The sequence below is a fragment of the Ammodytes marinus genome (genome assembly GCF_949987685.1).
Source record: "Ammodytes marinus genome assembly, chromosome: 16".
NCBI classification, from domain to species: Eukaryota; Metazoa; Chordata; class Actinopteri; order Uranoscopiformes; family Ammodytidae; genus Ammodytes; species Ammodytes marinus.
This window is the reverse complement of record NC_137220.1, coordinates 14,924,065-15,176,129: the sequence shown is the minus strand read 5'-3', so window position 1 is coordinate 15,176,129 and position 252,065 is coordinate 14,924,065. Positions and strand designations below refer to the sequence as shown.

The 252,065-nt window shown below is 39.4% G+C and overlaps 18 protein-coding genes, 1 long non-coding RNA gene and 5 gene segments (V, D, J or C); 11 read left to right on the top strand and 13 right to left on the bottom strand.

Annotated features, from left to right (window-relative positions):
- Positions 1–19,784: 19,784 nt before the first annotated feature.
- Positions 19,785–21,053, top strand: kcnj12b (potassium inwardly rectifying channel subfamily J member 12b; the record flags this gene model as incomplete). Its single annotated transcript, XM_080044560.1, has 1 exon — positions 19,785–21,053. The coding sequence occupies one exon, from the start codon at positions 19,785–19,787 to the stop codon at positions 21,051–21,053; it is 1,269 nt and encodes a 422-aa protein (XP_079900686.1).
- Positions 21,054–30,574: 9,521 nt separating this feature from the next.
- Positions 30,575–38,168, bottom strand: tufm (Tu translation elongation factor, mitochondrial). The gene is made up of 10 exons (XM_080044181.1): positions 38,123–38,168; positions 37,379–37,425; positions 37,151–37,289; positions 36,880–37,046; positions 35,702–35,971; positions 34,584–34,716; positions 34,328–34,432; positions 31,664–31,815; positions 31,212–31,331; positions 30,575–30,997 (listed from the first exon to the last, which is right to left on the bottom strand). The coding sequence occupies exons 1-10, from the start codon at positions 38,157–38,159 to the stop codon at positions 30,827–30,829; spliced, it is 1,341 nt and encodes a 446-aa protein (XP_079900307.1). The 5' UTR covers positions 38,160–38,168; the 3' UTR covers positions 30,575–30,826.
- An 877-nt stretch (positions 38,169–39,045) lies between these two features.
- hspbp1 (HSPA (heat shock 70kDa) binding protein, cytoplasmic cochaperone 1) lies at positions 39,046–45,773 on the top strand. 2 transcript variants are annotated; one of them, XM_080044370.1, is made up of 8 exons: positions 39,046–39,185; positions 39,525–39,641; positions 40,024–40,240; positions 42,432–42,656; positions 42,963–43,118; positions 43,804–43,900; positions 44,026–44,137; positions 45,135–45,773. In XM_080044370.1, the coding sequence occupies exons 2-8, from the start codon at positions 39,528–39,530 to the stop codon at positions 45,213–45,215; spliced, it is 1,002 nt and encodes a 333-aa protein (XP_079900496.1). In that variant the 5' UTR covers positions 39,046–39,185; positions 39,525–39,527; the 3' UTR covers positions 45,216–45,773. The 2 variants fall into 2 exon arrangements, with proteins under 2 accessions (XP_079900496.1, XP_079900497.1); XM_080044371.1 differs by lacking the exons at positions 39,046–39,185; positions 39,525–39,641; positions 40,024–40,240 and adding an exon at positions 40,733–41,044.
- Positions 45,774–45,999: 226 nt separating this feature from the next.
- On the bottom strand, positions 46,000–47,636 carry tmem86b (transmembrane protein 86B; the record flags this gene model as incomplete). Its single annotated transcript, XM_080044218.1, has 3 exons — positions 46,000–46,451; positions 47,199–47,442; positions 47,586–47,636. The coding sequence occupies 3 exons, from the start codon at positions 47,634–47,636 to the stop codon at positions 46,000–46,002; spliced, it is 747 nt and encodes a 248-aa protein (XP_079900344.1).
- A 1,455-nt stretch (positions 47,637–49,091) lies between these two features.
- Positions 49,092–51,943, top strand: aspdh (aspartate dehydrogenase domain containing; the record flags this gene model as incomplete). Its single annotated transcript, XM_080044197.1, has 7 exons — positions 49,092–49,146; positions 49,289–49,433; positions 49,617–49,701; positions 50,107–50,256; positions 50,552–50,775; positions 51,183–51,322; positions 51,906–51,943. 7 exons carry the CDS (start codon positions 49,092–49,094, stop codon positions 51,941–51,943), a joined length of 837 nt encoding a protein of 278 aa, XP_079900323.1.
- A 202-nt stretch (positions 51,944–52,145) lies between these two features.
- On the bottom strand, positions 52,146–69,818 carry gys1 (glycogen synthase 1 (muscle)). The gene is made up of 16 exons (XM_080043268.1): positions 69,600–69,818; positions 65,433–65,551; positions 65,025–65,206; positions 64,019–64,210; positions 63,696–63,881; positions 63,395–63,539; positions 63,026–63,143; positions 62,663–62,783; positions 55,663–55,769; positions 55,435–55,494; positions 54,893–55,085; positions 54,638–54,764; positions 54,448–54,543; positions 53,987–54,150; positions 53,824–53,904; positions 52,146–53,502 (listed from the first exon to the last, which is right to left on the bottom strand). The coding sequence occupies exons 2-16, from the start codon at positions 65,548–65,550 to the stop codon at positions 53,254–53,256; spliced, it is 2,139 nt and encodes a 712-aa protein (XP_079899394.1). The 5' UTR covers position 65,551; positions 69,600–69,818; the 3' UTR covers positions 52,146–53,253.
- Positions 69,819–77,365: 7,547 nt separating this feature from the next.
- pold1 (polymerase (DNA directed), delta 1, catalytic subunit) lies at positions 77,366–92,603 on the top strand. The gene is made up of 27 exons (XM_080044489.1): positions 77,366–77,431; positions 78,361–78,552; positions 79,178–79,291; positions 79,508–79,648; positions 79,874–79,999; positions 80,152–80,320; positions 80,590–80,704; positions 80,854–80,983; positions 81,520–81,686; positions 81,783–81,887; positions 82,066–82,206; positions 82,348–82,458; positions 82,898–83,089; positions 83,607–83,695; positions 83,795–83,911; positions 84,270–84,383; positions 84,694–84,841; positions 85,493–85,588; positions 85,792–85,929; positions 86,345–86,520; positions 86,850–87,002; positions 87,112–87,214; positions 87,349–87,481; positions 87,673–87,786; positions 87,904–87,956; positions 92,194–92,291; positions 92,373–92,603. The coding sequence occupies exons 2-27, from the start codon at positions 78,375–78,377 to the stop codon at positions 92,458–92,460; spliced, it is 3,309 nt and encodes a 1,102-aa protein (XP_079900615.1). The 5' UTR covers positions 77,366–77,431; positions 78,361–78,374; the 3' UTR covers positions 92,461–92,603.
- Positions 92,604–93,171: 568 nt separating this feature from the next.
- Positions 93,172–97,705, bottom strand: LOC307262330 (GTPase KRas). The gene is made up of 5 exons (XM_080043170.1): positions 97,416–97,705; positions 97,085–97,197; positions 96,331–96,509; positions 94,944–95,103; positions 93,172–94,823 (listed from the first exon to the last, which is right to left on the bottom strand). Exons 2-5 carry the CDS (start codon positions 97,193–97,195, stop codon positions 94,710–94,712), a joined length of 564 nt encoding a protein of 187 aa, XP_079899296.1. The 5' UTR covers positions 97,196–97,197; positions 97,416–97,705; the 3' UTR covers positions 93,172–94,709.
- A 3,644-nt stretch (positions 97,706–101,349) lies between these two features.
- On the bottom strand, positions 101,350–117,767 carry slc17a7a (solute carrier family 17 member 7a; the record flags this gene model as incomplete). Its single annotated transcript, XM_080044540.1, has 13 exons — positions 101,350–101,612; positions 101,699–101,768; positions 101,858–101,985; positions 102,217–102,327; positions 103,247–103,379; positions 104,458–104,607; positions 104,837–104,979; positions 105,283–105,369; positions 105,606–105,693; positions 105,789–105,903; positions 106,457–106,575; positions 107,014–107,266; positions 117,706–117,767. The coding sequence occupies 13 exons, from the start codon at positions 117,765–117,767 to the stop codon at positions 101,350–101,352; spliced, it is 1,722 nt and encodes a 573-aa protein (XP_079900666.1).
- Positions 117,768–118,954: 1,187 nt separating this feature from the next.
- Positions 118,955–128,760, bottom strand: slc6a16a (solute carrier family 6 member 16a; the record flags this gene model as incomplete). Its single annotated transcript, XM_080044559.1, has 12 exons — positions 118,955–119,482; positions 120,119–120,281; positions 120,407–120,566; positions 120,724–120,925; positions 121,873–122,059; positions 122,411–122,652; positions 122,807–122,917; positions 123,989–124,164; positions 124,252–124,378; positions 127,717–127,874; positions 128,234–128,459; positions 128,734–128,760. The coding sequence occupies 12 exons, from the start codon at positions 128,758–128,760 to the stop codon at positions 119,135–119,137; spliced, it is 2,127 nt and encodes a 708-aa protein (XP_079900685.1). The 3' UTR covers positions 118,955–119,134.
- A 9,881-nt stretch (positions 128,761–138,641) lies between these two features.
- eps8l1a (EPS8 signaling adaptor L1a) lies at positions 138,642–149,959 on the top strand. Of its 2 annotated transcripts, XM_080044490.1 has the most exons (14): positions 138,642–138,702; positions 139,450–139,567; positions 140,355–140,413; positions 142,336–142,471; positions 143,448–143,536; positions 143,655–143,729; positions 144,117–144,265; positions 144,798–145,007; positions 146,820–146,928; positions 147,039–147,179; positions 147,297–147,441; positions 148,146–148,308; positions 149,114–149,246; positions 149,567–149,959. In XM_080044490.1, the coding sequence occupies exons 2-14, from the start codon at positions 139,450–139,452 to the stop codon at positions 149,645–149,647; spliced, it is 1,608 nt and encodes a 535-aa protein (XP_079900616.1). In that variant the 5' UTR covers positions 138,642–138,702; the 3' UTR covers positions 149,648–149,959. The 2 variants fall into 2 exon arrangements, with proteins under 2 accessions (XP_079900616.1, XP_079900617.1); XM_080044491.1 differs by lacking the exon at positions 149,567–149,959 and having other exon boundaries at positions 149,119–149,247.
- Positions 149,960–151,588: 1,629 nt separating this feature from the next.
- Positions 151,589–155,024, bottom strand: nme4 (NME/NM23 nucleoside diphosphate kinase 4; the record flags this gene model as incomplete). The annotated part of the gene is made up of 5 exons (XM_080044558.1): positions 151,589–151,712; positions 152,863–152,975; positions 153,142–153,243; positions 153,320–153,450; positions 154,883–155,024. 5 exons carry the CDS (start codon positions 155,022–155,024, stop codon positions 151,589–151,591), a joined length of 612 nt encoding a protein of 203 aa, XP_079900684.1.
- A 1,795-nt stretch (positions 155,025–156,819) lies between these two features.
- On the bottom strand, positions 156,820–170,675 carry xpo6 (exportin 6). Its single transcript, XM_080044748.1, has 24 exons — positions 170,336–170,675; positions 169,176–169,266; positions 168,798–168,910; positions 168,115–168,312; positions 166,585–166,744; positions 166,059–166,136; positions 165,386–165,917; positions 164,833–164,959; positions 164,639–164,748; positions 164,358–164,466; positions 164,103–164,195; positions 162,882–162,951; positions 162,583–162,742; positions 162,317–162,409; positions 161,663–161,807; positions 160,941–161,090; positions 160,480–160,669; positions 160,192–160,347; positions 159,962–160,076; positions 159,634–159,805; positions 158,954–159,115; positions 158,721–158,819; positions 157,922–158,152; positions 156,820–157,762 (listed from the first exon to the last, which is right to left on the bottom strand). The coding sequence occupies exons 1-24, from the start codon at positions 170,336–170,338 to the stop codon at positions 157,661–157,663; spliced, it is 3,459 nt and encodes a 1,152-aa protein (XP_079900874.1). The 5' UTR covers positions 170,339–170,675; the 3' UTR covers positions 156,820–157,660.
- A 1,779-nt stretch (positions 170,676–172,454) lies between these two features.
- On the bottom strand, positions 172,455–185,845 carry LOC307263408 (uncharacterized protein). The gene is made up of 14 exons (XM_080044557.1): positions 185,746–185,845; positions 180,137–180,257; positions 179,849–180,002; positions 179,100–179,471; positions 178,839–179,017; positions 178,464–178,611; positions 178,010–178,108; positions 176,881–177,059; positions 175,846–175,873; positions 174,897–175,060; positions 174,671–174,775; positions 174,440–174,580; positions 173,954–174,004; positions 172,455–173,208 (listed from the first exon to the last, which is right to left on the bottom strand). Exons 1-14 carry the CDS (start codon positions 185,817–185,819, stop codon positions 172,990–172,992), a joined length of 2,034 nt encoding a protein of 677 aa, XP_079900683.1. The 5' UTR covers positions 185,820–185,845; the 3' UTR covers positions 172,455–172,989.
- Positions 182,221–184,360, bottom strand: LOC307262705. The gene is made up of 3 exons (XR_013845258.1): positions 184,041–184,360; positions 183,111–183,187; positions 182,221–183,021 (listed from the first exon to the last, which is right to left on the bottom strand). It is a non-coding gene; the product is annotated as an uncharacterized lncRNA (long non-coding RNA).
- Positions 185,846–189,094: 3,249 nt separating the features above from the next.
- kctd13 (potassium channel tetramerization domain containing 13) lies at positions 189,095–193,678 on the bottom strand. 3 transcript variants are annotated; one of them, XM_080043615.1, is made up of 7 exons: positions 193,242–193,678; positions 191,850–192,110; positions 190,965–191,134; positions 190,389–190,478; positions 190,141–190,193; positions 189,784–189,979; positions 189,095–189,351 (listed from the first exon to the last, which is right to left on the bottom strand). In XM_080043615.1, the coding sequence occupies exons 2-7, from the start codon at positions 192,085–192,087 to the stop codon at positions 189,118–189,120; spliced, it is 981 nt and encodes a 326-aa protein (XP_079899741.1). In that variant the 5' UTR covers positions 192,088–192,110; positions 193,242–193,678; the 3' UTR covers positions 189,095–189,117. The 3 variants fall into 3 exon arrangements, with proteins under 3 accessions (XP_079899741.1, XP_079899742.1, XP_079899743.1); XM_080043616.1 differs by having other exon boundaries at positions 191,850–192,106; XM_080043617.1 differs by having other exon boundaries at positions 189,170–189,347.
- A 1,985-nt stretch (positions 193,679–195,663) lies between these two features.
- sez6l2 (seizure related 6 homolog (mouse)-like 2) lies at positions 195,664–209,520 on the bottom strand (the record flags this gene model as incomplete). The annotated part of the gene is made up of 18 exons (XM_080044352.1): positions 195,664–195,693; positions 195,904–196,015; positions 196,158–196,275; positions 196,486–196,524; positions 196,748–196,939; positions 197,063–197,257; positions 197,850–198,044; positions 198,617–198,813; positions 199,341–199,479; positions 200,671–200,865; positions 201,927–202,090; positions 202,926–203,109; positions 203,503–203,688; positions 204,020–204,212; positions 204,663–204,796; positions 208,483–208,698; positions 208,809–208,937; positions 209,460–209,520. 18 exons carry the CDS (start codon positions 209,518–209,520, stop codon positions 195,664–195,666), a joined length of 2,679 nt encoding a protein of 892 aa, XP_079900478.1.
- A 3,109-nt stretch (positions 209,521–212,629) lies between these two features.
- On the top strand, positions 212,630–217,084 carry asphd1 (aspartate beta-hydroxylase domain containing 1; the record flags this gene model as incomplete). Its single annotated transcript, XM_080044388.1, has 5 exons — positions 212,630–213,079; positions 214,254–214,460; positions 215,188–215,395; positions 216,245–216,358; positions 216,975–217,084. The coding sequence occupies 5 exons, from the start codon at positions 212,630–212,632 to the stop codon at positions 217,082–217,084; spliced, it is 1,089 nt and encodes a 362-aa protein (XP_079900514.1).
- Positions 217,085–219,955: 2,871 nt separating this feature from the next.
- Positions 219,956–223,153, bottom strand: cabp5b (calcium binding protein 5b; the record flags this gene model as incomplete). The annotated part of the gene is made up of 6 exons (XM_080044556.1): positions 219,956–219,984; positions 220,155–220,302; positions 220,468–220,577; positions 221,922–222,065; positions 222,192–222,222; positions 223,103–223,153. 6 exons carry the CDS (start codon positions 223,151–223,153, stop codon positions 219,956–219,958), a joined length of 513 nt encoding a protein of 170 aa, XP_079900682.1.
- Positions 223,154–226,368: 3,215 nt separating this feature from the next.
- LOC307262768 (immunoglobulin heavy variable 3-66-like) lies at positions 226,369–226,832 on the top strand. The segment is given in 2 exons: positions 226,369–226,435; positions 226,537–226,832.
- A 9,293-nt stretch (positions 226,833–236,125) lies between these two features.
- On the top strand, positions 236,126–237,070 carry LOC307263406 (Ig heavy chain V region XIG14-like). The segment is given in 3 exons: positions 236,126–236,165; positions 236,253–236,552; positions 237,066–237,070.
- Positions 237,071–237,733: 663 nt separating this feature from the next.
- Positions 237,734–238,179, top strand: LOC307262763 (Ig heavy chain V region 5A-like). The segment is given in 2 exons: positions 237,734–237,776; positions 237,878–238,179.
- A 2,997-nt stretch (positions 238,180–241,176) lies between these two features.
- Positions 241,177–241,616, top strand: LOC307262470 (immunoglobulin heavy variable 3-66-like). The segment is given in 2 exons: positions 241,177–241,219; positions 241,321–241,616.
- Positions 241,617–251,592: 9,976 nt separating this feature from the next.
- Positions 251,593–252,065, top strand: part of LOC307263404 (Ig heavy chain V region 5A-like) — a 5,545-nt gene continuing 5,072 nt past the window's right edge. Inside the window, exons 1-2 of the V gene segment in view lie at positions 251,593–251,632; positions 251,720–252,019.

The following is a 252,065-nucleotide window of genomic DNA, read 5'->3' as shown; positions in this document are numbered from 1 at the left end:
CAGGTGGCCTTAGGGCAGGCGCAGCAAAGGGAGGGGGACACACAGGAGATACGAGAGGGCTACGAGAGGCTCCTGGATAGGAAGGAGCAAGAGCTGAGTGAAGTGCTGCTGAAGATGGAAGTCTTGGGGAATAGCCTGGAGGAGACAGAAGTTAAGCTGAATGAAGTGTTGAAAGTTTGCACATGTTCTTCTTCTGCTTCTTCTTCTTCTTCTTCTCTGCCTGGTCAACAAAAGGAGAGACAGCAACAGCCAATGGATCCTCTCACCCAAGAAGTAACAGAAAGTGAGCAGCTGTCTAACGGCTACCACAACGTTGGCAGTACAGGAGATGACGCAGAAAGGTTTATGTCCGTGATCCAGACTCTGGAAACCAAGCTGTACGCGACAGAGGAGAAGCTAAGGGACATCTTGCAAAGTCTGGAGGAGAGCCAGTGTCACGTGGGCTGCCAGGATCCCCACGTCTGCTCCGAGCTCACCCAAAGCCGAGCCAGCAACCAGCACCTCAGTCTGCTGCTGCACAGTCAGGCCAAGCAGAGCCAGCGCTTCTCCCTGGAGACAGAGAACCGCTGCAGGATGTTGGCCGGTCGGTTCCAGGTTGCACTGAACATCACGCAAGCCTGCCGAGAGAGGCTCAAAGCCATTCCGCTTAACATCAACGATTTCGAGAAGCAACTGGCCACCATCGCCGCCTGCCTTCAGCAAGGAGAGGCGGATGCAATGAAACAACAGCATGAGTCGCAAAACGCCAGCAAGGGAGTGGACAAGATCCTCGACAATCAGACATTGGCTGGAGCTGAGGGCAACGTAAGAGGTAAAGGTAATCGCACTAATACGCTACCCCCAGAGGACGAGACGGAGAGCCTCGGGAAGTCTTTAATTAGAGAACTATTTGTGTTGGACAAAATGATGTCCGTCCTCCAGAATCAACACAGTGTTAGTTCCATAGTATCAAGAGCAGATGAGGGGGGTGTGGCATGCAGGTACAAACAAGTTATCGCCCAAAGAATAGCCTTAAAAACAGAAAAATGTGCTGAAGACGAACCTTTAGAGGAGGCCATTGGTAGAGTCTGTGCAGAAGCGGAGCTCATTTACTCCGCCTTAAAGTTGCAGCAGCAATACGAGAGTGTGACTCAAGTAAATAAACAAGCAGTGGAGCATGAAAGGGGGGATCTGGCAGATGTCAGTCCCTCAGAATTGTCTCCTTATGAGGAGGAATCTGATGACAAAAAGGTGAAGGCAAAAAAAGAAACAGACTGGTTAGAGAGATTTGTATCCAGGCTGCAAAGAAGGGCCAAATGCTTACGCCAACTCTGCCAGGAGATTTCTGATGGCGATGCAGAAGAGTGTAGTATGGACCATGACTGGGAAAATTCTTCTGCAGCCAACTTAAAGTGGATGCAGGACCAGGCCAGGTGGATTTATTTGTCGGACAGGCTTTACTTGGATTTGGAGCAGGAGATGCAGCAGTGTGAAGTGTTACAGGGCAAGCTGCAGGCTTTGTGCCAAGAGGAGGATTTCACACTGAATGATGAGCAGGAGGCTTTCAATCAAACCATATTTCGACTCCAGGAGGACAACAGTGCATTGAGAGAGGAATTGGAGCGTGCTGATCAAAAGATCAAATCCGTAGAGACTGGGCACCTGAGACTCCTGGACGACACACGGAAAATCAAGGATTATCACGAGGGACGGATGAAAAATTTGGAAACAGCGTTTCAAGAGAAGATAAGGGACCTGCAGCAGATCCACGAAGAGGAGATGAAACACTTGCAATGTTACTACACCAAGTCTGGTGTTACCAAAGAGAAGCAGACAAAACCCTGCCCAGATGCACCTTCTTTCTCTGAAAGGACCTCGTCCCTAACAGACCAGACTGCCATGGAGAGGAAAACCAAAGAGAAGCTCGGGAACCGAATGGCAGGAGGTGATGAAGCGTCCATGAGAAAGGCTTACCAGAAGGATCTTGAGGTAAGAAAGGTTTTACTTTCACCTAATTTTAGATCTTAAAGCTTTATTGTGTAACTTTTTAATATAAATTAACGTTGATTAAATTCAAGCCTTTGCCAAACAAGTTGACACAAAGCTGATAAAGGCTATCAGCTCCACAAAACTCTCTCTGTATTTCTCAGTAGGGCAGCATTTACAAACTGGGGTCACCCCCCGATACTGGCGCACAAGCTCAGAAAAATCCCAAGAAGCACCCACAAACTGTTTCAGTTGACAGAGTTGTTGTAATAACTCATTTCTCATGGGGGCAACAGAAGTTACACACTATAGCTTTAAACCCCTTTACTTATATATGTATTAATTGTATCCATCATTGCTAAAAACGATTTGTATGAATATGACAGCCTACACTACCACTATATATTGACTATCTGACTCTCTTCTTATACATGTTAAGTAAATATATATGGAGATATTTTTCAAAATTTCCACATAGGCATCCTGTGATGAAGGTTTCACGGTTATGGAGGAAATGCACAAGTATCTGATAGGCGATCTACAGCAGCAGCACCAGAAGGAGGTGGTAGCTCTTCTGAAGGAGAAAGACCAGCTGTTGCAGGAAGAGACAGCTGCCACATTGTCAGGTAAAGGTATAAAAGCAACCTCAATACACAATAAATCATGAAAAGTAAGTCAAAGACTAACAGAAGAAAAGTTACTCAAGATAACAACGGTAAACAATTGTTCATGTTGTCAAATCTTTCTACAGCCATTGCAGCAATGAGGAGAGCCCATAAACAGGAATTGGAGAAAAGCCGACGGTCTCAGCAAGTCAAGGAGACCGCTGACATCACACAACTGCACATTGAGCATGAGTGAGTGACAGCTGGTCCCGTCAGTGTTTTCTTTATATCTCTCAACATGGCAGATGGACTATACAACTCTAGCTCTATAACTGTTTCATTTATTGTAGGGCTACTGTATTGTGTTGTGTTACTCGCAGAGTAAATTGATAACTCAGAGTATATGGTATGGGGGCGTATGCGGAGTTACAACAATATAATGGGTTAAAGTATGATTCTTGGTTTTCTCTTTGAATGCATTAAACTGTTTTTGAAGAGATATTTGGGAAACAGCATGGGGAAAAAATGGAAACATATACAAATATACAGTACATGTTTTTCTATGGAACACGACCAGTGCTTGTGCTTTGCCACTGCAGTAAGGACATCCAGTCACTGCACAAGGAGTTGGAGGTGTTGTCCGTTCAGCACACTCAGAAATGCCTGGAAAACTCTCAGCTGAACCAGGAGCTGAAGGAGCTCAAAAGGAAGCAGGTATTAACATGTCCTTTTAAAGATGTGTCTCAGACAGTGAAGCCGAGTATCCTTCACTAGTATTCGATTAACATAATCAACATCTTGACGGCATAAACAGTCTGGTGTGTGTGTATTCTCTAAAGCCATTTCTAAACAGCTGTCTGTGTATCTTCTCTTTCTCTGTCCGCTGTTATCCTTTAAGAGAGACACAGATGAAATGTCAGAGCTACATCACTCGTTAAATGGAAAACAACCACATGTTGCCCCTCAGCTCAACGACTTCTATGAGATGGAGGTAAGTGTCTGGGAAAAAAAGACTATCACCTCCACCTTTGTCCCACATTTGGCCCAGCAGCAGACCAGGGTTCGATTCCCGCCCGCGGTCGTCCTCTGCATGTCACTCCCCTCTCTGCCCCATTTCACCTCTGTACCTCTCTACACTATCAATAAAGCATAAAAATGCCCCCCAAAAAAATAAATAAGAAAAAACTCCAAGAAAAGACCCAAGTTTTCCGACTAAATTTTTATCTTTTGCAAATCCAATTTGAGGTTACATAATGATAGTGTGGGAAGAAAAAGGTATAGGTTATTTCCCATAAGATCTAGTGAATGTTTTCACTTAAATCTCCTTAAAACACACAACTGAAGACTTGTAATATTAACTAGCGTACTTTATGTTCCAGGTGATTCTGCGTGCAAGGGAGGCAGAAATGCAGTTTCTCAGACAGGAAGGTCGCGCTCTCAGGGAAGAGTTGAAGCTTGCTCGAATGGTACTGAAATCTCTTTAAACTTCTAGCTGCTTACAGGATGATATAACACAAGTAATCTTTAGACTATTTCTGCATTCATTCTTGAAAAACATTTTGTATTCACCCACATTAGTGGATGAGTATACATGTTAAATAATCCAAGCAAATATGTCACAATAACAAAGTCCCTTTCATGTTATATTCACATAAAAACTGATATAAATAACAATTGGCATAAAAAACAACATTATTAAGCACAAGCCATAGTGTATCTTCTGATGCCCCGATGAGTAATTCTAATGAAAATAACACTGTCTGTGCTTTTTCATGAGGTTAGCATCCTGTGATCGCACATACTGTATATTTTATACCTGTTGCTGTAAGGTCCAGGTTTTTTTTAGCAGTAAAATCAACGACTGAAACATTTCTTGTGCGTTTCTTGGGATTTTTCTGAGCTCCTGCACCACTTTGTAAACGCTGCCATACTAAGAAATACAGAGAAGTTTGTGGAGCTGAACTTTGTGTCCATTTGTTTGTCGATGGCTTGAATGTAACTGACATTAATTTATATGTAAAGGCATATATTTATTATTTATTTATATGAAAATAACTTTCTTGAACTAAAATAACAATCTATAGTTTCACACTGACATGTATGTGTTGTGTGTCACAGGACAAGATCTATGCCCAAAAGAAGCTCAAGACGCTCTATACGAACAGCCCGGACGAACCGCATCATGATGGCAAGTTCGCCACTTGGTCTCCAGGCAGACATGCTTCAGGACAGAGCCTCCGTGAGAAACCTTTTTTTTTGCATTGTGTAAATTATGAAATCTTATGTTAACTTATATTTTTACTCCCACACACACAGGCAGGTGTTTAACCTTTAATTAGTTGGAATAGCGCTGCCTGGTTTGATGTGAACCCTGTATTTTGTGTTTTGTCGGCACATGGTTGACTGAATGCATGTTACGACATTAAAGGAAAAGTTTGACATTTTGGGAAGTAAACCTGTTTGCTTTCTTTGCGAGAGTTGGATGACAAGATTGATAACACTACTCTTGTTAGTGCAATAAATATGAAGCAACAGCCAGCAGCCGATTGGCTTAGCTTAGCATAGCATAACTTGAAACAGGTGGAAACAGTCTGGCTTTGTCCAAAGGTAACAAAATCCACTCACTCAGCGCCTCTATCCATCTCTTCATCCAACTTTCGTCAAGAAAGCAAATAAACGTATTTCTCAAAATTGGATACCAGTTTAATTTATTCCCCCGGTGACCTTGCTACCGCCCTCTTGTCTTCATAGAGGAGGACACTGGGACAAACACGAGTAATGCTGTTCTTCAGAAGAAAACAGACAAATCATCTCTTACACGCCTGATCAGAGGAGGGAGATCAAAGGTAAAGTTTGCTGCTGCATCAAAAGGAGATATCTCTGACCTGTTTAAGGTATAGAAGGTATAAGTGTCTTTAAGGGTCAGACTTATGAGGCTCAACTTTTGAATACAATGATCAGTTGTAAAGCACACACGAGAAAGTGCAGTGTTAATTATCTTGTTTTTTTTTTGTTGAGGGAAGGTTTTGGTCTTTAAAGGTTGACTATGAAACGTTCAAATTATTGAGTTTTTATGTGTGTTTTTTTTGCAGAGAGAGACAAAAGAAAGTCTTTCAGTCCAAGAAAGAATGAAGCTGTTTGATTCAGTCTGATCCAAACAAGAAGAATCGGTGGAAACAGCAGGTTAAAGACAGAAGAAATATGGCTACGTTTGACTTTTTTTCTCTTTTCTTTTTTTATTGCGTAATAAGTAGTTGAGATTGCTGTTTGTTTTATTTATGTGTGTTTGAGAGAGAGAGAGAGAGAGAGAGAGAGAGAGAGAGAGCGAGCGAGAGAGAGAGAGAGAGAGAGAGAGAGAAATGCATGAGGACACCACTAGAGGGAGCAACACACATTGGCTTTTCTAGATAAACATTTCTAAATGTTTACCATCAAATACGACAGAGTTATTGCAAATAAATTATATTTAATTTTCAGTACATTGCACACTATAAAATATAGGCACAATGCCTGTGTTTTTGAAAATTACTCAATGTTGTATCAGTTTTATGAAGACTGTCATTACCATATTGTACCACTAGATGTAGCATACAACAGCATTTGCTCTCCCAGAAGAGCCAAATTGGAAACTTAGTGGATATCGGTGCACCTGTATCTGTTTTTAAACTTTAAAATTAAAGACATTTTTGAACAAGGAAGGTTATCATTGTCTTCTATTTTAAATCAATATGTGGAAATAACAATCATAATGCATGAAGATTTTGTATTCTGGCATCATTCAGTTATGTAGAAACAGACAATAAAGCATTCTGATCTTATTAGTTTGATAGTCAAATAAGTTATTTACTACTGATTCATACTACACTTAAAGGCTTATTATCACTGTGATATTGTAAAGATAGATCGTATTTATTGTGCAAGAGGGAGATTTGTTTTTGTAGCCAGTACACGTCCAACACAGAAATAAAATGTTTCACAAAATGCATGAAATATACAATTGGTTACATTTATGCATTAACATTTGTGATTTTGAAAGCATGTCTCCAGTTCTGGTTCACATAGTGGGATATAAATAGGAGAGAGGAAGTATCTTCTGAAATGAACTCATGGCATCCGAGTCCAAAACTGTCTTTCTGTCAGGTACAGTCAAATAAACTGTACCCAGTATTGATTTAGCCGAGTTGGTAGGAACTTGATAACTACACAGAGTGAGGGCGGGGTGTCTGGTCAACAAAAAACTGAATCAAGATCTCTGGATGTGTAGCCAGACATTTAGTAACACCGTGTGACACAGTGTGGACCTGAGCTCTCAGCTAATGAGGAGGATGAGGCAGGAAAACACTGATGTCTGCTCTCACTTGGGACAAACACACACACACACACACACACACACACACACACACACACACACACACACACACACACATAATAAAAAATGATACTGTGGTAAACATTATGTATACTTTGATGTGTGCATGTATGAACAGGTGGATAAGTATATGTAACTGTAGTACATTAAGTTCCAATAGAATGATGTAGTGTAATGTAGCAGTTTGGTGTGAGTAAAGTGACAACCCCAGTCTCAGATAAACTCAGGGATATGTTTCAGCTTGCCTCAGTTTACCTGTTACATGGAAAGTTATTATGAGCGGGTTTTCTCACTGTACTGTAATTTAGTCCGTCCAATTTGATTCTGTGGAAAGACAGATCCTTAACAATAAATACTTACACCTTCAGAGATCTGATGTGAATTGTAGATCATATAACTCTCAGTGTCTGTGCAGAAGACCTATAATCTTGATGTTGCTGTGATCCTTGGAGTCAAGTTCCTAGTGAAGAACATCGCACCTCGTTAAAACCCAACACCCAACACAACTCTTTCCTTCCCTGTGAAACTCCAGTCATGTGACACTTTGAAAGAGCAAAGCTGATTCCTATAATATTATCCATCATAGATACCATTATGCACCTGTGAGCTTTCTTCACTTCACAAATCAACAGTGGGGTTTCTTTCATCTTAAACACCTAATGAGAGATCTATAAACCTGGACTGGGAAGGTGGAGTTTACACGCCACAGTATCATCCAATAGATTCAAAGTTTCTGACAATAAATGTAAATGAAAGCTCTATTTTGACCTTGGATGAATATTAGTTTGAAAAAAATTATCTTAATAATCTCTAGAGGTCCTTTTTCTAGCTGTTCTACCTCTGAATCTTTCTTCTGTTGACGAAAACCGGGTAACATTTCAGAACACAGACCGCAATTTATACTGTAAATTTATAATGTGAATAAGTACATATGAATATTTTCCATTTCCTACCTCCTGACCCTTTAATGAAGGAAGAACGGGAAAGGACCAGATAAAAACAAACAAGTGGAATTTTTTTCTGTATTTTTGTAAATACTGTAGGGTACTGGGAGACAGAGCTGAATTGTTGACAGCAATGCCATCCTGCGTTAAGTATTAAGCAATTGTGGTGTGATGTATTTCAATTTGCCAAAGTGTTATACAAATGCTTCTGCCCTTTGCTCTTGGCAGTTGTGGCAATTATCTCTTGCAGGCGTGCCGTCAGCAGGCAAGCTACAGCCACACTAGGGATATGTTATGCACATGTCTTCCAGTTTCCTCCTCCTTCCTTCTGCTATACATCTCAAATGTAAATCTCAGCTTGGTTGTGCATTCCTTTGTGTGTGGAGTGGTGTAGTGCACCTGCAGGGGTTTGCGCTGTGTGGAGCTGCCCCACTATTGCTCCCGGCCCTTATGATTGATCGGTGGCTGATGCAGAAACCCCAGTGTACTTGTGCACCTGCTCAGCCTGCAAAAATAAGTGGCCCATTTCGTCATGCAAAGATCAATTGCAGCAACAACCAGCACAGAAGTTGAGACCCTGAAATGCCTTTTCCCTCAATGATACACTTCAGCCGTGTTTACACTGCAGCTGACCGAACCACAACTCAGATTGCCTTTCCTCTCACATGTCATGGAAGTCTAGCTTGGAAATCCAGACCCATATCTAGAACGATATAGGGTCTGGCCACGATCAATGGTAATTCCCAACTCAAGGGGCGGCTCCTACGCGTGCATTTAAAATGCCACTGCACGCAATTGGATAGCACTACAACCAATCAGAGCAATGAACAAGGTGACGTATTAAAGCTGGGGTACGTGATTTCTGATTGACAAATCAGAGCGAGGCTCCGATTCTCTGTTTTTATTGGCTGTTGGGACTGTCCATTCACTTTGTCACCACTTTGTTGGTGTAGAGCGTGTCAGGGAGGGACCATGGGGGAGTGACCAAAGAGAACAAGTGGAGCGGTTGAGGTATTTGGATTCGAATCTCTATCCCAACTGCCATTCTCTCCCCAAATCCTCCACCCCAGCTTTAAGCCCAGTTCGTTTAGCTAACGCCGGGATTAACTGTTGAATTAAAGTTTTGCCGTGGAAAACAGAACATTCCTCTTACTTGCTAATGAAAGATTTGAGTCCCGTCTTACAAATCGTAAAGGGTCGAGGCCAAAGCACGGCCAAAGCCGTCCCAAACTCAAACAACACATCTGCAGCCATCTTTGATGTTTACTATCACGGCTTCGACGCTCTTTATATGTTCATGCTTCGACGCCGCATGCACAGCACTGTCGTCATCCGGTTACGTCCGCTCCTGAGCACGCCTGAGCACCATACATCATGGACATAAAGGGCCATACATAGGTCTCTGGCCTGCCCATATCAGAAAGAACGATTTGATTGGTAGCTCAGGATTTCTTGACATATTTAATGAGCTTCAATGGAGAGTGTCTAGACCAACAGGCGCAGCAAATTTAATTTGCCAGCGCCTAGTGGCAGGTCTGGATTTCCAGGCTAATGGAAGTCACTTTTCCAATTTGATGCAGATCCTTAGCTCAGTTGGTAGGGCGTCCCCCCCATGGGCCTTGGCCAGCAGCGGACCCGGGTTCGATTCCAGCCCGCGGTCGTCCTCTGCATGTCACTCCCGTCTCCGCCCCATTTCAACTCTGTCTCTACACTATCAGTAAAGCATAAAAATGCCAAAAGAAAAATATAAAAAAAAGAAGAAAGGTGCAATTAGACTTTTCAACGGAAGCAGATCGATATAGCCTATTTTCCCCTAGGACAATAAATTGAAGAGCTAAAAATTGCTCATGTAATACACAAAAATACCCTACACTATCAACCTCAATGCTGTTTTAGGAAAAAATTAACTATACTGCCCACTGGTATGTGGCTTAATCCAATTACATTTTTAGATTGAATGCAGATGTCTCCTCACAGTTGGTGGGAGCTGATATTCCACCTGTAGAGCCAAGGTCTCAGTGGAGTTATGTCACAAGGTGAGATCACTTTATAATCATGAGGCAGGATGTTGATTAGGTTGGCCTGGAAAAACTATTTCCCTAACTGGGACAGGGAGGTTAGTGAGCAGCTCCCTGTCCTTTGTCTTGCGTATACGCAGCATTTCTTTCTGATGGTGCACAACGCCTCTCTTCCCCACTCAGGTTGTTTTTGTCGGTATTGGCTGCCAACAGAGATTCTCTACAGTATTTCTGTCTTTCATATTTGTTCTCTTTCTTTCTTGTGATCAATGATGTGTTGGAGGTTTCTGCAGGAAAGTTATAGCTCAGACTCCTAAAATTGCCAGAAGTATATATTTTTAAACTCATATATTTATCCAGTAAAAAAGAAAAACTAGGTATAATACACCAGGCAACTTTAACCCAATGTGGTGACACTTTCCAATGTATATCAACAAGTTAATGAGGGGGTAATAACTTTGGCACAACAGGGTAATACTGGGGTAATAGTCATACCATTCTAAGACCTTTATCCCTAGGATTAAGCATGGCCCTTATATTGTGTAATGTATGTCTGTATGTACATCTGTGTTATATGTTTTGTAAATTGGAACCCAAGAAACCCCCACTTTGGATTAAGCACAACTTTTGGAAAATGTTTTTAATATAGAGGTGGAAAGAATTCTTTCTTTGAATCATTAGTGTGTACCATTTCTAAAACAACACAATTTAAAACAATCTTTGTAGCTCATTGGATTATGTACAGTTTTTCCAGCTGTAATCAACGCTGTTCCCCTGTCTGTTACAAGCTGTTGCTTAACTCTTTTACAAATGTATGCAACACAAGATGACACGAGAGTTAACAGCAGACTAAGATATAGCTAAAAAGAATAGAACTATGGGCATAAATTGCGGAAAACACACCTTGAATGAACCTGAACAGCAGGAGTGCTGGTGAGACTCAACAAAACAGATGTCTTTATAGAGTACCTGCCATGCTCTTGATCCAGAGCATGCACCAGAACCAGTTATGCCTATACCTGCCTGAGCTTTGAGAAAACATCCATAATAAGCTCTGAATGGTTTCTTCTGCACCCACCACATGACACAACACAAACTGAACCAGAGTGTTTACTGATTTGAAGGTTTGATCAAACGCAGTAGCTCGTGCCCTGAGTGGGGTAGAGCCTGGCCCACTTTGTCCTGCCGCAGTGAGGTGGCCTTTAAATAACTCGCTAGGTACGAAGTATAGGCTGGGCTCTCTCTGTCCCAATAGCACACTTCACGTCTACCATCTCAACTGAACCCATAACCCATTTAAGGGCCAGACATTCATAGTAACAGTACAATGAGAGTTACATAGTGTTGACATAAAGCTAAGAAAAACCCACCTGCACATAGAAGCACACACACTTAAGTGCCAAGTATTTTACGGTTTAAAATGCACTGTTTAAAAAGGCTTATTATGTAATTAAAGTTATAGCCCACCAAATGTTATGTTGCCTGCTGAAGATTGCACTCAATGAATGTCTGCTATGTCTAAGCTACTAAACAGTTTGAGTTACTCCTAATATATATTATTTAATTATATTATAATGTCATATCAAGTGTTGACCAAGCTACTGTAACCAGAGCTAGCCAGTACTGGGCACTGTGTAATATGACATCATCAAGAAAGCTCTAGAAAGTTCTAGAATGCAACGCTCCCTGGGTAACCCCACCCCTTTCGAATAATAACAGAAGCTACAGTGGCCTTCAAGGACAAGAACAATTCTAAATTCTAAACAATGCACCTGATGACATTCCAACCAACATGGATTCCTCCATAAGACTTACCCGCTCAATGTAGAAAATGTAATATTAATATTTGAAATTCTCCGCTCAGGAGGATTATTCAGATTATTGGCAGAGGTGATTTTACACCAATGAGGACATATTTATGAATGAGGATATTGATTTTAGCTAATAAATTACTTAAAATGTTACACAGTGTCCGCTTCACTTCACTAAGCTATACCTCCAGATAGATGTACCTAGGTTAGTTTACATGACAAGAGTAGTATGTTCACTACCAAGTCCCAACCTCAACGATTCTTACCAGCATCCAACAAGGAAGTGACCACAACTGTAGTAACCCGGAAGTGCCACTGGGGGGTGGTACCAAGACCGAGCAGTTTTTCTTTGACTCACTTGTTAGACAGGCCGTTTTCAAAGTCTTATTAAACCTATTTACAGCCTGGTCCACAAAACCATTTTAGTCTGTATGTTTAGGTCATATCTCCATGACAACACTGAGGGGGGTGAATTTTTTTGGACCACGCTAGTTTTTATTTTATCGGAGGTTAAAATGTATTGGCGCGATCTCTTGAGTGACAGCTCTCCGCCCGTTGTCCCTCACTTTGCCTCGGAGGTATACGTCAGCTATCTCCCTCCCCCCGATGTGAGGCGGAGTAAAAATCTCACAAAATGGCGACGAGCACAAACCAGGATTATTGGATGCCGTGTGAATAACTGAGGTCAGCCCGGATGCTACATCCATATTATTTACTATCTATGTTCACTACACTCGAGCTGTTTTATTTTCTATTTATTTTTTACATTGTGATTACATCTTTGTGATCAAATGTATGGTATTTTTTATTTGTTTACACCTCCCCCATCTTAATTTCAGACAGTGAAAACATTGTAGCGGCGTAGTGGTTAGCTGTTGACAAGTTTCGAGCTGGTGTTTGTAGACTAGTTGACGTAAGTTGTGTTGGCTTTTTGAGGCATTACCTAAACCTTTGTTAAATTGTCATAAGATGTATTGGAAGTCATCTCCATTTTCGACGCTACTGATAAATGTAGTTAAATCAGTAATGCCGCTAATTCCCAATACTTTTCATACACTCAACAAAAATTTAAACGCAACACTTTTGTTTTTGCTCCCATTTTTCATGAGATGGACTTAAAGATCTAAAATTCATTCCAGATACACAATTGTACCATTTCTCTCAAACATTGTTCACAAATCTGTCTAAATGTGTGATAGTGAGCACTTCTGCTTTGCTGAGATAATCCATCCCACCTCACAGGTGTGCCACATCAAGATGCTGATCTGACATCATGATTAGTGCACAGGTGTGCCTTAGACTGTCCACAATAAAAGGCCACTCTGAAATGTGCATTTTTTTGCTTTATTGGGGGTCTGGGGACTCAGAACCAGTCAGTATCTGGTATGACCACCATTTGCCTCATGCAGTGCAACACATCTTCTTCGCATAGAGTTTATCAGATTGTCAATTGTGGCCTGTGGAATGTTGGTCCACTCCTCTTCAATGGCTGTGCGAAGTTGCTGGAGACGGCTTATGGTGGAGAAATGAACATTCAATGCACGAGCAACAGATCTGGTTGACATTCCTGCTGTCAGCATGCCAATTGCACGCTCCCTCAATGCTTGTGGCATCTGTGGCATTTTGCTGTGAGACAAAACTGCACATTTCAGGGTGGCCTTTTATTGTGGACAGTCTAAGGCACACCTGTGCACTAATCATGATGTCAGATCAGCATCTTGATGTGGCACACCTGTGAGGTGGGATGGATTATCTCAGCAAAGCAGAAGTGCTCACTATCACACATTTAGACAGATTTGTGAACAATGTTTGAGAGAAATGGTACAATTGTGTATCTGGAATGAATTTTAGATCTTTAAGTCCATCTCATGAAAAATGGGAGCAAAAACAAAAGCGTTTATATTTTTGTTGAGTGTATTTTCTTATCTTGCAGGTTAGGTAAACTATCTCACTTACCGCTTTAGCAAACATAGATTCAACAACACTTACAGAGGTCAAATATTATTTCCTATCATAATCAGAAAACCAATACTTGGACTACCATGGCCTAGCTTCCTTGAAGGCCGTCATATAAGCGAGTCAAACATACTTTCCACCTATCACTCATCTCTGTGATGGCCTCTTGTGAATCTGGGTCAGGCCAGAACAGGAACTACTGATCTTGTTGCTGTCCACTGAAACTCAAACAAAGAATTACTAACTCCCATTCAGAGCAGTCAGCATGGGACACGCTGTTTAGCTTGCACATAGCCGATGGATTTTAATTTGGATATTTTGGAAAACTAACTTGGATAAAATATTGGAAAATAAATTGTGGTTGAACAGAGGTATTGAATGAAAATGTACAGTAAGTGTGTGTGTCCCACACTTTGTTGCAGAGTGACATTTCTCTCAATTATATTTTATTTTAGTGCCTGACACTAGAAATGGCAATGTTGTTGTGACGATTTGTCTACCAGATCCAGATATCAATATCTGAAAAAATATTTAATAGATTGCCATGCATTTCTGTGTAGATATTTAAGGTTCTCAGATGATGCATCCCTCCATATGGTTATCATCTGACTTTTCATTTAGCGCCACCAGCCGGTCAACATTTTTCTGTGAAATATCTCAACAACTACTTGATGGATTAGTACAACATTTGGTTAGGCATTGTGATGACTTTTCAACTAGTGCCATTCAAAATTAAAGTTAAAAATATAGCTACTGCCAAACTGATTCTCATTAGCCTCAGCCGTAGTTTGAGTGTGGTGCTAGGTAGCATATAGCAGATAGCATGCTTACACAAAGTCAGTTGAACATGGTGTTAGCATGTTGACGTTAATAACTAAGCTCACAGTACAACTGTGCCTAAGTACAGCCACCAGCTTTGCTGTACACCCATACTCTTGTTTCCAAGCTTATCAATGGAACAACTATTTATTTGGCCTGCAACACAAAATATTCCTTAAATGTCCACCTTTATCCGGGCATATACACATTACACACACACATATGACAAACGAGTAATTTTCAACAGGAAAAAACTGCCTACATGTGTTCCTCAAAGTCCAGCTAGTTCAACAGGTGCTGCCTTGCTTTCTGAATGAGTCATAATGGACATCACACCACCCACTCTGTGAACTGTTTGGTTTTAGTTAAAAAATAAAGACAACATTATGGTATGATAGTGAAAAAAATACTTTTTCCATATATTCTATACCATGACCAATGATGTGCCTTCTCTTTTATAGACTGTGAAATGAAGCTTAACTATGAGGAAGATTGACTATTTACTTATATTCATTATTTACTTTCCGCCTCTGTCTGCTCCGCTCCGGCTTACAACTAATGGCCTAAGACTCTTCATTTTTCTCCTATTTCTGCACTGTGTCGCTAGGTATTATTAATATTTCAGCAAATCTCTTCCATTAAGTTTGTCATGGTTGAAAAATGTGCAGCAGTGGCATTGTCCATCATTTACAGCAATTCTGTGACATAACCAGAAATTCAATTGAACTTAATCAATCTTGGAGTAATCAGACCAACAAATGTAGTTTGTTCTGTTAATTTTGTGGTCTATTTTGTACACATCATTCCTGAATAATATAGTTGGGAACTTCAACTCTGAGTATTGCTGACCAGCACTGGAATAGGGAAGAGCGCGGAGTCTCCAAATGCCAAGTATCAGTGACACCGTGAAAGGGAGGGGGAGGACGAGAGCTGAGCAGTGAGCAATAGTTCACTGGATGTGGGATACAGAGTGGGATCTGCAGCAGAACAAGATCAGAAAGCTGATATGTAAGGAAAGTGTAAGACTGTCGACTGCCCATGACTCTAAAATAAGCTGTGAGGAATTGATTTTTTGATTGGATTAGACCCTGTAGGCCATGTGAGCCTACACACATTCAATGTGGCTGCGATCAAGTCCGTTGTGCTATTTTGAGGTTCAGAATTATGACTGAAGTGCTTCACTGATGTCATTTTTTCTACTTTCTTGTCTGTTTCTGATCAACTGGATATCAATCGATCAAAAAACATTGGAGGACTTGCCAGAATAGGACGTATAGAAATCATGGTTCTTTGTGGCCATTTACCTTTCTGCCTCAGGAGGATAGAGTGGTTCTACCCATAAACAGATGAGAAGAGTTGAAGGAAGCCGGGCATGCAGCAGTTTGGATAAAAGAAACCCGGAGGAAAAAAAAAGTTGGAATTCAACATTGATTTGGAACACTTGCACACAAGGTAAGCTGCTTGTGATGCTTCAGACAGAATAACTTTGAATGTATTACTGTCGGCAACCTGCCCTGTATAGAGATTCCCTGACCTGTAGACAGTCTCTTTTTTAGTTTGAAATACATTTTCAGTGAGATGTTTTGTGACAAACGTCAGCAGAGAAATAGACTAATCTCTGCTGCACTAAGATCACAGCAGAGCAGGCAGAGTGTGGCTCCTGTGAGTGCCGAGGAGCACTCGCACAGAAAACAAGATATTAATATAATTTAGAAACTCAACATACTGCTTCCTAGCAACTGGAGCGCTTGGACCTGCACAGCCACTCAATTACAGGCAAATAAATGTCAAATACGTTGTCATCTATTCATTCAGGAGTATGTACTATGAACTCATTTATGTACTATAAATGCAGGCTCATGATTTGAAACTTACTTCAATTTGAACCTGTAAATAAAGCAAATATAAAATGCATCATCTACTTTTAATAATTACCTGTTGTTTTGTTACCTGTATATACAACATATTCATGTATCTCTTTCCATAGAAGAGTATTCAAGGTGGTAATTTTGAGGTTTCATTAAGGATGAAATACCAGTTGCCTAATGCCTGTATATTCTGAAAGCAATCAGGTAAATTTTATTATGTATGACTTCATCTTGACTGTTTTAGAAATAGAGAATAACCTAATTATCTACTCATCCACTCAGCTAGACCATAGTGTTCCCAGATGTCCTAAAATATTGAGTGAATAATTCTGTTATCATAAATACATAAAGTATTTTGAGGCACCTGAACCCAAACATTAGACTAGAATATGTATGTAAACAAAGCGGTGTGCCTTGCCGCTGTAAACAACCGTGAAACAGTGCATTTTCAGGGTAGCCTTCTAACTTTAAACAGTGTTCCAAGGTCAAATTTTACTGGGAGGAGAGTTTGTTTACTTTATGCAGTTATGAAGACTAATAAAATAAAAATAAATAATAGATGAAAATTAAGTTTTAATTTAATTTATTTTCTGACACACCTAAAGTTACATAGTGCACTTTTACCTTTATAAATATTATCTAAAAGGCAACCGTAAACACGTCTCAGTCAGCTTCGGACAATAAGTCACCTTGTGACCTGTAGTTTAAGTGCCTTCTACCGTGTCCTTAAAGTCTGCAGTATGATGGTGCGGCAACCAATTCTTTCTGACATGACATGAGTGAAGTTCCATCAAGGCAAACTGCAGACAGTGTCAGTGGATTAGGGCTGTAATAATTCATTACAAATACATCCGGCTGTTGGTCCAATACTGAAATATTTCAACAACTATGGATGGTTTGTCATTAAATTTTGCTCAGAATGTTGTGGTACCCAGAGGATGGATTTAAATGTAATGGATTGTAATCCAACTACATCACCATGTAAACAGCAGTTCTTGCTCACCTTAATCAGAATAAGGTCATATTCAGAATAAACCATCAGATTAAGACAGCTGGAGTATTCAGTTCTTAATCACATTATGGTGGCATGTAAACACCTTAATTGGAATAAATATTCCGTCCGGAGTTTTTGCTGCCTTTTTCAGCATTTGCCACAGTTTGCGACGCATGCCCTTGTTTATAGCTGTTAAACCTGAGTGTGTAAACCTTTTATATACTATCTATGGTGTAAACATGCAACAAGTTTCCTTAAAATAAGATGTGTCATATTTGGCTCAAAACAATGCAAGACAACGATAATGACATAAATAATGTTAATTTTCCTTGGAGGGATGGGAGTTATTACCGGGAAAAGATGTCAGACATCATGACACTTCTACCAAAGCTGAACGTTGCTGGTTTATTCAGAATATGCTGATTGACGTGTAAACAGGAATATTCCTGTAGCTGCTGCTCATGCAAACACCTTATTGGGAATATTGTCTTAACCGGAATAAAGACCTTAATTAGAATTTGCTGTGCATGTAAACATAGTTAATGCCATTTTAAGTTGCATGATGACTTTAGCTTTTACTTCAATGAATCGCTGTGTCAGCCTAACAGAGGCAACAGATGTATACAGCATGGCTGTTTTAAAGTTGAGTGAAATAGAGACCATAACCTTAATAGAGAGTTTGACCCTAAAATTCAAGCAGTATACTCATATATATATATAACATGTTTCTAATAAATGCCTTAGGATCGCGTTTGTCTTTTTGGTATAATGTGCTTGTGAAAAACAGGATGTTTAGACATATTTTTATTAAATGAATCGCAAGCAAGCCTGTGCTTGCGTCCTGCAAATGCATTGTAGATTTTATTGGGTGGAAAATTCCAAATTGTGTACATCAAACGTTGAACATGAATTACACAAAAAAAATGTGTCCTCATAAAGAGAAGGCACTATGAGACTTGACAATGTTTACATATTAACAGGACCATTATGCAAACATTGAACTTTAAACAAAGAAGCTTGCTATAATATGTAGATGCCTTGTTCAAAACATTCTTTTTAATATCAGTACAGGCTTGATAAAACTTAAAGAAAACTCAACACATGCCATTTGCTGGAATATAACATATGCAAGTTGATTTTTATTCCTACCATTATCAAACTGGATATGCTGAAAGCTGCAGTTGGGACCAATCTGGATAAAGTTCCCCTTATATAAAAAAAAGTTTCCATTAATGTGCCTGAAATGTTCCCATTGATTCCTACCATCAAACCATTTGTTTCTGAGGCTGTCTCATCTAGTACACAATTTTCTCTTGCCCCCGTCTTTTTTTCAGCTCATATTTTCCAGTTAAGCCCCACATGGGAATCCTGTACACATCAGTTCTCTAGTGCCTCTAATAGTTGTGCCAGCTGGAGGAAAGAGAAGATACGTCACAGAAAATGGCAGGGCATTGAATTAGCTGGCTATTTCTGTACCTTGTTGATCACAGAAAATGTATTGTATATATCGCAGTATTTCCAACACAGCAGGGGAGAGTTGTAGGCAGAAAGTGTATTGTATGCTTTTGTCTACTACAAGTAAATGTGGACAAGTATACTTAAAGCATGGCTATCTTGCCCTGAAAACACGTTTTCTCCATAAAAGGTAGGGTGGAAATCTGTGTTCTTAATGACTTCCATGTTCATCCTAAATTGTCCAGTTTAAATTAATCAGTAGCTTTGAAACTCAGATTACTGGATAATACATCAATGACATTTTTAATGTATTATTAACAGGGAAAAGCATCGATAGAATAGCAACTATTTCAACAGGGGAACATGAACATGCTTTACAAACAAGCAGCTGTTATTAGGCATAAGGTCTTAAAACTATTAGAGGTGACAGTGAGAGAATCCTCCTAGACATCTTAAGTACATCATAAGTAGCAGAAGTCTGTGGAAGGAGTCAAGAGTACATATAGTCAATGTGTGTCATGACGTAAAAAGAGAATGTATGATATTCTTAAACTGAGAAGAAAATGTTTCTCACATTGAAAAGACTTTAGGGAAATGTAAGTGGAAATGTACATCATGTTTGTTGGCTTGTTCACAATGTAAAAAGCCTGAGCAACATATTGTTAATGTACTATTGCTAAGGTGCAAATCGATGTTCCACATTACTGTATAGAATATGCTTTCTCTTTTGAAGGTCAATGCATTCATATTCCACTTTTCTGGTGATACTTTACAAAAATAACATTGTGGCAGATAATATATAATGTTGTAAACTAATATTTTACCTGTCTCTCCTTTACAGAAAACTACTTTTTTGCCTTTTCAATTCCAGTTGACACTGAGACTCTTTTTGACCGGGCTGTTCACTTCCTCTCAGACTGGTCGGATCTGTATGAGTCGGGCTGATAGTGTGAAGCCACGTGGCTGTGCCACACTGAGGCATGAGTGTGGGAAGGGCCAATCACCATAGCTTCGTGTCCTGCGAAGAAGACAGCCTCAGACTAAGTACCATGCCTGCCGTGGGAAGTTTCGGCAATGGAAAAATTCACACAAGACGAAAAAAACACACCAGGTTCGTCAACAAGAGTGGCCAATGCAACGTCCATTTCTCAAACATGGACGAGAAGTCACAGCGGTACATATCTGACATTTTCACAACTTGTGTGGACGTCCGCTGGCGATTTATGTTCCTGCTATTCAGCCTAGCGTTTGTGGTTGCCTGGCTATCATTTGGCCTGGCGTACTGGACCATCGCCCTCCTACACGGTGACATGGACCATCCCGTAGACGACGAGAGTTTTGTTCCTTGTGTCACGCAGGTCAACACCTTTGTGGCAGCTTTCCTCTTCTCTGTAGAGACACAGACGACCATCGGGTATGGAGCTCGCTGTGTGACAGAGGAATGCCCGGCGGCTGTCTTCATGGTAGTCTTTCAGTCTATCGTAGGCTGCATCATCGACGCATTCATGATTGGTGCCATCATGGCCAAGATGGCAAGGCCTAAAAAACGTGCAGAGACTCTACTGTTCAGCCACAACGCAGTCATCGCTTTGCGTGACGGGAAGCTGTGCCTCATGATTAGGGTTGCGAATCTAAGGAAGAGCCAACTCGTGGAAGCTCATGTGCGAGCTGAGCTAGTCAAGTCCCGATACACAGAGGAAGGTGAATATATCCCCATGGATCAGCTTGACATGAACGTAGGCTATGACAAAGGAATTGACCGCCTTTTTCTGGTTGCACCCCTCACTGTCATACACGAGATTGATGAAGAAAGTCCACTGTTTGGCATCAGCAAGCAAGATCTCGAAACATCTGACTTTGAGATAGTCATTATACTTGAAGGGTTGGTGGAAGCTACGGCCATGACAGTGCAGGCGCGCAGCTCTTACCTGCCCTCAGAGATCCTGTGGGGTCACCGCTTTGAGCCCGTTATCTTTGAGGAGAGGAGCCAGTACAGGGTAGATTATGCCTATTTCCACAAAACATTCGAAGTAACATCGACCCCCAGATGCAGTGCCAAGGACATGGAGGACAGAAAATCGCCAACATCCGGCGCTAACTCCTTCTGCTATGAGAACGAGTTGGTCTCCATCAGCAGGGATGAGGAAGAGGAAGGAGAGGTGGAGAAACACAGGAAGTGTTCATCGGAGCTTGTGAGTGAGCAGGACCGTCCTGGATATGATTCCTCTCCTAAAGAATCAGAGATTTAAGCCTTAGGTAGCTGCTTGTTTTGTTGACTTCAGAGCAATGAAAAGCATGATGTGAAGAGCCCTATGACTGTCATTCTTCTGACATGAGGATATAAGTGAGGACATGTCTGCTGAAGGTGGAGAAACAGCAGTACTGATTTCCATCATACAAGGATGAAATTCATCTATTTCTCATTGGATTACCTGTTTTCGCTTCATTGAGATGGTTATTGAGTTTTTATGAAATACAAATAACACTCTTTAATATTTCAGATGTCCATAGTCATAAAAAGCATGGCAGCGTAGTTTTGAGAAATATTTCATAGATTTGGTGGGACTATCTGTGGTGTTCACAGTCCATCAATATATGATTGACAACTTAGTGTGGAGTGAAATTGACATTCTCCAGACAATGGAAACTTCCTCCAGACTAATTTATTAAAATTTGAGCTGGCGATCAACAGTGGATTTTCATCTTTAATTATATAGTTTATGTGAACAAAATTAATATATTCTAATTATTATTCTAATTATAATATAATATTCTACAGTGGAGGACTTGGTTAGTTTGAATACAAGTGATATACGTAAACACCATGGACTGTTTATGAGAGACATTATAAACATTTTCATCACAAATAGGGGAACACACTTGATTATATCAAAGGTAATCTATTATGGAAAATCTCCTTTTTCATGTTTTTTCATCATTAATATGGGTCCCGTATTGTCTAGAGACTCAGAAAGTATGAGAAAAAACAACCCTCGCTCTTTTTATCCGTCTCTACCTTTCTGAAAAATCCCAGTCAACCCCATTACCAACCTTTAAGCACTTTCTCAACCTGGGATAATCACACATATACCCCTGTATCTAACTGGCAGTGATATTTAAACTAATACCATGAACACAGTTTTTAGTAGAAACCCATATAATAATTATAAACCTGAAAATGAGCGTAATATGTTACCTTTAACAGGGAAAACGAGTCATCTTTGTCTGTACATTTCAGCTAGTCGGAAACATTTGACCTGAGTAGATGTTAAATATGTAATCTCTCTCAACAGTTCAACGGAAGCATAATGGCTAGTACAATGGCCGAATTAGTGTTTGCTAAGCCCTGCTCCTCTCAGTTTACTGTTGCTGCGCCTCAAACTTTCTGCTCTCCCACTGCACAAGTACAGGGTTGATCACAGAGGCGAGATTCACACTGGAAATAAAGCTAAAGCTAACAAGTTAGCATTGTCCTCACAAGTTCATGATTCGTGTGTTAAAAATTACAGAAGCCCTAAACGGACATGGCTTTATACATTTATGTCTTCTGTTTAGGGCTGTAAAGAAATGCATCATCAAAGCCTTGTTTCTTTATTTCTATGAAATAAAAATATTCATAAAAATCATATTGCATTGTAGATATAGTTAGTCATAGTATTGCGAGTACAATATTGACAACTGTAAACTTGTTAAGCTTACCTTAGCTTGTTTTGCTGAGAGGTTAATTAATGCAAGCCAAAGATAGGAATTTTGTTTTATTTTTCTCATTTCTTAACAGTTCTGTGTCTGTAACTTTTAACATTACAAAGGGAAATGGCTTTTAGGATCAGGGCTAACCAGGCTGTGTCAGATAGTGTTGTAGTGTAAACCTACCCAAATCCAATAAACAGCAGGACAGAGCCGCTAATATTAGCCTTGACTCTCATATGGTAGCATGCAGGCCCAGTTTCCAAACAGTAAGGAAATACTACAAAGTGGATGTGCCAGTGGGAGCATGGGGTTTAGCAAAAGGTTGAGAGAAAAAATGGATTGGATTGCAGGCGCTAATAGCTCCAGGATTTGCGGAGAAATAGTACCTGCAATCAGCCTCGTTTTAGCACCCGATCCATTAAACAATTTGCATCAATCATATGTTGACGCTAACATGCTCACGAAGTTTGGCAGGTGGGCGCAAACTTTGCCCTCCTTTTGCAATAAGTGAGTAAGCAGATATCTCCCCAGACGGCACCAAGAGAGAATAAATATATAGAGAAAGAGAGATAAAAATAGTGTTGTTTTAATAGGCTGGAGGCAATGAATTGCTACATTATCCCTGCCTGTGGCAATTAACTCTGAATATTCCATAATTTATAGCCTACATGAAAATGGGACAGGCGTACCCAGTTCAGTTCAATGCAGTTTGCGTGCACTTTGCAAAAGCAGCACATATACCATTGCCCCTACATATAGTGTCCTCTATGTTAAATATGCTGCTTCTGGTCAAAAAGCATAATGAACTGTGTAAAGCCTAAAGATGGAATTAGAAATAACCAAAGACAAATAAAAATCACCTTCAAAGTTCTGCCCTTTACTGTGACCTCAGGACATGAAAACACAGCAATAACAGGTTAGTAACTCTTACTCCTCACATATTGGTGATTAAAGGTTTGATATAATTTAAAAGTTCCCCACTGGCAATGAGAGTCTAATAAAAGGTGTCTGAAAAGAAAGCTCTGTCAATTGCATGAGCCGTGGGAGACTGGGTGGACTATTGGAGTCATACTGTATCACATCTGTGCTCTATATTAAGTTTAAATTCTAAATGCAGAAAATAAATATTTACAGAAGGAAAGCCCTGGCTGGCACACGACTGGAAATACAGTAGGCTACTCAGAATATCTCATTGAGTTGCTGACGGTCTAAATAAAGATACCATCTTAATGAGTCTTGAATGTTTCAGATGTTCACAGGAAAGATGTCTAACAATTAGTTCTGTTTTGTAATCAACCGTCATTATATTGAATATTATGAAATTATTCATTTTATCTCAAGATTTTAATCAATCAAGAAAGTTCTCTGTTTATTTTTAAATTTTAGTGATTGGATGAGGCAAACTAGAAACATTTTCATAATCACGTGTTTCATAAAGATATAAACAGTGAGCGTCCTAGTGATTCTCTCGGATCTGCTCATGTTGTGGTTGTTTATCACTCAGAACCACGCACACAAGTACAAAATAACAAATCAGATCGCTGTTTGGTAATACAAAACTTTGGATAGACACTCTTTGTATATCAATTTGGTTCTAGCATTGAATCCATTGCTTGTTTGATTGATTGTTTGTCGTTGGCCTGTGGCATTGCTCTCTATCTTTTTTAATTATTACTGGAACTGGTAATACAGATATAAGGTCAGACTGAGAGCCACTGTCCCGGGTGAGATGACTTAGTTTTTCCCTGTACATTTCTCAAACTAAAAAGCTCCATGTGGGTTAAGTGATACAAATTACATTTCAGCAGATTTCAACCCATTTCTATTCATATCTTGCCGACTTGTGCTGAAAATATTACAAATTGGCTTGCTCTAGAAAACAAATGGCGGCTCCACTGTCATTTGCACCACGAGCAGAGCCAAGGCCTTCCAGCAGGTATAGTGAGAGGGAAGACCTCATTTATACATTTGTCAGGCATTAATGTAAATACATTATTTCCATTTTTTTCTGGCTTAATAAACACTTAAGTATAAATACATTATTTAAAAAAAGTGTTAATAGCAATCATTTCTTGAAAAAGCAAACCACTGGAAATACTCTCTTTGTTTTATGGACTAAAATAATGTCAACTGACGTCTTCTGGTCTTCCACTAAAATGCATTGGAAGCAGGGCTTAAGTTTGTTGTGTGGGATGACAATGTATACGTTGATACACTTGACTGTTAATTAGCAGAATAAAATATATATCCTAAAAGCCAACTGTTTTCTTTTTCGTTCATTGTTGAGAGATAATAGCACATGGATTTATATTTATATTTTTACAACAATCATCTATTGATATAATTTGTTGTAGAGTTATAACAAATAAAAAAGTGCAGCTGGGGAGCGAGCTGATAAACATGGAGGAATGGACTGTGCTTTGGTGGGATGGTATCTGGTTGGGGTCAGAGGTTTCTTCTTTCACTCTTATGCAATCATTCAGGCAAGTCTTTGCATACGTACAGACAAGACTTGGCAGTCACTGCTTGATATCACTGCCCTGTAACCTTCAACACTAGGAAACAAATCACATGCACACGGGCACAAACACACTAATTTCATGTAGTACAATAGGTTCGGTTAAACTGGTCTCAAATCTGTGCTTGCTTGTTCAACTATCTTTAGAATCATTATAATTCTTTGAAGGTTTCAAAAATCACATAAAATGTAGACATAATCAAGAAATGAAAAACTTGACTACCTCTTTTAGACATAACCAAAGCTTTTAATGAGGGGGAAAATTCGTCTAAAATCAAGCTATCACCATCTTCATGTGTTGGCGGCAGGTCTATCTAAGAATAATGTTACCCATTTAATTTTTTTTCCAATGACCGTCGGCTAAAGGGCCTAAATAGTGTTAAATAGTGTTATCTTGGCCAAAAAAAACTCAAACATGATTACATTTTCTACCCATTCGTTCATTTAACTCTAAGGAAGTTATCTTATCATTTCTCACTGTAGCGCTGTATCCTCTGAGAGTGATGTGTGGTGGAAGGAGCACTCACTGAGAATAAACCGGGATGCTGCCCACCCACTCTGCACTGTTGGAGGACGAGAAGCCGCGGAGAGTCAGCCTTCCAACATGTAGAGTGGGTTGTTGAAAGGCAAATTCAGCCTTAATTGCAGCAGCTCTATTCTTTGCCGGTTTGCCTTCAGCTGCCACAAGGAGGTGGAGGCTGTAAAAAAAAAGGACGTGTTGTAACAGCTGCAGTTTCTTCCCTTAAGCAATAGGACATGTTTGAGCTGAATTACATTGCTCCTGCTACTTGCTACAAACGGATGGAAATAGTGCAGAACGCGAGTTATTACTTTGAAGGAACTGACAAAAAGACAATATAGTATTGTTGGTAATATTCTACAGTAAGGGTAAATTAATTAACTGTTAGATAATGCTTATTTTATGCTTACTAAACATTAACTAAGCAATAAAATAACCGGTAATAACTGCTTAGTTAATACTTTATAATAAGCATTCACTAAGCATTAACTTACCATTATGCTTTGTTAATGCGTAACTAAGAATTTGTTAACAAAGCATAGTTAATGTTTAACCAAGCATTTACTTAGCATCAGTTATGCTTGTTATGCATTAACTAAGAATTAACTAACCGTTAATAGCAATTAAAGCTGGGGTGGAGGATTTGGGGAGAAAATGGCAGTTGGGATAGAGATTCGAATCCAAATACCTCAACCGCTCCACTTGTTCTCTTTGGTCCCTCCCCTATGGTCCCTCCCTGACATGCTCTACACACCAACAAAGTTGGACAGTGAATGGACAGTCCCAACAGCCAATACGAACAGAGAATCGGAGCCTCGCTCTGATTGGTCAAAGTGTACAGCTCATGTTAACTTTGACCAATCAGAAATCACATACCCCAGCTTTAAGCATAAACTAACAGTTCATTAATGTACCCTTATTGTAAAGTGTTACACTATTGTCTCTAATTGGACTTTCTTACATATGAGTTTAGTGATGTCACATCACCAGAATGTAATAGTCAATACCAATACCAGTGAAATTCCACGGTTCTCGGTACCCAATTCAATACCACGGTAAAAACACTTCAACATTTGGCACGTTTGGCATTTTGGCAGACTAGAACACTTGTTGGTGTATACGCTGCCCCTGTCAAATCCAGAAACATTGGATCCCCTGTACTTACAGTAACTACAGTACTTGGAAAAACAAGTACCGTCACATTTACAGAATTTTTGTATTGACTACTATGTTGAAAAAGATGTGTTTGGTACAGGAGGCCGTTTTGGTCAGAATCAGTCAGCGTTGGTGGGAAATTGTCCAAAACAATGGTTGGTCCTTGACCCCAGAGAAGTGACACCTCATCAGGACAGAACAGGTCAACGAAAGCATTTTAGCATCTTCTTCTTCTCCTTATTCTTGTATTACTATCATATCTCAGTTTCCCTCTCCATTCACGGGAAAATCTGATAGCTGAATGTCATGTTATTCTTTTGAGGGGTGTGGAAGGCTGGAAGGTTAAAAGAGTGAACTTGTGAAGGGATGATCGCTGGGTTGAAAAAAATAAAAAATAAACGCCCTCTCTGGGAAAATCTGACGGAGGAAACTGGTATTAGAAATCAGGGGGTATCAGACTGTTATTTATGCTACATGTCTAATAGTCCCAAGTGATACATTGAAAATGAAACCGTGTGAAAAAAAGACGACAATGATGAAAGACAAATCTCATGTCTGGTCACACAAATAGCAGCCTTGATGGTCACACAGAGTTAACTTCATTTACCTTTTATAAGAGTTATATAAAGTAAAATTACAATATAATATAATGATATAATGTAAACACACTATAATTTAGCTGTTGACAATTATAATTAAACTTTTAAGTTTTGTCAACAATTATAACTCCTTGCGGGAAACATGCCCAACTGGTTAATAAATCTAAACAGTTATAATTTTCAATAATATATATAATAATATATAATATTTAACTTAAATCTTAGAAAGCTTTACTTTCACCACTCTTACAGGTGCTTCAAAGGCGTTGTACTGTATGTAGTTGCCAACAAATGCTTACAACTCCATTATAGTATATTACATTATTATTTATTAATGTGCATTAATGCTAAACAAATCCTGTTTAATCTGACAGAATCATGCATATCTTCCCGTTCCCCATGTTAAGTCTGTGAGGATGTTGTCAACAAACACGAACGTCTCTAGGCTGCCACACACACATACTGTCTTGACATGATTCGGCAACCGTCAGTCACAGCTGGTCCCTGGTTGGAATCACATTCAGCGTATCATTGCTCTTGAGAGAGTCAGTTAAAGCCAGTATCACTGATCACTATGACATACCATGGTTCGCTGTCCGATCATCTATCTCTCTAAATCATATTGCTCATGGAGACATTCATGGTCCAGCTGTGCACATCACTCAGCGGTACTAGCCTCTCATGCAGATATACTGTATTTGATTACAGCAACAGGCTGATTGGATTACAGGGGGCACTGACTCGAATACCTACAGCAAACACTGAGCAACTGAGAACTTCCTGCCTGCTGGGGACAGAAGGACACAGAGGACATCAACAGGGTCAGCCTGGTTTATTATCACACTGAAAAGATCTGCTAAAACTCAATCCCTGATATTCACTTGAGGATTAATTTTGTCTCTGAGCTGATGCTGTTTGTCTCCATCTATTGGGAATGTTTGGTCTATACTCATTTCTCACAGGTTAATTTAGTGGAATTTCATGTCCGTAAAATTTTAGTGAGCTTGTCAGAATAAAATGTATAATTATGTATATGTATATGTATATAATTACATTCATTTACATTATAATCAGACATGTAGTTTAAATTGTAAATATGAAATAATCATTTGTGCTTCTCATAACTGTTATGAGAAGCACAAATAAGTAGAATAAAATTGTATGGTATTTTATATACAGGTCCTTCTCATATAATTAGCATATTGTGATAAAGTTCAATATTTTCTGTAATGTACTGATAAACATTAGACTTTCATATATTTTAGATTCATTACACACAACTGAAGTAGTTCAAGCCTTTTATTGTTTTAATATTGATGATTTTGGCAAAAAAGTAAAGAAAAACCAAAAATCCCTATCTCAAAAAATTAGCACATTTCATCCGACCAATAAAAGAAAAGTGTTTTTAATACAAAAAAGTCAACCTTCAAATAATTATGTTCAGTTATGCACTCAATACTTGGTCGGGAATCCTTTCGCAGAAATGACTGCTTCAATGCGGCGTGGCATGGAGGCAATCAGCCTGTGGCACTGCTGAGGTGTTATGGAGGCCCAGGATGCTTCGATAGCGGCCTTAAGCTCATCCACAGTGTTGGGTCTGGTGTCTCTCAACTTCCTCTTCACAATATCCCACAGATTCTCTATGGGATTCAGGTCAGGAGAGTTGGCAGGCCAATTGAGCACAGTAATACCATGGTCAGTAAACCATTTACCAGTGGTTTTGGCACTGTGAGCAGGTGCCAGGTCTTGTTGAAAAATGAAATCTTCATCTCCATAAAGCTTTTCAGCAGATGGAAGCATGAAGTGCTCCAAAATCTCCTGATAGCTAGCTGCATTGACCCTGCCTTTGATAAAACACAGTGGACCAACACCAGCAGCTGACATGGCACCCCAGACCATCACTGACTGTGGGTACTTGACACTGGACTTCAGGCATTTTGGCATTTCCTTCTCCCCAGTCTTCCTCCAGACTCTGGCACCTTGATTTCCGAATGACATGCAAAATTTGCTTTCATCCGAAAAAAGTACTTTGGACCACTGAGCAACAGTCCAGTGCTGCTTCTCTGTAGCCCAGGTCAGGCGCTTCTGCCGCTGTTTCTGGTTCAAAAGTGGCTTGACCTGGGGAATGCGGCACCTGTAGCCCATTTCCTGCACACGCCTGTGCACGGTGGCTCTGGATGTTTCTACTCCAGACTCAGTCCACTGCTTCCGCAGGTCCCCCAAGGTCTGGAATCGGCCCTTCTCCACAATCCTCCTCAGGGTCCGGTCACCTCTTCTGGTTGTGCAGCGTTTTCTGCCACACTTTTTCCTTCCCACAGACTTCCCACTGAGGTGCCTTGATACAGCACTCTGGGAACAGCCTATTCGCTCAGAAATTTCTTTCTGTGTCTGCCTTCTGGACAGCAGTCAGGTCGGCAGTCTTACCCATGATTGCAGTTTTGAGTAATGAACCAGACTGGGAGTTTTTAAAAGCCTCAGGAATCTTTTGCAGGTGTTTAGAGTTAATTAGTTGATTCAGATGATTAGGTTAAGAGCTCGTTTAGAGTACCTTTTCATGATATGCTAATTTTTTGAGATAGGAATTTGGGGTTTTCATGAGCTGTATGCCAAAATCATCAGTATTAAAACAACAAAAGACCTGAAATATTTCAGTTGGTGTGCAATGAATCTAAAATATATGAAAGTTCAATTATTATCATTACATTATGGAAAATAATCAACTTTATCACAATATGCTAATTATATGAGAAGGACCTGTATAATGTTATTAACATTATATATAAAATACCATACAATTTTATTCTAATTATTTGCAATTTAAAATGGTTAGTTAATTGTACGAAGCTTTAGCACGTTTTAATATTTCTGCAGCAGCATCTTGCATTGTTTTGTGAAGGAATCCTTAACCTTCTGACCTTGCAGGTATGACAGGAGAGACAGGGCAGTCAAACTTTCAATGTATTAGATAGTGGACCATGCCGAAAATGGGATCCGCATGGGTTGTTTGATCACAGTTGGAAATATCTAAAACTATTACCATACCTGCAAACAAGCTCTTGAATCACTTCTTTGCTGCCCTCATGTGGCATATTGATCTTGTAACATGAATTAGTATGCTATTATCTTTTTCAGGCAGGTCCTTTTAAATATTTATGCATTAAGATTATTTTAAAATAAATATGTCTCATTGTCTGAGTGTTTAACAAAAAAATATCATCTGGCCGGCAATGGCCACTATCACAAAACAAAGGACGGATTTGTAGTATTAAATACATGTTTATTACAGTAATGACATAATTTGGACAGTCTGGCCAGACACAAAGACAGTGCTAAACATAACCGGTATTTTGTTTGGGTGGTACTGCACAACAGAGCCATGCATTAATTGAAGTCCTGTCCGGTTTATGTTCTGTATTTGTATATTTCTATATTCATTGGATTTTGCCAGACACATACAACCACACATCCACCATTCCTAGCCCCTTAAATGCATCCCCCCACTCCCCTCCCTAGAGCCCAACACTCAGTTTTATTCAGCATTCAGCCCCAGTTGGCCAGGTCTTCCTCTGAAGGCGTCAGGATGTCAGTAACCAGGCCGGTGCCGATGGTTCGGTTTCCGTCCCTCAGAGTGAACCTCTGGCCCTTCTCCAGAACCATGGGCTGGCGCAGCGCGAGCATCAAGGAGGTGTCCTCCCCCGGCATCACCATTTCCTGAAAGAAGACCAACAGACACATTAGTGTTTAATATCCTTCCAAATCCTGAGGTACTACATTGTTTACAAATGTAAGAAGCTAGGAAACACATTTGTTTACCTATATTTGAACTAGGGTTGGGGGGTAAAACAGTGGTATTTTAAAGTAGCATAATGACAACTTGTATCAAACTTGATAATTTAATATCCATTTTACTGACAGACGCACACACCTTGTCAGAGGGCAGAATGACTCTGCAGGCCATGTCCCAGGTTAGAGAGAACATGACGGGCATGAAGTTGGTGACAAATGGTTTGTGTCGGCCTCCTTCCTCCTTACTCAGAACATACACCTGGAATACAGGAAGCACAGACATGTTCACACACGCACACATCAGCAGCGTTATGATTTCATTTTTAAATAGCTAAAACAACAACAACTCGTTGCCATATTGTATCCCTTCTTACATCCTAAGTGAAAGACCTCAGAGTCATTACTGTGGCATCTGGCTGGTCTCCCAGATAGCATTTAACTGTTATTTGGCCATTACGATTGTTGGATTATGTACAGTCATGTAACAGATTTAACTGTTGGCCAGTCAACAGTTAAAAATCGTCCATTTAGATCAATTGATTAATCAAGCATATTACACATTAATCAAAAGGAAATATTGTGCATTCAGACCTGGGCCTTGACTTTCTGGTGAGGCAGGATGGAGCCTGGTTTGCACATGACCATCCCTCTCCTCACATCCTCGCGCTTCAGTCCTCGTACCAGAGCGCCCAGGTTATCTCCTGCCTCGGCCCGATCCAGAGACTTGTGGAACATCTCAATACCTGACAGGACGGACAGCAAAGCAAATGTAAACATCAATATTCACACAATGTTCTCAGGTGCTCAGCAGCCTTTGTAGATCAGATACATTAATCGTCTATTCAGTTAATTAAGTACACTAATTTTTTTAAATGTATCTTATCTAGTAATATTTATCTATTTTTTATAATTTATTTAACCAGTGAGGTTGGAGACAGTCAGTGCGTTTCCATGGCACAACTAGATTAGATTATCACATATATCGAACTAGACACTCGAACGGACCGTGTCACTTTTCTGAGTTTACATGGCCTTTCAGATATCGGATAAATGTCCAATGCATGGCTGTCTCCACTATGCTAGGTGGCGCTGTAGCCCTTTCAACCATGCTTTCAACAAGTGTTGAAAGAGCCACGTCCGGTTCTCTTCCGTCAATAACCCATGGTGTAGCCATGGGTGTAGCCTACGCGCAGGCACACAAGCACAGAACGAGAAGTCCGATAAGCGATGTCCGATCCCTGTATACATGCAGAGAGAATGCCGACAACGAACGACTTATCTAGGTGTTCTTATCCGACATCTCTTGTCCGTTATTGTGCCGATTTGTGTGCGAAGTAGATCGGATAAAGGTGTTTACATGCAGTTTAAAAGTCCTGTTGAAGTCTTATTCGTTTAGTTATCCGATTATGAGTCTGCATGTAAACGCACTGACTGAGGTTGGAGAATTCATAGAACAGGAGTTACATACGAAACTCTATGTTCTGTAGCCCCATGAGGAATTTTAAGTCATTACAACAACACTGTCAGTGCATCTACATGAGGTAAGCTTTTGGTGACCGCGCATGGATCGTATTCTTTCTTCTGTACGTCCAGGTTTTTTCTTAGCAGTAGAATCAACAACTGAAGCATTTCTTGGGTGCTTCTTGAAATTTTTCTGACCTCCTGCGTCAGGGGCTGCCAACAGTTTGTAAACGCTGTCATACTTAGAAATATAGAGAGAGTTTTGTGGAACTGATAGTTGCTTAATCAACTTTGTGTCAACTCATTTGGCGATGGCTTGAATACAACCGACATTCATTTATATGAAAAAGTTATGAAATATAGCTTATCACCCATCTGCAGGTGTGTCACATTTTAGTCTGTGTGCTTTGTAAACAACCCACGTGCCCCCCCCCTTCTCTGAGAATCTGTTGCTTACGTGCCCCACACACATCCTGCGTCTACCTCTGGAGCGCGTCGCGTTACCTTACTGCTGCCTCTCTCGGACTTTTCTCGGACACACATGCAACGTCTCAGCAGCTGCTGCTGCAGCGCTGCTTCTAAAAGCCCTATCTTTCTACATAGAGTTTTCATAGATAATTCCCATTAAAAATGAAGTTCTTTCATGTCATCTATGATGCATATGATTTATATTGAGTTTGGACAGTAATCCGTGCGCCCCTTGCCATTTTTTTCTTTTTTTTTGCCATATTTTCGCTTGTTGGAAGTTTTATTTTGAAGGGGACACACCAGGAAATGGTGAAACTACAGCGAAAGCTGCCAGTATGAAGTCAATATGACTCTCAGCAGAGTATTTCAAAAATCACTTTACTGATTTATACGGGAGAGAGAGAGGGGGGTGTGGTCGGGGAAGAAGAAGGCCGTAGACACAGATAGAGCAACGGAAAACTGTTGCGCTCATCATGATCTTTTTTATTTCTTCACTATATTGGATCTCAATATGTGTCATTTATCCAAAAATGAAATGCCAGAACTAATTGAAAATTAGGTTTTAAATCCCTCGGATTTTGATTGCACAATTAAATCGTGAAATAAAGGGATTATTCGCGTATACGACTGAGGGATGTTTTATTTTGAAATAAACACACCGGGTAAACGTGTAACTAGAGTGAATGCTGCTGGTATGACTGTCAGCAGAGTATTTCTCTATCAGTTAAAGCACAGAGACGCGAGAGAGACGCGCTGCTCTCAGAAAAAAATAGGCGAGCCTCCTGAGGTGAAGGGGAGCGTCGCTGCAGACGTGCCTCCGACGCGCCTCAGCAGTGCGTCTGAGGTTGGATGTGTGCTCGCTCTACGTTGATTTCACAGTCTGTGACAAAAAGGCAGACGCGAGGTAGACGCGCAGTAGAGGTAGGATGTGTGTAGAGCTGCAACGATTAATCGAATAATCGATTATTAATCGATTATTGAAATAATCGCCAACTATTTTGATAATCGATTAATCGTTTTGAGTAATTTTTTAATAAAAAAAATCCAAATTCTCTGATTTCAGCTTCTCAAATGTGAATATTTTCTGGTTTCTTTAATCCTATTATGACAGTAAACTGAAATATCTGTGTGTTTTGGACATAACAATACATTTGAGGACGTCAACATGGGCTTTGGAAAATGTTTCACCATTTTCTGACATTTTACGGACCAAAAAACTAATCGATTAATAATCGATTAATCGAGAAAATAATCAACAGATTAATCGATTATCAAAATAATCGTTAGTTGCAGCCCTAGATGTGTGTGGGGCGCGTTATTCTTCACCTGTAACAACAGACTTGAAGCAGCGATTGTGGCCCACAAACTCAGATTCGTCTCCTTTCTTGATGACACCCCTCTCCATGGTGCCGGTCACCACCGTGCCTCTGCCTGAAAGACACAGTTAATAACCTAACATTTAGAAACAAACACGTTTTTTGGGTCACCATTAACTACATTAAAGTTATTAATTTATGACAAGAAACCGATACCAGCAATATTCCTCCTTAAATGGATGAGTATTTTTTTTTAAGAATCATACCTGGGATTGAATAAACTCCTTCAACAGGCAAAAGGAAAGGTTTTTCGAGCTCTCTTTTGGGGAGTGGAATGTATGTATCCACAATCTCCAGCAGTTTCATCACTGCATTCACACCAAGGTCAGGCTGCTTGTTCTGAGATGGAGCCCAAAAACTTTTGTTAGACCACATCCAGATACATTACATCAGAGACTTAAAATATACTGTTTGCTGTTGTTGTCCATAAAATGTTTTTGTTTTAATTGTTTTTACTGTAGCTTATAGATTTAAAGCGAGTGAATTCAACAGTGGTTACAATCAGCTGAAGCACAGCATTATCTAAGCCAGGGGTGTCCAAACTACGGCCCCGCTTTTTATTGGCCCGCGGCCGATTTTAAAGTTATAATGTTTTTTTTTTTTGCATTTCTTAGTTAACCCACTAGTGCAGGGGTGTCAAAACTGATTGATTGGCCCGTGGCACATTTAAAAAATATAATGTAATATGGCCCTTTTAATTTTTAAATAATTTAAATGCACTCATTATATTACAGAGAAATATGTCCCATAAAAGAAAAAGAGCACCAAGCCCATCCCAGAGGACCCTGCATAATATTTTATTTTAAATTAATATTATTATGGAAAATCCATGTGTCCTTCTCCAATAGCTTCTAATTCATCTGGCACAGTGTCTCCATTTTTTTTTCATACAAAATTCTTCATCTTTAGCCTCTTAATTTCCCTCTCAAAGTGCACCAGATTCATGCATTTCACTTTAAAAACTTAAAAAAATCTCCCGGGGGGGCATACCCCCGGACCCCCCTTGGAGGAGCGGGATCTCGGCTGGCTACTATTTTCACCCAGCCGGACATTGGACACAAAAGCAGAAAACACTGGGTGTATCAATGGCATTTAACAAGAGGGGGAATGTATCTGTTTAGTGTGCAAGTAAAGTGTTGCCGTGAAGAAGGATTACAATTTACGAAAACACTATGAAACTAAACATCAGAGCAGCTACATGTCCTGATAAATGTAATATTTTTTGCAAAGTGGCCCGGCCCTTCGTAGATTTTTCTGTATGTGGCCCTCAGTGAAAAAAGTTTGGACACCCCTGATCTAAGCTTTGAGTCAAATTGCTCCCTACCTCCAGGGCACAGAGGGCTGAGCCGATCACGACGGGCGTGTTATCGCCATCGTAGCCGAACTCAGTGAGCAGCTCGCGGATCTCGATCTCCACCAGCTCCAGCATCTCCTTGTCGTCCACAGCGTCGGCCTTGTTAATGAAAACCACCACGTGCTCCACGCCGATCTGCCGGGCCAGCAGCAGGTGCTCTCGGGTCTGAGGCATCTGGCCATCGGTGGCCGCCACCACCAGGATGCAACCGTCCATCTGAGCTGTGCCTGTGATCATGTTCTGAAATAAGCAAAGAGAGAGGGATAATTAAAGAGGGGATTCATTACATTTATTAAGGCATTTGTTGAGTAAAATGAATATGCTTGAAATGCTTAAAAAGGAATAGTTTAACATTTTTAGATTCTTGCCTCACTCTCCGGCTCAAGAAATGGCAACAGAAACCGCTCTTGTAACTGTGCGTGCATTTTTTAATGCAGTGAAGTTAGTTTGAAGTTGGAGACGAGAAGACATACGTTGTTGATGAAATATACTAACTTCACCGCGGTCTCGGATTAGACGGGTTCCTGGTTTCCTTCCAGTATACATTTATTTGATTCTAAAGTGACAGAAAGTCTCCAAATATAGAGCAACAAGCATACAGGAGCATTTAGTTATGTTGTAAAGCTTTTCTTTTGACTACCAGTGTTTGAGCTAACCTGGATCAGCGACCTATTTCCATGTATTCATCCAAAAGAGCAAGGTTATGTATTTATTTGTAAATATGTCAGATTAATAATGGTAATATGAGTAGATGAAGCAAAGTAAACTTTGATGAAGTACCATTCATAAACAGACTTTTCCAGTTTGCCTGCTATAAAATGTTTTGCTAAGTTCCTTGGAAAACGGACCCGATCTAAGGCAATAATAATAACTATATATAAATAGCTTTGTTTTCGCTGATAGTCTTGTTTGTTGTTGCAGGTCATTTATAATCATCAGAGTAAAAATTAAACTGTTTAGTTTACATTTAAAAGTTCCTCGTATGAGGTTAAAAAAGGGGATTCATTACATATTTAAGTCATTTTTAAAGAAAAAGTAATATGCTTGAAACGCTTCTGATCATTTAAAATCATGTCAAAGCTGCATCGTGTTCAGTACGTTCTACGCTGTGTTGGTTACAGTTGCTTAGTAGAAGTAAAGCCGCTTACCTTGACGTAGTCAGCATGACCAGGACAGTCCGTGTGAGCATAGTGTCTGTTGGCTGTGGTGTATTCTACATGGGAGGCGTTGATAGTGATGCCTCTGGCCTTCTCCTCGGGCGCATTGTCAATGTCTTCATACTTTTTATAATTTGCGCCTCCAGCATCAGCGAGCACTGAGGATCAAGAAACACGCCAAGGTCACATTTATGTTTTTCTCAACTGACAACGACTATCTGGGCCACCGTAGAAGTCAAGGCTAGGACATTGGTCACTGTACCTTTTGTAATGGCTGCAGTTAAGGTTGTCTTGCCGTGATCAACATGGCCGATTGTTCCGATGTTCACATGGGGCTTGTCTCTGCTGTAGGTCTTCTTGGCCTCTGCAGCAAACGTCCGCCGACTCACAGGCACAGCGCACTACGAGACAAAGACCCAAAATCATCCTAAAATAAAGTAACAATACACAGGTTTGACAGTCATTGGGTGCAGTTTGTGTCCATACTCACTAGTTTGAAGGAGCTGTGCAGGAGGCCTGGCGAGGAAAGCTGAAGGGCTAAAAAAAAGGAATCAAAATATGAGAAACAAATACTCTGTTAATGGCTGTTTATAAGTTTCAATGGTCCTTGACATATAACAATTTTCCTTTCTCATAATCTCACTGCATGGTCGGAAGGCTTTCAGTGACTGAAGCGTTGGTTGTTGTCTACATGCATTGTAGGTTACAATCTACAGTCTAGTCTGTAGTTACTGTTTCAGTGCACTGTTGACCTCACACATCCTTGCTGACAGTTCACTCAAAAAATTAAATTAAACATTTGTCAAATAAGCAACATGGTACAGAATCGCAGTCGCAAAAAAGATAAACAGTAAAATACCCTGGTTACATTGGGAAGCTAAAAGCAGTTGTCACGAAGCCGACAGACCCCTTCGTACCAACCATGGGAGGCTTTGCAGTGTCACGCTGCTTCAAATGAGCTGCTGTTAGTTGTCCAACAAGTAATGTTTTTCTCGAGCTGTCTACATTGAGAGCTGATTTCGGTCATTCTCGGCTAGCTGTGTCGTTAGCTAACACTCTTTGGTAACGTGACCTTGCTGTGCTAACGGATCAGACAGCATCATCTCTTATTACGTGATAATTTAAATTTCTTCACACGCAAACAACACACACTGATGTAAAGAACACATTAGATCGCCATGACTCCATAAACTGGCAAAAATGCAATAACAGTAAGATAATTAAAATACTTTACCGGAGACACATGCACGCAATCCCACAAGCGCCGCCATCTTGGATGGTTAGATAGAACAAAGAGGAGCAAAGAATCAAGAGGGAGACTACACGGCCAGCTCCAACGTTGTCAGGCTGTCTGAAGGACAGGGCGAAAATAATATCAACGGGAACCAACCAGCACGAGAAGGACACCAAAGATGTTGCTTCATCACGTTTTCTTTCATACAATCGCCCAAAATAGAAGGCCTTTTATCATGTTTTAACTTTATGAGCCATACATTCCTACATAGGAGGATGCTTTTTTCTTACTTATATTCTACTTGCAACGTTCTTATTTTACTTCAACTATGGAGACCCCCAAGGGTCACGGCAAGACTCCTTTTTTTTGCATTTCCTTATAATATATTTTATGTTCCCTCACAATTTTCATAATATTACATTATTTAATTTCAATTATTGCAATCTAATTCTCTTATCTAACATAATGTGGTGTGTTATTATCTATTAAGTACACACACACACACACACACACACACACACACACACACGCACACACACACACACACACACACACACACACACACACACACACACACACACACACACACACACGATGTAATATTAGGCATAGGCCTATACTGTTTCTGCTTGAGGTGCTCCTCTCCTTTTTACTGAGACTCTTTGAACGTCACGTACAAACGTCACTGATTACCTTAAACACTCTAATATAGTGGTCTACGACTTTGTGCCTTTCAAAAACAAAGGCGTTTTAACTGTCAGTTATTTACTATATTGCAATTTTGAAAGATAGTTTTCGGACGAAAGGGTGAAGGGTGAGAACTTGAAGACGGTGAGAAAGTACTTTGGCAAAAACAAAAACAAAACAAAAAACATTAAAATCAACATTTATGTTGCCAATTTGGTCCAAGGTTTACGGTAAACATGGCAGCCTCCATGATGCTAGCTGGAACTTTCCAGTGCTTTCTTGTGTCTGTCTTTAAAGGCGGAGTTCACTTGTTTGGAGCCATAGAAGAAACTGTGTGTGCATCTATTTAACGCATGTTATAGGACTCTTGAAAAAGGTGAGTTGGGGAATGAAGAAAATGTTGTCAACGAGACACGTACCTAAATTAGTTACTGGTTGTGCTAAACTCGCATCATGTTAGCTAGTAGAGCTGTTGTTTTCCTGTCATTTCTTTGGTATATTATATTGCATGATTTTTAATAATGTAAACCAATCAGATGTTGCCCCAAAACTAGAGGTAGTGTTAACATATAAGAGTAAAGTCAATGTTTGCTTCATTTGTTTGGGATTCTTTTTCTCGGGTCCTGTACAGTACTACTCCATGTTTTGTTTGAGGAATCAAGTTGTCCGTTTCTTGCTGATTTTGTTTTTCTTACTTTCTTGTTATTGTCTTCAGATCATGGCAGAACAAAACCGGAGATATCCCCAGAGCCTGGGGGGCGTCTTGCAGCTGGCAGTGGAAGCCGGATCGGGAGCAGAGGCAACCGCCCCTGTTGCACCCATGTCAGAGGAGGTAAGTGCCTGTGCATTTCAAACATGAGACTATGGACAGGTACCAATACACACACACACACACACACACACACACACACACACACACACACACACACACACACACACACACACACACACACACACACACACACACACACACACACACACACACACACACACACACACACACACACACACACACACACACAATTTAAACCCAGTTCTTAAGTCCATTTGGGCTTTGTCCAGACTTCTCTTCAGGTCATTTTTGATTTTTTGTTTGAGACTATAAAACTGACTGAGACCTCAAGATCAAGTACACGTTTTTAGTTTTGACCCATGAATACCTCTCCTTTTTATCAGAAGGGTAAATCATCCTCGCTCTGGTTTCTCTATTACAGAGGAAAGAGTGGCTGACAGAGGCTCTTGCAGACGTGTGCAAGGGCCAGATGGACGAAGTGAAGCAGATGAAGCAGTGTTTGGCTTTCTTGAGCAAAGAAGGAACGATTGAAAGGGAGAGAGACGGCGAGGAGGAGAGGGATGAAGAGGAACAAGATCAACGGGAAACGGCCTTTGAGATTCTGTCAGATTTGTGTGAGAACCTGGACAATGCTAGAGGTTTGTAACAACATGGGATTACAGTTGCAATTGCACGGCACGATTCGAGTCAGTACTCTTACGCTAGATCTAGCTTGCGTTTCTACTTCCGACTGCACCCTTACTTGGTAGGCGGTATGCCGGACAGCTGCAGAACACACAGAGAAACCTTCTGCTTGTAAGAATTGCCAATATACTAGGGCTGCACAATATATCGAATTTTCATCGCGATGACGATATTGGCTTCCCACGATGACGTGTACATGAATGTGCGATATTTTAAATGTGTGCTCAGCTGCGAAGCAAATCAATCCCTCCCCAAACCACTCGCTGATCATGTGCCTGTTCATGCTCCAACCTGGCAACCCCAGGTTCCCCGAGAGCTGTCAATCAAAGTCCAGTGGCTCCGCCCCCAAAGTGTGAACAGTTTTCTGCCCGCATAGACAGAAAGCACTCCAAGAGCCGCGCGAAGAAGCAAGCTGCTGCTGCTTATCGCGCGAGCGAGAGCAGACATCTGCGCTTGTGAAATCACATACATCCCCTTGTTAGTCTCTTTTTTTGTGTGGGACCGGATTTATAACCCATTATTACATGACACTTTGCCAGGTCTGTTATCCAGCCAGACAGACCGCTGTCAAGAGTATAATGTATAGCGAACGGGTCACCTAAGGACCTACGTCATAGTTTTGATGGATAGACGTCCACAAACAGGGCTACTCGTTCAGAAAACAATGGAATACTTTTTCAACACGTCTTTGCATGTATCAGGAGAGCAGGGAACACAGGAGTCATGGTTAATGTCCGACAGGACTCCAGCAAGACGACGTGAGTACGTTTTGCTTCAGGCTGCAGCCCGCCATGTTAGCTAGATGGAGCTCTGGTTAAGCATGTTGGCCAATTACATTTACTGTTTGTACAGTGTGCGAGTCTTGAGTTGTGTTAGCAAAACAGTAGCTCTGTGGCTAACAGCTGAGCCGGAGCCTTCAGTCAGCTGAAGCAGTCTAGCTGGGCGAGTAGACTATTCCACCGTTGCTAGTTCGTATCCTTGGTCGTTCCTATTTGCTGGCGTATTGAACTACGTTTTCATTACATAAGAACCTAGTGGGTTTGCAATGACTATTCCAGTTATTAGACAAGCTCCCAGGGTTGCTAATAACTCCATACAGTCAGTGCCTCAGCGTACACACGACCTGAAGCGAAGATGAAACCTCGCGTTGGGAGTAAAGGCATGAGATGCAGCAACATTTAACTAACGTGTTGCTGAGTGTTACCTGCCACTTCCCGTCTCCGTCCTTTCAAATTAAATTCCGACATAGTAGAGCCATATAGGTTGTGATTTATTTTGACAGGGCGCAGCTCATAATATACTTATTTTAGTTATACATTGTGGGCAAAATTTTATTTAGTTCAAAATCAAGTTTTATACACATCCATCATGCAGGTACAATGAATGGAGTAAAATATTTTATATTTTTGCTTTTAGGAGATGCAATGAGGTCAGGTGAGGAAACAAAGATGTGTTATTCAACAGAAATGTAGCACAAGGAAAAGTTAAAGCAGTGCTCTGTTGATTTGATTTTGAGTAAAGTTTTGGTGCAATATTTTGATTTATATTTTCTTTGTGGAAATGCATTGACTTCAGGTAAATATTTATTATATTTATGCAAATATATGTACATTATCAGTAATATTGCATAGCCGATCACATGGATATGAAAGCGCTGTTATGTTTACGTGACAATCCAATACAAATATTTTACTCACTACAATTACTGAATAATCGTGGTAAAATATCGTGATATCAATATTGACCAAAATAATCGTGATAATCATTTTGGGCAATATCGTGCAGCCCTACAATATACTGACTTCATACAGTCAATAATGTTCAGTTTTGAATGAAACTCTGGCCCAGAAGTGCCTACAATAACATTTACAGCCACTAGAAAGGCCGTATTACAGCTTCAGCACAAGAATCTTATCTCTTGCTGAGGTGACCACACCACACACTGCAGTTTTACGCAGAAATGATCCTCGGCCGTTCAACGGACTGCAGTGTGTAGCTTCAACCATTTCGAGACCCTTTGGGACGGCTTTGTACCCCAACGAAAGGGTCCCCAGAAATAGAAATACATCGCGCAGTGGAAACAAGGCTTAACACTATTGGTTGACTGACTCTGTCCCGACCCATTCCCCCTCTCCCTCTTCACAGATCTGATGACTCTTGGCGGACTGAAGTTGTGCCTCTCCCAGTATGTGTGTCATGCCCAGAGTGGCCTGAGGTGGCGTGCTGCTGAGCTCATTGCTTCCTGTGCCCAGAACATGCCCCAGGTGCAGGCCCACCTGCTGGACATCGGGGCGCTGCCAAAACTGTTGCAGCTGACGGACACAGACCCCAACCCCACTGTCAGAGTGAAAGCCCTTTACGCTGTTTCATGTGAGTATCCAAGACAGTGCTTCAACATTACTGTCCCCTTGAAAACTGGCTTGTAACAATGCTGAATAGTAGCTTAATCAGAACCATCACTTGGCTTTTCAGACGGCACTAAAAGAGCGTGTGTAGCAGCCGATAATGTAATAACTGCAGATAACGTAATAACTGCCAATAATGTAATAATGTTTCAGTTTTTATTGTAATAAAAGCGGAGAATGTAGTGCCTTGCCAATAACAACGTCATACAATTTCTGAACCATTTACGTAGCGGAGCACCACTGTAACTGTATCCTGTTGTTGTAATGTCAGGTCTGGTTCGGGAGCAGGAGGCGGGACTCCAGGCCTTTCTGTCCCACGATGGCTTCTCTGTGCTGATGCGAGGCATGCAGTCGGAGAACGAGAAGCTCAGGACCAAGTCAGCCTTCCTTCTGCTCAACCTGCTGAGGTCACACCCCGAACAGAAAGGTGTGAGCGGGAGAGAGGCCTTCAAAAAACAGCGACAGTGTTGAACTTTTTTTAAATTCTCGGTCAAACAGCTGACATCCAAAATATCTTGTGATACCACCCTCCTCCAGTCTGTTCAGTGGATGAGGAGTTTCTGGGATTTATAACTTTAAATGAGTGAATTTGCAGTCATTGGCATAAAGTAATTGAATATTATTATCCAACCTTTTATTTATCAAGTCACACAAAACAATGCAAAGTAAAAACAAATAGAAGTATAAACATTCAGATTACTAAAAAAGCTTGTGCGAGCAGAGGAGGGAGAGAGAGAGAGCTGTGGGAGAGCTGGACGACGTCTAGTCATTCGGCTGCTTTATTTAAATGTTATTCATGATTTCATACTTGCATATCTGTTTTCATTTCGAGTTTGTGTTTTCTGTCTAATGTTGTTTGGTCTTTAACTCATTTTTATTGCTAGCTTTCCTGGCCAAGACACACTTTTTACTCTCAATCAGGCAATTTTCTCGTTCCATTTTCTGGTTAAATCCTTTAACCATTCCCACACCTGTGCCCACTTTCCGCTTCATACTAACACTACACAGACAATGTTACCTCAGTTAGGCATAAACATGTTACACTAATTGTGTACTGCTGAACCTCTCAAATGACTCTTGGACATTCTCATCTTTTTCTTCCTCCCCTGCAGACACAGTGGTCTCCATGGGGATGGTACAGCAGCTGGTATCCGTCCTCCGCACACCGCACTCAACTTTCCACGAACATGTGCTCGGCGCCCTTTGCTGGTAAGAAACCCTCTCTACCTCGCTGTCTTCACACTCACAAGTTGGCGTGCCATCAATTGTTGGTTCACATAATCATTCATTATCATTATCATACCCTCTTTGTCCATCTTGAATGTGTCTGTCAGTCTGGTGGAAGACTATCCACAGGGTCTGAAGGACTGCAGGAACCCCACTCTGGGTCTGGAGGAGCTACTCGGACAGCGATGCAGAGAGCTCCAAGGAAAAGAAGAGAGTCAGGTAATCCCTTTGTCTTTCTTTGCACCTGATGGTCAAAAGGTTTCAACTAGTTAAAGGAATAGTTCAAACAATTTTCATCACTATACGCTCGTGTGTGCTTTGTGGTACTTGTTTATTTATCACGTTATGTTGCGTCTCGTAATATGTGACCATGTGACCGTCACAGGCACTTCCTGTTTTCTTTCCAGTATGTATTTAGTTTTTAAACGTGTAAAAATATAGAACGCAACATAACGCGGTAAATAAACAAGTCCCAACAAGCACACTAGAGCGTTTAGTGATGTTGTAAAGTTTATTTTTTGACATGCTCCCCTTGACTACCATTGTTTGAGCTAAATTAACCTGGATGAGAGACCTTTGCCCATTTCTATATCACAATTACAGGAACAGTTTCTCTCACCTTCTCTTGAGCCAAAGAGCGAGGCAAAAAGCTAAACATTTTCAATCTTGAACTATTCCTTTTAAAGGTTGAGTCAGTGAATGAATCTTGAGAATGTTTGTCGCAAAAAAATTTTTTGTCAAAAATAATCGATATCTCCTTACAATCCGCTACCTGTCCGTACTGTGTGTGTGCTAAAGAAAAATGTGGATGCTTAATGTTTATACACAGTTAAGGCTCTGTAAACACCAATGGGCATGTTGCTAGCTACTGTGAGCCCTCCTTTGTTTGCATGCCTATATACAGGCTGTGTATATTTTTTAAGTATTTTATTTTACATTTTTATCTCAAAAGCAAGCAGAATAGATAGTTACAAGGACAGTTTGTCACATAAAAAACGACTGTGTGACCACAAAATCTAGTAATGTTGACAGACCTTATACAGAAAAAGAAGAAAAAGCTGCACAGTTTTGGTTATCCATTTTCATCTGCTTACTCGATCCAACCATGCAGATACTTTTTTAAATAATTGAGACCGTTTTGAAATATGCAGCCTAAGATTAGGCTTTAACCTAGTCTTAGTAACAGCTTTTAAAGTCAAAATTTTGTTTCCAACAGGAAGAACTGGAGTTCTGCAAGCGTTTGAGGGCCACGTGTTTCCGCGGGCAGCAGTCGGATGACAACGGGATGGATCGCTGAAGTCTTATTTATCTCAACTGATTTGTTTTTTCTGATTTAGCATGGAATCCAGGTCCTGGATTTTACTGTGTAAATAACTTGTAATGTATAAAATACTTTTTCAAGTCAGCCGTTTTTAGTTCTTCACACGTTAAATATGATACCAAAAATCTCCATCATAGGATGTATGTAAATTGTATCCTATTATAAATTGTTAATATTTACATCCCAATGCTGAATGAGTTACATGTGCAACACATTTAAATTGCTGTTAAATAGGTTTTATTTTAAGTTTATTTTTATTGTCTCTTAAAACATGACTGACATCACTTTATTTTTGACACCATATTTATTTATTATGCTAAAAACAAATGGAAGCCTTTATATACAGATAATGCCCAGTTCACAAGTGGGAAACATTGCCACCACATTCACATTTACATAGAATTCACGCAAAATCACTGATTGGAATATTTTGGCATAAATCAAAGAATACTGATTTTTATTTAGTTTTTTCTTTTTTACAGTCTATTGTTTATTTCAGTGTAGTTTGTGGACTGTGTTAATTGTAAAATGCTATGACTTGATCATAAGATCAATAAAACACAAATTTGTTACAATTTGTTATTGTTTGACTTGCAAGCTGCTCTTTTACGACATTTTTTGAATGTAGTATGTTATATGTGATTGGTTCATGTTAAAACCCCCAATACCTACTGTACAAGAAGGATTTATTGGACATTGTAGGATTTTACCAGGATGATGGAGATTATCCGAACATAATAGATAGCCACAGGGAGGCTGTTTAGGACCTCTTCCATTTTGCAATGTCATCATGGTACTCCACTGCCTTTACATCGCCCACTGCTATTAGCAGCTGTGCCAAATAATATGTCACCATGACAACGATCTGACCGTGCTTCATTGGCGCCGTCGCCTTGAAGACTTGCAGAGCCAGTGAAATGTCAGACACTATGAAGCACAGACTTCCTAACAGTGTGGCTGTGTGGCGGGTTCGGATGGCCAATGTCCCCATTAGGGTAATCAAGACAACGTAGACACCCACGGCTGGAATGAGTAGTTCTGAGTCTGGAGCCTTCTGCAGGAATGGATACAGGTAGAAGTAGAAACCTCCTCCAATCATGAAGAGGATGAGATACAGAAGACGGTTCCACGAAGAAGGGGAGTCCGGTGAATAACGACTGGAGAGGAAGGTGAAGGAGTACAGCAGATGGGCCACAGCAAAAGCACCCATTCCTGAAACAGATGCATGTACAACAAATGAAGGATTTTAATTCAAAATGTCAATTAATTATTTACAATGCAGCTTGAATTAAGATTGACTAATTTAAACAAGAACAGCCGCCTGGCACTTTCAAACCCTCTTTGAAGCATACAATTGCCGAACAATGAAAGTAAAGTGGTGGTAGGCAATGCTTTAAATAAGGTAAGCTCCTAAGAAGCTACACAAATAATATGGTACAAGGTCAACGTTAACTCACAATATGGAAGGTCGCATCGCATTAACCTTTGACCTACAAAATCTAATCAGTTCACCCTCGAGTCCAAGTGTAAATGTGTGACAAATTTGAAAATAATCCCTCAATGCATTCTTAGAATATTGTGCTCACAATATATGAGGTCACAGTGACCTTGACGTTTGACCCCCACCACACACACAAAAATGTGATCAGTTTTTTCTCAAGTCAAGGTGTGAGTCTGTGCCTTGAATTAGAGTTGGACATTTGTGCAAAATTAGAAAATCTCTCAAAAGTGAATGTGGATGGACGGACAACCCGAAAACAATGCCACTGGCCTTCAGCTGTCTCCAGCGCAGAGGCAGAAAAGGTAGGTATATTAATTGTTTGCACAATGCAAAACTTTGCAACTTTAATTTAGAGGATCCATATTGATCAGAATTATGATCAAAAATGCACAACTGGCAGCTTAATTTGCATCTTGAAAAGGTTCCAAATTGTGCTTTTTCACATTCAAGACTCCTACCATGCAGAAACAGCTCAGGCCATATCAGACAGCAGTCCCCGACAGCGGAGAAGATCAGTCCTCCCACCACACCCAGGACACTCTGTCCTCCGTTCCAACTCAGCACTACTGCAGCCAATAGGAGTGTAGGTGCTGATTTGACTCCTGCAGACGTGATGGACGTGGGCACGTCAGGGGTCCACATGTAGAAGTAGAACGCTGTGGACAGAAAGAAAGGCAAGAGAGAGAGAAGGAAAGCACAGGTCTGATAGAGAGGAATGAGTGGAAAGAACAAATAAAAAAATTATGTTTTCAAGTAGGCTGAACATTTAAATTTTTTTATCCATTCCACTTGTAAGTAACATTAAAAACAATTGACCAATGGCCGTAAACAAGTGAATATAGTACCGTGTTTCTCTTGAGCCGCCTGTCATAGGCATGTGTCTCAAGGATGTCCATTGTCAACAGATGTCCAGTTGGATGAAGCTGTCTTGTCACTTTCTTTTGTCTTTATTGTCTATGTAGTTCTGCCTTGACTGTCCTAGTAAACAGCACAAATAATCCTCAGGTGTTCTTGTCTTGTTCCCCCTCTCTTGAGTGTCAGCTGTGTCTCTCAATCTGCCGGTATTTCACAGTAAGGAACTTTGGACCCATCCTCGATGTCTGATTGCACTCTGATAATCAATGTTCTCCCTGTTTTGAGTTCTCATGGACGAACTGGAGTGTATTGGTGACATCAACATATGAGGGGGCAAAGTTGAACTAGTAGTTAACTCTGATATGACTAAGGTTGTTTCCTTACTTTGCATGTCAATTTCTGATAGTTGTTGCCAATGATACATTAATTGTGGGAAAATGGCCACATTCTTAGCAGATTGGGACTACCTTTGAGTTGGAGTCCCTTAAAACGTATCTCTTAACCTTGCAGGCGATGTAAGATTAACTTTTAAACTCAACAACTGTGACAAGAGAGAGACATAATCCATAATGTAATCACTAGAGTTCACTATGACCACATTGCTTCAGATTATCCCACAAAGGCGAGGGTTTATCAGTCCACTTGATACTACAAAAACTGTAAAAACAGAGCAAAAGCAATACATATTTTAATTCAAAAAGTAAACAAAAGATGTAGTTACATTGTGCATAAAATTAATGTAAACTTGTGACTCATTCACAGTATAAACTGTATGTTGAAATAATAAAATCATGTCTCATCTGACTGTCATTGAAAGTTTAGATCATTGTTGCATTTGTTGCACAATTCAGAAATCTTTATTGTCCATCATGACGGAGAATCATCTTAGTCTTGGCTCAACATAAACTATATACAGTGCAAGACAAACTTGCACAATAAACATACAGCGCTTGTCCCCCCCCCCCCCCCCCAAAAAAAAAATAATACATTAAAGAAAAATGTATTTAGACAGGATAAGAAATTACAATATATGTGTGCAAAGTGTTTACGTGGATGTGTGGGTCATTACCTTTTGATTAAGGATGTTTATGGCAGTGGGAATGAAGGCATTTATCTTCGCCAGAGATTGATAGATAGGAATAAGAGGAGCACTGCCTGTGACTACTCCCCACATTGAACAACTGACAATGATTAACTGTGGCCTCCCTGAGTCAAACTTTGCACTGTGCTTGCCCACAGTTCTCTGGAGTCGTACGCCGGTCTTTGTGCTTCAAGTTGGGAGCTGTGTGAGGGGCGTGTGATTATCTGGTGAGTAGAGCAATAAATGGAAGTTTTAATATTGGTCAAGACTAAGAGGAGATTGAGGCAGTTCAGACATGAACTAATGTCAAAAGCAGACTTGTATGTTTGTGTGTTGTCCTCTGTTTTGTGTTGTTAAACTGCAGGTGAATGTTCTGGGCTTCTCTCTATGCATGTTTGCTTTCTCAACACAGGACATGGCGACCAGCTCTACCTCCCTAAGGATTGGAGTTGTAGGATATGGACATCTAGGTCTGAACTCCCCTTACCAGATTTTGGCTTAAATCGTGTACACTTCTCTCATCCAAATGATTCACGCTCTCACTAAAGAGTCCTACTATTTTCCTGTGTGTGTGTGTGTGTGTGTGTGTGTGTGTGTGTGTGTGTTTTTTAGGGCAGTACCTGGTGGAGAGGATCCTTAAAGATGGAGCTGCTCTCGGTCTGACTCTTGCTTTCGTCTGGAACAGAAATCCTGACAAGCTCAAAGGTTTAGTTCCAGACAAACTCATACTTGGTGATCTATCGTCATTTGCAGACAGGTGCCAAACACACAAACCAGTCAAATAAACCCATATGCAAAAAGCAGCATTAGCATCTTACAATGTGTGTGTGTGTGTGTGTGTGTGTGTGTGTGTGTGTGTGTGTGTGTGTGTGTGTGTGTGTGTGTGTGTGTGTGTGTGTGTGTGTGTGTGTGTGTGTGCTGTTCTCTGTGGGTTTTACAGGCGCTGTGATATGATTGTAGAGGTGTGCCATCCGCAGATAGTGAAAGAATTTGGGCCACACTTCTTGTCTCAGTCTCATTTCATGGTTAGATTTCATTGCTAATTTATATGAACACATCTTGAGTGATTTTATTTTGTGTTGAATTGGGAAAGCTAAAACTGTATATTTGACTGTTTAACAGAGAAATGCTGTTCAGTATGCATCATTTTAAGAATGATGCATACGAATAAGAATGAAGTTATGGTTAAAAAAAAGCTAATGTTTGTACAAATAGTTGTGGAGTTTTATTTGAAAAGATATAGATTAGTTTTGATAAATGTTCTTCGATCAATTATTTTATTATTTTGTTATTTTCTTTCCAACTGATATGCTTTGTACATCAGTGGTCAGAAATGCTCATGAGTAATTACATGTGTTCTTGATACACAATGTTGTATGTATCCATCACAGTCCCTGTTTACTCACAGAATTGATGTCTCCTCCCCTCAGGTTGGCTCTCCCTCTGCCCTCTCAGATCCAGATCTGAACCAGAAGTTGCGCCAGGCAGCTCTTCTGTATCAGAAGACGCTCTACGTCCCCAGTGGTGCATTATGGGGAGGCCAGGACATCCAGAGGCTGAATGATAGTGGGGCCTTGAAGGTAACATGTAGGTAGTGCAGGTGTGGCGGTGGAAAGAGTGGTACAGCGGTGCCAGTGACTATTCTTCGAATGGTTTAGACTTAAAGAATGAAAAGGGTAGCTGCTTTGCTTTGAACTACTTTTTACTTTAACAACATTTGAATGAGTTTAGGCTCAATCTTTGAGCCATATGCTGATTTTGAATATTGTTTTAAAAATGTTGTACTGGACACCAATACCTTGGTACTGAGGGAATTAGTTTATTGTGGTTGCTCTTATTGATTGCCCTCTGCTTCTTCTCTTGACTTGTGTTCAGGCCTTGTTCATAAGAATGTCCAAGCATCCGTCCTGCTTCCGGCTGACAGGAGACGTCCTCTCAGATTGGACAGAGGGCGAGGGCCGGCGTGTTTTATTCAGAGGCTCAGTGGCAGAGTTGTGCCCCCTCGCTCCAAATAACGTCAACACCATGGCAGCAGCAGCAGTAGCAGCTGGAGCGCTCGGCTTCACTGGAGTTCAGGGCGAGATTGTGTCTGACACAGCGTGAGTTTAAAAAAAAATAAAAAAAACAGATTTACCTCACATAACCTTTTCTATCTGCTTGAAACCACTTTGCACACCCCTTGAAGGAGGAGTCAGCTGATAATCAGTGAATATCTCCTCATGATGCTATGTCTACTACTATGTGTGCGCTCAAAGAATATGGTGTTAGTACACAGCCTATGCTCTGTGAATGGTATGTCAACGAAGTGTAATCAAAGGGGGCCCACCTTAGCTAGCAAGATGCCAGATTACAGAGCCTAGACTGTGTATTGACACTGTATTTCTTTTCAGCACACACACAGTGTGGCAGGTAGTGGATCGTGAGGAGATATTGACTGATCGGACTGAATTTTTTTTTGGACAACAAACATTCTACAGAATTGCTGACTCCACCTTTTATGCCCCAGGTTGAGTGATTATCATGTGGTGGAGGTGGAGGTGACAGGGCCTGGTGGCTTCTCAGTGCACACAGTGAGGAGGAATCCGGCCAAACTCGGAGCTGTAACCGGTAGTGCAACGTACAACTCTTTCTGGCATAGTTTACTGGGTGAGTCCTCTTCATCCAAGATCCTGATACATTCTGCCAGCTGGTGGGAGAAGTAGGCTACTGCGGTCATATTCCTACTTCAATTATAGTAGACAAACATTTTATTGATATCATCTTTCATTTTATTCAAACAAGAACGTCAACTTTAGAAGGTGAATACCTTCGTTGGAACTGCTAACAACTTATAGGGGTTTAATCTTTAACAGTGGTCTTACATTTGAAATCATCAAATGTCCTTTTCATGTAAAATCTCATTTTGAAATGTATCTAGAACTACAGCTGTCAGATAAATGTAGTGGGGTAAAAAGAAAAACAATATTTCCACATGCCCCTGTAGTTTAGGCGCCGCAATATCCCCAGTTCAGTACGGCACATACTTTCTATATTATGAATTTAAGTACGTAAAATCTGACCTAATACACTTGACTTAATGTATTTAGTTATTTTCCACCAGTTCGCTGGAAACTCTATAGGAAACAATGTCATTATACTGTGATGAACAAACTCTTAAAGGACAAAATGTGAGTTTGTTCCTCTGCAAATATATAAATTATTTTTCACCCTTTATATTCTTTTCTTACAGTTTGCAAAGGCCATGGAGGCCAAGTTTATTTGTGCTAAAACCGACCAGAACTCAGGATCAAGAAGATCCACTGTGAAGTGTCCAGACAAATCTGACGGTTTATGGTGGAGCAGAGTTGTGTGGATGGTGGTTACTGGATCAGTATGTTACTGAGAACTTAAAAAAAACAAAGATATTTGTTGGATATGTGTGCTACAATAAACTGCATGCATAGAAAGAAAAGAAAAGCCAGTTGCCATCTGTATGCATATATTAATCTTTATTATGAGTTAAACTGGTGCAAGATTGTTACAAATGATACAACTCTAACAGGGAGTGTTAAGTCACCTGGTTAAAACCAATTTCTTTCTTCCATAACAGTCAAGGTGTACACTCACAAATGAGTAGTTGCCCAAACCAGGGAAACCAAGGTATATCCATCTTATCACACAAGCACACATACAGAGGAGTGTGAGGTTATCCGTGGGGACTGTCACTGAAAGACGATGACATAATAAGGCGCAGAAAGAAAATGAAAACACAGACATAACACTGTTATCAAAATGAGAGAAACTAACAGCATTTTCAGCTTATTTTGTATTGCCAGTGCTTGCAGTGCACTTGTGTGTTCCACATTTTGTTTCCATCCTGGGAAGATTTGTAGTAAACAAGGCAGTTGAAAGTAAGAAGAAAAACAATGCTACACGGTCGACTTTGCCACACTTTTTGAGCCACACACAAGTAAAAAGAAAAAGGTGCTTTTTGTGGGTACTCACAGCACAAATGACGCTGTTTTTACATGGGCATCTTTTTCCGATCTTATCCTGCTACTATGTATGTGTAAAAAGGACAATGTGTTACAAAAGGAGGGCTATGCTGTTCTCTTGCTCTGACCCACATGAAACAGGTATAAAAACCCTCCAAAGACTCATTATTATTATTATAACTTGTTTTAATGCTTTAGACCTAATGTACATTATCCAGTGTTAGTACACTACAAAATCCAGCAATCTTGATTTGTTTTCTGTGTTGATCTGTCTGTTTAGCCCTTTCAAGCTGCTGCATGTACAACTCAAAGTAAACCACTTGCACTGCTGGTGTAACTGAAACAACACCAAAACATGTCAAAGTAACGGATACTTTAAAAAATTCTGAGGTATGCACAGGTTGGGAAGACACTGACAGCCACAGGTTTTTTTTCATAACAAAGAGGATCATATATTTTTTATCACTCGCACACCCAACAAGTGCACTTGTTAATAAAGTTTGTGAGTGCATGGATCACCTTAACGATTGCACGGATAAAGTTTCACTAGGGAGGTTTAACATGTACAGTACTGTATGTGCGAGTGTATTTGTGCGCGTGTCTTCAGTTTTCATCACCCGGGACACCATTGCCTTTTCCGTAGGCCCCGTGCACGGCGGAATACAACTTGTTTTTGGATGGTAGAGAGTAGGGCTGGCGGATGTTCACCCGGTCCTTCTCTGCCTCCAGATCCTCGTCGTAGCGTTCCTCTTCATCGTTGTCCTCGGCCTCGCTGTGGCGGGGGGAGGACAGGCGGGACAGAGCTGGAGACGGTGGCACAGAGGCAGGACGGGGGTAACGGAATCCCGTAGTCTACGGACAAGAACCAAGAGGCGTCATTAAAGAAACACATTGGATAACCATTAAAGGTGGAGTCAGCAATTCTGGAGCATGCTTGTTGTAAAATATTTTTTTGTCAAAATCAGAGAATATCTCCTCATGATCAGCAGATACGTGTACATACTGTGTGTGCGCTGAAAGAAAACCCATTGTTAATAATACACAGCCTAAGCTCTGTAAACGGACATGTGGCTAGCTACGGTGGGCCGCCTTCGTTTACATACCATTGGCTGTGTATTAACACCTAATTTTTTTACACACACACACACACACACACACACACACTAAACTTACCGAGGTGGGCTCATGAAGTTCGTACATGTAGGTGTCTGGGAAGGCTTTAGCCAGGGCCATATGACGGGCAGCTATATAATACTAGTGCGGGACACAGGAAACAACGTTAATTCATCTTGAAGTTGTCACTGGAACACAATTTAGTAATTTTCGCTAAACTTACTCTGCCGAGGTATCTCCAGTCCAAGAGTTCACTCAGACGCTCAGTGCGGTTCCTCTGGATGATCCGCTGGCGCCGGCTTTGCTTGCAGAACTGAAACAGGAAGGAAGTGAGCTGGTTGCACGACTCGTCCACCCCCCGGAACCGCCTGTCCAGGATGTAAATACCTGTAAAAAAGAAAAAGTACATGCACTCCATTTCAACTCTGTCCCTCTTCAACTGTCAAATTAAGGTGAATAAAAATCTTAAAAGACTTGAACAGTGTCTAATGTCTCCGTAGTCTCTGCAGCAGTCTGATAAAAACAGACGCTGCAGTGAGACAGATGGACGTCACTTTAGCAAAAGCTAAAAATTGAGACAGATCATTGTCTATACAGACTACTGGCACAGAGTGTAGCCTGCATGTGTATCATTTTTTTAAAGACAAACTTGGATCGTTCACAGATAAAGTATGAGAAAGGCACCATATGCCGAGGGGTCCGCTATGTGCTCCTCCATGAAACAGCCGAAGCCCGACAGGTTGGTTGAGATCGACGGAATGCCCATGACTGTGCACTCAGCTGACGGTGACAGAAACAGTGAGGCCTGATTAATATTTTCACGTTATACAAAATATCTGAATCTGCACACTTCAATGCATCTTTGTCAGCGTACCTGGTGTGTAGCCCCACGGTTCGTAGTAAGAGGGGAAGACGCCGAGGTGGCAGCCTCTCACAAACTCCTCATAATCCATTGGAAGTAGAGGAGAGGTGGACGAAAGGAACTCTGGATGGAAGATAATCTAAAAGACGGAGAAGCCATTCAGTATCATAGAGCAGTTATGTTTAGGAACTGGTGTTATCTTCATGGCGGCCAGGGTGGTAATTATTTTGTGGCTAAGGCCGTTTATGGACTACTGAATTACTGTACCTTGACACGGTCAGCAGAGCTGTTGAAAAGGCCGATACGGCGGACACAGTTAAGGATGGGGTCGCTGCTGTCCTCCAACATGTTATGGGTGCAGATTGGAGGCTGGCATTGTCTCTGAGTCGCAAAGATGGCACGCTTCATTATGGTGAAATCCTCTTTGTCAATTATCGTCGTCACATCTGGCAGCTGCCCACTGATGAAAAAAGCTTGTTTTAGTCTTTAGGACTAAAAGCCTTGATCAGCTTGGACTGTTTTTTTTTGGAAAATTTATATTTGGGTTTCTCAGTAATTCCCCCAAAACAACAGTTTAATATTTATAGGCACCAATAAACTCAACATGCTTGTTTTTAGAATAGTGATATGGAAATCAGTATCCATTATACTGTATATTTCTTTATAATGTGGGATGTCTCTTAACAGTAATTTGTATTTGTATAGCAACTTTCATACAAGAAATTAATTTCTAAGCTTCTTACAGTCCAAAGATGGATGAAGATATGACAGGTCATTTTACATTTTGTAGACTGAATGGGTCAACTTACACTAAAAGTGACTCATAAAGTTTCTTCCCAAAGCGTTCCTTCACAGTCTGAGCAGTGTCCCTGTCAGGGTAAAGAAGGAATAAAAAAAAACATGTATTGAAGTTAAATTGAGTCAAGTCACCTGATGGGAAAAACCATTCAAAATGTCTCGCACTCTGGCTGTCACAATGTAACTTTTTACTTAGATACATCCTCTCAATGGTCGTTCAAGATAATGAGAAATCTTACCAGAGCTGTTTCCTGACTGCTTGGCCCTTCAAGGTCTCCACATTGAAGTTGTTTGTCCGAGCTGGCATGATGAAGAATGCAACGACAGTGATGTCACTGTGATTGACCTGCAACAGGCAGATGAAAAATGAATATGGGGTTAAAATTGTACAGCTAGGTTTATCTCCCTCCTGCACACACACACGCACGCACGCACGCACACACACGGTTTATGGGGACCTATCTTTCCCTTTGCCATAGAAAGACATACGTATATGGAATATTAAACTTTTCCTTGTGATCTAAGGAAATGTCTCACCGTTACGAATTAAATTCTAGTCTGGACTCAGAACTGACAATGTAAAGGACTGTGGGGGTCTTGGCGGCAGTAGGTTTCTTACACAACCCATCATTTAGCTGGAGATTAGTCATACTCACAAACGCACAGATAAACACTTGGTTATGAGGACCACAACTGTTTCTCTGGACATAACACAGACACAAACAGAGAAACGTAGCAAACTAATAGCCATGAGGACAAAACAGGTTGAACGGGACATTAACCTTATTGCACAACATTCCAATTCTGAAAAATTAACCCATTACTGCAGTTTTAAGAAAGGCACAATACCAGCATTTTGGAAATAATAAATAATTGATGGAGTTTTCGATCTGCTAATGGAGTCTGTTGTGATGATGACGCACTAGTGGTGTGTGTGTGTGTGTGTGTGTGTGTGGCAGAGATAGCGGACCACTTTCTAATTTTGTGCAGACGTCATTGTACAGAGAACTGGAAAGATTTCAGAAGCACCTGCACCACCTAACAAATTGAGAGTGGGATATGGAGATATTTTGGTCTAAAAAGTCTGATGTTGTATATAAACTAGATATAAACGGTATCTCAAGAGTAGTTATAAACAGTCGTACAATACATCGGGGTGTCCAAATGTCTATGAACCAAGCCCCAACCTCAGCGATTTTTACCAGCATCCAATAAGGAAGTGACCACAACTGTAGTAACCCGGAAATGCCACTGGGGGGTGGAACCAAGACCGAGCAGTTTTTCTTTGACTCACTTGTTAGACAGGCTGTTTTCAAAGTCTTATTAAACCTATTTACAGCCTGGTCCACAAAACCATTTTAGTCTGTATGTTTAGGTCATATCTCTATGACAACACTGAGGGGCGTGAATTTTTTTGGACCACGCTAGTTTTTATTTTATCGGAGGTTAAAATGTATTGGAGCGATCTCTTGAGTGACAGCTCTCCACTCGTTGTCCCTCACTTTGCCTCGGAGGTATACGTCAGCTGTCTCCCTCCCCCCGACGTGAGGCGGAGTAAAAATCTCACAAAATGGCGACGCGCACAAACCAGGATTATTGGATGCCGTGTGAATCTATGCAATGAACACTATAGTCAATATTATGTTATTTAACATTTGTGCAGGTGTCCAACTCCAGAGTAGACAAAACAACACACATCTGTATATCCGCTCCACCATATTTGTTTAACTGCGGTTAAAATGTTAGGTAACATTCTCTCTCTCACTTCCTCACATACTCCCTCCTGTTACAGCCATAAATCTCTGACCTGGATTTATCAGTAAATAGGACTTTGTTCTAGATGTCCACTGTAAATTGCTGCTATTTTTCGTCCACCCCTAGAGTTTAGCCATGTTTCCCCTCCTCCTGAGAAGTGTTTTATTTGTACAAAGGAGTTAAGTTGGTTAATGCAACCGATTAGCTTATATTCTATTACAGAAATATGAAAAATCTCCTGATCTTGTAAATAAATTATATTTTAGAAGTTTTGCATCTAGTTAATCAATATCTAAATGTTGCCTTTTGAGGAAAAACAAATGTGAGATCACAATGCCTTTCAATACAAATTTCTATTACAATTTTGTTTTATACAATTTCACAGTTATTTGTTAAATGTTTTATGAAAAGATAATTTACATAAAATATATACAATTAACTTGTAGATAAGATCAATATGCATTCCCATACATATATACACAACCAACAATACATTTCTTATATAATCCATATAAAAAAAATAACAATAATAATGGTGGACAATAGTTATCTTTTTCCTTACTCACCAAGTAATCTAAAACATTCCACCAGCTTTGGTTCGCACCACAGTGTGGATTCAATAGAGCACCCAAATAAAAACCTATTCCAGATAACAGCCCAGTACTACACCTAAGCCACCCACATGTAACATCTTGCCAGTGTGTGAAAGAGGAAAACATTCCAACTTAGTTTCTCATTCCCTGGTGTGTAAGGGAACTGAGTCACAGCTTTACCCGCAGAAGTCCTGTGCATCAGAATGGCACGTTAGGACATTTTCAAACATTAATAATTAGATTTCACACATCAATTCATGTATTAATTCAATAATAAATAACTTCTACTTCTTAAGTAATTTAACAAGACCTTCATTCCTATGCATCAAATATCACAAATTACACCGGCAATGAATCAAATGTTGCTTCACACATTAAAAAAACGAATGCTGTAACACTACAGATATGTCAATAATAAATCTGTTATAACATTTCATCAAATCATAAGCAGCAAACTTGTGAGTCATTCCAGATGGAATTGAAATAAAAAGTGAATATTTGTAGCATCTAGAACAGACCTCCCTACAACGGCAAGAAAAAAGAGTAACATTGAAGATTAACCTAAGTTAATGCCTTGACATTCTGCCCACAGGCTTCTTTAAAACCGTTTTTAGCTGTATGGCCTCAGATGTTCTACAAATTGTAAACATGTCCCTTCGCACCGGTGTATTTCCACATGCCCTGAAAACAGCAGCCATTAAGCCACTCCTAAAAAAGAACAATTTAGATACATCACTCATGAACAATTATAGGCCCATATCTAACCTTCCATTTCTAAGCAAAATAATTGAAAAAGTTGTTTATCAACAGCTAAATAACTACTTAGCAATGAACAACTGCTTTGATGTCTTCCAGTCAGGTTTTCGACAACACCACAGCACTGAGACCACTCTGGTTAAAGTCCTCAATGACATCCACTTAAACACAGACAGTGGCAAAAGTTCTGTCTTAGTTTTACTTGATCTCAGTGCTGCTTTCGACACAGTTGACCACAACATATTACTAGATCGCCTTGCAAACTGGGTTGGACTTTCTGGAAATGTGCTAAGCTGGTTTGAATCCTACTTAAAGGACAGAGAATACTATGTGTCAATAGGCAATTTCACATCCGAGCGAACAAATATTGAATGCGGGGTTCCCCAAGGTTCCATTCTTGGGCCTCTTCTGTTTAACATCTACATGCTCCCACTGGCTCAGATTATGAATGGGAATTAATTATGCTACCATAATTATGCAGACGACACACAAATTTACATAACCATATCACCAGGTGACTATAGTCCAATTCAAACACTAAGTAAGTGCATTGAACAAATCAATGATTGGATGTACCAACATTTTCTTAAATTAAACAACGACAAAACTGAAGTAATTTGGTGCCAAAGATGAACAATTAAAAGTCAGTGCAGAGCTTAAATCTGTTATGCTAGAAACCACACACCAAGCCAACAATTAAATCAATTAATAAGTCAACCTATTACCACCTTAAAAACATATCAAGAATTAAAGGGCTTATGTCTCAGCAAGATTTAGAAAAACTTGTCCATTCATTTATCTTTAGTAGACTTGACTACTGTAACAGTGTCCTTGCAGGTCTTCCAAAAAAATCTATCAGACAGCTTCAGCTAATTCAGAACGCTGCTGCTCGAGTACTCACCAGTACCAAAACATTGGATCACATCACCCCAGTTCTGAGGTCTTTACACTGGCTTCCTATCACTCAAGTAATTGATTTCAAAATATTGATGTTGGTTTATAAAGCCCTAAATGGTCTGGGGCCAAAACATATTACTGATCTGCTGATTCGTTATGAGCCGCCCAGAGCCCTTAGGTCGTCTGGGACAGGTCTGCTTACAGTCCCCAGAGTTGGGACTAAACAAGGAGGAGCAGCTTTTAGTTTTTATGCAGCAAATCTCTGGAACAAACTCCCAGAGAACTTGAGGTCTGCTGCAACTCTCAGCAAGAGTACCTATTTGCAGACCCATGGAGAAACAGACCTCCACCGGAAACACGATGGGGCCACGCCCCAAACTCATTTCATTGGTCAGAATTGTAACCTACTCTGAGATTGTTTTCACTTTACGCTGCAGCTCCGACTGAAGAAAGAGTGTCACTGCCACAACGCGACCCTGTACAGTTTAAAGCAAAATCACTCCATAGAAATCTCCATCCGGATGTTTTTTTCATTTCCTGATGAGTTTACGTTTGATCGATCATTTATCTGATCAGTAGCGTAGTTCTCAGCCCTCGTGCCGTTCATATGCGGCCACCTTACACATCGTGAACATGCTCTACAAACCTATTGTATTGTATGTATCTCTTTATTTGTTTATTAACAGGAGTTTTTTAACGTCTGTGCCACTGAACATAGGCTATTTATGTCAGGTTGAAATGTAATTCTGCGGCTGCACGTGATCGTTACTGTTCACTTGCATGATCACAAAGTCACAGACGAGCCTCGTTAAATAGCCTAATATGAAAATAGAAATTATATAATAATTAAAACTGTGATCACTAGAGGACAAGGGATCTGGTAATAAATCAAACAGGATCTAGAATGGAAACTGACACCTTATGTGTCAGACGTTAATGTCTTTCACTCCCCACTTTTTAAAATTAGGTTTTTATTTTAATGTGGTGGCACTTTTTGTGTTTTATTTATAAGAGTTTATATTTGTATGCGATTGACCTACTTGTGATAATTGTGAATTAAAGAGACGGATTTCGGAAGATGTACACAAAGCTTTGTTGCTCTTCATTCATCTTCTACCTCAACATCTACTTTGTACCACCGTCCTGGCCACTTTGGACCCTTAACAAACTGACTTATTTTACTGTCTACTAGCACCATAACCGGTGGAAACTGTCTTGTTATTATTCACCGCTAGGTGAACGCCGCCAGTAAAACAAAAAGAAGAAACGCTGTATGATCGCCGCCAGTAAAACAAAACGAAGAATACATTTTGTGTTCCGGTGGAGCTCCGCTTCCCCATGGGTCTGCAAATAGGTGCCTCTCACTCTCAGCTCTTTTAAATCAAGTCTGAAGACTTTTCTGTTTCCATTTTAACCTGTAATTTTTATTTTATTTAAATGTTATTCATTCGCTTTTAAATGTTTTAGTCATTTGCTTTTCTAATGTGTATTGTGTATTTTAATCTTGCCCCTGTAAAGCACTTTGAATGGCCTTGTGTCTGAATTGTGCTATATAAATAAACTTGCCTTGCCTTGAAGCTCCCATATTATACACTTTTCGGTTCTATTATACACCATATTATATGGTCTTAGTGGTCCCTAATACGTTTTTCTTCAATTGTTTGCTGAAAAAAACTTTCAGATAATTTATTGTACTATGCTGATGTTCAGCTAATCTCACAATGGCCTATTTTTTAAAAAGAGCTGCAGCTCTCCTCGTAAATATACAATCTTTGAGCTCCCCCCGCCCCCTGTCCGGAAGCAAAGCCAGATACGCCTCGCCCCCTCCCCTGTCCGTTTGTAAACAATGATGACGTATAGCCTGTTAGCACAGTTAGGTTTAGCCTACCCATGAGAAGAACCAAGTCTAGTGCTAGTAACGCACTTTGAACAGTTTGACATGACCTATCCTTGTCTACATGAAAGACTATGTTCATACAGATGCACTGACAGCCACACACTAATGGAAACGGCATGTTCACAATAAAAATGCTGCAAAAGATGGTGGCTACTGCGAAGCTAGCTTGGGAGCTAGCTGCTAACAATACCACTAAAATCAGTGAAAAAAATATCTTCAAAGTCAGACTTCTTCAGTATACCTTCCAATCCTTTGTCCTGTTAAAAACGAGGCATTTCCAGACTGGTGTGGGGAATAGAAATATGTTTTTATGAGCAAAAGCTGAATGCTTGTCCCAAAGCTAATAGCCATACACCAGTCAGGCAAAAATACCAATAAAAACATTTATTTCAGTTTCACTGTTTGAAAAAAAGCACAAGTAGCTTCCTATCCGTTGTGTTATTAAAAACGAGGCTGCTGTGGTTAAGATAAATTAGTGGATTATGCAACATTCATCATGTTTTGCCGTACTACAGGCATCTTGTCGCTTAGCAACAAGCAAACAACATGGGGGTGAAGGAATATTTTTCGAGAGGATCTTGGGGCCGTGGACCAATAAGAAATAGGGGGGTGGACTGCACAGTGGAAGCTTCTGGCTTTCCAGTTTTTGACGTCAGAAACGGGGAGAATTCTGACTGGAGTATATTGGGTGGAGAGGTGGAGGGTTTCAGAAAAGGGGAGAGTGAGAAAAGGAGAGAGCTTTCTTTTTTTTGATACTTTGGCAGTCTGTAGGCACACCATAATTATGTTCAAAAACATCGGAAAAGTGCATTTGCACAATATGGGAGCTTTAAGTCTAACTATTTGTTAATCATCTCACCCATCGCATGGGAAATAGGTTCTTCCCTACAAAATTGTGGAATGTAGGTAGCAAGATGGTAGCTAGCTAGCTAGTAAACAAACTCAGATTTTAAAATCTTCATATTTATCTTCATACATTGATAACATTATCACTTACCAGTTTGGCATTTAAAAGTCTGTACTGCCATCCGCCTTTACCTCAAATCGTAGCGAAACCTTGACTGATCAGAATCTTTGTTGTTGACTTCAACTGCAGCCAATCAGTGACCAGGTGCTTTCAGCTAACAAAAGGAACTCATTCCGTGTAAAAAGTACTTGCCTAAACCCAAATGTAACCCGCTTACCCTAAACTTAACCACTGTCCCAAAGATCAGCTATTTACCAATCGGGGACACCTTTTGTGAGCTTTTCTCCCCAAATGCAAAAGCCGTCCCCATTTAACAGTCTAAAGTCTATGTCCCTGAGAGTGATTTAAATCAGAACACATACACACACACTTACTCTCAATAGATAGTTGAGTCTGGCTAAAGCTTCCAAGAAGATGTCGGCTCCTTTGTTGGAGAACTCGTACCTTCCAGCGATGAAGAGAAACAAACACTTGTCCAGGTTGAAGTCAAGGTGCCTGACGGTAAAAAAAAAACACAAAACACAAAACAAAACAAAACAAAATCTGTCACAAGAGTTCAACCAGGGTAGAATGTGTACATTCTTTTATGAGAATGTTTCACTATAAAAGCGTCAAAAGTACTTTATACTTTATAAATAGATATGTATTGTTCTTTCCAGGCAGCCAGAATGAATTTGAAGCAAGTCACTAGCAAAAAAAAAACTCCAGTTATGAGTGTTAAAGGGACCCTGTGTTACCCATAGAAGTGTCCCCTGACAAACTCCTGAATGCGGTTCTTGCTTTGAGCGTGGAGGTTTTGAAACTCGTGCACTGCTGAAAACTTCTTCACGTTGAGGCCGTTGGGAGTGATAATGTCTGTTAATGATGGGAGAGATTAAGTTAGTGGAGAGACATAGAAAGCAATTCAACATTAGTTAAGCATCCCATTAACTGCGTAGCTGACCTTCATTCATTCAAATGAAGCAACATTGTAACATTCGGTAAAAAAGCACTGGGAAATACAGTATATACCCCGTGCAGAAAAAAAACTGTTTGCCCAGACAGGTACAACTGAGAATTGATTGAGGAAGTTTCTGAATTTCACGCATGAGTTCACCCCCACACACCTGGTTTCCTCTTGAGCAGGTGCTCTGCCTCAATGGCTGTGATCTGTGACACAGTGGTGAAGACATGTGCACAGTGAGCGGCCGAGCGCTCCAAACAGTAGCGGTGGTAGATCTGTCTGTCGCCTGCTTCCTTGTCCACGTTAAACTGAAAGAGACACAAACAGAAGAGCGACACAGTCATGAGTGTGAGAGAGTGTGTGTGTGCGTGCGTGCGTGCGTATCAAATCCAACTTCACCTTTAAATGCCATCTTGAATTTTATATTGTAATGTGATCATTTCAGTATAATAAAATGCACTTACATCGGCAAGCTTGTTATAGAAATCCACGCTTCCAGCACACAAGTATCGTCCCAGCAGTGTGGCGTGAGTGGTGAAGATGGTTGCGACGGGCAGCTGTCGATATCTGCACAACACCAGTCCCAGACCCGCCAGCCACTCGTGGAAATGGGCTACGATGTGTGGAGGCTCCTCAGACTGGGCTGCGTACTGGGAGATTTAACAAAACATGGTTCATTTAAACTACACACATAGTTTATATAAAACATTTACACACTGTAGCTTTAACAACAACAGAAACAACAACTTGTTGTCCCTTGTCAGTTATTTTGTTGTGAGCTGCTAACCTCTCCAAGTAGCCAGGCAGTCAGGAAGCCAAAAAGCACGGCATCGTTGGCCTCACGGTCAAACCACGGCACACCGATGTCCGTTAGCTCCCACAACTCGCTCTTCCAGGTGTCCAGGGACCAGGCAGTGAACGCCACATCAATCAGAATAACATAGGGACTGCCCTCTATAAGCCACCGCCCAAAGTAGACCTCGGGTAAAAGGGTGAGAGAGGGCATATATTACTTTTATTCGTTATGTCACACACCACCACCCATGAGGAGTGCATGTCTTCTCTCTATTATTGTAACTTACTGTATATTCTCTAATCTAAAAGGTTTTTTATTTAAATTGTATAAATCAAACTAACAAATACATATTCCAACAACACAATCCAAGATTAACCCTGAGGAAGTTTGTCACTTCAGACTTCATGTACAACTACACTGGAAAGCAGGACTTATTTAATGTACTATTACGGGATATAGTTTAGCCAAACTGACTGCGAGTATGCTCGTGTGCAGTTTAAAGGTCACAAATTTCATGGTTAACTAGAAGTGCTTTGCTGAAAGAAAACTGCACTATTCCTCTAAAATAGCCTTGACCCATAACTTTAGAGCACTCCCAGCACTTACACAAAGCATTAAAAGTATAGCACATACACACACATACATACATACATACACACACACACCTATTTCTGGAGTGTATTTAGAGAGAGAGAAAGAGGGAGAGAGACACTGATACAACCTCTAACCTTTGTGAGTAAATGTCATGGGGGGGTTTAGAGACTTGGTCAAGGACAGAATGCTGCGAAGGGAGTCTGTGTCTGACATAAAAGAGGGGCTAAGAATTATCTGTAACTGAGTTTTAAAGTGTAGTACACGTTCACAAAAACTCACTCTGTAATCAGTCAAACTTTGTGTAGTACAAACTACTGTGCACGTCTGTGAGTAGAGCAGCATACAACTGTTAACTGAGAGGCTTGTGTGGTTGCTGTGTAGTGCACGTGTGGTGCAGTAGTACCTTACACCCACTGGCGTTCATCTTGTCAATGGTTCTCTTCAGCACAGGGTTGGTGGGCTCGATCAGCTCCACCTGCGTGCGCACGTTGCTCTCCACATAGGGGCCAACCAGGAAATAGTTCTCCCCCCATTCCTCCGAGGTCAGCCGGGCTTTGGTCTGGATTACGGTATAGATGCCTCCAACTTCACACATCAAGCAAACATGCCACAAGTACAGAACACACACAAAACAGAGACAAAGATATGATGTGAAGCATCCTTAGACAACTAGAATGTCACTGACAATAACGACTGCAAATAATATATGATAAGCATTTATTCTCTAAGTCTTAACAAAGTACGTTCAGATGCAAATACACACACACACACACACACACACACACACACACACACACACACACACACACACCTTTGTTGGCAACCTCCCACGCGATTTCAAAAAGGACGGCGTCCTCCAAATCAAACTCCTCGTCCCACTCCTCCATCCCCGACAGGGACGTGACAGACAGGCTGCGAGCCAGCGGCATACTGGGTAAGCACAGAACACACTCAGCTGAGATGGGAGCACCTTACAACTGTAAGTTGAATACATGTTACATATCTGTTGAATGTCAACTCATTCACTGTTGACATGCAACTGCGTATCTACTGATGGCTTGTTGAGTGTCAACAGTGGACTATCAAACTAAAGTGTTACCACCAGGGGCCTATTGCATAAAAGTGGAATAAAGACATCCAGGATGATTGATAAAGCCAGACTTGACAAAGTCTAGCCTGGGCACTTTGGATTAGTCGGTTGCATAAACGCCAATCCAGGATGTAAAGGGACTGCTTTGTCAAGCCAGGTGTAAGTAATTCTGTTAAGTGCCAGCCCACAGCTTTCAGAAGTAGACCCAAAGATCGAACACAGATTTACTGATGGAAAAATGGAAAAGACGGCCCATTTTCCCACAATGCCTTGCTAGTTTAAACCGTAAGTGAGGGGGCAGTTCATTTCATACAGGAGATGTATTCTCTGCCAACTGTTCTTGATGTCCCTGCATTGTTTTATGATAAAATAGTTGACAGTGAGCAGTCTGCAGGTGCATCTAAAAAATTGAATATCATGAAAAGTCCATTCAAAAAGTGAAACTTTCATAGATTTATTACACAAAGTGAAATATGTCAGGACTTTTTTTGGTTGATTGATTGTTCATGGAATTAAAAAACCAGTATCTCAAAATATTAGAATGTTACATACAACCAATCAGAAAAAGGATTTATAATACAGAAATGTCGACCTTCTGAAAAGTATGTTTATTCTAGATTAATTTCACTCCATGTGTAATGAATTTCTAGAATATATTTAAGTTTCACTTTTTGAATTAAATTACAGAAAAAAGGAATTTTTCATTGATATTGAATCAATGAAAAATGTATTCAATATCAATATAGATGCACCTCGATATAGTGATAAGTACAAAGTGAATTTATTTGACCCACACTTGCAACATCATCTGCCATCGATAATCAATTGTATAAATATAGCCTGCAATATTGAACATCAATTATTATAATTTATATCATTGCATCTTAATCTAATTATAATTAAGTTAATTATAAATGGTTCAGGTTAAATAAATAAAAAAGAAGAACTATTTAACTAAATGACAATGCAGTCTTTTCTGTGGTACCTTAAAACAGGCTAATGAAAATAAAGCAATACACAGAAGATCATGGAATAACTGTTAAACACCTTGATTTCAGATCGGAGTGACAGCTTACTGAGCCAATCAGGCAACATAATACGTTTATCCTCTGCGTTTAGCCTGGTCCCAACCAGGTTAAACGTAAAGGATAAATCTCCATGGTAACTTCTGTCCCTCCGCTTTTATGCAACCGGATCATGGCTAACGCAAGCCAGGATAACCGAAAAATCCTAGGTTAATCCCTTATCCTAGTTTTATGCAATAGGCCCCTGGGTGTCCTCACTCATCAACGAACCACACATCCTATTTCACAACAGTATTACATTACTGTGACGTAAACACAACCTTTCTCAATTTCTTCGCAATTATAGCATAAAACTAATTTCCCCTGAAGGGAAGTCTGATCATCCAAATTGTTCCTAAACATTTTACGGTAAATTGACCTTTGTCTTTTGGGAATCCCTGCAAAGCACACAACATTGAAGTGGTAGTGAGTTATAAGGACTCAGCATGTGTGTGCGTGCGTGCGTGCGTGCGTGCGTGTACACACGTGTTTATGTGTCACTATTATTGCAATGTATACAATCTGCGATGATCAAAGAGCTTCTTCTGGCTACTTGCACTTGTCCTACCAACATGACACACACGTACAGTCTTGCACATCACATATTTTCATGACTGATGCATCGTAAAAACGCCTCTTGTTCAGTTCCTGCTTGCAGATATATTGCAACCTCCTGGACAAACGGGGGTGTGGCGTGAGAGAGGATGCGATGGCGGAAGAAGACACAGACAAGGGAACGGATCAGGTATAAACTTGATCCAGCCGTTCATCACACTTTGGCACTTGTTGACAGTCTCACACAAAATGTTGTAACAGCGTGTGTAGTTGAAGCATTTAAAAAAACAACAAAAAATGTACCCAGTGTGCAAACTTTTAGGGTTTTTCTTTAAATACACTGCTCACTGGAAATTCAATACGTGCGTGCTTGACTACACTAAGAACTGATCTCAAATTCCCATGGGACTGTGCTCATATACTGATAGCAGTGGATAAAAGGGACCCACAAGAAGAGATAATGAACTGAGTTCATCAGTGATGTCAGTCCATCAGTGTCTGAGCATGACAAAGGTCAATTCAAAACAGAGCACCATTGTCATTAAAAAGTATTGTTCAAACTGATGATACAGATCTTCTCAAATAAACTTCCTTACATTTGTATGCACCTTATATTAACATCAGAACACTTTACAGTTCAAAATCGTCTCCACACACACACATCTTTGAAGACATGTAAAACCCCTGAGTGGAGCTATGATTTGTATCCAATAGGGGTTTTCCAAATAATAAGTTGTATGACCCCATTTTAAATCCTTTCATTTTATGCCCACTGCCTCATTAAAAAAACGGCCTGCCCTGAAATCTTACTGGCCACCCCTGTGCCCCCACCCCCCCAGATCTTTTTTTTTTTAAATGTTCTGATAGATAGCCTAGTTCAGAGATTCTATGTATTTATTTTTTTCTTTCTTACCTTTTTTTCTGATCTGGTTGTTGGCCATGTTCATCACACACACACACACACACACACTGATCAATCAATGCTGGCAGCTAATCCACTGATGTGGGACCATTTTGCAATGTCCAACTACTACAGTAATGGTAGGACTGTGGACACAAGAACTGGTCTCAGGCCAGCATAGGTCTTGAAAACGGCATAACTGTGCGTGCCACCCATGCACGTATAAGGGCAGATTTTGAAATCTGAATTTAAAAATTATTATATTTTCTTTACTTTTTTGTGAGTATGTAGGCTTATTTCAATTATATATACTATAAGTGTTACCTGATATTTGGTTAGTAGCCCTCATAACATTAGTAAATGTCCAGTCAAATGTTGACATTTTCCTTTCTTCTCTTCACCAGAATGCACCAGAATGCTTCGACTACATGTTAAACACAAAAAATATCTTCTGGGGTGGGGGGGGGGATATGCCCCACCAGACCCCTCTACAGGGGTTTAGTTTTCTGACAAACATAATACTAATACTATAATGTTTGTGGGATTTGGGATAATAAATCACCTTTGCAAAGGTTATAAAACATATCACATGCCATTCATTCAGGGTTGCGATGGCCACCCCACTCTGGGTCTGTGGCCCACCTTGGCCACCCCAGTCAGAATATCCTGAAATCGCCACTGCGCGACAGCCTTCCAAAAGTGTGTTGTCAAAACATCACGCTGATAACGAAATGTTTCAACGTAACACAGAGAAACTTCCCCCTTCGGCAAAGTGAATCAGAAAACAGCATTGTCGTGTCACGCTGCACGTAGCCCACACACAGTGAAGCACAACTACCAAAATGATCTAACCATAAGAAACAAACACGGAGACCTTAACAGAGACATAGCCTATACCTTCCTACCATCCACATAGCCTACTGTAGGCCTACTGTGCTGTGCTGTATAAACTGACAACTGACACTACATTGCTGACATGCAACCATAATATCACCATCATGCCCTTGTCCATGTCACACAATTGTACAAAATACGAATGTCTAGTCTATTAAAGGTCTGGGAAACAACATCCCTCCTCCCCCTGAATGTTCCAAAATGGATTTAGGAGGACGCAGATCTCTAAACATGCATGTTGCTGTTTGTATCGTCTGTATTTTCTTTTAGCGACTAGCGGCCATGGACCTATAGAGAAAGCTAGCGGCAGAGCGAACGTGACATCAGGCACCTACAGTTCTGCAACAACCCAGCTGCGAGCGTGCGGAAACGTAGCCTACAAGGACACGGCGTCAATGGTGAGCGCGCCTGGCCACGCCGAGGAAATATTAAATTATTGTCATTGTGGGAAATCAGAGAAAGATGTCAACTCACCCTTCGAGGTTTTTTTCTTCCTATAACTTCACAAAGATGAACTACACGCTGGCAGCAGCAGCAATCAATCCATTAAACAGGGAGAGCGGAGGAAAAAAAGGGGGCGGCGGCTTTGGTCAAATGCCAGCGCTTTCACATTGGTCTGGTGCGTTCGCTGTCATGTGTCAGAGGGATATGGTGGAACGGGGCGCCCAGCCGTCGGTGCAGGAAGAAGATTGGTTGGTGAGAGCGGAGGCTCTGCTGTCAAATTATTCGTGAGCTTTATTCGCATTGGCCTGGGTCTCCTTTCTGTCTCCGCCTCAAACGTGAAGAGAACTGGGCGTTTTCTGTAGAAGAGAGATGTCATTGGCTGAGTACAGGCTTAAAGGGAGTTCCAGTGGTTGGTGAATTATCATTTCCTCCATACAAAAAGAGGGGTGTCATTGGCAACGGGAAAGTTTTTCTTGTATCCCCCCCAATGAGTAGTGTGAGAGAAGAGCAAGATAGTTATTTATAACATCTTCAAAGGGTCATGGGGAGCATAGTTTTGGAAACTCGTGACCGGTGACATTAAGACACTCAACTTCTGTACATATCTCAGTGATCTCTCTGGTGTAGTGTCTGCTGCATAGGCCAGGCAGTCAGGCCCAGGGTCTATATTTGTAAAGCTGCTTAAAAATAAACAAGTGGCCCAGTGATCACACATTCAGCATCCCCAGAAGACCCCTCTAGCTGGTTACAGTAAAGATGTTGTAAACTGAAGCGTCACTGAGCAATGCACTATCCTCATTCATTAAATGTGTTGTGGCATGACCTCTGACCTGGGATGGTGTGACCCTTTATTTGTCTGGTGTGGCGTGTCAAAAAGCACAATGATTGCATTACTGTACATACAATGATATCTTATCTTATATAATTATATATAATAAGGGTGCTCATCATTACTGACATCTACTGGCGCAAGATCACATGTTTTTTCATCTCTAAAGCCATGTCGACAAAGGTAATTGAGTTTAAAGTTGAGTTCAGGTCACAGGTTATGTTAGGTAAATGTATGCCAACTCTGAACTATAATAGACAAGCTGGTTTCATACTGTGCTGTGCATTTCACTCCTGGAATAAACTGCTACAACACTACACAAACATAACTTAGACACTCATTCCTCTGAGGACGGAGTGGAATTATATTTATGTTCTCAGGCCTCTCTTTATCCCGACGAGACCTCTTGAATAAATAAAGCTTAAGCAAACAACACTCAAATGACTCAGTTCCAGGCTGTAGAACAGAAAAAAAAGTTACATCTTTAGACTACATCACATTTGTATTTGTGTGGCTATTGTCTATATCATCTTCTTTTAGGTTACAAACTGAGTTCATTCATTGTTACCCGTGTAAACATGCCCTTTAGGGGACTGCAGTCATATGCTGTATGTGCAAAATGAAACACGGTTGCTGTTTATCTACTCAATAATAACTGAATGGAGGACATACTCTTGTACGCAGGTTCAGGACGCAGGGGAATTTACCTACCACACTTTCAACAATTAAACAACACAAAACAACTACAATGAGTATTGAAGGCAGACCCAACAGGTTTGAGGTTTAGAATTGTATTGTCATTCTTGTTATGCGTTGTGTGTGGTAGTCAGGGATTTGACCCTGTGGAAGCCAATTTTATATTGATTATTTTAATTCTACTCGTCTCTATTCATTATTTGATCATTGTAAGAAGTGTATTTCCTCTCATCTTAACTACTGATATATCCTGTCTGGACATTCTATTATAATTAAATCAGTCTGATTGGGCTGACACCCAGGTTTTGGCCATCTTGGAAGCTCCCAGATTCACTAGCATTGATGTCATCAAGAACCAAACTTGATTGTTCCATTTATTATACCTACAGTGGCTTGCAAAAGTATTCATACCCCTTGAAATTTTCCACATTTTGTTGCAACCACATACGTACATTTATTTTATTGGGATTTTATGTGATACACCTACACAAAGTGGCGCAACATTGTGAAGTGGAATGAAAATTAAATGTGGTTTTAATTTTTTTTTATAAATAAAAAACTGAAAAGTGTGGCGTGCATAAGTGTTCAGCCCCCTGAGTCAATGCTTTGTAGAACCACCTATCGCTGCCATTACAGCTGCAAATCTATTGGAGTATTTCTCTACCAGCTTTGCACATCTACAGACTGATATATTTTGTCCATTCTTCTTTGCAAAATAGCTCAAGGTTCAGATTCAGCATCAGATTGGATGGAGAGTATCTGTCATCAGCAATTTTCAAGTCTTTCTCAATATTCTCAATTGTTTTTAGGTTTGGACTTTGACTGGGCCAACACATGACTATGCTTTGATTTAAACCATTTCATAGTAGATCTGGTTGTACACTCAACAAAAATATAAACGCAACACTTTTGTTTTTGCTCCCATTTTTCATGAGATGGACTTAAAGATCTAAAATTCATTCCAGATACACAATTGTACCATTTCTCTCAAACATTGTTCACAAATCTGTCTAAATGTGTGATAGTGAGCACTTCTGCTTTGCTGAGATAATCCATCCCACCTCACAGGTGTGCCACATCAAGATGCTGATCTGACATCATGATTAGTGCACAGGTGTGCCTTAGACTGTCCACAATAAAAGGCCACTCTGAAATGTGCATTGTTTTGCTTTATTGGGGGTCTGGGGACTCAGAACCAGTCAGTATCTGGTGTGACAACCATTTGCCTCATGCAGTGCAACACATCTTCTTCGCATAGAGTTTATCAGATTGTCAATTGTGGCCTGTGGAATGTTGGTCCACTCCTCTTCAATGGCTGTGCGAAGTTGCTGGAGACGGCTTATGGTGGAGAAATGAACATTCAATGCACGAGCAACAGATCTGGTTGACAATCCTGCTGTCAGCATGCCAATTGCACGCTCCCTCAATGCTTGTGGCATCTGTGGCATTTTGCTGTGAGACAAAACTGCACTTTTCTTGGTGGCCTTTTATTGTGGACAGTCTAAGGCACACCTGTGCACTAATCATGATGTCAGATCAGCATCTTGATGTGGCACACCTGTGAGCTGGGATGGATTATCTCAGCAAAGCAGAAGTGCTCACTATCACACAATTAGATAGCCTGGCATTCCCAGACCTGCCACTAGGCGCTGGCAAATTAAATTTGCTGCGCGTGTTGGTCTGGACACGCTCCGTTGAAGCTTTATCAAGAAAGCCAGAAATCTGGCTGGTGGTTTCAATTGGTTCTATCTAATATGGGCGCGCCAGAGCCCTTTATATGGTGCTCTGGGGAGGACGTAACCGGATGACGACAGTGGCGTGCATGCGACGTCGAAGCCGTGATAGTAAACATCAAATATGGCTGCGGATATGTTGTGTGAGTTTGAGACTGCTTTGGCCTCGACCCTTAACGATTTGGAAGACGGCACTCAAATCTTTCATTAGCAAGTAAGTGGAATGTTCTATTTTGCCGACCGACAACGGCAAACGTTTAATTTAACAGTTTAACAGCTGTTCGCTAAACGAAAGGGGCTTACGTCGCCTCGTGCATCGCTCTGATTGGTTGTAGTGCTATCCAACTGCGTGCAGTGGCATTTGAAATGCACGAGTAGGAGCCGCCCCTTGAGTTGGAAATTACTATTAATCGTGGCCAGACCCTCTATCGTTCAAGATATCAGGGTCTGGATTTCCAGGCTAACAATTAGACAGATTTGTGAACAATGTTTGAGAGAAATGGTACAATTGTGTATCTGGAATGAATTTTAGATCTTTAAGTCCATCTCATGAAAAATGGGAGCAAAAACAAAAGTGTTGCGTTTATATTTTTGTTGAGTGTATGTTTAGGAGTATGGATGGAGCCAAATACAGGGCAGAGTCTGCAAAAGACTTGAGACTGGGTGTAGGTTCACCTTCCAGAAGGACAACTACCCTAAACATACAGCCATATTTACAATGGAATGGTTTAAATCAAAGCATAGGCATGTGTTAGAATGACCCAGTCAAAGTCCAGACCTAAAAACAATGGAGAATATTGAGAAAGACTTGAACATTGCTGTTGACAGACGCTCTCCATCCAATCTGATGCTGAATCTGTAGTTGGAGCTATTTTGCAAAGAAGAATGGGCAAAAATGTCAGTCTGTAGATGTGCAAAGCTGGTAGAGAAATATTCCAATAGATTTTCAGCTGTAATTGCAGCGATAGGTGGTTCTACAAAGCATTGACTCAGGGGGGCTGAATACTTTTGCACGCCACACTTTTCAGTTTTTTATTTATAAAAAAAAATTTAAAACCACGTTTCATTTTCATTCCACTTCACAATGATGCGCCACTTTGTGTTGGTGTATCACATAAAATCTCAATAAAATAAATATACGTATGTGGTTGTAACGTGACAAAATGTGGAACATTTCAAGGTGTATGAATACTTTTGCAAGCCACTGTAGACCCATAGATAGTATAATACATTTACCATGTCAATCATTCTGTATAAAGTAGCTAATTTTGTGTATACAACTCAGACAAGACCCTGGCATTGCTCTGAGTAGGATGCTCTGGGGCCGGTTTCCCGATAACGTCATCTCTTAGCGAGCTACGAAGACTCCTACGTTATGACTTACCAAAGTTGTTTACCTCTGTAGTCGTGGTTCCCGAACGGTCTCTTAGGAGAAACACTCCATACGTCGTACGTACACTGCTGAAATCGATTGCTCAGAGTTCGATTTTCCATTTCCTGCTTATTTCATGCGAAGCTGCATGACAAGTCTTTGCGAATAAAAGATTACTAGAAATCCTTCTAAGCCGAAACATTTATTTAACACCTCTTGCTTTATAATCTAAGTATCTTTAAGAACAATAATCACGTTTCGTGGTGGGTCAGTAAGGAAACTGAAAGTAGAATATCGCCAATGGCCTTTATCAATAAAAACAGACGGCCCAAACAGCGTCCAAATGAGCTAAAATCCTAAATACAATAAACAGTAACATGGCACACTTATTTTAAGGTAAGCTTTAATTGATTATTCATTAATTTTTTCACACGTTTACATGTTTTGAGGCGGAGAATCCGACGCACACTGCGGAGCTGTCAGTTGAGCCGGCTCAGCTGACAGCTCCGCAGTGTGTGGAACACAGTGCGATGGTTCTAGTGTTAACCTTGGTCGAACGTATTACCATAGCCTATAGGCCTACTGATTTAAAAAAGGTAGCCTAGGCTATAGAAAAATATAGAAACAGCGGAGGAGATTAAGATTGTTTCCAGCAATTATTTTCTTCATGAATGACTTGTGGCAGTTCCATGCGCAACAGGGATGTCACTCGTGTCCGTTTTACGCATGGTGCTTACGGAAGGAAATGTGGGGGTCTGTAGTAGCCAAGCCTATCTCTGGCGATGCCACAGCGATCGCAGGGACTTCACTTGTCATTAAACTTATACATCTGACTGTATTTCATATCAAAGGGACACAGCGATGACTGTATTAAATATCAAACTGATAAAAACGATCCGACTGTAGGCTGTAGTGTATCACGTATAAAGTAGCCTATTTTCATATTGACGGACATCGCATCCAATCAGTTAATGCTGATTGTCAAGTCAGTTAGATGACTATGTAGGCTACTTATAGTTTGAACACTTTGTGAATCAGAGTGAATGGTATTCTGCTAAAATATATAGCTTACTTTAAATGTGATATGTACGCTATATACAGTTATCGTTTTTAACAGTTTGTTATTTAATACAGTCATCGCTGTGTCCGTTTGATATGAAATACAGTCAGATTTATTAGTTAAATGACACAAATGAGAGCTGAAACATCCCTACGGTAGAGCTAAGAAGGCTCTGCGGGCGCTCCAGACCAACCTTACCAACGTAGGACGTACGAAAGAGATTCGTAGCAAAGAACGTTTCGGGAAACAGGCGAAATGTTAAGTAGGAACTCTACGTAGGGGTTACGAATGACGTAGCGTTAAGAAGGCTCTACGAAGGCTTTGGGAAACCGGCCCCTGGTCTTCTCTCCATGCATGAATACTGACCATAATCATCTGTATTGTCTTTTGAAACTAAGTAAAGATTTGTTTTCATATTGGACTATAATGAAGTTTTCTTCAACAAAAAACTTCTTCCACAACCCAAACACAAACACAACAGGCAAACTGGTGAAGTTCAAAGTTTGAATGACAATGAAGAGAATAGCTTACAGGCAGGTTGACAGTAGCCTAATTCAAAGAGACACTAGGAATAACAGGAACACTATGAATTTGGAATTTCAACAACTACACAACTAGGCTACAGGGGGCTATTTCATTAAAAAGGTTTTGAGGCGCTCAGAGTTTGTCAACCCTGCTTCCTGAAATAGGCCCCAGCACAATGAACTGGCATAACAAAGAAAGCAGATGATGTGACAACAAACAAGGGAATGAGTCTAGTAAAGGCTATATGGTGGGTTGCTGAATCGTGAATGGGCCGATGGATGGGGAAGAACAAGTATGCATATTGAGGGATTAAAGCTGGGGTGGAGCATTTGGGGAGAAAATAGCATTTGGGATAGAGATTTGAGTCCAAATACCTCAACCGCTGCACTTATTCTATCTGGTCCCTCCCCTATGGTCCCTCCCTCACACACTCTACACAACGTCGGTGCCAAAGCAAATGGACAGTCCCAACAGCCAACAAGAACAGAGAATCGGATTTTTTTTTTTTATTTTTTTTTTTAGAATCGGATTGGTCAAAGTGTACTGCTCATGTTCATTTTGACCAATCAGAAATCACATACCCCAGCTTTAATGTAGAAAGGGGAAGCAGGTGAATACAGCGAAAGAGGGGAAGGTTTGAGGCCCCCTGGTGGATAGCTTGAGAAAGGCACGTCTGGGTGAAACAGATCCTAGAAGATGTTAGCAGTGAGTGTGGCTGCAGAAAGGCACTGGTGCAAACGGTGTCAAACAATACAGATTAGCCTATGCAATACAGTTGTACCCCTCTCCAGTTTCACACAGAAAATGAATAAACAAATACTCATATATTTAAATTTGGGGGAATTTAAACATGGAAACTGGCAAGAAATGATAAAAGTACCATTAAATAAATAATATCATGTACAAAAAATCTATAGAATATGTGTAAACTCAGTAATATGAATGTTTTAGATTATAGGCCTACTGCAAATAAGACTTGGTTATGAGGGTAGTTTAAGGCCATATAAATAAATGGCCTTCCTTGCATAATATGCAAAACCAGCATAACTTAAAGTTTCCTTTCATTTATTTACAAAGGAGTGAGGAGGATTAAGTGAGACGCTGTTCTGTATTCTGCTGGACTAAACAATAGGAATAAACACACTTAACACAGGCTGGTGCTCGGATGTGTATGGTCTTTTAGGCCTATCCTGTAGTAACCCTGGGGGGGCCTTACTATTAAAATGTATGGCCCGAAAATGTTGACATGCTTCTTGTGTGAATCATTTATTTCTTACACAAAATAAGCTAAAAGTTTTTAATTCGGCCAATACTCTTTCAGGATACAAAAAACAAAATCAAATACGTATCCCCTCCTTTATTATACTATCTATGATCCCCTCCCTCTGACTGCGTGCAATCTGACGTCATTTTGCCGGGAACACAGGGTACCCCTTAGCTACAAGGAGCCGACGAGCTGCCCTAGACTTCCTCGATTTTAACCGCTGTGTTTCCGCCTTACAAGTGACGTCACTGTCCTCTCCTTTACTATTGGGTCTAGTAACAACATTTTCCGCGCGTTCGCCGGTGAAAGTTCACAAATTAAAGGATATTGGCGGGAGCTGTTGTCAAGAAGGGGCTGCTGTCAAGAAGAAATCACTTTGATATGTATGTATAACCGTGTTTGGAACGCGTATGACGTTGATAGTTGTCTCGACAGGTTTGATAGTACGGTCAGTCCTACGTTTGGGTTGTCAGAGGTGGCGTGAGACTGGTTTGTTTATACTAGTGCGTGCTAGCTCGCTGCTTCCTCGTTGCAAAACACAAGGCAGCTGCTCTAGTTTTGACCGAAACATAACTCGACACAAAGGTACCCGCTGCAACACTGAGGTAAATGTTTATCAAATCTCTCAGAGGCACGCTGAATGCGAAAGCACAACATTAACACGCCGATACGTTATCAGCAGTAGCCATGGGTGCACTTCCCTAAAACAGTATTGAGAAGCTCAGGCAGACAACATGCAGCCGAGTTGAGATGCTAACTGTATGATGGGTTGTTTGAAGGTTTAGGACGGTAGGACGTCACAACCATGCTAGTTACATGGCTAATCGCAACATGTTACGCAGCATGGAATATTGTGTCAAATGTAGTAACATTGCTGCTTTGTCGCTGTTTTCTGTCGAACTATGTGCAGAAATACACTCTGTGTTTGTAGTATAACTTCTACGTTTCGTCCTACAACATTCCTTATTATCACTGATGCCACTGTACCTGTTTCACCTAAATTATTGTTTGCAGTATTCCACCATTGCCTTCACAGGTTTTAAGCATGTGGACTGCAAAATGCAAAGTATACTCTGACCTGACCGTACAAGGAACTTTAGCTAAATCTGGTCATAGTTACTCTTATGTTTTATCTGAACGTACACATGCAAAAGTAATGTCTTGGTTGTCTATAAAAAAGGTTAGCTTTTTAGCAAGTGGTGATACGCTCTTGAAAGTAGTACAATAGATATTTGGTGTTTTGATGGTCCTGTATCTTATCGAATGTGTTATACTTTCTAAAAATTTTCCTTCATATACCATCTGTCTCCAGTGTTTTTTGCAGGCATGGATTATAAAAAACGCAATGGTGGCCCTTTTGTGGGTGGCCAGGCCAAACGAGGTAAAGCCCCCAGTGAATGGGAGGACAGTCCATCACAGTTTGAGGAGGAGCTGTCCATGTTTGACGAAGGCATGGAGGCAGAGGAGATGGAGGGGCAGGCGGGCCATGACGTTATTCCTGTAGGTGAGTGTTGCACAGAAAAGCATGCACCCAATCATAGGTGTTCAAAGCTGGCTGCCGCTGTATTGAATAATGTAAAGTAAATACAAATGTTAATGCAGGTAAACGTAAAGCCTTACACTGTCACCATAACTCAATAATGCCTTGAATGTACTAGAAGCTATACACATTGCTATCTAAAGTCTATATGTCACATGGTTACTTGTTTCAAATGAGCACCATAGATTAATAAAAATATTTATTTGACAGCATTATTTTTCTAATTTGAAGGTAAGCGATTTGTTCGGCTGGTAGCTCTACTGTAACAAATCAGTCTGGTTGAATTGGTTAAACATTCTTGCCTTGAGTAAATAAAGCATGCCATGCTTCGCTTTGTCCTGCTGGGATTGGCTCCAGTCCCCCTACAAACCTCAATAATAAGTGGGTATAGCTAATTAATAGTTGTATTGACAGCTTTGTATTGTGAATAATGCAGCTGTGTGCTTTCATTAACTGTCGAACTAGTGAACTGTCATTCCAGGAAATACTTATTGTGTTGGTTCAACTTCTGACTGTACTGATACAGTACATAACTATACACACTGTCATACTGAGTAATTCACTTGGTTATACCTCTTTGTTTCAACAGGTGACCTCTTCTCAGCAGACCTTAACCCTCGTTGGCAGCGGCCAAATGCCCCTTCGCTGGATCCATCATCTGATAGTTTGGTCTTTCAGCAGATTGATCTCGATTATTATTTAGGTAACTATTATCCAAAAATATTTTCTTGTTGAAGCTAGGGAGAAGGTAACTTCCAATCTGTGATATTTACAAAGTATAAATACGATGGAGATCTTACTATGATGAAGATGATGGCGTCTTTGCAGTTTGGATCTAAATACAAGTGTAGAAACAAATGTTGTTACTGTATGTGAAAATAAATTGTATCTAAGGTTGTTCTCTACTTGTGTTATTCAGGTGACACGGTGGTGGGCATGCCCGGCCAATCACAGGGAAAAGTCCCAATCATTCGAATGTTTGGGGTGACAGACAGCGGCAACAGTGTGTGTTGCCACATCCATGGTTTCGCACCTTACTTCTATGTTCCTGCTCCAACCGGTGAGAGCTTGTCTTTATTTTGTCGAGACGTGGAATTTGAACACTTTGTTTTACACTGACATGTTTGCTCAGTCAAATAGTTTTCAATACATTTTGGTTTTACATTTTTGAAATTCTAATTTTTTAACAATTCAAATTTTCAGAATGATTTTAAACTTTTGTGGGTGATATAATTTCATTGTTTGAATCCCCAATATTTCCTTCATTCTGCTTTCTCTTGAAAAGGTTTCACGTCTGGTAACCTTGGGGAATTCAAAAGAGAGTTGAACTCTGCTGTTTTGAAGGACATGCGTTCCAATAAGGACAATATCGCCGTCACAGTGTTGGCTGTGGACATCACCCGCAAAGAGAGTGAGTGCGAGTGATGTACACAAGCTCATGTGCATTTGTTGTTCGCCGAAGTGTCTAACCGTATTCTCGAACAATCAAGAAATTATTTATACAAATTGCTGTACTTTAACCGTTGTTCTTGGAGTTAACTTCCAGTTGTCTTTTTCCTGCAGACATGTATGGTTACCATGGAAAGCGCATTATAGATTTTCTGCGGATAACTATGGCGATGCCTCGTCTCATCGCCCCGGCAAAGAGACTACTGGAGCAGGGCTTTAAGTTCGGACCTTTCCCCATACAGGGTTACTCAACGTATGAGGCCAACATAGATTTTGAAATAAGGTGTGTGTGTGTGTGTGTGTGTGTGTGTGTGTTTTTTGGCTGCATATATCATTGTAAAGGTGTTTTGATAACTTAGATGGAAGCATTAAGTTTGCTTTCTGTTTGCTTTTCCATGAAAGTCAATGCATTGTGTGTACTATAAAGATAGAAAACAATTCAAGTCTGAAAAAGTAGTAGTAGTCTCATGTAGTAGTCTTCTCTAAACAGACAGATGAACACTAGGGTTTTTAAAGCATTCTTCCGCTTACTGAGCCGCTCTGTGTTGTCAGGTTTATGGTGGACAGTGATGTGGTGGGATGCTGCTGGATTGAACTTCCCAAAGGCAAGTACAGAGTGCGTGAAGAGAAGAGCATGGGGGACGGCCACTCTCAGTCCCCAGGCAAGGTAGGTGTAGTTCACACCGAACAACATGTGGCATGACACAGTTCTGGCCTGTCAGTCGAACAATTTACTGTGACACTACATGAGTCAGCAGATCAATTCTGTGCCATCTTATAAAAAGTGAACCGTCTCCCTCGGTTTTAACCCTTTAGGTGACCTTGAGTCAGTATGAGGTGGATGTGGGATGGACAGATTTCATAAGTCACGCCGCAGAGGGAGAATGGCAGAGGATCGCACCGCTCAGGGTCCTCAGCTTTGACATTGAGTGTGCAGGAAGAAAAGGTGGGTTTCTTTCTTTCTCTTTCTTTTCTTTTTGGTTTTCTAATCATGCAGCATGTTAAACTATTACCCCAAACATACTTTGTTTGAAGTAGGCCTACACATCATCACAGAGAAGCAGCTGCTTCATTGACAAATCATTTTGACGATTCTTAATAATATGCTAGACTTTCTTTACAGTACTGAATTTCCCTGTCTAGTGCTGCAAATATGAAACCAACTATGGCTAACGTTCCCCTCTATTAACAGTATGCATGTATAAAAATGCTTTGGGAAATTGCAAATTTGGTCTGAAAAAAACTCCACATGTAATATGTTTTCTATGGCTTAGTTTCACTGCAGCCTAGGCTGTTTTTGTACTTTGTACTCATCTTGTAAGGCTGATTCAATGTCATTGATTTCTTTTTTCCCCCTCTTGGTTGAGTTGGTCCAACTTTTAAAAAGTAAAATTTTTGTAGTTTTTTCCTTAAGCATATTAGTCATTTAGCTACTGAACACTAAATGGATGCTCAAAGTTTTATGCTTACTCGTCTCTCCAGGAATCTTCCCAGAAGCAGACAAAGATCCTGTCATTCAGATAGCGTCTATGGTGCAGCGGCAGGGCGAGGCGGAGCCCTTCATTCGCACAGTGTTCACCCTCCAGTCCTGCGCCAGCATCGTGGGCTCTCAGATATTGTGCTTCACACAGGAGAAGCAGTTACTGCAGGTATGCACACTGGCTTCAGTAAGGCATGGGAAAAGCATGAATATTCTGAATCTAGTTCCCTTCTCTAATGTGTCTGTTTTCTGTCTCTGCGAGCAGAGCTGGGCGGAGTTTTTGAGGACAGTGGACCCAGACATCATCACTGGATACAACATCCAAAACTTTGACTTCCCCTACTTGCTCAACAGGGCAACTCATTTAAAGGTTAGATGAAGCCATATTCATCTACTATTTCCATAAATTACCATGGACTGAAATGACCAGATTAAGACAAATGTACATTAACACTCAAATTTAGAAAATACTTAATATTTCCCCTTTCTATGTCAAGTAAGACATTCCTGTCCCCACTTTTTTACTCAAGAAAACGTTTTGTGTTCAGGTTAATCTCTTTCCCTACCTCGGTCGAGTGCGAGGCATCAAGTCAGTCTTGCGAGATATGAACTTCCAGAGCAAGCAGATGGGCCGCAGAGAAAACAAGTCCACTAACATTGAGGGCCGTGTTCAGTTTGATCTACTGCAGGTCAGCTGCAACTGCAAGTCAATATTTGAAATGATAACTTTCAACAATATTTAAGTTACTATGCATTTTAGTATCTGGTGTGTTGCCTTGATAAGAACGTTTCTAGGCAAAGCCACAGTCTAATTGACGTGTATCTCTCAGATTCTCCTTAGAGATTATAAACTGCGCTCGTACACACTGAACGCTGTGAGTTTCCACTTCCTGCAAGAACAGAAGGAAGATGTGCAGCACTCCATCATCACTGACCTGCAGGTAAAACACAAACCAGTAACCCTGTTGCACCTGAAAGAGAGCTGGTTATCATTATGAGGTCTTATTTATCAATATCTAAATGTATGGATAATTTGTTTCTGTAATTTAAGTCACATTGGCTACGAGGAACTTTCAGTTTGTTTTAATTTTAGCGGCCACATTGGACAAGAGCATAGTGTTTTTTATGACGCCAGCTGTTGTACCATTCTCGGACAGATGCATTAAGAAAAACTTTATAACAATAGCATTCTTTGCACTGATGGTCTCGTTTGCTGTTACATTTAATTATGATATCAAAAGTAAAATTAAACAGATACAAAAATTAAAAAGTTCTTTGTAGGTACTTTAATAAAAGGATATAAAAAATGGAAGATTCCTCAAAAAATCTGACATGTAGTTGTTTCTGTTTTTAATTCATCTATCCTTCCCTTCATCACAGAATGGTAACGAACAGACCCGTCGTCGTTTGGCCGTGTACTGCCTGAAAGACGCCTACCTGCCGCTGCGCTTGCTGCAGAAGCTGATGTGTGTGATTAACTACATGGAGATGGCCAGAGTGACAGGTGTGCCCCTCACCTACCTGCTGTCAAGAGGACAGCAGATCAAAGTCGTCTCTCAGCTGCTGCGACAGGTAACCAAAGGCACACACATGGGACAGTTACTGTATGCATTGATACTCCCTTAAAGCCTCTGGAAACCTGGTCTAAAATAGTCAAAATCAATATATGATAAGAAGACATTACAAATTAATTGAAAATAAATTTACATAAATATTATAAAACCTAGGTAAAAAAAAATGCTTTTTAACTGTCTAGACTGTTGGAAGGAATGTGTGGGCATGGCCGTATGAAACGATCTGCATGGCAACAGCCATTGTTTTTATAGAGCAGGCAGAGGAAAGTCGTGATTGGTTCAAAATACTTACTGTGTCCTAAGAACCAGAGCACAGCCTGCTTCATCTAAACCAAGTTCCTGTAAAGTTTTACATACTTCAATGACTATCTTTAATTTGGCTTGATAAATATACCTTACTCTTTTCAAATGCTTACTATCATGCAACTAACTCCCCCAAACTACATAGTTAAAAGGATTTTGTGGATTTGGGTTTACACTTTAAGGATGGAAACTAAGTGTCTGTACATGTTTAGGCCATGAAACAGGACCTGGTCATGCCTGTAGTAAGGCCAGAGGCAGGAGAAGACTACACTGGAGCGACAGTCATTGAGCCAGAGAAAGGGTATGTACACTTTCATCTCTGTGCTCTTGGTTTTGATTTGTTTTTGGTTTGGTAGGTGCAGGCTTGACATTTACCTTTCCATCATTGCCTTCTGCGTAGGTATTACAGCGTTCCCATTGCCACCCTGGATTTCTCCTCCTTGTATCCGTCCATCATGATGGCTCACAATCTGTGCTACACCACCCTTATCCAGAAAGGCTCACTGGACAAACAGGGGTGAGCATTTTTTAGCTGTTAGCTGTTGTTGTGAACCGGTCAGCTATTTTATTTTTGCTTAGACTTTGAATTTCGAGCTGAAAAAACCCCATCTTGAGCTATAGAAGTTGTGAAGTTTATAACGGCTCTTAACAGCCTAAACTGATTTTTTTTTTTTTTATAAAATATATATAGTGCTGAACCGACCCTATGCCACTTACTTAACAGAAATAAGAAAATCGATGTAGAAATTCAAAACAACAAAAACAAACTTTGACCTGAAACACATTTACTCTTTCTTTCTTTTTTTCCTAACCAATCAAACATGTAAAACTACTCCCACAATGAACTAATACCTGATGTGGTTGTGTGTCTTCAGCCTCTCGCCAGAAGACTTCATCAAGACTCCGACTGGTGATATGTTTGTGAAGAGCTCTGTGAGGAAAGGACTTCTTCCTGAGATCCTGGAGAACCTGCTGACTGCCAGGAAGAGGTTTGAACTGTTCAAATAAATAATAATAATTATAATTTATTAATAAATATTTTAGTATAGATTAATATTAAAGTAATGGAGTAGGCAGCCTTATAATGTTCTGCCTTTAAACGTTTCTATCCTCTGATTCACTATTAGTGTTTAATACAGTTATTATTGCTGTGATAAGGTTCAGATCCAAATTGAAGTAACTCAGTTGCTTTTGCTTTGATTTATATACTGTATTCCAACAGATGTCTGTGCTCTGGTGTGCAAATGTAACACTCAGTTATAGCTTACTTCTCATAATGTTGCCACCGTCTTTCCACAGGGCCAAAACAGAGCTAAAGAAGGAAACTGACCCTTTCAAGAGGCAGGTGCTGGACGGCCGACAGCTGGCCCTCAAAATCAGTGCAAACTCCGTCTATGGCTTCACCGGCGCCCAGGTGGGCAAGCTGCCCTGTCTAGAGATATCACAGGTGAGCCACTTGACTCTGCCTCTCCTGCTTTCATTTATTATTGTCAAATTTTAAATAGCAGATTTGGCAGAAAAAAAACGACTCAAAATTTTATTATATTATTAAAATATCTTTACAACTTCGGAATAATGTTGTTTTTCACACCTTATCCAAGTGACTGTACTAGGTACGTGTTGGAAAATTTAAAAAATAAAAGATCCTATCTACACACCCAGAGAGAGAAGTCGGAGGTTGCATGATTACACTGTTGTACCATTTTTAAACATATCAAATGTTCTGGCACGAACGCAGCAATTTCTTTTCCAATCATGCTGAATGAAGTTGTCTGTTGTTCTGCAGAGCTGTATAGTCAGCACAGACGCTGAGCAGCAAAGATGTAGAGCGAAGATAAGTGTTGAAATAGAAAACAGGTGGCAATCTAGTTTTGAACACACAGACCAATTTTTGACAAAAGTTGACTTACTTTGTTACACAAATGAGTTGAGAGGAGCACTGTTGCTTTGGGATGAAATAATATGCTCCTTCCAGACTATGAAACAAATGGTGTGTGATGTTGTTTATTAACAGATAATACATCATTTTGCTCCAACATTACAGATCATTTAGTGATACAATTATTTAAATTTTTTCTTTCCTTTTTTTCTTATCTAGAGCGTCACTGGTTTTGGACGACAGATGATCGAGCAAACCAAACAGTTGGTTGAGTCCAAGTACACCATTTCCAATGGTTACCAAGGTGACGCTAAGGTGGGGAATATATATGTCGCTGACCCAAACCCTTTACTCTTTTTTTTTTGCTGGTTAACATAAGATAGGACATATCAGCTCTGTTTATTTCAATAAAAACTGTTAGAGTTTTGAGTTGATGAAAGTTGTGTGACACACCTGATGTTTTCAAAGGACCCCCTTTATGTTGGTTAATCGTTGTTTTGTTACTTTATCTTTTAAAGGTCATTTATGGGGACACAGATTCTGTCATGGTTAAGCTGGGAGTTAACACAGTGAAGGAGGCCATGGAAGTCGGAAGGGAGGCAGCAGAGTGGGTATCGTCCCATTTCACGCCACCCATCAAACTGGAGTTTGAGAAGGTACCAGTTCTGTCCAGTTGATTTTATTAAAACACTTGAACTGAACTAAGAGGACAAGATAGACATGTAGTAGCACTTCTAGCGGATGGTTTGTCTTGAGAATCACTTTGGAATAGCATCAAAGTATTAGGCCACAGGAGAGTTTGAGCTTCCTCTCAGCTAATAGTTGGGTTTCTATCACCCTCCTTTTAAGTCATTATAAAGTTTCTCATCAGAAAAGGGTGATGGAAACGCCCACAAAGTTTTTTACACTCGCTTGAGGTTGTTTTTCTCTTATGCGAAAAAGAGTTGATGAGCTAAATGCGAGATGGAAACACATTTGTGGAATAAGCACTGGTTCAGCAAACATGGAACTTCCACTGACGGTGTCTCTCCCATCTGAGTTAATGACATCTTATTTTTCTCACTTCTGCAGGTGTACTTCCCATACCTGCTTATCAACAAGAAGCGCTATGCCGGCCTGTATTTCTCCTCCAGCGCTGACACACATGACAAGATGGACTGTAAAGGTATTGAGACCGTCCGCAGAGACAACTGTCCTCTGGTGGCCAACCTGATCAACACCTGTCTGCAGAAAATCCTCATCGACAGGTACAGACTCAGTCACTCACTCAGTCACTCAGTCAGTCAGTCAGTCAGTCAGTCAGTCACTCACTCACTCACTCACTCACTCACTCACTCACTCACTCACTCACTCACTCACTCACTCACTCACTCACTCACTCACTCACTCACTCACTCACTCACTCACTCACTCACTCACTCACTCACTCACTCACTCACTCACTCACATAACTTTGTTATTAGTTCATCCATTTTTCAGTGTTAAGTCAGTAATTTATTGCAGTATTTAGACATACTGAATAGAACTAGAAAATAGACGTGTGAAAGTAATAACAGCCGATGTGATGTTTGTTCAGGGATCCCCAGGGTGCTGTAGCTTATACTAAAGAAGTGATCTCAGATCTGCTCTGCAACCGCATAGACATCAGCCAACTGGTCATCACCAAGGAGCTGACACGCACAGCGCAGGAGTACGCTAACAAACAGGCGCACGTGGAGCTGGCTGAGAGGTCAGATCAACCTGAATGACCACGCAATCCTATTTTACAAGTTATACTATAAAGGGAAAATGTGTGTGTGATGTTGGTGAGCTAAACCTTCTTTTAACACTCAATACAGAATGAGAAAAAGAGATGCCGGCAGTGCCCCCAACCTGGGAGACCGAGTACCATACGTCATCATCAAGGCTGCAAAGGGAGCCGCCGCTTACATGAAGTCAGAGGTCTGTAGTAAAATCTATCTTTGATTGACTGATTGTAAAAAAGCATGTTTGAGTCATTTGTGCGCCCGTCCTTTTTTTTTTTTATATATATAATGGATTGTATTTAATCTCTATTCTTCTTCATGTTGCTTCAGGACCCGATCTTTGTGCTTGAAAACACCATTCCCATCGACACACAATACTACCTGGAGCAGCAGCTGTCCAAGCCACTGCTTAGAATATTCGAGCCCATCCTAGGAGATACCAAGGCAGAGAGCGATCTGCTTAGTAAGTCCACCAACGCACACCATCATAGTCTTGCTATTGAACTTTTCCAATGCAAGTTAAAACTACTCTAATGAAATACCCCTCTCCCAAAACATATCATTTAGATATGCCTGTTTTAAAAAGACAAGCATGTGTCATCTTCTGAAGCTTTTTAATCTTAACCTTGCTGTTGACTTCCTGGGGTCTTTCAGAGGGCGACCACACGCGCTGTAAGACTGTGTTGACCTCCAAGATCGGGGGCCTCATGGCCTTTGCCACTAAGAGGAGCACCTGTATCGGCTGCAAAGCTGTTCTCAAGACAGACGGTGTGTGTGTGTGTTTGTTTGTGCTCAGAAATTAAAACATTTTCTACTTTAATATCCACTTTTGGGGTGGTACCTTTTTTATTTTTTATATGCGTGACTTCCAACGTGTCATTACAGCGGCTGTCTGCGATTTCTGTAAGAAGAAGGAGTCTGAGCTGTACCAGAAAGAGGTGGGCAACAGGCTGCATGGCTTGATACTATAATATGATGTTTACCTTCTTCATTACCGTTGACATTGTTTGATTAAAGTCCAAGCTCTGACTTATTTCGAAAATTTAAAATACATACTTTTACATCTTATTCGTATTAATCCTCTGTTGGCTAGTCAGAGGGAGTTCATTATACAGAATTTAATTTAATTTTTAGAGTTAACCCTTAGGGCCCGTTATAATATTAGGCACACTCGTACCGCTAAGGTCCGTAAAATGGACATGTCATTGAGGTAGCTAAAAAAAATATTATACATTATTTTTTTTCTACTTTTTTTTTGCCAATTCTTTTCCCCCACATCTGCCCTAACTATTAATATAAAATAGTCATGAATTTTAAAAGATGTTAACCCTTTAAATGCCAGGTTTTGGTCATGATGCCATCGTATTTTAGATGAAAAAAACTGAAAAACTGAAATATTTTCAATATACTACATGTAAACTAATTTTTTTTGTGTTGAATTATTAGGCCTGTGATGTGTCAATGATGAGCAGCAAAACTGATTTTCAGGCATTATTATTTTTTGTGCAGTGTCAAATACTCACACTCGTACCGCTAAGGTCCGTAAAATGGACATTTCCTTGAGGTAGCTATAAAAAATATTATACATTAATTTTTTTCTACTTTTTTTTTGCCAATTCTTTTCCCCTACATCTGCCCTAACTATTAATATAAAATAGTCATGAATTTTAAAAGATGTTAACCCTTTAAATGCCAGGTTTTGGTCATGATGCCATCGTATTTTAGATGAAAAAAACTGAAAAACTGAATATTTTCAATATACTACATGTAAACTAATTTTTTTTGTGTTGAATTATTAGGCCTGTGATGTGTCAATGATGAGCAGCAAAACTGATTTTCAGGCATTATTATTTTTTGTGCAGTGTCAAATACTCACACTCGTACCGCTAAGGTCCGTAAAATGGACATTTCCTTGAGGTAGCTATAAAAAATATTATACATTAATTTTTTTCTACTTTTTTTTTGCCAATTCTTTTCCCCTACATCTGCCCTAACTATTAATATAAAATAGTCATGAATTTTAAAAGATGTTAACCCTTTAAATGCCAGGTTTTGGTCATGATGCCATCGTATTTTAGATGAAAAAAACTGAAAAACTGAAATATTTTCAATATACTACATGCAAACTAATTTTTTTTGTGTTGAATTATTAGGCCTGTGATGTGTCAATGATGAGCAGCAAAACTGATTTTCAGGCATTATTATTTTTTGTGCAGTGTCAAATACTCACACTCGTACCGCTAAGGTCCGTAAAATGGACATTTCCATGAGGTAGCTATAAAAAATATTATACATTAATTTTTTTCTACTTTTTTTTTGCCAATTCTTTTCCCCCACATCTGCCCTAACTATTAATATAAAATATTCATGAATTTTAAAAGATGTTAACCCTTTAAATGCCAGGTTTTGGTCATGATGCCATCGTATTTTAGATGAAAAAAACTGAAAAACTGAAATATTTTCAATATACTACATGCAAACTAATTTTTTTTGTGTTGAATTATTAGGCCTGTGATGTGTCAATGATGAGCAGCAAAACTGATTTTCAGACATTATTATTTTTTGTGCAGTGTCAAATACTCACACTCGTACCGCTAAGGTCCGTAAAATGGACATTTCATTGAGGTAGCTATAAAAAATGTTATACAATCTTTTCTTTTACTTTTTTTTGCCAATTCTTTTCCCCTACATCTGCCCTAACTATTAATATAAAATAGTCATGAATTTTAAAAGATGTTAACCCTTTAATTGCCAGGTTTTGGTCATGATGACATCGTATTTTGGAGGAAAAAACTGAAAATGTTTATTATTTTCAATATACTACATGCAAACTATTTTTTTTTGTATTGAATTATTAGGCCTGTGATATGTCAATGCTGAGCAGCAACACAGATATTTAGGCATTATTATTTTTTGTACAGTGTAATAAACTGACACTCATACCGCTAAGGTACGTAAAATGGACTTTTGAAAAAGGTAGCTATAAAAAATATTATACATCGATATTTTTCCAACTTTTTTAGGCTTGAATTTTAAACCAACATCAGTGCTAATCATAAATTGAATTTTTGTGTTAGGAAAAGAACCTCACCTGCAGTCCATGCACATTTTCCACTCTTTTTGTTATTATCCAGAAGTGAACAGTGAACAGTGAACGGGCCAAGAACAGTGTAACAGGGACATCATTGGCTAAATAAAGTTGTTTGTGTGTGTGTGTGTGTGTGTGTGTGTGTGTGTGTGTGTGTGTGTGTGTGTGTGTGTGTGTGTGTGTGTGTGTGTGTGTGTGTGTGTGTGTGTGTGTGTGTGTGTGTGTGTGTGTGTGTGTGTGTGTGTGTGTGTGTGTGTGTGTGTGTGTGTGTGTGTGTGTGTATCCCCATGACCTAGACATTATGAGCAAAAGGCTAGTGGTTTTCAAGTGGCACTGTTTTCATTCACTCTGTTCCATGTGTAGTTTTTCATGCAGAGGTTCAAAATCCCTCTAAAGATGACTTTGTATAAATGCACAGCACACACACCTACCTGAGGTCCATACACACAAGCATGTGCAGTGCACTGCTTCAAATAAGTTAAAACATGGGCCATCTTCAATCACATCAAAGGTGCAGCCGTCAGAGACACATAACAAGTCGTTGAGCTGTTTACACAGCTGCCATTGAAACCAGAGTTTATACAAAGCAAACTGTGGAACTAGTTATTTCTTACCTGGCAATATGGAGGGAGCCTTTACACAAGAAGTGCATAAAGCTTTGGAAACAGTGATGGAGTCTGATTCTGATAGCGAGTAATAGGAATCTGACACAGACAATGGTTGCGTTCCGAATCGCATACTTTCTACTATATAGTATGTAGAAAAAAGATTTAGGATGTCCCGATTCTTATGGCCAGATTTAGGATGGTTAGAAGTACCCGGATGTCCTACTTCATGCGGCCAAGATTGTTAGTGTTGAAAAGTGCATCCTATTTGGGCGATTCTGACCCACAATCCAGTGCGCACGTGAAGTGACGTAACATCGACGAAGCCTCCATATGAAAACAAACGGGGATGCGACGGATATAAAAGCAAGAGGCAAGATCAAGGCGCAATGTTATGATGAAATAAGAGAGTAAAGTATGTCCCAATAGTATGCCTACTGCATCCTAACTAGATTCTTTTTATCGTCGGATGTAGTATGTAGAATAGAAAAAAGAAAGAGTATGAGATTCGGAACGCAACCACAGTGTCTGAAACCTCCATTAACGCGTAACAGGTGGGTCCCTGTACCATTCCAGTGGCTGCAGGAGTATATCTCTGTGTATGGGTGGGGCCAACTGAATTCTCCACTACTGAAAGTCAGAGGAAACATCCCAGCTCTGGAGGAGGATTCAGAGTAAATTAAAACAGTGCCACTTGAAAACCACTAGCCTTTTGCTCATAATGTCATAGGTCATGGATACACACACACACACACACACACACACACACACACATACACACGTGCACACACACCCACATACACACACACACACACACACACACACACACACTCCTCAGGGTTAAAGCTAAAGGGAGAGGAAGGGGGGATTGTGACAGTGCTATCTAGTGGAAATAGCCTGTTTTTTCTCCATATGCCAAATATGGTCATAATGACGTAACATGGTGGAGAGTAGTACAAATGATCAATTCCAAGGTAAAAGCCCAGATTGACACCCAGATATAAAAAAATGCATCAATTATGCTTTAATGGCAGTGTGTTGAAAAAATGGTGTTTGAATGGGTGTTAATGGACGTTTTATGGACCTTAGCAGTCTGAATGTAACTCTTGTTTGTATACAGTGTATTTTAGCCTTACTGTAGGAGCTGAGCTGGAAATAACATTATCATATAAAAATACACTTCCTTACCAGTTTTCATGCCATATGCATGAACACAGCCAAAATTATCCAAAAAAAGAAAAATGAAATGTCCGTAAAATGGACCAACGGGCCCTAAGGGTTAAACAAAGCAGAAGGCCTATTTTAATACCAAATCACAGTCTTACAGGTAAGTGTGCCTCAAGCACAAACTGTAAACTCTTTATTAGTCTTTTTTTTTTACAGTGATTGACATAAGAATTAATAGTTTAATATTACAAAACACACATTACTTTTACTTCATCATGTCTAATGAGTTTTGAAATGTTGTGTTGTAATTCACAGATCTTTCATTTAAACACACTGGAGGAGCGTTTCTCTCGCCTGTGGACACAGTGCCAGCGTTGTCAGGGCTCCCTCCACGAGGACGTGCTCTGCACAAAGTATGTATACAATTCATATTTATTATAACTGTTAAGCGGCAGTCCTTTATTTCATGTCTAGTAACGAAGTCCCTTCTGCAGCCGGGATTGTTCGATCTTCTACATGAGGAAAAAGGTTCGGAAAGATTTGGATGACCAGAGCAACCTGGTGTCTCGCTTTGGATGGTGAGAGGCGCACACACTCTTTGCTTGTGCCTCATTTCGGATAAGCTGGGACTCTTTATCTTCGTACTGTCGTTTTTCTATGTATCACACTATTTTTGTGTTTTGTAATATGAATATTATGAGGAGTTTTTGTAAAATAAAGTTTGAAAAGCAATCTTTTCCTATTGTGCTGTCATGTATTAGCGTCACTTATTTAACAATCTTTGCGAAAATTGCATTAAAAGCTACAAAATGTACATGCAGGATTGCTCAGCCACACAACTGGTTGAAGACCCCAGACAGTAAATGTGACATGTCCTGCTTGAAAAGGCTTGTAGTGTTTGAACCTGCCTGTTCAGCTGTGCTCCCCCTTATTTTAATTGGACTTACAAGTATAAGTGCATACTTACATACAGAAATTAAATAAGGAACTTGTATTGTCAGTCGCACCTCAGACAACACATCTCTTCATTGCAACTGATATGGAAACCTCAGAAGAAACACTGTGTTCATTGGCCTGTTCTTTCTTTGAAAGGCGTTCTTTATTATCAATGATTGCAAAATCAGATCTGGTGTAACACACCACATCCTCTCCTTGAGTTTGTGCGCTAAGTGTGTTGGTGAGAAAGTTTTTATGTCCTACATCGCTCTTTGTAAAAAAATATACTCTTGAAATCCCATAAAGATCCGCTCTGGATAAACAAAACAGACGAGATGTAAAAGTTGAAGTCATTTACTTGTTTGTTACAGCAGAGCGCAGTAAAAAAAAATTACATAGCTGTCAGTGAGACTTTTTCAGATCGATACAAGTTTTTAAACGTTTTAGTCATTCCATATTTAAACTATTGGACTGCATCAAGTCCAGATAATGAGTCTGGCATGTGGAAGCTGCTGGTTTGCAACATCCTTGAGCAGCAAGAATCCTTCACGGGCACATCCACTTCTGTCACCAGGATGCAGCTGGTCATTGAACATTTGACATAATTTGAGTAAATACATGAACATATTTCTAAATGCTATAAAAATAGAAACTCGACATTCCTTTACATTTAGGGTGACGGTAATTATCAAAGATGACAAACATTGCTATAAAAAAACAAAACAAGATTCCCTATTTAATATCCTTATCACCCAGCATCTGCCATGCTCAGATAAACGTGACTGTGTGAAATCTGGAGAGTTGTCACTGTTTTCAGCATCACTGTGGTTTACATGTTGCGTGTAGTATCACATAGATGCCTGCACATACTTAATGCTCTGGTAGACACACAAGTTGCATTAAATGTGGACTTTGGAATACAGTGAAACACAAGCTTCAAGTTAGTGATGGTGTGAAATGATGAGAGCTCAGTGTGTTACTTCTTAGTTTTGTGATGAAACACCATCTTCCCAAGTCAACTTGAAAAATGGCACCAATTCTAGATTCTACCATAAATATGATGTGAAATTACTAAAGCGCACCTTGGAAACTTTTTTGTGACTTGGTTACTGAAGTGGTCCTTTCCTAAAAAAACATGTATGGCTGTTGTGTTTCAAACCCCAGAGGTCACACTAACCTATGACACTTAGGGGAAGAAGCGTATTTATAAACTTTATTTTAAAGATTTCACTAATCATCATCAAAACAATACCTGGGTCAAAATTACACTGTTTTCATGTTATTTCGGGGCTTTGTACACAGCAATCACATATAATCCATCACAAATCTCTCACGCCACCATAATCAAGGTGCTGAGTCCTTAAACTATGTCAGAGACTTGGATTGAATGCCTCACCCCCAGTGAGACAGTACAAAGTGCACTGACGCACCACTTTGAACCCTCGGCCCCGGGATAGTCAACAGGAGCTCGACCGTGTAAAACACGGGCTGAACAAAGTACTATAAGAAAAAGACGAGTATCTTTTCAGGCAAATTCCCATTTAATTTCCTAAAAATATAACAAAAAAATCTTCCTATTCTTGTTGCACTAATGCAGACCTTAACCCCCCCCCCCCTAAAAAAACAACTAAAAACTGCAGTCGTTTTGGTCGGAAAAAAAACCAACTGAATTCACAGCATTAAATGGTCACTGCACGGTGGATGTAGACATGGCAAATCTCGTGTGTGAAAAACTGAGAGCAGTTTATGCCACATCTGCTTCCTTGTCTGGAGCTTTGCTGGACGTCTCCAACAGGACACAGGAGGTACAGTGTGTGTGTGAGGGAGGGAGCATGGAACAAGCGCTCTAATGAATGCTGCTGTGTGTGTGTGTGTGTGTGTGTGTTTGTGGTTTGCTATAGTATTATGCAACGTCTCTGCGTGTGCTTCTTGCTCTTCTTGTTGCTGCGGTTGGTCTCCTTATATCGTCTAATCTCTCGTACTAGCGAATAGAAAGCTTCCTCCACACCCTGCAAGACAGAAAAACAAATGTTTGTCACACAGAAGATTAAAAGTTGCTTAATGATGTTACACTTATTTACTCAAACAAGGCCCATGAATGCATCGCTGCACACTTAATATGATCGTACCTGTCTGGTTTTGGCAGAGGTCTCGACAAACGGCACCCCGTAGCTTCGAGCTAGCTCCTGTGCCTGCCGCGTCTCCACGGAGTGGGAGCTCAGGTCGCTCTTGTTCCCCACCAGCACCATAGGAACGCTGTCGCTGTCCTTGACCCTGTTGATCTGCTCTCTGAGAACACACACACACAATGCAACAGCACCTACAGTAAGAGATTGAGTCCAGCCTACTTAAGAAAGCACTGATCTGGGTCGGCCGCATCACCAGCTCCCATGACCTCAATGTTATGCAGTCATGTTATTCGCCGGCAGGACTGAGCAAACCATTAATAAACAGAATAATTAAATTAATAATCTGATGTATGCACTTTGTAGTATAATGCTACACTTGCAGTAAAGCTTATAAAAAGGTACAGTCATTGATTCTGGAGATTCTGATTTTCAAAATCAGTGAATATCTCCTCACGATCCGCTTCCTGTCCGTACAGTGTGAGCACTGAAAGAAAAAAAACTGTTAATACACAGCCTAGGCTCAGTACAAGGGCATGTTGATAGCCCCAGTAGGTGCTTTTGTTATCATAAATACGTTTGAAAAAAGCCATACTAATGTCCTCCCTCCTACATACTCAACATGTATATACTACGTACAGTCTACTTAACGATCGATTGTGTATGCGAGGTTCGTCGGACCGTTTACACTGAAGTATAAAGAAGCAATAAAGAATTAAAAAAAAACTTCTGTGCGGTTTGAAAAGACGCAATGCATTGTGGGGCGGTTGAGTAGGAAAAGTAGCCTGTCGATCTGTACACAAAATCTTACCGGAAGTAAGTACTCATCCGGGCATTTCTTGCCTATAAAAACTTGCACATACAACCACAATATACTCAAATTGACCTCAAAATTAGTATGAGTAGGACGTTAGTAGGCTTTTCGAACACAGCCAGTCTCATCTTTTACATGCCAGTTTACAAAGCCAAAGCTGTGTATTAACACCAGATTTTTTTTTGCGCACACACAGGTACAGGTAGTTATCGTGAGAAGATAAACACTGATTTTGACAACAGGCTCAACTCAAATCATTGACTCCACCTTTGAAGCATTACTTAAGAAAAGTTTTGCAAAGATATCTCCATCTCCCACAGATTTGTCTTCTTTATTATGCATTTGGATTTGTTGGAAAATGTAAACCATATATTCGTGCAGAAATGGCCACACAGAAGTTGAAGCTATCCTCATATATAGATATGTGTTACAGACATGTTCACTTCCTGCTAATCAGGGATGTACTTTTTGTAATTGCCTGACACTTTAACCCTGCACAGAGCCCTGTGTTTCTTTTCTGATGCTAGCCTATGGCGAGTGTGTGTGTGTGAGCCCTGAAAGCTTCCCTGTACCTACCTGTAAAGGTGAACGTCCTCAAAGGACTTGTTGTTGTTGATGGCAAACACACAGAGGAATCCCTCGCCTGTCCTCATATACTGGTCCCTCATGGCGCTGTACTCCTCCTGACCTGCCGTGTCCAGGATGTCCAGCAGACAGGTCTCTCCGTCAATCACCACCTGTTTTCTATAAGAGTCCTGTAAACAAAAGCATTGAGTTATGTCTGTGTGTTTGTGCTGGTGCGCCATGTAGCAACAAGAACTTGTTGGATGAAATGACTAGTGTTGAACTTGCAGTAACCAGATTTTTTTTAAAGGCTACCATGAAACTATGCCATGAACTGACTCGAAGCTTTACATATTAAAGTGTCTAGAACAAGACATTTGAAAAATAACCTGTGGTGGTTTTTAGGCTTACAGGGGACACATTTCGAGATGTTTGGCATTAAGTCTTTGGCTTTGCATAGTGAGGTTTTACTCCATTGCATTTTTTTTACAGCTATTATTGTTTTGCAACCTAAGATTTTAGATAACAAATCATGTGGTTAGTTCATAAAATATCATGCATTGTTACAGAATAAAAACGTGCCAATAGTATATATGCAGCAGATAAAAATTATCTTACTGCCCTTTTTCCACCACTTGCTTTTCAACCTAACTTTTGGATTTACAGCATTAAGGAAGTGTGACACGTTAAATTGACAGTGTCGAGTTATTATATATTTTCACAGCAGGACACCGTGTGTAGGCTACTCGATTAGTGGCTGTCTCACCTCGATGGTTGGATCATATTCATCCACAAAGTGGTTCTGGATGAGCTGGATGGTGAGCGCGCTCTTCCCCACACCTCCTGCACCGACCACCACTAGTTTGTACTCAGTCATACCTGGGGAGGAATAATGCAGCCACAGGTATAGCCGTGATTTCCCACAATCAAATATGAGATAGTTGGTATTTCCCTCTTCCTCCACACACTGTCATGGCGAAGAGACTGGCCCAGATTTAATGTGACTATCCGCTGACGTTAGTTATCTACGTGTATAGTTAATGACTCGGTATTCGAGAGCTGGTGGTAAAAATGGTAACTGTTCAGAAAGTACGTACCTTTATGTCGGGTTTATAACAGTCTGTGAAAACGAAAACTGAGTTTACGAATGGATAACCGAGATTAGCTTGCTACATAACGTTAGCCAGGAGACGATTTCCTCATTCAAAACCACTTGTGGACAAACTTTAGTATCAGTCCACAATTTATTTCCGGACTAGAATTACGCGAAAAAATATTAACGACAAAAATGTTAAATGCTACTTGTTAACAAAAATATATAACTTGTTCTGCCGTGGTAAATAAATTAAAAATCCTTGGTCCGTGAGAGTTACTAGTCTCCATTGAGGTTCATTGGAAGCAGAGCGTCTTTCACGTTAATCCCCACTTCAAACAACCAATGGTCCGACAGCAGGGAAACAGACTTCTGAGTCGCCCAATCAGAATGGAGTATTATGTTGTGACCGCGCCTACAGCTAGCTAATCTGTCCAATCAAGAACCATGATTATATTTTAATGGGCGTGGTTACCGAGGAAAACTCCACAGATGGTTCTTCTCAACTCCACCTTTCGGTTAGCATATTGATGAATTTAGTAGCCTACTAAAGGATTTGATCTGTGTTGTGCTGTCAACCAGTTCCAAAAAAGGTGGACATCTGAACCATGTAACGCTTTACAATAATCAGCCCTGCAATAAATACAGAACTTCAGTAAGGCCGATATCCTCTGATTAATTAATTTCGAAAGGATTACTTGACACTAGGAGGGGTTAGAATGGGTGCTGTTCACTTCCCTCAAGTGGTCATATTTAACTACAGCACTACAATTACATTACCAGACTCACGACAGTTGTAGGCTATATTATGAGCGTGTACTGCCATCTAATGGTCACAATGAGCAACTGCGGCGCTGAATTAAATAAATCAAGTTGCATACATGCAGATGATAGCGCTATCGTTTCCGGGGAATTCTTTCAAAATAAAGACCAAACTGAAACATTTACAGTAGACTGAAAATTATGATGAAAATGGTCACTGGCCTCAACCTTATAGTTCCCTTGCAAAAAAAGAGTAATAATTGTTAGGGATCTGAAAATTGCTATGGAAATTAAATAGATACTGTGTGAATAATGATGAATATAAGAGGCAAGCATTTTTTTCCGAAATAGTTGAATATCAATTTCGAGTGCTTCAAACAGGCATCATGCCCCACCCTCTGGTCCGTCATCAACCCCCACTCTCCTTGTCTGTGACGTCCATATTTCTCCCTCGCTCTCCCACTGAGTGCATCTGTTCTCCCATCTAATCTTTGCCTAAAATCACAGAGATAATCCTGCATCCATCTGTCCTGAGGGAAAGACAAAGTAAGACAGAACGCTGACATTGCGTTGTAATGATGCAAAAGAATAAAAATTGAACACTAATTGAATGCGTCATCGTGCTCTAGGTAATAAATCCGGATGACACCACTGGGTTGAAATAGTAAGATCATCTTAAATTGCTTAAACTTTATTATACACAAGGATATCTCACATTATACATTTTTTATACATAGAGTAGGCTATTTACCACATTTTTGCACGTTTAAATATGTATATAATTTCCTTTTTATTTTATTTTACACCCACCACACATTTCATCAAGAAGGAGGACAACATTGGAACAGCCATTAATTGAGACAAAGAAACTTGATAAAAAATCTACAGATACAACACTTAAAAATAAAATTGTCCACAGGAATGATCATTCATGTCTTTTAGACATCTCACTCAAAACAAAACGGTAATTAGCTTTGTTAAAATAATTTATTGACATACCAAAACATTTTTACTTTCAAACCCAAAATACTTTCCTCTTCGAAAGTAAACTCGAATAACAATCCCTTTCATAGTTCAGTAGAATTAGATACTTCATCTGTAGATTTACTCGAAATCAAAGAGTTAATAGCGTGTGTAAGCATGACCTGTGAGTACCTGCAGAATGCAAAAGTTGTGTCTCTGTGCTAATGTTGTTTCATGTATGAGTATGTTGACTTTACTATACCTGCAGGCCAAAAAAGTTGGACTGTGCATATTTTACAATATGACAGTTCCTCTATTAAAATGTTAGTCCTCTTAGGCGCAGAACCTCTGGAATTGACACTCCATTACCCAGCTGTCATTGTGTCCTGATGGAGAGGGGTCTTCTTTTAAAGGGCATGAGAGGAGCTGATGTGTTCAATCTTGATTGTTACCAAACCTAACACACCCCTCTGATAATATATGATAATAAGTTCTTCCTTATCTCACCTACAGCCATGTAAATAGAACATTGAGCACTGCCACCACTCCCCCTGCCCACTGTGCATGGTGCACTTGACTGTGGCTGCATGACATTAGCTGTAGGTATGTTGGTGTGTGAAAGGGAGAGAAGGATGGCGGGGGACTACACTGCTGTGCTCATTAAAACATGCTCACTGCACAATGTTTCAGCACCTGCACCCAACACGACACACACAGACACACCCAGACACACACACAGTCACACATAGACAATCTGACAAAGCTCCTGCAGACCCACCAACTCAAAAAGGACTGACAAGTAGGAACTAAAGACATGGAGACAGCACCAACAGAGGAGAAGACTGAGATGGTCTCGTTAAACACAGGGAGGAAGTCTGAGGGAGAGGCAGCGACAGAGACTCAGAACATGGCAGAAACAGAGGCAGCAGCACGTGCTGTGATGCGCCTGGCAATATTATAACTGTTGTTTCCCCACGCTGGTTAAGCAGTGGAACAGTTAAGCAACGATCACACTCTACTTGTCATTCTGGGCCACCTCTCTAATGGGAGCGTACACACCAAGTGGAAAGTCACAAATGTCATATGATTACTTATGTGACCCATGAGCCTGGCTGGACGTGACCTAGTTAGGTCAGACCCAGGTGAGATTCAGCTAGACACCACATACAGCTTTGTGCACAAGCTCAAACACACACCTTTGCACATTGAAATGCACACTCACACACATAACCAGGGGGAGCCTGTTGTAACCAAAGCTTCACAGCTTTATACACACCAACACAGACCGATACAACATCTAAGCACCTTTTTTCCTCTTTGATTGAATAGTTTGAAAGAAGTTTAAAACATGACAGATTCTTACCACATACATCAACCTGTGTTGACTGCCACATGTTAGCGTAATTTAATCATGCATGCTTTGGAAACATAATGTTTCAGTAGCAAATTAAAATTAACTGGAACCATCAACAATGTCTGAAGATGGTTGCCTTTTAGTGTGAGCAATGTGGCGTCATCACATTTTGTATTAAGTTGTATGCACAAAAGTTCTATGTTTCAAGAATGCTTTTTCCAGCTAAAAAAGGAAATGTGTGGCCTACACATTAAAAATCTAATACAACACAATACCAGTGGCTTGAGAGAGTTGCTGTACAGACAAAACACACACACACACACACACACACACACACACACACACACACACACACGCACACACACACGCATTCACGCACAATCTCCTCAGTGAACAGTACTCCTGACCAATCACAACACAAGCTCTGGAGCAGGAAGGAAGTCTGGGATATGAGTTCAGATTTTGCATATGAATACTGTATCATGTGTTTGTGTACATTTACCACTCTAACACCTGCATGCACATGCCTACACACACACACACACACACACACACACACACACACACACACACACATTCTCTCACACTCCCACACACACACACACATTCTCTCACACTCCCACACACACACACACACACACGATGGAATGAATCAGATCCATACATTTGATATGTGCAGTTGAAAATACAGTATTGTACCAAAGCACACAGCAGGTCCATTCAGTATAGCAGTGACTCCCTCACAATCCCTTTCCAAAAAACAATCTTCATATTTTCTTCATCTTCTTCTTCTTTTCCCCAAACTTGTATCATGGCAATCCTCTGTGTCAGCTCACTTTCCTATTCCCCGCCCATACATCTAAGAGTTGTGTCGGGGTGGCTGCACATACTCCTCAGACTTATCCCAGTCCGACACCCATCCGGGCCCGCCTCCTCCTTCTCCCCCGGCCCCTCCGCCGTTGGAGCCAGCAACTGGTTGGCTCATGGCCCCGTATTGCCCGCCTCCACGGTACATCTCCTCCGTCTCATTGGCTAGTTCATCCTCACCGATGATACCGCACTTCTCCTCGCTGGTGTCCTCTTGGTCTGCCCACGGCTGCTTCTCCCCTGATGCAAAGAGTCCTAGTGAGAGAAAAAAAAATGTGACAGGCATTTAGACAGAGGTCTTCTGCACACAGAAAAACACAATATTCAAAGTGGAGTCATACCGTAGAAAATCACTCCTCCATAGTGAACAAGGGCTGCTATAAGGAAGACACCCTGCCACTCATCACGTGTCTGAAATTATGTAAAAAAGGCTTGGAACATGTTGTTCTAAAAGTTTTATGCATGGCATTGTAAAGTGAATATATGTGAATGGTGTTTACCTTGTGCTTGGTCATGGCTCCTACTATGAGAGGACAAACCATTCCAGATAATGTTCCCACCCCGTTTGAGATGCCCATCAGTATGCTGGCATAGCGAGGCGCGATGTCCAAGTGATTGACGTTAAACCCTGAATTAAAGAACAAAAACAGTGCATGTCACCAATCTCTATTTTTATTTTATTTTACTGAAGCAGATTTTCATGTAGCTTTATATTGAACACACAGATCTGACTATCTGCAAAAATGATAAGAAAGCATATTTCCTACAATTTCAAACATGTTGCTTATAAACTGCTTTCAGCATACTTTAAGCTTATATCATATTTACTTACTTATACTTATATTATAACATCTCTCACCTGAGATGGCAAATCCACTGAAACCCACAGCCATGACCAAGAAGGAAATGGCCATGACTTTAGTGTGAGAGTATCCCACCACCAGCAGGAGGGTGGCCTCCATTCCAAAACCTGAAACACGTAAACACATCACAAGAATGATACAAACGATCAGGAATGAGGAAAACTGTGTCCACAACTTTATAATTTGTCTCAACAAGCAACGGCCATCTTTTATAGACCAGTTGATAATAAATATATTGTTATTTGCTGTGTTAGAAATGTGATGATGCACATGAAGGAGAAACACTGAGCCTGATACAACCTTTAAGTTCTGATGAAATATTAATATGATTCCAGCAGTGATAGTGGCAGCTGCTGCACAACTGTGCCAGACGAATGGTGTTACTGTATGGTAGGTGCTTACATTTTCAGAAGAGTTATGGAAACCAATAAGCGATGCTTCTCTAAAGAGAAATGTTGGTTAGTTTCTAAATGTCTCTCATTTTTCTTCATGTTTCTTTCACTTCAGCAAAGGTGAAACGTCATCTGGCTTAATTATGTGTGAGTGTGTGTGTGTGTGTGTGTGTGTGTGTGTGTGTGTGTGTGTGTGTGTGTGTGTGTGTGTGTGCGCGCAAAATCTTCCTTCACCATCAGCCATGGTGGTCAGATTTACCCAGAAGACTAGGAGATGTGTGTCTGAACGTTTGTCCAATGTTCTTTTCGGTGTGGGGAATTATGAGGAATCAAACCTCGATTTAGAGATTTTCTCTAAAGCCCAAAGTGAATACAATTGTATTGAGTTCAGTCAATAGTTAACATTTTAAGCTGAACTTACCTTTTCTAATTATATAGCATCTCATTATATTTGAGGTATTTCTCTCTCTCTCTCTCCCTCTCCCTCTCTCTATCTCTATCTCTATCTCTATCTCTATCAAACATTCACAAACTCAGACAGTAGTCAAATTTGAGATGTTCTTAAGAAAATGTGTTATGGTTCCTCCTGACCCTCCTCCAACGACAGTATCACCCTTATCTTTTCAACACCCACCCCCACAGTTCATGAGCTTCCGGACGTTGGTGGTGGTCATCAGGTTGTGCGTTCTCAGGTAATCTGCCAGCTGGCCTCCAATAGGCACGATGATGGTCATCACCAGATGGGGCAAAGCTGACACCATGCCCACCTGAAAGAGGGAATGGTGGGGTGAGAGATGGAGAGAGAGATAGCTCCTTTGAACTGAAGTATGACAACATGATCTAAAAGGATTACATCATATCAAAGAAAAAGAGGGCGAGAGAATACAAAGTTAAGTATTTATACTTTGGGATGTTGTGCTGCTCTAGGAAACTGACCTACATCCAGTCTGGCACGGAACATTCTGTCTCCCACTTTCTCCATGATTTCCCTTTACTTCTACACTTTATTTGATAACAAATAGAAAACAGAAGCTGGATACCCCTAAATATACCAATGGCTCTGTCATGTCAGTATTTGTTTATTCTGTCCAATCTAAATGGAGTACCTTGGACATATTTCACCTTGGTGTAACACACACTGGCATGCCACCCTTCAGGCTCTTTTAATCAGTGTTGTGTTTGATTTAAACATGGAACAGAGGATAATTTCTACACAAACAAAAGAAAAATGACAGAATCTAAGTAGGAATATATACTAATTTACACAACCTAAATGTGTTAGGGTGTTATTGTAATCTTCACTCTCACTCTATCAATAGTTTGATTCCATGAAACCGCTCATACAAAGAAGGCATGGGACTCACACAAATCCCTTACCTTAAAGGATAATTCTGGTATTTTTGAACATGGGTCTTATTTTGTTAATGGTGGCTGTTTCTTACTATATACCCTCATAAAGTTGCACTCCTCAACTCTAACTGTAAGGATTTGGGAAACACAATTTTGGCAAATCAGTGTAAAATGTATACCACAGCAGGTTCCATTTTGCATAAACTATCAAAAAGGCTTTAGGCACATTTGTATTGAAATTATTATGAACCATAGCCTCAAGAGAAATAATTATGAAAAGAGGAAAAAAAAATACAAGAAGTTCCCATTCACTCCAGTTGACGTGACCTTGAAGAAAGCCTTCAAAATTAGCCAAATGCAATGCTACTGGATAATGTAGCTGTTGGCAAATACAAAAATTGTGAGTATACGAGGACATTTCTAAAAAGGTCAAAATTAAAAACTTCTGTAAAGAAAGTATTTTATCGCTATATACTGTCGATGATGTAATCTCACCTTGCTGATCTCAAAGCCAAACACTTCTTCAAAGTAGGCCGGCTGACTGATGAGCAGCAAGTAGAAGGTCCAGCTCCTGCAGAAGTTGGCCACAATGATGGCGTAGACTGGCATGGAGGTGAAGAAGGCTTTCCATGGGGTATTAAATTTCTGACAACACAAAGGAATAAGATATTACTGGGATCTACCAACCACACTGAGAGAGAGCAGTCAACTACTGAGTCAGCTTAGAGTGTGTGTGTGTGTACGTACTGTATATTGGGTGTATAGATACATGTGTACACCCACACTATCTGTTTTTGTGTTTAGGTCTATGAGATTCTATGTGATAGGTCGATGGGCTATATACGCTACGCATGAATATCATATGGAGCCCTACATGGTTAGGATCAAGGAACGACGCAGACTCTCCGATGGCTTCTTCAATGTACTTCTTCTCCTCAGGCGTGATGGTGGGGTGGGCGGCGGGACTCTCATACGACACCAGAATCCAGAACATATACCAGAATATCCCAACGCAGCCTGGAGATCGAGAAAGCAAAAGACACAGACATGGGTAAAGTAGAGAAAGAGCAAGAGTAGTATAGGCTGCGAGGGCATTAAGGGTTCAGGCAAATGCTATTGAATGCTACAAGGAAGATAAGCAATAAAGAAGCTAATTGTGCTATTGTGAGCTTAAAGGTTCTGAGCAAAATATTCACATTGTTTTTAATTCTTAAAGTATATAAAGTTATAATTTCATTGAAATTAATAATATGAATAACTTTAACCAAATCCCCTCTGAATTCCCAACAATAGTACACACGTAAATGTAAGTATACTGACCATAAACATAGAAAACTGAAGGCCACCCAGTGTATTGCACCAGTATCCCAGCTAAAGGCATTGCCACCACTGCTCCTGCATAGGATCCTAAAAAAGAAAATTATACATAAAGAAAAGCAACACATGGTTAATTTTCCCTCATAATCATCTTGCCTTTTGTGAACTCAAAATGCTTGATATATACTGTATGCTTATTAAGTGGCCATGGAAGTCAACATGTCCGAGCACTTCTAAGCTCTTAAACCTTTCCAGAACCTCTGGCTCGGCAGATAACAGGGATATTGAATTTTGGGAAAATGTGTCAGTAAGGAGTGAAACTTTACCACAAAAGGCTGTTGTGGCTAATCGACTCCTCTCGAGAGGAGGCGCCCACTTGGCCCAGATCCCGTGGCATGCTGGGTATGATACACCCTATAAGACACGATGCAGTCAGGTGAACACTCGTAGGTGTAGAAGAAGTCCTACACAGAGTCCTGCAAACACATGTCATCGGACAAATACTGTACCTCAACAAGGCCCTGACATATCCGGACCAGTATGACGCAGCTGTAATGGGTGCGAGCAGCAGATGGAATCAGCATGTTGAGGGTGGATGTGGCCACGATGGCAAAGCCAAACACTCTTAAACACAAAAAAGAAAAAACATTCCAGCTCAGATTGACGATTCAACAGCAACAACGGCAGCACAAGAGTGATGGAAAGAATAAAAGAAATGCTGCACTGACAAAGGATGAAGCTGCATGGTCATGATTTTACAAATGATTGGAGTCGCTTGATACCGCTCAATGATTGGGATTTGATTTAAAGGTGGAGTCAGTGATTCTGGAGAACACTTTTTTGTCAAATCAGTGACTATATCCACACAATCCACTACCTGGCTGTCCGTACTGTGTGTGCGCTGAACTAAATCTAGTGTTTTAAATACACAGCCTAGGCTCTTTAAATGTACAGTATATGTCGCTAGCTATATGGTGGGCCCCCTTTGTTAACATACCCTGTGTTTACATACCCATTTACAGAGCATAGGCTTTGTATTAACACTTCTATACATGAACAAAATTGATATTTGTCTTAACCCCAGCAAAATTATTATAACTAACTGTTACCCAATCATAAAGTCTACAGTAATGGCTTTATTGGATGTATAAAACGTCGTAAATGGGAAGACATTCACCTGTTGGCTGCAAATTTTCGACATATAAAGCCACCCGGGATCTGTGTTACGATGTAGCCCCAGAAGAAGGAGCCGTGGATCATCCCCACTGTCTCCGGGTCCCAGCTGAACTGTGCAGCCTGGAGAAGAACAAGAGAAGATATACAGTATGAACTTTAGCTCAATTCAATTAAAAATGGACTCACTTCAAAACAGATCAGATAACAATCATTATTCTCATATTTATATCCACCATGCATGAGACTCACCTCATTTTTTTATTTTTTGCATTGATTTGATGTGCTTGATTTGAAGAATTGCCATCTCAAACTGAAGCAATTATTCAGTGATTGGAAAATAAGTTACAAATACGGTATATACTGTGAGACCTGAGATTAGGACATGCATTCATCAGGTCCGAAGCAGTAATAAAGCACGCCATGAAGAGAAACAGAATCAAATCCTAAAGAAATTTGTATATGAGGCTTGTCTAACAATGCAAACGTCCTTGTCCAAAGACGGTCTTATGTAGTAAAGTTGAGTCCAGAAGTTGTTTTGATTTGTGTTTAGCCACTTACCACGAGTACTTCCTTGTTGCCTTTGTAGACAGTGTGGTCGTTGACCATGCTTACGATGGCCACGCCCAGGTTGCACCGGATGCCAAAGGAGATGCAGAATCCCAGGCCGGACAGGATGGCTATGATGTAGCGCCTGGGCAAGCCGAAGCAGGTGCAGTCCACAACCGGCATTTCCTTCTCCTCCACCAGCTCAGGACGGCCCTCTGCCGATAACTCAATGGTTTCTCCATTGGGCTGCCGCTTCTCAATCAGCCTAAAGTGGAGACACAGATAATGTGCAGGAGAGGTGAACCCAGAGCCAGCCTCAGTACAGTGAACAAGGTGCACAGGTCACGCTGTTAAAGGGATAGTTCAGTATTTTTGTAATTTAAGGAGTTTGGGGGAGATGTTGTGTATAGCGGAAGTCAGCATTGTACTCTTGCAGATGGGGCCAGCTGAATTTATTTTTTGCCATATGCACTTACCTAAACAAAAATGTCCAATCTACGCTTATAAACAATATCAGTCTGCAAATCAGCAGTGAAAAAGTCCTCCATGTATTGTACTATCAACAGATATTTATTTTTGAGGTAAGCGCTTATATACAGTATATGGTGAAAAAACATTTTCACCTGGTTCCATCTGCAAGAATAAGCAACAGCAACGTCTTCCTCAAACTCCTTAAAGTGACGGCACTGACAGTCCTGACCCTCCATAAGGTAACATACTAACTATGCAACCCCACTTCAAAAATACTGAACTATCCCTTTACGTAGAATATCATGCATCTTGATATGATATCTATTCTCAGCACAGCCTGTTTAGGATGATCTTCTGTGGATCTATATACAATATTCTTACTATTATATTATGGACACATTTCCATATGCTGTCAATAATTTGCTGATACATGATACTGGTTCAGTGGTAACACCTGCTCATTTTAGTACTCAAATGTAGACTGTACTGACACTTCCCTTGAAAGAAAGAGACAAGGACACAGGAAAACACTTCTATTAAAAAAGAGGGAAAGGTGAGGTGACATGATGATGCACTAATCCAATAGGGACCAAAAATTGCATAAGGTGGCTCAAATGGAGAGTAAGGGGGAACATTCATGGTTCAGGTGAGCCACTGATGTTTTAAAGAGAATTCTCTTTAAAAGCTTGAAATGTGTTAAACATAGTGGAGCAAATATCTTTGATCACGACAATCCCTCTGAATCTACAAACAAATTGAAGATGTTATACGTTTGTGGGGTTTTTACTGCAGACATTTTGTAGAATATATCTACTTTTCATAGACTCTATCTGCCTGCCTCTCTCTTTCTCTCTCCTCTCGCTCTCTCTCTCTCTCACACACACACACACACACACACACACACACACACACACACACACACACACACACACACACACACACACACACACACACACACCTCCATGCACCATGTTGGGCTCGTGTCTGACTCAGCGCGTTCCTGTGTGTGGAAGCAGCTGTCCCTAGCCGTGGAGCAGAGTTAACTACGGCAGCACATTCCCCCAGTGTCTGTTCCTTCAGGACGCATGGGCACCTGCTCTCATCCCGGTGCTACTTAAGATGTCCCCTCTCTCTTAAACGCAAATAAGAGCTATCTGGAGACCAGCAGCTAACCACATCATATTACTGAGTGGACAGGCTTGTGTGTGTTTATAGTTTGAGGTAAGGCCCGACCGATATGGATTTTTGGGTGCCGATGCCGATTATTTTCTGAGAAAAATTACGATAACGATTAAATCGGCCGATTTTTCTTTTTTTTAAATCCCATGAATATATATTGAAAAAATTTGCTTTTTTGAACCCTTAAATATATATAAATACTTGTTACTGTCAATAGGTGTACAGGAACTTTTTATTTATTGAAATATGCATTATCTAGAAAAAAATAAAGTGTTACAAATATGTCTAAAGTGACATGACGCATTTTTAAACTCAGACATTAAGCATTTTATGTAACTGCACCCAACCCTCTGGAACTCCTTCCCTCCAAACATCAGCATCTCAGACTAAATAAACTCATTCAAAAGTCAACTCAAAACTCACCTCTTTCAGAAAGCATAATTACACCTGACTCCACTTCAAACCTTATCTTTAATTTGTCTGTATTTTGTTTTCTTTTTCTATAAGTATGATTTTCTATGTTTGATGTAAAGTGTCTTTGAATGATCTCCAATAAAGCACTATAAATTCTATACAATAACTATAGTAATATCAACTACTATTAACAGTCAATAGATGACCAATGACTCTGCTATTGGTGTCAAGTGTGCCGATGCCGATTTTTTGGACATGTGCTATAATCGGCCGGCCGATATATCGGTCGGGCCCTAGTTTGAGGTTATTTAGGCGGTGTGTAATTGCACAGGCAGGCAGATGGAAAAAACTGAGATAATGCAGCCATCAAAGGCATGAATTTTTATCTCAGATTCCGATATCTTTCGGGTGGCTTGCTTCACAAAACACCAGTTTGCACATACAGTACGTCCTGTATGTCACATGCACTTTAATTTTTGGACTAAAATGTTTTTTTGTTTTTTTTAAAGCCAACTTCTGCATTTGCCATTTCTTTGGAAGAGACAAACATAATCTGTTATTTTAGGTTGAAGGCGACTGTCACGTTTTTTCCACAGGAGTCAAACAGAGAAGTCAGGAGAGCAGCCATCTGTGTATTACAACCTCTATACTCTCAACAACCCCCCACTATAAACCGACACACACACATAGGACAGGCTAAAGTACACACTTTTCGACAGATACATTTAACTCAAAATAAATTAGACATACACCACACATTCTGAGGTATATTTGTTTTTTTTTAATAGTGTGTGAGCTCACAGGAGAGGCACGCTCGTGTGTCAGCCGTCCACTTTCCATTGGGCTGATCGAGTTAGCCAGTCAGCTGGAGAATTACGCACAGCAACAGACACACAATCACCACAAGGATTTGCTCCATGTTTTTAACCCTAAATTGTGTTTTATTGCGTTGAATGTTGCTCTGTTTTCTATGCAGACATTCAAGACAACCCATCTTTTCCGGGCTCTAAGTACACTGAATCTCCAAGATACTTATTCATGCAGGCTAACACAAGACAAGTCAGACTCTGATGCTGGTTAATTATTGATATGTTTTAGGATGGGATAAATAATTCACTTTAGCTTTTACACCATAATCTGTCACTATATATCTATCTGATTGCTTGTCTGTCTGTAAATACTGTATACTCTCATCCCTCCACTCGTTATGTTTCTTAGTTATGCATGTGGATTTTCACTCCCTCCCCCAATTCCACTCTGCAAAATAATCTCTTTATACGTCCATGCAACAGGATAATAATCAAAAATAGATAAAAAAAATATGGCAGTATAATTATGTGTAAATTAAACATGGTTCCATTGTGATATATTCTTACTTGTGTCTTCAAACACAACGGACAACAGAAAAGAAACACTTTGTAAAGCAACGTTTTGGAATCTGTAAGAGATTAGAGAAGCTGCATCCTCTCTCTCTCTCGCTCTCTCTCTCTCTAACTCTCTCCTAATCTGTCACAACATTCAGATTAGGATTACAAAAATGATTTACTTCCGGAAATGAATATGGAAGGACAGACTAGCTGTGGGGGCGTGGTTCAGCATGCTTCCCCCGCCATCACGACACACACTGTTGAGTTCGCAATTGCAGTTGATTCAGTTTTTTTTGTCTTTTTAGCAAATCATATTGCTTTGATTTACACAGTTATCTAATGTTATCAAGTCAAACAGATAATCATTTCTAAAAAAGTACAGTTCTACAAACACATCACATTTCTCTGTGTATGTAAAGTGTTTGACATCATATTCTATATTTTTGGTTTATCTAATTTATGTAGTCAGTAGTGGTGTCAACAAAAAACATGTAAGCCTCTAAATGTATTCATTACTGCACATGCAAGAACAGGATGTATTTGGTCGAAACTACACTGGCCGACGGACATGGAGCTTAAGCATGTGCTATTGAAGGGATAGTATTTTTGAATTGGGGTTGTATGAGGTACTTATGCATAAATAGTCTGTAACCTTATGTACAGTAGATGAAGGTCAGCCCAGTCACTAGGAGTTTGTGCGGTTTGTGCTGATGATACACTACACAGCACTAGCAGACAGTCGTTTATTTTTGCACTTTTTTCAGGTAGCCTATATTTCATCCATATATTACTACGACAATTATTGCCGGAGCAGTGCAGCGTATCAGTCCGCAGTGAAAAAATCCAACATTTAGTGTACAATTGAACAGGTATACATTTTTTTGCTAAGCATAATATATTTTGCGAATAACCTTTTTCCTGTTGGCCCACTCTGCATCAGTACATGGCTGACTTCTGCTACAGTTACGTTACTTCCAAACTCCTTAAATTGACTGAGCTGCCATCTCCATAAGGTAACAGACCAACTATTCACAACCCCACTTAAAAAATACTGAACTATCCCTTTAAATGCAAGAAACAGAGAATAATTTGTTACCAATTCTGTAAATTAAAGTTGATCAAAACGTTGATGTGACACAAAGGAAGGAGTGTACTTTATTTTGTACAATCAGTAGGTTAGACTCCCATGTTTGCTGAACAAACCCTGAACAAACCCCCTCACTGGAGCTCAGTACCAGAGTGAAGGTTGCAGGAGGATCCTCATTAAACCTCACAACAGATTGCAGCCTGACAACTACACATACGCTACCAGCTAACGAGGCTAGCCCACGGCAAAAATCACCTTTAATTACAGATGCTTCACACTAAAGGGCAATTTCAGGCTCATTCGTGTGCAAGAGTCTCACAATAACCGTTTCCCTCCTCTAATATGGTGTTTTAACATGAAGTTTAATTTACAAACAAATACAGAAATATATGCATAAATCAGCATTTGCCAGTATGCATGCATGTCAGCACAAAACGTGTTCAATAATTGTACTAGTTGGTAAAAAATGCATTTTTTTTTTGGTTAGTACAGGTATATATACACAGGAAGGAAGCATCACTTTCTCCCTGTAGATATGCCTACGTGTGAGGCTCACAATACTGTGATGTAGCGTCTCTCGTCAGCATAGCGAGGACCTGATTGGCCTCATCTGCCAACAATTAATGAGCGAGAGAGCATGAGCAGGCAGGAGTACCGTGACCTGAGGCTCTCTGAAAGATCATAATTACAATAGTAACAGGCCTCAAACTCACATCAGGTTATATCTGTGCTTTTCTTCTGAGCGCAAGAGCCAAACTTCAACATATAATACAAATATGAGATAAAATGAACAAGGTCAACATGACAATGTCAATTAAAGAGATTTAGAAATGAAAAGACCATCAATGCCTTAACACACTGGATAAACCAAACTCATTTTAAAACTACACTTCCACCTTGAGCATTATTAGGTTTTAAGCATAGGTTTTAATTGGGGCTGATACAAAAAATTATTCTCAATGATCTGATTAATCTATACATAATTTTTGTTTTATAAAACAATAAAATATTTGTGAACACAACATGTTTTATTAATTCCCACAGTTAGTCAGTTAACACTCCAAAACCCAAATACACTAAATTGACAAGTTTATATGCAATATGTTTCTGTAACCAGCAAGACATGTTTGCTTAAAAAAATCCGGAAACAATTTTTTGATTATCATAATAGATTCTGATTCATTTTCATTCATTCAATTGATTTATTACATAATCCACTAACCATTGCTGCTCTTAATCATTACTGTGCAGCTTCCACCCCTGTCTAGACACACTAATTTCATCAACCAATGGAATATTTAATGGAAAAAATGTAATAAAAAGTTAAACTCTTTAAATACAATTTCTATTTGAGAAACCATTATTAGGGATTTTTTTAATTTTTGCAATAATTTATCGGCTTGACAAAAACATAGTGACTCTAACATGCTGGTTGGTGACCTGGGACATTTGTAACCCTTTATATTAAATTCACCAAGAGCATTCTGCATAATCCTCTCATAAGAGGATGATAGAGAGGGATAGAGAGAGACAGCAAGGTAGGTTGACGGCAAAACTATTATATAACGCAGCACGCCCTGGTCATTATTCGTCCACATCGGTGTTCATCCGTAGTGCAGTATGTAAACCATGTCTTTCATTCTTCACGTAAGCACACCCCCCTACTAGTCTTCTTGTCTAAAAGAACGATGCCCCCTTATCTGCCCTCTATCGTAGAGTTATAGGTCAGGTGTTTGGAAGTATATGGGCGGTAGTTTAAGGTTTTTTTGTTAATCTCAAAAAATTAAATTTCTGAAGCTATTTTCTAATTTCCATAGTGGTGTCTCCCCCTTCCTCCGTGAGCCTCTCTCTCTCTCCCTGAAGTGAACAGATTGGGTCTCGGTGGGACTGTGTCACCCAGGGAGACACCCTCTTCCCCATCCTGTCACACCACATTTTTTTTCTCTCTCCTGTGTACACACACACACACACACACACACACACACACACACACACACACACACACACACACACACACACACACACACACACACACACACACACACACACACACACACACACACACACACACACACACACACACACACACACACACACACGTGACCTTCATAGACTATGTTCTCTCATAGTATAACTCAATCACTGTGCGTTCAACTGAGCTGGGTCATATTTACAAAAAAAATATTGTCCTGTTTATTTTCTTCACAGTTCTATTGTATTCCCCAGCGTGTTTTTTTTTTTAAGATTATTTTTTGGCATTTTTATGCTTTATTGGATAGTTTTGGAGAGACAAAGGGGAGATGGGGCAGAGATGGGAATTACATGCAGAGATCGACCACGGGCCGGATTCAAACTTGTGGACTGCTGCTTCTGAGGACTGAGCCTCTATGGGCGGGTGCTCTAACTACTACCCCCCCCCCCCCCACTTACCCAGTGTGTTTAAAAAAAACCTCACACCCAACCATGCGTGGAGGCAGCATGAATATGAAACACTGAAGCATTGCTGCCAATAACAAGGCATGCTGAGCGGTTGCAGCTGACTTTACAAACTGCTCAGCTCTGACAGACACATTATAAGCAAAGTAAACCTTTGAACACATAGCCACTTCGACACATACGGGTGCATCTAAATAAAACATTTGAATATCAATGAAAAGTTAATTTTTCTCTGTAATTTGATTTAAACAGTAAAAGTTGTATATATTCTAGATACATTACACATTAAGTGGAATGAATCTAGAATGAACATACTTTTCAGATCAGATTATCAAAATTAAAACAAAAGGAACGCCTGACATATTTCACTTTGTGTATGAATCTAGAATATATGAACGTTTTACTTTTTGAATTAACTTTTCAATGATATTCTAATCTTTTGAGATGCACCTGTACAGGTAGAGAGAGTGACACAGTAGCATAGACATACAGAAACGCTGCAGATCAAGCGTTTCACCTGTGGTATTTGTCTTTCCAAATTATTTTAAAGATTCACTTAGTGATGTTTTCTGGCCCCAGCTGCAGCGAGTGTCTGCAGAGTAATCAGCTTTCTGCTCAAAAAGCAGTCCGATAACTTTAACGCCATCAATGCCATTATAACAACATGTATACTTTGATGTGAGGCAGTCATTTTTGTTTCACATAACTACATCAGCCAAATATTTAACTCTAATTTACCGGACCACCTACAGTGTATTTTGCAAATGTGACTAGGGAAAGTTGACCGCTATAAGGAATTTCACATGTTGTCAAAAATGCAACACATACAAACCCCTCACTCATCAGGAAACTCCCCTGATTGTGCGCATGCACAGATAAATGAAGTCAAGTATAGCTGCTCCCTCTCGTTGTGTTCTTAAAGTAGTAATGTTAAGAACATAGTGTAATATATAATGTAATACAACGATTGACGATCATTCTTGATAAGAAATAATGCCAGCATGTTTTCAGTTCTTACACTTTGCCAAAGTCTGAGTGATACAAAATGAGGCAAAGGATCATATTATTATTTTAATATTTTATTTGGATCTATTTCAGACCACTGTGTGCTGTTTGAGGAGACTAAAAAATATAGCACGCCACTGCAAGAAAAATGGATTAAAAATGGATTACTTGTTCCATTCTCTGTTTCCTTGTGCAGAGTGAAACATGCTCCACGTGTAGCCATAGCCTGCTGATGCAAACCAACGACCAATTCAATTGGATGTCGTTTGATTAACCTGTATGTTTATCCTTTTATGAGATGCAAAAATGTCCATGGGATACTATTGGACACTTCTACACAGGATCAAAATGGTGACATCATGCTTGTAGTATGATTATAATGCATTTTAAGTAATGCTTAGAGTAGTTCCTTGACACACAGAGATGAATAGATGATATTTCTGCAAGATGCCTAAAGAAGGAACTGTGAGAGTCGAGATGTAGAGTGCGGTTGACCTTACAGTGCCGAAGTTTATGCTTACCTAGTGGAGTTTAATATAGAAACACAAGAGGCATTCTGATGGAGAAAATGTTTAAATAATAGATGAACTCCTGGCTGCTTTCATCAGGAGGGATTTTGTCTGAGGGGTGGTGAGATTGCACGCAGACCCACTCACTCATCTATGCACACACAGTGCAGGGAAGCCCCTGCAATATTTACAAATGTATGCACACACACACACACACACACACACACACACACACACACACACACACACACACACACACACACACACACACACACACACACACACACACACACACACACACACACACACACACACACACACACACACACACACACACACACACACACACACACACACACACACACACACACATAGATATATGCTTCTTCAACACGTTAATTTCCCACATCAACTATTGAAAGTGTATACCTAACATGGTGGCAACATAAAACCGGACCACTGGATAAGCCAAAGTTGTAGCCCCGCCCCTCAAACAAATCTGGATCCAATCTTATACATCACGTCCATCATTGCACCAGCTCTGACTGTGCACATGTATGGCCCATGACCAGTAAAGAGAGGAAAAGCCTGAGATTTGCATGACCGTTAATCTGGGAGCCACGCATAGGCCGAAAGTTGTCTCAATGGATGTAGGGATGGAGGGATGGAGGGATGGAGGGCTGGAGGCGGAGGAGGGAGCGGCTGGAGGAAGTGACATGGGGCAGGGATGCAGTGAGTGGGAGGGGAGAGTTTAGGGATTTGCGTGGCTCGACAGCTGGACTGAAAAACAGGCTATTTCAGGATAGGATTTATACGTTTGGTTGCTACCTCAAATCCTGAGAGAGAGAGACAGACAGAGAGAGAGAGAGAGAGTGAGTGAGAGAGACAGCTTAAAGCAATGGTTATTTCATGAGGTACTATCAGTGCCTTTAATCTCCCTCTTTTTTAACGGAAATATTGTCAGCGCATCAATCTCTGTTGCGAGTTTTATACTGATTATCAATCCATCAATTAAACAGATGTACTAATAGGATACTATGCAGTGATATATGCAGTATGTGGATATTTTGTTTTAAAAATGACACTAACTTAAACTATTCTGTTTCTACTAAAACCATTATTTCAATAGGTCTGCAATTCTTTCAGAAAATGATTGTTCTCTTTTAACAGTCCATGGCAACATCTTCAAACAGCTTGTTTTGTTCAATTGGTAGAAGTGGGCAAGAAATATGTAATGTTAGTCATTTTTGCAGGAACATTTTGAAAGATGTATATAAAAAAAATATAGCCTATATATATATATATATCAGAATATTGCCAAAAAAGTTTCTGCTGCATTGACCTATGTTCCAGCTTCATAACACGATAGTGATCATTAATGATAATTATTATGGTGTCTCTCTTTTTTTTTTTTTTTACCAACTGGTTACAGTATTCATAAAGTTAGTTTCCTCGGTCAAATGTATGCATATATTGCTCTGATCTCATAGTTGATATCGATAGATAGATAGATAGATAGATAGATAGATAGATAGATAGATAGATAGATAGATAGATAGATAGATAGATAGATAGATAGATAGATAGATAGATAGATAGATAGATAGATAGATAGATAGATAGATAGATAGATAGATAGATAGATAGATAGATTGATCCACTTTGAGATGGGCCGAATCCATTAAGAGAAGAGAGAAAGTACGCATGAAAAGCATCAAACCACAACCCTCCATTCCCACATGCACTCTACAGCTAGTTCACTGCACTTTCCCTGCACATAAGATCCTGATAATATACGCTACTCTGCTTTTGCAATAGTAATTTATGGCCTGTTTGCTTTTCTTTCTTTCTTTCTTTAAAAAAAAGAACAAATTAAAAGCAGCATGACTTTTCTTGAAATAAAAGCCCACCATTCCGCTATCACTATCAGCATTTCTCGCCCACTTCTTTCAAACCCATGTCACTGCACTGCGCTACGCAACGATGGGATTTTGCCGCTATATTTGCGACTGAAACCCCTAACAGTCCCTTTCTTCTCCCAGTTCAAATCAATAACGAACAAACTTTTTCTCCACTTCAGAGTTACTGGTTGGAGGAGACGGGACGCGAAACCCGCTTCATGATGACACTGTGAGTCCCGCAGAACAAAATTATCCTCAGCTAACACGCGAAAATCGGAGAAAAAAAAAAGTCACCAAAGTTATGGATCGGGGGTATATTATAAATAGGTGTGTACCTGTGAAGTTTCCCCAGATTTTTGGCCGCGACCGCCTTAAACCTGTCTGGTCTGATCTCCATCCTTGCAGCTTCTTGACCCGGCCGGTGTGCTGATGTCCCGCGCGCCCTCCTGTCCTGCCTGAACGCGCTCAGCTCCCTCTCTATCTCTCTCTCTCTCCCTCTCTCATCCCTCCCTATCCGCAGCGGCCTCCAATTCACTCTCTGATGGGCCACAGAAAGGTGTAGGCCTTATAATGACGGTGGTTGGGGGTATTTATTAGACATAAACTATGGGAATATATATGATATTAATTATTAAAGTTTGTATTTGTCTACATTTACGACGAATTACCATCATCTTGAGAGAGTAGGCAACTGAAAGTAGGCTACTGATTATGTCCATGAAAGAGAAGTAAAATAAGCACTAACGTTGAACTGTTGGCAGTAAACAACTTTTTTATCATTCCACTGATCCTTTAGCAATGCCCAACAGTCAAACCATTAAAAACGTTGGCTTAACGGCCTTCCTCTTTGTGTATAATTAGAAAATGCTTGGAAAATATTTTATTATTTCTTTACCAAATATTCATGAAAAATTATTTTCATCTTTTACAAACTCATGCATGGTATCCGTGATGTTTTGAAGGGTTGAGTGGTGCTGCTGTGTATCATAAAAAGGTACATCCAGTCAAGTTGCTGCCATCTAGGGGTTTATTTGTGTTGTCATCTAGGACAGTACAATACTGCTACACTGAACACTTTGAACACATGTAAAAACATTGCTGTGGTCATGAGGTAAAATGATACAAATACATTGTAAAATAAAGTTTTTTTGGCTGACATATTGACATATCCGTTCATATCCAAACTGATAGAACATTGGTGTGACAGACAGACAGACAGACAGACACACACACACACACGCACACACACACACACACACACACAATGCAAATCCATACTTGACATTTAGCAACAACAAAAAATATAACATAAATCTTATTTTTGTCTGATGTTGTCTTTTCTTCAATTCACCAGCCAACAACAGACAAATTCAGTTTGACACCTGGTCAATTTTCCTACTCCATAACCTTCTCTTAATTCCTTTGTTTCACTAGATATAGCAGCTTATTCCATTTTCAGATATTTGTGAGTGCTTCTATTTTCTGAACAGTCTATGAGTTGTTCTGAAAATGAATGGAGGAGTTTCTTTTGGCAGTTTTATAACACAATCTAAAAAAAAACGGTTCTACTGGTAAAGTATCTTCAATAAAAAATAAAAAGTTAAAACATCTTGTCAACAATGTAGAGTTCGCTGAATAGTTGGGGGCAACTCTGTCTATGACTGCTCTCCCTTCCCTTTGAGGGGTCTTGCTCACTTTGAGGTTTCAGCATTTAAACATTTCGTCCTTTTTTTTCAAAAAGCAGGCACCCTCCCACGGCCGCGCTCACACCACTGTATCCTGTTCCTCGTCTTCGTCCTCTAGCTGGGACAGGAGCTGGTAGTGTTCGGTGCCCAGGGGCAGGAAGGAGGCCCTGGGCCTAGCCTGGTCCTCCTCGGAGGGCGCCTGCTGCTGGGAGTTGGAGTCCAGCTGATCGGTGGAGCTGCACTTGGTGTACAGCTCGCGGTGCAACTCGTGGCCGCTGCCTACCTCATCAGCGAGCGTCTCAGGGACCCCACGGTTTTTCAACTTGGAATGGATGTAGCCAATGGGCACCGGCAAGCTGGCAAAGGCTATAAGCAAGACGATCATAGCAAGGGCCCAGCCAGGGTACTCCAGAGTCATCTCAGAGCCCTGCAGAGGGTGTGGGGGAGAGACAGAGCATGTCAAAGAGATAGAGAGAGAGAGAAACAAACAAACAAACAAACAAACAGGGGCTGGCACAATTACTGGTAGAGTTAAAGGTGGAGTCAGCGATTCTGTCAAAATCACTTTTTTTGTCAAAATCAGGATATATCTCCTTTTCGATCCGCAACCTGCCAGTACTTAGTGTGCGCTGAAAAAACTGCTGTTAACACTCAGCCTAGGCTCTGTAAACAAGGGGGGCCACTGTAGCTAGCAACATGCCCTTTTAGAGAGCTCAGGCTGTGTATTAACACTGGATTTTTTGAGCAGATCAAGCAAATTCCCTTTACACACTGCACCTTTACAATTCAATGATATCTGTAGATAGAATCAGGGTGTTGACAGCAGCTAATGATAGCATTTACACAGATAAGAATTCATAGGGGTTGGGCAAAGTTGTAAATCAAAACTAAGTCTTCTAACAAAAGTAAAACAACATTCTAATACATACATAAAACATAAGTTATTGAGTTCAGTCTGGAGAAGCATACAAAGAGGTATATGGGTGTATGTGTCACATTATATTCTAATATTGAACAGGTAGTTTTCGACATTACATTTTTCTGGTACGGACAAGTATCTTACTGTTGTCTGGTCCCAGGCGGTGTATGTGGGCCTTTTGATAACCATGCGCAGAAAACTGGCAGCCAAAAGACCAACCATTGCCAGCAAACAAACATATTTCCAAAGATACTTGTATATCACTGGAGGGCGCCATTGGAGCATGATTTCAATGTCATCCATGAAGCTGCGATAATGAAAAATATTTTAGAATATCTTTCAAAATGAAAATAAAAAACTCAATGAAACAGGACAGACAGAGAGGAAAATGACTTAATGGTGAAAAGCTGTCCAAAATATTGTGTTTCTTACCGATCTGTGCCATAAACCCACGCCACACTGTAGGTCTCAAAGATGACTACAATGACTAGTGGTAGAGTTGCAGAGTAGTCGTCAAACATAGTCACAAAATAGTTGCCTGAGCGCTGGGTGAACAACAGTCCTATCAAGAATCCCAAAGCACAGCTGGACACTGTAAAAAAAACAGTACGAAAATGGACAGTTTATGAAGCAATACAGAAAAAGCTAATTATGTATTTGTTGGACAACCTCTGTTAAAATCCATTGGTCCATTGAGTCATTTAAAGAAAAAATTGAATCATTGTTTGAATTTATGATGTGTGCTTTACCAGTGAGTATGCTTCGGTGGCGGCCCAAAAGGCTAAAATTGTCCATGAGAGGTGTGAGGATTCCCTGCATGGTCCCGAACATGGTGCTCAGGCCCAGGTTGAGCAGCATTAGGAAAAACAGTATGGACCAGAAGGGGCTGGCAGGGAATAGGGCCATAACCTCAGTGAATGCTATGAATGCCAGGCCTGTCCCTTCAATACCCTATGTGCACACACAAAGGGAAGACAGTAACGGTAGAGACACTAAGTACGTTTGTTTTCATGTAGACTCAAGACTGTGAAACAAGTATTTGGTGGCTTCATGCACTTCTTACTCAGTAGCATTTGCTCATAACACCAGTAGCACGTAGCAGTATACTGGTACTTGTCTATCCACACTTGGGGCTGGGTATTCCCTTCCCTGGGCCTCCAGGACCTCATAACCAATGTGCTACTTTAACAGACTTGAGTAACCTTACCTTCCTTTCATGCTGGCTCAACATTTAAAACTACATCAGAAACTGCTCCCCACATTTGTGGTTGATCAAAAGCTATACATCTGGCAGAAGTGCAATAATGCATTCCTCCTGTACCTTTATTTCTTTAACAGTATGGCATTTTGCTTTGTCAAAATAAACATTATTGGATAACATGACTTTTATTGTTTCTTTAGTTTCTCCTTTCACTCTTCTATCAAAGCTTGTTTTCATCTCTCCTGGGAACCTACTGGATGCAGTGTCCCATATGGACATTTTACTATACCCCACAGATTCCTCTGGGGTCCTGGGAACTTTAGCACGGTACCTTCTTACTATTGTTATTGAACTGATCACCTCCCTGATTCCAGCACCACGTGATGCAAGGTGTAGTGACCTGTTTCCCTCTCAAAAATAGTTTTTTGAAAATCTAACTAAATCCTAACTCCCCATGGTATTTGTTACTATATCAAAGTCCTACAGCCCTGCCTTGATACCAATGTCCACTCCCTATTACTGGATATACAGTATACTACATTATATTCAATTTAAAGGGATAGTTCAGTATTTTAGAAATGGGGTCGTATGAGGTACTTGTGCATAATTACTCTATTATATCTACTCTAAGTATGTTCTGACTTTTGTTTTGAAAAGCCCAATGCAAAGAAGTTAAAATATTATATCTAAAGGATACCTTATTCATCTCTTCCTCCAGACTGCAGTCGGTGATGTTGGGAGCCATACTGGAGCCGTGTTGACTGTACCACTGTCTGTAATCAGCTAACGACACAGAGCTTGGATCTGTCATGTCGATCCAAGGCCAACCCTGCTGGACCAAGTGCTGGTTAGATTCAGAGGATGCCATGAGAAGGCCAAGATTTCTAGAGGAAGTTGGGATAAAAAGAAAAAGTATGAGAAAAGGCAAAATCTGCTGTCAAAAGCCGTACTACAGTTAATTATTAAGAACACATCACATTATTTAAAAAAATTTCACCCTTGGATCCTCTAATACTGTTGTGTTCCATCAGTCTATGATAGTGAGTGCATGAAAGTGTTTGCTTCCGCAAATGTGCCTGAATTGGATTGAGATTCTAACCAAGAGAGCATTTTTTCTGCCCCTTGGGCAAAACTTATTATTTTACTTAACTAACCATTACTGTCTATCTATAATATGTTGTTTAGTATATTGCAAACACACCAAAACACACACACACACACACACACATCCGTACTCAGCCACACAGCGCAATGCGATGTTCTTGGCCCGGAAACCCAGGATGACGAAAACCACAAGACTGGCTAACACAGACGTCATGAAGTTGATGCCGGAGACCATCAGCGCGTCCCTGTGGCAGTTGTTGTTGACTGGATTGTAGGAGGAATATGCGATGACCGAGCCATATCCCAGTCCGAGTGCAAAAAAGACTTGAGTAGCAGCCTGCCGCCACACCTGCACGCTACCCCAGATTTCCAACTGAAGATTACGTCAAAAGAAAGTCTCTAAGTAAATTTGTTTTGAGGGCTATAACATTTTTTAAATATTTTCAACATTTTGAATTTTGTATTTCTTTGATAAAAACACCAGGGAACATGAATGTGATCAAACACATAATGAAATCTGTACTTACTTTAGGATAAAACATATAGGTGATTCCGTCGATTGCACCATCCAACATCAACCCTCTGATGAGGAAGATAACGAGCACCACATAGGGAAAGACTGAAGAAAAGTACATCACCTAGGATTTGGGAAATAAATGAAGGATTATTTCCATTCCAGAAATGTTTAAATGAATGGGTTTACAAATTATTGATGTCTGTCCATTACATTAGATTTAATGGGAAGCTAATTTACTAAAGTTTACTGGAAATCCAACTCACAATATGTTGATAATGGTGAATTACAAATATTATGTTAATTTTGACTATCTTCACGGTTGACTTAAAAGAGCTGTCTAGCTCACTAATGTATGGCCCTTTGTTGATTTCCTGTTGTTTTCATTCATTCCGAAATCCGAAACCTGGAAACATGGCTGGAGCAATGCATCACCCACAAAAAGTTAAAAAATGTATGATTGTTTTTTCCCTTAAAGGGATGTTCGCTAAAAATAAGACGTGTCCATCTGTGTTAACGAATATTTTGATGATTATCGGGATATCATTTGTGAATCTCAATTGCGCTGGCCATGATAATCGAAGCATGAAAACAATTCATAATTTCATGGGGGCTATGTTCTAAACTTAGCATAGAGACAGGATAGCATTTTACTATTGTTTTAAAAGGTGTAGTCAGTGATTCTGGAAAAGGCTTGTTAAAATCACTTTTTGTCAAAATCAGTAAATATCTCCTCATGATCAGCTACCTGCAAGTGTTTATGAATCCATTGAAAATCATAGACTCTTTAAACAGGCATGTTGCTAGTTACAGTGGGCCCCCTTTGTTTACATACTAGTTTGCAGAGCCTAAGCTGTGTATTAACACTGGATTTCCTTCAGCGCACTCACAGTATGCAGGTAGTTAATCGTGAGGATATATGCATTGATTTTGACAAAAAGTGATTTTTACAACAAGCGTTCTCATGAATAGTTCAACCTTTATGTCTTTTTGCTGAGCTTTTTGGCTGTCAGTCATACGGACAGGTGAGAGCGGTGTGGATCTTCTCAACTATCCCTTCACCAGAAAGCATCAGTGTATTTCCTAAAATGCAACCTTCTTCCAATGATACAAGCAACAATGTGTGTCTATTTGATGAAGTATTGGTTGTTGATAGGGATCCCTGGGCCGAGAAAGGAGAGAGAGGTTAACCTACCCTTGCAGATGACTTGATACCCTTGATCATAGCCAAGGCAACAATTGCCCAAGCCGCCAATAAACAGCCCGTCATGATTGGGTTGAACTCTCCAGATTCTTGGATGGAATTTGTGATGTTCAGGGCTTTCCGAAACCAGAAATATGACGTTGGGGAAGAACCTGTGCATTCTTTCACTGTTGATGGAGAACAGACAACACTGAAGACCTCTGACAGGTATCTCACATGTTTTCATTCAGAAAATATCTCAGTCATGTCAGTACCTGTGCTGTTGGTCGTTTCATCTAGTGGACACTGCTGCCATGGCAGAGGATACTGAAAAGAGTTACCCAAGTAGAACAGGCTCCACGCAATGATAACATTGTAGTAAAGAGCCACATAAAAACAGACCTAGAGAAGTAGAAAGGGTTAATCAATGATTGACTTAAAAATAAAATATATAAATAAATAAAAATATAATTATATATTATACATCAATTCCTTCAGATAAAGCCACTATATTGTTTATTGAAAACGTATGTGAACATAAAAAACTTGTTTTCCAAGTAGAGAACAGCAAACCACAAATGACCTATAATAGGTTTACTTACTAATTTAATGTATGTGTAAGCCAAAAAGCTATTAAATAATTATTATGCTGTTGGCACAGAGCAATGATGCTTTTTGGGAGAGAACAAAGTTAAAAGAAGCATGGGCGTCTTAAGCCTACAAGTACTGTATATTTCTGTGTGCTGTATGTGCACAGAACGTTTTTTGTCGACTCTGTGTTTGCCTAGTCCCGCCTGGAGAGTTACGCAACACACTGCCAGCACTACAGCACACTGCCTCTCTCTCACATTACAGCATGGCACAATGTCATCATCGTCCTTTCTTGAGCGCACACACAGTGTGGCTAGTTATAAAAAGAAAGATGTTTACAGAACGGTGATAAAAGAGGTAGTATGCGTAATGGCTTTTTAATGAGACGTAGGAGTAAGGCATTCATGCTTATCAGTGTATTAATTCTGGGGCTCACTTTAAATATACTGATGATGGCCCTATCTTTGAAACCCAAACATAAAAAAGAAGAAAAAAAGTCAGCCAGCTTCGGAACCCCAGCAGCTTAGCCACATTATCATGAGGAATAATCATTTTGAAGACTGGTGTAAAACATCAACCTTCAGGCAATAAACAAGGTAGGGGAGAACGGGGTATGTGAGACATCGGGTAATGTGAGACACCCCCTGTATCTAGGCAACGGAACACATTTTTGGTCATGTGAGATACATGTTTTCAAGCCCCTCTCATTTCCCCGTGGCCATGAAAGAGAGGACCTCATGGTGATGTTGTAAGCATGTTTTTTTCACAAAAATGTATTTTTGCATGTAAAAGTAAATTTTCCTGCTGTCAACTTAATCAACTGTTGTGCCAAAGCAAATTGATTCAGGTAGAAAAACTTCTATCATACATGTTGATGAACTACCAACATATGAAACCATGTGATGATGAAAACTGAAGATTAGCCTGAATTGCTGAGAGAGGTAGTTTTTTCGAAAATTTTGGTAGTGGGATAAAGTGAGACAAATGCTGTGGGGTAAAGTGAGACAGTAGCCCCTTTTACACAGCCAGTGAAAGCCGGGAATATGCCGGAATTTTGGCCCTCCGCCCTGCTGTATAAATGCGACCGTTGCGGAACGGGGGAAGAAAGGTGCGAGAGATTGTTCCGGGAATCTTACTACCTCGGGGGGTAGTAAGATTGCCGACACAATCAGTTCCGCCTCTCTGTATAAATGCGGCCAGCTTGTTGTTGCGGAACAGGGGGGCGTTTGACGTTCCATAGCCTACGTTTTAAACATGGGACCATGTTAGCAGTTGAAGGACGTGTGTTAAAAATTAACCACGGCGGCCTGATGTCCAGTAAAAATCACCAAATAAAAGGAACAGCGTATAATCTAGCTTGTCATAAGGTCCGCTGCTCAATACAAACCCCCACGCTTCATTTTGCAGAGTGTATGAGTCTATTTCTGCCCGAGGGAAGTTGTACAGTGAATGGAAAAGCTAGGCTAGGCTAAGCTAGGCTGCGACCGGATCGCCGCCGCTATTATTATCCTAAGTCTGAGCGTATATCCACACTTTATTTCTGTCTACAGTAACGTGACGTCACACACTGTGTGTATGTGTATGTCTGAATGGCAGAACACTGCTCTCAAAGAGACTCGCTCACAGCCAACCTGTCACACAGACACACAGACACACAGACACACAGACACACACACACACACACAAACACACACACACACAGGTGACGCAGTGAGCGGAGTGATGTTGTCAGTTTGGTTAACTGTCCCAGAGATGTTGGACTCAGCGCGTAGCGAGATCAACCGGCACATCACGGGGACAGTAAAATACGGCCCTCTTCGTGCAAGCCCCAGCACTTCTGCTCTCAATTCACCGGCCAGTGTTGTTGTTGTAAAGCAGCTGACCGGCGCAGCGCTAAATGTTTACTTCACACCTGACGCTGCTTACAAGCACCTCTTTCATTCCGGAACGCTGTGTAAAAGGGGCTACTGATGCGCCAACATGCCGGCGTTGCTTGGTTCTGTGTAAATAACACCTAACCAAGCAGAGCCGGCAAATTGCCGTTCTTTCCTTCCGTCAATATGCCGCAATCTCTGTGTAAAAGGGGCTAGTGTCTGTGCCCTCTTTTAATGAATCCATTATATTTGAGGTAGCAAGGAGACTAGTTTGAATAGGACAAAAGACGATGCGGGCCAGAGGTGGGGGTTGAATGGTAATAGGGGTGTCAGCAAGGGCATGGTTTGGCAGGTATGTAACTGGGGGACAGAAGAGTGACCTTTAACTTAAATGGACTCTAAGTAATATGTCTTTATTAAATGAATGATCCCAATAAAACTAATGCAGAAAAATATTAATGAAAAACTCAAAAGATGGAAAATGACAGCTGTGTCTAGTCCTGTGTTCTGAGTCCCAGGCTGTTCAAGCTGGTCATGATTATCCTTTGCTCTGACCCCCAGACACTAGCTGGCTCTAAGGGTCTTGTGTTCTGACCCCAAGACTGTTTTTTAAACTAACTGGTTATATCTTTCATTTGAATTATACTTATTGAATATTGATTATATGTTGTATTTGATCAGGATTACTTTCAAGTGTTTAGAACATTTCTTTGCTAAATTGACCAAACCCCATGATTCTGTTAATAGTCCGACATTAGTTTTGGAATATTTGATTTTCAAGCTAGCTGTCAGGATTGTAACTGTTACAACATGTGTTGTTATGGTAGTTTAGAGTGGAAAAGTAAGTGGTTTAGTTTACCCCCTTGATTTTTTTGGTCCGTCTCAATTTACCACAAAGCTGGGGTAAAGTGAGACACATGACAACTTTTTTTGAAACAATCATATTTTCACTGCCGTTCGTCCTGAATAAATTCTGATAACGTACATTGCTAGGAAACATCCTGAATTAATGGGAAATGTGTACATTTGACTGATAAATAATGTTAGCTCGCTAAAAGGAGAGCAAATGTAAAAAGTGTCTCACATTACCCCGTTCTCCCCTACCTTGTAGAAACCGCATTAAAAAAAATATGTTATTGCTTCTTCATTTTGACATTCATTTTTCCAAGCTAACAAATGATCCAAAGTTTAATTTATCGAGAAATACAGCAACGGTTGGATCGCACACCAATACATTTAGAATTGTACATAAATACGAAATGTTTAAATCCTCACCAAGCAGCTGGAGTAACCAATCCCCGCCAAATTTGGGGAGATGTGCTTCCAAACACCGATGCTGCCCTGTCGGATGCTCTGGCCAGCTGCCAACTCCATAAAAAACAGTGGAACTCCCACAATCAGTAAAAGAAAAACATACAGCAGCATGAAGGCCCCTGGAAGGAGGGAGGGGAGATTTAAAAACAAGGCATATATAGATTTGTTCATCCGCATAACTTATTTCAGTCTTTACATCCCTTCAAAATTGTTGTTTTTATTTACCATAGTATGTGTTTTTTTTACTGCAGCTAGCATCACTTTGAACAATATTTTTATCATGCTTTGTGTTGCATCTGGGCGTGATTTCAACACAACATAACAAAATCCCGACCGGATGTAGTAGGCATCTGGGTATTTTTAAGCATGCTTATTCTGACCACAAGAATTAGGACATCTTTTTCTACCATACTAAATAGCAGAGAAGAATTGGTATTGGAATGCAGGGCAATAATTCACTCCTTAAAAAGACACTCACCGCCTCCATTTTGGTGGCATAGGTATGGGAACCTCCATACATTCCCTAGGCCGACACTGAACCCCACCTGAGCCAACACATACTGGAGCTTAGAGTCCCATGCTGGCCGGTCGTCAGCACACTCCTCAGCTCCGTCTGGGCCGTGCACAGCTGTGAGCTGAGTGTGAGACTCGCCCTCACTCAGCCAGGCTCTGTCCTGTTGGCTGTCCAGTGACTGTTTTTCTGTCTTATTGCAAACAAAGAAGAAGAAGAAGCATGCTGATTATCAGTTGATATCAAGTTTCTTATTGACATGGGACATACAAGATACAAATTAAACCAATTAAACGTGTAATGTTATGCCAAGAAACCATATTTCTACAATGTTTAAAGACAAAATATTCCAGCCACAACTGCAAACAAATGTAATGTGTAAGTTAAGGTTCTATTTTCAGGTTTGCAATATTCAAGTTTTCACCACACAGAAAAGACTGAATGTGTTTGAGTGCTATTCCAGATACCCAAAGGTCCAACTTCTCATTTGTCATGGACCATAAGAGTCTATAACAATATGCAAGATATGCAGTGTCTTACCACTGAGAGTCTGGAGGAGGGAACGAGAATGTGTGTGCTAAACCTTAGCTTTCACCCCTAACGCTTCATGTGAAAACAGAACTTTAAGAGACATGTGCTGTGACTCATGCTGCACTCCAATATAAACAAACAAAAAGAACATGCTCTATATGGGAAAGAGGTATGTGGATCCTGTCTGCACACTGTCTGGGCAACAAATTATTTTTGTTTGATGGTGCACAATACAGTTTCAGTAGAGGGGGATTTGTTTACATTGACAGAGCCTGCAGTTAGTTAAAACATATTTCCCTATGCATGTCATTCTTGGTCTTAAATAATTCTATATGATCATGAATCAAGACAACATTATTTTGAGGCACCTTAGACGCAGTGGCGGCTCCTGACAATAATCTCAGGGGGGGCAATTGTTGCCATGATGGGAAATATGACCCAAAATTAACCTAAATCAGATAGCATATGACAATGTCATATTGCATTTAACTGTTTGTTTTTCCTGTTCATCTGTCATAACCACTCTGGCAACATTAGACAAGCATTGCACTGTACAGTATTTTTGGAAATTAAGTTAGTTAATTTCTTGAATAAAATTATTTTAGCTCTAAAATGATTTAATTATCCGGCCGTGGCCATCACAGATAACTTGTCATCTACCAGTGTGCTCCTCAGATAGGCTTCCTTTAAAAGTTAGGAGACAAAAATGGATGCTGGCATAGCATGTGCAACATTGACAGTGCTAATCATCACATTGGTTTGGGTTACTACTGTCTACAGCACTTGGTAGGCGGGTTTATGTCGGACGGTGAAAGCAGCTGTCAGCTAAACGACGATCAACAGCTGATCGCCGTTCAACTGCTGTTGAACGGCGCTGGCTCGTATATGCAGATTGATGTTTAATGTTTGTTTTACCTTTTCTGAGAGATGATGCATAGGGGTGACACCCAAAGTTATCCATGCGGTCTCTGTGCTGCCATCAGGATGGATAAAAAGCCAGTATATAGTCCATAATCATCATGCAGCGGCAGCAGGACAGAGCGTTATTGCATTAGCATCCTGCTAGCCTCGTTAGCCGTTCAAACGAGCCCCGTGAAAATCTGCGTTTATACGATCCCCCAATCCATCTTGGTAGATACTTGCTTGATGGTTACATTTTGTCTGGGAAAGACCTAGTCCGAGTCCGATCAAGTAAGTAGCTTGCCAGCCTAGCCTGAGTTGATATAAAGTTGTGTTGGTCTTGAATATGACCGCTCTGGGCTGCATACTGGACATGTGACTGTATCAGTCACTGTAATTGGTTTATTGTTTACTGTACGTATGACGACAACACGTTAGGGCGAGCACCCCCGGAACCCATAGAGATTGCATTGCGAGGCTTGCAGTTTGAAAAAAAAAAGTTTTACATTGATGTCTATGAGAGCGCTGGGGGCGATTTTCAACCAGCCCGACATCGCCCCAGAGTGACGGTACAGAGCACAGACTCTGATTGTACAATGATATTCAGACTTAGATGCAGGTAAAAACTGTATTGAAATCATAAATTATGATTATTAATACAAAAAAAATTATTATCATTATTATTCATTATTATATTTTTGTTTTTTGCTGATATGGCTCAAGGAGGGCGGCGCCCTATCGCCCTCTATGGGCGAGCCGCCACTGCTTAGACGTTAGACTACAATGTGTGGGCCCTAAAACAGTAACTTTTAAGGTAGCTCTATCTTCAAACAGTGTTCTAAGGATCCAATTTTCATTTGAGGAAAGTTTGTTTATTAAGTTATTAATATTTGTATTGAATGTCTTCAAAAATGTACACTTTTCTGACACACCCAAACTTACATAGTGCACCTTTAAAGTTAAAATTCTTATTATTAAAACAAACCCTGTTCTTTTGTTTTGTTTATGGCTATAATTACCCAGCCATTCATTGTATTACAACCCAAAATGACCACTTTATTAGAAGTTTTCATTGTTAGTGGTTGAGTTCGCCATTCCTGCAATGGATTCAAATGGCCTTCACACTGTCAAGGCATTCACAGGAAATGCTGGATGCAACTAATCCAGTGTGTTTTATTTTTAGCTCAAATCTCCCACAGGCGTATCAGAGCTGTGTTAAGTTACTATTAATGCACACTTACTGCTGCTGCTTCAACTTCAAATGGGGAACCTCAGGTTGCTTTTATTACACGGTAATGCTAACGGTGATTGTTAATCAGATATGTGTTTAGAATAGCCAGTATCAGGCTTTCAGTCTATTCTGACAGCAACTTTAACAGCAATACAAATGTAAGTCAATGAGTGCATCATTAGGGAACATGTTATGTATTGTGGTTTGTTATGTGACAATAATCAAAATCTAAATTCTCCGTCAGTTAACTAACCTATTGCACAAAAAACACAAGACAAAATGGCTTAAGGACATGACCTAGCTCGATGATTTGCATGTGTCACTAGTGGTACCAGCTGGGGAGAATGGAAAATTACAAGAGGCGTATATGACCTGCAAAAGTATTTTGGCTGGTCAAGAAGACACATAGGTCAAAATAAGTCAGGTGATTTCAGACAAATGCGTATACACACATGCCAGGAGGAATGTGAGAGAGTGACACAAATATGTATGAACACACACATAGAGAGGAGGGGAAGTGGGAATGGCAGTAGCCAGTCGCCAGTCGCCAGTAGGCAGGACTCCGGGTGAAGGAGGGATAGTCTTGGGTGACATGTGGCTAGGCGTGAGTGGGAGTGGGTGGGAGGTGTTTTGGTGTCATTGGTTTACAGTGTGGGTGGTGCTGAGGTGCATGTGATGGCTATAGTTGGTAACAAGGCAGGAGAAAGGCTTTGAGAATGCATTTCAACATTTTGAAGAACATTTTATCATAAACCAAAACCTATGACCGAAACAGGCTTTTGTTCTAGTAGTGGGATGTGTTTCAAGCACAATCCAACTATCAGATTCATTGATAAGTTAGAGCAACAATTTTGATAATCAAATAACTGTACACTTGATGTATTGAGCAAATAAAATACAACATTCAGTAATTCTTCCTTCTCAAATGTAAGACTTTTATCTTATGTTTTTAATATTTTGGACTTAACAGACTAACTCAACTACCCTTGAATTGTGCTTCACCAAGATTATCTAAACCTGATTTACCTACAGTATATCAATATTGTGAACTGATAACATCTGGCTTTCTGATCCCCGAGTATTTTTTTCTCTTTCTTTCCTCACCCTTTATACTTGGCATGTTTAACCTTAAACCTACTTCTCACATAGCCCCCTTCCCCACGCGCGCGCGCGCACACACACACACACACACGCACACGCACACACGCACACGCACACGCACACACACACACACACAGCTGAGGTCTAACCTGCCAATTACTGATTACATTGATTACAAGTCAATCAATGCCATGGTATGAGAGGATTTATTTTTTAAAAGAGCCCCAGGACAAATGTTTGATGTAATCTAATGCAACAAATACTGCCGAACACCAAATGTTCAAATGTATTAAAACGGCTGTTAAGTATATTGTGTATTGGACTGCATTACACCAATATATCTACATTTAAAGGAACAATTTAATGCAGGATTATACAAACAGCACCCCTCATTATAACCTCTAAAATCACCAGCACATTTTATTGAGAACACCTTTCTGACTTAGTATCAACGAGTCGACATTTAACAACTCAAAGTTTTGCGAAGATTAAATGACTATTGTAGTGTTGTGATATGAGTATTTTACTGTTGAGAGACTTATAGATATCTGAGATCAATAATGAAAGGTTCCTTGTACATCATAAGGGGTTCCTTCACAGCCTATATCAAACCCCATAGCTGTGATCAGCCTTTATTTAGTGAGAGAGAATGGCAGAGAATAGCTTCACTTGCATATACAACCATAATGTGGTAATGAATAAGAGTCATATTCACTTTGTTTTATGTTGATGCATGCCTTCAACAGCATGACAAATGTGTGTGTCAGTATGCACTTTGCAGACAGCCCCGCCTCCACAAACAGTTGGAAAAAAGCCCCTTTCATACACACAATTTTACACATCAACGTCATGTTTAAAAAGGGGCTTGAGACATTTCTTTCTCAATATAAGTGTATTCGCGCCCTCTTTCAACTCACGGCCTAGTAACATTTCTGTAACTCCTCCATCTTTGCTAAAGGGTCGACTAATCACACTAATCAGGGGTCATCAGATAAGTTTCTTGTATACATATTCAACTTTCACTCAAGACAGGAATGAAACAAGAGCTACAATTGTAGTGTCTGGTCAACCTATATAATGTTGGGTCTGTATTAAGGCTGAACGATTGATCGATTGAAATAATGCGAATAGCAAAACTAAAAAGGTTGCAATTTAAGATATACATTATACGATATACGATGCATGTGATCCAGTGTTTAAATGATTTTTACAAATGTGTGCCGTCCTCCTTCCCAGACAGTAATGCTCGCCAAGTAGAATTGGCCCAAAGTGACTGTGTCTACACCCGCCAACTAATGCACACAAGTGAAAACCCAAGGGAAAGGCTGCATTCCTGGTGTGGAAACATGTCCTGAACCAACGTTAAACAAATAGTCCCAAAGAAAAAAGCAGCACTTCTGTGGTTAGGAGTGTTTCAGAAGTTTAAAAGATGGTTCAATAGAAGCTATATATGATGAGTGTATGGGCCAAACTGTGTTTAGGGATAGTAGTGGTACTCTAGCTGGCTTGTCTAGTAAACAAACTACTATTTCATGGTCATTTGCTGTTAATGTTACGTATGAAGTGGGCATGTAAGGCAATGTGAGCTAACATGTCACAACATACTTCCTTCATGTTGTCATTTACAAAGGGGATATTTAATTTAAGCTTGACTTAAGAACATTTTATTTCCAATCAAATTGCAACTGCACTAGTATCTCAGAAAAATCACTCTGCCCTACTCAGTCAGTACTTAAAATGAGCCTTGTGCAGAACATCTCACAAATAATAATTGTGTATCAACATACTAACATTCTATATCACAGCTGTCCCAACTGTTAGTTGCAGAATGGGAGCTGCAGTTTACTATAATCCCCTAGCGCTTACATGCTCGTGGTAACATGGATCACTCAAGTTTGTTTTGTCACTTACACTTCCTGCCTCACCATGTTTTTGTTGTTGGGTTTTATCTGAGCATATACATTAAACGAAAAGAAAAAAGGCCAACACCCTGCAACAGGTACACTCTATGCACATATAATATGCTTTCCCTCATATACACAACCTACAGTATTGCATAGCTGAGTTGCAATCAATCATGAACACACACACACACACACACACACACACACACACACACACACACACACACACACACACACACACACACACACACACACACACACACACACACACACACACACACACACACACACACACACACACACACACACACACACACACACACACACACACACACACACACACACACACACACACACACACACACACACACACACACACACACACACTTTCCCCTCTTCAGTGTAGTTTATTGCCTACGAGATACCATGGACAATTTCCTTGAGAAAAAAAAAAGATCTGAATGTGTATGAGAGTCATTAAAATAACTTAGTAACATAGTGACTAAATAGAGTCATATATTACTGTTTGGATCTGTACACCATCATATTTTATTTCAAATTATATCATTATATTTTCAATCTTATACTGGTTTACCAAAGATTAAGAGACTAAACGTATTGTGAAATTAACTTAAAAATACAATTGAATCCATGTCAGCAAAGTCAATGTCTGGCTGTATTTTGGTTAGTGCTGCTGTTGTTCAGTCTACAGGCCTATGCAGTTTAGTTTACATGATTACAGAGCCGGCCCGAGGCATAAGCGAACTAAGCGGTCGCTTAGGGCCCCCTACCAGGGGGGCCCCCTCAAAAAAAAAAAAAAAAAAAATATATATATATATATATATATTATGCAAATGAGAGTTATCATACAAAAAAGGAATTAAATGTTTTGGTCTAGATAATTAATAGCCTAAAAAAATGTAATCAGTTCATCTGGGAGGTAATCCGAAATTATCTGATCATGTCACGTTCACATCCATGCACAGTGTGTATTGAGTTTATTTAAAAACAATTGGAAATGGGGCTGCCCTCAGTTGCCCATGCACTGTGTTTAGTCTATAGCCTATTTCAGCCTCGTCTGTGGAAAAAAAGATACAGTAGCTGGACAACAGAGTTCTTCTGCTTTGTTCCTCTCACTGCATTTAAATGCATTCATTATATTACAGAGAAATATGTCCCGTAAAAGAAAAAGAGCTCCAAACCCAACCCAGAGGACCCTCCATAATATTTTATTTTATATTAATATGTTTATGGAAAATCCATGTGTCCTTCTTCAATAGCTTCTAATTCATCTGACCCAGTGTCTCCAAATTATTTGTTCACACAAAATTTCTCAGATTTAGCCTCTTAATTTTCCTCTCAAAGTGCACCAGATTCATGCATTTCACTTTAAAAAGGTTAAAAAAATCTTGCGGGGGGGCATACCCCCAGACCCCCATAGGAGGGTCTGAATCGAGGCTGTCTAATATTTTCGCACAGCTGCACAGTGGAGGCACTAGCGGAAAACACTGGGTGTGTGAATGATATTTAACAAACATCTATAGTTTCAGCAGCGCTAATATTGGAGAGGGGCCCCCCTAATCATATTTCGCTTAGGGCCCCCTGAAGGCTTGGGCCGGCTCTGCATGATTATAATATTACCCTTCATGTAGGCCATTTAATGTAGGCTATTATATAATCTGTTGTTGTTTTTAACATATCTGACACTAAACATATTGAGCAGCATAGGTTTTCCTGTTAAAAAAAACCATACAGAAAACCAGCTGCATTAGGGGACACACAACCACAGCCTTAAAGCAAGTTCATGACGGGTTAAGTAACGGACAAAAGGAGTCTGGTTGCTGACGGTAAATGTATGGATACAAACTACAAGACCAAAACTACCCACAAGAAAAACGGTAATATAGGCAAAGTAACAGCAAATAAGAGCAGGCTTTTAGTAATTGAGGTCATTATGTCATGATATTAAAGTTCTAAAGCAATTTAACGATGTGTTGTTGACATACCATGCTGACAGCACGGTCCAAGAGAGGAGTGGAGTTCCCAGTTGTTCTTGGTGTAGGTTTTCGCTTTTCTTTTCTGACGCGGCCACTATAAAACACTTCCTCAATTTGATTCTGATAAGATCAGGCAAACATATGTAATTTGCCAAGAGAATAACGTCTCGTGCAGGTAGTTTTGACAACTCGTGCCCACGTTTTTGGTGTTGGAACAAACTCTGTCGTCGCCAACCCCAAGAAGACATAAAGGAGACGCACAGAAAGCTGGAGCCAATAGGAAGACTATAAAGACCGAGGGGGGCTGAACCACCCTTCCCCAAAACGATCAGCGGGGCTGGACAACTTTCACTTAAAGATAAATTAATATATAACTTCATTTTTGAATTTTAGTCTCATGTTATTATAAGTATTAATTGTATTACTTATTTATTTTTTACATATAATATATTTTAATCATAACCAGTGCTTTAGAAAAGGAAATTAAGTTTAAAAGAGTAGGCATGCCACACACTGGACACTGCTGTGCGCACTGCAGGTTTTACAAAAAGATAAGGCTACTGTCTGGTGAGATTGTGTCCTGTTTTTTGTTTTTTTTAAAGAGGGAGATTTACAATTGAATTCAAGGGTCGGAAAGAGAGCAAAATTAATTAACGCCCAATTAAATCGAATAAATCAAAACACTTGAAGCAATCAGCACTGCAACTTCAACATGACAACTGTAATTGTACAGTATAGGACAATGTATTTAAAGTTTGGATGGTTCTCCTCCTCTCCCCCTGGTGGAAAGAGTGGGCTAACTGACAGTACTATAAAAAAAAATATTTTAAATGAATGCAGAAAACTAAAATGTGTAGCCTACTTATGTATTAAAGCTTATGGTTCCTGCAAAATGAGTCACACAAAAAAATCATTATTTAAATGCATTAATGTGACCTTGGGTTGACACGGGCACATTGGACAAAGGATACATAGAATATGTAGCTAACAAATATTTAGGTTGTTGATCCTTTGTCATATTTGGGATAATCTTTCTATCCAGATAATACAGGCTCGTTTGAATGGGAAAATGAATAAACTGTAATTTGAAACTGGCACTTTTCCACCAAATAATAAACTGCAAGAATCGGGGTGTCCACGATTTTCTCCTGTGTGTTGGGATGCATATTATAAATGTCTTTCCACAGATCAAAGCTTGGAATGAATGCAAGGCTCACATCAGTACAGTAAATCCTCAGTTAATTGTGGAGATCTACTGTAAAGCTCTTCGGAAGAGATGACCTGTAATATCTCAAAGCTATGTGTATCACAAAAAAAAATGTATATTATGCATTTCTTGCATTCAATGGTTTTGGCTTGTTACAGCTTGGTGTGCATTTGATGTATGTACAGTATTTGCATTGTACATTGTGTTGTTGTTTTTGCTTTGCATTTGTTTGACTCGATATCTGTAAATGAGGGTCAGCCCCCCCAGTTTCAACAGTGGGTCCTGCAGTATATTCTTCATAGTAATTGGATATGATAACAGTACAGTACATTGGAGATAGTATGTATCAACAACTTCTCCACCTGTGCAGCAGTGAAGTCAAACAGAGGAGAGCTGTATGGACAGATGGAGTCTGGCCTGTAACAACCAGTTGGGGTCACTGTTCACCAACAGCTCAGTTATTATCTCCCAATGTCATGGTCGCACCTGATTCAAATTTGTATTCTATCCAACAGTGGTTTACCAATAGTACCTTAGTGAATTTAGGCTCCAAGCGGTTGAAATATGGATCAAGGAACTGAATCTAGAACTTCTTAATGATAAACGTATTGTTCTAAGTGTGTATATTCCAGAAGAATCTAAAGCAAAGTCTAAAGCAAAAATAAAGGAATTGGCCTCACTGTTCCGATACTTATGGAGGGGACTGTATATTTATAGAACCTAGGCTAAGTTTTAACATTGGATTTTTTTCAGCACACAGTAGGTAGGTTGCAGATTGTACAGAGATATTCCCAGATTTTTTACAAAAAATATTTTGACAACACATGTTCTTCAAAATCACTGACTCCCCCTTTAACCATTTCAAACATTTAAAATATAGACAACTTAACTATAAGAAACTTGGCAATTTATTATGGAATTATGTTGGTATTGGATGTAATAATTCCATAATAAATTGCCAAAAAGAGAATTCTTCTTAAGAAGGAATGTTCAAGTCATTTGAGTTAAGCTGTTTCACTTGTATCTTCAAAGTTGAACCTTTAATGACCTTTAAAAAAAAACTCTGAGCCAGTGTCTTGGCTTGCACTCTGTTAATATAATCTCAAACGAAACTTTATGTCACTGAATTTGTGGAGGTGTGGAATTTGAGGAAGACTGCAATACATTTCTGGAATGGCATTAGTTGTAGATCACACTGGCCCCTTGAAACAAGCCACAGGCACTTGTTGGTGGAAATGTCATAAGAATGTCACAAATATGCAGATGAGAGGGAGGGAAAGTAACTGTGTGTGTGTGTGTGTGTGTGTGTGTGTGTGTGTGTGTGTGTGTGTGTGTGTGTGTGTGTGTGTGTGTGTGTGTGTGTGTGTGTGTGTGTGTGTGTGTGTGTCAGAGCATCAGGGGAGATTTAGAGCACAGATTAACTGCGATAGGAAAGCCAGACTTGTTTAACTCGTTTCTGCATAACTCAAGAAGGTGGGACATCTCGTATAAACAGCAAAGCTCAGTGCGCAATCAACTCAGCACGAGGATTGGTTTCTGTTCCCTGGATTTAAACACTCTAAAAGGTACAGTGATTTATCTACATTATATTTGTTTACCTAGGCCTATTGTTTACTTGGGCCTATGTATGTGAGAGAGAGGGTTAGAGAGGCAGGTACGCCTGGCATATGAAGGACAGCTGCCTTGTATCTACACTGCAATATGTTTCTCAGGGGTGAAGCAGTTTCCTGATATGTTACAATCTGTAAGGATGTGTTTCTTATTGCATGAAAGGCTTTGTTTGTATACACATTTTATAAGAAATTGTTCATGTTTGTAATAATGTATGCATGTAGTTAGTAGCAGAACAATGACAGGGAGGTAAGGTAAAGAGTCAAGTAAAAAAGAGTAAAGTTAAAAAATCTACAATGTGCTTGCATGAAATCAACTTGTGATGTGATTGTGAACTGTTTTTTAAAAATCAGCAAATACTTTTGATGATCAAGTTTTGGTGGTTTTTCAACTGCATACCATGCATCTGGTGACACAGTGGTTTTTCCTGTCGTATGTATCTGTCATTACTACAGTACATGAACATGCATGGTGTGCAGGCAGAATACTCTGCATTAATCGGCTTGTGGTTTTTGACACCATCAAAAATCTTTCACATTACATATCTGACCGGTCCGGTTGGAAAAGTAAAACAAAACAAAAAAATATATTGTAACTTAAGAATAAAGGTATGATATTACTTATTGTAGTAGGCTATATGAGCATGATCCCCTATTGCATGTATGTGTTTGATTTCACTCTACAATCTACACACACAACAGATGTCGAAGCAACCTCCTCCTGTGGCTCCTAGAAGGCCTTCAGCAGTCCGTGTCATGATGTCTCAAGGAGCGCAGGTTCCTCCTGGTGGCATGCCTGTCTACTCAAGTTCTATCAAAGGTATATTCATATGTGTGTATACATTGGGAGGGGGGTTTGAGGGGGGGTCTTTGGCTAAGCAGGTTGGATGGTCGTCCACTGATTCCCAGCTGCTCCCATTGGTGTCTGTGTATGAGTGAGTGTGTGTGTGTGTGTGTGTGTGTGTGTGTGTGTGTCTGTTTGTGTGTATGGGTGTCCGAAGAAAAACAATGTAAAGCACTTTGAGTCTGAGAAAATAAGTGAACAGCACCAAGCCTATATAAGCGGAGTCCATTTACAGGGTACCCCCAGGAATACATTTAATGCCAACTTCATGGCCATACTGGTAAAGGTAGGAGAGATATAATGGAAAATCTGTACTCATTTTAAGGTACTTTTTAAAAAAAAACATTAAAATCACATTCATATAACAATAGCTTTGTAAAGTATGTAACAAAATCAGAAATAGTTTTTTTTATCACATAACGACCACTCTACATGGCCTTGCCTTGAAAACATGTTTTTGACGTTCATTATTTATTTTATTCAACAAAAAGGGCCATCAAATATATTTAAAAACTTTGTAAGGAGATTCAGTACTTTAAAGACCATATTTTGAGAATATTAAGTTAAATGCTTTTATAATGCTTTTAGATCCAGTGGGTACCCTGATTTACCAGTTATATGTGTATGTGTGTGCAGTTGCCACATAAATTTATCTTCTGTCCCTGCACATGTTCAACCAACCACACAGAGCCGGTGTGTGTGTGTGTGTTTATGTACATAATGTCAAAGTTAGCTTTAATGGCTCTGTTCTTTTTCCACTCAGAGAAAGGTGCTGGTGAGAAGTCAGATCACACACCCATGTTGAATGCAGGGAGAGAAGTGGTACGTGCTTTCATGAAACATTTCTTTATTTATAATTGTATGTGTGGGGGGTAATCAATCTTGTCCCTTCAAGTTGTCAGTATTCCACATAGGGGAGAACGGGGGAATGTGAGCCATCGGGTAATGTGAGACACCCTCTGTATCTTGGCAATGGAACACATTTTTGGTCATGTGAGATATATGTTTTCAAGCCCCTCTCATTTCCCCTTGGCCATGAAAGAGAGGACCTCATGGCGATGTTGTAAGCATGTTTTTTTAACAAAAATGTATTTTTTACATGTAAAAGTACATTTTCTTGCTGTCAACTTAATCAATTGTTGTGCCAAAGCAAATTGATTCAGGTAAAACTCTTCTATCATACATGTTGATGAACTACCAACATGTGAAACCATGTGATGATGATAACTGTAGATTAGCCTGATTTGCTGAGAGAGGTAGTTTTTTCTCAAATTGTGACAGTGGGGTAAAGTGAGACAAATGCTGTGGGGTAAAGTGAGACAGTGTCTGTGCCCTCTTTTAATGAATCCATTATATTTGAGGTAGCAATGATACTAGTTTGAATAAGACAAAAGACAATGTGGGCTGGAGGTGGGGGTTGATGGTTGAAGGGGTGTCAGCAAGGGCGTGGTTTGGTACGTATGCATGTGGGGGACAGGAGCGTGACCTTTAACACCAATAGACTCTAAGTAATATGTCTTTATTCAATGAATGATCCCAATAAAACAAATGCAGAAAAATATTAATCAAAGACTCAAAAGATGGAAAATGACAGCTGGGTCTAGTCCTGTGTTCTGTGTCCCAGGCTGTTCTAGCTGGTTCTGATTGTTCTTTGCTCTGACCCCCAGACACTAGCTGGCTCTAAGGGTCCTGTGTTCTGACCCCCAGACTGTGTTTCAACTGGTCTAAACTGGTTATATCTGTCATTTGAATGTTAATTATTGAATATGAATGATATGGTGTATTTGATCAGAGTTACTTTCAAGTGTTTAGAAAATGTTTTTCTTAATTGTCCAAACCCCAAGATTCTGTTACTCGTCCGACATTAGTTTTGGAATATTTGGTTTTCAGGCTAGTTGTTAGGATTGTAACTAATAATAATAATAATTGATTGGATTTATATAGCGCTTTATTTCTCTGTGACTCAAAACTGCTACAACATTTGTTGTTATGGTAGTTTCAGAGTGGAAAAAGTAAGTGGATCAGTTTACCCCCTTGATTTCTCTGGTCTGTGTCTCAGTTTACCCCAGCTGTGGAAGCAGATGTAAAAGTGTCTCACATTACCCCGTTCTCCCCTACTTTATAACTGCACGATTTAGACAGATACAATATTCTATAAACGGGAGAGAATATATTTATAGTTAGTGCTGATTGAATTTTGAATCCATAGAGGACATCGATATGCAGGTCAATTTATAATATACTGTAGTATGTCCTGCATATGATGCTCAGTATATGAAATTAAATTTGCAGATGTACAGAATTGACATATAATTAGACCTAACTTTTCTGTGTTTACTGATGTTACAATTAACCACTAACTACCGGTTTGCCTAAAATGGCACGTGTAAGAAAAATAAGCAGTGGCAATAGGAAGAGATGGTGGTGTTTTTTTAACAGTTTCTTTTAAAGCTTTGATGAGAATTATCGCAGACAGGTTTTGCTTTATAAGTATTGCAATTGAACGTATTGCAGGGCTATTGAATTGGATAACAAACATATGCGTAAGCAAACTGTGTGTTGAATCCATACAAATACTTCAGGTTTCATGTTTAATTCCTTGTATGTTTTTTGACTCACTGATAACCTGGTAAATGACCAGATAGATAGACAGACAGACTGATTACCTTATTCTTCCACAAAAGGACATTTCTTAAACTGTTTACTTGTAAATGGATAAAACATACAGTACATGTCTTCATCAGGAAATTATGAACCACTGCTTTGATGATGTGGAGCGATTCATGACACGCTTGCAGCAGACGGCTGAGGCTCAGAGTGTTCTCAACCAAAGGAAAAAGAAGAGAAGCATAAAGAGCAAGAAGAAGGAAGGCCAAGATGGTGAATGTTATTTTTTTATCCTCTTAGTGTAACTACTGTAACTATGCTGTCCTCATACTTTAACTAGGAGAGTCAAGATCAAACAAATACCTTGCCGTAAACAATCTGTTTGCATGTCACCAACAGACTCTCTAGAAACAGACCCTAATAAGAAAAATGTACAGTAGTAAGATCATAATGTTTGATAGCGAATAAATCCTCAGGTAATTGTGAATATACTTGCCTACAGTAAGAATGACCAAGAAACGTGACTGAGGATGCCCTGAAGCTTGGGCCAAATCAATCTAGGAAGAATGACATTTAACATAATCTTCATTCACAAGTTTTTTTTCCAGTTGGGTTGACTTTGCAACTGGAATGAACATGGTAAAAAGTATTCATAAAATACATTCTCATAATGTTTGAGGATAAATTAGATCTGAAGAAATGACCATAAGGACATGCTCTGTTCCGCAGTACGGTAGTAGTAGAAAGAGCAGTAAAAAAAGATTTGGTTCTCGACCTTGATCTATTTGTTGTGGATTGCTGTTTCTTCACCATTATACATTGCCAACAGGTGTAAAAATGAGTTTGAGTCTTTGTGTCTATCTGCCTTTGCCCTATGTTTCCCTGGCAACATGACCAGGGTGTTTTCTCAGGTATCTGGTAATTACATTTTGAATGATAAAATAGAAGATTGCTATCAGTCATTACCATCAGTGTTGTTTTGTTGGTGAGTATACTTGCTGAAACATGCTAGAACAAGCACCCCACACCCTAACTTTACAACTTTATTATATTGTTGCTGTTCCTCTTTTCTACTTTTTACATTTTCTATAATTCCTTTATATTATATAATATCATCTTAACGTTACTAAAACCTTAAGTTTAAAAAAAAATCTATTTAACTTGCATTTGGCATGTTAGTTATATGTCCATATTTTTTATTTATGTCAGTTTTATGAATTTGTTTGTGAATTTGACCCACTATGTGCAGATGATTTGTTAGCCATTAAAGCTTGCCCCCCCTCGGAGGAAGAATTTGTGGACATCTTTCAGAAAATCAAGTACTCCCTCAGTCTACTGGTGAGAAAACAACTAGTCATAATCGTGCATGAGTATCTCTTGAAATGTGCAATACAACTTGGATAATGCCACTGTAAATTAAAATTGAAATGATGACCCTATTTGCTGGTTTGTTTAGGACCGTCTCAAGTCATCTATCACACAGCCTGACGCACCACAGTTGCTGCATCACATCTTTGTGCCTCTGAGACTGGTGAGATTTTCTAATGAGTTTCTAATTTTCATTTAGTAGTTTCCTCTGTCTCTCATTGTGATAGGTAATTCAACTTAGACGGTTGTCATTTCATTTGTTTTGTCAGTACCTTGATAATACATGTTACAATGTCTATTTATTATCTATTTTATCGCTATTTATTTTATCCTTTTTATTGCTATTTATTCTACCATTTTGTATTTACCTTGTAGTCCTCCACCGACCTCTGCTTGTCTTTTTATTAGGTTTCTGACATGTACATTTTTGGATGTTGTTTGTGTGATTGTGGATGGGTTGAAATGCTAATAAATTGCCCTTCTTGGGATCAATAACGTTGTTCAATGTACTCTAATCTAATCCTGTCTGTTGCAACACTCTCTTTCACAGATGGTGAAAACCACTGGAGGGCCAGAGTTAGGTGCGCTGGTGGTCAGTCCTGCTATGACCAGTGATGCTGTGTCTCTGCTCCGCGAGCACCTGACTGAAGAGGAGGGGGCGCTGTGGACCTCATTAGGGCCCAACTGGACTTCACCCTGGTCTGTGTGTTTATGTCCACAGGTGCATCTGAAAAAAATGTGACTATCAATGAAAAGCAATTTTTCCTTCTGTAATTGCATTCAAAAAGTGAAACTTTGATATATTCTAGATTCATAACAAATTAATATAGAATAAACATTCTTTTCAGAAGGTTGGCATTTCTCTATGATAAATCTTTTTTTAAATTGGTTTTATGTGATATTCTAATATTTTGAGAAACTGGATTTTTTCATTCCATGAGCTGCAAGCCGTAATCAACAACATTTAAACAAAACACAGAACTGACATGTTTTACTCTGTGCAATGAATCTAGAATATATGAAAGTTTCACTTTTTGAACCAACTTTTCCATGATATTCAAATTTTTGGAGATGCACCTGTAAATCATGGCTTGAGAGTTTGTCATGTTTCTCTAACAATATCCTCTCTCTCTCTCTCTCTCTCTCTCTCTCTCTCTCTCTCTCTCTCTCTCTCTCTCTCTCTCTCTCTCTCTCTCTCTCTCTCTCTCTCTCTCTCTCTCTCTTCCCCCAGTACTCACCTCAGTGTTTCTGTTCCTCCATACTCTCCTGTCTTCCTGGATGGATGGCAGCCTGAGGCTTATGACTCAAGTGGCCAGCCTCTAGAAGATCCCATAGAGTCCCAGCACAAACAGGACGCTGTCAGGGAAAGTAGGGCGGCAAAAACCCAGCAGGCCCAAGCACAACACACAGTGGACAGCCATGGTGAAGCCAATGATGAAGAGTAAGTTTGCACACGTTAACATATAATGTAGGCATTATTTCGTAATAAACATTTTATAGGAATGAATGCCTGCTAAATTACCAATGGTAACAAGGATATTATTCTTTATTATTATTATACACTTTATTTAAAGGTGAAGTGAGCGATATATGTATGTTAATAGACATGTTAAATCGCTCTATATTCATACAGAATGATATGATGATCATATAAAGGTTCCTAGAGCTCATTCTAAGCTGGGAACAACTGCTTTTAGTTATAGTGCCCCCACCTCTTGGAATGCCCTTCAGAGCAATTTCAATATGACCATTCTCCCCACTTTTTCTTCTTTTAAATCTATGATTTCTGATTTTCACCATCACCACTGCATTTGTTTTAACTGAATTAATTTTTTAAGCTCTTTTATTGTAATTCTTTATTTCTTTTGATCTTTTTTATCTTGCTAGGATTTTGTGTTTCTCTGTTTTATTCTGTCACTCTGTTGTTATTGTTGTTGTTGTGTTTGTTGTGCGCTCGTCGGCGTTGTAAATGAGGGGAACCTCAATGCCTTTCTAGTTTGTATAAATAAAGGTTTTCAATTCAATTCAATTCAATATCACTTATGCAGTGTGCGCGCTTCATAACACAGGTCTCTTACCCGCTCTGCATGTAATCGGCAAATAAACTTTTCGGGTATCCCACAACTTGATATTCAATCAGAAGAGAGAACGCTACAAACGGGCACGTCTCTCTGCCGGTGCACGCGCAGAGAGTGACAGAGGGGTGAATGTTTATTCGCCTACAATGGCGGAGCAGGTAAAAATACTTCCCAATGAGGCTAGATGACTCGCTGCTTGAAGACCGCATTGCATTAATGTGGTGATGTAGGGACGAGGGAGGGGACTACCAACTGCAGTCACTGACAGGAAGTTAGCTAAAAGTACCATTTCGCTTACTGAACCTTTAACCAGGAGAAACCAATTGAAATTAAAAAATCTCTTTTTCAAGGGCGACCTGGCCAAGACAGGGAGCAGCATAATAAAAACACATAGGTACAGACAAGAAAACACACAAGGAAAAAGTTAATAAAGGTGAAATAAAGCATAGCAATTCACATTACATCAATTTAGAAGAGACATTTTTGTAAACAGGAACACTTATCGAAAACATTGACATCTTAAAGGTCACATATTATGCTAAATGCACTTTTTAAATGTGTTCTAACATATCCATGGGTCCACGGTGTGCCTAGAGACTGCCAAAATATTTTAAAAAATAACAATCTCTCCTTTTCTCACTCTCCCCCTTTCTGAAACCCCCACCCCTCCCCCCGATATACTCCAGTCAGAATTCTCCTCGTTTCTGACCTCACAAACTGGAAAGCCAGAAGCTTCCACTGTGCAGCCCACACCCCTATTTCTTATTGGTCCACGGCCCTGACAGACAGAGGGCTAGGCGTATCTGGCTTCGCTTCTGGACAGGGGGCGGGGGGAGCTCAAAGATTGTATATTTAAGAGGGGAGCTGCAGCTCTTTTTAAAAAAATAGGCCATTGTGAGATTAGCTGAACATCAGCATAGTACAATAAATTATCTGAAAGTTTTTTTCAGCAAACAATTAAAGAAAAACGTATTAGGGACCACTAAGACCATATAATATGGTGTATAATAGTACCGAAAAGTGTATAATATGGGAGCTTTAAAAGAGTCTGTCTCCATTTTTTAAATTTTGGACTTAATTATTAAGTCTGACAATAACTCACTCCACTGTTTCTCATCAGATATACTGATCCTACTGTGGTAAAATTGGTTCATTTCTTTCCACTTTTATTGCAGACAAGAAACCTGGCTCCCAGCTGAAGGTGAGAGAATCTACTGCTGCAGTTATGACTTTGTGGCCAGAAACAGCAGTGAACTCTCTGTGCTGCAGGGAGAGACACTAGAGGTAGACAACTATAATTACAGTTAGAGGTGGTGACCCATCAGTAAAATGGAGACTTTCTTGGAATATGTCACAAAACTCGACTGATTTGTAAGTAATGTTTTCCTAATAAGGTAATTGAGTCGTCAAAGAGATGGTGGAAGTGTCAGAATCGCTTTGACCAGATAGGATTTGTTCCTTTTAATATCCTGGAGCCTCTGTCTGCCCTGAATAACACTGGGAGAAACAGCCCAGTGGTACGCCGAGAGTCAAAGGTACAGTATATAGACACAACACACATGCAAAGTTGTGCCGTCTTTTTTTTTGTCAGGGCCTCAAGTATCCTGTCATCTTGCAGTTTTTTTTAAGTGATTCCCTCTTTTCCAGAACAGAAGACACCTCTTGCGACCCCGACAAAGTACTTCTCATACGCTCCATCAAGCCCAGTTGGGACCAGCCCTACCGCTACAATGCCAGTGCGTCCACAGAGCATGGTTTTACCGTCTACAACAATGCAGGGAGAAGACAGCGGCCGAGGTAACCCTAAACCCAAGCATGTTGAATGTCAGCCATGGTAAATCATGTGGACTAACAAAGATGGGTCTGTTAGAAAAATCGTGTGAGCTCACATATCGAATTTCAGGAGCTTCTCGCGTTCAACTTCTTGGAATCTGCGACTCAAATATTCAACTAACATGTAAAATTATTCAATCAAAACAATGTATAAGTTGAGTGAAAAAAACATAAATACTAACATTAATAATAAGTGCTTTACATTGATAAAATCACATAAAGTAGAAATATAGAGTAGAAATATGAAGTGCTTTTCTCTGCAAAGAAAGCAAGGCATCAGTCAATAAAATTAAGATCATTAAAATATTAAATATGTGAATACATAAAAACAAAGTAATTTAAAAACAGCATTTGTGACTCCATATTCAGTATTTGACCAGGTGCTGCTCGAAAAGCATGGGTTAAAAAGAGTCTGCCCATCTTATATTTTAGGGAAGGCCATAGCTGCTGAATCAACTACACACTACAGTGCCTTGGTGTATGAAGACTAAAGTGTTCACAAACCTGTTTAGAGAATGTTAAGAGTGCAGATTGAAGAATGTATCAGCATGTTACACCGCAGCAGTTAGCACTGTTTCTCCTATGTGGCTAAAGTGCTGCTAAGGTCCTGTCTCCAGACAGACAGACAGACAAATAAGGTATTATTTTAATTTGTTATTTATTTGCAGGTCAGATAATGAATGATGAGCTTGTCCAGCGACTAGCAACGAAAAGAAACTCGATCCATCCGCTGATGGTCCCTCGCTCAGTGGAAACTTCTACTCCCCTGAACTACCACTCACCGTCTGCCGAGGTGGAGGCCTGGCTCACTGCCAAAGGCTTCAGTCAGCAGTAAGTCTAACACTGTTGGGAGGAATCTCCAGCTTGGACTTTTTCCAAAATACGTCATGTGGAACAACGCTATTTTATATAAACCTTTAAGGTCATTTATAGCCAAGCCTCAAGTTCAACTATTGGAGTATCAAGGGATATTAAAGGTGGAGTAAGTGATTCTGGAGAACGCTTGTTGTCAAAATCACTGTTTGTCAAAATCAGTGAATATCTCCTCACAATCGTACAGGCCTACTGTGTGTGCACTGGAGAAAATAATCTGGTGTCAATTACACATCCTAGGCCTAGCCCTATACGGTGGGCCCTCTTCGTTTACATACCCTAACATAAGAGTTTACAGATATTCACTGAATTAAAGTGATTTTGACAACAAGAATTCTCAAGATCTCAAGCATCATTGAGTCTACTGTAGCAATACATTTAAAACAAGAAGTAGATTTGACAGTGAAGGAGGACTGCTTTGTGAGTTGTATGAGCATACTTGTATTGGGAATTCCCAATATGCCCTTTAAAAAAACAACCAAAGTTGTTAAAAAGCAACCAAGAAAATTAAGTGAAATTCTGCTGTTTATTGCATTACATATCAAAGCTACACTCCCTAGTTTTGTTTATTGCACAATAGCGCCCTCAAGTGTCAAAATGTCCTTCCTAAAAATTAAGTGTGAACTGAGATGAGTTGGAATTGAAAATAACATGAATGAGCTAGAATGGAATTTAGTGGCACTATTATGTGCAACAATATATCCAGGTCAATCAGGGTGTTTTACTAACACATGTTTTTTCCGTCTTCTTCCTTTTCTGTTAGGACAGTTAACAGTCTGGGCATTTTAAATGGAGCGCAGCTGTTTACCCTAAAAAAAGAGGAGCTCCGCACAGTATCACAAGAGGAAGGTGCAAGAGTTTACGGCCAAATGATGTTGCAGAAGGCCTTTCTCGAGGTTTGTCTTCTGGTTTCTTTATGTCTTGTATGTTTGTGTGTGTGTGTGTGTGTGTGTCTTTGTTTGGTCAATGTAGTAGTCTGCTCAGCATTGGCGTATGCACAGACTTACACCATTTTACCATTTTGTTACTGACCTACATTGACAAAAGGTTATATTTAACTTTCAATTGACAAGAGACAAAATAAATGTTAACTCATACAAACATCGTAGGTCAATAGTTAATAATTAATCCACTTAAACTGTGTATTCAGGGGTATCCCATTTTGGTTCCTTTTAAATTTCTCTGTTGATTTACTTTTATCTTGTGTCCTTCTCAGGATGTGCGCAAAGCCACCGAACTAGAGACGGCGATGGAGAGGCAAAAGATGAAGATTGCCCTGACACCACAAAATGTCTAGTGGGACTGAGGTTTCAAACTTCTTCCGATACAGAAGTGGCATCAAAGGTCAATGGAGATGAATGTAATATTGCATATACAGAGTGATGTTGCAGATTGGTTTTAGTCATTTAACCATACATGGCGTCATAGCTCTTATTTTCTACATACCCATCAACCAAAAATGCTGTGTTAAAAGTAAAGCACAATCACAACCACTCATTGCGACCTTGTTTTATTTTATTATAATAATGTTTACATGTATTGAAGACAGAGGGGCTTTAAGTTTCAGGTTCCCTCCAGAGTTTGCTAAATATATTCTTACCATTAGGTGTTCATCATATACAGTATACTAATATATATATATATATATATATATATATATATATATATATATATATATATATATATATATATATATACTGTATATATGAATGACGATAACAATATATGCAATGCAATAAACTAATCACACTGATACTGACGATTAGCTCCATTTGTTTACAATTATGGACTGAAACTGCCTGTTAAAAGTTATGGAATATTAAATAACTGCATTTTGTTGAAAATGTTTCTGAAACTACGGAACAGTCAGATGTTGTATTAATTGTTTTTATTGCTTGCACTTGAACTTGTATTAAATTTTTTTAGCTTTTTACAGGTCAGGCAGATGCTGTTTTTAGCTAAATACACGTTAAAACTGATTTGTCATGAATACACAGTTTCTATGGAGACAGTTTTCCGATTTTTTGTTTTTCATTGTGAACTTAGCTTTGGAGCATAGCATGACATATTGTACAACAAAGAAACATATTGGATAGATTGCTATCCATGTATTGGCTTAAACAAAACATGAATTCATTAAACATTTATCATGGTTATGAGTTTACTGCAACCCTTCTTTACAAGTTATACACTAAAAAAAATAATTACAAATTATTGTGATCATTGAAACTGCAACATAAGACTCAAGTAATTTTTTCAGCTGTATGAAAAAAAATGTCCTCTAAGAAAAAGCAAGTGATCAAAACAATCTGAATCGTTCACATATTCAATAACAGCAGGTGGAGGTGAATCATCATCTTACATTGGGTTCCAGGGGCCTTACAATATTTTTGTTTTGATTTATGATGATAGAATTATTTAATACTAGTAAGAGTTACATGAGAAAATATATTGTGTAAACTAACAGCATGCTCTGCAAGTGTAAACAAATCCCCCTCCCCTAAAATTGCATAGTGCACCTTTAATCCAAAAAGAACCCTACAACATATCATTTATAAAAAAAAATACCATTTTACTTATTATTACTTTAAAACAAGGCTTTATTCTAATATGTTGCTAAATATTGCCAAAAGGGGGGATTTTAACCTCTTTTTAAATATATATTTTTTAATTGTGTGAACCTTCTAGAGCTTTGCATTATCTTCATTTAGAGCTGCTACAGGGCATACAAGTTTGTTAAGCAAAATTAAATGAGTTCTTATTAAGACAGTTTACTGTGATTTGAATGATGAGTCAGAATGCAAAAAAAATGCTAAGGATCCATATTATTGATTCAAAAGCTAAATCATAAAAAAACATTTCAGCTGAAAATCAGGTACATAGCATATAATGGTTTCTGCATATGTCTTGTATTTTACATTAATTTAATACAGTATGTCTGCACACTGTATCTCAATGTGTCAAACATACTGTATTGTTAAAATACTGTATCTATCTGCTGCTTTGCATGTATGTAGTTGCTAATGTACAGTAAATTGGAATTAAGAAAACTCACATTTATTTCAACAAAAACATTTTTACAAATGCACTTCCTGAGGTTAATGATGTGGTCGGAACACTAAATACGACTCATATCGTTTTCAATCATTGTGGTCACACTGCCGAGAGAGACAGACCTTTGAGTAGCCAGAGAAGAGCTGGTTTGACTTATTTTCCGTGCGTTGGACTCTCAGCGTTCTCACTCTTCTTCACAGGTGAGCTTTTGGTCGCAGCAGTCCCAGGTCAGGAGCTCCTTGTTCTCAAACCAAAGCTGGATCTCCCTCTGCGCCCCCTCCAGTGAATCACTGGCATGAACCACATTCCTGTAAATGACCAACACGCTACATTTATGGTAAATGATAAATGGACTTGACTTATTAAGTGCTTTTTAGCCAATTTTCTCAGCCCCAAAGCACTTTACATTTCTTACCACAGTCGCCCATTCACACACACACTCATACACCGATGGCAGTAGCTGCCATGCAAGGCTCTCTCTGAACCATCTGGAGCAATGTGGGGTTCAGTGTCTTGCCCAGGGACACTTCGACATGTGGCGGGTAGGTGGGGGATCAAACCTCCGACCCTGCAATCCAGTGGACAACCGCCCTACCCACTTTGCCACTGCCACCCATTTATTTACCTTCAAGACTGTAACATCACATGCTACAAGCTTACCTGTGTGGAAGAAATGTTTTGTTGAAGAAAACTTCACTATAGTCCAAAATTAAAACAAATCTTAGTTTCAAAAGACAATACAGATGATTATGGTCAGCATTCATGCATGGAGAGAAGACCAGAGCATCCTACTCAGAGCAATGCCAGGGTCTTGTCTGAGTTGTATACACAAAATGAGCTGCTTTATACAGAATGGTTGACATGGTCAGATAGGTAGAATAACAATGGAACAATCAAGTTTGGTTCTTGATGAGATCAATGCTAATCTGAATCTAGGAGCTTCCAGGATGGCCTACACCTAGGATGTCAGCCCAATCGGACTGATTTAATTACAATAGAAACTCCAGACAGGATACATCAGTAGTTAAGATGAGAGGACACTTCTTACAATGATCAAATAATGAATGTAGAGACAAGAGCAGAATTAAACTAATCAATATAAAATTGGCTTCCACACCTGGAAAGTAAGATTTAGTTGTAAGGTTGTTATTTGAGGAAGAAGGACTGTGACCAGGTGTTCTCACATATTATTTATTAATTTTTTAATTAACATGATCTATTTTCCTATGGATATATGCTTATGTAAATTTGTATGTGTTCTTTTGTTTTTGGTGTGTGGGTAAATACATGTAGCAATGAATAATGTGTTAAGATATGATATAAATATGAAATATATATCTATCTCTCTCTCTCTCTCTCTCTCTCTCTCTCTCTCTCTCTCTCTCTCTCTCTCTCTCTCTCTCTCTCTATATATATATATATATATATATATTCAATCTACCTTGAATTAAATCCTACCTGCTGATATGAAAGCTGAAATCTCCCCTGACTGTGCCTGCCTTTGCCTCAGCAGGGTTGGTATGCCCCACCATCATACGGGACGTGTTGACTACTTTGAACCCTTCCCACACCTTAGCGGAAAGAAACAACACACAAAAACACAATATTTAAGAATACTGTGTAGTACTGTGTATTCATTATTTCACTGCAATCATTTTCTTAAACACACAGTATCTTCCATGTCTGTCAACATAATAAAAATGTAGAAATAATTCAAAAAAGAAGAGCTCCTCTCACCATGACAACCACAGGCCCTGAGGTCATGTAATGCAGCAGCTGGGGATAGAAGGGCTTACTCCTCAGTTCACAATAGTGCTGGGACAGGAGATCCTCAGAAACCTTCACAACAGAGAGCTGCAGTTTAAAAAAAGGAAAAATCCAACATAGAATTGCACTTCACACAAACGTTTATTACCTGCAACATTTTCAGGCCGACCAGCTTGAAGCCCCGCTGCTCAAACCTCTGGATGATTTGTCCCACAAGATGACGTTGAACTCCATCTGGTTTTACAGCTATAAGAGTCCGCTCCTTAAAGTCTGGAAGACCTGGTTTGGATACACAAAACAAAACCTCTACAACTAACTTCTAGGTAGCCCTCACACTCTGTCAATATTAGTGACCCAAGGGGAAGAGGACACATATTTACCTAAAGCCACCAACACAGGGGAAATCGACAGACAATACACACACACACACACACACACACACACACACACACACACACACACACACACACACACACACACACACACACACACACACACACACACACACACACACACACACACACACACACACACACACACACACACACACACACACACACACACACACACACACACACACAGGTTTGCATGACAAACACAATAAAGGTGGTCAGCAATTCTGGAGAATGCCTGTTCAGCAAACATCTCCTCGCAATCTGCTACCTGTACATGTATAGTACAGTTTGTATACTGTGTGTGCGCGCTGAAAAGAAATCCAGTGTTAATACACAGCCTAGGTTCTGTAAAAAGGGTATGTTGCTAGCTATGGTGGACCCCTTTGTTTACATACCCTTGTGTACAGAGCCTAAATTGTGTATTCACACCAGATTGTTTTTCAGTGCATGCACAGTGTGGACAGGCAGCAGATCTTGAGGATATATTGACTGTGACAAAATTGATTTTGACAACAAGCATCCTACAAAAGCGCTGACTCCACCTACCCTGTGAGAGGACTGGAGATGAAATAGGAACATCAGATATTGTATGTATTTACATGAGTTGAGTAGTAGAGTGGTACTGTGCACAGAATATAGCAGCTGTAACACCACTTAGGAGGCAATGGATGACTGCACGATATCAATTACACACACACACACACACACACGCGTGACCAGCCACGAGATACGCTTAGTTTATTGTACTTCAAGACTGTCCACTATAGTTAGCCCACTTCAGTCTTGTTCAGAGAGAAATATTTGCGTTTGCCCATTACGCAGAATGCGCACATATGTTGGCCAAATTACGCACAGCGCAGGTCAACGTTTCTGTTACCCACCTCTCCAACCCTATCTTGTGTACCTCTAACCTAGTTCCAGTTCATGACCCCATGAGTTTGGCAAGCGAATTTGTTTTTCCCGTTTGAAGCAAATACACGATGCGCCTCGGAGGTGAAGTATCTTACACTCTATGCTACTATGTTTAAAAGTAAACATTTTCTTTCAATTCTGAAGAAAATTAACCAAATTTCATAATCCCATATTCAAAAGCTGTATGAGGTAATCGATGTAGGCTATTTATGATTGAACATTTAGTTAGACTGCCATAGCAGTTTCAATTGATAGTCATGTAATGTTGCTTAATGGAAATTCGTAGTCGACCTAGCCTACCTGAAATTTGGCTGTAAAACAAAAATAGATAAATGTAAAAATACAACTACAAAAGCAAAATGCCGTAGCCCTACTGAGCACTTAGTATAAATCCTGTCACTTACTTGATTTGGCTCTGTGCCCAGCAGCCCTGTGTCCATCCAGCAGCGCAGCGGGAAAGATAGTTAGAAGACTTTTGGTGATTTCTTGATTGCCTGAATAAAACAGTCGAAGTCTCTTAAAAACGAACCGCTGCAACATGACCATGTTCTGACGTGTGTTTGTCAGCATCTGCAGAGAAAAGTCAACGAACCCTCTTCAATCAAAACTCACGTGCCGTTCCCGTCAGATAACCTCATTCAAACAGAGACTTTAACTCCAGGGTTGCCATGCAGCAGACGCAAAAACAGATTTAGAAAATGACCCCGAATTCGGAAACTTGTGTAGGCTACTCCTGTCTGATTCCACCATTGCATTTAAGATAACAACAAAGTGAAGCTCTCTGCGTAAACTTCACCTGAGCAAATGTCTTTGGTCAAACGACAAAAAATAAATAAAATTGATTTAGCTCAAAACCCACTGGGTGCTACACATCTCATTTCACATTTATATATTCCGCATATCCCTTTTATGTCACGTTGATATAAATACAGCAGACGACACACTTTGGTAGCTTCGGTCTAAAACTTTAAAATCGCCTTGCAATTTTTGGTAGGCCTATTGCCGTATTGGTATACAGACAGAGGAATCATCCAGCTGGCAATGATTAACAGCTCATGGGCGCATTAGTGTGTTGAGGGCCCTGCTCATTTTGAACAGAAGCTAAATGTTTAATCTCTATAAATTTAACCTCAGAATTCTGGTAGAGTGCTGGTAATTGTTACAATGGTTTATTACATTATCCACATTCCCGTAATTTAATACTCCATGTCTGGCTTATATCTTTGAGGGCTTATAAAGCAGGCTATGGGTTATTGTTTCTGAGATGGCAATTAAGTAGCACTGCTCAATAGAGAATGAAATTATATTGAGTGTACAACAGGGGGTATTCCACAAAAGAAAATACATTTGACAATCTTAGGAAATACATTTTTAGTGCATCTATTGGTAACACTTTACAATAAGGTACACAAAATTGTAGTACCTACTACACAGATATGTGTTACCTACTACATAGGTTTTTTTTGTGCTACCTAACACAGGTTTTTTTTGTGCTATCTAACACAGGTTTTTTTTTTGTGTTACCTAACACATAGGTAGCACAAAAAAAACCTAACAGGGTTTTTTTTGGTGTGTCACCTACTACATAAGTTTTTTTTGGGCTACCAAACACATAGGTTTTTTGTGCTTAACACAGGTTTTTTTTTGTTGTGTTACCTACTAGGTTTTTTTTGTGTGCTACCTAACATAAGATTCACCATCCTGACTTATCTTAGGCTGCAGTTTAGAGAATGAACCTATGTGTTAGGTAGCACAAAAAAAACCCTGTGTAGTAGGTAACACACCAAAAAAATAACTTATGTTAGGTAGCACAAAAAAAACCCCTATGTAGTAGGTAACACAAAAAAAACCTATGTAGTAGGTAACATATCTATGTAGTAGGTACTACAATTTTGTGTACCTTATTGTAAAGTGTTACCCATCTATTTAGTATCAATACGAGGTTTCCTACTCCAACAACCAAATACATACTGTGTGTTCCCCTGTAGCCCAGCAGGTTGTGCTCATATGAACCTCTAGTCTGTCAATCCGCGTACTAATACCCAGCCGTCTGAACTGAATAACTACACGCACAAGGTTAAGTTAACAGCATAACTGGAAAAGCATTAGGCGACGGTATTTTGACAGCAAGTGTCTCCAGGGAACAGCTGGGGCCATGCTTAACTATCATATTCTCCAAACTGCTGGTCAGATTGACAGCAACAGGCACTAACATTTAAGCTGAAATCCTCACTGCCTGTTCAACCTTTAAAAAAAGATGATGCAACATTTTGTGTTGAGTTTGTAAAGTTGTTTTAATTATTCTTCCTGCGCTGATGTTTCCCATCTTCCGCATGCGGTTTCCTCGCACAACATTTGTCTGTTTATGCTTCATATTTGTCAAGGGTTTTAGCTATACTCAAATGTAAAATCTGCCCTGCCTTATCCATAAACTCTGTCCAGGCCCAAACACATTTGATATTTGGTTTACGTGCTCTAAAAAGATGCAATGCCAACAGAAATAATTCAGCAGTTGAAGTAGACACATATACGATAAAAAATTCAAAAAAAAATTCAAAGAAAAATCTTTGTCTTAATACAACCATTATTCTCAAAAACAATAGTGTATTAAAATGAGTAAAAAGAGTGAAGCACAAAACCAAATACCTGAGTTTTACTAAAAAAGCACTTTATTAATCAAGCAGGTTTTTCTCTTGTTCAGAATGGAATGATATGAAAGATCTTAAGTTGAGTCCGTCTCCTTTGGAGATAAAAAAAAAATAAAAATTGAAGGCAAAATGAATAAAAGCAGAACATTTTAAAAACTCAAAATGAGTCGAAAGTGCTCAGTCCCAGCCTAGCTTTGTTTGGTAGGCGTGGGAAAGAAGGCCCTGGCTCAGACTGCTCCGGGTCTGGGCAAAAGCCAACTGCAGACCAGGATTGCATTTCTTGCCAAATCATCATTGGCAACACATTTGAAGGGCGCTGCTTTAAAAAAAAAAAAAAAATGCGCCAACCTTCTACAGTAGAAATCAAACAGAAATTTCAGCAGCATCCTCAACAATACATTGTGTGTTGTTCCTTCCTATAACGTTGAATAGGTGGAGCAAACATCGATTGAAGAAGGAGTGTTGGGCAAAGTGGTCAGCACAGGCAGTCCTTGAAGATCATGTGTGGAGTGGTTCAAGCAGTCAGTCATTGTGCTATAGCTTGATGGTGCCAGTGGGCAAGCTACTATTACACAGTCTGTAGTAGCGAAGATCATTCACAAGCCGCTGCACGCTTTGAGTGAATGAAGGCAAGTCCTTGAGAAAGGAGAGAAATGTTTGACAACGTCATATTCATACAAACTCTATGTAACAATTTGTTAACTTTGTCTCAATTAAATGCAAAACAAATGTTCCGATTTCAGTACTATACAGTTGAATGGAAGGAAAAACACACATAAAAAAAAGTGATCTTACCCGCTCAAGTTTGAAATTGCGTGCGAGAACATTTCGCTGGCTGGTGTCCACACCTTGACAGCCATTGAGGAACTCTGGCATGAAGGCCGAGAAGAAGGCATCAAAGTCAACTGAGGCCATGTTGTAAATAGCCACCGTGATTTCCTCCTGAAGAAGGTCGTGACTTTTGTGGAGAAGGACCTGCAGCAGCACGTTGATGAAGTGCAAGAGCATAGAGGTCCGGAAAAGCTTCTAAAAGTACAATAAAAAATATAGAATGACAACAGTGTACACATGGGTTATAAGCACACACTGTATCAAACAGATTTTGGATGAGATGACACAGGTTGTCCTAATTACAGGGGGATAAAAAAAAAATCATATTATAAAAAGTGTGGTGTGTTGGTGCTCCACTCACTATTGCTTTGACTGCAAGGGACTTTGTTTTTATCTATTTAATGAGTGAGTGAGTGAGTGTGATTAAGTGCTGCCATGTGTTCTCTCTCCTCCCGATTACTAACCAGATTTTATTTTTTGATAAAGGGATACAAATGACAAAATAATCAGATTTAACAACTAACAAATGTTGGTTAAATGTAAAACCTCATACAAAAAGGTGGCAAAGAATTGGCAGCAGCTGTAACTTGTAAGACACAACATGCACATGTTTACATCTGCAGGTCCCTTCCTATAAAATGGTTAAGGTTGGCAATTGTAGAAGTGGTCTGATGATTACGCTAAAAAGGAGAGTTATCAACTCCGCTACATGACATGCTGCAACGGCTGAAAACAAAGAAGCTGCCAGAAAAACTAAACTCACTCTGTGATACAACTTGTGCTTGCTGTTGAGCGACTCCAAATAGCCGATATTCTGCTTGAAGATGTGGATGTCAGGCTGCAGGAAAGACTGTCCAAAAGCCTGGAAAAGAGATTTCAGGAAGTTGGGATTAATTTAACTATTGCCTTATTCATTAACTAGAAGCTATAGTCTAAAAGTATAGAACAATCCCAAAAGGTATGATAACAACTATACATGCATACACACACACACACCTGCATGGCAGCTGTGAACTGGGCCTCATTTTCCATGGTATCTTCAGCGACTCCTCTTTGGACACTCGTTAAGACTGACGTTTTGAAGAAGTACCTCCAGTTTTGGTGAAGTATTTGGTATAGCAATTCAAACATCTCTGCCTTGATGTCTGGGGAAGACCGCTATTGAATATGAGAGATTCCATGTTATCAAGGAAATTACCCAACAGTTTTCCTTTTACACTTCAATAAACCAATTTGTGATGAGTGTCTCGTTTCCACTGAACAACCATTAATTGGTTTACTTAAATATAAAAAGGTGGAGTAAGTGATTTTTGAGAACACTTGTTGTCAAAAATCACATTTTGTTTTAATCAGTGAATCTCTCCTCACGAGCCCCTTTCTGTCCGTACTGTGTGTGCATTGAAAAAGAATTCCGTTGTTAATACATAGCCCTTAAGCCCTTTTTTCAGCACACACAAAGAACAGACAGATCGTGAGGAGATATTCACTGATTTTTCTCAACAAGCGTTCTCCAGTATCGCTGACTCTACCTTTAACGGGAGATTAATTTAGGTGTACGGACATTTTTTGTATGATTTCCAAAAGCAGATATGACACAACAGGCATCCATCCAGATGCAAACTGAATCAAAGCCCAGAATGAAAGTTAATTCAAAAGAGAAGTGAGCACCAACTGACCTCTGCCACAACGGGGTAAACCTGCTCCATGCATAGAGAGAGGATGCTGGGGAGGAAAGGCTTGAAAGCTTGACCGGGCTCTTGCACCACCACCTGCAGGATTTTCAGGAACTTCTGTACCACTCTACACCCTGCACTGCCCTCTTGCAAAATACTGGCTGCCAGCTGTTCCCTAGAAACCATACAAATGACATTGCGTTAATTAGTGCTAAGAGTGCCACCAGCATTTTATTTATTTTCTACCTTAAGCCATTTACATTATGGCTAAACTACAAATGGAAGTAGTAAAAGTTAATAGAAAATGTGGTTAACGTTTTTATTTTTGTACCTGGTGAACATGCTGAGGAAAGTGTGGATGATCTGGCCTGTGAAGTCCACACCCATCTGGACTCGTAATGCCTGAAACAGCGTCAGGAAGAAGGCCAACATCTCATCTGTCACATCTGGGGAAAAAGGAGAAAGGAAAATTAACAAAGATAGACTAGCATTTCTGCAGTATTTTCATACTGATCAAATCTAACTTTTTTTTAGGCGGAAATTGAGCTGAGAGAAACCCACCTGGATGCTGAATAAACACTTGGAAAAGGCTGAGGGACACTTGGACAGACTCCTGAAGACTCTGGTAACAGATCTGACGGGATTTGGTGGATTCTCCAGAAATGCTGTCCACGATGTCTCTGAGCACAGGCAGGGTCTGCTGTATCACTGCTTTCACTAGAACACAGATAGGATTGTCAGAAAGCACAGAGCAGTGAAAGGAATGGCAGCATGTGAAAAAAAAAACATTATATCACTATTTAAATAAAAGACCAAACAAAAACAATGAAAAAAGAAAGAAAAACTGACTGTTATTCAGATCTGGTTGTTGTGAAGGGACGTTTACGGTTCCTCTTAAAATACGATAATCCCGAGTGAGTGCTGCCAGTAGGCTGCCGTGGTTGCTGGAGCGCGTCTGCCACTGCTGCTCGCTCTCTGGAAGATTGGGCCACGGGAGCAGAAGCATGTTTGACAAACCCCTACACACCAATAGGTGAGCCTGAATGGGCAGACACGTGCACACACAAACATACACAGAGTAATTACTTCATGTATTCAAGACATTATATGGTTAACTTTTAACTCGGATCATTTTTTTTTAAATCGTTATGAGAATCGTTAATCGTTATGAGAAATATAAGACTAAATATCGACATTTCCAAATGTCAGTACACCTACTTTGCTACTTTTTGACACATAATAAATCAATAATTGATAAGAGGATTGAGTCATAACATATCATTTGCAAAAATAAAGCCACAAACATGTACCTCTTGGGGAAGTCTGCGGGTCTGATTCGCTGCGGTAATGAGGTTGAAGATGTTTTGAACAGCAGGCATAGTGACCAAGAACACAGGCCGCACTGTGGAGGTTATGGAAACCAGCAGATGGCATGCTGAGAGCAGCAACTTATCAGGTACCTGGAAATAAAGACAGCATAGAAGTGTTGAAAGAAGAGCAATTTGGGAAATACACTCTACCCCCATTCCTCTTAACAACCCTAAACACCCCCCCCCCAGCTTTCAAAATTGTTGCATTTTGTAAAAGAGAACTTTAAAAACGATGAACATGTAGTCATCTAACTAACATTGAAAAACAGCGATGCAGAAGTTGGCTCTTTTAAAACTCTTTTATTACCTTGCTGGTGTACTTTTGTTTTATTTACCTAAATGGATCAGATAAATAAAGTTGAAAATAAACACAAAGAGAAGCTCCTATGAACATGGGCTAAAGGTTGTACGTGTTTGTTAATATTTTCCAAGTGATACTTCCTCCTTAACAAACACAATGTTTTAAAATGAAACCAATTTCTGTTTTTAGATCAAGTATACACAAACTTCCCTTTCTTATATTTGAGCCTTAATCGATTTGTAAGTTTGTATGACTCCAAATAAAATATTTAAGTTGATAATAAAGTATAATTAGATCAAATACATTAATCCAGCACTGACTTTAAAAAAGGTAATATAAGTATGATCATGGGGAAAGTTACCTTAGCTGTGATGAGTGGGCTACTGGCATCTATTGCAGATGTTATAAGATTGATGAACTGGCTCTGGTTTTGACTGTGGACCTCGCTGTAGAACTGTGCAAGCCAATGAGAGTAGGCTTGCAAAGCCGCAAGTGCCTGCGCATGTCTGTAAAAAACAAAACAAGACATTCACAAGGTTAAAACTTGCATTTCTATACAGATTTGCTTAGACTGCTCCAAATTTGCATTTACACTGTTCCTTACATTGTTCTCAGTATATTTGTGGTAGTTTCAATGGTCGTTGTCATGTGTTTCTAAGAAGAACTAAAACATATAATTTAAATAGCATAAAGATGGGTCTGGGTTTCTATAAAGTCAGTCCCAAAGTTGAAATTATTCTGTAACTTCATGACGGAAACAGTAGCTCTGATAGCTATGAACAGGAGGTGACAAACAGCAGTGTGCTAATAGCCAAGCTACTTTTTAGTGGTTTTTCAGGCAAACACCATTGTGTTCACACACACCCAGTTCCTCAATTATCTTGTCAGTGACGCTGCACAAATGATGACAGTTAAGTCTTCTTATTTGTAACAGAATTTTCTATTGAAAAAAATTGTTCTCATACAAATAGCATGACAGCCATGTTAGGTTTGCTTTAAAACATGTGATACTCACACATCAGTGAGGTCTGGCTTGAGCACAGAAGGCACAGCGGTCTCCAGGTCATAAAGGCTGGTCTGAGACCCGTAGCAAGTCACTTCAACCAACCTTGAAAAGAAACACATTATGATGAGGTTTGCTCTATGAATAGAAAGATGTATAGTCGACCAGATAATCGACCACCAACTATAAGTTTTACTGATGCATGAAAAATAACCTCATAATATAAAAAGGCACAAGAATAAGTTTTACATTTTTTCAAAGAGTATTTAAACACTGACCTCTCCACCACTGCCAGGGCATCACTGAAACGTGCAGCAAAGATTTCCCCAATGAAATACTCTGCTAAGCGTCCAACAGCTTGAAGAAGAGAGCTGAGGTCCCTGAGTGAACAGTGGAGTCGACGACAGTCATTCTCTGCAGAGATATTAAGCCTCCGACCTGAAAAATGTCATAACAATTAGTCCAAACATTTTACTATATTGAATTAGTCATTAATACCCAATGTGACTGCAACTCAAGACAAAAGACAGAAAGTGAAGCAAGAAAAAAAAGTACAGTAAAAGGGAAGGTTACTTACTTGTACCAGAGGTGACAATAAACTGCCGCAAACCCATGTATACGTCCAAGTTTTCTTGGAGGAGTGGAAACTTGAGAGAAAAAAAAGGAGGGTATAACACTAAATATTTTTTTTAATGATACAATCCATAGCTATGTGAAAATAATTCAGTTTCCTTTGAATATTTTTCTTAATTATTAGTTAGACAGGTCACTGAACACATACAGACAAGTGAAGTGCACAATACTGAATTGAAAGGCAAAGAAGAAATAAAGACGAAGAAGAACACAGTATCAGAACCTCAGAACCAGACATAATATATCTGGAGGAACCGGTTCCAAAAAGGAACCAATTCACATTTAGTTACATTTTCACTTTTATGAACTAAAATATAATAAATAAAAGTATCATGGTGCATTTCTTTAGACACAGCATTTAAAAAGAACACATTGCTCGTCTCCTGATATGTGCCCTGTTCTAGGCTGACATGTTGCTGACATCTAAACCAAACGAAAATATTAATACAAAACACACTACCTTAGAAAAAGTTTCATCGTGTATCATTCGTAGACAAACATGCGATTTTTAATGCTGTGCTGGGGCAAATCATTTTTATAGTTTTGCTAGTCTCATTCTCATTAATTTATTCTTTATTTCTAACAGAATTATCTAGTAAAAACAAAGTGAAACAAATGATTGTAAATTTCATGTCAAATGTGTACATGAGTTGACACAAGGTGCATCCCCCTAATTCTGCCTTAGCACTCGAGGTAAAGTTCACTGTTAATGGGACATACACATGGATGGAATGCATTGAAGCAGAGTAAAATCTAATGTTAAGACATTTTTAACCAATTCTAAAAGTTTTAACTGAAACTCGACCTTCACATTCTAATACTATTTTCTAATATGAAGACACCTTGTTGAGGGTTTGTAGTTAAGTTTCAACAATTGTTTCATTCTTTAACTAATAATGGAGCATGCCGGATTGAGTATCATTGTTGTGCGTACCTACAGTTTAACATAACAACTATGTTTGACCTGATGACCAATTTTAATTTACACCTTGCAGCCAACCAAGAACAAGGGGTAAATCGGTATTGCTTTAATGTTTTGGTAAGATACAGTGCAGAAATAATCGATTGCAGCAGTAACTTTGCACTAGGTGGAATTCTAAAATGTAAATACCCCTGCCTTAAAAACCTGAATGAATGTCACGGTGACCCTTTGATGATCTCTTACCAGTGTAGTGAATGCATGGGATGGGAGCAGCTCCATCACCTTGGCAACCACCTCCAGACTCTGACGCAGGTACCTCTGCCACTCCGTCTGTTGCTATAGTTACCAAAAGGAGGAGAACATTCAGACATTGACGTTAAAGTTAAGGGGGTTAATATTTCAATAATAAAACATAATACATTTTCATTACAGATTTCTTGAGGTTCAAAGAGATACACAGAAATTACAGAGACAAAATACAAGGTGCAGCAGACTTACATCATCATCCAGAGTCTCATCATCCAGCTCTTCTAACTGGGCCTGATTGTATCGGAACTGTATGCGATTCAGAACTTCCCTTAACAGAAGAACTAAGGCATCTTTGTACCTGTGCAATCAAATAATATATTGAGCAAATTTTAAACAAACACATGAATTACTACACACATCAGGAATCCACTTGATGACCTATATTTTACAAGATTGAATTGATTTTAGATCACTGATCATTTGAGTTCACCGTTTAAAAAAGGATAGATATTTTTTTATGAATGACTTACCTGTTTAGATAACTGTCCCTGTCAGCGAGTCTGCTTTTGATCTTTGTTGTTAGAAAATCCAAAAAGACACTCCATATATCCAAACAAGCAAAGTAGCCTTCATGGGTAGGCTGAAAGAACCCAATAAAGAAGTTTCATACTCTGTGACTCATATTTTGCATAAATAAATGACTGTTGGACAAAATCATCATTACCTGGTTGAAGGTGTACTTGAAAAGCAGGGCAAGAAACTCTACAATTGGAAACTGAGGACTGGACTCAATCCGCCTCAAGTGAACACTGACAAACAGGCGCAGAGAATCTGTGAACTTTTCCAAGTAACTTGGAGGGTGAAAGAGAAAAACATTAGAAACAAACATTAAAGTCAACACAAAGATCTTATGGTCAAAAGTAATTTAATATTATTTATATAGTGCATGTGGATTGATACTATTTCTAAAACCAATCTTGACAAAGGACAATGAAACCTGGCTTATGTGTTGGGTATGATGACACATAAGACAAAACTGAGCCACAATGCTGTATGGAGCCAGTGTGGAGAGCAGCAGCGGTGAAAACAAAGACTGTGTTTTGAGAGATGGACTACTAAGAAGAACCACAGTGCAACTTCTGATGGCAGATAAGGTTGAAGAAGTATCACATTTAGATATGTGACCAGTAGCAGACCACGTGCTAAAGATGTTCATGGGAGAATACAATCTAAGTCTGCAAACACTTCAGTTATGCACAAATGACAGTGAGCCATACCTTTCATCAAGATCCTGTAGGCGGCTCTTGACCGTATGAGCGTTATTCTCTCGCGTCAGCCTCTGCAGCAGAAAGAAGGTCTGCTGGAACATGCGCAGCAGATACTCCTCAAAATCCATTGGCACACAGTTCTTTGACACCAGCTCGTTGACACAGGTCATGGCCAGTACGCCGAGCCGGGCCCGGTCCACTTTGTTGCACTCGCTCTGCTGTCCGTTTCGTCCCTCCTCCTCCGTTGGTTGTCGGTGGCATTGTCCCGGGGTTAAGCTGCCCGTTAGAAGAGTTGGAAGAGATGAAGGATCCTGGGTCTTGGCCTTTGTCCGAATGTCGCAGCCGAAACGTGCAAAATGGAAAATGGATGCCAGCAGATTGGGCGTGATGCTTGTGGACAGAGGGATCCAGCTGAGCAGGTGAGCCAAACACTCCAACACCAGACAACAGAGCTGCTGACTTTCATTGTCCAACGCCGCCATGGGCTGGCAAAGCAGCTTTGAGTACTGGCTGCCCTGAAACAAACTGCCCAGCAATTCCACTGATAGATAGGAGAAACAAAATGAGGGTCTGGTTAACACCACCACAACAACAACAACAACAACAACAACTAACCGCTTGATGAAATGCCACCAAAATTATTATTAGGAAGTCTGTGCAGTTTCATGTAAAATTCACTCACCACTTTCCCCTGAGGTGGGTGAAGGTGGTGGGGTGGAAGTTATGACACTGTGCTTGTCCCAATACGTCTCCAGAATACCTGCAAAACAAGAAGTGGCAAGGATCCAATTATCCATATACAGTATACTGTTGGATTTTGCACCAAAACATATTATGACTTGCAGCCTTACTGTTATTTATGGAAGATATTTATCTTTAGTCAAATTTGTGCATAACAAAAATATTTTAGAGCATTGTTTGTTTACATATTTTGCAATGAGGCATGCACACTGAGCTTTGTTTCCTCACTCAGACTCCAGCAGCAGTCATCGTTACATATACACCCGTGTGCCTGCATCAACCACTAGTTCTGCACCATAACCACTAGTAAGTGACTACACAGACCGCAAGAGCATACATAGCATGCCTTCAACCTGTTGTTTTAATTCTATGCTGACAATAAAACAACAAGCTATCAAAACCAGAACTTTAAACATTCTATTTGCATTAGAAATCTACTTTCACAAAGTATTGATGATTGTTCTCACCCGTCAATAGTCCGAGCACTGTTGGTACCTGCTCCAGCAGCAGTTTACGCAGCTCGTCTTTCCTGGCCACACTCAGGTCTTCTCGTGGACATGCTAGTTCCTCTGATGTGGTTTTCAACATCACCAAGCCCAGTGGAGCCAGAGCTGGGGACTGGATCAACTGCAGATTGACAAACCAAAGCTCTATCAATTAGATTCAAGATTCAAGATTCAAGATTTTTATTAAATGTCCCACGAGGGCAAATTTGTTCGCACCAGGAGAAGTGGTTTAACCCACATGACAAAACAAAACAACAATGAACACAAAACACTGTGGAGACAAAGTGCTCAAAAGATAAAATAAAATAAGATAATGGTAGGGCTGGCCAGAATGCCATTTTTCAGGCTTCGAATATTCGTTGGTTTTTCCGAGCGAATATTCGTTCCAGAAAAACACACCATCAAAAAAATATAAAAAATAAAAAAGTTAATAATCCCTATATACTCCCTGGAACCGATTTTGACAGTATCTGCATATTTTGTTGAAGATTTACACGCACGGAGGTGAAGTAATGGATGCGCTATGACACTTAGTGATGTAATATCCTCCTAAATGAGCAATACTACTACTACTACTACTTCAATATTACTAACTTGTATATCCAAATATAAAATTATTTGATGACATTATATTGCAGTGCTAGCTTCTTGCAAAAAAAAATTATATATATAAAAAAAAAAAAAAAAAAAACGAAGCTCCGAATACTAATTTAAGCTCCGAATACTAATTTTCCGAACGAGTATTCGAATAATTCGGGCCAGCCCTAGATAATAGACACTGAATTTTGCTAACTATATTCTGGGCTTTAAATACTGTTCTTAGACTGTTCCAAGGTAGCTAATAACAGAGGCATTGCGAGGGTTCAGTTTAGGGTTTATTGCAGTGTTTTATAGTGGAGGTGGCCCATGTCATCTAAAAAAGCATTTCCAAACTGCCAGTCCCCAGACCGGTGTCGGTCCGTGGACTTGATAGTACTACCAGGCCTTGAAATATTTCCAGATTATACACCTGACCTGTGACTTTGTGATTTATTTATTTTTAAAGCACTTACCTTTTTACTTTTTTTTGTCAGTTATTCTTGATAATTTTATTCATTTTCTGTTTCCCGTTTGCAGTTATGTGTATAGTCCTTTCTAAACCGAAAATAATCCAATAAAAAGAAAGAAATCAAAAAAATATATATATTTATATATTTCCCGATCATTATTATTATCATTATTATTATTATTTGACTACCTGTTTGACGGTACATGCATTTTCAGTTCATACCAGTCTCTGCTGTGGTTTAACTAATACAGCTAATAATACTGAGATACTTATGGTAAATCACACTTCTTTGAAATCATTAATTAACCCTTTTTCATGTTGTTATAATGCAACTTTTGTGTATTAGTTAAATTGGTAGAACACATCAACCAGCAACCGGTTACTAATTATTAAAACTTACACTAAAGATTTTTAACAGCACAAATGGCAACAGCGGGGCTTACCTGAAGCGTGTTTGTAAAGAAATCGTGGTAAAACATTGGCCAGTCCTGGCGACCGATGTCCACTACAACTTTGCAGAGTTTGTTACGGATGAAATAGGGCACTGTTTTGTGCTGAGCAAGTAGTAGTTTGGGCAGACAGCTGCGAATCTCCATCTTGTCTTGTGAAGCAACACCGATCCACATCTTGTTCACCAAGTTCTGAAAGTAAAAGAGGACAATAACCTGTCAAAGGCAACCAATAAATACATTCCCTAACTTCTCTGAATAGTCAGTGCAATCAGTCATTCTTTTGAATGACAAATAATTTATTTAATTATTATTATTTATCTACTTTAAATATAGTTCCTACATACCCTCCATTACAGACCTGAACCACATAAATGCAACATTTCAATTTAAGCATACATATTTCAGATATGCATCAATGAAGATGAAAACATGTCATTAGCAGTCACAGTATGTTCAACCCGTTATGAATGCAAGATTTGTTACACATTTAGCTAACGTGTTTAGCAGAATTAAAGAAATGGGAAACAGGAACAGCTTAAAATAAGTTATCTTCTTAGTACCTTTATCAAACCATATTTTTGTGTACTGTTTTTCCTCAAAGCATAGAAAAGGCAAAGAAGGCCCTAGATAGTACAATGAGCTAAACATGTGTATCCCTCGCCTACAGGACTTACTTCAAATACTGTAAGGCTGTACATCATAACATACTCATTCCGAGTATTGGAGAGGAAGAACAGGCAGTGGCGCCACGCTCCAGTCTGCTGTGCAAAGTTATTCAGAAGCTCTTCTGCAGAAAAAAAGGAAGTAGGTATGGTCTCTGACAGACTTACATGACAATGTAGTACTTCATTTGAACACAAACTGAAAGTAGTGCATCTCAACACAGGAAGTGTATAAAAAGCAATGCAAAATATGTTTTTAAATAGAAAACAAATTATGTCAGATCACATTGAGACGATTATCGACATAGAAACACAAACCTCAAACTAATTGCAGACAATGCTCGTCTTGATTTAAATGTGTAGTTGTGGGTCTTACAGGCCAAACCTTACCTATTTCTCTCTTTCGCTCATTGGTCGTGCAGTTGTGAAAAAACTCTGTCATAAGGCTCTCCAGTGCCCGCAGTGACTCCTCCTCTGATGCCTAGTGGAGATTAAAAGGTAAAGTATAAAATTAATACCATCTTTTTTGACAATATGCTTAATCCAAACAACCGGATACTCTATCTATGTCATTATCCTCTAAGCATTAGCAGACAAATCTCATTCGGGCCAGTATCAGTCCAGTTATGCAGTAAACATGTACAGCAGATGCTAAACTGCAGATAAGTCTCTCAAAAGAACACATGTTCACAAACAAGAAATCCAATTTTCACACGGAAGGGAACAATTCATTGCCATTCAAGTTTCTTGTTTATATATCTTAAACATTTTCATTTACACAAAGTTCATATCTTTTAATTAGTTAACAAATGATGTATTTTTGATTATGCAGAGTGCTTCAACATGTAGCCATCTATGTTATGAGGCTAAAAGTGATTGCTTGCAGGCATATGTACCGTCTTGCTCAGGTGAGTCACATACTGAGTTGGACACTTATCTTCATATGCCCACGCCTGCAGATAGCTATAGTTTGCGATTGCACATGTATTTATGACCTTTGTTTACGTTTTGGCATTTTGGCAAGGTGTCATTTGTCGTGGAATCCAGCCTTGTGTCTTACAATCCGAGTTGCAATTAAAACAAATCAGTTGGGTTATATTAATTGTAATGCCACGCTTTGACAGGTGGAAGAAATAGGGCCCTGCCTAGCACAAACAAGATAGCAAATAGGGATTTTAAAGAGCAGCTCCTGTGGCAGGCGGGTCTAAATTCCTCAAATAAGCCACAACTTGCCGAGGCTCAACACAACTCAAGTATTTGGTTTTGCAAGATGGGCGTCTTATAACGTGAAATGGCTTAACGAGCTGTCACATCCCGTGAAATACCTGTCTCCCGTAAACCGTTATGACATTACAGCCATAGAGGACCGTAGTGCACACAGTCATACAAGTATTGCTTCAAGTGAGACATTTTCATGCATAAATAATATAATTTCACGTCTTCCTGGGCAGTACGAATCAAAAGCTTATGCACCACGTTAGCCACTAGCAAACAAGACAGGAAGACACCGTGAATAACCGAGTAAATATTATACGTTAAATTAAACTTACCATTTTTAGCTGGCTCAGATGCTTTCTTCACTGGATTCAGTCTCGGGTTAAAAACGGTAATACGACAACATTAGCTTTTTTTTTGTTGAGCCAGCCAGTTCTGTAGCTAACGTTAGCTAAGGTAACCGCAGGGGCTCATCATGGTCTGCTCGATACTCCACACACAGCTACAGCTAACAGAGGCTGGCGAGTCCGGTAAAGTTGGAAAGATATTGACAGATTCGAACTTCCGGGATCAATACCTCATTAAAAAAACGTTATCAAAACACAAACGATGCATCATTGCTATCGTCGTAAGGTATGCAATGGGCTACAACCTCATTTTAACCTAAACCAGACGTCCTGTAAGCTCCACTAATAACATTGTTAGCTATGAGGAGCGGGCCGTGAGACGGGTGCGCAGGAACCGTCTACAAATGGCAACACCGAAGAGAAAAATATTAAATTAATTTTTATATGGTGCATGCTGTGCAGCATCCCCAAAATCATTTAACTCAATAATGGTCTACTGTTAGTTAGGCTATACCACAACACTAAGTTTGAAAAATATAGCTTTAAATGTAATTTTGGAAATATTTGTAATTCTTTTGATGGGGAAAATGTTCAAACTTCACCATTATAAAGAAACACAAAATTATTTAAATTATAAGTCTCGTGCAGATTATAATTCATCACTCAGTTCCGAAAATATTGCTTTTATCTAATTTTAGGGATTTTTAAAAATCATTTGATGTTAAAGTGGGCTATTCAATTACTTCACCTTTATAGTACTGTGTGTATTGACAATCACACCCATCAATGGCCCCCTTGCTGGTTATACTAAAACACTTAATTTGGATAATATTGCTTTTATTTAGGGATCTGTTATAATTTTTTTTTTTTTTTTTGTAATCAATAATTTCACCGTTATGCAGTGTAGTGTTACCAAATTCAGTTTCACAACTAGAAATCTTTTCACCCATTGATGGGTTAAGTGATTTTGGTGCTCAATGGTAATATAAATACAGTATGTTTAAATTCCCCCAATATAAACCTTATTTTACCTAACTGAATGTTGTAGCCTAGTATAATTCTAGTGGTAGAAATTAATTTAGTGTTATAACACTTTATAATGGTGAAGTTATTTAATATTTTTGCCATGAAAATAATTAAAAATATTCCCCAAATTATATAACAGCAATATTTGCCAAATGCTCAAAACAAATCTTTAAATGAAGAGCAATATTTTCCAAACTAAAGGTTGTAGTATAACTAAACGTACGACCATTGATGAGGGAATGGATTTTTAGGACCCTGCACATTTTTCTCTTCGGTGTTGCCATTTGTAGACGGTCCCCGCGCACTCGTCTCACGACATGACCGACCCGCTCCTAATAATATGAGAAATCTTACAGGACGTCTCGTTTCTGTAAAAATGTAATGTAGCCCATTGCCTGCCTTACGACGATAGCAATAATGCATAGTTTGTGTTTGAATAACGTTTTGCTTATGAGTTATGATCCCGGAAGTTCGAATCTGTCAATATCTTTCTAACTTTGCTGGACTCATTTACGCTAGCTACATGTCAGAGGTAGACACCTAGCTGTTGGTCACAACCTGCCTTCACCGTTTGTAATTTCACAGTGGTTGAATATGCACACACTTAAGTTATATATATGAAAAATTTGCAATAACACAACATATTTAATAATGCGCACTTATTCCTGTTATTCGCATTTTCAGTGCTTAGGGCGGCTCAAGAATAGCTAGCCTGCTAGTTACAGGTTTTGATTCGCAACTTCCTCTTTCGCTGCATAAATGAACCAACCCAATCAGCCTGAGTCAAGTCAGGCACAAAAATAAAAGCATAGTATCCGTTAAATCTGTCACAACCATAGCCCTTTTTTTGGGGGGGGGACTACAATTTAAGACAACATGTGATTTCCAAATTGCAAGTAAATTATAAAGGAGCAATGACTTAAATAAAAGAAAATTCCCTAAATTAAAAAAAGTAATTAATATATTCTAAGCCATGTGATAGCGTATTTGTGCTACACAAATACAGAAATATAGCTGGCTTACGGAGTGACGTTTCATTAATAGAAAATAGGCATTGCGTTTTTTCTCACATAGATAGTTTAATGCTGCATGTTGTGTAGCTACAGAGATCCCTTCAGTAAAGTCAGCATTTTTTATTAACAATATTGGTGTTTTAGTCCATGTAAATGTGTGGTTTTACTTTAATTCTTAAAGAAACCATTGCTCGGCATTTCTTGTTGAGACATGTTTCAAACACTGCTAGTTACAAATAAAATACATATCAAAATGGTTTAAAGCAACAAAAAACAAAAACACTTTTTAGTGCGTCAGTATCATCAACGATTTAAGATTGTTGATTTGTAATGTGCACACAACTATACAAGCAGTCATTGGAAATTCAATTATTGAGTCAGGCTACCTTCAACAACAAAACATTCAAATAATAGAAAACTGGATAAATAAAAATGTATATACGGTTGTAGATGTTGTCATAAATACTTCAGAAATGTAAGTTACTTTAAAAGTCCTCATTATTCCAGTGAGGGATATTTAAATTTTTGAACAGTATGTTGATATACACTTATACAGACACAGTATATGTTTTAGTGGGTAAAAGACTTAACATCCATATGGCTTCAAGTGGATCCTTTCTCCTTGGTTAGATCATAGTCGATATCTGTTATCATTTTCTTTAAGGTGTGCTCTCTTTGTGCTTGCATGTTATAGGCCCAGGCTCGGTCCACACCTTGTCCCTCAATTCTGCAGGGTGTCCAGCCACGGAATGGAAAACGACCAGCTACCACGTACGCATCATCAGGAAGCTCAGCCTCCAACTTCTGCTGCAATAATGAAAGCTAGTGATAGAAGAGCACAATACATAATTACTGCAATGCTTAAGGAGAAATATACCCATGATAATGCGTTCCAAATGCATCCACACCCTAACCATGTGCTGACAGATTCTTCCTATATTTGTTTAGTTTGTACCAATATTATAATTAAAGTCATGGTTCCTAATAGAGAGTGCACTATGCAGTTTCAGGGGAGGGATATTTGTTTATATTTGCAGAGCCGGCAGTTAGTTTAAAAAACATACTTACTCTACATGTAATTTTAAGTATTGAATGATTCTATCATCATAGATAAAAACTAAATTATTTTGAGGCACCTGGAACCAAACGTAAGCGGCCAGAATATGTTTGTAAACAAAACTTTGCGCCCTGCTGCCGTAAACTACAACGCTGCAACAGTAACATTAAGATAGCTTTCTAACTGTAAACAGTGTTCCAGGGATCCAATGTTCCTCTGAGGGAAAGTTTAAGAGAATATGAGAATATATCTTAGAACATTTTCATTTCTCCGACACACGTAAAGTTACATAGTGCACCTTTAAGATTAATGTTGTTTTTTTGTAACATGACTCAAATGTTATATCAACCGGCGGTGCATCAATGCAACACGGCATGAGGGCTTCCTGTTTCAAGACAACAGGAATAGGCTTTTCTTTAATACTGCAACATTATTGTTTGGCTGTACAATACATTGAAATTGAATTTAACTCACAATTTCTAGGCCTTTGTTTTTTTTCCTATTACTCACCACGCTAGGAGCCAAATACACTGTGACATTCCTGCATTCAGACAAGTCGACCTGTGATGAGATACAAGGCAAGTGGTAATTAAGCCAATAACTTAAAAATTAAGCATAAAATTACATGAATACAATAATCACATGTGAAAACCAAAGCTCTTTTTAGTAATCAGAAGGCTTTCTTTAGCTCTGTGGTTACTGAAGGATTTACTTTCTTACCATGTACATCATGTACACCAGTAGTGAATGACCTCCGTCATTATCATCCCGCTGCTGACACACACCACAGTAGAGCAACCTAGACCTTGAGGGAAAATACGTGTGTATTATTGATAAAATGTTCTCACATGTTGCTATCTTTTTTCTCTGGGAGTGGGGACACTCTCCATTTTCCGTTTCATTTAATGGTGGTCGGTGTAATATAGGTGAGGCAACTTTTTGCAAGTGTAGACAGGAGTGTTAATAATGCCGTAATGCAAATGACAAATGTCAAACCTTCCAGAGATCGTCCAGTCGGTATGACACTTTTTCATGATGGCCTGCTCTCCATGCATGGAAGCGGGCAATGCGAACAAGCCAGGGGTTGAGCTCATAGCCAACAGCAGGAGTGAAACCCTGCCGATGGGCTTCCAAGACCTTAAGAGTTAAAAATGGTCACGGTAAAAAAAACAAAAAAGTGCTCACCAGTGCAAGAAAAAGGAGTCCGAATACCTTTCTTATACTTACAATGCGGCCATCGCCGGATCCCAAATCTGCAAGGCCTCCCCTTCGACCTCTCAGCAACGTCATCACATTAGCTACACTAGCTCTGCTGGCAGGGATGTACGGGACCTTGAAGAAAGAAGAGCTGCACATTAAAAAGAACAATGTTTCCCAGTTATTCTTACACCCACAAGAAGAGTCCTATTCACAGTTTTTCAAAGCATTATGAAGATATAGTTGTAGAGCGTACCTGAAGTAAAAGGGGGACTTTTCGGAAGCCTGGATGGAGGATTCCAACCCACATAGCGTATACAGCCAGCCCAGTGCCAGCAGCTATCTGAGCAACACCCCACCCTCCGAGGTGCCTGGACTGGATATCAGCAAGGGCCTCATCTGGTCCGTCATCATCCATTCCTGCATGAAATATGTAGTGGAGGGTCTGAGTTAATCTTATGACACAGCATATAATAAAACTTACAGGCCTTTAAATAGGCTAAGTACTACTGATTCCTGTGATCTCGCTACTCACAGATCATAAACATTTGGCTGCCCTGTTCAGTGACTGCCGGCTTGACTTTAATTCATAATTACAGTATGTCCCTCTTTTCCTTCAATTAAACATCTGACCAACACATGCATAGTGTGTTACAAACTGTTATTTTGCTTAATGTATTATACTATCATACTCAAATAACAAATATTTGTCCATGGATGGGTGTTTGTTTATTGACAAACCTACATAAACAAACGTGTAGTCTGGATAAAGTGTGTTTCAGAGGACCTTGTTTGACCTATTATCATTCAGTTCTATTTCATTACCTTATGATAGCTAACATCACAAACAATATGTCTATCACTTACATATTAAATGTAGCCTCCATAGGCATACATCTGACTTACTAGGCATTCCTCTGACAGGTTGTTTTATTTTGTATACATGCGTATCTAACCGACTCCTTCATTAGCAACACATATTTCTGGACTTAACATAATGCGGCCGTTAACATAGGAAAACCTCAACAATTACGCGTTATTAAAGGGGCCATATGTAACATTTAAGGGACAATTTACATTTTATATTGCATATGAGCGAATGGGTAGCAATTTCACCTAAAATGAGACCTTCCCCGACTTCCTCCGTAACCGATAAAATCTAGTACATTTATTTTTAGTAAATTCACAAGAAATATCTCACTGACCTGCAGAGGTTGTTGGTTGTTTACCTTGTTAGAGCAGTCCGTCGGCGAAATATTCCGGATCTAGGAGTTCGTACTGAACAAAGGTTCCGGTGATGTGACGCAGACGTTTTTTAAACATGAATTGAGCATGTGTTTTCAAGTCCAGCTCAGTTAGCCTACTGAAAAGCACATGTGGAGGTACTGTGTGTAGACATTGGAGCCTGAACATTCTGGACGAGGTTTCAAATGTCTATTTTCTTCCTGACACTTTTATAGGCACTAGTTGACATGTTTTCTGGTCCATGTGTTTGCTGTTTTATTCCCCCCCTCCCCCATTTTATATAAAATGTCTAATTCAGTTACAAATACAAAAGTAAATTAGTACTCTGTTTTTAATCTCCGGGTTAAAACAAAATTGGCATTCCATTAAAGCACAATACTTTTATTTGAAATACAACAAAGTGACATGAACAAATAATTTAACATCACTCTCCACTGATACCTTACTTTTTTTGTATAAATCTTATCTGAATTTTTCTGTATGTAAAAAGTAACACATTAAAAAAGTCATTTGTAAACAACAACAACAAAATACAAGGACATATGTGGCCTCTGAACAATTGGAAGAATGGACTTGATGGTTGCGTTCCGAATCTCATACTCTTTCTTTTTTCTATTCTACATACTACATCCGACGATAAAAATAATCTAGTTAGGATGCAGTAGGCATACTATTGGGACATACTTTACTCTCTTATTTCATCAAAACATTGCGCCTTGATCTTGCCTCTTGCTTTTATATCCGTCACATCCCCGTTTGTTTTCATATGGAGGCTTCGTCGATTTGACGTCACTTCACGTGCGCACTGGATTGTGGGTCATAATTGCCCAAATAGGATGCACTTTTCAACACTAACAATCTTGGCCGCATGAAGTAGGACATCCGGGTACTTCTAACCATCCTAAATCTGGCCACAAGAATCGGGACATCCTAAATCTTCTTTCTACATACTATATAGTAGAAAGTGTGCGATTCGGAACGCAACCTCCGTGTCAGTCGCTGTCTGCATCGTCACTGATGATCCCCTTCAGGTTGGCCCAGTCCGTTGCTCTTCTGCGCCCCTTGCTTGTATCGTTTTCCTGCTCACTATCAGAGCCGGAGTTCAGAGTGCTATGATATGTGGAGGACGGAGGCTTGTGGTGTTCCTGCCAGACCCCTCTGCGTCTAGGTCGACCTGAGAGAGGTTTCCAAAATGTTGGGTACAATGAATCAATATTTTGCTTGTGCAATACAATTATAATACACGCGAGTAAATTACTTTGAAATTCAAACATGGTGGGAAAAAAAACATTGATATAATCGCTATGCCAAATGAATTCCCACTTTGCTTTTCTAGGATTCACATTGAGTGATGCGTAACATTAATTTTCCTTCCTGCACAAATGGAAATTAAAGCCGGGGTATATGATTTGGGAGAAAATAACAGTTGGGATAAAGATTTGAATCCAAATACCTCAACCGCTCCACTTGTGTTCTCTCTGGTCCCTCCCTGACACGATCTACCTGCTGTAGCTCCTCTCTCCGAACGACAGAATGCGCGTTCATTTTTTTCCCAACTAGTGTCTTTCCCGGTCTTTCCTCGTATCCTTGCTGTCTTAGCGGTGTAAGGAGTTGTTAAACGGGAAATAGGACATTTAGGGGCCATCGATTGTAGACATTGCCGTTTGTTGGCTGCCATAGTGCCAAACTGTCAGACTGCTAGGGTCGTGAATGTTCACGCAACTGACGCAACAACGTCGGTGCCAAAGTGAATGGACAGTCCCAACAGCCAATAAGAATGGAGAATCCGAGCCTCGCTCTGATTGGTCAAAGTGTACATGAGCGGTGGCAATTTTTGAGGGCAGCACACAGAGCAGGGGAGCGCAAAGTGATGAGTAGATATTTTCAGACCACTTCACCTACATATAGCTGAATGGCTAATATGACATTTTTGCCAAATATTACAGTGAAAAAGTTACCCACCCCAGCTTTACAAAAAATTAAAAATTGTATAAATGAGAGACATGCACAGTAAACAAAGCATATAAATTACATTAAAATGTTAGGGGTTGGTACAGGTTTTTGAATCATGTGAATCCAAACAACAGCTGGCCAGGGCGAAAAATAGTCAAGACAAATGGTTACCTTTTGCAGAAAGAATGTTGCTGACATCAAGCTCAGCTATCTCTTCAGCTTCCTCTCGCTCCATTCGCGCTTTTTTGCATTTCTTAATACTTGGTTGACCTGTGTGTGTAAAAAATGACATATTATTCCTTTAACCCACAGTTCCTGCAGTTAATCAAGTGGCGTCAGTTGTGAAGAAAATTAAAATAGTTAAATTTACTTTTTACACTATGACAATTTGACAGAACAGGTTAAGGGACATCAGAAGAAATCAAACAAGGATCTGCTTTCTGGAGGCCACAATATCCCCTTTACACTTTTACCACTTATGATAATAATAACAACAACAGACAATATGTTTTCAAGATACCTTATTATGAGCAAATGGGAAGCCTGCATTTGGGAACCTCATAAATGTGCAATAATGCCCAGAATGTGTGTTCTTTAAAAGGTGAATGTTTTCCCACTGTCTCACCATCTACACCAAGATCTTCAAGCTCCTTCTTCAGAGCAGCCACCTTGGCGCCAATAGAGCGACATCCATCCAGGAGCTTCTTGTAATTCCGCCTCACACCACAGAGAGCAATGTAGCGTTTCAGCCTCACAACTGCTTTGTTGTCAGCCTGCAAGATAAAAATGGAGGATTATTCTACATCCTCACTCTAGTCTATACAGTAATAATTACCCAATATGCACTAGTGCTCCAGGGATTCATATTCAAAACTTAAATAATCTACTAATTATCTTGCTCTGAGGGATAATGGTGTCTGCTCACATTTAAATGAAATTCATACAACTACATTTCAAGCCACAATACCACGTATATACATATATATATAAATAAATGTACCTCTGGAGTACTTGTGCTCTCCTTTTTCTTTGTGCCCTCCTTTTTTTTCACATGTTTCTTCTTTTTTTTGTCATCTTTTGTATTTTCCTTCCCACTATATTTCGTATCCTCCAAAGAGGGGAGTGATGAGGAATCCGAGTCCGAGTTATTGTTTTTCTTTTCCGCCAAGACTTTTTCATCTGTGAAACACAACAGCCAAAAAGTTAAATGATGAATACATATCTATACATGGGATGAGTAGGTATAAGTTTGCAATGTCACCTTTTTCACCGTCGTCTGAGGATTCGTCAGATTTGTGGCTCTTTTCTGACTTGCCGCCCGTGTCAGTTTCTTTCTCCTCATCGGTCTTAGCCATTTTCTGTTCTTCACTAGTTTTGCTGGCATTGGTTGTACTCTTAGCTTTCTTTTTTACCCTTTTCTTTGGACTGTCACCAGGGTTACTCTCACTCTCTTCTTTTTCTGACTCATGCATTTTCTCTTCTGTGGAGTCGTCGCTGTCTATCTGCTGTTTACGCTTTCCACTTGTCTTTTGCGGTGTTGTTTTAATCTCTTTCTCTTCAGATCCAGATTTGATTGGCTCTTGTTTGTCACTCCCCTCACTTCCTGTTTTGCAGCTCTCTTCATCCTCCGATTCTGCCATCAACCACACAAGAAAACATTTCAACATGTAATATGTTGCCACAGGGCAGGGTAACTCACTGAAGAAAACTAACACACCTCACTCGGGATAAGACAGACAAAGTAAGGATAACAAAGGCACTGAGGGATTGAGGTTCTCGGAAATGGCAACAGCCTTCAATCAGTGGTATGCCAACTATAAAAGTTTTGTTTTCAGTGCAACATATGACCTGGCATCATCATTAAGGGTGGAGCAAGCGATTGCCATTGTCAAATCAGTCAATATGTGCTCACTATTGGCTACCCGTAAGTAGTGGATCGTGAGGAGATATTCAAATTTGACAACAAGCGGAGTTCACCTTTAAATGTAAACACTAAAAAAAACAGTATACCCGATGTAGAGCTTGACAGACGACCACAGGATTTCTTCGCCCTGGATTCATCTCCGTCTTCTCTCCCACTAAGCACCTTTTCATTTTCCTTTTCCCTCTTCCTTTTGTTTTGGGGCTTCTTGGTCTCCAAATCACTTCCACTTTTTTCATTGTCCTACCAAAGACAAAATTAAATAAAAATAAAATTATGAGGATGACAATTACCACAGCAGTGGAAATGACCTCCCTACAACAATCTACACCACTCGAAAAAACAAATACAAACTGTATAGGAAGAAATCAACACACCTGCATTTTCATCAGTTCCTCTTTAACCACCCGTTTCATGAAATGTTTGGCCTTTGGACTTAATGAGTCACGTCGCACATGTGCCAGATATCGCCTTTTTAGAATCCCGAAGGTCAGTGTGCTGCAATGAGACATTACAAAGATTAAATCAAAAGGTTTAAATCAGGGTGCATTAAGAAGGAGGTATTGTATTCAAAAAGTGACACTTAACTTGATCCTGCTTGTTATTAAATATAGACTGAGAAATATATCTGAAAATGATGAAAATTAACTTACAGAAATTGTATTGAATGAACAGAAAAATACCATGAAGAATGAAATGCAAGAATTCTGAAGTGACAGAGGGATTTTTCGTTTTGTTTAAATATTAAAATTGCAGCTGCCAGCTGGGACACCATGAGATACCAAATTTCAACTCACAGGATTTGTATGAAGGTATTATTGTAGCATAAGTCTTTAGCACATGTAACTGCAGATTTCGAATGCGTAAACTGAAGTCACAAATGTGTAACAGTAGATTTGAAGTCGTAAATATTTGTTTTGCATGTGTACTCCAAAGTCACAAATGTGTAACAGTAAATTTGAAGTCGTAAATATTTTTTCTACCATTGTGGACACAAAATAGGGGCTACGAGTTCACAAATCGTTGTTACGGGTGCACAAATCCTATCCTGTGCATCGCAACTTCAAAGAGTCATGCGCTTGACACTTTTGCTACAATCATTGCAGCACAGTTGGTGCAAAACACATTTGCACACCCGTGTTTCATAATGTGAGAACATGCCCAAAATGTGTGCATTCGTAAACCCAAATGTGAACTAACGCATCAGAAGTTGCACATCTGTGAAAAATGTCCTCACAAATAAAATGATATCGAGCACAGCATTTTAATTAGCGAGCACAAATCGATGATACAACTGCTCAAATCTGTTCCTACAAGTCTCAGCTGAGGGTTTTCTCTGCTCGAATCTGCTCCTGCAAGTCTCAGCAGTGGGTTTTTTGCAGGTAGATTTGCACCACGTCCAGCTGCTATATTTGGTGCAAAAGTATATATTTCGTACCCGTAGAACAGAGTTGTATCCGTAGAAGGTGGGCGGGACAACATTGTATATCATCCAATGAAAGCGCCGGTTGGGACCTGTGACGTCAGCATTTAAACACACTGAGGGAAAGCCTGTTTCCGTCGTCTCCCTCATGTCCATGGCTGGTCCATGGTCGTCTCTTTTCACCAGAAAATGTAGGAAATGTAATAATAAGGGAATTGAATAAGAGGGAACTACAGCGGAGCCTTATGCCAGTAGTGAAAGTCATAAACAAGTTTACTTTAGCAGATATAAGGGCCAGCGTCGACGTCAGTTAACGTCTGCTGTGTGATTGGCACTGGTGTAACTGTTTAAACCTGCTGTTTTTCTCTTTAAAACCTTTACATTTTAATAAAAGTAGTCTTATTAAATAGAGAATGAATTTCCATTATATATTTTTTAACCTTTATTTATACAGGTATATCCCATTGAGTCCGAAGACTCTTTTGCAAGGGAGACCTGTTCCCATTTACACGTTACCATTCACACACATTCATACACCGATAGCAGGCTAACTATCGACAATAGTTTATTGTCCCGCAGCCGCTGTCAAGGCTCCTGGCTGTTAAAACTATCTATGGTTAAAACACACCACACGCAGGGGGTGAGGAGGACGTTGCAGGCATTGAGGACCAAAGTAAATAAAGTAGGCCTACATATCTTGCTGCAGAGTATTCAGCATGTATCTAAATCCAGAAATACGCTTATAAATCATACACTTAGTCTTCTAAATGTAGTAAGCTTAATTAATTTAAACGTGTGAATAGTGAAGTGAATAAGTAACCTACTCTACAAGGCAATAGAAAAGTATAGAGGACACATTAAAACTGAATTGGAATAATTGTTCCTCTATCTCACATTTTCCATGTGAAATTATCACTACTTGTATCACAAACTGATAATTAGATGATCAGGTTTAACTGTGTGCTTATCCCCAGACAGTTCTGCTATACACCTTACCTCATGTGACGTGTCCAGAAGAACAGGGTACAAAGCTTCATATAACCTCATTTCAGTGATTACTTTAATTAATCACAATCACAAAGTGTCACACCATAACATTTTATGCAGTTTAGAACATGTTAATTCAGATCACGTGCTGCATTAATAAGTAGGTCTGCATGCTGCTAAAGCAAGACTAATAAATGCCCTATATCAATTATATTTATGATTTGCAGTTATCACATCAAAGCACAATCAGTACAAATGTATAGTAAAAGCTTACCCCACAAACAAATCACAAGATTTGGACTTTTTAAAATATTTGTGGATTTACTAAACATATACATACGGTCAAAATGAAAAATACAAATCAACCAGTTTAAAACTATAATGCACTCACAATTGCATACCTCCAAGTAAAGTTTTGTATGGCGTTATTTTATTAAGAGAAAATGAACAAAATACCCAAAATGCTCTGGCATGTGCCGGAACAAGACTTTATAAAACAAAACATAAAACTAGTAACTTAGTCCTTGGTCTGTAGCCCAACTGTTTACCATATTTAATCAAAATCTCCCCTACCTTTTTAATATGTCAAACAAATAAACATGACTGAGTATGTCACCTCATTTACTGCAATCAATATGATTATGAATTGAGTATGATCTGACTTTGTCTAGATTTATAATAATCACAATCTAAAAATTGAAAACAAATTGTGTGTAGAGTGTAGAGTCGGACTGATGTGCTGTGACTGCCAGGTGAGTTCCACGCTGCTCCATCTTCGGAGATCTTCTCAAGGCAGCAGGAGCAGTGAAGTCTTCAGTTATCTGGAGTGTCCTTCCCTCAGCAATGCATACACTGGGGACGGAAACAATTGTTAGATCCCATTAGTGATGTTATAGTAAACACATGACGGATAATAGTTAGGACTGACTGTAGCTGCTCACTGTACAATGGCTTCTCCCTGACAGGATGGAAATCCCAGACACTTGTGCAGGCCTTGTGCAGGACAGCCTAGATGAGTCTGTGGAAAAGCAGATTGTGCCATTCAGATGTTAAGATAATGTTAAGATTTATAAAATAAATAAAATACATGTAGGTTCGAGTTGATGAAGAACACAAAGCTAAAAACTAATCAATATAGTTTATTATAACAGCCCTGCAATTCATTCTCTTCGTGGGGGGTATCTTGTCATTAGTGACTTTTAAAATTAGTTGTAAATGTTTTTTTTCAGGCTGGAAAAACAGATATAAAATATGATTTAAACACGATGGAGCTGCACAATTAAAAAAAAAATCCTTTGCATAATGGGACGCTTGTCTACCTGTTTTTATTCAGAAACAGCAACATGATGTTGAGACGGGCTGAGCAGAATAGTATACTGCTCACATGTGTTTATTTGGATCTTCATAGCCAGAGAAAACGCTCTATATGAGGTCGACACATGCTAACATTACATCCTGATGTAAAACTAGTAGGCTATGTATGAAGGTGCCGATGTCCCAGAAAAGCAGACATACAGACACGCTGATTATTATTATAGCAACAAGACTCCAGTATTCAGCTGACTCATATTTCCCTGGCTAGCGCCGGGATTATTTTTAACTGATTAACGGAAGGATTCATTGGTCAGCCTTCTTATTTTACGTTAACAGTTAATTATTAACATCCTTAGAAGTGACCAAATGCCTTAAAAAACGGTACATCCTTTAAAAGAATATGCTAACAAACATTAGCTGTTATACCCATTATGACTTGTTAGCTAGTGGTTAGCTATGCTGCCTGCAATACATTATAACCACACGTTGCTTCTCATCATTGAACGTAATATACCGACCAACTTTGAAGTTTAAAAACATAAGAAAACCAGACTTACAGTTCATAGTTTCCGTGGGATGGCTCCGTGTCCTGTAGGCTCTAGCTAAACCCTAGGTCTGTGTCCGACCGTGTGTTCGTGACCGTCAGTCCAGACACTGCTGTGGCTCCGGACAGAGATTGTGAAGCAGCTCAACTGTTTATTAAACCACCGCAGGTCCTGGTGTTTAATGGGTATCCCCTCCTCAACTTCACCGTGTCACATAATAAGCCTCCTGTCCTGTCTAAAATGATCGGGAAACCACCTCAAAGCTAGCTAACGCGGCTTATTTACTGTTACAGACACCTTGGACTACTTTTCCTCAAAGGCTGGAGTACATATAATATAATTCTCCATTACTTAAAAAATGCTATGTAAAAACATAGAAAATACAGAAAAATTGTTAAATTCACTACTATCTACTACTTCGCATTAGTTTGATAGTTGTTGCTCATTTAGTCATTTCCTACAATTTCTGGTGAAAAGGGACTTTTCCTTCGTTTGTTCACATGCTGACGTCACGGGATGATGCGACAATGTTGTCCCGCCCACCTTCTACGGATACAAATCTGTTCTACGCATACGAAACACTTTTGCACCACATTTACCACCTGGGCGTGGTGCAAATCTACCTGCAAAAAAACCCACAGCCGAGACTTGCAGGAGCAGATTCGAGCAGAGAAAACCCTCAGCTGAGACTTGTAGGAACAGATTTGAGCAGTTGTATCATCGATTTGTGCTCGCTCATTAAAATGCTGTGCTCGATATCATTTTATTTGAGAGGACATTTTTCACAGATGTGCAACTTCTGATGCGTTAGTTCACATTTGGGTTTACGAATGCACACATTTTGGGCATGTTCTCACATTATGAAACACGGGTGTGCAAATGTGTTTTGCACCAACTGTGCTGCAATGATCGTAGCAAAAGTGTCAAGCGCATGACTCTTTGAAGTTGCGATGCACAGGATAGGATTTGTGCACCCGTAACAACGATTTGTGAACTCGTAGCCCCTATTTTGTGTCCACAATGGTAGAAAAAATATTTACGACTTCAAATTTACTGTTACACATTTGTGACTTTGGAGTACACATGCAAAACAAATATTTACGACTTCAAATCTACTGTTACACATTTGTGACTTCAGTTTACGCATTCAAAATCTGCAGTTACACGTGCTAAAGACTTATGCTACATATATACCTTCATAGATTTGACCCACAATTGATTATCCATAGCCCAGAAACTTCAAATCAAAAGGGAGAAACGGGAGAAACTCGGTTTTGTACAGGTCGACTTGGGAGTTTGTGGGCACAACTTCTAACAAACATAGGTTATTAAGACAATTCTTATCATGTAGATGTCCTAATTTCATAGGCGAAGACATGTTGTATTATTTGGTGATTTTTCTTCATCACTGAAGCTAACGATAGTAGGTCTACTTATTATAGGAGCCTACTTTTCTCTACAACGAAAAACAAACAAACGTGATTACAAAAATCAGACTCGATCATATACACTTTCAGCACAAAACTTACTGACAAAAAGGGTTTCACGCTAAGACTCCTTGGCAGCTGCTTGTAATCACCAATACAATTGCATCAAAGTAGCTCGGTGACGTATGGTAAATTAGCAACCAAAGTTGTAAAATTACGCATAGATCTGTATTTTGACTCGGTAAAACAGCACAGTGTGCTAAAAAACCTCTTGAGTATTTAAACCTTACCTGAGGTCTGGATCATCGCAGAGTTGAGAAGACACAAACCTGCGGATACTTGCTGTTTCTTTATCTGACACCATGATGTTTTCAATTGTGTTGATTTGTTTTTGGCGGTGGCGGGGTGGGGGGCGGGACGTAGCAGGAAATGTTGTTAGGCCCTTTCAAAATCAAAATAAATACAACCTTTGATAATACCATGGATAATACTTGACTGCTAAATGTTTTCACATTTGAGCTAGTATCAACTCCTTTTAAACTTCAAGTCAAAAAGAGGTCATTCTATATTCTTAAACCCCTAAACTTTTATTGTAATGGGACAATGTTTTATTCACAATGGCCTTTACTTATTTTAATATGCTGCAGTATTTACCCATCTTTATTTTTTATACAGTCTATGGTATTTTAATTACTTAATTTAAGTCAATTTAAAAATATTCAATATGTAATACTCTTCATTTCATCTTATATATATTTTCATAAGATTTGTGCCTTAATTTTGCACTGTTTTGCCCTTTGCTATGTAAGATGTACAGTCCCCTCCAATAGTATTGGAACAGTGAGGCCAATTCCTTTATTTTTGCTGTAGACTGGAAACATTTTAGCCTGGCTCCGCCCGCCTACCTACTTCCGCCCAAATTTCATTTTCCCTTCTGTACAAATGAAATTAAGTACGATGGTCTGGTAGCGCCTGGCTAGAAACATTTGGGTTTGACACCAAAATATGAATATGAGACAATAGATCAACATTTCATCTTTCATTTCCAGGTATTTACATCTGGATCTGATACACAACTGAGAAGATAGCATTATTTGTAAAGGAACACCACATTTTTAGGTGAGCAAAAGTATTGGAACAGATACACTTAAAATAAATTAAAGTAAATACGACTTAATATTTTGTTGCAAATCCCTCCCTTGCAATAACTGCATCAAGCTTGTGACCTATTGACATCACAAAACTTTTTGTGATGTGCATCACAAACTTCTTTTGTGATGCTTTTCCAGGCTTTCACTGCAGCCTCTTTCAGTTGTTGTTTGTTTACTCTCTTCGGTCTCCTCTTTAGCAGGTAAAATGCATTCTCTATAGCGTTTAACTCTGGAGATAGACTTGGCCAGTCTGAAACCTTCCATTTCTTGCCCCTGATTAACTCCTTTTTTTGTTTTTACAGTGTGTTTTGGGTCATTATCTTGCTGCACGATCAAGGATCTTCCAATCAGTTTGGTTGCATCTTTCCTTAAATTGTCAGACAAAATGTTTCTGTAAACTTCTGAGTTCATTAAGCTGTTGCCATCATGTGTTACATCATCAATGAAGATTAATGAGCCCATCCGAGAAGAAGCCATGCAAGCCCAAGCCATGACATTGCCTCCACCGTGTTTCACAGATGAGCTTGTACTGTATGTTTGGGATCATAAGCAGATCCTTTCTTTCGCCAAACTTTAGCCTTTCCATCACTTTGGTAAAGGTTCATCTTGACAACAACACAGTAACACATGTTAGCAAAATTAACTCAGAAGTCTACAGAAACATTTTGTCTGCCAATTTAAAGAAAGGTGAAACCAAACTGATTGGAATATCCTTCATCATGCTGCAAGATAATGATAAAAACATTAAGTCTTATTCACTTAAATGTATTTTAAGTCTATCTGTTCCAATACTTTTGCTCACCTAAAAATGTGGTGTTTCTTTACAAATAATGCTATCTTCTAAGCTGTGTATCAGATCCAGATGTTAATACCTGGAAATGAAAGCTGAAATGTTGAATCTATTGTCTCATATTCATATTTTGGTGTCAAACCCAAATGTTTCCAGTCTACAGCAAAAATAAAGGAATTGGCCTCACTGTTCCAATACTATTGGAGGGGACTGTATACTCCTTCAATAATGTGTCACAGCGGCTTTATAGTGACATTTCTAAAAATAGCTTTTTGCTGTAAAATATGGTACAATAAAATATAAATATGGTAAATCCAAATGGTTCATGCCAAATGATAGAGTAATTGTTGGGACACAGTTAAGTACCTTACATTAGAAAGATAACCGTAAGCATGGTAAACATAGAAACAATCCTGAGGGTAACCTCCATTTCCTTTCTGTAACATGTGTGTTTCAGGTATACTGTAGTTTAGGAAGGAAGGACGAACATGAGACCAAGAAGATAAAGCTGGGTTTCAAAAGTCATTTATTTAGAACATTCCCATGACCGCAAATGGACGGAATTTATATTAGTGCATATCTTAAAGGTATTCTGAGGTGATTTAAAAAAGGGTCTGAGATACATATTGCTCTCATTCATCTTTTTTCAGTATTGAGAGTGATTAGGTTGACCAATACCCTGGTGAATACAAGCAAGGAAAATAAGTATCCTCTCCCTGAGAGGATTACAAACACAACCCAGTATTCACTGCCTTTATCACTCTTTGGCCAATTACTTTGAGCAAATTTCAGTGGTTTGGTATAAGACATAAAGCAAAAGTGGAAGATCATGGCTCTGAATAAAATACAATATCAAAGAAATGGTTGCAGGTCCTCTTGAAACATTGAACTGAAATGTAAGTTCACCATTTCGTCATTTACAGGCAAAAATTCGAAAATGGGAGGTGTGCTTTAGAGTGCATCATAGCGTTCCAAAAATCTAAACTCACTTGAGCACTAGTTAACACAAAGATTGCATACAATACATTAAATACCAAACAATAAATTAGGTTCATAAATTAATTAATAAAAAACATCTTGAAGCAACAGCAGTAATAATTTAAATAAAGAAAAATAGGAGCTGCCCAACAATCTCATTCATAGACAACCTCGCTAAAAATGGCTACTCAGTTTTATTCCAGTGTTAACATATCTAAGCTAAACTCGACCACTCCCCTGTTCATCCCTGTCAGGCAGAATATCAGCCCTATTTGAAAAGACAACAGATGTTTCCTACAAGTCAGAAACAGAGGAGGGTGCCAGTGCATTTCATGAACACCCACATTTACAGTGCTCTAGGAATAAAAATCCACCAATAGGGTGGGAGTTGGGTTTGAGGCCCATTCAGTAACTTGCAGGAGGTTTGCAATATGTATGCCAGTTTCATGTCCCAGGTTATTTTTTTTTTACACATTTCCTATTTAAATAATGTACACAATTGTTTTTTTCTTGCAAACAGAAGCATTCTCTATCTCCAAAGAAAAAAAAGACTTTCTTCAGTTATAACCCCTACATCTCTGCAGAAAAGTCTAAAGATGTTTGATGAAATAACTGACTACCAAGCTATTGCTATGATGACCGAGGAGATTTTTCATCCTCCTAGCAACCCCCCCCCCCCCCGACCCCCCCAAAAAAATTGTACATACACGTTTTCACCTCCCCTGTATTAAGTTTTCACATTATTAGTCCTTATACACAGTTTGCTGACCAGGCCCTCTTTCATCGTGCATTATATGCCTCCTTACGTGGATCCTTCTCACTCGCCTGTCGCCTCCCACAGCGCCCTCTTCCTCCGACTGGCCCAATGAAGACTTTGAATCGAAAAGGTGCAAGCCTCCTGGACCAGTTGTTCTGCCGTTCTCATAAATCAGGATATTGAGGGTTTCTTCAAAAATTCGAGCCTCTGGAAACTCTACCTAAAAACACAAGATGTTCCGAGATTGGTGAGTGGCTCAAGGGTTTATTTGCTGGGGACAATAGAGTTGAAAAAGAATTCTAAACAGAATTTTTGTTTTACTGCAAAAAACACTTTTTGTCTTTCTGGTGGAATGTGAGATGAAAAATTATACTATTCTTATATTCATCTGTTATAAAGGGTATACTTAGTAGCCGGTTAGCTTAGCTTAGCTGAGCATAAATATCGGAAACAGATTAGTCATCTTTAGAGGTGCCAGTGGGTGTATTTTGTTAACTTTGAAAAGAGCCAGGCTACCGGTTTCATCTGTTTTCTATTTCTGTGCTAAGCTAGGCTAAATGACTAGTGTCAAACTCACTATCAGAGAGCAAATAGCCATATTTCTTGTAGTATTGCTTTAAGGACTTAAGTGTACACATTACGTCGTGCTTACTTTGGTCTGCTTCTTCTCTGTGGCATAGACAATGGAAGTGCAGCATACTTCAGCAATCTTGCGGCCTTCGCCATAGAAAGACCAACAGCAGATCTCATCACCGAGCACGTCTTTGCAAAACAGGACGCGGCCATTAAACCGCAGCACGAGTTTGTCAAAGAGTTCAATGTTCTTCAGCAGGTTATCGTCAGAGTTGCTGGTGACGGGGAGAGACAAAGATAACGTTTTTAACGACAGAGAAGATGAATAAGCATGTGTGAGGCTAAAAAGGGAAAGTTTTTGTGGCAGCAATTCACTTGAGTTGAGTTTCTTTTTCTTAGTTGATGTAGGAAACGTGCAGCCATTTTAAATTCTTACCTGGTGTAGGAGTATTTGTTGTTTCCTCTGTTGTTCTGTAATTTTACAACCGGCTGTAGAGACAAGAAAGAGAAATTAATCCTGGTAGACGGCAGACTACACTTTCCATAGCTCACAATTCTCTTCAAACAATTTATTATTATCATTATTGAACCCTTGGTGGCACGCATGTATACAATTAAACTGCTGCTAACCTAGTACACACTTTTTGTCAGTGGTCCATTTGATTGAGATACAATGCAACTCACCTTTCTACAACTAGCAATCATCTTCTGTTCTTCTTTGGCTGAGGTAATCATGGGGATGCGACACACAGTTTCAAAGACATCTTTTTGTTTCTGAAGGGAAAGAAAGAAAGTACAATAACATATATCTGCAACTAACAGGTTTCTGTATGTATCAATTAATCATCAATCTGACCGATCTTGAGACTAAAGTGATGTCAATACGTTTCTCGTTTAGCCCAACCAACAGCTAAAGTATTTAACTACTGTATGTCGATCCGTTTACCAATGAAACAACTTACTGTTTAGCCAGAAGGAGTTTGAATGGTTATATGATTTCACACAAATAAGGATATTTCATGACTGCACCTGCTCTTGTATATAGAAATGCAACTTTAAGGGTATATTTGGCCGTTAAGTACAAATGAACTCATTGTTCTACTATATGAAAAAGCAGGTGAGCTGGGTGGTGATGTTCACACAGAAGGGATGGGGGAAATTATAATACATTTAAAATGGCTTATTAGGCATTTTTTAAGTTGTACATATGCACATAAACAATAGCTACACAAATTGAAAAATAGAAGAACATCCATTTACCTCTAGAGCACTTTGGCAGTGCTGAACGAGTCCCTGGACCCGATAGTACTGGGCCTCCTTCAAAACCTCATCCAGTTCTTTGTGGTCGTCTGGTAGTGGTACTGAGCCATCTCGCAGGAAGTTCAAAACCACACCAAAATGGCGGCCACACCTTTCCAACACTACCCAACCTGAGGCAGCAGGAAAAATATTTTTGAGTGACTTGTACCGTTCAGTAATCACCGTTACTTTTTGTCAAAGGTTTCTTAATGTGACATTTGAAAAGGCAGTAGGGTCATTTAAGAATACTCTCAGGACACAAACTTAAAGATGGAGTCAGTGATTCTGGTGAACACTTCTTATCAAAATCAGTGAATATCTTCTCATGATCAGCTACCTGTCCGTACTTTGTGTGCACCGAAAAAAAAATCCAGTGTTAGTACACACAGCCTAGCCTCTGTAAACGGACATGATGCTAGCTACGGTGGGCCCCCTTGGTTTTTATACCCTATTACATACCCATTTAAAGAGCATTGGATGTGTTTTAACCACCTTAGGTATTCAGCGCACACACTGAAAGGACAGGTAGCAAAATGTGCGGTTATATACCGATTTTGACAAAAAAGCATTTTTCAGAATCGCCGACTCCACCTTTGACCTTTGAACCTTCTGAGAGAGCGGATCCATAACAATCTGTTTTCTATTCATCTTTCAATGATGTGGATAACTGTGAAACACTAAGGGCACACTCTCACACTAGGCCATCTGTTCCGTTAACCTCAAAGTGACATTTCTAGAATTCCTGATACAAATGGCAAACAGCCCTGGAGACATTAGGCAACAGCGATGTGGATCCAGTGACAAAAGGTTGTTGCTCACAGGACAGACATACACATCCACACACACCTTCTGCGTCTATGGTGACCTCTGTTCCTCCGTTGCATATGCTGCGCAGTAGACTGTCTTCCTTGCTTAGCGTCTGCACGGTTGTATAATGCAGCGAGCCGCCCACGTTTATCTTGACATACTTGCTCCCCAGCAGACCCCGGCTTCTAAGCTCGTCTGTGTTGTGGAAGGCCGGCTGAGAGACAGTGGACTGGACAGAGTCAGCAGCAGCACTGCCAACCGAGGCCTCAGCAGACATGGGGCTGAAAGGTCACTTCCTGACTGGAACACAGTCAACAACAACATACAGCATTGGTTGTTTACAGTACAGGTGTTTAGGACTAGAACACGTTGATGAATGATCATGTATTAAAGCCTCTGGAAACCTGCTCTAAAATAGTAAAAATCAAAAGTGATAATACTATAAAACTCAGTAAAATATACATAACTCTCTTCAGTTGCTTACAATCAATCAACTAACTCCCCCAAATTACACAGGTAGAAGGGTTTTGTGGATTTGGGTTTACAGGGGCTTTAATGTGGATATATAGCCACTATTTCAGTTGTCTCCTAAAACTGTGTGTCATGGCATTTTTACCATCAATGCAGGCTATGTCTGAATCTTAACTACTGTAACTCCCTTGTTGTTATATAGATTAAGTCATGATCATTTGTATTCAGTTAAAGCAGCAAAGGCTACAGATGCGATGGATTAAATATTTAGATTGATGAAAGCCGGTACGACGTACAAAATGGATCAAGTTATTAGAGGTGGGGATATGCATGTTGCTACCATGGCCCACTGTATGAGTTATGATTAGGATTTAGTACCACATTTAGCGTCTTGGACATTACCACCAGACACATTATGTCATCGATCTTTGTGTGTAGCTGCTAGCCAAGCATACCCAAGTCTAGCTTACATAGTGCAGCTGTAACTGACACAGCACTAACTATGAAAATGTATCTGGAATAGAATATGAGAGATCACAGCATTTTCTTTTGCCATATTAAGACTTTTTTTATTTATTAATTTGCTATATATGCATCCGAATCCATACTACTTAGTTAACCACACCCATTGTGTCTTGTTGTTATTATAAATGCTAATGTGAAAAGTAGTCTAGATTAGCAGCAAGCATTTTGGCTATCCCGCAGCAGACAGACCCAGACATCAGTAGCCTATAGCTGGACATGAATATGAGTAAGATATGTTTTGATATTTTACAGCTGAACCTAGATATCATCCACAGACTATGATAGATATTGCACCACAGTTGTGTTTATCTACATGATGTCAACAACAACAACAACGATTGCTGTGGCTAAGATCTTGTTTGTTGTTGTGATGATCAGGCTGACACAATTCATGTAGTAGGCCTATTTAGCTATCTTATAACAAAGAGTACTTACCACACTGAACATCCAAGGAAGCTGTGCCAGAGAACCAAGCCAAGATAAAGCTAAACGTGTACGCGTCTAATCAGCCAATAATCGATAGTCAGCTAGCCAACTACTGTGAACAGTCCGAACCTCACGAATTAATTTACAGCGGTGCTAATGTTTCACAGCGGATTTGAAACACTTGAAAACAGATTTGAAACGTTTGGCAGCTCATTTTAATCGCAGCTAAATCAAAGAGGCTAACAACAGACAGTGCTAAGTGCTCTAAGCTAGCAATAGTCCTTTTTTGTATCGCTTCTTAAGTGAAAAATATGAAACTAACCATCAAATGGAGGAAACTACTAAATGAAGAGCAGTTAACTCCATTGTTGTACACAAAGACTATTGATTGAGGTTCATAAACGAAGCTAAATAGGTCACTCGGAAACGAAACCAGCACATCTTCTTCCGCTACATTCTTCTTCTACTTTCATGCTTTGGTTAAACATTCAACTGTGACGTGATATCGCCGCCTTTTGGAACAGTAGAGAAATACGTGTCAGTAATGCCAACGGTTCAAATGTATCCCTTTAGGTAGCCTACCCAAATAGCTTTAAAAAAAATGAGAATAGACTGTAATATATTTTTAGGTTAATGTTTAGCATTATCAGATTTAACTTTTTCAACATGAATATGTACAACCACAATTATCACTAATACAGTGTATTTATATCTATGAATACAGTTGACCTGACTATATTTAGTTGTGAGTCTCTACTCCCCTCTGGCGGTCACCATGAAGAACTGCAGTCGTTTAATAGTCAAGGTAGCGTTAACACGGACATGAGAGGATAGTACAACTTTCGGTAAGTACTTTCAAAATAAGCGGGTCAAAATGATATATTCACAAACCAACACAATTATCATGAAATGCTCATGTTTGTTCTATTGATGACTAGACATAACCACACATTATTCAGTGGGAATAATACATATATTTTCTACTGATTAATATTATTATCATTTAGGGGTAGGCCTATAAATAATAATAATGCGTTTTATGTATGTTCAAAATGAATGTTAAACCAAACACAATTTCTAACAGGTTTTTCCCACTGTACATATGTTGAATGTTTCTGTGTTATTTGAACAAATAATTGCTGATTTCAACAAGTTTTACACCATTCAACAGAGACTTTATTTCCATTTCAGCAAATAATGTACTGCCTTCAAAAGAGTGTATTCATATATGAAGCAAAGAAATGCTACTGGTGATAAGAGAAGAATTAAGTCTACAAAGCAACAGTCTCCAAGATCCTGCATTTGGCACAGTGAGTGAGAACACATTCACTGTTCAAACAATCATTTGTAAATAAATACATAATGCATCACAGCAAGCAGCCAAGTTTGTAATTTTTCATCAACATAGTGCATACAACATCAAATCTGATAACAATGATAACTGTTAATAACTATAATGATAATGGCAAGATTGAGCAGAAGCAATATAATTTACAATCAGTGCATGCTCTAAGCATTATGACATTCATGTCCTCACCTTTTCGTATATGTCATGTGACACTGGGTGACGGTGCACTCCAGAAACAGCGAAGAATAAAATAAACACTGCCTTTGTAAACAGTATTGCAACAACAGATGAAACACTTAGGGACATTAAATTATTTAACATTATATTTTGGCACTGAATTTTCATTACGTATATAATGAAAATATATAACCTCCCACTACCTTGTATAAGTGTATATATGAGGCTTATATATAATGTAGTATATATATATCAACCTCAATCAATATTAAGTCGGATATTTACATTCAATGTGTTTGTTTGTGTGTGTGTGTGTACATAGAGAGAGAAAGAGTGAGAGCGAGAGAGAGAGAGAGAGAGAGAGTTAGAGAGAGAAAATGACAAACTTACCACTCACTACCAATGTCAAACTTTTTCTCATGGTTCAAATTAAAGTATCCTCCCCCTTACTAACATCACTCTGTAAAATAAGACACTCTAAAAATGAAAAGAAAATAACATTCAGTGTGTACTATTACACTCATTTTGACAGTTACAAATTCAGTATTGCCAAGTTTTCTAATGTTTTGGCCTCATAATAATTTAACATAATAAATAAATCAATGTTATTTAGCCCCCTCATTTTTTTTTTCATTTGTTGTCCATCTCTTAACCCTTTCATAAGGCACCAGTCCTAATGATAGGATGATGATATGACGTTTGGCAAACCACCATCCCAGTGCAACAAATCAAAATAAAGAACTTGCACAATTAATAAACCAGAGAAAGAACAATGGCAAAACAGAAAGATAATCAAATATAAGTGATAAAAGGGGAGTGAGGCCTTATAATACTAAGGAATTTGTTTTCCAGAAGGATTGCATCTTTCTGTGATTTTTTTCGTTTCTCACCGAGACATTTTCTTCTTTAAATGGATACCTCGTACTCCCGTGTATCCTGTGGTCAAAACAAGAATTCAATAAGTAAAAAAGAAAATGAAAGATTGGGGCATTTTAAAATGTTTTTAAGGAGGAGACAAAGGACCCATTTTAATATCAATGAAACGTACATGTGAAATTGATCTATATATTAAAACAAATAGATATGAAACAGTCTCAATTAAAACAAGCATGAATACAACATTTGAAGTATTAGCCTCGTACTCACCCCTGCCTCATAAAGAGGGTTGTTGAAATCTGACTCGACTGTAATGGGACTGTAGGAGTGTGTGTGAGAAAGAGACTTCCAGAAGAGCGGCTTCCACTCTAGTCTGCATATGCTGGGAGTCAGAAAAAATAACATATAAATATATGGATACAAATAGACTGTATTGAGAACAGAGGTGAATACAAGTAAAATCAGTGACACGATCTCAGTGTTTACAAGGATTAAATATCACGTTGGTTACTCAGGGCACTTACTTTGTATAGTACATGTAAATTCCTCCAATCAGGAGGATGACCAAGATGATTGGCAGAATTATTGCCAAAGCAATGTTCTCACTCAGGATCTGATGGGACGGCTCAAATGACTGGGACACTGTGAAACAGTAAAACAAGTCCTCTCAAAAACAAGCCTTTTCACCAGCCGTACTGTTACTGTTCTCGTATTCTTGTTTTGGTTGTTAATCCAATTTGTCAAATATATTAGAAATATGCTGCTAAACATGTTTTAAATGCATTTATTATGGTTACGTTTTTTTTGTTTGCAGCAAATACACTTTATATAGTATAAAATACAATTAAACACCTTCTAATTTGTGATCATCCAAAAGCTCCTCATATGCCACTGTGTGAAATGAAGATAAGAGAAAGAGAAATCAAATTCAATATGTTAGATTACATCCAAAAGTCATAGATGCACCTTCAGGACCTCATATGTATTTTAATGTTGATAACGACACGTATGATCCTAATACCATCTTGATGATAAACGGGTGTCGAAATCAAACATAATCTTAGAATGGTCCAGAGCGATATAAAATAATTGCTGAGACAATGATGACCCTTACCTTTGCAAAATGGCGGCGGGCTGTTCCACTGAGAGGGATGGCCGGGAACACAGCTGATGATGACCTCGCCGATGAGTTCGTAGCCCTCATAACAGAAGAAGCGCAGCGTTTCTCCTGCCTGGTAGCTGTGCTTGTATAAGGTTTGGTAGCCATTGTCAGGGACTCCGGGGTTTGGGCATGGGTCATATTTTACTGTTCCAGAGCACACAAATACACGTGTACAGTATGTCATCTATTTGTAGGTAATTTAAAAAAACGTGCAGCACCAATAAAGCACCATAAACAGAGCAGCACAGTGCAAGTATAGGGACTTACAGACACACTTTGGGCTGCGGTCGCTCCATTTGGGGGTGCCAGTGTCCCGCCCGTGGCAGGAGATTTGGCTGGGGCCTTCCAGTTGATAGCCCTGGTTACAAGAGAAACGAACGACTGTTCCAACCGCAAAACCTGCTTCAGGGCGTACCGAGCGCGCTCCGTTCACCACGTCTCCTGGGTCGGGACACTGCTGGACTGTGGGACACATATGACAGCAAGCCAGTCAGCTTAGCTTTAAAAAGCTGTTTTTATGCATTTATAAGATAGCGATAATACATGACAGGAAAGAAGAAGAAAGAGAGAGAGAGAAGAAGAGGCAGAGAGAGACAACAGAGGTTTGCCATTAGAAGTCCTACTTGTGTGAGGATTGTTTTACCTTTTGGATAGAGTCAGGCTAGCTGTTTTCTCTTTTTATCACTTTTACGCTGAGCTAAGATAACCGGCTGCTGGCTGAAGCTACACATTTATTATAGATATGGAAGTGGAAGGCTATTAATGTTGTCATTAGCTTTTCCCGAAAACAGCTTAAAAGAAAGAACAAACGAGAACACTGCATTGAGTCTTTTTGACAAAAGTTAAACATGTAGATGAAACCTGATTGTGTTTAGAGTAAGAATACTATTTAAATAGTTTTGAAAAAAAAGGTTAAGATAAAAAACACCTTAATGTACATTTTCGACCTCATATTTATACTTGGCTAAAAAATTAACCAATGCAATGGAAAAAAATATAATTTTACATTCAGTGTTACTTAACAGAGGTGTCTGTGTGGAGGGACTTGTTTCACCTTTGACACATGTAGGTGGACTGCTGCTCCAGGATAGGTCCCACTGGCAGGTGATGATGTCAGAGCCCTGGATGTCATATCCTGGTTGGCACTGATAGGTCAGCACGCTGCCTCTCACAGGGGAGGAGTGGGAGGAGCTTATCCATCCGGACTCAATTTGAGGGAGGGTAGGGCAGGTGTCGTTGGGCTCAACCTCTGCACAGCACAGAGAGGGAGAGAGAGAGAGAGAGATAGAGAGAGCGCAATAAGAGGGTTTAAAATAGCTTGTTCAGGATTTATTCTTTATGCATGGGAGACTCTCACTGGACCTGTTAAGGTAGGGGACAGACTTTAACTTAGCCCTAACTGTTTATATAAAATGTTAAAACCAATGTGAAGGTTTATGATTTGTTTTTACATGTCGAGCCATAAAAATAGAGCCTTAAAGGTGCAATCAGAGATTCTGGAGAATGGTCGTTGTCAAACACTTTTTTGTCAAAATCAGTGAATATCTCCTCACCATCCGCTACCTGTCCGTACTGTGTGTGTGCTGAAATACACAGCCTAGGCTCTGTAAACGGGCATGTTGCTAGCTACTGTGGGCCCCCTTTGTTGACGTGCCTGTTTACAGAGCCTAGGCTGTGTATTAACACCAGATTTGTTTTCAGTTCACACATAGTACGTAGAGCCAGAGGATTGTGAGGAGATATTAACTGATTTTGACTAAATGGGATTTTGTCAAGCATTCTCCAAAATTGCTGACTCCATCTTTTAAGGAGCACACTTACCATGATAATGGATGAGGAATCCTTGACTCAGGATGAAGCTGGAATCATCCGGATCGCTCTGAAACTGAATGGTGACCTCTGAACCCCCGGACACCACCTGGAAACGCTCCCTGGACCCCAAGTACTGTCCAATCACATGGGACATGAGGTCACGTCCGTCAAAAACGGTCAGCACGTCAGTGTGCCGGATGTTCAAACTTTAAGGGGGAAGTACAAAGGGGAAAACAAGGAGAAATGAGGTTTCACTTCAGGGAGATTCAGTCTACCCACCTCACACACAGAGAGGAAAGCTAAGAGAGACAGAAGATGATATAAAACTGCAACATAATATCTTCCTTTCACGTTCATTTGCTAGTTTTCTTTTAATGAGTTACAATTTACACATGTACAAAGGATATTCAGCACAATATGTACAATCTCTAAATTCTCCTTCATCACAATGTTATCATTCGGTGTTAGAGTTAAACAAAATAGAAAAACATGAAGAGTGGAAATGATGTCATGTGCGCATGAGTCAATTTTGACACCAGAAAGTTGGTTCATTTAATGTTGTTTAGTTAATATATATGTTTTTATGATACATTTGTTTAGGTATTCTCACCTTTCTTTGACAGTTTGAAGAGGTACAGAGCGAATATGGTGAGAGAGAGGAGGGGATGGATGGATGACATGCAGTGAGCGGCCGCTGCGACATAAGGATACAATTTCAAAAAGAAACACTCACATCTGGACGTCCAGTTCAATGCGTTTCTCCTCGTTACCGTGGATCTGCCATATACAGTCCTGCCCCTTGGAGTAGCTGAGGGGCCAATCAGGAGACAGGATGGTACCAGCGGGCTCGGTCAACTCCCCTCCACACACAGCTTTAGAGAGAGCAGAAGAGAGGAGAGAGAGGTGAGGATGTGGACTGGAAGAGCGATCGACGGAACCATGAAAGCGATGATGAAATATCAGAAGAAAATTGAAGGAAAAAACAAAGCAACTGGAGAAAAATGAATTATTAACGGAGGGAGAGAAAATAAATAAATACACAGTAAAAAGGATCAAAGACACGTCATAAAGATTTCAGAAGGGCACTTAAAGAGGAGAGATGTGCTGAATAATATATGGTATCATGAGCATTGGCTTACTTAAAACTTGCATTAGATACACATCTGTGCTGTTCTCAATGACGTCATTAAAACAGTCTTTGCATTATTTATCGCCTGAATACGGTTATGCAATCATAGAATATGATCAGAAAATAATATAAAGAATTACACTGTTTCAACCTCATTTCTTCACACAGTAACCAGTGGACAAAAACAGCAAGGAAAGTGAGATGACCACTTTAAAGAAAGGAGCCAAATACAGCATTTCTATTTTGATACAAAGGCACAATTTTGCATGAGAGAAAACAAAAACTACCCTGGGAATATTTTAAACCACAACATTTGCAGGTTTTGGTCCCTTACCACCCTGCGAGAGAATGCGATCCACGGATGACCAAGACAACTGTACTCCTAGTCTTGTCAAGATACCCATATTTCTCCATCCACCTCCCAGTACATCACTGTGTATGAGTTATTTGTGCTTTCCTGCAAGCAGAAATACCACACAGCATATGGCTTTCAGAGCTTTTTTTTCACTTGGTTGAAACTATAGCACCTGTGTTTTCGGCCGGTCCCTGAATACATCTGCTAGTTCTAAATCTGCAACAGTCTCTCATGCTTTTGCACTCAGTTTTCACAGCTTGTCAGCAGATCAGCATATGACATCTTCTGGCACCCATCTCATTGCAATTCAGTTTGAATATTAATGAATCAAATGTCTCTCTCACTTTCTATACAAGCTTACAGAACTCTATGTGTTTTGGAAATGCAGATAAGGGGAAGATTTAAGTGGAGTAAAATCAACCATAGCTTGCAAACAACAGAAGGAAGAAGGCATAAGAACGTTTGTAATTAGAGAAATAAAAAATCTGATTGATTTTGTAAACTACTGGCAGGAGGGTTTTGACATATTACTAGATTCACTTCAACGAAACACAACCGAAGCTCAATCCTGACACTTACCTTTGCACACGGGCTCACTGTCATTCCAATGGGGATTGCTGGGGTCGACACACTCAATAGTCCCTGAACCTTGTTGCATGACGAAGCCCGGAGAGCAGGTAAAGGTGACAGTGGTGCCAAGCTGGTATGTGATGTCACTGCTGCTGAAATTTCCATGTGGCATGTAGGGCTCCCAGCAGTGTTCATCATCAAAGGCTTAAAAAAAAAAAGACAAAAAAACATTAGACACACTGGGTGTATATTTGTACTGAAAAATACAGAAAGGGTATTTTGTTATTCCCCATATATTGTTTTTTTTCGGATTATAGTAACTGCTTGAAAAAATTAAAGGTGCAGTCAGCGATTCTGAATAAAGCTTGTTGACAAAATCACATCTTGTCAAATTCAGTAAATATCTCTACACAATCTACGCTACCTGTCCGTACTGTGTGTGTGCTGAAAAGAAATCCACATTCTTTGCACTTTAAACCGGCATGTACACAAAGGGTATGTAATCAAAGGGGGCCCACCGTATAGCAACATGCCCAATTACAGAATTTAGGGTGTGGATTAACAGTGGATTTCTTTTTAGCGCACACACCCAGGTATCAAATCATAAGGAGGTGTTCACTTATTTGGACAAAAACTGTTTTTGTCGACAAGCGTTTGTTCTCCTTTAAGCAAAGATACCATTTTTATTGAGGTGAGAGCAGTGAAGAATTCCCTTTGGAATGAACCAGAATCTTAAACACACTAGACTAGAAAAATCTTAGGCGTGAGGCACCAACAACGTAAACTGTGAGCATCTCCAAAGCCTAAAATAAATCCCACTGACATGTGGGCAGGCTGTAAACACTAATACCTGTATGGCTCATTATGGCTGCAGACCATTAAACCCATTCCTACTTTAGATATAATTTACTGTTTGACAAATCAATTATCTAATTAAATTATCCCTAATTTAATTATATTAATATCATTTAATCATCCAGATTGGAAAGGTCAATTTAGGAAGTGCTTTCTGAGAAAAAAAAAACTTGTAACAAGTGACACGTGTCACTTCTGAGGCTTTTGAATTCCTATAATGGGTGGGCTCAGTTCATTCTATAACACATCATATGTGACTGGTTTGGAAGGCAGAATGCTGACCCAGGTATTGAATGTACAATAATGAGGTACGAAGCTCTGCCGCTGTCTTTGCGTTCTGCTGAATGTGGGAAAGCTCTCAATTAAGGAAAAGGATGCCTGACTGAGTTTCCAAAGTCTCTCTTGCTCACCCTCGTATCGCAGTGCCAGAAGCAGAGGGATGGAGGAGGAGTCAGCGGTGAGCTCCAGGTAGAGTGTGGAGCTCTCACTCAGTAACCCACGCTCTGGTACATCATCCAGGTCTGAGTCAAAGAGCGGAGCAGACAGGGAACTGTTTCCACTGCGCACAATTAACCTGAGAGGGCAAAAAAAACACACACACAAAGATGCCCAATGGTAAGGTGGAGAGCATAGAGAGGAGATATGTTTATGATCAGTGTCTGAATAAGGGATGCATACATGTGCATTGATACCAGATTGAAGGTGTCTGGTGTAACGTTTACAATACTGCTGGAGAATACACATATTTTGCTTTGGTCTCGGTCACTTTATCAATTTTTGATACATTTAGAAATCAAGAGCATTTTTTCTTATTGTGTAATAGTCAAATGAAAGTTTTCATGAAGTTAGACGTTAATTGTTAAGGATTATTTTCCATTTTTATTAATGAAACATTTTTAATTGAATTGTTTTTCGATCCTCAATGGTGACGAGTAACGGTGTGATAAATAATAAAAAAAAATAATAGCTGCAGTCTATTTTGCCCACGTGGGGGGGTTGCAGGACAAAAACACAAACAACTTGCATTATGGGTAATGTATTACGGTTAGGCCATTTTCCCATGCATCAGTTAAAAACATATTGTTCTCTCTTTTCTCTATTTAGTCTATTGTAGATACAGTAGCTTTAGGGATGTGGAATTTTAAATTGGACAAATATGCTTTAATAAATCAATAAAACAAAATCAAAATGTGTTTCTGCTCAAACCGAACATGAAACAAAGGTAGTAGAAAATAAAGGGAAGGCTGTTCTGATCCGACTGACTCTGAGCTTTTTCAACAATTGAACAGAACAGACTGGTAATTGAGCATTTAAAAAAAAACATCCAAATCAGTTGGTGTAGTCTATACTCTCTGCAGTCCTAAACCATGCAGTGTCAAGAAAAGAAAACTTGTGAAACACAAACATACTTATCGTCATCTTCATCCAGTGCAATCCTCTCAAAGTGCAGGTGGAGTCTGTGTCCCTCCTTAGCTTCTATTAACCAGTGGCAGCTCAAGTTATTTCCGTTACTGTGGTTGCTGACAGACGGAGGGGGTGGTGACAGTATCCGGCCCACTGTTGCGTTACGAATCCAACCTCCACAAGATACAGCTATGGAAAGAATTATATCCCATACATTATTTCCCAAGATATTGCAGCTGTTCAATTTCATTTAAAGGTGGAGTAAGTAATTCTGGAGAACGCTTGTTGTCAAAATCACTTCTTGTCAAAATCAGCGGATGTCTCTGTTATGAATGACCCGCTGTCCTTAAAATCTGGTGTCAATACACAGCCTAGGCTCTAAAGGGGTATGTAAACAAAGAGTATCTTAACAAAGGTAGCCCACCATAACAGTTTACAGAGATTTTTTTTTCAACACACACACAATACCTAAAGGTAGTGGATCGTGAGGAGATATTCACTGATTTTGACAAAACAAAAATTGACAACAAGGATGCTCCAGAATTGCTGACTCCACCTTTAAGTCTCAATCAGTTTACTGACCGACACACTGTGGCCCAGGGGTGCTCCAGTGAGGTTGTGTTGTGTTGACACAAGTAGCCACCTCATGGCCTCGAACCTGGAAACCCGGATCACAGTGGAAGTGGGCCTGACCTCCGGGATGGATGTCTGTCACTGTCACTCCGCCGCCCTCAGGAGACAGAGGGAATGGGCAGGACAGCAGGAAGGCTGTTGATGTTGATGCATGGAGAAAAAAAGTTTATTTTATTTTGTAAAATGGAGGATTGAAAGAAAATTTGAGCTTCTACTGGGGAATTTCTAGCACCGTCAGTCAACTACACTACACCACGCTGACAGAACTTTTCTCATTCACAACATGCCACTGTTTTCTGAATTCTCCACATCATATTAAATAATCAGTTGCATGTTGATCCTTAAAATCTACTCTGCTTGTTTGCTTTTAAATACACAGGTATGCAGGGTTTCCTCCCAGTCACAGAACACTTGTAACAGGCCGGTCATTTGTAATTATTTTATGAAACCGGAAGGGTTCATTTACCTTGATAGTGGAGGCTGAACACGCCATGGTTGGTCTGTCGGAGACTGCGATAGTGTATGTACACCTGATTGGTTGTGCTGCGAATCACCTGACCCTCTCTCATCAGCGTCTCATTGGCTAAGAGCTCCGGAACCAAACCTCCATAGCCCATGATCGTCAGAGACTCCTTCTTAGAAAGGTTCACCTTCCTCACCTAGAGGCAAAAGAAAAAGAGGAAGTAATGACATGAAACCTGTTTCTAGCAGCTGTCTGTTATATATACACTTGCCAGACAATTCAGAAACTGAAATAATCCCAGAGTCATTCACTGATTTACATCTAACACATGACAGGATTGAGCTGTTTTTTAGTCTCTCCTATGCAAACAAGTGCAAACCCTCCTTTTGGCAACAACACTTCCCACTTTCCGCCTTTTAGCTCAAAACTCACAGTGTTTTCGCAGATTGACTCACTATTAAAACGAAAGCTTACTCCCATGTGATCACTGCTACAGTTTCTTCAAAATGTGCGACCAATTATAAATTCTCACCATCAGAACAGAAGCATACATATTTAGTTTAAGGACATAAATGACTATTTTACCGTGGCCTTTGAATATCTTAAAAGATTCATGTTTATGGATTCATGGGAAAGGGCAATTTACCTGAATTTCCACACCATAACCTGCGTACACAGTAATGCTGTAGGTGCATTCCAGAGGGGAAAAAGATGATGTTGATGCAGGATCTGGTGACTCGACAACATCCTCCATCGCTGACAAAGTCGCATTGCATTGTACTGTGAAAAGAGGGAAAGGGCAGGATGAGAAACAGTTAGCCCAGAAATACATCAAACGCTATCCACTTTGCTTCATACTACAGGAATGCTTCTGCAAACACACATTTAGTTTTTTTTACCCCCATATCAAGCCACAGCACGACTCACATTTATATGGTTTAATATTTAATATAATACAGTTAGCTCAGGGGCTTGTTGGCAGGATCTGAGTTATGAGTGGTCATAGATGGCTTTTTCCCCAACTGATATTTTCACAGCCAGTGAAAGGATGCTTCAAATCAAGGTGAACCATGCACAGGCAACCATGCAAACTCTGTGTATTCCATAGTGGGCGTACGGATATATCACTATTATTTCGCACTTGAAAGATATTTTTCTTCAGGCACTAAAATGACACAGACCGAAGCAGAAGAGGACTATTTTTTGTTTTATCCCAGTGACTGTCTTTTCTTTTCTTTGATGATTGGTGTGATTGCAAATTAGAGCATTCAGTGATTCCAAGATTAGAGAGAAGTTACATTTATTTTATGAGTTCTCTCAAAGGGTGCAGAAGATAGGCCACAAATACTTGTTCTGCTAGTGTCAGACGTTGGGCGATGCTGTAGTGATTTAGTAAAGGGACCTTGACACTACAAGCAATGCTGTCTCGCTGACAATGACAAGAATTATAACCATACAGGTCCGACTCTGCTTGGCTGCCATTGTTGCTATAATCAAATAAAATGGTATTTCTTGAGTGCATATACAGGTGTGGTGCTAATTTGATTTATTCCGTTGTGAGAAATAAAGATTGTTTAATCTGACCTGGGGTGTATTTTATTCAAAGGGATACAAAAAAAAATAAAAAATAAAGTCACAGCAAAACTATTCAGCTGAGTAGGGTCAGACCTCAGTCACCAAGGCTGGTTCAGAAGCAAGACAAATATTGTATGTGAAATTCTATGAGCAATGATGCACAAGAGGGGGCGCTTGAATACTCGTTTGCAGTTGACTTCTTGAGGGTGGACTGGTAGAAAAATATCAAACGAAAAGATATATGCTTCCATAACAAGAAAACAACATGTCATAGCAGACAAGTGGCTCTGCTACTCGAGTCACCTGTCCAGGACGTCAACAGTTTTCTCTGATCTGTTGCAACAGAAAGACAGCAGTAATCTTAACAGTAAAACAGTAAAAGGTCTCCCATTAAAAAATGCATTTACACCAGATAATGATGATACACATATGGGTAAATTTTTCTTGGTTAATATGTTGCTAGAGAATTCAGACGGTTAATAGCATTGCATAAAGAGTAGTAACAGCTAGCCTGGCTCTGTCTAAACGGAATAACCCACCTACCAGCATCTTTAATGCTAACATGTAGCTTCCTATTTACAATACAGACATGAGAGTTGTACTGATCATGTCATCACAGGCTTTTGTAAGCAAAAGTGAATTTCGGAAAATGTCGAAAAATTCCTTTAGTGTTGCCATGACCGTGGAACATGTTTGAGACATTTCCTTACTACCTGGAGGGTGTTTCATAGGGGGTTGAAAAGACAATTCCCAGTAAAAACAATGCAACCACAGAGGAAGTAAGTGACACACACACACACACACACACACACACACACACACACACACACACACACACACACACACACACACACACCCACACACACACCCACACACACACACACACACACACACACACACACACACACACACACACACACACACACACACACACACACACACAAAAACAACCCCCTCATCGGTTATTCAACTCCCACATCTGCTGTAAATAAGCTAACCCAACACCTAACTGCTAAACCACATTTCCTCCACTCTCATTTGTGGCCAGTGCCATCTTTGTGTATTTTATTTCATGACTAGAATGAGTAACGGCTCTCAACCACCTGCAGTGAGAGCAGGGACCACAGCTGAATGAAAAAACTGTCACTCAAGTGCTCATTGCCAATTAAGTTGAATTTTGTCACTGTAATAACGACTTTAAGACAACAAAATATATTTAAATTTTATTTTCAAGGTTTTTCGACTTAAATAAATACTTTTTATGTGACACTGTGCAATACAAGCAGCGAATGTTTCACACAACCACAGAATCCCCACCACACATTCCTTCATGTCCACGCCAATTTGGTAAGTTTCACGTCTCACTGGTTACATTTTTTTTAAAGTTATCTGCTTCTCCTTATCTCCAAACATTGTTTCCTTTGCGAGTTATATACATTTTATTGAAAGCAATAATAATGGAAGTAGTTTGACTTTGGTTCCAATCATTAGTGTACTAAGCAGGTAGAGCAATGTGTAGTCTTTATAAACTTCATGTGTTCATGGTTCAGGCCACATAGAGCCTGGATTCTCCAGATTTGAAGACACAAGGTTGATCAACCTATTCACCCAGTTCACACACCTTCACTGTCCTGTGTTGTATTTAATTTCTGGTCACACCATTTGTGTATGTGTGTTCAGTGTCGGCTATCCTAACAATCATCCAAATGATGCTGAAATCCTCTCACAGCAGTTTATGCTTGTTAACCAATCTACTGTCTAGCTTTGGGTTATGATGGAGAGATAGAAGCAATTGTTTCATAGAATACTTTAGAAAAAGAAAGCAGGAATGCACTTTGTCATCTTCATGACTATTCAGTCACTCATTGCATTTTCCAAAGTTTGATGCATGAATCCTGAAATGTAGAAATACAAGCTGCACATTATTGCAATAATAAGAAATGTAAAGAAAATAGAAATGTAGAAAAAAGGCTGCACTTAAGTGTTCTTAACTCATATTCTTACAAATCAGACATGTTCCAATGTTAGCAGTGAGTTAAAAATCTAAAATCAATACTGATTATGTTATAGAAAAATCCCTCACATTTCCAGCAGGTGAATGGTAAATGGCTGCATTTATAGCTGGTAGCTATATTGTTGTTATTTATTGTTGTCTCCATAGCAAGCCTACATTATTCTGCCTTAGCCACTAGAGACTGAAAACAATATACTATACAATAAACATATACAGTACATGCACAGTACATTTTCCTTCACAAGCAACTCACGTTGTATAGTAACCTGTTGATGTTTCATCATGAATATTTTATGACAACATGCTTCACGTTACCTCGTTTGTCAAGATCTCCTTGTCACTCCTTTTCCAAAGCAGGGCATGAGAAGAGAAATTACTGAAATTGTGACGGGAAGCGAAGAGGATAGGAACTAGTTGTAGATAGTGGCGCCTCTAAGATTGTAGCAAATCTAAAGCCATGGGTGCGATCTTGAATTGTTTTGATTGAAACTTTTTCACCTTGCTTTATCAGGACCGTGACTTCAATAAACAAGCTACTGTTGCGACCTAGAAATGAAATATATAAAAATTGCATTGAGCTATAAACGTACATGGGAATATTATTTAACAATTAGACTGATGTTATTTTATCACTTTATTTTCTTATTATTAAGCGGAAGTAGATTTGTGACCTTGTACGTCATCAGGATGTGTTCCTGATTGTGGTGTTGTAAAGTTGACCGTGAATAAGACACGCTGTGAAAAAAAGTCAGTGAAAACCTTGCTAAAAAAATATATGCAGTCCAGGGAGAATAAAGTTGCCAAAACGAAAGAGTCGTTAATTTAAGGGTGCAACACTATACTGTGGGAAAGCCGGGTGATGGTGTCATGCAAGTACCTGGCATGTGCATAGTGGTTATGGTGGTGGTGGTGATCAGAGTGGTGGTTGTCTCCTCCTCTATGGGCAGTGAGGACATGGTATTCCTGGGTCCTGTCTGGCCGGCGGTAGAGGAGGAACTTAAAGCTGTGGTGAGCAGCCCCGGTGATATGACTGTCGCGGTTGACTCGGCCTGCCCAAGGCCAGGCACGGCCTGCGTGGGGTTGGTGGTGGTACCTGCATATTCCAAAGGTCCTGTTCAATGTAATTTCCAGTGAATATACATATTTAACATTATCCTGTTGCTGCATTATACCTATAAGCCTAAGAGGCCTGAGTAAGTGTACCTGTGCCTGCAGATGGCTCTCCTAAGTATTCTTTACTCTGCAGGGCGGCATGGATCAGGTCACCCAGAGGGTTAGAGTCCGGGGTTGACGTTGGTGGTGTATCAGGCTCGGGAGTCATGAAACTCATTCCTGAAATGGACACGGCTAATTATTAGTTTTTGTTATTTACAAAAAAAAAAACACAATGAAAACCACATAGCTACCAGGACATGGCAAACAAACTGCAGAAAATATGTTTTATTTTCTAGATTCAAAGAAACAAAACAATCAAAAGCATTCATTAAAAAAACACAAACACAGGCATGCAAGCACACACTCACGCACGCACACGCACACACACTCACACAGACACACACACACACACACACACACACACACACACACACACACACACACACACACACACACACACACACAAGCACACATGCATGCAGGCATTCAGGCAGGCTGGCAGGCACGCACGCATGCACACACACACACACACACACACACACACACAAGCACACACACATGCAGGCATTCAGGCAGGCTGGCAGGCACGCACGCATGCACACACACACACACACACACACACACACACACACACACACACACACACACACACACACACACAAACCACACCACACCACACCACACCACACAAACACTTACCTGCAACTAGGTGGATCATCGTGACAGACAGCACCACAGCAAAGCATGACGTGAACATCATGGCTTTGGAAGAAACTGAATAACCTGAGAAGGTTAAAGTGAGCAGATTTGTAAGCAAACTATATTGTGTTTTAATGTAAATAAAACAATTACTGCTTCTTGTACTGTCATGCAATTTCTTATTAGTAGCTAATAATTACTGCAGGGGACACAGAAATAACCTAAGTTGGCTGGAGTGGTAATGAATGGCAAATTATTATTCACATCATTTAAAATGATCTCGCATTTCAGGATGAGCATATGTTTACACCACACAGGCCACAATGAGAATCAGAGGATAATTGCCATTTAATATTGCAAAAGCTCAGCTACATCAATCAGGAAAATATCCATTCAGTACATAAGATTATATACAGAAGCGTCAATGGAAATATAATAGGCCTTAAAAGTTATTTTTTACAGGCCTAGGAATAGGGAACAGGTACACATCGCACACGGTTTAAATATTCAGGCTTTGCCTCTGAATTTCTTACCCAAATCTGCAACAACATGCCCGAAAATGCGCTATTCCAAAATGCACTATAGGAGCCTACCCTCGCCGCAGGAAGACTCTAAACCTTTATCTATTATCAACCTGTTAATGTTAATGTGTCACAAAGCCCCTCCGCTGTTAATCGAGGCGTTTCCTCGGTGAAATTGCCACCCTGGTGTGTGACAAAATGATGGGGCTATACGAGGCAGCATCACTCGCACCTCCCCCGGCCCTCTTTGTGCGGAGGACGATTTTTGACATCAGTCATCACTAAACCGTGAGACTGACAACCATCTAAGCAACGTCAAAATTCTCTTACCGCTTACCTTTATCTTCCAAGCTGCGTCCAGTGTTCTGTTACTTTGACTGTATCCTGTTGCTTTGGGCCCCGAGAACACGTCGGGGTTTGTGCTGGTGAGATGCCCCTATAGCTGGTTACCGTGTGGTTGACGCATTCGGCTATGATGTGAGGGCATTTGTGTTGAAGCTTCAGGTGCACTCTAGCGACTGCACGCGGTAACTGCAGCAGCGCGCGGGAGATATCCACATTTTGTCTGTGGGCTCTGGAGGAGCTGTCCACCAGTGGGGTGCTGGAGTGTCTCCGAAACAACCCTGCACGGTTATTGAAGGTAATCAGACGAATGTTAGATGCAGTACGCGTATGTTTGCGCATATAAATCCCTGCATGTGCAACATGGTATGCATGGCGAACATGTTTGAGCCGTGGTTCCCTGCAATGGTTGGATGTTTGTGCTAACATGAAATGCGTACATTAAACATGAGCCAGCTGAGCTGAGGGTGCTGGTGCAGAGCAAAAACAAAATGAATGCTGAAGCAACTGCAAGAAAGGCGACCCAAGTCCACAATTTATGAAACATCTATATGATAGGCTATCTAACCGTGCCGTAGCCTAGGTTGGCAGTGGCATCACTAAGCATGTAATTAATGGCAACTGCGAAACGAATCAGTTAGAATGAGCCTATTAGGATGCAGCCCTCCCACCCAAAACACACCCGCACGCGCGCATACGTGTCCGCACGCATACACGCAGAAAAAGACGTGTAGGCTGCGCATGTTCTCTGCTTTTGGGTAAAAGCCGAAAGGTCAGGTCTCTGTAGCAAACATGCCCGCAAACACACACACACACACACACACACACACACACACACACACACACACACACACACACACACACACACACACACACACACACACACACACACACACACACACACACACACACACACACACACACACACACACACACACACAGCTGAGGTCTAACCTGCCAAACTGTTATCTAGAAACATTTATTTTGTGTTTACACATTTAGAAACAACTGAAACATGTCTAGTGATTGATTGAGTGATCCTTTTTATCAAAATGGGCTTTATAGTTTGCCATTCCTTATCAAAATGGGCTTTTTAGCTTGTCATTCCTTATTTTGTGTCAACACCGTCAGACACCAAAAAACACAAATAAATGTTCCTTCATTTTATGTTAGACCCATGAGATGTATAGTGATCACAAATATTCACCAAAACTGATAGAGGCCATGAATAAATGAATAAAACATACTTCAAAAACAATATGGATACAAAATGTAATGCAACCTATTGGCAGTGTTTTTGTGTGATAAGTGAAAAAGTCAAAACTTATGTTGAGGCTGAGTTAAAAAGGTACATAGGCAACTAAGGCTCAATTGTGGAAAATGAAACAAACTGTGAATTTAACGCATTACAGTAAAAGGAAGAAACATTGCCTAATTGTCTTATTAGCAGCCAAGGTTGATGAGTTTGGAGGGAAGGGCCATATAGTATGACTTCTGAATTTTGCCCTCTGTGAAATATTTTAGCCACAGCCACAGCTAGTTACTTCAGAGAGCAAGGGGTCCAATATCAAGACTTAGATAACAGCAGACTTACATAATGCTCAGTCTTAGAGGCAACTAAACCAAAAGGTCAGTGGCTTGATGGTGGAATAGCATGCTGACCTCTTATTTCTTCCAAGTGCATGTTGGGTTAGGCCTCAGCTCCCTGTGACTATGAAAGTGATTTAAGTACAGAGAATAAGTGACAGGGTATAGACTGTTTGAAACCATGACAAGACTGATGACCATGGGTGTTTTTGGACTGCAGCAAAGAAGTCTAAGAACATTTACTCCTATCATTTTTACATTATTTAAATTAGGAAAAATCTCTGTAACACTTAACAATAAGGGTACATTAATTAACTGATTATAAGTTAATGCTTACTTAACGCTATCAATGATTAGTTAATGCATAGTTAATGATCATAAACCATTAACTAACTGTTTACGATTAGTTATTAACAGTTAGGTAAGCATAGACTATTCTTTGTTAAGTAATGCTTAGTTAAGCATTAACAGGGCACAACTGTTAGTTAATGCTCAGTTAATGTTTATTTAGCATTAACTAAGCATTAGCTAACAGTTAGTTAATGTACCCTTATTGTAAAGTGTAACCAACATTTCTCTGAATAAAAACAACAACACTTATAGGTTGGGATGTAGAAAGTCTGGAGTCAACTTATGAATTATTTCTTCACTTTTTACTTACCATAGTCTTTCAATCTGTTTCTCTTTCAGTGTTTTTTGAGTGCCTCACACATTTAAATGATGCACTGGTCAATGGACACGCTGCCCTTGATTCCATACATGGAGTTGGGTGTCCATTCACTGAGCGGCTTTCTGTGGACTCTACTGCTACTCTTTCTGTGGCATTGTTATCGGATGGGCTCCGATCTGCCAATCCCGGGACACGCACATGCTGGAAAGCTCAAGTCAGTCTCAAGACGCTCCTTGATGTCCCGTCGCGGTAGTTCCAGAACAAAGTGCAATGCGAGGTCCAAGCTTTTGAGGAGTGATCCGATTGCTCCCTTTATTTCCATGGAAACAGAGGAGGATGAGGAGCAGGGACAGGGCTACCTCACCCCAGTGCTGAGTCATGCCTTGTTCCCAGCACAGGCATCTGCAGAAGCCAAGAAACTGTACACAGCACTGCAAGCCTACGCCAAGCGCTACAGTTGGGTGGGCATGGGCCGCATTCATAAGGGCCTCCGTGAGCAGGTACACGTTTATTCCTGAAAGGAATAGTTCAGTATTTTTTAAGTGGGGTACTTTGTATGAGTTACTTACGCATAGTTAGTCTTTTACCGTATGGAGATGGGGATGGCGATCAGTGCATTCGAAAAATGTAAATGAAGAATTCCTAAATTTACGGTTCAATTAAACTGATATTCGTTTTTAGGTAAGCATTTATGTGGAGAAAACATGTTTTTTTGGCTGGCCCCCTCTGCAACAGTACAATGCTGATTTCGCTACAGCAACTTCTCCCCCAAACTGCTTACAGTGACTGCACTGATTGCTAGGGGTGGGAAAAATAATCGATTTTCCGATTAATCGCGATTCTCTCTCGAACGATTCCGAATCGATTAATAAAAGTTAATAATCGATTTATGAATTTTTTTTTTTTACTAGTATTTAATGTTAGTATTTCCTGCGCCACTGCGCATACACACCAAACAAGTGCAAGTTGTTAAAAGTGGCGACAAAAGGGCAGAGAGCAGCAAACCCATATGCACTGGCTTTGTGTCTGTTTACGTTTTTGTATGAGAGCTGAATTCCAAGCCATACTTTTTGCACAATGTGTTGAAATGACATAGAAAATAATAGAATATAAATCCTATAGAAACATGATTCACAAGAGTAGAAAGAAAATTAAACTGAATCGGTTTAGTTTTTATATACTTCCATATTGTGTTGAAAGCTGCATTGATTATTGCACTGGTCATAGAAAGTCATATTTGTGACAAGAAAAGCTTTTTCTCTAATACAATATTAGAGAAGGTAATTCATCTGTTGATTGTATTTAATGATCATCACAAAAGTAGGAAGTGATTAGCAAACTCTGAGTAGCAAACTCAGATGTGTATATAAATATATTTTTGAAAATCACACATAGGTATGTACGTAAAAATTGCATCGAGATGCATTGAGAATCGATTTTGAATCGAATCGTTGACCTATGAATCGGAATCGAATCAAATCGTGAGGTGCCAAGGGATTCCCACCCCTACTGATTGCCATATCCATAATTTAACAGACTAACTATGCATAACCTCATACAACCCCACTTCAATAATAGTGAACCATCCCAATAAAAGCCATAAGCCAGGTGCCTGCTATTGGCAGTAAAGCTTGTGCATATGAGTTGTTTACTAATATATTGTTCTATCTAAAGGTCAGCCCGAAGGATCACTCTGCTATACAGAAGCCGCATCTTTTCTTCCTGCCAGATGTTCCCAGTGTTCCCTTCTTTCCACGAGACGCTCATCGACATGACATCGAGGTCTTGGAAGCCAACTACCCTGCTATCTTGGCTGAATTCAAGGCTGTTTACCAGCGGGGCATTGACCCCAAATTAGGCTGGACCTGTATTGGAACAAAGGTAGACAATGAAATTGTCCATTCCCAAAAAAGGAGGGGCAGCACAAGAAACAATTGCCGTGCTGTATATACCAATCAATATCTGCTGTAAAAAGTACTGTGTGAAAGTAACTGGCACAGTGGCACAATAATACCAGCTGAAACACACAATTATAGTATGTGGGAGAAAAGGGGTAAATGGTTTTTAGTACAGTTCATGAAATCAGATCGATAATTAAAAAGAATATACATATAATTAAGTTGTAGAATATCTTGTTTGCAGAGTTTTAATATTACAAGTTGTTTGTGACGTATGGAATGAAATTATTGAAATTATATATTTTTTTAAATAAATTTCATCTAAATCTCCACCACTTTGTCCCATAACTGCATGGACAAATTGCTTTGGTTTCCGAGACTCTTCCAATATCCCATGTACAAAAGCAATTAAACAAATACTATCTAATTCCAGGTCTAACTATATCTAAGTATAGGTATAGGCAATTATCACTAATTTGATTTATTATTGTTCTTGTTTTGTATGCACTATAAGGATGGTTCAATCTACCTCAATTAGGCCAAATATATTTATTTTGTGTTCAAATGATCAGTATTGTTTGTCTTCTCTCCATTACAAATCCACCTATTAGCTCAGACATTAATAGAAGAATGAATAAATGAACTGTTTATTTCTGATGCATGTGTCTCATCTGAGTCATATGTAAATTGCTGCTCATGGTCTTTTTCAGGGCCAGGCAGTGTTTCCTTTGTACAGCGCAGGTGTCTGTGTGGCAGGCAACTGTCGCTCCTGTCCCTGCACCTACCGGACATTTCTCACTCTACGCACTTTTATAAACAGCAACTCATTGGGATCGGCTGGATTTTGGATGTTGGGGCCCGGAGCTACGCTAGGGAGCTCATATGGACCCACCAACACACGCTTACGTTGTCATCTGGGTGAGTAAAGCAATGGCTACAAAGTGGTTTATCTACATTGACCTGCATCTTAAGACCTGTAACTGACTCTCTCAACCAAAATGTATACATTTATGATTTTGCTTGACACACTCTCTTGATAGCTCATGAAATGCACTCTGTGATTACTGTGCCAACTTCCATTAAAATCAATTATATGAACTAGAAGATTACCACATTACATGGACAAACAAATCTCTTCCAACTTATGATCAAATACGTTGTTTAACCTTCAAAACATGCCTGTATCTAATGACATATATAACTTAGTCAGCCAGGGTGTCCCTCATCAACTGATCAATCTCTCACTAACTTTAAAGGTGTTCATTTCTGAAGCAGTTTTGGGCATTGGCTGTATGTTTGCTTCATGCCAGTACCTCCCAGAATAGGATGTGCCAGGAACTGAAAAACTATTTCAGACAAATCAGGATACAACATTTAACCCCCCTATGCACATCCAGGTGTAATTGGTAATGGCCACAAGTAGATACCACATAGATAATGTTCAATGTTAGAGATGCACTAGCAATTGTTATCAAGTTGAATAAGAGACAATACAGAACTATGTTATGGTTCAGTATACCAGTACATGGTGTACTAGAATCAAGAAAACAATGTCAAATAAATAAATAATGCAAAACACTAAACCACGGCATTATGTGATACTTTGCAGGTCGGGGTTGAGATTAATTTCCCCTGTAGTTTATTTTGTGTGGTGATCTGTCTGGCTATAATCCTTCCTGCTTCAAACAGACAGTGTATGCCCTTCTTAGCTGAGAGAAAACAGAACATTTTGCTTTCAAAGTTTAAAGACTGACACCACGTCTGTAGGGTTGCAGACTCCACCCCTGTGTGAGCTGGTGGTGGGAGGGGAGCCACAGTGCTGGTCTGAAGGACACTGCCTTCTGGTTGACGACTCGTTCCTTCACACTGTCTCCCACAAGGGTCGGTGAATCAAGTACCATTTTGAAAAATAAATTGTATTGTGATATATATCATATCTCTGGTTGAGTGGGATATTATTGGATTAATTATTGACAATAATTTGTATTTAATTTAAGGCTGCACACAAATGGAAACAAATGTTTATAACAATATTTAAAATTCTCTCTTAAAGGTGGAGCCAGTGATTCTGGAGAACGCTTGTGTCAAAATCAGTGATTTACTGATGTACTGTGTGTGCGCTGAAAAAGAATCCAGTGTTAATACACAGCCTTGACTATGTAAACAAGCATGTTGCTAGCAACGGTGGGCCTCCTTTGTTTACGTATCCTTTGTTTACACACCAGTTTACAGAGACTATAGGCTGTGTATTACCTCTGGATTTTTTCAGCGCACACACACAAAAAGTCATCTCATCAACAAGCATTCTCCAGAATTGCTGAATCCACCTTTAATTGTTTCATTATTTAACATGCACACAAAAAACAGAAATGCAATGCCTAATATCTGTGTACAAAACAAGCAGTAGTATTTTTCAAATGCACCTTTACTTAAATATCTTTCCTAACAGCTGAGTTACATTTTGTATCTAAAATTGCATCCGTTTCTATTTGTAAAGGGCCTCCAGATGCTGGACCCCGGGTCATTTTGAGTGTAGACCTCTGGCATCCAAACGTGGCTGCAGCAGAGCGGCAAGCCTTGGACTACATGTTCACCCCGGACCTCTGAATTTGTTCCTGCACTACCAATATACAACATGCAGGGATGCCTTAACTTAGCCCTGCTTGTTGTGGGTCATACGTCTCTTTGCAGTCGATAAATCACTGTGGGAATCTGCTCTAAGAATTATAAAAGCCATTAGCCACTTTCAAGTGCTGTTGGATTGATGGTTTGCACAAGGAAGTGCGACAGGAAAAGATTATAATGGATTATGTTAAGCTATGCTACATGCTAGACAATATTTGGCTGCAAACTACTAACTGACAGCCCTTGGAAGTACAATGGGATGGAATCTTTGAAGAGCAGATCTGCTGTTACTTACTGGAAATCTTATCTTGACATCATATTCCATGCTAGTGAATGCTGTTTGCATGTAAAACATATCTGTCCTGATTACTGGACTTGCATGTGCTCAAATCGCCTCAGGAAGGAAAGCCCATTGGAGTCACACTGGGATGCTTTAATTAGAAATGTAGGTAGATTACCTGTGGTTCAACCAAAAAAACTGTGAGAACATATATACATCATATACATTTATATAAAATAAAATATTTACTTTTGAAGTGGTTATTCTTTCTCTTCCTATTACTATCCACTATGCTTGCATGTCTATAAACCCATTAATATGTTTTCCTTTTTTATATTTGGTGGTTGAAAGCAGTATACATATTGTTACACATGCAAACATCAGGGTTTTTGTTAATTATGTCTTAAATAATGAACAAATCAATATGGACTCGAGTGTATTGATTTTATCAATATTAATCTTACTTGATGTCTTAATACTTAATGTGAATGTATTAATTCCCAATGGAACTACAACATGTCGAGTATTAAACTTTTCAGAAAAAAAGTCTTTATCCTACAACATACGATACATTTCTAAGGAATATACTGTATATTTTGATTTAAACATAGTGAAGCATCGTTCTGAAAAACACATTCCGGTATATACAGCTCCTTTAGGTTTTTTGAGATGACTTTTTACAGTCAGCAGATGAGAATTAGAGCAGTGGTTCTGTCTTCTGTGCCATCTGCCCATCTAAAGGGTCGCACGATGAGGATTACAGAGACCGAACTAATCCACCCCACAGAGACAGATTATTCCTGAGATCCTTTACATGTAGTTGTATGGATGTTGTTTCATGATGTATGATTCATTCGACACTTGACATTTATTCTATGAGGTTTGTGTGATTAGATCGGAAGCTAAACGTTATTTTAATATTCTCAATCAGTTGATGTAATATATATATATATATATATAAACATGAGGCAGTGTTTGTTGTTTTCCGAGCTATTTTATGTCTTTACAATGATTCTACAACACACATTAATGGTTTTCAAAGTTAATCTTGACATTAGGACATTGGGGTACAGCCCTTAAAAGAATATGACCGGCACATTACATTGAAATACAAATATAGCTGTTGCCAAACTCAACAATTTTAGTAGCTTTTTGTTATGCAACGGCATTAGCAACTTTAGAGGGATTATTTTCAGTGAAAGATGCCAAATTAACAAAGAGGTTGGAAAATAAATCTGTTATCAGTTTGATCACAGGCAATCTGTCTGTCTGTCAGAAATAATATTAGTAACATAGTAGTCAAATGTGGAGTAATATTGTAAACTCTATGAAGCAAATCAATTAATTTATAATTTTGTTATATATTACGATGCACGGCCTACAGTACAACAGTATGTGCATTGCAAAGAAGTGAAGATTAAAGCTCAGAATTTACAAAGAAAAAAGGGACAAAATCATACCTTTCAGTTTGTTCTTAAATTAATTGCATTTTATTTTTTGGATGTAAGTACAGTATGCTCAAATGCGGAACACAGAATGTGGAAGGCAAACGTCCAGAAACAGACTTCTGGATACCATTTCCTTGCAGTTGGTGGACTGCCTCTATACCACCGTTGTTAGAAATAGGAAGTCAGGCAGTGGCAAGAGAGATCATTTTGTGTGCCACAAAGGGGGAAACATACTTTTTATGCCAGGGTCAAAGCCGCAGCACGTTAAAGGGCATGTGGCAGAATCAACCTTTACTTTTGGAAGGTCAATGCTGAACTGTCTTATCTAATTAATAATTTCCTATGAATCTGATTAAATTTGTCAATGTCCACAACAAATACAATCTTGGAAAAATATCAACTGATAATTCTTAGGAAGCAGCATGCACATAACTCATTACTTCCCAAGCCACCCACATGTATTGCGGGTGTATTTAATTATAATTAAATGGGGGGTTCTTTGATCACACACACTACTTTTAACACATTAGAATGTTTACGTATTACAGTCCATCTAGAGAACATGTGAATACATTTTTACACAGTTTACCTGCATCATCTTTGAGTTGCAACACATATTGTAAAATACCTTTTGACTTAAGTTCTCCAAGGCCAACCCACAGTGTAGGACATCCACATCATATCGACAACTAAGATTGGTTCACAGATATTTGATCCATGTACTTCAACATGCTTAAGGGGACACCGCAGACCATTCTAATTTCACACATTTATTAGTTCATGTATTTCTAACAGCTGACAATGACGTGTACACTCATTGTTCAATGGGACAAGGTTAAGGGAATTCTGGGGAAAAAACAGATGACAACAGATGCTGAACTGAATTATCTAAAAGACATAAGGGTATGGCTATCTAGAGCTATACTGTTCACATTTAACAAAAACAACAACACTTATTTGCTCACTTAAAATGAATGCACATGGTCACAAATGAGGCAGATGCCACTTAAATAACAGGAATAATTCATTAACTTTATTCACAAGATGCCGGCTATCATCAGCGTAACATTCAATCTAAAAAAAGGCATCCTCGCTGTTCAAAGTCATCAATTTTTTCTGTTGTCCTCATTTCTTTGACATCATTTCCACAAACTCTGTAAAGAGAATGGAAAGGAAAATGATTAATTCAACCAAACATTACTGACTATATTAAAGTAACCTCCAGTTTGTCACAAAGAGCAACTACATTTTTATAGAACAGAAGTTTATAAACTCCTATGTTAAATAACAAAGTATTTTCTTTTGGTGTTTGTTCTTTGCTCACCCTCAAAGTCAACTGTTCCATCTCCGTTATTGTCAACTTGTCTAACCACTGCCTCAATTTCCCTTCTGTTGGTTTGTTCCCCCAATAACTTTGTCATGGCATTCCTCAGCTCCTCAGATGTAATAGAACCATCACCATCTATATCAAACTGTGAGAGAGAGGGCAAACAAACAGACCAAACATTGCAAAGCGTTAGCCTATAATATTTTGCTATCACAACATCTTGTTTTGGCAGATTTCAGCATTTACAGTATTTAATATCTACAGAGGGGTGCCAAAGTGCTAAAAGGGAGAATAGGTCGGTCGAGCTCACCTCTCTAAATGCGTCTTTAAGTTCCTTCAACCCAATCATCCCTGCAGTTTCAGCCACAAGCTTGGGGGTCATGAGTTCCACGAAATCCTCAAAGTCCACCCGTCCCCCCACTGTAGTTAGACAAATAATATAACATGAGCAAAGAAAAGCTGAACCAAAGTTTAACTGTTAAAACATAATTAATAAATAATATATGTTTTTGTTTAGCTTTCTGTTGGAAGGATTTATCATCTTGGGGAATTCATTATTTGTTTTATGAAAAATTATGCAAAACATATTTAAGACGGATGTAAGGTTTTGAAAGTTTCAGGAAACGTGTATTCTAGACTATGTACCCTGATACACAGAGCCTATTTGCATACATATCCTGTTTCAGTACTGCACTGAACATTAAGATAGTTCAAATTCACCATACAAAATAAAATCACATTTTTCTCAGTTTGTAAGCTGCAGACTATAGTCACAGAAAATAATTTCACTTTTCATACTTTCAAGTTACATGGTTGGAATATACTGTATGTTAAGACCTTTTATACATTGTTTTATATATATTTTTTTCTTTTACAGTCTATGTTTAAGTTCAATATTCGAAATATCTGCTTTGTCTGTTCAAAGAAACTATCAGAAATGACAGTGACATGATGGTGCTAAACATGAATATTTTCACAGAAGTTAGCAGGCAATAGGACATACAATAATATTAAGTGCTGTGCTGTCAAAACACCTTTAATGTAAATTTTTTTTTTATCTTATAGCTTTATTTGAGTGATATCTAAGGCCCAATACATTTGGCCCTCCTATATACAAACCCAATGCAAATCCAAAGTAGCTGGAGGCTATACATATGTCCTCCCACTGACTTCCTGTCTTGGCTGGTCAGGTTTTAACGGAGAAAAATACTTGTAACACACAGGTTTACAGCATGTTTCACGTTCAGCTGTCATATTTTTATGCAAAAACAGACTACAACTGAGATGATATCCCTGCTCTGCTGCCCAAACTATGTGCACTCCTGACATACAAGAAATACAACCAAACGTTTATACATGAAAATGTTCCTACCAATGCATGGCAGGGTACTTTCGAGATAGAAGTATGCAAATAGGCTCTGTGTATCAGGGTACCCAGCCTAGAAGACACTTTCAAAACCATTCATCCGTCTTAAATATATTTTGCATTACTTTTTAAAAACATGTTCTGGTTAAAAAAATTAAATAATAAAAGATGTACACGTTTGAAAGCCCACGATAAGACAAGCGTTTTAATAAATGTAACTAAATACATTCCAAAGCCTGTGAAAATGACATGCAAAATTGATTTATGTTGTATTTGTCTATACTTCACATAATGTACTGGCAAGAAAAACAGAAATATCCCTTTGAAATTATGTATAATATATTTTTTTATTAAGCATTAATTAAGTTTTTGCCACTGCCCTTTGGACATTTACTCACAATTCATGTTGATGTTCTGGCTCAGTTCTATGAGCTCCATTTCTGTTGGCATGTAACCCATGGTCCTCATAAGGTTCCCCAAGTCCTTACAGGTTATGTAACCATCCTTGTCTTTATCAAACTCCACAAAAGCTTCGCGTAACTCTAGAGAAAATAAAGACACAAACATGAGAATGATATGTGACAGGAATGAATATTAAAGGAGGTGGAAACTATTATTCAGCACTCTAAAAAAGTATGTTTTGTAAAACGTAAGGTCACAGAAGTTACCTTCAATCTCATCATTTTCAAGAGCTCTTGTCTGCAAAATAGCAATGAGATGGATACAAATGTGAATTATGTTAAACATTTTTGAATACAGTTGTCAAGCACACAATGTTCAACTGTTTTTAACCACATCATGATGACATTGTGTGTCACCTCCTACAAAGACTCAGAAAATTAATATCTAAACATGTATTACAGATGGAAATAATAGATGTGGAATGGATACACAATAAACCCACTAAATCATTTGAGAGCAAACTTACATACATACATACATTTGAATCACCCATTTTATTATTTCAAAATGTGAATATAGTACGTTTTTCCCCCCAGAACATTTAGTGTGAAAAAAAAGAGGGGAATAATTGTCACTGGGATGTGATAAATAACAAATGTAACGTGTCTTTACATTAATGTGATCCCAGACTATAGCAGTATATGTCAGGATAAAAAAAGAGTCAAATATTAACCTCATTATACAGTGAGTGAAAACTCACTTTTAACCAACACATTAACCTAATGTATTTATTTTTGTACATTCTGTGAATATACTGTATATCTGTAAAAATATCATTTGTTAAATCACTGCTTTGAGATAGGGTGCATACCTTTTAGGGTGACATGATCAGCACAGATTACCTATACATTTCAAAAAATATTTTATTTAATGTACTTTGAAATGAGTTATTCATCATTAAAACTGACTGAGGTGGCTATGCATCCACCTAATGCACCAGCTAAAAAGTTTGTCCTCAAGTCTCTACTCCACAACTGGACTAGACCTCCAAGCCTCTTTTCCCCTTTAGTAAAAAAAAAAAAAAAATGAAATACCATACAAACAGAACAATATTTCTATCAAGAGATGAAAGTAACCCTAAAGCGTACTATTAAACCATGAAACCATTTTGACTTACTGGTCTCTTTGATCCTCCTCTGAGAAAGATGCAAGCTGGTTTATGACTCATGATGACAGCCTTTGGCGAGGTCCCGGATTCCTTGTTTGTAAAATATCTTGTTAAAAAATGTTATTCACTGGTATGTTACTATATTGTTTGATTTCCTTTTTTCTTCTCTTCTGTGGAGCATGTGCGAGTGTGTGTAAACTGTGATCAGCAGTGATCTGCATACACCAGAGAGAAGGGATGAGGTCCCATATGGATTATCTCTGCAGCTTTGGTCTAGAAAATAAAGATGGGCTTAAAGCTGTGCCTATACGCAATTTCATATATACAGTCATTACTGTTGTTTTCTGAAGCCTTTCCTCAAAGAATTAATGCATCTCAATGGCATAACATTTGACTGCTACAAGAAATGTTGCAAGTTCATACTGTTCTTGTTTGCTTCTAGTTGTTTACTCCTATCATTTTACGTTTATCTAATTGAGTAAATGTGGATAAAGCTTCCTATATGTTATCACTAAATAAAATAAAATAGATAGAACGGATGGGAAAGTGGGGAGAGGGCAGACTCACACACACTGCATATACTATATACATTAATTATTTGAAGTATGTGGGGAACATAAAACAATTGTATATACAAATAAAAAAGGAAAGAAAAAAAGTTATGTTATAATAATAATAATAATAATAATAATAATAAGTTTTTTATTTATATAGCACAATGATCACAATTGTGGATACACGATTTGCTGCATTGCATGAGAAGCGCATGAATGAAATGAATGAGCACAATTCGATGATCACAAAAAAATTGCAAATTATAATAAATTACATTAAAATAAAACACATTCTAATACAGAATATTATATAACATTAAATGATCTTAATTTCAAATAGAGTGAATTTGATCCGTCTATATGTACGGTTTATAACAAGAACATGTGAAGAGACATGATTATTCCATGAAATCCTGTTTTATATAACAGCATAGATCCTGTTTCAATACTGTACTGTACATAAAGATGAATCAAATTCACCATACAAAATAAAATCACATTTCTCTCACTATGTAAGCTGCAGACTATAGTCACAAAAAAGAATATTACTTGTCATACTTTCAAGTTACATCGTCTTCATGGTTGGAATATGATGTATGTTACATAAGACCTTTTTTATTTTAATTTTTTAACATTTTTACAGTCTATGGTTAAGACCAATGTTCTAAATATCTGCTTTGTCTGTTCAAAGAAACTGTATCAGATATGACAGTGACATGATGGTGCTTAACAGGAATATTTTCACAGAAGTTAGCAGGCGATAGGACATACAATAATATTAAGTGCTGTGCTGTCAAAACACATTTCATGATGTAACATATTTTTTATCTGATAGCGGTATGTGAGTGATATCTAAGCCCCAATACATTTGCCCCTCCCTTATAGAATCCCAATGCAAATCCAAAGTTGCCAGAGGCTATACATCTGTCCTCCCACTGACTTGCTGTCTTGGTCGGTGAGAAGCAGCTGAGTTTAATTCTTCGGTCTCAGGATGATGAACAAACTGTCTGTTGTGCTGACAGCACTCTGCCCTAATGTAAAAATGCATACATTTAATATACTGGAATTTATTCCTCTCTTGTTCTCACTCGCCTCCTTTTTACTTCTGGTTCTTTGGCAGGTTTGAATGGCCAGGCTCTGGAGTCCACTCCCTCCACTTCAGTGTTGAAAAAGCCTGAAGGATCCCTCAGTCTTTCTTGCAATGGAACTGGATTTGATTTCAGTAAATATGGAATGCACTGGATCAGACAGCCTGCAGGGAAGGCTCTGGAATGGATGGGGCTTATCTACTTTGATTCAAGTAAAACAATGTATGCAAGCAGTGTGCAGGGACGTATAGAAATCACCAGAGATAATAGCAACAGCATGGTGAATCTGAGACTGTCCAACATTAAGCCAGAGGACCCTGCTGTGTATTACTGCGCCAGAGACACACACTGTTTATTGTAAGAAGAAAGGCTTTATAAAAACCTCAAACAACACTTGTTTACTACAGTCACCAACAGAGGGCAGTCGAAGATCCTAAATCTAAACTATGAGTAACCATTGAGGCCTACACACAAAGAGAAAAAAACACACAATGTGAAACCAGCAGCTGAGGCTGTGGTTTGTTACTTCCCCTTTTTTATGGTTTTTACCAACATGTGCATTCCGACAATAATGTACCGGTTGATAATATTCCTGTCAGTTACTCCCCAAGGCACATGTGACACCTTTTCTGTTATATTTAAATTTAGTTTCTAAATTATGATGAAAATGACACAAATTAAACACATTATGATTGTAAGACTAAACAATGGGTCCTCAGACAAAACAGTTATCAATGTGAGTCAATAACTGAAGACTTATTCATCTATTAACCATTTTATCTTAAAAAAAACTTTGCTGTGTGAATAATTTAAGTGAATGTGACCGATTATACCCCTGCATGTTTTCCACAGGAGAGCAATGTAAATAAGTCAGTTGACGAGCATCTTGGCAGTCCAACAAGGACAGATGCCAACCATCACCCGCCACGTCTCTCATTTCGTTAGAGGGATTAAAACATTTCTGGTCATAAAACCTGCAGTGAAAACTGAAGAGGACTGAGTGAGATACAATGCAATTATAAATTACAATGATTGCCGTTGGTAAACCTGAATGAAGTGTGTGGCTATTTGTATTAGTATCATTATGTCAATTCAGTGATATAGTAAAATTATAATAGGATGATGAGTCTTTTACTTGACTTTACTACCCTGAACTGTCAGCTACTGTCAGTCTACTAATGGTACACTCTGAGTCAGTCAAAGCTTGGTTTACCATCTCCAGAGATAACAGTAGAAAGCAGCTGTATCTGCTGATAAACAGTCTCACAACTGAACAATCTGCTATTTAGTATTGTGTTTGAAACTCACAGTGTTGCAGAATGAGCAAAACTGTACAGAAACATATGTCAAATAACTAACCACTACTAACCACTAATACAAAAATATACCATCTGCTTAATAATGACTCAAGTCTCAATACAACTGCTGCATTCAGACAAGTTGTGTGTTGCTCCAGTGTTCTCCTACACAGCTAGCTGAGGCACAAAACTATGTGATGATTTTAAATCTAAACGTAATCATGCTTGCTTTATAGCCTGTCAGGGTCCATCTCTATGCAAAGTCAACTTCCTCTCAGTCTGCCATAAAGACTTGATGTCATGCTGTCAGTTGCAGCAGAAGAAGAGAAGCTCCCATCAGATCACCTTTAACAGCGACCATGTTCTCTGTAGCTCTGCTGCTGCTGCTGGCTGCTGGATCCTGTGAGTCTCACTGAGGCAGAGACACTGACAGTATGATCACAGCTCACTGACTGTTCACTGTTATTACACACAGTCAATATTCAACATGTTTTCCTCCACAGGTGTGAAGTGTGAACAGTTGACACAGCCAGCCTCTGTGACTGTGCAGCCAGGTCAACGTCTGACCATCACCTGTCAGGTCTCTTATTCGCTGGGCAGCTACTACACAGCTTGGATCAGACAGCCTGCAGGGAAAGGACTGGAGTGGATTGGGATGAGAAGCACTGGAAGCCCTTACTACAAAGATTCACTGAAGAACAAGTTCAGTATCGACTTCGACTCTTCCAGCAAGACAGTGACTCTAAATGGACAGAATGTGCAGCCTGAAGACACTGCTGTGTATTACTGTGCCAGATGAGACACAATAACACAAAGCATCAGTAGACCTGTACAAAAACCCCTCAGTGTCTGAACACTAGTAACATGAAGCCACCAGAGGAGGAGCCCTCAGACCACAAATGAGTTCAGACAAGTTCACTGTTACAGTAAAGTGGGAAAACATTTGCAACAGTGCAACATTGTCTCATCTGTTTGATAAACAGGTCATATAATCAATACGTTCTTGACAATCACAATTAAGTTTATTTCTGTTTCCACATGTGGGAACAGTATTGGACTCGTCCAGTCAAACTCAATGCTTGTGCCGCCTGGACAGTTTTGGTCAGGTCTTACTGATAACAGCTATCTAAAGCAATGATAACTCAGAGCATGGGGTTTTCCTCAGTTGCTGACCTGGAGAAGGTCATCCAGGCTTCACACTTGAGTTTGAACCAGCAAGCATAATATTTAGTCTACGGTCTGAGAACCCAGCAGTGTATTACTGTGTACATCAACTGACAGTGTATCATACAAACCAGCAACAGACCTGCACAAATACAGCAACCAGCAAGACTCACCTCATACACGTTGTAATTGATCATTATACTTGATTCATGTTAACATTCACTTTAAGAAAATAAATAAAGATCATGATTTTTGTTGTTATTTACAGAGGAATTTCAATAATATTTTAATCGTGATTTGTTATCTACATCAGATTTAGGCATTTACAGTTTACAGTAAAAGTAGTGTCAAAAGTTCTTTCATTTTTGTGAATGGAGGAACATGTTCAAAATATTGGAGGTGAGTGGGTAATACAATTTAAATATATATATTAATGAATTAATTTCCAGATATTCACTCTGAATATATTATATCACTGAAGAGACTGTTCTCTTGGCTCCAATTAGACCAACATTGATGCTTAATATGTTTGATTATATGCAAACTAACTGACCTTCCTTTTTACTCGGCTATAAAAACGTCCCATCAGTGGAGTAGTTCACAGCACGTCACTTTCAACTCCAACAATGTTTCCTGTAGCTCTGCTGCTGCTGCTGGCAGCTGGATGTGAGTCTCTCTGGATTTGTCAAAATCAACAGTTCCACTTTGAAGTTTAACTTGATGATTTGTTATAATTATTTTTTTTATTTTTTACAGCTGTGAAGTGTGAACAGTTGACACAGCCAGCCTCTGTGACTGTGCAGCCAGGTCAACGTCTGACCATCACCTGTCAGGTATCTTATTCTCTGGGCAGCTACTGGACTCATTGGATCAGACAGCCTGCAGGGAAAGGACTGGAGTGGATTGGAAGAGGAGCTGGATCCACCACTTCCTATAAAGATTCACTGAAGAACAAGTTCAGTATCGACTTAGACTCTTCCAGTAAGACAGTGACTCTAAATGGACAGAATGTGCAGCCTGAAGACACTGCTGTGTATTACTGTGCCAGAGAGACACAATAACACAAAGCATCAGTAGACCTGTACAAAAACCCCTCAGTGTCTGAACACTAGTAACATGAAGCCACCAGAGGAGGAGCCCTCAGACCACTAATGACTTCACTTTCAAAGAAAGAAACAGTCTTTAGTTTCATGAAATGTTCATAATTGAATAGGCTTTCAGCGGTTTTCATTTGTTTGAACGCTCTGACATTACAATCACTGATACAATATTGTATGTTTATTTGATTTGATGGAATTCATCTAGTCCTAAACTAGGCTTTAATTGATTCAGTTGAAATGAATCCTCAAAAATTATATTTATCATCATTCCATGTTTAAAAAAACGTGTAACGGGTATTATTATCTTATTTGCAGTAGTTACTGAATCATACAGAGCTCAACAACCTGTAATTGAAGAAGAAAAATGCATATACAGAAAACACAAGCAGATATAGAAAATATCTTCATCAATTTGAAAACACATTCACAGCATTTAGAAAAGCGTCACAAAAAACACAACACAACACATTAAAATGATAAGATATTTGACTATAAACAAGCAACTTAAATAATGTATTATTGAACGGATACAAATTATACTAAACATGTGAGAGAGACTCTTCGATGAAGAACTCATGTACAGCAAATATTACAGTAATTCACACTGATACAAGAACAATCTAGTTGCAAACTGTGAGGAGGAGTCAATGCAAAACTCACATGTCCTCCATCTCTACTTATGTGACTGCAGAGAGGAGGACAGAGAACAGTGGACACACAGTTTAACATGATGGACTATAGGACAGGACTGCTGCTTTTAACTCTCTGCTGGGCAGGTGAATCTCGTCATTGTTCTGTATATTATGATTTTTTTAAATAGGTACATTTGTTGTATTTGATGGTTTTCTTTGCCTCTGCAGGTGTTGATGGTCAGACTTTGACAGAATCAGAACCAGCGGTTAAAAGACCTGGAGAATCCCACAGATTGACCTGTACAGGCTCTGGATTCACATTCAGTAGCCACTGGATGGCCTGGATCAGACAGGCACCTGGAAAAGGGCTGGAGTGGATTGCTACTGATGGTGGTGGTAGTAGCTACATCTACTACTCTCAGTCAGTCCAAGGCCGGTTTACCATCTCCAGAGACAACAGCAAACAGCAGCTGTATCTGCAGATGAACAGTCTGAAGACTGAAGATTCTGCTGTTTATTATTGTGCTCGAGAGCCACAGTGACTGGAGTTGGTGGAGCAGCTGTACAAAATCCAACAGTTTTCATCTTAACCCCAATTATTTCAAATTATTATTTCCCTTACTTCAAAAATTCCCAGATAAGTATAAAACAGAGTCACACTAAACACTTTCTGAGATCCATCAATGTAATATTACAAAAATATTTAAAACAAGACACTGCAGGGGAATAGGTTAAAAATGTTAACTTATAGATAATGTATCATCATGAAACTATGCAGTTGATTACTTCTAAAAATTAAACTATATGAATGAATACTTTATTCCGGACTCAAAGTTCCATATAAAAAGACAATACAAATATATGACAACACAAATTAAAATACATACAAGCATCGATTCCAATGTTTCCACATCCCAGAGGAGTACCTTGTATCACTCTGTTTAGTGTCAGTGAGTGCAATTATTAGTTTGTTTTTTTACTCTAAAAGTCGACACATAAATTTATACATTAAATTCCTCAACACAGCATGAAAGGTATACACAAACTACACTAAAATATGTAACTAATTATGTTTAAGTTTACATCTCTTTATAAACCAACCCTACTAATTAACCCTTACCAATCTTACTGTAAATGTAAGATGAAGCCAGAGTTAAAAATCTTTATTTATTTATTTATTTATTTATTTTACAACATATTAGTATCGAACAAAACATTGTGCTTTAGAAGTTGAATTTTGCTTCAGAGTATTGAAAAAACAACTGATGTTGAGATAATTGCCGAAATATATATACATACACAAAAAGACAAGGTTTATGAAAAAACACCTAAATGGACCCTTTATTTGCATTATTTGATCTGGTTGAATTTTTTTTCTAATATGCTTTTTTGGTGTTTTCCGCTATATTGGATCGTATTGGACAGGGACCTTTGCCTTAATGGTACAGTAGGCCTATGTGCTTTACCAGTGATCCACCGGGCAACCCAGGTTGACCATTTTTAACTGCAGGACTTTGAGTGAATTATTCAATGACTGTCATTAATAGACTATTTAAATATTATGTTCATGTATGTGTTGTTGAAGTTAAAAATATATTATTATGAGTCAAGGTGTTGACAAAATTATTCAAAAGAACATTTAAAGAATCTCCACAATGATGTCAAAATAATAAGAAATAAAGTGAAATGATTTGGTAAAATGATATAACAAAATATTATCATTTAGGAGGAATAAAATAAAGTTAAGTTTTCAGGAGAGACTAAAAATAGAACACCGTTTTATCTCTTCTCTAAGCTCCACACGTGAGACACAAACACGGCAAAGTATAGTCACCAGTCCAATCCAGTTCTCTGCTCCCTGTGAGGAGGAGTCAATGCAAATCTCAGGTGTCTTTCTCCTCTACTTATGTGACTGCAGAGAGGAGGACAGAGAACAGTGGACACACAGTTTAACATGATGGACTTTAGGACAGGTCTGCTGCTTTTAACTCTCTGCTGGACAGGTGAAGAGTTAAACTGATCTTAATATCTCATTGCTTTTATTTGTGTCACCAGCTTATTTAACTGGTATATTGTTCTTATCCAGGTGTTGATGGTCAGACTCTGACAGAATCTGAACCAGCGGTTAAAAGACCTGGAGAAACCCACAGATTGACCTGTACAGCCTCTGGATTCACATTCAGCAGCTACGGGATGAACTGGATCAGACAGGCTCCTGGAAAAGGACTGGAGTGGATTGCTTATGTATGCACAGGCAGTTCTCCTATCTATTACTCCCAGTCCGTCAAGGGTAGATTCACCATCTCCAGAGATGACTCCAGCAGTAAAGTGTATCTACAGATGAACAGTCTCAAGACTGAAGACACTGCAGTGTATTACTGTGCTCGAAGAGACACAGTGAGAGACAGTAATAGAAGAGCCATACAAAAACTACTTCCTCTATTTACCACCACCATTGGAAAAATTAACTTTTCTCAGTATCACTTGTTTGGTAAAATGGAATTAGATGAACAGTTTTGGTTATACATACATTATGAGTTTGATGCATTTTCCCTTGGAAAGCAATGTTTAGAAACTATGTGATTCCCAAATTTATGTGATTTGTCACACACATGAAATGGTTCAGAACAGAAGATTCCTGACAGCTAATTCGAACATTTAAGCACCACTGATAAATGTACGATTGGGTTTAAATTTCTTGAGAAGAAATTCCTGAAAAAATATTCATATTTATCTATAACATAAAACAAATGAAAAATACAGAAAATCTCAATCTTTTTGACAAATAATGCAGTTTGATTAAAACAATTCATGAAGAGGACACCAGTGATCTTTGAAGTGGAGGAGAAGAGCAGTGGTGATGGAATATGCTAAGTTTACGATTACAAACAAAATCAATTTACTTGAATACTACATATGTATATTGGAGATAATGTAGAATTTGTTTTTGTTTCAAGCAAGTAAATCATGTTTAAATAAAAAATGCATTAATTTCCAGAGTTTTTCTTCAACGCTATACAATTTAAGTTTTTGCATTCTGTTTCAGTTCCTGAGCATGTGAGCCACCAAATTTCTCTGTATGTCTGTGTCTCCAAACATCTGCAAACACTGAAACCAATAACATTATTTCATGCAAATCTGCAAACCAGCAGCATCAGACCAAAGTTTTCATACTATTTACATGATCCTGTTCTTCATTCTGCAAAAGTTTTCTGGTTGCTCCTTTTGTCTCCATGAGTGCACGTCCTCATTTAATGAATATGTTTTCCATGATCCTATGTTAATATTCACATTAAGAATAGTAGTACTGATCCTTATTATTGTTTTTGATCCTAATTTATTTTTAATGATATTTAATCATCATTACATCACACAGTATTAAGGCACTAATGAAGTAGCAACATTTAAAGTTGTCTCATTCATGTTAATGCAGGAACATTTTCAAAATATTACAGTTCAGTGTGTAAAATTTCATTTTCATTTCATTTAACTTTTATTTATCCTTGAGAGACCAATTGAGGGGTGACCCTCATTTTCAATGACGTCGAGTTTAAACAAATTCAAAGGAAAAACAACAATACATAAACAATATTCAATGCAAATACATAATACATAATACACAACAACAGGTGAAGAGAAAAACAATTGAAACATTTACCATGTGGTGAAGATTAAGTGGCAGCAATTAAAATTAAATGGGTGAAAGTACAATATAGCCTAATTAAAACAGTTACAGGTAGAGTTTGGCAGATTTAAGATAGTTTGTTTAAATTGGTTAAAGGATATGAAGTTATTTAGTTTAATTTGTTGCTGTAAGTTGTTCCATTAGTCAGGGGCACTGAAGCTAAAAGCTGTTATAATATAATTGTATACAAGGCATAGATGTGATATCCAGGCATCTTTTCACTCTGAAGATATCATAACACTGCACACACTCTTCTATTGGCTCCAGTTAGACCAACATTGATGCTAATATGTTTGATTATATGCAAACTCACTGACCTTCCTTGTTAATCAGCTATATAAACTTTCCATCAGGCTTTCAGTGGAGTTCACAGCACGTCACTGTCAACATAAACCATGTTTCCTGTAGCTCTGCTGCTGCTGTTGGCAGCTGGATGTGAGTCTTTCCGGATATGTACAATTTTCTATATGTAACTATAATTTGTTATTAAACATTATTTTTTTCTTTTAACAGGTGTGAAGTGTGAACAGTTGACACAGCCAGCCTCTGTGACTGTGCAGCCAGGTCAAGGTCTGACCATCACCTGTCAGGTCTCTTATTCTCTGGCCAGCTATCGCACAGCTTGGATCAGACAGCCTGCAGGGAAAGGACTGGAGTGGATTGGAGATGCACGTGTTGGATACAACTCTTACTACAAAGATTCACTGAAGAACAAGTTCAGTATCGACTTAGACTCTTCCAGCAAGACAGTGACTCTAAATGGACAGAATGTGCAGCCTGAAGACACTGCTGTGTATTACTGTGCCAGAAGAGACACAATAACACAAAGCATCAGTAGACCTGTACAAAAACCCCTCAGTGTCTGAACACTAGTAACATGAATCCACCAGAGGAGGAGCCCTCAGACCACTAATGACTTCACTTTGAGAGAGAGAAACAGTCTTTTCATAAATGTTCTTAATTTATTGAAATAGATTTTCAGCTGTTTTCATTAATTTGAATGCTCTGACATTACAATCACTGATACATCATTTTATGTATATTGACCTTTTGAATTGATTGAACAAATCCAGTTCAGGACTTGGCTTTAAGAGCTTGTGGTCTTACTAAAGTAGAAATTAATCCTAAAAAAAATCCGTTTCTCATCATTAGTTTGTTGAAAAAAAAAACATGCAACTACCGGTAACATTATTTGAATCTTATCGGCATTATAGTTACTGAATCATACAGTGGTCATCAGAGCTCAACACACTTTGCAATGTAAGAAAACTCATGCAAATAGACAAAACACAAGCAAATATAGATCAAATATTGAGAAAACATGCTGCAAATACATCACAATTCAACACATTATGATTACACAATGCTTAATGATAAAAAACAACTTTAAAAATGTCTTATTGTAAGTATGACACAAGCTAAACTAAAGCATGTGAGAACGGCTCTTAGAGGAATTACTAATGAACATTACATATTGGAATATCAAAAACAAAACACATTTAAATGAGAAGAGATACAGTGAACTGATTCTTTAGAATAATATAACACTATATCATCATTAAGGAGAACATATAAAATAAATATAAAAATAGTTTATCAGGAGAGATTGTAATGAAAACACTGTTTAATCTCTCCTCTGAGTTCAATAAGCCAGACACAAATACAACAATGTGAAATCTCCCGTCCAATCCTGTTCTCTGCTCCAGGAGGTGTCAATGCAAAACTCAGATGTCTTCCTCCTCTACTTATGTGACTGTTGAGAGGAGGACAGAGAACAGTGGACACACAGTTTAACATGATGGACTATAGGACAGGACTGCTGCTTTTAACTCTCTGCTGGGCAGGTGAAGACCTACCCACACCGATCGATATTTCAAAGAGCTTTTATTTGTGTCGCCAGTTTATTTCACTTGACGTTTCTTGTCTTGACAGGTGTTGATGGTCAGACTCTGACAGAATCTGAACCAGCCGTTAAAAGACCTGGAGAATCCCACAGACTGACCTGTACAGGCTCTGGATTGTCATTCAGCAGCAGCCACATGGCTTGGATCAGACAGGCTCCTGGTAAAGGACTGGAGTGGATTGCCTGGATTCATAGTGGAAGTGGTAGCAGCAAATACTACTCTCAGTCAGTCCAAGGCCGGTTTACCATCTCCAAAGACAACAGCAAAGAGCAGCTGTATCTGCAGATGAACAGTCTGAAGGCTGAAGATTCTGCTGTTTATTATTGTGCTCGAGAGCCACAGTGACTGGAGACGGTGGAGCAGCTGTACAAAATCCTACAGTACTTGTCCTTACTAGACTAATAGCTCATGAAAAATAACTGTATTTTAATTGTATCTTCTGTTGTTGTTGTTTAAAGTAAAATCTTGAAAAGTGGCCATGAGAAAGATCATTGTTTATTCATATTCATGTTTATATTATTCAGAAAATAAAGTGGGTTAATAACAGCCTTTGTGAGCTGTTCTCACCACAACACTAACAGATCGTTTAAATGCTTGATCAAATTCTGCTGACTTCTGCTTCACGAGTTGATTTAATTGTTGTTCATCTCTCACTTAACTCACTCTCTATCTTAAATGCACATGCATAAACAACTCACAAAACACACAGATATAGAGATACTGAATAAACTCTTCATGGTTTTCAGACAGCTTAAGTCTCTATGTATCAACAGTGTATCTCCATTTTGTCCAACTAGTAAAATGCAAAACCACAGACTGATGCACAGTCCCCTCCCAGCCTGGACAATATGACGTTCTCCTGGCTATTCTTTGAATAATGGCACAGGTCCGAAGATCAGTGTTAAGGAAAACCATTGAATTGGACTTTTGATGAGTGGGCTGGAGGTAGTATTCATCATAATTATGTTCCATCTTCAGCTACACTACTGCAGAGACACTTTTACTTGGACAGTGACTATGAAAGGGCAGAGTCTACGGTTTGAGAACCCAGCAGTGTATTACTTACATCAACGTGCATCATACAAACCAGCAACAGACCTGCACAAATACAGCAACCAGCAAGACTCACCTCATACACGTTGTAATTGATCATTATACTTGATTCATGTTAACATTCACTTTAAGAAAATAAATTATTTTTGATTTTATTTACAGAAAAATTTAAATATTTTTTTTATTGTGAATTGTTATCTACATCAGATTAATGCATTTACAGTTTACAGTAAAAGTAGTGTCAAAAGTTGTTTAATGTCTGTAAATGCAGGAACAGTTTCTAAATATTGGAGGTGAGTGGGTAATACAATTTAAATATATATTTAGTTAAATTAAAAAAAAAATTGCTGGTAATTACTTAATTTCCAGTTATATTTTCACTCTGCATATATAATATCAACTAATAGACTGTTCTCTTGGCTCCAGTTAGAACAACATTGATGCTTCTATGTTTGATTATATGCAAACTCACTCACCCTCCTTGTTACTCGGCTATAAAAACTTCCCATCAGGCTTTCAGTGGAGTTCACAGCACATCACTTTCAACATAAACCATGTTTCCTGTAGCTCTGCTGCTGCTGTTCTCAGCTGGATGTGAGTCTCTTTGGATTGTCAAAGTCGACAGTTCCATTTAAAGTTTAACTTGAGGATGTATTACCATTTTTCCCATTCTTTTAACAGGTGTGAAGTGTGAACAGTTGACACAGCCAGCCTCTGTGACTGTGCAGCCAGGTCAACGTCTGACCATCACCTGTCAGGTCTCTTATTCTCTGGGCTACTGGACAGCTTGGATCAGACAGCCTGCAGGGAAAGGACTGGAGTGGATTGGGATGAAAGATTCTTCTAGCTCTTACTACAAAGATTCACTGAAGAACAAGTTCAGTATCGACTTAGACTCTTCCAGCAAGACAGTGACTCTAAATGGACAGAATGTGCAGCCTGAAGACACTGCTATGTATTACTGTGCCAGAGAGCCACAGTGTGAGACACTAATAGGACAGTCATACAAAAACTACTTCCTCTATTTACAACCACCAAGGGCAACCTCCACATGTCTCCCCAAAACCCAAAATGTTACATTTATTTTCAATCTACAGACATAAAATATCTGTGTCTCCAAGAAACCTTCACTCTTATACTGACGGCTAATGTGGATGCAATTTGTAATGTTGTATAGTTGTACATATTTGATCGTCTCAAGTGTTTGTTAAAAAGGAAATGTGAATTTAACAGTAAAACTACATATCATTTTGTTTGGCAATGTGAAAGTATCTATGTAATGTTGAATGTCTTGTATTGTTCGATCTTTTGTGTGGACCCCAGGAAGAATAGTTGTTACGGTAATAAGTAATGGGAATCTTAAAAAAATAAAAATAAAAAATGAAGACAGAAAAAACAATATTTTTAAGCAAAAAATATACTATTGTGTGCTTATAAAACAGATTATGTATAAATATGATTGTCTGTTTATTTTCTGTCAATTCTCTGAATTAGTGTGATATAAGTGCAAATGTTTTAAAGTACATGAAAGAACACAACATATGAAATACAAACTTTTAAATCCCAGAAACACCTTAAAAAAGATTCCAAGCAATTTTAATATAATTCTTTTTTGTGAAGGACATTTTACAGATAAACAAAACATCTTGAAGAGAAAACATTTACAGCCTTTGTCTTATAATTATGAAAAATCTACTAACATGTCTCATCTGTGGTTTGGAGTCGAAACAAAACGACTACAAAAGAAAAGTATTTTTGTTTTTTCTGTTCATAAGTCTGTAATGCACATGCACAAAATGTGCATTGCAGACTGCGACAAAGCCAGGATGGGTTAAACATTTTGAATGCCTCCTGCAAGAATGAGCTCAATAAAAAGAGTTGCTGGTAAACGGCTTTGATTTAAGATGTTTCTCATCTCAAATAAGGACATTACTAAACATGTACCACTTTATTATTTTGTTTCGTCTTAAAATAAACATTGAAAATACAAACCAGACTCTTGACAACCTGTGTCACAACAGTCCATCCTTCTTTCATAGCCCCTCAGTGTCCATCTCTATGCAAAGTGAACTTCCTCTCTGTCTGCCATAAAGACTTGATGTCATGCTGTCAGTTGCAGCAGAAGAAGAGAAGCTCCCATCAGATCACCTTCAACAGCGACCATGTTCTCTGTAGCTCTGCTGCTGCTGCTGGCTGCTGGATCCTGTGAGTCTCACTGAGGCAGAGACACTGACAGTATGATCACAGCTCACTGACTGTTCACTGTTATTACACACAGTCAATATTCAACATGTTTTCCTCCACAGGTGTGAAGTGTGAACAGTTGACACAGCCAGCCTCTGTGACTGTGCAGCCAGGTCAACGTCTGACCATCCCCTGTCAGGTCTCTTATTCTCTGGGCAGCTACACAGCTTGGATCAGACAGCCTGCAGGGAAAGGACTGGAGTGGATTGGGATGAGACATACTGGAGCTTCATACTACAAAGATTCACTGAAGAACAAGTTCAGTATCGACTTAGACTCTTCAAGCAAGACGGTGACTCTAAATGGACAGAATGTGCAGCCTGAAGACACTGCTGTGTATTACTGTGCCAGAGAGCCACAATAACACAAAGCATCAGTAGACCTGTACAAAAACCCCTCAGTGTCTGAACACTAGTAACATGAAGCCACCAGAGGAGGAGCTATAAGACCACTAATGAGTTCAGACAAGTTCACTGTTACAGTAAAGTGGGAAAACATTTGCAACAGTGCAACATTGTCTCATCTGTTTAATAAAAAGGTCATATAATCAATACGTTCTTGACAATCACAATTAAGTTTATTTCTGTTTCCACATGTGGGAACAGTATTGGACTCGTCCAGTCAAACTCATTGCTTGAGCAGCCTGGACAGTTTTAGTCAGGTCTTACTGATAACAGCTATCTAAAGCAATGATAACTCAGATCATGTTGTTTTCCTCATTCGCTGACCTGGAGAAGGTCATCCAGGCTTCACACTTGAGTTTGAACCAGCAGGCATAATATTTAGTCTGCGGTCTGAGAACCCAGCAGTGTATTACTGTGTACATCAACTGACAGTGTATCATACAAACCAGCAACAGACCTGCACAAATACAGCAACCAGCAAGACCTCATACACGTTGTAATTGATCGTGGTTTGTTACTTCCCCTTTTTTATGGTTTTTACCAACATGTGCATTCCGACAATAATGTACCGGTTAATAATATTCCTGTCAGTTACTCCCCAAGGCACATGTGACACCTTTTCTGTTATATTTAAATTTAGTTTCTAAATTATGATGAAATGGACACAAATTAAACACATTAATACAGTACAGTATGGTACAGGTCCCTGCTGTGTAGGAAGGCCCGCTACGGCAAAAGCCTGGTGCCTGCAGCCATAGCAGCACTAAACAAAAGGCCAAGATAAAATCACCCCAGTCCCACTCTGTCTATATATTCTGTATGCATGTTTATTTTGTTGTGTTTGTTGTCCATCTGTCTTGTCTGTTGGCGTGCAGCCCTTAAATGTAATGTGAAGTGAAAAAGAATTTCCCCTTGGGGACAATAAAGTCTAAGTCTAAAGTCTAAGGGTGTATTCACACATGCCGTGTTTAGTTCGGTTGAAACGAACTCAGGTGCACTTCTGCCTTCGGTGCGCATCTTTCAGGCAGGTGTGAATACAGCAATCGCACTCGGGGGCGGACCAAACAAGCGGACCGAGACCCAGCTGAAGAGGTGGTCTCGATGCGCTTCAAAACGAACTCTGCTGCAGTTCGTTTGTGGTGTGAATTCGGCCGGACTCGATCCGACCCAATTGCAGGAAGCACTGCGCCTTTGATTTCTTTTCTTTTCTTTTTTTTCTTTAATCGCCATCAGCTTCACATTATGGGAAAGTGTTGTTGTCGCCGTTGTTAGGAAGATTAGTTGTGGTTTGACCGGGAGCCCCGAGCGAAAATATTACAGTTGATAATGACGCGTACACATGCTGATATGTTCAGCGATCAGATGGAGAGGGGAGCGTCTCCCGCACAGTGCCAACAGGTTCACGCTGCGCTTTGCATGAAGTGTGTGTTTTTATTTTTCTTCCCAACGTGACCGTCAATACTGTCCCTGTGTCAGTTTGGAACTGAACCGCGCCGAACTGACACCCAGCTGATACACTGCTTAATCAGCTGAGTGTCAGCTTGAGCCTATTCTTCTCTCGAGCCGCGCGTCCAACAGCAAAAATACAGTAGGCTATAGCCTACATTATGTTTCACATCGTAGGCTACAAGCCACATAACGTGGCATTGACATAGGGCTACATATTATAACCATATGAAACAACAATAATTAGATTTTCTTCTTCTTTATTTATAGGCTAGATGTAGGCCTTTTTATTATTTTTAACCCCGTATTATATATCAATGATATATTTCGCAGTTTTTACTTCGTTCTTCCTGCTTCTCTCCACCCCAGAATGTCTGTCCAATGAATGAATGACCTCAGATCACGTGTGGTTTTGCTTCGTAATGCTGGTTCACTTGCAAAACGGGCAATATGAAAGTGGACCACACCAAACAAAAAAAATCTAAACTCTATTTGGTCTGGACCAAAGCAAGTGAACTAACGGACTTTCCATGTGTGAATACACCCTAAGTCTATTATGATTGTAAGACTAAACAATGGGTCCTCAGACAAAACAGTTATCAATGTGAGTCAATAACCGAAGACTCATTCATCTATCAACCATTTTATCTTAAAAAAACTTTGCTGTGTGAATAATTTAAGTGAATGTGACCGATTATACCCCTGCATGTTTTCCACAGGAGAGCAATGTAAATAAGTCAGTTGACGAGCATCTTGGCAGTCCAACAAGGACATATTCCAACCATCACCCGCCACGTCTCTCATTTCGTTAGAGGGATTAAAACATTTCTGGTCATAAAACCTGCAGTGAAAACTGAAGAGGACTGAGTGAGATACAATGCAATTATAAATGACAATGATTGCCGTTGGTAAACCTGAATGAAGTGTGTGGCTATTTGTATTAGTATCATTATGTCAATTCAGTGATATAGTAAAATTATAATAGGATGATGAGTCTTTTACTTGACTTTACTACCCTGAACTGTCAGCTACTGTCAGTCTACTAATGGTACACTCTGAGTCAGTCAAAGCTTGGTTTACCATCTCCAGAGATAACAGTAGAAAGCAGCTGTCCCTGCTGATAAACAGTCTCACAACTGAACAATCTGCTATTTAGTATTGTGTTTGAAACTCACAGTGTTGCAGAATGAGCAAAACTGTACAGAAACATATGTCAAATAACTAACCACTACAAAAATATACCATCTGCTTAATAATGACTCAAGTCTCAATACAACTGCTGCATTCAGACAAGTTGTGTGTTGCTCCAGTGTTCTCCTACACAGCTAGCTGAGGCACAAAACTATGTGATGATTTTAAATTTAAATGTAATCATGCTTGCTTTATAGCCTGTCAGGGTCCATCTCTATGCAAAGTCAACTTCCTCTCAGTCTGCCATAAAGACTTGATGTCATGCTGTCAGTTGCAGCAGAAGAAGAGAAGCTCCCATCAGATCACCTTCAACAGCGACCATGTTCTCTGTAGCTCTGCTGCTGCTGCTGGCTGCTGGATCCTGTGAGTCTCACTGAGGCAGAGACACTGACAGTATGATCACAGCTCACTGACTCTTCACTGTTATAACACACAGTCAATATTCAACATGTTTTCCTCCACAGGTGTGAAGTGTGAACAGTTGACACAGCCAGCCTCTGTGACTGTGCAGCCAGGTCAACGTCTGACCATCGCCTGTCAGGTCTCTTATTCACTCAGCAGCTATTACACAGCTTGGATCAGACAGCCTGCAGGGAAAGGACTGGAGTGGATTGGGATGAGAAGCACTGGAAGCCCTTACTACAAAGATTCACTGAAGAACAAGTTCAGTATCGACTTCGACTCTTCCAGCAAGACAGTGACTCTAAATGGACAGAATGTGCAGCCTGAAGACACTGCTGTGTATTACTGTGCCAGATGAGACACAATAACGCAAAGCATCAGTAGACCTGTACAAAAACCCCTCAGTGTCTGAACACTAGTAACATGAAGCCACCAGAGGAGGAGCTATAAGACCACAAATGAGTTCAGACCATATCACTGTTACAGTAAAGTGGGAAAACATTTGCAACAGCGCAACATTGTCTCATCTGTTTGATAAAAAGGTCATATAATCAATACATTCTTGACAATCACAATTAAGTTTATTTCTGTTTCCACATGTGGGAACAGTATTGGACTCGTCCAGTCAAACTCAATGCTTGTGCCGCATGGACAGTTTTAGTCAGGTCTTACTGATAACAGCTATCTAAAGCAATGATAACTCAGAGCATGTGGTTTTCCTCAGTTGCTGACCTGGAGAAGGTCATCCAGGCTTCACACTTGAGTTTGAACCAGCAAGCATAATATTTAGTCTACGGTCTGAGAACCCAGCAGTGTATTACTGTGTACATCAACTGACAGTGTATCATACAAACCAGCAACAGACCTGCGCAAATACAGCAACCAGCAAGACTCACCTCATACACGTTGTAATTGATCATTATGCTTGATTCATGTTAACATTCACTTTAAGAAAATAAATAAAGATCATGATTTTTGTTGTTATTTACAGAGGAATTTCAATAATATTTTAATCGTGAATTGTTATCTACATCAGATTTAGGCATTTACAGTTTACAGTAAAAGTAGTGTCAAAAGTTCTTTAATTTTTGTGAATGGAGGAACATGTTCAAAATATTGGAGGTGAGTGGGTAATACAATTTAAATATATATATTAATGAATTAATTTCCAGATATTCACTCTGAAGATATTATATCACTGAAGAGACTGTTCTCTTGGCTCCAATTAGACCAACATTGATGCTTAATGTGTTTGATGATTATATGCAAACTAACTGACCTTCCTTTTTACTCGGCTATAAAAACGTCCCATCAGGCTTTCAGTGGAGTAGTTCACAGCACGTCACTTTCAACGCCAACAATGTTTCCTGTAGCTCTGCTGCTGCTGTTGGCAGCTGGATGTGAGTCTCTCTGGATTTGTCAAAATCAACAGTTCCACTTTGAAGTTTAACTTGATGATTTGTTATAATTTATTTTTTATTTTTTACAGGTGTGAAGTGTGAACAGTTGACACAGCCAGCCTCTGTGACTGTGCAGCCAGGTCAACGTCTGACCATCACCTGTCAGGTCTCTTATTCTGTTACCAGCTACTGGACAGCTTGGATCAGACAGCCTGCAGGGAAAGGACTGGAGTGGATTGGAAGAGGAGCTGGATCCACCACATACTACAAAGATTCACTGAAGAACAAGTTCAGTATCGACTTAGACTCTTCCAGCAAGACAGTGACTCTAAATGGACAGAATGTGCAGCCTGAAGACACTGCTGTGTATTACTGTGCCAGAGAGTCACAATAACACAAAGCATTAGACCTGTACAAAAACCCCTCAGTGTCTGAACACTAGTAACATGAAGCCACCAGAGGAGGGGCCCTCAGACCACTAATGACTTCACTTTCATGAAGTCATTAGTGGTCATTCATGAAACTTTCATCTTTAGTTTCATGAAATGTTCGTAATTGAATAGGCTTTCAGCGGTTTTCATTTGTTTGAACGCTCTGACATTACAATCACTGATACAATATTGCATGTTTATTTGATTTGATGGAATTCATCTAGTCCTAAACTAGGCTTTAATTGATTCAGTTGAAATTAATACTCAAAAATTATATTTATCATCATTCCATGTTTAAAAAAACGTGTAACGGGTATTATTATCTTATTTGCAGTAGTTACTGAATCATACAGAGCTCAACAACCTGTAATTGAAGAAGAAAAATGCATATACACAAAACACAAGCAGATATAGAAAATATCTTCATCAATTTGAAAACCCATTTACAGCATTTAGAAAAGTGTCACAAAAAACACAACACAACACATTAAAATGATAAGATACTTGACTATAAACAAGCAATTTAAATAATGTATTATTGAACGGATACAAATTATACTAAACATGTGAGAGAGACTCTTCGATGAAGAACTCATGTACAGCAAATATTACAGTAATTCACACTGATACAAGAACAATCTAGTTGCAAACTGTGAGGAGGAGTCAATGCAAAACTCACATGTCCTCCATCTCTACTTATGTGACTGCAGAGAGGAGGACAGAGAACAGTGGACACACAGTTTAACATGATGGACTATAGGACAGGACTGCTGCTTTTAACTCTCTGCTGGGCAGGTGAATCTCGTCATTGTTCTGTAAATTATGATTTTTTTAAAATAGGTACATTTGTTGTATTTGATGGTTTTCTTTGCCTCTGCAGGTGTTGATGGTCAGACTCTGACACAATCTGAACCAGCGGTTAAAAGGCCTGGAGAATCCCACAGATTGACCTGTACAGGCTCCGGATTCACATTCAGTAGCTACTGGATGCACTGGATCAGACAAGCTCCTGGAAAAGGACTGGAGTAGATCGCTGCTGATGGTGGTGGTAGCAGCAAATACTACTCTCAGTCAGTCCAAGGCCGGTTTACCATCTCCAGAGACAACAGCAAACAGCAGCTGTATCTGCAGATGAACAGTCTGAAGACTGAAGATTCTGCTGTTTATTATTGTGCTCGATAGCCACAGTGACTGGAGTTGGTGGAGCAGCTGTACAAAATCCAACAGTTTTCATCTTAACCCCAATTATTTCAAATGATTATTTCCCTTACTTCAAAAATTCCCAGATAAGTATAAAACAGAGTCACACTAAACACTTTCTGAGATCCATCAATGTAATATTACAAAAATATTTAAAACAAGACACTGCAGGGGAATAGGTTAAAAATGTTAACTTATAGATAAAGCATCGATTCCAATGTTTCCACATCCCAGAGGAGTACCTTGTATCACTCTGTTTAGTGTCAGTGAGTGCAATTATTAGTTTGTTTTTTTACTCTAAAAGTCGACACATAAATTTATTAGGGCTGTCAAACGATTAAAATTTTTAATCAGATTAATCACAGGATTCCGTGGATTAATCACGATTAATTCTACCATTCGAAATAGGCCCAAAAAATAAAAAAAATGTCTGTATATTGTTACATGAATTGAAAGATAAAGGACAGAAGGTGAATATATACATTTAAATTTAGTTTTTATTCATTGAAAATCCAAATCATGGTGTAGCCTAATTACTGCAAATAAATTATAATCAACTAAAACAACCAACTTAAATTTGGCTGTCTCTATTCAGCAAATATAGCATAGGCTATAATGGCATGTATTGAGTGAATCCATGGTTTTGCATGCCTGAATACAACCTGATTGCAGTTTGTTCGTGTGTCTGTGTGTAGAAAAGGCCCCAAAGTTCATAAATTAGTGTTTGATATTTTTTACAGTGTGTTAAGATGTGTTTTATTCAGTGTGGATAACTGTCAGTTAGCTGCCGTGACGTCAGTCGGCCGGAGAGTCTGTTTAGTAAGTTTCCTTTCTCTTCTCCCTCGGTCGGATGTGTGAGCGTTGCCGCAGTAGCCTAATCGATCATTCCACATGTGAAACGTGTTTATTTGAGTTTATGGGAATCACCCGTGAGTGAGTAAGTAGCCTACATGCAGTCCCGATCGCTGTTATAAATTAGGCTATAGTTTATGCATGTTATCACGGCCACGATTCGCGGGTCGCAACAGCTGTTGTAACGTCTCCTCACGAGTCACGAGCGGAGTACCGGTACCGATACATCCACCAGTTTCCTCCGCTACAGTGTGTGTGTGTGTGTGTGTGTGTGTGTGTGTGTGTGTGTGTGTGTGTGTGTGTGTGTGTGTGTGTGTGTGTGTGTGTGTGTGTGTGTGTGTGTGTGTTTGTGTGTAGCCGACGTTGTTGTCACGTACACACACCTCTGAAAACTGCAGACGTTGTTTCCTCCCGTGAACGGAGCAGAATGTTTCTCCTGTTGCTTCCGAGAGCAACTGCCAGCCACGACACAGACGTGGCTGTTAGCAGTAGGTCCGTGGTTAGTAGTTTAAAACATAGACTAGCGTGCTGCTATGTTTGGCTGTGCGCAGCTACTGATCCTGGGTCAGCCACAGCGTAAGAGTGACTGTATTGTAGAGCGGGTGGGATGCACGGGCGGATCATTCTGCACATGCGTTAAATGCGTTAAAAAAAATTAACGCATTAATTCCAGAAATTAATCACCCTGATTTAACGCGTTCATTTTGACAGCCCTAAAATGTATACATTAAATTCCTCAACACAGCATGAAAGGTATACACAAACTACACTAAAATATGTAACTAATTATGTTTAAGTTTACATCTCTTTATAAACCAACCCTACTAGGCTACATTTCCTTTTGTAGATTTCTTATCTTTATTTTCTTTTGTTATATTTGTAATTATGATGTTTTTAAATCATAGTGTTGTGTAATATTGTTGTTATTATTTGTCTATTTCGGTTTGACATAATGTCAAACAAGTGATTGTCTGTTGTCTATATTGTATGTTTCGGACCCCAGGAAGACTAGCTCTCACTCCGGTGTGTTGCTAATGGGGATCCTAATAAATCAAATCAAATCAAATCAAATACTAATTAACCCTTACCAATCTTACTGTAAATGTAAGATGAAGCCAGAGTTAAAAATCTTTATTTTTTTTTATTTTTTTTACAACATATTAGTATCGAACAAAACAGATTGTGCTTTAGAAGTTGAATTTTGCTTCAGAGTATTGAAAAAACAACTGATGTTGAGATAATTGCCAAAATATATACATACACAAAAAGACAAGGTTTATGAAAAAACACCTAAATGGACCCATTATTTGCATTATTTGATCTGGTTGAATTTTTTTTCTAATATGCTTTTTTGGTGTTTTCCGCTATATTGGATCGTATTGGACAGGGACCTTTGCCTTAATGGTACAGTATGTGCTTTACCAGTGATCCACCGGGCAACCCAGGTTGACCATTTTTAACTGCAGGACTTTGAGTGAATTATTCAATGACTGTCATTAATAGACTATTTAAATATTATGTTCATGTATGTGTTGTTGAAGTTAAAAATATATTATTATGAGTCAAGGTGTTGACAAAATTATTCAAAAGAACATTTAAAGAATCTCCACAATCACGTCAAAATAATAAGAAATAAAGTGAAATGATTTGGTAAAATGATATAACAAAATATTATCATTTAGGAGGAATAAAATAAAGCTCCACACGTGAGACACAAACACAGCAAAGTATAGTCACCAGTCCAATCCAGTTCTCTGCTCCCTGTGAGGAGGAGTCAATGCAAAACTCTGATGTCTTCCTCCTCTACTTATGTGACTGCAGAGAGGAGGACAGAGAACAGTGGACACACAGTTTAACATGATGGACTGCAGGACAGGACTGCTGCTTTTAACTCTCTGCTGGGCAGGTGAAGAGTTAAACTGATCTTAATATCTCATTGCTTTTATTTGTGTCACCAGCTTATTTAACTGGGATATTGTTCTTATCCAGGTGTTCATGGTCAGACTCTGACAGAATCTGAACCAGCGGTTAAAATACCTGGAGAATCCCACAGATTGACCTGTACAACCTCTGGATTCACATTCAGCAGCTACGGGATGAACTGGATCAGACAGGCTCCTGGAAAAGGACTGGAGTGGATTGCTTATGTATGCACAGGCAGTTCTCCTATCTATTACTCCCAGTCAGTCAAGGGTAGATTCACCATCTCCAGAGATGACTCCAGCAGTAAAGTCTATCTACAGATGAACAGTCTCAAGACTGAAGACACTGCAGTGTATTACTGTGCTCGAAGAGACACAGTGAGAGACAGTAATAGAAGAGCCATACAAAAACTACTTCCTCTTTTTACCACCACCATGACAAATATTCACTTGTCTCTGTATCACTTGTTCGGTAAAACTGATGTGGTTAGAATTAGAAAAGTTTCCCTTGGAAAGCAATGTTTAGAACATATGTTAAACATCCAAACCCTCTTTCAAACAAAGCAAAACAATATTTCTCTGTATCAGTTTGGTAAAAGTGACTATTAATGTGATACCCAAATCTTTGTTTCGATTAGTCAAAAAAGTGGAGGAGAAGAGCAGTGATGATGGCACATTTAAGTTTTCGATTACAAACAAAATCTATTTATTTGAATACTACATATAATGGAGATAAATACTTCATAAATATTTTTTTTTGTTTCAAGCAAGTCAGTCATGTTTAATTAAAAAATGCATTCATTTCCATAGTTTTTCATCAACGCTATATAATTTAAGTTTTTGCATTCTGTTTCAGTTCCTGAGCATGTGAGCCACCAAGTTTCTCTGTATGTCTGTGTCTTCAAACATCTGCAAAGACTGAAACCAATAACTTCATTTGATGCAAATCTGCAAAACAGCAGCATCAGATCAAAGTTTTCATACTATTTACATGATCATGTTCTTGCTAAACACACTATACACATGGCTAATTCTGGTTGCTCCTTTTGTCTCCATGAGTGCACGTCCTCATTTAATGAATATGTTTTCCATGATCTTATGTTACTATTCACATTTAGAATAGTAGTACTGATCCTTATTATTGCTTTTGATCCTATTTTTTAAATGATATTTAATCATCATTACATAATATAGTATTAAGACACTAATGAAGTAGCAACATTTAAAGTTGTTTAATTTCTGTTAATGCATCAACATTTTCAAAATATTACAGTTCAGTGTGTAATATAATTGTATACAAGGCATATATGTGATATCCAGGCATGTTTTCACTCTGAAGATATCATAACACTGCACATACTCTTCTATTGGCTCCAGTTAGACCAACATTGATGCTAATATGTTTGATTATATGCAAACTCACTGACCTTCCTTGTTAATCAGCTATATAAACTTCCCATCAGGCTTTCAGTGGAGTTCACAGCACGTCACTGTCAACATAAACCATGTTTCCTGTAGCTCTGCTGCTGCTGTTGGCAGCTGGATGTGAGTCTTTCCAGATATGTACAATTTTCTATATGTAACTATAATTTGTTATTAAACATTATTTTTTTCTTTTAACAGGTGTGAAGTGTGAACAGTTGACACAGCCATCCTCTGTGACTGTGCAGCCAGGTCAACGTCTGACCATCACCTGTCAGGTCTCTTATTCTGTTACCAGCTACTACACAGCTTGGATCAGACAGCCTGCAGGGAAAGGACTGGAGTGGATTGGAGCTGCACGTGTTGGATACACCTCTTACTACAAAGATTCACTGAAGAACAGATTCAGTATCGACTTAGACTCTTCCAGCAAGACAGTGACTCTAAATGGACAGAATGTGCAGCCTGAAGACACTGCTGTGTATTACTGTGCCAGATGAGACACAATAACACAAAGCATCAGTAGACCTGTAAAAAAAACCCTCAGTGTCTGAACACTAGTAACATGAAGCCACCAGAGGAGGAGCTATCAGACCACTAATGACTTCACTTTGAGAGAGAGAAACAGTCTTTTCATAAATGTTCTTAATTTAATTAAGTAGATTTTCAGCTGTTTTCATTCATTTGAATGCTCTGACATTACAATCACTGATACATAATTTTATATATATTGACCTTTTGAATTGATGGAACAAATCCAGTTCAGGACTTGGCTTTAAGAGCTTGTGGTCTTACTAAAGTAGAAATGAATCCTCAAAAATTCCGTTTCTCATCATTAGTTTGTTGAAGAAAAAATGTAATGTAAGAAAACACATGCAAATAGACAAAACACAAGCAAATATAAATCAAATATTGAGAAAACATGCTGCAAATACATCACAATTCAACACATTATGATTATACGATGCTTAATGATAAAAAAACAACTTTAAAAATGTCTTATTGTAAGTATGACACAAGCTAAACTAAAGCATGTGAGAACGGCTCTTAGAGGAATTACTAATGAACATTACATATTGGAATATCAAAAACAAAACACATTTAAATGAGAAGAGATACAGTGAACTAATTCTTTAGAATAATATAACACTATATCATCATTAAGGAGAACATATAAAATAAATATAAAAATAGTTTATCAGGAGAGATTGTAATGAAAACACTGTTTAATCTCTCCTCTGAGTTCAATAAGCCAGACACAAATACAACAATGTGAAATCTCCCGTCCAATCCAGTTCTCTGCTCCAGGAGGAGTCAATGCAAAACTCAGATGTCTTCCTCCTCTACTTATGTGACTGCAGAGAGGAGGACAGAGAACAGTGGACACACAGTTTAACATGATGGACTATAGGACAGGACTTCTGCTTTTAACTCTCTGCTGGGCAGGTGAAGACCTACCCACACCGATCGATATTTCAATGAGCTTTTATTTGTGTCGCCAGTTTATTTCAATTGACGTTTCTTGTCTTGACAGGTGTTGATGGTCAGACTCTGACAGAATCTGAACCAGCCGTTAAAAGACCTGGAGAATCCCACAGACTGACCTGTACAGGCTCTGGGTTGTCAATCAGCGGCAACCACATGGCTTGGATCAGACAGGCTCCTGGAAAAGGACTGGAGTGGATTGCCTGGATTCAGAGTGATCTTAGCCGGAAATTTTACTCTCAGTCAGTTCAAGGCCAGTTCACCATCTCCAAAGACAACAGCAAACAGCAGCTGTATCTGCAGATGAACAGTCTGAAGACTGAAGATTCTGCTGTTTATTATTGTGCTCGAGAACCACAGTGACTGGAGACGGTGGAGCAGCTGTACAAAATCCTACAGTACTCGTCCTTACTAGACTAATAGCTCATGAAAAATAACTATATTTTAATTGTATCTTCTGTTGTTGTTGTTTAAAGTAAAATCTTGAAAAGTGGCCATGAGAAAGATCATTGTTTATTCATATTCATGTTTATATTATTCAGAAAATAAAGTGGGTTAATAACAGCCTTTGTGAGCTGTTCTCACCACAACACTAACAGATCGTTTAAATGCTTGATCAGCTTCTGCTGACTTCTGCTTCACGAGTTGATTTAATTGTTGTTCATCTCTCACTTAACTCACTCTCTATCTTAAATGCACATGCATAAACAACTCACAAAACACACAGATAGAGAGATACTGAATAAACTCTTCATGGTTTTCGGACAGCTTAAGTCTCTATGTATCAACAGTGTATCTCCATTTTGTCCAACTAGTAAAATGCAAAACCATAGACTGATGCACAGTCCCCTCCCAGCCTGGACAATATGACGTTCTCCTGGCTATTCTTTGAATAATGGCACAGGTCCGAAGATCAGTGTTAAGGAAAACCATTGAATTGGACTTTTGATGAGTGGGTTGGAGGTAGTATTCATCATAATTATGTTCTTCAGCTACACTACTGCAGAGACACTTTTACTTGGACAGTGACTATAAAAGGGCAGAGTCTATGGTCTGAGAACCCAGCAGTGTATTACTGTGTACATCAACGTGCATCATACAAACCAGCAACAGACCTGCACAAATACAGCAACCAGCAAGACTCACCTCATACACGTTGTAATTGATCATTATACTTGATTCATGTTAACATTCACTTTAAGAAAATAAATTATTTTTGATTTTATTTACAGAAAAATTTAAATATTTTTTTTATTGTGAATTGTTATCTACATCAGATTAATGCATTTACAGTTTACAGTAAAAGTAGTGTCAAAAGTTGTTTAATGTCTGTAAATGCAGGAACAGTTTCTAAATATTGGAGGTGAGTGGGTAATACAATTCAAATATATATTTAGTTAAATAAAAAAAAATAGCTGGTAATTACTTAATTTCCAGTTATATTTTCACTCTGCATATATAATATCAACTAATAGACTGTTCTCTTGGCTCCAGTTAGAACAACATTGATGCTTCTATGTTTGATTATATGCAAACTCACTGACCCTCCTTGTTACTCGGCTATAAAAACTTCCCATCAGGCTTTCAGTGGAGTTCACAGCACATTACTTTCAACATAAACCATGTTTCCTGTAGCTCTGCTGCTGCTGTTGTCAGCTGGATGTGAGTCTCTTTGGATTGTCAAAGTCGACAGTTCCATTTAAAGTTTAACTTGAGGTTTTCTTACCATTTTTCCCATTCTTTTAACAGGTGTGAAGTGTGAACAGTTGACACAGCCAGCCTCTGTGACTGTGCAGCCAGGTCAACGTCTGACCATCACCTGTCAGGTCTCTTATTCTCTGGGCTACTGGACAGCTTGGATCAGACAGCCTGCAGGGAAAGGACTGGAGTGGATTGGAAGGAAAAATACAGGAGGCTCTTACTACAAAGATTCACTGAAGAACAAGTTCAGTATCGACTTAGACTCTTCCAGCAAGACAGTGACTCTAAATGGACAGAATGTGCAGCCTGAAGACACTGCTGTGTATTACTGTGCCAGAGAGCCACAGTGTGAGACACTAATAGGACAGTCATACAAAAACTACTTCCTCTATTT

What these genes read in the sequence shown, in the direction of transcription:
- tufm (XM_080044181.1), bottom strand. Translation starts at nt 38,159, where the DNA reads ATGGCGGCGCTTGTGGGATTGCGTGCATGTGTCTCCG. An exon ending in ATTGCGTGCATGTGTCTCCG is followed by an intron (nt 37,426 to 38,122) that starts GTAAAGTATTTT and finishes CCTTTTTTTTAG; the next exon opens with CCCTTCAGCTTTCCTCGCCA. An exon ending in ACCAGAAAGTCAAGGCCCAG is followed by an intron (nt 31,332 to 31,663) that starts GTCTGAATGCAC and finishes CCTGTATTCCAG; the next exon opens with GTGTATGTTCTGAGTAAGGA.
- hspbp1 (XM_080044370.1), top strand. Translation starts at nt 39,528, where the DNA reads ATGGCAGAACAAAACCGGAGATATCCCCAGAGCCTGGGGGGCGTCTTG. An exon ending in AGCCCTTTACGCTGTTTCAT is followed by an intron (nt 42,657 to 42,962) that starts GTGAGTATCCAA and finishes TTGTAATGTCAG; the next exon opens with GTCTGGTTCGGGAGCAGGAG. An exon ending in AAGGAAAAGAAGAGAGTCAG is followed by an intron (nt 44,138 to 45,134) that starts GTAATCCCTTTG and finishes TGTTTCCAACAG; the next exon opens with GAAGAACTGGAGTTCTGCAA.
- gys1 (XM_080043268.1), bottom strand. Translation starts at nt 65,550, where the DNA reads ATGCCGCTGGCTCGCAGCCTGTCTGTCACGTCCCTGTCGGGGATGGAG. An exon ending in TGAACGCCAGTGGGTGTAAG is followed by an intron (nt 64,211 to 65,024) that starts GTACTACTGCAC and finishes CTTTTACCCGAG; the next exon opens with GTCTACTTTGGGCGGTGGCT. An exon ending in GCTCTGCTGACCGTGTCAAG is followed by an intron (nt 54,765 to 54,892) that starts GTACAGTAATTC and finishes TCCGTCTTTTAG; the next exon opens with ATTATCTTCCATCCAGAGTT.
- pold1 (XM_080044489.1), top strand. Translation starts at nt 78,375, where the DNA reads ATGGATTATAAAAAACGCAATGGTGGCCCTTTTGTGGGTGGCCAGGCC. An exon ending in AGGAGAAGCAGTTACTGCAG is followed by an intron (nt 81,687 to 81,782) that starts GTATGCACACTG and finishes CTCTGCGAGCAG; the next exon opens with AGCTGGGCGGAGTTTTTGAG. An exon ending in GTTACCAAGGTGACGCTAAG is followed by an intron (nt 85,589 to 85,791) that starts GTGGGGAATATA and finishes TATCTTTTAAAG; the next exon opens with GTCATTTATGGGGACACAGA.
- LOC307262330 (XM_080043170.1), bottom strand. Translation starts at nt 97,195, where the DNA reads ATGACTGAGTACAAACTAGTGGTGGTCGGTGCAGGAGGTGTGGGGAAG. An exon ending in AATATGATCCAACCATCGAG is followed by an intron (nt 96,510 to 97,084) that starts GTGAGACAGCCA and finishes TTTTGTTTACAG; the next exon opens with GACTCTTATAGAAAACAGGT. An exon ending in GAGGACGTTCACCTTTACAG is followed by an intron (nt 95,104 to 96,330) that starts GTAGGTACAGGG and finishes GTGTGTTCTCAG; the next exon opens with AGAGCAGATCAACAGGGTCA.
- eps8l1a (XM_080044490.1), top strand. Translation starts at nt 139,450, where the DNA reads ATGTCGAAGCAACCTCCTCCTGTGGCTCCTAGAAGGCCTTCAGCAGTC. An exon ending in GGTGAAGCCAATGATGAAGA is followed by an intron (nt 145,008 to 146,819) that starts GTAAGTTTGCAC and finishes CTTTTATTGCAG; the next exon opens with ACAAGAAACCTGGCTCCCAG. An exon ending in TGGTACGCCGAGAGTCAAAG is followed by an intron (nt 147,180 to 147,296) that starts GTACAGTATATA and finishes TTTCCAGAACAG; the next exon opens with AAGACACCTCTTGCGACCCC.
- xpo6 (XM_080044748.1), bottom strand. An exon ending in AAGCCAGACCTCACTGATGT is followed by an intron (nt 161,808 to 162,316) that starts GTGAGTATCACA and finishes TGTTTTTTACAG; the next exon opens with ACATGCGCAGGCACTTGCGG. An exon ending in TTTACCCCGTTGTGGCAGAG is followed by an intron (nt 159,116 to 159,633) that starts GTCAGTTGGTGC and finishes CATATTCAATAG; the next exon opens with CGGTCTTCCCCAGACATCAA.
- LOC307263408 (XM_080044557.1), bottom strand. Translation starts at nt 185,819, where the DNA reads ATGGTGTCAGATAAAGAAACAGCAAGTATCCGCAGGTTTGTGTCTTCT. An exon ending in GATCCGGCGATGGCCGCATT is followed by an intron (nt 174,581 to 174,670) that starts GTAAGTATAAGA and finishes TTAACTCTTAAG; the next exon opens with GTCTTGGAAGCCCATCGGCA. An exon ending in GACTGGACGATCTCTGGAAG is followed by an intron (nt 174,005 to 174,439) that starts GTTTGACATTTG and finishes ATCTCATCACAG; the next exon opens with GTCGACTTGTCTGAATGCAG.
- kctd13 (XM_080043615.1), bottom strand. Translation starts at nt 192,087, where the DNA reads ATGTCTGCTGAGGCCTCGGTTGGCAGTGCTGCTGCTGACTCTGTCCAG. An exon ending in AACAAATACTCCTACACCAG is followed by an intron (nt 189,980 to 190,140) that starts GTAAGAATTTAA and finishes CCCCGTCACCAG; the next exon opens with CAACTCTGACGATAACCTGC. An exon ending in CAGAGAAGAAGCAGACCAAA is followed by an intron (nt 189,352 to 189,783) that starts GTAAGCACGACG and finishes TTGTGTTTTTAG; the next exon opens with GTAGAGTTTCCAGAGGCTCG.